This window comes from Paramormyrops kingsleyae, chromosome 13, assembly GCF_048594095.1.
Source record: "Paramormyrops kingsleyae isolate MSU_618 chromosome 13, PKINGS_0.4, whole genome shotgun sequence".
Classification (NCBI taxonomy): Eukaryota; Metazoa; Chordata; class Actinopteri; order Osteoglossiformes; family Mormyridae; genus Paramormyrops; species Paramormyrops kingsleyae.
Window position 1 is genome coordinate 13,680,373 of NC_132809.1, and position 204,959 is coordinate 13,885,331.

The 204,959-nt window shown below is 45.5% G+C and overlaps 13 protein-coding genes and 2 long non-coding RNA genes across 31 annotated transcripts; 3 read left to right on the forward strand and 12 right to left on the reverse strand.

Annotated features, from left to right (window-relative positions):
• Positions 1-5,221: 5,221 nt before the first annotated feature.
• iftap (intraflagellar transport associated protein) lies at positions 5,222-16,579 on the reverse strand. 3 transcript variants are annotated; one of them, XM_072698229.1, is made up of 7 exons: positions 16,492-16,579; positions 13,483-13,627; positions 11,870-11,988; positions 10,852-10,920; positions 10,013-10,076; positions 7,170-7,330; positions 5,222-6,418 (listed from the first exon to the last, which is right to left on the reverse strand). In XM_072698229.1, exons 2-7 carry the CDS (start codon positions 13,613-13,615, stop codon positions 6,329-6,331), a joined length of 636 nt encoding a protein of 211 aa, XP_072554330.1. In that variant the 5' UTR covers positions 13,616-13,627; positions 16,492-16,579; the 3' UTR covers positions 5,222-6,328. The 3 variants fall into 3 exon arrangements, with proteins under 3 accessions (XP_072554330.1, XP_072554329.1, XP_072554331.1); XM_072698228.1 differs by having other exon boundaries at positions 5,225-6,418; positions 11,870-11,997; XM_072698230.1 differs by having other exon boundaries at positions 5,248-6,418; positions 7,197-7,330; positions 11,870-11,999; positions 13,482-13,627.
• Positions 15,795-18,943, forward strand: rag2 (recombination activating gene 2). The gene is made up of 2 exons (XM_023842223.2): positions 15,795-15,925; positions 16,850-18,943. Exon 2 carries the CDS (start codon positions 16,851-16,853, stop codon positions 18,453-18,455), a length of 1,605 nt encoding a protein of 534 aa, XP_023697991.2. The 5' UTR covers positions 15,795-15,925; position 16,850; the 3' UTR covers positions 18,456-18,943.
• A 287-nt stretch (positions 18,944-19,230) lies between these two features.
• On the reverse strand, positions 19,231-27,431 carry rag1 (recombination activating 1). 3 transcript variants are annotated; one of them, XM_072698231.1, is made up of 5 exons: positions 26,309-27,431; positions 24,815-25,198; positions 23,378-24,528; positions 20,966-22,749; positions 19,231-20,090 (listed from the first exon to the last, which is right to left on the reverse strand). In XM_072698231.1, exons 2-4 carry the CDS (start codon positions 25,195-25,197, stop codon positions 20,993-20,995), a joined length of 3,291 nt encoding a protein of 1,096 aa, XP_072554332.1. In that variant the 5' UTR covers position 25,198; positions 26,309-27,431; the 3' UTR covers positions 19,231-20,090; positions 20,966-20,992. The 3 variants fall into 3 exon arrangements, with proteins under 3 accessions (XP_072554332.1, XP_023697834.1, XP_023697835.1); XM_023842066.2 differs by having other exon boundaries at positions 19,231-22,749; XM_023842067.2 differs by lacking the exon at positions 26,309-27,431 and adding an exon at positions 26,145-26,222 and having other exon boundaries at positions 19,231-22,749.
• Positions 27,432-39,408: 11,977 nt separating this feature from the next.
• Positions 39,409-53,863, reverse strand: accs (1-aminocyclopropane-1-carboxylate synthase homolog (Arabidopsis)(non-functional)). The gene is made up of 18 exons (XM_023842189.2): positions 52,610-53,863; positions 51,072-51,679; positions 50,891-50,950; positions 49,493-49,563; positions 48,885-48,954; positions 48,688-48,754; positions 48,438-48,535; positions 47,990-48,067; positions 47,787-47,887; positions 47,192-47,281; positions 47,055-47,100; positions 46,821-46,962; positions 46,530-46,672; positions 46,244-46,397; positions 42,141-44,057; positions 41,805-42,002; positions 40,644-40,829; positions 39,409-40,491 (listed from the first exon to the last, which is right to left on the reverse strand). Exons 1-15 carry the CDS (start codon positions 53,268-53,270, stop codon positions 43,636-43,638), a joined length of 2,811 nt encoding a protein of 936 aa, XP_023697957.1. The 5' UTR covers positions 53,271-53,863; the 3' UTR covers positions 39,409-40,491; positions 40,644-40,829; positions 41,805-42,002; positions 42,141-43,635.
• Positions 53,864-62,520: 8,657 nt separating this feature from the next.
• Positions 62,521-63,939, reverse strand: c13h11orf96 (chromosome 13 C11orf96 homolog). The gene has a single exon (XM_023842065.2). The coding sequence runs from the start codon at positions 63,678-63,680 to the stop codon at positions 63,303-63,305; it is 378 nt and encodes a 125-aa protein (XP_023697833.1). The 5' UTR covers positions 63,681-63,939; the 3' UTR covers positions 62,521-63,302.
• Positions 63,940-71,773: 7,834 nt separating this feature from the next.
• Positions 71,774-77,966, reverse strand: alkbh3 (alkB homolog 3, alpha-ketoglutarate dependent dioxygenase). The gene is made up of 10 exons (XM_023842181.1): positions 77,845-77,966; positions 77,155-77,251; positions 76,940-77,040; positions 76,549-76,583; positions 76,354-76,401; positions 76,125-76,228; positions 75,072-75,166; positions 74,467-74,676; positions 74,247-74,345; positions 71,774-72,412 (listed from the first exon to the last, which is right to left on the reverse strand). Exons 2-10 carry the CDS (start codon positions 77,219-77,221, stop codon positions 72,287-72,289), a joined length of 885 nt encoding a protein of 294 aa, XP_023697949.1. The 5' UTR covers positions 77,222-77,251; positions 77,845-77,966; the 3' UTR covers positions 71,774-72,286.
• Positions 77,967-78,074: 108 nt separating this feature from the next.
• Positions 78,075-95,436, reverse strand: hsd17b12a (hydroxysteroid (17-beta) dehydrogenase 12a). 3 transcript variants are annotated; one of them, XM_072698234.1, is made up of 11 exons: positions 95,356-95,436; positions 86,053-86,099; positions 85,275-85,350; positions 82,865-82,972; positions 82,357-82,421; positions 82,113-82,157; positions 81,063-81,097; positions 80,343-80,424; positions 80,077-80,142; positions 79,775-79,924; positions 78,075-79,291 (listed from the first exon to the last, which is right to left on the reverse strand). In XM_072698234.1, coding segments are annotated over exons 1-11 (783 nt in total). In that variant the 5' UTR covers positions 95,357-95,436; the 3' UTR covers positions 78,075-79,183. The 3 variants fall into 3 exon arrangements, with proteins under 3 accessions (XP_072554335.1, XP_072554333.1, XP_072554334.1); XM_072698232.1 differs by lacking the exon at positions 95,356-95,436 and adding an exon at positions 95,037-95,342; XM_072698233.1 differs by lacking the exon at positions 95,356-95,436 and adding an exon at positions 94,407-95,026.
• A 1,190-nt stretch (positions 95,437-96,626) lies between these two features.
• LOC111859504 (uncharacterized) lies at positions 96,627-123,871 on the reverse strand. 7 transcript variants are annotated; one of them, XR_002841831.2, is made up of 8 exons: positions 123,674-123,871; positions 118,655-118,672; positions 111,216-111,275; positions 110,988-111,048; positions 110,171-110,327; positions 106,533-106,767; positions 101,890-104,210; positions 96,627-101,493 (listed from the first exon to the last, which is right to left on the reverse strand). It is a non-coding gene; the product is annotated as an uncharacterized lncRNA (long non-coding RNA). The 7 variants fall into 7 exon arrangements; XR_002841828.2 differs by having other exon boundaries at positions 101,798-104,210; XR_002841833.1 differs by having other exon boundaries at positions 96,627-99,070; positions 101,280-104,210.
• A 2,474-nt stretch (positions 123,872-126,345) lies between these two features.
• LOC111859505 (uncharacterized) lies at positions 126,346-130,776 on the reverse strand. Its single transcript, XR_002841834.1, has 3 exons — positions 130,594-130,776; positions 129,430-129,727; positions 126,346-126,456 (listed from the first exon to the last, which is right to left on the reverse strand). It is a non-coding gene; the product is annotated as an uncharacterized lncRNA (long non-coding RNA).
• Positions 130,777-133,079: 2,303 nt separating this feature from the next.
• On the reverse strand, positions 133,080-152,081 carry ttc17 (tetratricopeptide repeat domain 17). Its single transcript, XM_072698235.1, has 25 exons — positions 151,894-152,081; positions 151,240-151,329; positions 150,516-150,685; positions 149,765-149,876; positions 149,303-149,434; positions 148,507-148,616; positions 147,460-147,607; positions 147,183-147,322; positions 146,892-147,052; positions 146,679-146,788; positions 145,017-145,163; positions 143,781-143,896; positions 143,230-143,368; positions 142,050-142,121; positions 140,231-140,455; positions 139,925-140,111; positions 138,010-138,147; positions 137,366-137,628; positions 137,128-137,278; positions 136,091-136,211; positions 135,298-135,457; positions 135,116-135,199; positions 134,853-134,972; positions 134,530-134,673; positions 133,080-133,568 (listed from the first exon to the last, which is right to left on the reverse strand). Exons 1-25 carry the CDS (start codon positions 152,050-152,052, stop codon positions 133,437-133,439), a joined length of 3,531 nt encoding a protein of 1,176 aa, XP_072554336.1. The 5' UTR covers positions 152,053-152,081; the 3' UTR covers positions 133,080-133,436.
• A 309-nt stretch (positions 152,082-152,390) lies between these two features.
• Positions 152,391-161,573, reverse strand: api5 (apoptosis inhibitor 5). Its single transcript, XM_023842255.2, has 14 exons — positions 161,260-161,573; positions 160,454-160,615; positions 159,871-159,964; positions 159,520-159,585; positions 159,283-159,434; positions 158,298-158,504; positions 158,102-158,206; positions 157,921-158,010; positions 156,066-156,247; positions 155,802-155,895; positions 155,644-155,700; positions 155,037-155,116; positions 154,741-154,880; positions 152,391-153,323 (listed from the first exon to the last, which is right to left on the reverse strand). The coding sequence occupies exons 1-14, from the start codon at positions 161,329-161,331 to the stop codon at positions 153,244-153,246; spliced, it is 1,581 nt and encodes a 526-aa protein (XP_023698023.1). The 5' UTR covers positions 161,332-161,573; the 3' UTR covers positions 152,391-153,243.
• Positions 161,574-161,607: 34 nt separating this feature from the next.
• On the forward strand, positions 161,608-169,293 carry traf6 (TNF receptor-associated factor 6). 3 transcript variants are annotated; one of them, XM_023842254.2, is made up of 9 exons: positions 161,608-161,871; positions 162,973-163,238; positions 163,565-163,642; positions 165,018-165,343; positions 165,622-165,772; positions 165,978-166,136; positions 166,665-166,736; positions 167,030-167,107; positions 167,196-169,293. In XM_023842254.2, exons 4-9 carry the CDS (start codon positions 165,018-165,020, stop codon positions 168,063-168,065), a joined length of 1,656 nt encoding a protein of 551 aa, XP_023698022.1. In that variant the 5' UTR covers positions 161,608-161,871; positions 162,973-163,238; positions 163,565-163,642; the 3' UTR covers positions 168,066-169,293. The 3 variants fall into 3 exon arrangements, with proteins under 3 accessions (XP_023698022.1, XP_072554337.1, XP_023698020.1); XM_023842252.2 differs by lacking the exon at positions 161,608-161,871 and adding an exon at positions 161,905-162,119; XM_072698236.1 differs by lacking the exons at positions 161,608-161,871; positions 162,973-163,238 and adding an exon at positions 161,902-162,119.
• Positions 169,284-177,190, reverse strand: prr5l (proline rich 5 like). Its single transcript, XM_023842256.2, has 9 exons — positions 176,778-177,190; positions 174,050-174,254; positions 172,959-173,039; positions 172,815-172,863; positions 172,651-172,708; positions 172,066-172,157; positions 171,310-171,450; positions 171,019-171,139; positions 169,284-170,267 (listed from the first exon to the last, which is right to left on the reverse strand). Exons 2-9 carry the CDS (start codon positions 174,166-174,168, stop codon positions 169,909-169,911), a joined length of 1,020 nt encoding a protein of 339 aa, XP_023698024.1. The 5' UTR covers positions 174,169-174,254; positions 176,778-177,190; the 3' UTR covers positions 169,284-169,908.
• A 3,889-nt stretch (positions 177,191-181,079) lies between these two features.
• Positions 181,080-183,879, forward strand: commd9 (COMM domain containing 9). 2 transcript variants are annotated; one of them, XM_023842163.2, is made up of 6 exons: positions 181,080-181,213; positions 181,470-181,595; positions 181,686-181,825; positions 182,003-182,037; positions 182,142-182,245; positions 182,843-183,879. In XM_023842163.2, the coding sequence occupies exons 1-6, from the start codon at positions 181,163-181,165 to the stop codon at positions 182,984-182,986; spliced, it is 600 nt and encodes a 199-aa protein (XP_023697931.1). In that variant the 5' UTR covers positions 181,080-181,162; the 3' UTR covers positions 182,987-183,879. The 2 variants fall into 2 exon arrangements, with proteins under 2 accessions (XP_023697931.1, XP_023697932.1); XM_023842164.2 differs by having other exon boundaries at positions 182,003-182,022; positions 182,130-182,245.
• Positions 183,880-184,593: 714 nt separating this feature from the next.
• ptdss2 (phosphatidylserine synthase 2) lies at positions 184,594-198,042 on the reverse strand. 2 transcript variants are annotated; one of them, XM_023842161.2, is made up of 13 exons: positions 197,612-198,042; positions 196,921-197,281; positions 194,030-194,131; positions 192,526-192,608; positions 190,675-190,742; positions 189,656-189,790; positions 189,275-189,325; positions 188,684-188,797; positions 188,356-188,474; positions 188,111-188,225; positions 187,765-187,910; positions 187,463-187,648; positions 184,594-187,227 (listed from the first exon to the last, which is right to left on the reverse strand). In XM_023842161.2, the coding sequence occupies exons 2-13, from the start codon at positions 197,154-197,156 to the stop codon at positions 187,074-187,076; spliced, it is 1,509 nt and encodes a 502-aa protein (XP_023697929.1). In that variant the 5' UTR covers positions 197,157-197,281; positions 197,612-198,042; the 3' UTR covers positions 184,594-187,073. The 2 variants fall into 2 exon arrangements, with proteins under 2 accessions (XP_023697929.1, XP_023697927.1); XM_023842159.2 differs by having other exon boundaries at positions 196,921-197,295.
• Between the last annotated feature and the right edge of the window lie 6,917 nt (positions 198,043-204,959).

Sequence of the window (204,959 nt, forward strand, 5' to 3'; positions counted from 1 at the left end):
ATTCATGATAAATTACAGTACATGACATATAAACTGAGGAATGTTGCTGATAAAAAACATTTGCTTCCTACACAGTGAGAAGATGCTTTTACTCTTTTAGTAGGATTAGGATTATTGAAACAAGGCAAGGGCTAGTCAGCAACAGAGCATACTAAAACATACATGTGGTTTGCCTACATTCCCTTTTGAGTGATGACAGGCCTGAACTTTTAAGGGGATGGGTGATGTACTGTTTCGCACCAGAGAAAGAAATATCTCACTGCAGATTTCAAGATGCACTAACAATGAAATATTGATATGTTGATATCAAGATCTCACTCTAAATGCACAAACAAAATCACATTATATACAATCCAATATTCTCCAGGAAGAATATGCGGCAATTCATCATGAGATGGGTAAGATATGCATAAAGTAAAATTCAGTAAGGAAGTGGCTGAATTTGTGCCCATGGTGGACTGGAAATATGTTTCATATTTTTCACCTCTACTCGTTTTCCTTTTATCAGAACCATTTAGCATACAAGAACTAATGGATTGCAACACATAAGTGCCATAAGTGACTGCTGTCAAGGGCACTATAAACAAATAAACTGAATTGAATATGACTGTAGGCTAACACATACACACTAAATAAAGTAAATAATAATGATGCATAATGAAATACTACGCCAATCCACTTCCAGTGCTACACATTTCATCTGGTGAGCCTCCGGATCACCTGCATATTCACCCGTTGTTTTGCTGTTCTGTCCATCTTGACAAATCACGAAACACAGCAATCGATTCCATCCTTCAGCCCGACGCTTGGGTTGCCACCGCAGACTGCCACCACGTTTGGCATATTGGCAGGGCTTGACTCCTGTCAACGCTTATTTTTCAGTGCCTGTGTTTCCCTAAGCCCTGACCAGCAGACCACACTCATGGGACAAGGGACAGGGAATTCTGGTAGGCCTCCCAAAAATAGAATCTTCACAAGGAGTTCCCAAGAGGAGTTTTGTAGGCTTGAAACCATTCCTACCATGGCCTTCTATGCAAAGTTCTTTCCATTTAGTTAACATGCATATCTGCATATATAACAGGTCCTTAAATAAAACCATTATGCAGAAGTAATTCAGCAAAATGTTCAGACAATACTTCACCGAAATCTGTCTTCACACCACGGATCCAGCCCTTGACCATTCTGTTAGCAGATGCTGCAGAGATATCAAATTATTCAAGAGTGAAGAATTAATGACAACAAATGGCAGGAACGAGGCCTTCTCTTGTTTGAGAGAATGTAAAAGAGCACCTGTTTTTCCCTAAATAAAGTGCTAAGAGGTAAAACATTAATTGCCTTTGCTAAAATATGCAATTACATAAATGAAAGATAAAAAATGGTGTCAGAGACTGCTGTTAATATCAGCTTTGTGTTTCTCAAATTATGATAGAAATTACATGCTGTCAGAGAACTGTGCTTCCACAGTGTTTTGTTTTGATCTGTAAGTGTGCCTGTCTCCTCCATGCTGTTCCAGATAATTATTCAAAGCAATTAATTTGGAAAAGCTCAAATGTTGTAATGACAATCACTTATCTCCATTATTCAAAGGGATGTGAAAATCCGTTTTTAATCTTCAAAGTCGAGCTGGTGCGTCCACTTCTGCAGCACGTGTTTTTTTTTGGGGTTTTTTTTTTTTTTTGTTGTTTTTTACCTGCTCAACATTCCTGCCAAAGAAACCAACTGGCCAAGACTTCTAGTTCCTGTGAAATTCCACAATATTTTGTCCATTTTTTCACTGCACACAACGGCTCTGTGAAGACAAGGGTTTCATGTTTTTTGAGTGGCAGCCTCAAGAGCCGCAGCTGCATTTCAAGGTAAAATACACCTCGCACACGTATATAATCATATAATCAAGCTGTGAGTTTGGAGGGTAGTGCTATGAAAACACCAACAAGCTTGACAGAGCTGCAAAGCCGCTGAAAAAAATTACACAATATCAACAAAGCAGAAATATGCAACCTCATTATTTGTGCCTCCTGCGATGCGGTGCACTATTTAATTGCAGGTTAACTCATGAATATACATGATAGCGTCTATTCAAATGTTTTAATTCAAATATTGTTGTCATTCTCATATTGTAGTACCATCTGAGGCATTAGTGTTTCACCCACCACCTGTGAACCGTAAAAATTACAGCTGGTGAATCGACGCAGATGTTTCTTTTTTTTTTTCCCTGACTTAAAAGTTTCTGTGTATTGAGTGCCATTGAGATTAGGGTGAATACCGTTAATCTCTCTCCCCCCCCTCCCCTCCACCCCAAACCAAAAAACCCAGGCATCTCCTCTCTTTGCACACTGGATCATGTGTAGTGCTTAAGGAATTCAATGCATGTACCAAAGGGCCTTCTGTTTGACCCATGAGCCGTCAGCGTCCTGGTTTCAACAAAAGCAACTGAAAATTTTACAACGAAAAACCTAAGAAATAACCAGAATTTAGAATGTGATGAAAGTCACGTTATCACAACTCTCAGGTCCAACTCACCCAGGGTCCAGCTGCATGGCCTAGAGGCACAAAGAGCAGGCGGGCAGCCAGACCCAAGGTCTCACATCCTGGGACTGCTGGCAGCGCCATCCTGCTCTACGGCACACCACTGGTAAGTACCCAGCACCCAGCAGCAAGACGTGCTGAGTGCAGGGTGAGGAGGACATGACACATGTGGAAACAGTGACACCATATGGAGAAAATGTCACCTCCTCAGCACATCACTTACATCAACCACCACATGGAGGCGCTCTCACTAAAATGCAGGCTGAAATGACTTTCTCTAGTTTTTTTTTTTATTGTAGCATAATTGCTGTTGCTGCGTTAATTCCTAAAGAAAGCTTTGTGCTCCATAACAGAAGGTAACTATAGTGTTTACAGTCCAGCCCGTGAACTTGTTTTAGCTTTTCTGTCTGTAAAAACTCAGAAGTCAGTAAATATTCAATGTTATTTTCATAATTTCTGCCATGATTGAGACAGAAATCTTTACAGACACTGAAGGGAGGCCCCTGTATCAAATTAATCGTCATTAATAAACAGTTTAGCTCACTATCTGAATGTTTGTATCAATAAACCCAATGCAATAATCCTGTGCTGGAGCACCAATAAAACGAATTTTAAAGCATAAATAAGCAAGAGTGGTTATTGGAAGCAGTGTGAAGTTGTATAGATGCCAACAGAACATATGAAACGTCAATTCAGAGAGAAATAACAGCACAAGAAATTCTATTTTCAGTACTTATTCTAAAAATCAATTAATGGAAGATAGGGAAAATAAACAAAATGACTTAATGACTAATGATTTGACAGGAACAGCAGGAGTAAACCCTACAGCATGACATGCAGACAAAGCCTGCAGGCACTCTTCGGTAAACTGAGGAGTTGGAGATAAGGGGAGATACCCCCCCCCCCCCCCCCCCAAACATCCACCCAACAAGGCCACCTGCCCTGAAAGGGCACGCCAGATCACCTGTGCTGTGGGAGCCGTTGGCGGCCCACAACAATCACACCTGTGTCAGGGGTTTCCCTTCTGCCCCCCCCCCCCCAACTCGTACTGCAACAACCAAAGCCCTGTGGGCACTGTGCAGATCAGTCACTCGACGGGGTGCTTCTCGCGGCGGGGGTCCCACCTGGCCGACAGCCCCAACCTCCATCTCCACCTGCCAGGGGGGGGCATGCACGCTGACATTCAGCACAGACGATAACTGTCATCTCTGCAAGGCCAGAGAGGCGCAATTAACATGGGTAGACTGGGCCATGGGGCTGTGCATAAACTGGGACTGCAACAGCACATCTGCAGAGAAGGGAGAATTCATCTAAAGTCAACGCATAGCAGTATAATCCATACAGCTGTCACAGGAGGGGTAAAGCCTCCCCATCCTTCATCCTCGGGTGGAGCGCCCGTGACAATCTGACAAAATATTCCAGTCACTCCAACTGAGCTATTTCATTTGAAGAGTGCTTTCTGCCGTTTCGTCAGTATCAGATCACATCATATCCCATCACGCTGAGCCTTACTGAACTGTGTTCCATTTCAAGGTACGAATCGACACCGCATTGCATCATCGAGTCAAGATTTACACTTTTAAAGATTGAAACCGACTGAATTTTCCCTGCATAAAACAGGCCATCCATCCAACAATAGTGAAGCAGTAAAAACATGGTCTTTATATTAGACACCAGCAGTATCTTACCTTTCCCGTTTCACAGGAGCAGGAATGATAACATACATATGCCCCCTTTTTCAGCTATTTTTCACAATATATTAATGGTCCTGTTTATGTGTTACAATAGCCCAAGACACAGGCTTGAAATTAACTACAGCAAACTATGATATGACGACGTAAATGATAGGCTTGCCGGATACATAAATCAACGATACGGTTTTTAATGTTCTATTCCAGCACCCAAGGAGACCAATTAGAATACTGTTTGTGAATTTTGCCCTTTTCCCAGAATGGTTCTGCATGCCCGGTCTGACATAAAATTAAGCATTTTGTGGGGGGTTGGTGTGTATCTAAGTTGGTTAGTGATCTATGCCCACGTCTGTAAGGTCATGGGTTTAAATCCCTTTGCTAACAGATATATAATATCACTGTTGGGCCCTTGAGCAAGGCCGTTAACCCCAACAGCCCCAGGGACTTGTACGTGCTTTGGAAAAATGCATCACTTAAATGCAATTTTAATCTGTATTTGTAAGTACTTAAGACCCGGACCACTGTAGACAATTAAAAAGCAAATATACCTACAATGCAAGTAGAAATAACCTATGAAAGAGAAAGGTCTTGTAGGCTGAAGCGTAAAAGAGATAATGTGTTCTCTGTACAGGAAGTGTTACACATGAATTAAACCTAGAATCTGATACGTGCTTGAGGCATGGTCGTAAATTACAGGGGGGGGGGGGGTTCTATTCCCTCCAATAATCAATACCGGCCAATACAACCTCCCCAATAATCATGTCTCCCCCTAAATGGGGGGAGACATGAACTCCCCCCCCCCCCCCCCAATGTTCAAACCAAAGTCACATCCTTGACTGGAGGTGAGTCCCACACTGGATGGTTTCATGAGCACTAGAGCATTCAGCTGTATCCCAGTGACCCCACTGTGGTACCTGACAGGCCAGCTCATGGCAACCCCTCCCCCCAGCCCCCTCCTATTTCAGTTTGATCATCTGCTGATTCCATTATCCACAGTGAAGCACCAATCTGCATAACGGAAGCTTTGCTCAGAGTGGTGTGAGAATGTGTGCTGTAAAAGAAGAAAACGACTGACTTCATTTTTTTTTTTGCTTTAAAACTTTAATATTAAACCCAGAAAAAATATCACCCTATAGCTCAGAAAAGGCTTTGTCCATTACTGCCTTGCTCCACTCTCCAAAGCAGCCACCTCCGGATTTAAAGGCGTCAGGAACGAGCATAAAAATACTTAAGCTGAAATATTATTTGCAGTTTCCCATCTGCTTTAAAAAAGTATGAGGAAATGTCATTTTGCCAAGTACTTTGTCCAAAGGCCTGCATGTCGCACTCCCTCAAACACACTTACACACAAACAGAATGCTCACTGGCCTACAAGCTGCACCTGGATCAAACCAAGAAATAACAGCTCTCAAAAATCGTGCAAAATCTTAAATATGGCCAAGAAACTTTTGAACTTATTATAAAGAATTGGGGAAAAAGTACCTGCTAAATATCATACAGCACCAGTCAAAACACTGCCCCTCCATCTCTCCATCCATCCTCTGAAGGGTTATCCTGGTCAGTGTCATGGGGGGGGGGGGGCTGTTATAAGGGTAGGATTTGAACTCCCAGCCCTAAAGACTATGAGGCAATAGTGCTACCCACTGAGCCACTAAGCCTCCCTCCCACAGCATCTCACGAAATGTAATGAACTGCAGCCCTGTGAGGTTAGGGAAACGCAAGTGTACATTTTTAAATTCACCACTCCACATTGCAGACTGTATTTGCACACATTACCGTTTCGCACGACTCCAACTGCATATACAGTGGTGCACTGAAGAAGGGTGAGATGCACCGAAAGCTCTATTACAGGGTCCATTACGGGCATCTAAGTGATGTCACCCAAAACAGACACAAATCAATCTCTGCACACTGCACTGCCGTCTGCTTGGCAGCCAAGCTGTCGATCTTTCTGATCTGGGAGACCTGCCAGCAGCAGCAGCAGACTTTGCAGAGACCCAAGTACAGCAAGAGAGACGGTGGCCCATTCTGCAGCGTTAGTGAGGAGCTACTCATGGCTGCACATTGGGTCACTCCCCTAACCCCCCCCATCAGTGTGGCCAGCAGGTGCTTCAGAGCACTGGATGCTTCTGTGACAGAATAGCATGGTCATAGTCAAAGTTCTCATCCAAAGTAAAGGGCTGAACTTCCTCTGGCGCCTCCTAGGGGAAGGGCAGGGAAATATGTCATGAGAATTACCAAGATTTCAAAGGAGTGCCCACTGAACTGCGTCCCAGCCAGCAGAACAATTAACAAAAGAAACACGAGAAACATAACTAAATTATACAAAGAAATACTCAAGCAAGCAAACATGTATATTTGACTTGCTTTCATGCATAATTGTGTCTTTAAAAGGCATGTCATGTATACAGAACCAGTCAAAATCTGGACTCACCTGCTTTTAATGCATTGCTATGTTACTTACCTTGCTGTAAAAGCCCTCAAGGCAATACAAGACAAGTAATACCAAGTAATACATATCAAATATTGCAACAGCATCAAAAATAATTCTCAAATTTTAGACTCATCCAAATTGCCCCCATTTGCTTTGATGACAGCATTGCAGACTCTTGGCATTCTTTCAGCCAGCTTACAGTTCACACCCCCCTGGAATGCTTCTCCAACACTCCTGAAGGTTGGCTACCTTCAATCTGACTCTTCCCAGACAAACTCTATAGGGCTTCTGTGGAGGATTGTGGGGGCCAAGTCATCTGTCACAGCCCTCCATCTCTTTACTTATTTACAAGGTAATAGTTCTTACCCAAACATAAGGTGTGCCTATGGTCATTATCTCACTGAAAAACAAATAGGTTTCAGTAGGTGTGTCCAGACTTTTGACTGGTACTGTATGCAAGACTTCCATTTGTTGAATCATAGTGATCTGTCGGGAAGTTGAATGAGCTCTATTCTCACGTGACATCCAGAGGTTCTTGGCCTTACTTGGCTTCCAGGAGTTGAGCTTTGGCCCTGATCTTGGTTCAGGGTCACCGTGTGAAACTCCAGCATGGTGTGGTGGCAGACGGAGGCTGTGCAAGGGAGGCCCTCTTCTGCTTCACCAGGCAGTGCCATCTGATCTGAGGACAAACAGGGGATATGCAAGGCTGAGGGTACGAAGAAATGCTACACTTCTAGATGCCAGCCGAAGCAAATCAGTAATCAGCGTCTCTCATCACAGCGTGCAGAATGTGATACATATTGGTTTCCTAGGCAACCCTTAACATGCATGTACAAAAACTCAGTATGCTATAGTGCCCCAGACTGATTGCCACCATTCAAATCATGCTAAAGTTAACATTCATCCTTCCCAAACACATGTTCCCAATCAACCAGAGCTTAAGCGACAAGCTGGGGGGAAATGGAAACTCTGGGTCACCTCCAATGACTGCTACGGCACTTTCTTTCTTTTTTTTTTTTTTTTGAGTGCTAGACATATTCTCCACACGGCGACTTAAGCAGGACAGAACTAGCAAACACAGGAGATGAGTCTCGGACTGCGGAAACACATCGGCACAGCGGTGACCTTTAACAAGCACCGAAAATCAGACGGCCAGTCATCTTTCCAGAAGGGCCCTAATGTAGCAGCCGGGTAACGAGAAGCAACAACGAAAAACAGAGGGAAGAAGAAATGCAGCAAAAAGAGCACAGACTTTGATAAACATCTGCTAACAAAGCATCTTCACACATTATGCCCCCACCAGAAATAAATTCAAAAAAAAGATAACTGTCAAATGTAAATGATTATATATGCAGGTACATTAACAAAAAGAGAATTTCAATAAATTAAAGAGCTCAGACAATCCAATATTGACAGACACCCCCCAGTCTCTCCCACAAAGTCCCACTACAGCCACTCTTTCAGCTTTTGGCAGTAATAAAGGCAACGAAGGTCCTAATTAAACAGCTAATTACTCTCTCAGTGGAAGCAACTCGTTAAGTTTAAGGCCAGGAGGACAGTGCCTAGGCAGATGGGAGATAAACTTGAGCTGGGTGTATGGAGGGGGGGGGGGTGGGCCTCTGACAGACTGGGCCCAGATGTGTGGGGGTTGTGGGTTCAAATACAATGCAGAAGGCAGTAATTGGGGCACAACACATCCCCAGGAACAGGTGTCTCACTTCCCACAGCATTGTGGGAAATATAGCACCTGACTCACTGTGATCTGGCACCTCAGTGGAGGGAGTGAAGTCAGACGAGGGGCCCGTATGTTTATTACAGCAGGGTGACTATTTGCCTTGAAAAAAAACTCTGATTATAAAGATCATCAAGTAATTAAAAGTCTCAGAATTAAGTCCTGAATGCTGAAAGTGTCCTTGTCAATCCATCTCAGGCAAATCTCAGTTAATCTATTACTTCCAGTGTCAAACGTTCAAGACATCGATCCGTAAAAGGACCCAATTATGCAATTCCAAGACTTAGCACAGGCCTTGCAAGTCTTCAAGATGTCGCCCCCCCCCCCCCCCCCCCATCTTCTCAAGTTCACTGCGGCAGATTAATAATCATCCATGTTAATCGGGGTGAAGTTCAGAGTCAGTCTTTCCATTATCTGGCTCGTCTGACTGGCAGGGGACAGAAGCCATCAGCGGTTTCCCCTCTCAGAGGCACATTCTGAATTACAGATCTGTCTACGTTTTCCTCCCAGAACCTAAACATGATGGAGGGTATTCGAGGCGATGGTCTCGACATGAAGGTCTTGCAGGCCTCATTAATTAAAGGTCATGACAATTCAGGATGAGCCTCGTCCAGCTGTCAGACAGCCGTGTTCCATTTATCGAAAAACTAAGATAAAGCAAATATTAAGGCACACTCCCTGAATGTTATGGTCCCTCACCCCTAATCAAAGGCCAGCTGAAATGCATTTCGCAAATATTCCTGATGGTCACTAATGCATTTAAATAAGCTGTAACAACTTCCCTGATTAGAGCAATGGTACGCAGGCAACAAGGGCTGAACAATGCTAACTATAAGCTGAACCGTACAAGAGCAAATGCAGGGCAAAGAAACAAAAAATTCAAATTCTACACATGGAAAATATTTCTTCATAAGAGACATCTTTAAAGAAAATGCTATAGTACAGACGCTTCCTGGGTTTTGATGGCCCATGTTACGATATTTCAGCTTTATGATGGGTATTCCAATTCCATTCTGTTTTTCACTTTCAGTACATTATTCAATAAATACATGCATGGAACATTCAACACATAATAAAATAGACTTTGTGCTAATGATTTTGCCCAACTGCAGGCTAATGTAAGTGCCCTAAGTCTAGGCTATGATGTTTGATAGGTTAGCTGTACTGTATCAAAATGCATTTTTTCGCCTTACGATTGGTTTATTGGACCTCATTGTAACCTGGGGAGGGGCTGTACACTAAATGTTTTATGTTTCCCAGAATGGTGCAATGCTTTGATATTTCCATCCATCACAGGGCACACGCACGATCCCACACCACGGGGAATAAAGACATGCCAATTAACCTAACTGCCTGGATTTGGACTGTGGGATGATACGGAGGAAACCCACACGACACGGAGAACATGCCAACTCTGCAGGAGAGAGGAGGCTGGATTCACACCACCGACGCTGAAGGTGCTATCCACTAAGACACAGTTCAGCCATTTTTTAATTTAATGTTAGATTTCATCAACATAGTGACTATGTAAAGAAAAACCTGTGGGGGGAAAAAAATCACAAAAATTCATAGGTCAAACTCTGTTAAGAAAACAAAAAGCTTCATGATTGGTTTAGGACAGATAGTTACCTGAATTCAAACTGAGATCTTCCTCTTCATGGCTGAAGTCTGAGACATCCAGGTAGTTGTCAAACTGCATGCAAGGAAAATATCTCTGTAAGGAATTCCTTGGTGTTTTACAGGGCATCATAGAAAGAAACAGAACTTCGGGCGAGAATGGTACCATCTGTCTAAGCAGCGTGTGCCGGTCCGGTCAGTCATCACTGTCATTTCCTAATTGCTACCAAGATACCAAATCATCTCAGTGACCCTGTGTACACTTGGTCGTAAAGTGCGTCTTGGGTGATTGGATTGCAAGTGGACAGTGCAAAACCAGTGTAAACGACCACCAAAACACATTCAGTACATTTACAGGGACACTAAGAAAATCAAATTATTGTGTTAGTCTGACTAAAACCGGACTTTTATAGTACATGCAAACATGTCAGTCCAGCTGAAACTGCACTAAATCGAATTGGCTGAAACTGCACTAAATCGAATTGGCTGAAACTGCACTAAATCGAATTGCTCCAAGTCAGACTAAGACACCCAGGTAATGCGATTGGGAGTCGAATTACTCCTGCAGGTATACGTTCAGTCGGACTGAAACACTGGCCTAGGTGCTCTGGGCATGCTCCACCGCCTTTACCGAGCCGACCTTTCTGCAGTGGAAAACCAAAGCGAGCTGGATCCACACTGTAACTAGTCTCTTTTCGCAGTCCAGGTCAGGTACGGCTCGGTTCCTGTATGCCAGTGGAAAAGCGCCAAAACACAGCGAGAACCGTAGATCACGCCCAGGCTGGAAGGCTGGTTTCTAGTGTCTTCTTGACATTTCGTTTGTAGTCATGGAGATATGGATACCTACGCACCTTCACCCCACCGGGGGGCCGCTCTCCAGTCACGAACCCACCCACTGTCACGCCTTTGTCCAGCACAATCTGCAACCAAAGCAAAGAATTCTTTATTTAGGGAAACATACTTCACCAAGATGTACCTATATGTGCTTCACAAGTTCATTTATTTATGCATTTTTTTTTCTTATAACACCTTGTGCCCGACAAAGAAAACTGAACTAAGAACTACAGAACTCAACAATTATTGCTCCACACTTCTGCTAAGAGAGAGGTGACAGGACGTAATGGTTCAGGAATTTAATTTTTGTCTAAAAAGCCGCAGCTTGAAATCCCTAGAGAAGCCTCTGCTATACGCTTCAACAAGGTACATAATGTGAATTGCTTCAATAAATTACCCTGCTTTTTAAATGAATTGTAAAGTGTCAGACTCCAAGTCCTTAGGGTAAAGGTATATGCTAAAAAGCCAAATAATAATTCAGTACTAGTAAAACCAATTTATTTGAAACTAAACACACATTTGTTTTTTATAATGTTAAAGTGTTCAGAATGAATAATTTCCTATATATCCTCAAGGCTACATAAAACACCATCTGCAGCGGGGATATTTTTGTCTTGTTCCATTAAAGACTAATTGTAGAGTGTTCTGCAGACTTTTTACTGTGTACGGGTAGACTGAGGCGTGAAGGGGCTTCACGAGTACAAACAGCAGCCTCCTGTCAGGATTCAGCACATCCAGCTTTCAGGCAAACTGCACTGCAGGCCACCGAGAATGTTACACGAGACCAGACCTCGCATTTGCATCATTCTAGATGAAGGTGAGTATTGGCATTTCATTGCCATCCGGCAGTCTGAACGATGGACAGTAACGAACATGGCAAACGTCCAGCTACCAAGAATGCATGCATGGTCGCTCAACAACTGCCTGCTGCCCTGCTTCGTGAAAAGGCTACTGGGTCTAATCTCAGGAATGCCCCCCCCCCCCGACTGAACTCTAACCACAAGTGTTTTCAGTAACAGGTAATACTGCTACAACCTCATGTAGACACTTATCACCCAGCCATTCTCCTTCCTCCATGTCCGTCTTCACCCCATTTTGCATCCCACTAGCTGTCTGACAGAGGCTCAATCCTGATGCCAAATCCAGCTGTCCATCTGCAGCGCCTCCGAGAGGAAAGAAACCAAATGAAAATTTGTGCTATTATCAGCTACCTAGAAAACGTGTTCATTCGAAGCAACATGTAATGCATATGTAATATAACAGCTTTGACATAACAAGTAAACACGGTGGTGGGTAGATATGATTTACTGCTCGCTAGGGGAGGGACGCTACTTTTCTGCAGCAGATCTGGGTACATACAGCAGTTAACCATCATACAGCAGTTAACCATCATACAGCAGCTAACCATCATACAGCAGCTAACCATCATACAGCAGTTAACCATCATACAGCAGTTAACCATCATACAGCAGTTAACCATCATACAGCAGGTTTAACCATCATACAGCAGTCACACAACAAATACAACGGACAGAATATAAGATAATACAAAAGATATTTACACTGTTACCAGTAAGGTATATACACTTTATGGACAAAAGTATTGGGACACCTTGATATTACACACAACGTTTATGACATTGCATTCTAAAACCATAGGCATCATTTGATAATTGTGGCATTTATCAAGTCATTCTACTATTTAGAGTTTCAGGAACCTTGATAATGCTGAACAGCTAGTGTGGGAGCCAGCCATGACTGATGCAACAGCACTATATGTAATCGTAATGCAAACTAAGTTAATAAGAGTTAAATTACCCATTAAATGCCGATGTGGAGTTGGTCCCCCCGTTGCAGCTATAGCAGCTGCCACTCTTCTGGGGAGGCTTTCTGCAAGATTGTGGAGTGTATCTGTGGGAATGTTTGCCCATTCATCCAGAAGAGCATTTGTGAGGTCAGACACTGATGTTAGATGTGAAGGCCTGGCTTGTCTTCATATGCATACCAAACTGTTCCCACAAACATGGAAGCACAGAATTGTCCAAAATGTTTTGATGTGCGAACCAAGACATATTGGACAATTACACACTTCTAACTTTGTGGGTACAGTTTGGGGAAGGCCCTTGACTGACTTGAACAGAGCCGTGACCTCGACCCCATCAAAAACCTTTGGGATGAATTAGAATAGAGACTGCAAGCCAGGCTTCGCGGCCAGCATCAGTGCCTGACCTCACAAATGGATGAATAGGCAAAAATTCCCAGACTCACTCCAAAAAATTGTGGAAAACCTTCGCAGAAAAATGGCCGCAAATGACAACTGCAAAGGGGGAATCAGCTGCATACTGATGCCTGTGGATTTATTATGGGGTGTCATAAAAGTTCCCGTAGCTGTAATGGCCAGGGGTCCCAGGACGTTCGTCCATATAGTGTATCTGCTTGCTTAATTAATTCAGGGAACGTACCTTACTTAAGTACAACGTTGGGCCCCTTCCAGTCATAGCTTCAGGAACACAAACTCTACTCTATTTCATGATCCCAAGTTAAGAATGAATGATATCTTCTCCAGAAGTGACAGAGCATGAAAGAGTCACATAACTAAACTCATGTGCTTTTGCAAAGTTCTAAAGAATTACAGGTGTGATGCTCACCTGCTGGGAGGTGAGTGAAGGAGCTCAGAAAGCCCTCATAGGTCTGCTCAGAGGAGATGCAGAGGAGCTCCAAGGTGTCCACCACCGCCTGCTCATAGGCCGCGACACGGACGCCACTCGGCACCACTGGCATCCCGCCTCACACCTGCCCGAACCCAAAGGCAGCACACGCTCACCGGGAGAGGCGAGGCAAATGGCTGGAGGGGACACCGCTGTGACATTTTCCCACTCGCAGTCAAGTCAGATCAGCTCCAAATGCCAAGGACACTTTTTTAAATAGTTTACAGAAATCTCTAGAGAAGACAAGAGCAAAATTCCTTGACCTGGCCAGCATACAAAGAAAAAAAAACATTTTCAAAGGCTTTCCACTAGTGAAAGTGGGTGGTGGGAGCAACACATAATGCACAAAGCTAAAATAACCATTTCAAATGTAACAACCGCCCCCCCAATTTTACTCTGCAATCTACAGCAGTCTAAAGAACAGCGAAAACCAACAAAGTACCAGGGAGGGGAGAATGCAGCATAGCTACGTGCCTCGTTTCATCTCCATTACCCATCAGCTAAAGTCACTACTGCATGTCTCTTGAACAGAGTCGCATTCTACAATTCATGGGCTTTTATTTTTGAACACAATGTTCTGAACATCTTTCCACCTAAAATAATCTAATGGTCACAAGAAGCAAAGAGGGTCAGGCCATAGAAAGGAGGTAGGAGGCATGATGAAAACAACAATACTGGATGTACTTTCTCTACAAGAAAGAGGACTGAACATCACTGAATGTCAAAGTAAAGGTCTCTTATGGCCAGAACAGCACACAGGCTAAATTCTTTTTAATACCAATCACAAAAATCACAAGTACACTAAATACTATAAAGGCATGCAACTACTAAAATATCAAACAGAAACTGTGGCATTCATCAATTCATTCCAATATTTGGAGTTTCAGGGGCCGTGAAAATGCTGAACAGCCAGTGTGGGAGGCAGCCATTAATGATGCAACAGCACTATATGTAATGTAAACTAAGTCAAGAAGAAGCAAATTACCCATTAAATGGCAATAGGATAGCATCTCTTGGCTGTGACCCCGTACCCCAAACCAAACTCATAGAGGCCCCCAGGAACAGAGACTAAATGCACACATTCCCCTCACAGACTGGAGACCCAGGTGCGTGGCTGTTTATCTTTCGACTTCTAACGATCTTTTCGGGTTGCTGTGGCCGCAGTCGTGTTTTGCGTGCTCCTGTGTGTCTCCCACAATAAGAAAAAAAACACACACGATGCTTTCGAGAGCCGTACAGCTGCCCCTGTGTACGAGTGGCTCCTCCCGGGTGAGACGGAGTGAAGAGAGTTAATGAAAAACAGGACGCTGCGTAACAGCACATTTTTCAGGCCGCTGTGCTCACAGCAGATAATGCGGGCCACGGGTTCACTGCAGGTGGAGAATTTCCCAGTTTTATGGGCATATATATGGAGTCATAAAATAAGAAAAAGTGGGGATTCTGGGAATTATATCCCAATGAGTTTCACTACTACACATTACATGGGGAACATTAAACCAAACACTGGGGTGGATCTGCAGCAAAATCACTACTTAAAAACTTTTCAGAAAGTATGTTTCCAGAGACACTTTACATTACACTTTATGGATGAGACACAAACAGCTTCACTGTAATTAATCACCAATGCCATGCAAAGGATTAATTGCAAAGTTTACAAGCTAGTACAGTATCACACACGGCCAAAATTACACAACCTCTATGTGCCAGTTTACATTCTGTGTGGCCCCTGGTGACAGGCAGACCTGTTCTCTAGCACCGGAGCACAGTTCTTTTGTATACTCCACTAATGTTAAGTAGGTAAAGAGGACACCTTTACATACTAAACACAATCCTCACAGCTAAGTAGATACTCATTATAACATGAGCCATCCAAGGGCAGGGACCAACTTGATAAATTGGGTATAGTATTTCCTGTCTGCGTTTCTCTTCTTGACCTTTAAAGGCCCCATCATTCATCTGTTTAATTCACCTCATCAGCCACAAGAAATCATCCCCTTCATTTTTATGATGTATCACTTACTTATTTCAAAGACGGGTGATTTGTGCATGTTTTTTTTTAATCATTCCTATTTGGCAAGTATAATTTTTGGTGGGCTGTATGGGAAAATATACACGATGAGCTACTAAGAGTTACAAATATCCTGAGAACGTGTACTGATGCATTAAATAAGTTTGGTTCTTAGCGACATTAGCTGATAGGATTGAAAGACAACAGAGGAAGAAGCGCTGTATGCCCACCTACTTCGCTCGGCAGTCAGGGGCCGTTAACCTCACCATCTGTGTGCTGTCAGTAGGACCAGCGTAGCTTCACGCATAGCCTCCCACATATCAGGACAAGACTGTTACCAAGCTGTCTTCAGTGACACTGGGAAAGTCCAAAAAGGTAAGAGGCGATGCGAACTCGCATGAAATACTAAACCACACAAAACTTATCCATCGACCGTTATCACATACATGTGCAACCAAGCCACAGCCAAATTCTTGTAATTTTCAAAAACGTGACATTGCCTAGGTGATAGATAATAATACCAGAATAGTGCATAACTGCAGTATCTAGCATGCAACACATGTTGTGAAAATGTTATTACAGTGTTGTTCAAGTGCACCAGAGGTTAAAAATAATGTAATGAAGATTTTAGGAGCAACGCTACAAAAAGCAAGCTAAACGCATCTTATATCGTGCATTATCTTGATGCATTAAACAATACCATTGACATTTAACAGTGAAACGACCAGCCGATGCCGTTTACCATCGTGTTCACCAGCTTGCTCAGCTTCAGAGTTTCCACGTTAGACCAGTTTCACATTAATAACAGACAACATACTTCTGGTTAAGATTTTTAAGCCTTATGTATATTATGAATGGGCGTGATTAATGTCTATGAAGGGATGTACATTCTCTTAATTATGATCAACATTTAGGTAGTATAGGAGGTTGCGATACAATACCTTAAAACCGTCTGTCCTATCCCCGGGAAAACATAAGCAATGAATTCTGGGAAATGTTGTTTCGTGTCCCTTAAACAAAGGCGTAAATATGGGTGTAAAAACTACATCCCATAAGTCCTATAGCCGTAGCCGTACTGTCCGCCTGTTCAATTGTCATAGGCAATATAGGGTTCCGGGGTGTTCTGTTTCAGTAATGACGAATGACTCTGAAACATTAAAAAGTTCAAATTAAGTAAGCGTACATAAAAGTTTAATGGATGTCGTGTTTTAACGAGTGAAAATATAACATTTTTAAATCCTTTGTGTCCTTGTGATTAAAATACATGAACTCATGTCTCCCACTATTCCCCTACTGCAGTATGACCTTACAGCCAGTGAGTGCAGTGAACTGTGCAAGCCTTCTGCAGCCTGGATGTTCCTTACTATCACTGGATGGGGACATTTTCCTGTTTGGGCAGAAAGGCTGGCCGAAGCGCTCCTGTCCAACAGGGATTTTTATGGTGCGTTTGAAGAAGGGAGAGCTCAAGTTGCGTCCTGTCTCCTTCTCAAATGATTCCTGCTACCTTCCTCCATTGCGCTGCCCTGCTGTGGCCCACCTAGACCCTTGGGGCTCTGACCCAGAGTGCTACCTCATTCACGGGGGCCGCACTCCCAACAATGAGATCTCTGGAAGCCTGTACCTTCTGAACCAGGACAGCCGTGGCAGCAACCGCAAGGTGACGCTGCGCTGCCAGGAGAAGGAGCTGGTGGGCGAGATGCCGGGACCACGATTCGGGCATACAGCAAGTGTGGTGTACAGCCGGGGCAAGCGAGCCTGTGTCCTCTTTGGGGGTCGCTGCTACAGGCCGCCAGGCGAGAGAACCACAGAGACATGGAACTGTGTGATGGACTGTCCTCCACAGGTGTTCCTCATAGACCTAGATTTTGGCTGCTGCTCCTCCCATATTGTCCCAGAGCTCACTGACGGGCAGTCGTTTCATGTGGCACTGGCACGGGATGACTGCATCTACGTTTTAGGGGGCCACAATCTGTCCTCGGACACCCGGCCGGTACGTCTGCTCCGTATCCAGGTCCAGTTACTCTTAGGTGGCCCGGTGCTCTCATGCGACATCATGGACAATGGCCTCTCAATGACCAGTACCATCACTGTCAAATCAGGTCCCGGCCACGAGTATGTGGTCCTGGGCGGCTACCAGTCTGAGACCCAGAAACGGATGGAGTGCAACAACGTGGTGCTGGATGATACCGGGATCCACATCGAACCCCGAGATCCACCTCCATGGACTGGGGAGATCACCCACAGCCGTACCTGGTTCGGGGGGAGTTTGGGGAAGGGGAGTGCCTTGATCGGGGTGCCCACCGAGGGAAGATCAGCCCAGCCAGATGCCCACAGCTTCTACCAGGTGAGCTTCCAGATGGAGGGAGATGGAAGTGGTGAGGAAGCAATGCAAGGGTGTAGCCAAGAATCCACTGACTTTGAGGACTCCGCCCCTCTGGAGGACTCTGAGGAGCTGTACTTTGGCCGTGAGCCACACGAGTTAGAAGATAGCGGTGATGATGCTGATGGCGACACCTACAATGAAGAGGATGAGGAGGATGAGTCCCAAACGGGTTACTGGATGAGCTGCTGCCTGGGCTGCCAGGCGGATGCCAACACATGGGTGCCCTACTATTCCACCGAGCTGCACCGGCCTGCCATGATCTTCTGCTCTGGGGGGGAGGGTGGTCATTGGGTCCATGCCCAGTGCATGGACCTGAATGAGACTCTACTTATGAAGTTCTCCCAGAACAGCAGCAAATACTTCTGCCTGGACCATGGGGGCATGCCGCGGAAGGAGATGACGCCACCGCGCACTGCCACACCTTTGAAGCGTGTAACCATTAAATCACAGCACCGTAAGGCCCCCATCCGCCTCAGAATGACCCCCACCAAGAAGAGCTTTCTCAGAAGGCTGTTTGATTGACCCGGTGCTTGACTGTAATTTCCATACATGGAGAATGTTTTATACTGGCTTTTTATACTGCAGACTGTAACATAGTGGCAAAGTGGCATAACATACTGCAGTGGTTAGCACTGTTGCCTCACACCTCTGGGACCCGGGTTCGAGTGTCTGCCAGGGTTCCACGTGTGTGGAGTTTGTATGTTCTCCCCATGTCGTGGGGTTTCTGCCAGTTACTCTGGTTTCCCCCCACAGCCCAGTAACATGCTGAGGTGAATTGGAGTTACCAAATTGCCCATATGTGTGAGTGTGATCGGTTAATGCCCCACCCTGGGTTGTGCCCATAGGCCTGAATAGGACAAGCGGTTACAGGAAGTGGATGGGACTGTAACATGCTGATTGACAAAAAGAAATGCCTTTTATTTTAATATTCTGTTTTACTTAATTTTAAAAGCAGTGTCCTTTTTTATGTGAATTCATTGGCATTTGCAATCCTATATGCATAATATTGTAATGAGTGTCTAAATGAAATGCATAAATAATAAAGTTGGTTATGTCATTTTCAGACTTGGAGTTTCATCTATTTACAGTACATAAAATATTATAGATCTTAATGTCATGTAACAGTTAGTTACATTATAAGGTCTGTATTGTGCTTTGAATTTCATGACACAACAGAGTAAAATATACAGCATTTAAAGGATAATCATTTGAATTTATTTATTGCAAATCAAATGTGCTTCCATGTCAAAATTAATCAGCGTTCAATAAAACATCATAAAACAATCCACCCATTCAAATTCCAGAGCTGCTGACCCTACCCAGTACAGGATCTCAGCAAAACAATGTGTTATAAAGTATATCACAAAAAGTAAAAACACCATACTATATATAATCAACTCAAAATACAACAAAAGGATTTTATATCCAAATAATAAAATGTAAATTATTGAAGTTACACTGAAAATCTGAATAGTGTAATTTTTATACAGTTGTCAAACATGAGAATTATTGCAGATGTAAAATTATGTAAACATTTGGAAAGTCTGTGCCTTAAGGAAAAGTGCAAAAATCTAAGTAAGATGAATACAATGTACAACAAATTGTACGTTGATATCATTCTCAAATATTTCCTTATTTAAAAAACGTTAATAAACAATGGTTAACTGCAAGGCTAATATCCACCAAAATATAACAGTGCCAGAAGCCTTAGTGTAAGTAGATTACATCAAACAGTAACAGCAGGAACAATATGAGGTCAGATGACAAGACATTTCACAAAAATTCATATTATGCAATAAGAATATGTTACCAAAAGTACAAATCCCTTATTAAACATGGGACATAAATGTTCAAAATCCTTGTCAAAAATATAACCATAAGTTTAAGTATAAACATAAAACTTAAAAGCACACTAAAGTACACCAAAATGTTTTCAACTGTAACTATACTGTTCGCTATAATTATTTTGTTTGCAGCTGTGATTCTTCCACGTCCATGCTCTTAAATTTTTTTTTTAAATGCCACACCGTAGGTAAAACACATATTTAACTACGCTGGGCTATGCTGGCAGCCGTGAGGTGCTCTGCTTAAGGGCCAACAGACTGTTCCTGGGCAGAATTGCAGAAGTGAACGTTCACGTCAAAGAAGAGCAGCTGGCTGCAGACACAAAAACACGGGGGGCCCCATGAGCAGATTTCAAAAGAAAACAAAAACAGAATTTATCTCCAGGCAGACAATGGCATAGAAATTAAACATGAGGTTCACAAATTCTACATCAGTAGTCGGAGTGAAGGCAAAATAGCTGATTTTGTCCCTGCAGGTGCTGAAAAGTGATTTCAAAGTCGTTTTGCACCCTGGAATCCCAATAAAAAGCCCTAAAGCAATCATTTTTACTGGCACAAAGACAACCTCAGATTCTTTAACTCCATTTTCTTCTTGCCATGGTGATAAATACACCATCTACGTAATGTATGCCCCCTCACCACAATTACCTTGCCATGACTTACAACACTTTAATCTGTTTTCATAAATAATATCCCTGTATAAATTCATGGATGTGTCACATCCTGAAAAAACAATAAGCCTTCCAATATTTTATGTGAGGCAAAAATTATCTCAGACAATCTGAACAAAGAATACGAAAAAGCCGGCAATGTTTTTTTGGACATATGAACTTGAGAAAGGATAAAGGTGACAGGAAATATCCATCCACCTAAATGAAAGGGATTTTCATAAAATAATCATGACAAATGCAAGTCATATGATGACAAAGAGAATGGATATTAAATCATTATCAATATATATTCTTTCAATTCCCCAAAAGCTCACTGAGAATTAAAGAAAACCCAAAAATTTAATTAAAAACCCAGAACACTTTGCTCTGACATCTCCAAATCCATTTAAGTAATAAACAAAAATGACAGCAGGTCAAAGTGAGCTTCCCCGTTATCCCTGGGAGCAAATTCCCTGTCAGGATAAAGAGAAAAATGATACGTTTAACACACAAAAACGCCAACTCTGATTCTTTTCACCTTGATTTCTAAACCCTTTCCACATCCTTAAAGGTTCAGTGAGTTTGTGACATCCAGCACCAAGTCATTATCATCCTGGCACTCCACCGGGTCGATGGTGGCCTCCAAGGCCTTAGCAGAGTTCCGGTGGGCCTCCATGAATTTCTGCAGGTACTTGGAGGTGTAGAGCCAATGGTGCTTCAGCACGTCCTCCAGCTCGAAGCTCTTCGACTGCCGCGCATTCATCTTGCGGAAACGGCGGAAAAGCTTGTTGCCCGACTCGTTTCCCTCGCTGGCCCAGGCCCCGATGGAGCCATCTCGCTCTATGATTTCAGGCACGTGGGCAAGGGTCTTGTGAAGGTAGTTAGTGATCTTGCCGTCATAGCGATATTTGAAGGTGGTGGACAGGAGCTCTGCGAAGCGCTGGGAGTTGAAGCTGTACCGGCAGACCTGGTCAGGGCACTCTTTGGCCGGGCAGCTGGCCCGCCAGACCGGCTTCATCTGTAGGTAAAGCTCCATGACCTCCTTCAGAGCCTCCCTCCTGGCTTCCGAGGGTACCAGCTCACACACAGCTTCCACCGCCTCCCGGGTCATGAGCCGACGGGCGTAGTTGCCATTCATCCGCATGACAGGTTTCACCTTCAGCTTCTTTCTCAACTGTTTGTCCAGAGCTGACCTCCAGCTTCTCCTCTCTTCCCGACTAGGGTTGCCCTTCAGATAGACCTCACCGATTTCATCTTGGAAGATTTTATAGAATTCGGTGGCATTGCCGATGTCGCAGTGCAGGGCATCCAGGGTTGGTTGGGTCTCCATGAAAGGCTTAGCTGAGACGCCCTTGACCCGATCCCGAAGCTCCTCCACAGACTCTGAGAAGGGGTTGGTCCGCCAGATTTCATAGCGCTCTAGGTTCTCTTCGTGGCTCCTTGTAATAGTGTGCAGAACCATGTTCTTGGACGCCTCCATCCTAGTGGAATCACACATGGTGCAGATGTACGTGGACCCAGAAGCCTCAAGGCCCTCCATCTCTCTCACCATCTTCTCATCGTAGCCTGTGCCCCGGAACTGGAACCGGAAGAAGCGAGGAAGCCCTCCAACGGACAGGATGAGCCGACTCTCCCTCATGGCATTTCGCTCAGCCACCACAGGCTCCAGCACAGCAGTGAGGGTCTCATGGTCTGACTCGTCTACAAACATAAGACAGAGTGGCTTGCAGGACAGCTCCGAATTCGGCTTTAATTCCTGAAAGATGGTGATCGCTTCCTGACGTCCCTCTACCTGGACAGAGATTGACATCACTGTGAAGGAGAATCGCACAGCCTTTTCAGGTACGCAAGGTCCACCCCCGTGTTTCTCGCTGACATCCCCCATGCCGTCACATGACTCCTTCACCACCACCTTGAACCCTCCCGTGCATTCTGAGTCCTCAAGGCCATGTTCCTTCAGCCCTTCCATAATGTCCTCTTCCAGGTCCTTCAGGGCTGCCACCAGGGCGGCGTCATAGCGGAATCGGCGTGCAATGGTGTCCACCGGTGCATCATCCACGGAGGCTGCCCATCCGGCCACCCCATCAATGATTCCCACATTGCAGGCACTAGACACATTCTTCAGCGCCGGCTGCCACTCAAACTGATGGAATCCGGGAAGGAGCTCCTTCTCCACACTACGCAGAGTGTGCAGGGGCTGGAAGATCTGGCGCCCACTGGTGGCCTTCACCGTGCGGTACATTTTGTGGTACTGGCTGCAGCTCAGGAAGGTGTTGACCCTTATTGCCAGACACACTGCAGGATGCAGGCCAAATCCCCTACCTAAAGACACAGGGCAAAAGGGAAATTAGTTTCAAAAACATGCAGCATTTTTAACAGCGGTGATCATTAGAGGCTGATGATGATGTGCTGTCCAGCCCTTTTATCAAACAAGCACTCGTTACACAAAAGAATGACAATGGCAAATATTTCGTAATGAGGTAGCACATTTCTAGTGATTATTACTGTCACAATAGGACAGGAGGTTGGAGTGGTGGAACTGGCAGAGTAGGGGTCTCTTGGCTGATGATGAAAACAGATGCCAGATGGCACTGGTTTCCCAGGGGACAAAAGCATGCTGCTGGTGTCATTTAATGTCATACAACGCCTGGCCCTCTTGATACTGCAGAGGTCCTGTCTAGATCTAAACAGGCTCTTAATGAGAGTATCGTTTTATGAGCGAGGATCTATAAACCCCCTGGCTTGCTAGTCTGTCCTGACAGACAGGAAAATGACTACAAATGCAAGCAAATCATGTGTTCTTTACCTGAGACTACCACTGTGCATTGTTAGGGTGAAAACGTATGTTTTTGGACACATACAGTAGTGCTTTCCAAAGTAAGAATGTAGAACCACCTGGGGCTCAGCCTGGGGGAGATACACGTCAAAGCGGAGAACCGGTAAACCATACCCTGCATCATGGCCTCTAGCTCGTCGGCCTGCCTGTGCTCATTTCCAGCCCGGAGCGCAAGCAGGAAGAGCGTCAGGCACACGGACTTGATGTCTCCACCTTCCTCCTTCTCAGCAAACGTCTTCACCTGGTTCTTCAGGTCCCTCAGCCGGTGCTTCTGAGCCCGGCGGGTCAGCGAGAGCAGGTGCTGCCTGGGCCTGCCGCCTTTGTTGATGGGCATGTAGCCATTGCTGTAGGCCTGCCACTGTCGTTTCCTGGCCTGGTCTTCTTCCTCCTTCTCCTCCTGGTGACTTGAGCAGTGGGTCCCAAAGGACCCCAGCGGAACGGGGTCCCCACAACCTTCCTTGGGGCAGCATAGTGGGACGGAGTTCAAGATGCCCAGAAAGGCCTTAGTGGGGCTCACCAGGTCAAAGGGGGAGCAGGGGAGGCCGCAAGCCGGGCAGTGCTGACCTACGGCACGGCTGTACTGCTGGATGCAGGTTCGACAGAAGAGGTGTTTGCACGGTGACTGCAGAGGCTCGGCCAGGAGGTGGTCACACACCTGGCACGTCACAGCACGGACAAAGTCAATAGGAAAGTCTTCACGGAGCCGGTCTGCCCCAAGGTGGACGTTCTTGCAACGGGTGACGTTACGGACCCACAGAGCCTTCTGAAGGTTGGGCCTGGGCCAGGCATTGCTGCTGGGCCCCTGGTCCGCCGCTCTCCACGGCCGGCCATTGTCTACCAGGCTGTGGGTGTGGAGGTCGCTTTTGAGCCGCTTGGCCCTGGGTAGGTGGTGGAGGGCTCCCCGGGACGGCTGACAGCGCTTCCGCCCCTTCCGCTGCAGCGACGGCTTTCTGGGAAAGCAGACATGGCAGAGGGCCGAGTGCGGCGTCCACTGGGCGAGCTGGGTCCCCGAGAAGCAGCAGAAGCCCCCCCCCCTCATGGCGGCCTTCCAGCAGCGGTGACAGAAGGAGGGCGGGTGCACCGTCTCCATGTCCCCCGCCACGTCCACCTTGAAGACCTTCAGGATGACTTCAGGCCAGCCCTTGGCTTTGCAGCCCATCCTGCGGAGCGAGATCCTGCTGCTCTCGTCCAGCTCTCCCTGGACCTCCCGCTCTGGGCCGCCTTTCACTCTGTGCAGCGCTGTGCCACACAGGCGGCACAGGGTCCTGCCAGCCAAACACATACTCAATTATACCAAGAGCTACCCGGCCAGAACAGGATTTCAAATAATCAAATTCATAGCTTAACATAAAATTATTTGTTGATTACTTATTAATGAGTAAAGCAAGTGCATTCATGATAAATTATAATTTCTGCGATATTGCCATTTTAAATGCCCATAGAGAAATTTTTTCAGTAGCAATATTGAAGCATGTAAGAATAAACCATTTATTATCATTATCTTAATAATGCCATAATGACTGCCGGTGTTGTTATTATTACTTGTCGTACCTCAGGTGGTTCATGTGGGTGTCAATCTCTTGCAGCTTGCGATCCACGCGGAGCCCCACGCTCTCCAGGCTCTCCTTGGTTTTCCCCCCCAGACAGAGGCGCATCACACTCCCGGGGGTCCCCGGGCTCACCCCCGCACCCTCCTCCACAGCCACCTCTGGGGGTGTTGAGGTGCAGGCTTCCGGTGGCCCCCTTTGCGGCTGCTCTCCGACTGGCTGAGAGTCTCCCGGCAGGGGGGCTTTCTCCATGGACTTGACGCGGAAGAGCTTGAACTTCCAGTCAGAGAATCTGGAGTAGGGATGGTGCAACTCCAGTGGGACGGAGCGCCAGGGGGTTTCCGAGTGCCCGGACCCGTCCTCCATGATGTCAGGGTCACCTGGCATCCTTTCGGGGATACAAGACAGGCATTTAGGCGCATGAGTTAAAAGCCACCTCAGCCTTGTAGAGCACTCCATCAGATGCAGAGACATGGACAACTCTATCGCTTGACCTCGAAAAAGGTGTTGCGCAGATTTATTTCAGTGTCATGAAGCAGTCCTGCCAAATTCACCTGATTCCCAGCTCAACAGAAGCTGGTTAGCCGTGACCCATAAAACTGCCAGGTTCAGCCGCTGGCATTTAAACCTGCTGTAAAATTCATGAGTTAAGATTCTGGGATTGATCCCTGTCCTTCGCTTCAGGATTCCCCTCTGCTGGCCGGCAAAGCCCCGGGGAAGAAACACCTTCTTTTTCTACAGACAAAGCTTGTTGGGTAAATGGGTACATTTGCTGAGCTCGCCTCAGGTGGGCCTATGCAGCAGAAGCATTGCTGGAAAACCTAGCATGTTAACTGGGCTTAAATGAGGACCATTTACATAATCCCTCTGAATATAAGTGGTAAAAAGGTCAGTGTTCTACTTGAAGAATGTTATATGTAATCTTTGACACTTTAACACTGGCCAATCAGCAGTCACGTTACAATTGGAGTTCCCAACCTTCTGATGACAGCAGACCGGCGACAAATTTAAACTTAAAATTTTAATGCTTGTCAACCTGGATGGTGGGGTAGAATGGTGAATCGATTGGACGATTTTTCAGATGCTATCAAAATGCACAAATGTCTGAGGTTATAAAAAAGGCATGGCGTGAAAATATATCGGTTATTATCGGGAATTTACCAAGCCCTCTCCCAAACCCCCAGCGTTCTGAGTGCCAGTGAACGACTTGCCACTGAACTGGGAACTTCTACGTTAGATCTTTTAGAGCCCTTAGTAGTATCATTCAGCAAACCAGGTTAATCATTCATTCAGTCAATTCCTAAACCTGCTAATCAACAGATTATCTGACTTACCGCGATCCTCCTGTAAGAGACACATGATGGCATGCTTGTCCTCGGATATGCTATCCTCTCCCTTAGTGTCTGTGCCCGTCTCCCAAATGCCTCACCCCTCTGTCATCTCAATAACAAAAAACAGCTGAGCCGGCTCAGCCCGGGCGTGTCGATTGGCCCCTTACCTTGTTTATGTTTCTCAGCTGGCGTTTGGTCCCTTGGGGTCCTTCGCAGGCAGGCAGCTGGCCGTCCTTTTGCCTGTCTGTTTTCCCAGCTTGTTCTCTAATGGCTCTGTTGCTCTGCAGGATGGTGTCTCTCTGGGGGGGACCATTTCCCCCCCAGCATTTATACCTCCTGACAGAGTCCCCTAACAGTCAGGCCCTGCCACCTGATCTCCCGGCTGGAGATGGGGAGGGCAGATAAGCCCCCCAAAGCCTCCCCCAACACACAAACTCTGCTCTACTTTCCCATGCAGCCTCACCTCAAACAGGTGGCCCACCCATACAGAAGAGACAGATCAACGACTGTTTTAGAGGTGACACCATTACCATGAAGCGACCAGGAGCAGAGAGAGGGCTACGGTTAAGAGAGGCCACCTTCAGCACACACTAAGAGTGTGAATATTGCAAAAGAGTCAGATGTCTCACTTACTAAATGACATCAACAGAGTTGAAAGATGGCTTGAAATATTTGATCTGGGGAAGATGTTCTACTTTATTCCATCACCAGTTACGTTTTCCTCCTGCACACAACACACGGGTTATAATTAAGGAGTATTCTCTGATATAACATTATATTCCAGACGGGTCATTTGTTTATGGCCCCGATGTCTACAGAATTAATGTGACCCCCCCCCAATAGTGATCGCTGCTGCTGCTTCGCTTTTGTGACCCCAGAATACACTCAGAGGCAGCACGCCCTCATTATGCCATTTCTCCAAGTTTTAGTAACGAGCAGGCAACTAATTAATTACAATTAGAGCCTTAAACTCGTTTTGAAGCGAAGCAGCAAATTAACGCGCTCTTTAGCATCAGAGCACATTATTCAGCGCCCGGCCTTGCAGCCGTTACACCATTCGCTCTTCGGAATCGTTCTTTTTTATTTTTCTATAAATCAACGATGATGAGGTACACCTTGATGGGGAGCTTGTACTCCCACGTGTGTCATCTTCAGCCAGTAACAGCTTTGCACTTGCATAGGAGAGAGTGAGACCCATGGGGGATTCGGCCTGAGGGACACCGGGAAGGGAGGACTGTACTTATGTTCTTGTAGCACTTGTGGGACGCAGCACATTTTTCGTACGTCAACGGCTTTATTGTACACGAGGTGGGGGGGGGGGGGGGAGGGGGCTAGGAGTTAGTGGTTCCTCAGAGAGTAACTGCACATTTCTGGCCTGTGATCCCAGGGATTTTATAATTGTTTGGATGCTTGTGCACACAGGGAACAGCAGGCACTGCCGGTCCATTAAGCATTCAAGCAGCAGGGAACACTGGAGGCAGTGGCCTTGAGGGTTGGGGTGGGCTGGGGGGCGGACTGGGAAACGCAGATGTCCATCTGCCTGAAAAACAAATGCCGACCCAAGGGGCCCCTTTCCTCGGCCCCCGCCGGTGGCCTTGTTATTGGTGAAATCGACGGCGGTTTGCTTTACGGCAAGAGCGGTGCCATCTGGAGCGTGCACGGGCGTCTGCAACGGGGGCTGGAAGCCAGAGCCGGTCAGACGGGCGCCGGCACCTGTCGCCTGGCCAGGGAGCGGCTCCTCTGTCTGTTGCGCTCCCCGCAATACGGGGCCTCCGCGGAGAAACGATGCGGCTGAAGGGAAAACGGCAAGGAGGCACAGAACCTAGAGAAATATCCTTAACTAGGGAGGGGGCCTCAGGGTTGGGGCTGAAACGGGCCAGCGAGAGGTGGAATCTCGTAGTAAATGGATCGGTTGTTCGGTCAAGATGCTTAACCTGAATTCTGGAAGTGTAGATTTGTAGGACATCCAGGGCCGAATCTAAACATAATCAAATTAGGCCACTACTGAGGGTCCAACCAGCAGAAGGGAACCCAACCAGCAGAAGGGAACCCAACTGGCAAAAAGGGGGTCCAACCAGAAGAAGGGAGCCCAACCAGCAGAAGGGGTCCAACCAGAAAAAGGGGACCCAACTGGCAAGAGGGGTTCCAACCAGAAGAAGGGAGCCCAACCAGCAGAAGGGGTCCAACCAGAATAAGGGGACCCAACTGGCAGACGGAGGTCCAACCAGAAGGAGGGGACCCAACCGACAGAAGGGGGTCCAACCTGATGGGTGAAATTCAATTCAACTCAACTCAATTCAATTTATTTTTATATTGTGCCTTTCACAACAGAGTTGCCCCAATGTGTTTTACATGGGTGTGTTGTGATGCATGACATCATTAAGAGAGAGTAACACAGAACAGGGAAAAGAAGACAAGGAAATTAAATAAAGAAAGCCAGATGACAACAGACGAGAGGAAATATATCAAGCCCCCTTCCTGCCAGAGTTGGGCGCAACCTATTGAGGGGGCCCCCCCTCCCTGATTCGCTTGCCTAGGGCCACTGAAAAAGTGGAGCCGGCCCTAAGGACAACATCCTCTGAATTACTAATGAAATGTGAAGAATCTTTCAGGGGAGTGGAGATTGCTGTAGTGGGATCTCAAGCACACCCACATGGCCACTCAAGCCACAAGCTGCTGTTGGCTTTGCTTATTATTCAGGGTTGAGCTATAAGAGCATCAGTTTCCATCCTGCAGCTCCCTTAACTGCTCAGCCTACGGTACCATGTCCTGGGGCTAGCTCCACCAGCACGCCCTTCATGTGAATCTATCCATATTACCTCCATCCACCGATCCTGGTCAGGGTCAAAGAAGGACCTAGAGCTGACCCCAGACAGCTCAATTCACTAGTTCATCACAGGATACAATTAGACACACCAGATGAAATTTTAGAAATACCAGTTAACCAACAGCACATATCGAGTTTACCAGAAACCCCAAGGAAACCCACACAACAGCAGGGCTACATCCCAAAACTCTAATTTGCACCACCCTCCCTCGCCACCTTTCCTTCACCCAGAAAGTTTTCAGAATTCCAGATGTTGAAGTGTCCCAATACCTTAGTGAACGAGTCATTGAGGGGCAATTTTCACTCAAATCACCCCTTTGCCGCGGGCTCTATTCAAGAGTACGCTTTGGGGAAAAGAAGTTCACCTTTGGTAACACCTACAGTACACATGACATGACATAAAAGTTTCTACTTCAGTGATGACTTCATACATACAGACTTCATACATATGTACAGACAGAGCATGGTAAGTCATCAAGGATGCAAGAGTGTCCCAATACCGCTTTTTGTGCATGCTACCTTGCTCACTAACTCAGTCATTCCTTCCCTCATCATCTTCATGAACTTTCAACTTTAGCCAGCGAGTCTTTGAGGGAAGGGAGCAAGGGAACAGTTGAAAAAACAGTTCTGGGACATAGCCATTGGGAAGCAGACATCACACACAGGGGTGAGGGCGGAATTTAAATTCTCGACCCTCAAGGCCCGAGGCAATAGCTCTACCTACTGAGCCACCACACCACCCCTTTGTGTGAATTCCTTCAACAAATGAAGTGTAAAAATAAAGAAACTGTCAAAGCAGCATAAAGTGTCCCACAGGTACCTACACACGGCATGCATCAGAATAAAGGAGATCCTGCAGCCTCTTGTCAACGATGCAACTCAGCCTGCTGTGCACCTGCTCCTCGCCAGCCTCTGATGTGCCGGGGCCCTACGTGGCGCACTGTTACTGAACCCCGAGTGGGCACTCCGCTGGCCCAGGGCACAGCTACCCCTGAGGCCGCCCCCCCCCAGCACATGGCTAAATTGTCCCTTTCATTCCCTGGCCAAGCCCTCTTCTTCCTGGATGTCCAACTGTGCACGCAGATTTCCTGCCTTCTCTCCCTCCACCCAGCATGTTAAGTATTAAATAACCATTGAATTGACAATGGGTCTTCCGTTTGCTCCCCCAACCCCTCCATCCTTCTCCCTAGTGGGGGGTGACGAGGAAGCAAGTATGACTGCGCCACTGCTGACAGAGTGTGATGCACCAGCGAGCTCGGGGGTTTTCCCATTTGTGGCCGGGCCGCCGGCCAGTATCACCTGAAATGGGCTCCAAACCGCGACAAGCAACCAAGAAGCTGGTCTTTCAGAACCACCTCAGCCTCACCGTCACAATCCTCCTTAAATACCACCTGAACTATGTGCTTCAGTTTACTTCACCGAACTGGGTGTTTTCAGTCCATCTTTTAACCAGTTACCCTAGTCAGGGTCGCAAGGTCAGTATTACCTTGAGATAACCTTCAATGGAGTTTTGCAGGCCCACAAATTACTATTTTTTATCATCTCACAATAATCCCCGCACAATATGAACTATACAGACTATCGTACCCTGGCCTAACCACTCCCCTGCAAGACATGATGATCCCTGCATAATATGGACTGAATATTATAGGACACAGGAAAGATGATGTAACAAGAAATAGAACATTCCCCTGGAAATTGAAATCACATCTGTAGTTCCACAGAAATGTAATCGTCCCCTTTGCTGTCCCCGTGTCACCAAGGTGGGCCTGAAAAGGGGCATTTCGCTTGGCGGGAAGCTGCAGGCGAGGCCAGTCTGTGCGCTGAGCGGCTCCTCCAGATGGATGCCGCTTTTTCAGAGTAAACCAAACGAAATTAAATCATAAGCCAGTCTCAGGACCACAGGAGGAATGGGGAATAAAAGGCGTGTGCCTTTAATCAAAATAACTGTGCGCTTTAATTCTTCGTTAATTAAATCGCGGTTTCCGGAATGTGGCGCGGGGCCGACCAGGCCCGGAGGTTTCAGTCTCCAGCATGTGTGAAGGCATCTCTCATTTCTGCTGGATTTTTTTCTTTTTATTTAATTATATTTTATTTATTTTATTTATATTTTTATTTAACCAAGGCCCTGTGACGGCCGCCTGGCATCCCATCCAGGACACAACCTGCCTCGCCTCCTGTGCTACGTGGGATGCACGGCCCGCTCACCCAGGCCCTGTGCTGGATACCTGGTCATGGAAGACAGATGGACGTCTAAATGTAACATTTATGCTGCATCTATTTCATCTAGCAGACACTTTTGTCCAAAGCGACATACAAGTAAAGCAAATACCACATTACAACCATACTACTGTCATGGAGTAGGGCATGAGTACAGCCAGGCTGATGCCCAGGTACAAGGGTAAGCAGTATCAGAGCAGGAATCACGCAACAACTTTCATCAAAGCACCACCAAATGCACACAAATGGGTCCCTGTCCTGTACCTTACGTGACAGATCCTCATATTAACCAGCCTCGTGAGTGTTAGGGCAGGCCAATTAAGATAGCAGGCAAAGCGAGTCACAAAAATACAAGGCTGGTTATATCTGTTAGTGTTTTTTCGTTTAGAAAGTAAGGCCATATCTTTCAGGTGACTAAGGTTGAGGAGGAAATGACCGTTCCAATTTCTGAGGGAAGGGAGATGTGATATTTCACTTTCTCCATCAAACCATCCTTTCCTCCCAGCAGTCGGTAACGTTCCCCCATCTTGACTTCTAAAGGGTGAGCCGGTCCTCCCACACACGTCTAATCACTGGAAATAGCAGGACGGGGCCTTCCAGGCGCAGTGATATTATAGCTCAGACAGAGGGCAGCGGCTCGTCTGTTGCCAAGCTGACTCTGATCCGGTTCAGAGTGACTGATCTTCAAATCTGCAGCTCAATTACGTGCCAGGAGTGAGGAAGCTTTCATGTCGCGTCCAGCCGTGGCCGGCCTCAAAGGACCCAGGAAATACCGTCTGCTGCCAGACAGCGAGCATCAAACTAGGGCTGACCTCAGACAAGCCCGTAGGAAAGTGCCATACTTCACAAAAAATGTACGTTAACTTATATGTATTTAACTTTTTGTTTAATAATCGGTACATGTCCCCGCTGCGGTAATGTTGTGAGACAAGGGAAAACGGGCAAACAAACCACAGATGCACTTGTTGCCGTGGCAGCGGAGTGGATGGATACGAATTAGTCCTCGAGGGGATCAGAGGGGATGGCCAGCAGCACGGTGTAGCAGATCGGTCAAACATGCACCCACACGTCAGCAGGGAAACTGCACGTCGGTGCCAGAAATCGCACACGTGCGTGTGAGGATCCAACTTAAGGGGATGGGGGCTTAATGGGCTGCCAGTGTGCACCCCCTGCACCCCCACCACCTAAAAACTATCATTATTTGCTTTTTCCCACGGACAGCACCATTCTCCAGAGCTACTACTGACATAAGGTACTATTCGGAGAAAGCAATGAGCAGTTAGAGACACATACAGGCTAACAGATCGACTGCGATAACACCGTACATCCCATAATAATGATGGAAATGGCCCTGCTCTCCTCTTCCCCCCTTTCTCTCTCTTGTACCTTCTGCTTGTTCAGTTCCAAAGGGAGCGAATCACTCTGATGGAAGGTGGCTTTTCGTTCTATCCCGACTGATGGACCCGCTCCGTCAGTGAAAAAAATCCTGTTGGGTCTTCTGGAGCATGGTGAGGGTGGGGCTCTCGACTGGCAGGGCTGTGCATGGGGACAACTGCAAGGGAACAACTCCACGGGGGTGACTGCACAGGGACTACTGCACAGTGACGGCTGCACAGGGACTACTGCACAGTGACGGCTGCACAGTGTCGAGTACATCGGGATGACTGCACAATGACGGCTGCACAGGGACGACTGCACAGGGACGACTGCATGGTGATGGCTGCACAAGGACGACTGCATCACCACAACTGCACAGTGATGGCTGCACAGCGACGACTGCACAGGAATGTCTGCAAGGGGATGATTGCATGGGGATGACTGCACAGGGGAAGCTGGCAGCGTGGGGAATGTCACAAGTCCCGCAGCTGCATCAGGTACTGCGAGGATCCACATTAATTGCTGTAAAAAAAAAACCAGAGGTAGCTTACGCCGACTCAGTCCCTGGGGGTGCTCTGCTCTTGTTCCCCTGAGATGCTGCTAATGTGAACCGCATCCCTAAAGAAGCCCGACTACCTGAAATGATGTCGGGAACAATGTTAATCACGTGAATTAGACCGTGAAATATGTGCAAAGCAGCCTAATAACAACAATGTCTACAATATGGACCCTCCTGAGTCAGGTTGGATGGCTGTGCGTGTGTGTGGGGGGGGGGGGGGGGTGTGCAGGAGGCCTGACGCTCATGTACAGGCAAACAGAAGGGGGTACCGCCCCGACATCTGGTCCAGACCACATCCCTGGGTGCCGGGATAATGGCGTGAGCCGCGCCGGTGCGTGCGTGCGGGCCGGCAGCCGCGTGACACGTCCCGAGGCACGGGCACAGATGGCCAACCAGCTTGTCTGAAGCCACGGCCGTCAGCATCCAACGCTCGCGGCCGGTGCCAGGGTGCAGGCGGCGGGGCGGCGGCGCAGCCCGTTCTTTGATACGTGTGGCCAGGGCAGATGAGCGGGGCCCTGGCACGCCACGCGGATCCCAAAAAGGACACTGCTTCTGATGCTATGGTCCAATAGGTTTACCAGCTCGAGCACCGTGGCGACGTCTCCCCCGGGGGAAGGCAGCGGCAGGCGGACTACAGAGCTCTGCACAGAACCACACGTGTCCGGCCCTGCTGATAGGCTTGGCCCGGCATATAAGAGCTAGAAAACCTCCACGTAAGATGGACAGAGCAAATGCACCTTTGAAGTTTTCACCTCTCCCTCCACGAGCCAGACCTTCTGTGGGGATTGTAACTGCCCCTGATTGCCTGGACCGTTACTGCCAGCCAAGGATGGCTCGGGGGGGGTGAAACGCAATCCCTCTCCCCCCCGCCTCTCTGCCTCTGGCTTTCTCGCTCTCTAACTCTCCCACTCGCTCTCGTTCGCCCTCGCTCGCCGGGCCGGCGTCGCCCTCCAGGTGAAGGTCCCATGCTCATGCACCGGAGCCACCTCCCTCTTCAGTCGTCACGCGGCTTTAAGGGGACCCCTGCCGAACGCTGGCTCTCGTCCGCATCCTGCAAAACTGAACGTAGCCTGGCTCTGAAAGATCCGGCCGCAGCCCCGGCCGCCAGGCCCTGCCGCAGAGGAAGTTTGTATGAAGTTTCTCCTGTGAGGGGATCCTGGCAGAGCCGTAAAAACTTAGGGCTGGCCAGCTGCCCCTTTAGTCACCGGAGTGCGTTTCCGTGGTGACTGAGAGCGGAGCCCTGTTGGGTGGGGTGAGTTGGGGGGGTACCTCACACTTCTCCGAAGCAAAAGGCACTCTATATGCAAAGCAGAGTCACACAGTTGGAGAAACTCTGCTTCACCGTGACCACATTTGTAATTTAATTTCTTTGGTTACGGCCAGAGATAAAGAGCTAATAAGCTGGAGCTGTACCGGCACCATATGAAGCCACCGGTAAGATAGTTGTGAAGGCCACATTGTCTAGGAGACAGAAGGTTGTGTGGAGACACACACACACACACACACACGCAAATACAGAGGCAGCCGCAAGCACGCTGGAACATGGCAGATTCGACCTTAGATTCAGAGTCCTCCGCACGCTGTTGGTCTCCTGCACAAAAAAAGGCAATCAGCAAGGAAAGTCAGGGGAGAGCATCCATTACAAAAGGCAAAGTCATGTTTAAGATTCTGCAGGGAGACAGAAAACGCTCTCAGAGAAAGAGAGAGCGAGCAAGAGAGGGAGAGAGAGTGAAGGACAAGCGGGCATTGAATGTGTTCCTAACAGCCTCCTTTCTCCAGAAGCGGAGGCACGCTGACCACGAGCCAGAGAAAGCTCCGGACTCCCCTCCCCCCTCCCGCGAGCGGGTGGAGGACTTGTGCGGCGGGCTCAAGCGCTGCGTGGAATCGGGCTTGTGAGAGTCCGCCCCAATGCGTGATTTCAACAAGACTGCGGCAAATCACGACGTAAACAAAAAGCAGCACCAAGCGCCAAAAAGAGGGGGAGGTTTCAGGCTGTGTGTAGCATTTCTGCCCCAATGGGCCCCCTTGTTTTGCCACTGCCCCCGCCCCCTCCCGCTTCTCCCTTTCTCTGCCAAAAGTGCATCTCGATTAACTGTCCAGGGAAGCTGATGCGATGGGGAATTCCATTAATCACCTTGAGGGGGAAAAATGAGTCTTGCTTTTAATTTTCGGCACACAGGCCATTGCCAGCTTCAGCAGAAAGACACCCAGGCAGTTCCAGACAAAACAACGTCAATTGGTGACTTAAGAAATTCCTTGGCTTCTTAAATACATTTTTCAAATTGTGTTACTGCCTCCAAAAAAATCGCAGACAGATACACACAGAGCTTTCTGTCTTTGGTTAAGACCAGCTTCTTTGATTTTGGTATCCATCAAAGAGAGAGTGAAGAGTAAATAACTCCTTTTCAAACTAGAAGAAGCCTCTTTACAAAAGATTATGTGACAACAGCACCACCATGTGGTCCATACTGTTATAGCACCCTTGTGTCCCTCACACATCCCAGTCCAGGAAATCTAATCAAGGCAAATTCGTCCTGGCAGCAACCATCTCTATTTATTCCTCATTATAAACACACGATGTTGCAATGGGTGTCTGTGATTAATAGGACACATCTCCCTAACCGCACTCCAATTTGACATGCTGAGTGCCACCACTACGGACAGCAACTGAAGTGCAGAGATGGTATTTGATACATTGTGGCGCTGGCATGGTATACTTCGGGGTAGGAGCAATACAGCAGACACTAAAGACTAGTGGGACAGGGTAAAGGACCCACATTCAGCACAACTGACAAAACAGAATTAACCGCTAGGCAGAATAAACCCAGCCCTGGAGATCAGGGTGGCTGCCTGACATTGTTTTTCACCTCAGGCTCACATGCTGGTTGATGCTGGATGGGTAGCTCATGGCCTCCCCCTTCAGGCCACTGGGGGTAATGACTACCTGCGCTCCACAGTTCGCTGATGTGACCTCCAAGGGCAGTGCGCGTTCGCTCTGTTACTAATCAAGCTCAGGCCTGTTAGTAAATTGAAAAACAGCTCTCAGTGGATTTAATAACAAAACCCATTACTTACAGTCATTAGGGTGGAACTGCCCTTTAATTAGTACAGCACCCCTGATTAATGCCCAATTAGAACAGCCAGATAAAATGAATTTTTCACTTTAGCAGGATCAAATGATAAATAAAGCATACTAGCTTTCAGTCCCAAAGGTTTTGTTTGTAGCGAAATCCAAAACCCAGATGGCAGAGGGACCGAAAATTTAACTGACAAATGTGAGCGGCGACAAAACAACCTTCAGGCCGGGAAACTGAGTCTGGTGTGCTCACAGGGGAGAGCTTTGGCGGCTCTGCTAAGCGTGAGATGATTTTCAGCAGCCAAAGCCCATAAGAAGCAGGCTGAAACTCTGTGGATTCGCCTGGGTGGCCGGGGAGCAAGTCTCAACGGCCAGCAAACCAAAAACAAAAAGCTAATGGCAGGATTTGGTGTCCGTCACATAATCGGCTGCCACAGGCTCTCAAATCCGTATTATGTCAACCAAAGACCATCTGCAGCAGATGGCTAAAGCCCTAGCCTCACACGAGGGAGGGTCTGGTCATGACCCAGACAGACAAGCACTTTGGACACCACCAAAACAAGGCTGACCAATGTTAAAGGCGCCATCTTGATTCTTTGCTGTAAATGGTGAAGCACAACTGCGCAACAGCCTAGACAGACAAACACACCGGGCCCCACAAAAATGGTCAAGCCCGACTGCATGGCTGAACATACCTGTTCCAGTCTATTTATCAAACTGACACTTTTATCCAAAGTAACTTACAGCAGGGTTACTATTTATGTAGGCTCCCAGGGATTTGAACACACAACCTACTTGTACAATGCTGTACTAGTTAAATCGGTTTGTGCGCAGTGTGAGGCTGTACTAGTGAAATCGGTTTGTGCGCAGTGTGAGGCGTGCCACCCTCATTTAATGATTGTACTGTCACTGATTGCACCCTTCCAAGAAGCATGTGGCCAAATTTTGGAGGCTACTTTAAATGTGAGATGTGGATTTACTTATTTACACTTGGGTGAATTTGATGACCTGTCCAGGGTACACTATGGCATTGTGCCTTGTGTTGCCTAAGATAGGCTCCAGACCCCTGTCCACCCTGGCCAGGAAAAGTGGCTAGAACAAGGGTGGATGGTGGGTGATTAATCTGATGTCAAGGATTATCAGTTCATTTTGGCGTCTGATAATGTACGTTGTATTAGGATTATATTGTTGCTATCTGGTTGTCCTTTTACTTACAATCTTAAATGGTTACAGAAAAAATATAAATAAAAATTAACATCTTACACCGATATAATCGGTTGGTAAATTTTGGAATAATCGACTTGACAATCGACCCACGAATACATTTTCGATTTATGTTCCAATTTCGTTTCCTAAAACCATGTGAGAAATTCTAAATGCTACCGGAAACACCATTGCCATCATATCTTGCGGGAAACGCGGCCTACTATTCGATCCACACTAACACAAGTTTACCTAAATAAATAAATAAATATCGTTATGTTCATAATTCGCCGTAAAAATAGCCGACATCCATATCTCTTCATCTTTTTAGCCGTTTATCCTGTTCCGGTTTACGGGGATTACGAAATATTTTTGAAAACAATAGTTATAATTAAACACAATGACGCGAACAATTGAGCAATTAATTCACTTACTACTGGAAGATTCAAAGTGGCAGAGGTGATGAGGGGAGGGCAGACTGGTCACAATTCTTAAGGTTAGGAAAACTGAAAAAATCCGACAATAAAAGTTCGTAAATGGTGAATTTAATTGTTTCTACTGCCCACTGTGTTCGTATCACTTACAGCAATTGCGATGAAGTATTTCACCACGTTTAATATATTATCTTTCCAAAAAACAGCTAAACGCGTCTACCTGAATTATAAAGAAAATAACGCAGATGAAATATTAGTCGCCAGTAGGGGGCACTGCTGCAGTAGTTTCTATTCCGCGCTTTGTAAATTGAATGAAAGGCCAGCTGGTAAACTTGTTACTGAAAACAACGTGTCATAGGGGCGGGGCCACAGGGAGACTGCTTCCAGATGAAAGCTGATTGGCCCACGGAGTATCCCCGCCCCTGTTACTCACCGATTTAAAATACGTCCTTGGCTAATGATAAGGGTGTCCACTCTATATGAATTATGGCCCCTGTTATACCCCCACCTTAAAAAATCATATAATCACCCATGATGTATGAATGTATATGCGAATATATCGCATCGCTGGCGAGACAGCTGCGCATAGCGGAGCCCAGTAAGTGCGCCTAGCATGCTGGGTATATTGTAAATAGCTCCTTGTTCGTGTAATTGTAAATACTTGTTGTATTCCCTCTTGTCGTGTGTGCCCTTGCCTGTGTTATATGTGAACCCCGTCCGATTCTCGCGTGTCATTGTATAAATTACCCAGCGTGTGTGTGTCGTACAGTCCAACGTCAAACCCCCTTGTGTTTCATTTTATGGGTGGTTTCGTGGTTGTGTTGGGCCAGTTAAAAGCTTAATAAAAAAGGCATTGTTTTCTTTTCAGTACGAGCTTCGTTTTTTTGCACCCGGAGCGGTGCCTTTGTTTGCCAGGCATTGTAATATTTAGTGTCCAGAAGTGTGATGAATTGTATTAAAATATTTAACGGTATACATTGCTAATACAGCAAATTAAATGCATATACTAATGATATACGTATAAAGATATATTTGTGTTGTCCATCTATCCATTTTCCAACTGCTTGTAAGGAACAGCACCAAAGTAACCACACTGTACCCTCCCCTAAACCAAGACACCACTTTCTTCACCCTGCTCTTGATCACTACAGGGTGAACATTTGCAGTGTTGCCAACTTTGGTCAGCTGGCTGGCTTGAGATTTTCCATTTGAGACAAGTCTGCACACATATTTACATGTATGTAATAGTTTTATTACCTTGTAAATACTCTGTAGGGTTTGCAAACTACCCCAACGCTTTTGATTTTAGGTTTATAATGGAATAATATAGATGTGCCGTAAGATTTCTTGCATTTCTCGCATTGTCTGAATGCGAGTGTCACACCAGATGCGTCAAAGTTGGCAAACCCTGTATTTGTGAACATTAGGTTTGACTCACGGTTACAACTGACATCTGAGCAAATCATAATACACTGCACATTCAAGATGGTATATTTTATGATGATTGCAGCATGTGTGTCTCTTCCTTAACAGTAATGATTGTAGAAAGTGTACTTATTAAAAATGCAAAATCACAAGCTGTAATTTAGCTTTATTTGCTCAGACATACAACATTCACACCTTGAATAGACAGTTCACTGTTGGTGTCACTTGTAGTGCACAGTAGTGTGTAAACATACAGACAGGAAGTTCATGAAAAGAAAGTAGAAGTCATTAATGACTAACGTGACATTCAACAGCAAAAATTCCCCACAAAATCCCCAGCAAATCCAACACAATTTCATTTCCCTTTTTAAGTCTACATCAGTGTTCACATATCTGCATTCCAACAGCACCACACTAAGGCTTTTCAGTCTTGTGTCTTAACAAGAGTTGTCCCAGAACTCTTTGAGTACAAATTCTGTCAGTCTCTAGCTGTAAAGCTCAACAGTGTCAAAAATTAGTCCTATAAAGATCAAGACAATTTTACTGAAATTCAGGATAGGTTATTTACTTAAGAGTATAGACACACCCAGAGGCACAGTGACAGGCCAGACAGGGCAGGAAAAGGCCTGGGTCCCCAAGCTGGGAGGGGGGCCCCGAGAGTGGGCGGTTGCATTGTACATTGCTGGGGAAGGGGGAGTTGGAGGGCTCCATGGCCCCCACAGTCCCTAGAATCTCCTCAGAACATGCCTCCTGCAACTTGAATCTCTGACCATAAGGTGGAAAGGCCAGTTTAATTCTCACAGAGACTTTTCTCACATTCCTGGCTCCCGCTCCACATCAGACCTTGATGTTTTAGTACCAGCACAGATATTTAGACTCCATGCTTTTTTCAGTCACATATCCCTGAGGTGGCAGTCAGGGAAATGACATGTACCTCGTCTGCCCCCCAAGAAAGTCCTGCCCTTCTTGGGTACTGCTGTCACTTAAGGAGCGCCCGTTGTAGCCCGTAGGGGCCGGGATCCACCAATTTTCTGCCGAGTTCTTCAGTTGTGCCAAAGGATCTGGAACTATGCACTGCTCCACTGTGAACACCACTGGCAGCACGACCAACAGCAGGATCAACCCCATTGCTCCCAGCCAATAGGAGGAACCCAACTGGCTAGGGTTGGCACTGATGTCTCCCCAATTCTGGTAGGTGAAGAACGACCAGCACAGCAGGAAGAAAAACCCTAACAGGTGCAAGAGGGAGAAACTGTGTCAGATGAGTCACCAACATATTTAAGGCGATGCTAGACAATACTGGTGCCTCTATATAGACTTTCTGTTGCATGAAATAGGCCGAATAGCATACACACAAAACCACAATGACCACTGGTTTTACCTGTGCATGACAACGTGATGAGAAGCAGCGTGGTGGGGTAGAGCATCTGTCCCACCATTAGCAGGGACCGGGTGTTGGAATAGGAGCGTACGGTCTGCGACGTCCAGCAGAAAGCGAAGGTGAGACACAGCACCCCCGAACTCAGACCCATCAGGAAAGACAGGATAGCGAAGACATACTCTGCCTCTGTGATGCCGACACAAAAATGGAAGAAAGGCCACACCAGTTAGTGGAAGAGTATTCCTCCATTTGAAGCTGCTTGCTCGGATCCTTGCATACCTGAAGGAGGCCTGACGCTCGCTTAAACCTGTCTACACCCTACCCAGAAGTTTTGAAACAAAGCCAAAACAAAGCACAGCTGGCACAAACGTGCCTTTCATTCCTGCTCTGCCATCTCATTATTACTCGGAACAACAAAGTGATGAGTAATATTGCGGAAGGTGTACAGAAATAAGTCCAGAAAGTGCTGGCTGAAAACTGAACCAAAGTGGTATTCCTGTGCTCCTCAGATAACTCAGATCCTCACAAAATGACATGATTTAGAAATTCCCCGCAAAAACCCTGTCGGCCACAGAGCCGCAACAAGTCAACGCCTGCTGATTGTGACTGAATTCCTGCTAAATTTACAGGCATGTACGCCCCCAGCACAATACCGCTTCGAAGTATTTTTGAAGCCCGAAACATAGCAAGGCAATTTTTGGTGAGAGTCAGTAAGAGTGAGTGACTGCCTGTTGCACCAGTGTGTCCAGCACGGTCAGATATGGTCGGTCCCAGTTGGCACTGTTTTGGCCGACTGATTATGTTAAGTCGGTGTTGAAGCAAGTTGGTGACACCAAGTTCTCTGACTAGGCTGTATGTCAGCTGTCACCTAGTTGTGCCGCTGCGTTCCATCACACATTTTCATGATGTGATGAGAGGGGCCATCAGCTTAGTATGTATCCAGCCAAAGACCTTCACCGTTAAAAAACATTATTTCAGTAAACTATACCCTGTGAGGCATATGCTTTTCTACAAAGGAACCAGGTTAAAGTTTGTTGATGTTCTACCACCCGTCCCTAATCTCGCGTGCTTTTTCCCCAGGAATACCTGGAGCTCCTATACCGCACCATAAGGCTACAAACTGTTAAAACACTTAAATGTGTTAACTGACCAGCAACTCACCATAAGTGGGGGGGACTCCGGCGTCACCACTGTCTCTCTTTGTGTCATTGACCTTCTCCCACAATCCCTGGTCGCCAAACCAACGGGGCGTCCACACGGCATACATGACACAGCCACAACCTGCCAGGCCAATGGCAGACTGGGCCAGGCGGAACCGGCTGGCCGGGTTGCGCAGCTCGGAGGAGGACAGCATCCTCACTGAGAGGGCAGGAAAGGGAGACGGCATATTTAGGTGAAAAATGAAACAGGGCAACAAAACTAGTACTAAATATAATGACCATTAACATTCAGGCAAAACAATAAAGTACTGAGAGTCAATTCAAAATCTGTTCTTACCTGACGTCTTTATGCAAGCTTAATAATCCTGAATATCTTCTCCAGGAATGTACTGGACTGAAGCAAATTTGTAGGTAAGATCTAGATAAACGGCGATGTCTGTAACAGCACTCTCCTGTCTAGGCGGCCCACACCGAGCTAAAACACTGAGCGAGCGGGGAGAACAGAGCACACTTTTATTGGCCCGCCCCCCCAGTGCAGAGGGAGGAGGCTACAAGACAGCGGTCCTTCCATGAGCCCCCGAGTAACGGAAAATCCCCCCCACAAAGTCCCCCAAAAGACCCCGTGACGTGTAGGACTAGTGAAAGTGAAATCAAGCCCTCGCTGAAGCTTCCTCCCCCATTTCACTCACAAAATCAAAAGTACGAAATTATCTCCGTAACAGTGGTGCTTTAAACCCAGTCCAATGCAAAACAAGTATATGTATGCCTACATTATCATATAACACATACTGTATATACATTACATATAAGCACAACACACTGTGTTTTACATTAAAAGATTCCTGGTTTGAATCCCCAACCAGCAAGGCACCACTGAGGTGCCCTGAGCAAGGTACCGCCCCCAAGCTCCGCTCCCCGGGCGCTGAATTAGCTGCCCCCTGCTATGTCACGATGTCACATATAGGTTAAATGCAGAGGACACATTTCGTTGTTGTGCACTGTGTGCTGTGGTGTATCAACAATAAACACTGATCATTGAATTCTAAATTCTAATTCTACATATCTATTTATCTATCACTCTATCTATATATAGATATCTTCATATGGATATTTTCAAAAGCAGTGTCTAACCTTTAAATTCCAGTACGACATCATCACTTTCAAATAGCAGTAGCCTCAAAAAGTTTCTTTTTCACACCCCCCCTAAGTATTACACCACGCAAACTGTCTCAGGAAGTTTACTATGAGGCCTGTGAAATTACATCCTGTGGTCCAGCACTTACATATACAGTTTGAGATATCCAGGGATGTTGGGATAGGAGGGTTTATACAGTGTCAGGTCTGTCACAAAGTGATTCACCACAGCAACGGAGACACCAGTGCACACCTTCAGCCCACCCATGTTAAAAGGTCCCTCCCTCTCACAACGTACCGGAAAGACCCACACAAGCTTTGAAGTCAGAGAGACTGTAGGCTCATTACATAAACCGCAGGCATGGTTTCTGTTATCGGAGTTTCCTTCTGTAATGGCAAACCCACTCTCACCCCCCACGTGCCCAGAAAACAAGAAAAAAACGCAGAAGTTTCACACACAAACACATATATAGTAAATAAACTTTTGAGTTTGAATTTTTGTTTCCATTACCAGCAAAATAAGGCATTGTTTTTGGCAGGACAACAGATATGAAACAGTATTAAGAGTAGTATTTTCGAAATACATTTTGTACGCCAAAATGGAAATTTTCCAGAGAAACCTGCAAAAATGGATCCAGAACTAAACATAAAATTCAGGGTTTGATTTACCAAATCATAAGAGGGATAAAACACATTTTTCACTTTCTTGCTCTGTCCAGCAGATCTTTAAAAACGTCTAACACCTCTGGATCTTCTTCTGATGACCGTTCTGGAGTATTTTTCTCCAGCCAATCAGAGGAGCGTATCTGCTGTCGCAGGGTGTCAATCAGCGAATCCAGCTTCCCAAGTGGTGGGCCAGCCTGCATGTCCATCAGTACAAAGTTCTCAACGGCCAAAGACAGCCCATGGTCCTGACCCGCCCCCTCATTCTCACTGGGCTGCCCCTTCCCTGCCGGGGCTGCTGATGCTGCACCCTTTGCATTCTGCTCAGCACTCTCACTTCCTCCGTCCTCCAATTCGTCCTCTCCGGAGTCTTCTCCATCTGTTGCATCTTGCTCTTCGACAGATCGTCTGTTTGACTGCTCCAGTTCCCTCATAGCTCTGCTAATCCTCTCCATCCCTTAGGATAGAGAAGGAATGTGGAGGTTAGCAGAGCAAAAACATTTCAAGTACAGTGACTCTGTCACTCTGAGGCGACTTAGGCCCAATCCCAATACCCCAACTTAGCCCTACCCCTCCGTTTTGCGCGTACCCGCATAGGGTAGTGTTGTCCCATTTCTTTTTAGCAGCGAGGGGTAGTGGTGTTCATAAATCAAGACAGCCCTCGAAACGGAGATTTTTCAGATGCTGACTCAAAACCGAGTGAAAGTAGAAAATTCCCACAATACATTGCAATACACAAGAAAAGAAAAGTTGGCTAGCGGTGTGGGGAAAGAAGCTCATCTCTTTATAAATACGCTTGCAAAAAAATCTAATTTTGGCGGAATATCTTAGTTTAATGTAAGTGAAACGGAGTATGAGGTTGAATTTTTCAAAAACAATTTTCTGAAAATCGTTAATTCCGTGCGTAGAAACAGAGCAGTATCTCTAGTATTTATAGAAAAAGAACTGAGCAGGGGTGAGTTTCACAAAACCGTTGAAGAATTAAGAACGTATTTACTCACAGAGAGAGCATTCAAAGTCCTTTTTATGTAGTTTCTGTTTATGTAGAGAGACACTTTTGGGAAACTCACCCCCTATTGTTTTCTATGTTTCGTGCAATAGTCTTCTAAGTGCATTATTCTACATCGTGGAATATGTAAAAGATATTGTTCCTGACATATTGTTTATGCAACATAAACACATTGTTTATGCAAAACGTGTACATGTTTTATAGAAATATTGCATGCAATATGCTTAATTTTATATTTGCGTGCCACTGCCAAAGGAATGCTAATCCACAAATCGACAGTGTCATGATCATTTTGTAATATTCTAGGGACACGTCAGTGGTATAATCATGTTGTAATGTTAAAGTGACTTGTCCGTGTTATAAGCATGTTGTACTATTCCAGGGACTCCCGAGCAAACCAGGCAGCTCATAAAGTTCAGGGCACATAATGAAGAGCAGTTCACCAAAAAAAATATGCTGCTAAACAGCTTTGGGAGTGAGTAGCCCATTTGCCTTGCAATCTGGGTATGTTTATTTTTATTTTATAAAATATGTTTATTCTAATTTGTATGTTAATTGCTGTGTACATGCACAGAAAGTCACATTTATAAAAGGAAATAGCCAAATACATTAAGCAATGAAAATTAGGTACGTTATATTATGAACATTGTGACACAGGTAAAGCGACAGGTAAAACTTTAGCCAGGCACTCTAGCTGACACAAACACGAGTCGTTTTTAAACGATATCTCATAAAAATCCACAAGCGTTAGCAGGCGTCGCAGACGTCTTCTGAGAGTATTCATTTCTTCTGCGAGTATTCATCACGCGGAGTATGATGATTAAAATGCACGCAGTCGACAACGCCATACCTTGAGCCGGCATTGTTACAAACAAATGCAGAGTCGCAGGTGTGAAATGTATGTGCGATGGTCGACTGCTGATGACGTAAGCGAGTGGTGTCCCGATTCCTAGGTAAAGATTTCAAGCCCTACCCCTTATGGCTACGACCTGTGAAGTCAACTTCGGAAGGGAGGGCCCTCGAAATCTAGTAGTAGGGCTAAGGGAGGAGAAATGGGATTGGGCCTTAGCCTCCTTTAGCAACACTGTCATGCAAACAGTAATAAACTTTTAAGATTGGGGAAAACAGTTATAAAGAAATATATCGAATCAAAACCAGGTATTTTCTATATAATAACAGCACCAGTAAGCAGACTGTTCAAGTTTCATTCTCTTTATACAATGGTTGCAATGTTCTTACATTAGTTAAAAAAGCCCCCGTCATTCTAGCAGACAGAAGCAGAGTCTCACAAAAGTGCAGCTGGAATGCACAAACATTTAGAAAAGGGTGACAGAAGGAGAAATTTGTACATCTGTACATTTGCTGTATTTTTACGACCCCACTAGATGGTGCTCTCTGTTGAAAAAAGGGCACAAAGCATGCCCCAAAGCAACTCAAGAGCACCATCTAGTGGGGTCAAAAAATATAGCAAATGGTTCATGAAGCGTCATTTCTCCAAGACAAGACCATCATAATGCAGTCAGTATCACAGAGATAATAAACATTAATAATAAGAAGAACTGAAAGGGTAATTATTATTAATAGATTGTTATGTACTATTAGTCAATCAGAAAAGTGGGGAGGGGTATACTGACCCATACGCAGGCTGGGCTCCGGAATGGAGAAGACGAGACGAAACCAGCCTGGAGTGCTGCACTGGTAGGACTGCCCACAGCTGACCAACACCTTGTGCCTCAGAAAGCATCTCCACAGCGCCAGCTCCGCCTGGAAGGTCTGTTCCCTTAAGTACTGGGGGGGGCACAGGCAAGTCACATCTATGGCTGGGTCTCAACCTCCCTTTGTAGTCTCCTGCGATTCCCCTCTCCCAGGATCGTCCCCTTGTTCCTGCCCTCAGGACCCAGGCCAGAAGCCGCCTCTTACCTTCCTCATGTCGACCCAGACAAAGAAGCCAGCGGGCCTGTGAAGGTATGGCAGCCCCAGGTTCTGCAGCTCCCCGGTCATGCAGCGGTGAGCTGCCTGCAGCCTGGCCAGGTTCTCCGGCAGGAATTCTCGGCTGATCCATTCTGAGGGAGGAAACCATTTAGAGATAGAGCTGGATGGATTTGCTTCAGCAAAAAAAATAAACACCTTTTAACTAACAAAAACACAGTTAAAAAGCTCAGGGATCCATCTGTACTGCATGCAACGTCCCTGGCATTCTGCCTGTCATACCCCTGTCCCGGAGCAGTCGGGCCACCTGGTGCTGAGAGGGTCCAGGGACGCCATGGAAGGAGGCCAGTTGGTCCAGAGCTTCGATCAGGTCCCGGTTCTCAGAGTACAGCACACCCACCCGGATCCCAGCTGCGGCAAAGTCCTAGTAGGTGCATGGATAGGCAGGATGCGACGTGACACAGAGAAAATGACAAGCTAACACCAACAAAGCCCCCCACCCCCCAGGGCGCTCACCTTGCTGACGCCCCACAGCATGTGGGTTCGCTGAGCATCTGGCAACCTGCCAACACATCCCCCAGTTACTGGCGCACTGTACATGGAGCCAAACGCGAAAACAACAGTCCCCATAAAGGCAGTGGAGGCGAGCTTGCCTGCTGAGGCTGAGGACACTGGGGAACGTGGCCGACTCGTCAAACACAGACAGCATGTACACCTCATCCACAATGGCATGCAGCTCGTGTCTGTCAAAGAAGAATAAAACTAGCAGTCAGCATTTACGAGTCCTACCAGTCATTCCAGTTACTCTTTTCTCCTCAGCTGGGCTGGAACATAAAGTGTAAACACTTTCAGCTTATTTATGAGTCTACAATTTTATACCAGCGTGCGACAGATTTACAGCTGATTTCTGTTATGAACAATGGTCATAATCTCAGAATCACACACCAGGCAACCCTAACCCTGAAGCAACGCTGATATTTTTTTTTTTTTTTTTTTTTACACACCCATCGAGGCCACACATTTTTATATTCTGTGGAGACATAACATGGCAGAAGGATAAAATTGTACGTCATTACTTCTCCCCAGGTCTTTTTGAGTATCCAGTGAAAACACCACAGGTTTGTTTGATAGTTCTAGGAAATTCATGAAAAGGACCTGCCAACTTTTTTAATAGGAGTATTATATCCTGTCACTTTCAGGGAGTCAAAAGTTTCTGAGTTCATCCCCAAATCAAGAAATGCAGCTCACTTCTTAGCGAACTCTAGGAGGTCTGTCATTTCTTGTGCAGAGTAGATCTCTCCAAGTGGATTGTGGGGGTTCATCAGGATTAGGGCTCGAACATTAACACCCTGGATAAGACAACAGAGTCAGCGTATGGAAGAAGAACTAGACTGGTCCTTCAAAGAAGGAACTTATGGATAAATGTGTGGTGAAGCCTGTCTGTGAGATACCTCACTCTGGGCCTTGCCCAGAGCTTCCTCCAGTTTCTCCACTGACAGCTGAAAGGGGCGATGTTCAGAGCCACCAGGCTAAAGCCCCGTGAAACATCCGGGAGACATGCAACAAACCATACAACTGGTCAATGAACAAGACACATAAAGAACTGCTATACAGAAGGGAACCAGATACCACAAGCATGACCCCATGAACACAGGCACCAGTGGCGAGGCTATACATTATATCCTCACTCCCATTATTAGTGGTGGACAAAATGATGCTTTGTGAACCATTTGCTGTATTTTTGACCCCACTAGATGGTGCTCTTGGTTTGCTTTGGGGCATGCTTTGTATTATTTTTCCAACAGAGAGCACCACCTAGTGGCTTCAAGAAATACAGCAAATGGTTCACGTAGCGCCATTTTGTCCATCACTATCCATTACAAATTTAAAGCAGCGTACCTCACAGTCCAGGTGTGCATGAACCAGTTTCACACCGCTGTACAACTTAACATCTTCGGTTATCACACCATAGAAGGGTGTGGCGATGAGGATCGCGTCTGGAACCCATAGAACACTGTTCTAAACATGTGACCCCAGAAACCAATAATAAAAATACATTCAGCTGACTCTTATCAAGGAGCATGCTTGGTGACCGAATTAATTATGGGTCGAGGACTTTTGATTTTAGGGTATGTAAAGCTATTCTTACCATCAGGGTCACAGATTACCGCAGCAATAGCGGAGAAGAGTGAGCCACAGCCGTTCATCACCACCACCTGAACACCAGAAGACCTCTTAACACCTCCATGGCCATACAGTTTAAATACTGATAGCCTGTCTATCAACATTGTTCTAGCATTGCGCATATATGCACACGCACACACAAACAAAGACGCACACACTCACGTTGTCTGCTTTCAGGGGGTTCGGGGACTTGCAATAGTGAGTCAGAAACTGGGCCACTTCATCTCTGAGGCTACGTGGGGCGAGAGGACATTGCGTATTCAACACGAGACCTTCCGCCAGGGTGTGTGGGACTGCCATGCAGGCATCTGAGAGTTGCTACGGAAATATTGTACAGAATTGTGCGTATGCAGCACTTTGTAATAGTGCTGCCCACCACCCACTAAGCTTCAGACAAGGTCAACGCTGTGCTGCGTTCCATTCCCAGACACAAACACGACAGATCCTATCCGAATGCCGCTATTAGGGGAAAATGGACCGTCCGTCATGCTGTCTGAGAATTAGCTACGAGGCAAAAGCACAGATTAGCTCCCTTGGATTTAGTTTCCTATTCATGGTTAGACCAAAACAGTCAGAGGGAGCATAACATTATGCAGCACTGATAATCTAATTGCAAATTAAACTTCCTACTGCTCCTGAAGTAATGGAAAAAAACCTTATCTTCCCTAGTAATGAAATAATAAGTCCCAGTTGCGTATTTCTGTCCTTGACAATAAGAATGGAATACTATATTTTGGAATGGATGTGTGTGGGGGGGGGGCAATCCTCACAAATGATGGCCTTTCCAGTCCGGATACTGTAGAAGAGCAGGGTCCACATGCAACATGTCTGCCTGCGTCAGCTGGGAGAGACAGTGGAGAAAACAATCACACCGGCTGAGTGGTGGAGGGGGGTCAGAGATTCAGCCCACAGAAAAACAAGTGCATCCAGACACATCTTCATTTTTTGAAAACTTCCCAATCCGGTCAGCAGACAGTTCATGTTTTTGCTCCCTCCCAGCTCCCTGCCAGGCAGTTCACATCCCGGGAGCTGGGAGAGAGCAAAAACATGGACTGTTTGCGGGGACTGGATTCGGAAACACTGGTTTAAAACAAAGAACAACTGATGGACAACAGCCTCTCTGTCTGCGTTGTTTAATAGGAACATTCCACTGCTAGAATGCTGCTCCTTTGAGGAAGGTTTGCACTGATAATCATCTCAGTCAAAATATTTAGAGGGGCAGCCTATGGGAATTTAGAAATAAATTGAACAATGTGTTGCAATGATCATAATAATGATGTATGATGACTTATTTAGAGTCCAGGAAAGGACAGGCAGACACTAAAGCAGTGGTTCGAATCCTGTTATTGGTGACCCCCCCCCCCCCCCACCCCCACCTGCCAGAATGTTTTCATTCCAACCCTTCATTCCAAACCTTAAATCAGGCTCAGATGGTCCTTAATAGGCTAATGATGAATGTGGCAGGTTGAAAGCAGTGTGGGCTGGAATGAAAACATTCTGGTGGGAAAGGAGGGTGGGGGAGCAGGAACCAGATTAAGAACCACTCTCTAATGTAAACCCCGGGTATGAAATCCAAAGGGACTGAAGGTGTGGATGTTGGCAACATTGAAAAACTATAGCTGTTAAAAATAAATAAATAAATCACTGCACTCACTGTGTGTGCACTCTAAACCATTCTGGAGAATATTTTAGAAATCCTGAGTGGTCAGGTGTGACGACCTTTGTCCCCATATTTATGCCTACTGGGAGACAGATCACAAATACCAAAATTAAGAAAACTAAAATTCTTAGTTATAATGGGTGTAGTGATTACAGGCTGCAGGGTTAATTTGAGACACTAAAGCTCCAGATGTGAAGGACAATGCAATTCTTACAGTAGACCACTCGCAAAGCATGTTAAAAATGTAAGATCACTAAGATTAATGGTTGTTTATGGACAGAACATCTCTGTGGGATGGATTGTGGACATAAATCAGAACTGCTGAATCACCTGGTTAAATTTAATTTTTATATGTGCCTCTCTTTACCTATCTGACTATTATGCTGATATGTCGGATGTTGAAAAATAAATGTTGCTTTGTATGGCTGTCAATCGCTTTGCCTTTCCTGAAAAACAGCAAAAAAACTTTAACGCAGACAAGCACTCAGGCAAGCCACCGTCTCCATACCCGTTTGGAGAGCAGATCAAAACACAGCTTGTTCTCACTGGTGCCCATATTGATGATGCCCTGGAAGAAGAACACAAGACCTCACCAATGATGCTCTCTGAAAATCCCTCCCCAGGACACCTCCATGCAAGCATGCAAACGGGGCAGGAAGCGGGAATCCAGGAGCGCATCTATAACCTACGTCAGGGTTGCTGTTGGGGTCGTGCTTGTCAGCATGGTACAGGCCGTAGCCTTCCTGGATGACGCTCTTTTGCTGCCGGAAGCTACTGCCACGCCGCGAGAGGTAGATGCTATGCTGGGCTCTTCCTGGGTCCAAGGTAGGCAGTTCTGCATCCCAGGTAGGCTGGTTGGTGGGGTGGAATGGATCAGGGGGGCCAGCAGACCCCGACCGAGTGGCGGTGAGGGCGCTGGCAAAAATTGCGAAGAGGCGGAGCTCGTGCTGGCGGTCCAGCCGCTCCCGCCGCTGCTCCTGCCGCTCCCGCCGCTCCTCCGCCTTCGCCTCGCGCTCCAGCCGCGCCTCCTCCAGAGCCAGAAGCCGCTCCTCTGCCTCCCGCTGCCATCTCAAGAACCGCGCCAATGACAGGTCCAGGGCGTCCCTCCGCTGGCCACAGCCGCCGGCTCCCCCGCGGCCCAGCCTCCTTCGTTTGCGATGGCGGGGGGCTCCTCGGCCCTGTGGCCGCTCCCTGTCAAAAGCCTCCCCGTCGGGCTCTTCGTCCACCCCCGTTCGAGGATAGGAGGCCATCGACCATCCCGTGCCAGAGGAGCCGCCCATGTTCTGATCACTGAAACCTGGGGACAGAAAGTCCAAATGAGTTCACCGTCTGCCGTTCATTACACACAGCTCACCCAGGTCCCACAATGAAACAGTAATACGGGCCTGCACTGACTTTAGACTGAAGACAGACATTTGCTTTTAAATATTTAAACCAGCCTTTGTATATTCTCACTGCCGACCTGACACATAGTACACTTTACTCAAACATATAGTTTTAATATCTCCAAAAGATATTGCTGCAGGGGAATCACAATAAATCAAATCAATCCAATACTTGAGTATAACAACAACAACAACATGGACGATATCAGTTTGCCTTAATGACAACTTTCCAATCTTCTTGACATTTTATGCACATCATTTTCACTTAGGAAATTGTAGTTATCACCATAAAATCTATATAATTTAAACCAGTTTGTGGCATTCTTACTTTCAACAAAAGCGTCCATGTTTGTGCGCAGGTTTGCAGACAAGCTGACCCTCCCAGTCCAAAGTCTATGGTTATCTTACAACCCCTATTTGGATGGTCATTTCTTACACTCTCAGCGGATACTGCTATTTTAATAACCCATTTCAGGAGATGCATACCAACCTATCCTTAAATAAGGACAGGGTCCAAGTTCTAGTGTATTATAATCGAAAGTGAATCAATCCATAAAATATTCAGTCTGAATGGATTGCGGGCCCCGTCAATAACTTCGACCGACTAAATTGGTAGATTATTCTCTACAACAGTGTAATATGGTACCAAATCTATGTATTATATTCATCCATTCATTATTAATTCCGATATTACTGCGCTTTAGATGCCAGTTAGAAGGACTTCAATAATGAAACTAAAAATCACGCCGCCACTGACAGCCCATTAATTCCTTAATGGACTCCTCGCTTGTGATGTAACGGATTTACAGAACGGGAAATGCGGATAACACGCAGCATTTTACCTGAGGGGGAGAGACCGTCTCCCCGCCCCATGTCCGCGGAGTCTTCCCGCTCCAGTCCTAGGGATTTGTGCTCAACGTCGGCTTCCTCCGCTGAGCCGATCTGGTACAGCAGCTCTGGAGGAGGCGGATCAGAGTTCAGCAAACAGTCATCGGAGTCCGCGTCCTCGCATTTAATCTCCAGAGGATCGCCTTGCTTCTGGGTCTGCCCGAATAAGAAGGAGCCCGGGGGCTGCGATCCGAAAGCCGATGCTGGGAGACCGTGCAGGTGGAAGCCGTCTGAGGCAGCGGCTCCTTGGAGAACCTGGTGGGCTATGACCGTACCCCCCAAGGAGGAGTAAGATATGGAGGGTCGGTTTGTGAGCACCCGGTCCATGACCTCGTAGAACTTCCAGGGCCGCCCCCCGCGCATGGTTTTCTGGTGCTCCTTGATGCGCCGGTACTCCAGCTTCATTTTCTTGATCTTCTCCCGACACTGGTCCCCCGTGCGAAGGATGCCCTTTTCCCGCAACACTTCGGCGATCCGGTTAAACACGTGCTGGTTCCGGAGGCAGCTCTCCAGCTCGATTTGGACTGACTCATCCGCCCACAGCTGCAGCAGCTCTACCACCTCTGGATCGGACCAATTGCTGCCCCTTTCGTACTTTTTGCCACGAAAATCCATAACTGCCAAGTGCGTTTACGTGCACTTTTGACTTAAATGAAATGTCAACTACCTGCAATCCTGAAATTAGTTTAATCACCTGTATTAAAGCGCGTCACGCATCTTAAATACAAATGGTTGTGCATTATTATCTTCAAGTAATTTTCCACATATCATGCTTTGTATTCACGACTTCCACCCCACAGACCTGGGGGAAAAAAACTCAATCTGCCTAGTTTGCTACAAAACGTAGTTTATGGTTCAGAAGCCGAGCCAGATGCACGCACAAAAGTGACGCTAAACAGCGGCGTAGTTCTTACTGCGGCTCCGCTCCCCATCCGACACGCGACACGTCCAAACCAGGACTAGAACGGTTCAAATAAACTGTTCTTTCAGAGAAGCTCTACGCCCGCACGCGTTAAATAAAGCAATTTTTTTATTTAGTGTTGGGGCATAAAATGGGCGAAGAACTGGTAAAATACTACATCCGGGTTTACGGCACATGCGTGCTGTCCTTATTCCGGGATAACTTTGGCCCGTGTCAGGCGCCGGCCAAGCGAGCCGAAGCGGCTCATCGCGAGCAAGTTAGAGAAGCGAGCGAACTGCCGAGACTGAGGCGGCTCAGCAGCGCCCCCTAGCGTAAAATCAGCTCCGTGCCGTTAGCGATTCTCGTGAGTTTCAAATGAGAATCAAAGCCGAACGACTGTAGCTGGAATTTAATCTTTAATTGTAATGTTTTCCTTTGCTGGATACTGCTGGCTGGTTATGATGGTAAAAAAGTTTCACAAACCGGCAGGAATGAAAATCATAGTATGAATTAAGCATCTCTTAACTGCCTGCAAGAACGCAATAAAAGTTACATATTACATTGTTAATTTCGTCTTCTGAAATATATATAGGCCTATTGTATTTTTTGCCCTCCCTCCCATCATACACATATTCCTTTTGCGTTTTGGCTCCATTTGTTGTAGGGAACACAGATATATTACCAGTAATCAAATACTACGCTAGATTTAATATCTCCACCAGTTCTTGCGTATGGATATTACAAAGTGCAAGTAAAATGTCTTTGACAGTGGCGCCGCCAGGCCCTTGTTGGACAACAAACAATAATCGGGTGGTCCAGAAACGTTCTCAGCATTGTAAGCTTATAATGATCACTGACAACAGCAGAACCAAATTTAACATGAGTGTCTGGAATTTCCAGGTTCACAGTTATTCCCAGATGTGCTTTAACGCACAGTCTAATTCAGGCTGAAGTCCAGGGACATACACTAACAAATGGCCTTAACTAATGTTGCATAATTAAATTTGCTGTCTACAGCTTTGGGTAGTTAAGTTTGCCAGGCTGTTTGAGTATTGAAAATTATTCTGATGCAGTGGCTTCATAATCAATTGCCAGGCTTGGCTTCAGTGTCAAGGTACAATTACTCGATCATTCTATCTGAGCTAAATATTCAAACACATCAAGTTCAAAGATCAGAGAAGACAAGAAAAACAATTTTCCAAACTGAAATAAGCAAAGAACTGCTTTGGCATGCCCTTGTATAATGGCTGTAATGATGATATTTAAAACAGGTTTAAAAGTTTACTTCAATGTTGCCACAGTCTCTGTTGTGACATCAATCAACTGACAGCAATGTAGTGACAGAGTTACGATATTTTGAAATATACTAAGAACATGTGTCTGCTCTAAAACTTCACAATGTTCTGTTCTCTTTCCCTTAAAAGGAAATGTGCTTCTTGCTACTATGTGACTTGAGTTTTGTTAGTGCTAGAAAAGGGGCTGTTTTGAAGATTTATTTGCTTTTACTTCGTGATGAAAGTATCTAAAATACGGACTGCATTTCAGCTTGTGTAATAACCATGAGCACATATCATTATTTTATCATTTATCACTGGAGAACATCATCTGTGTGGCTGTGACCGTTCCAGGTAGACAGTCCATCAGGAGACAAAAAATAAACAGTTATGGCTGGACCCCATGTCTGCAAACAAATGTGCAAACACACCAATCTGTGAGCAATTCACAGAAACAATGCAGATCAAGGCTGCAGGGTACAGCCAAACAATACAAGTGCATGTCAGATGACTTCCTGGGCCTTGTTAAGAGCTATACTACTCTTGCTTATTTACCACCAATTTACTCCCATAGCTCACAAACCTGACAGCAAATATCTCCAGTATCTATCTCAAGATATTCTGGCAGGACAAAAAGCCTCCAGAGGGCTGGACTACTTGTGTGTGAAAGTATATTTGTAGGCAGTACTGGTCAGGGCCCATGTGGAGCCCTGGGCAAACTTTGTCTCGGTTGGCAAAAGATGTCACCGGGGTTGATGCCCTCAGAAAATGGCACCCTGGACAATTGCCCGTCTTGCCCCGTCCAGGATCCACCCCAGTTTGGAAGCGACAGATGCAGTGTCACGTAAAGCTTTTAGCTGAGGCTGGATAGATTCAGCCAATCAGGGCCTAGGAATCAGCAAGGGAGCGGAAGACGCCTGGACCCCCGCCCCCCCACTATGCCGCCATGTCAACATCGGTCAAGCCTTGTGAGGACATACACACTCCTCTGCTGACCATGCAGGGGCCGACTGGGCCTGCTGGTTCCGGCTTTAAAAGGGAGATGGACAAAGGGCACGAGGCATTCCGGTCTCTTCTGTGGAATCGGAGAATGACGACGCAATAACATCTATATTTGGCTGTCCCGAGCACCCCCAGCACTCCGAGCACCCCCAGCACTCCGAGCACCCCCAGCACTCCGAGCACTCCAAGCACCCCCAGCACTCCGAGCACCCCCAGCACTCCGAGCACTCCAAGCACCCCCAGCACTCCGAGCACCCCCAGCACTCCGAGCACCCCGAGCACTCCGAGCACCCCCAGCACTCCGAGCACCCCGAGCACTCCGAGCACCCCGAGCACCCCCAGCACTCGGAGCACTCCGAGCACCCCCAGCACTCTGAGCATTTTGAGCACCCCAAGCACTTCAACCATTTCAAGCACTCCAAGCCCTCGCAGACTGGTTTTGGCTGTGTTTGACCATCTACACCTCTCTCCACAAGAATGATTTACAACTACTTACAGACTCAAAGATAAAAAGAAGCAGATTTTTTTAATGGCCTGATTCACCTCATCTGAGTTGTCAGTACAAAGGAAATGACTGCTGTATTTTTGTTTCCGTCCATAAAGAATTGAGTTTAAACAATGGAAAAATTGATCTTTTCGCTTGCCATTTCCTTGCTTTTTATAACAGACTTCACCTGTATGCCTTATACTGACCATTAATCTCAGTGAAAACTGTCATAAGAAAGCAGACTAAGGTATAACACAGACAATGCATGTATTCACAGGAATACAATATTCTCCCTGTTTCCTTTGTCTCTGCCTACATTGTTGCTATCACTCTATCATGGTCAGTAGAGCATCTTGGAATTTCCCACTACTGCTTTGAGTATTAGCTTAGTTAATGAACTATACCCCAGGGGTAGGCAGTGCCGGTATCCAGCAGGTTTTCTGTCCTCCATGGTCTCTGAACCTCACCTGATCTCAGGCAAATAGAAACTCATCAGGTAGGATACAAAACCTGCTGGGTGCCAGAACTTCATCATCAGGAGTGCCTACCTCTCCTGCAGCCTGTCATAGTGTCATATATTTCATGTTTCATGTTTCATTCATCAAGGAGGAACAGCCAATAATGGTGCAGGACAAAGTTCATGGGAGTTTTACATAAACAAAAATGTTCTGAGGGCAGAAGGAAAAATGATTGGTTCAGGGAGATAGCCAATCAGATTGTAAAGTAGGTGGCCCCAAGCAACTAGAGGAGGTGAAACCAACCAATCAGATGTCCTGGACCCACCTCCTCTACAATCTGATTGGTTATCTCTCTGAACCAATATTTTTTCCTTCTGCCCTCAGAACATTTTAGTGTAAGTAAAACCATGAGCCAGGAGAATAACCCTTGAGGTTGTTTAAGCGAAGTGGCAGTTCCATCAGCCTGGTCGTCCTGTCCCCCAGTATTCCCACCTGCAGGGACGACATTCACATGCTGTCCTGCTCTTTCCCTTTCTCTCTATGTTCCTCCCAGCATGTTCTGTCCTGTCCCCTACTTCGGAGAATTATGAGCCACCAGCCGTACCCAATTGGCATTGCTTGCGACTGAAGGTGAGAAGACCACAGTAGCAGTAAACCTGTGTGTGCTGATTACCCCCTGCTGGTGAATAGTAGATTTTTTGCTTCACAGTGAAACTTACTATGATGGTACTTCAGATTCAGACTCAGATTACTTTACTTATCCCCAAGGGGAAAATTTTTGTGTTGCAGTAGCCGTTAACGTAAATGACAGAAAGACACAGACACGAGGTAGGCATAAGCATAGACGTAACTCTGCAATGCAAAAATATATGTACAAATATGCAAAAATACCTTTAGTGTGCATAATAAATGTAAATTTGTGCATTGTCTATTGCCTCAGAGGAGAAGAGTCCTCTTTCAGATTTGTTTTAGATGGTTATTGTCATGGGCAGGAATGACCTCCAGTAATGATTTTTATTGCAGTGGAACTGAAGGAGTCACTGTGTGGTGCATTGACCATAATGCTGAGCAGCTTATGTAACATCCTTTTCTCCACCATCAACTCCAGGGCTTCCAGGGGTTCCAGCCTTCAAATTCAGTTTATTCCGGCTCTTAGAGTCACCTGTTCTGATGCTGCTGCCCCAGCAGATGGATGCAAAGAAAACAGCACTTGCCACGACAGACTGGTAGAAGATATGCAACATCTTTCTGCACACATTGAAGGACTTCAGCCAACCTCACTGCTGCTGCTCATCCAGGTGAACCCCCAGGTATCTATAAGCCTCTGCCACCTCCACCATCTCCCAGGATGGTAACAGTGTTCAGCTTAATCCTGGTTCTCCTAAAATCCACAACCATCTCCTTCATCTTGGTCACATACAAGAGATGGTGGTTGTTCCCACACCATGCCACCACGTGGTCCACCAGTTCCCTGTACTCAGTCTCCTGTCCACCACTGAAATACCCCACAACTGTAGATTCATCTGAAGATTTCTACAGATGACAGGACTCTGAGTTATACTGGAAGTCTGAGGCGTACAGAGCGAAGAGGAAAGGTGAGAGTTCCGTCCCCTGCAGTGCTCCTGTGTTACTATCCGCCTGCTCATACACGTATCTACTCAGCCGCACAAACTGTAAAACCGTAATCGATAACACAGGCACATGTTACAACCTGGCTGTAATCACACACTGTAGGTTTGTATGACTCAGTACTTGTAGGTGGTCCTCATGAAAGGTCAACACCTTATCAAAGGAAAATCCCCAACTTGAGTCTAGTTTCAGTCATACATTCATCCCACGTCCACCAGTAACTACCCATGGGTGACCATAGATGGCTTGTGCGTCACGTCTGGGGCTGGAACTTCAGTGCCGGGAAGCAGAGACCTCTTCCACGCAAAGGGCTATCTCTCTACGTCCCAGACAGCCTTGGTGAGCTGGAAGCTGTCCAGTCACGTTCACTGGCACCCTCTCCTGTTTCACAAAGGCTGGTCCTCACGTGACTTCATGAAATCTGCTTTCCATTCCCAGCCAGGTCAAAGGTCAGAGTTATGGTCGCCATCATACATATATGCCAGGGCCGGTATGCATAAAACTTCCTAAGAATGGTCTTAAGAATGGTCGTACCCTTGGACTTAAGAGTTAAAAAAATCTTAGCAAAAAGTAGGACCTAAGAGCATCGTATAAAGCTGCTAAAAGTAACTTTCAGCAAAGTCTAAGTCTAATTCCTAAGTGCTGACGGAGCCAGCATTTAAGTGTCATGAAATGAGGACTACAAACAAAATCCCGCCCCAAATACTAAGTTCAACCAATAGAGGAGCTGCACGGTGAATATATTAGTGACATTAAACCGTTAATGTAGAGCTTTATACAATATACCTTTCTGTGATCATACCTTTAATTGGTTGTACTGAAATCTACCTAGCACACCACCAATCAATTTCCACTAATAGATGCACATGTTGTATAAATTGTGGGTCAAACGCAAAACTCATAGCAAGACATTGGATTCTAAAAGAAAACCAAACTGGAAGACAAACAAAACGGTTCTTTTGGCACAGTTGGTGCTTAAATGGAAGGAGGTAGTGCGAGGAAAGTTTGGCCCAGCTGTTACAAGCACGGACAAAAAAAGCTTAGGAGGCTATTGCAAGCTCCGTAAATGCTGCGTCACCTCGGACAAGGCGTTCAGCAGAGGAATGTGAAAAAAGGTGGTATAATGTTCTATCGACCTCGCGAAAGGAAATCACAGTTTATAAAGCAAGCATGCAAGCTACAGGTTTGTGTCATTACTTATATTGCTCTTATGACCCTCGCTATAATAGATGATGATGATGATGATCATAATAATAATAATAATGATAATGAGAATTATTATTATTATTATTATATTTTTCCAGTTGCCAAAAACGTAGCATCATTATCACCTTCAGTTCAACTGTAAGTGCATTTTTAGGTGACGTAGGAGATTGTATCCGGTTCCTAATTAGGTTGGTAACAAAAAGAATGCCCTCATGATTGAGCCTGTACCTTTTTATCAATTCATTATTGTCGTACGTCTGCAGGACGTCCTTTCTTTGACGGAAACTGCGCGGCCTCCGTCTGGGTGCGCGTAGTGCAGCTGCCATCATTCAACTCCTAACTGGCTTAGGAGTCCTCTCCAGCTCTCTTAAATAATTTAGGAGCTGAGACCAAGTCTTAACACTTAAGAATGTTTATGCATGCCACTTATTCTTAAGTCTGGGAGTAGGAGCAAAATCACGTCACTCTTAGAATTGTGACGCATTTAAGAGTGAAATTTCACTCTGAGAAGTTTTATGCATACCGGCCCAGCTCTTCTAGGCGTAAGGGCAAAAATAGAAGCATTTTAGTGTTTTAGTTTACAAAATGCATGCTCACATGTTATTTTTAAATCTCACTGGCATTACAAAATCCAGAGGAAAGTTGCCGAAGAAGGACACAGCTAATCCGAAGTACTTCCGAAATCACTCATCTTCTGTGCTGGTTCAGGTCACAGTCCATACAAAGACCTAGATGATCTGCTATTTGTGACTGAGCTCTTCACTGACAGAGCACAATTAGCTCTGATCTAATCCTGCACAGGTAGATGGGCAACTAAAGCAGACCAACAGGCATTCGCCATATTTCATTCAAATGCTTTCCAGAAATCGGCTTGGTGATTGGCTAGAAAGAGTGCTCCCCCTCTCTAGAACCTCATTTATTCCCCCTTAGTCATACAGTCACTCATCCACTAGGCCTCTCAGTACAGGTTACCAATGTGTCTTTTGGCTCCAAATCTGCAGCCTTTGAGCTAGCCCCCCCCCGGCCACGCGCCCCGACACACTAAAAACATCCTACAATTACTCACCAGTAAACTAACACAAGACGGATCTAACCCTCCCTAGCCATTGTCGTGGTCCAGTGGGGGCTCCCGTTATATCCAAAATATGCATCACACTGGGCTGAACTGGATTTTTGTTCCACATCACCTATTGGGGTGTATCTTGGCTACCATAGCAACAACCTACATTTCCCAAGCAAGCGTGACTCAGGGTCTCCTTAACCCACTTTTCTGCCCTGCAGCCCTCCACTCTCTGGCAGGGAATTCTGGCTTCTTCAGCCAGGGAGACGTGAGACTACTTGTAAAACACAGCATAAAAATATCACCAGCACAAGCATATGTGTCCCCCATTCACTGGCAGGCTCCTAGGCGTGCCTGCCAACCTGAGACCGTGTCATTTAGTCTGCCTGGCGAGAACACGCTTCTTGTCAGTCATACGTCCTCCTGATTGGCGGGCCGTCACCCGCACCAACCTACACACGCCGCGGGACTTGCCGGCGGACAGGCGGAGCCGGAGCCTTTAAGACGTGTCACTTACCAGGTTCGGATAATGAGACTGTGTCACATCATATGAGTCATTAAAACAGGGTCTCTGAGTGTAAACAACAGACGGTTACTTCACAGATAATTATGTTCTTACAGAAGCTTGAATAAAAACGTCTGGCTGCGATGCAATAAGACTCAGAGCACATGATAGCAGTTCTCGACCTACTTTTCTAACTCTGTTACAAAGGGGTAAACAACAGGACATTGTAAAATAGCATATTTGCAGGAAGGAGAGTCTATTGACAGCTGCATGAACAGATAAATGACAGCTCAGCAGTACAGAGAGAAACATTTGGGAGTAAAAAGAAATGAAATCGAATGTGGCAGGCTGTCTACACCAAGAGAACTGACCTAAGCTTTTTATGGTGGCTAACGGCACATCATAATGGATCTTCAGTTGCCAGGGCAACAGAAAAGCCCTACGAATAGGAGAAGTACAATGAGGGGAAAGAAACTTCCTGATTACTACCATAAACTTGTAACTGTGGCCCAAAGGACAGGCAGCTTAATAAGAAGCACTCGCGAACCATTTAATGCAACACGCAGGATGCCTTGGGACGCAGCACGTGAAACACCAAAGCGTCTCCGTGTGCAGCCGTGCGCGGCGTCCCTATGGGACGCTCCGTAACTGGTGCCAGTTGGGCCGTTCCCCCTTCCACACAGGACGCCTGAAGCGAAGTGTGTTCCAAGTTTGCCGCGTGAGGCACGTCCAGCGTTTGGAGAAGGCTGGAGCCCGCCCAAGCATCCTGCACCCCCCCCCTTCATCGGAATGGGGGTGCATGGGGGGGGGGGTACACCAACAGCCCTAATGAGACATGGCTGCCATCTTCCTATTGGCTGTGCTGAATCTGCCCACAGAAGGCCGATGTTAGCTTTAAATGGTTTTTGTCTTCAAAGAGTAAGGCGACTGCAGACCCCAAATGCCAACCTTACCCCTAAACCCTGACCTGAGTATGGCTCTATCCTCCAAGGCCCAAAGATCTTGTTGCAGACAGCAACGTTTCCTACTGATTTATAACTGAGGTCGCAGATTATTCTTAGCGCATAAGCTGGTACAATAAAACAGCTCAGACCAACCCCAGCTAGCTTCACAGGACCAAAGCAGTGCGCTTGGGAGGAGCTGTGTCCACTCCAGCAATTATGCAGTGCTCCAGAGCTCTCCCAGCTGACATTCCTGCACTGCGCTACTGTAACGGGGATGTCTCAGGCGTGCAAAACATGCCACGCCCAGCCAGGGGCAATCCGTCACCTGCTTGAAGTGTTTATGTGAGTCTGGACAAGATCGCTTCAGCGCACGACAGTAAACATGGACAAAGGACAAAGTCATATTTACAAATATTTATTACAGTAATTAAGAAAAATATCATCAGTAGAAAGGCTTCTCTTTTAAAACTAAAAATTTACATGTTAAAGTATGCAATGTCAACAAAGCTGGCAAAATGTAAAATAAAAATTCATCAAATAAATATCTTGTTTTTACACATTGATAATAGGTATTGATATCAATTACTCTGCTTTGTGCTGGAATATACAAGTTTGAGCTGTTTGGCTTATTTCAGGAGAAACAGTTCCTGCACGTAGCCCATCTGATCAACCTGTCACACAACCAACATGTCTGCATCCCTTCAACGTATAAATGTATTCCGAAGTACAGTCAATAACCTGACAAAACATCTCAAACTGGGCTTCTAAGTACCTTGTAAAGATCCGATCATGCAGAACACATTCAGGCACAATGTGAATATTTTCTTTCTAAAGAAATAAAAAAAAAATCCCAACCCTTCTTTAAAATACACTTATATAGATCCACCAAGGTCCAAGGCTTTATTCAGTAAAAAAGAAAGTCAAATATAAACAATGGAAGTGGTACTGTCATCGCCATGGCGTCACATGTCACATGCTATATGCTATTTTGCTAAGCAGCTTTAAATTTTACCAGCCAGTCGTACATTACTGGAATCGCCAAACGCGTCAAGTGCTACAAATACAAATAACTTCATGTATATGAGGGTAGAAACTGGGCCAGTGGCATCTACGCACTGAGAGTCCGGTTGGTCATGCTTCAGTGTGAAGCGGTGGGTGGCACGTCAGTGCTGGGGGGGGCCTCACTGGGCGAATTCCGGCTCGCTGGAGTCCAGGCTGGGCCGCACAGGCGTGGCGGCCAGGGTGTAGCGGCAGGAGGGGCCGTGGAGGGCCTGCGTGCTCCTGCGCAGGTTCTCCAGTGACTGCAGGAAGGAGCGCTTGGCACGCTCCTCCTCCAGTGGGGACACGCCCTCCTCCTCGACCTCAGCGATTTCGGCGAAGGTGACCGGCTGCGTCTTGAAACGCGCCTCACGCGGCCGGCGTGAACGGGCCCGACTGCGGCCCCGGGCCGGGCCCTTGGGCACGGGGAGCTGCTGGGGGAACTCCTCCATGGTGGAGGCCATGGTGTGCGCGTGCAGAGCGTGGAAGCTGCCGGCACCCTCTGCGGGACGCGACGCCATGCGCGGGACCTGGACCGCCTGCTCGCCGCTCACTGCCGCTCTCTCTGAGGTACCCGTGGCTGTGACTCGAGACGTCTGCGGTCGCTAAATCAACAAAAGCGTGTCACCGGGGATCCCGCACTCTCCGTCTGTCCGGCTGGTCCCGTTAGCCTCTCCGCCGCCGTGTCCTCCCTGCCGCTCTCAGCCTCTCTGTTCGCTCTGCTGCTCCCGGCTCAGAATCGCCGTCTCTCTGGCAAGTCGGTCTGAAGCAGATGCATCCACCGCTAGTTTATAAAGCTCCCAGCCACCCGCTCGACCCTCCTCTCTCTCCCCGGCTCGCCCCTGAAGCCCCTCCCTTCTTGGCGTAGTCAGTTCCGATTGCCATACCAAAGCTCCGGAATCAGCCCCCTCAAATAAATGGGTGATGGGGGGGGGGGTGTGTTTGGGCTGCCAGGGAGTAGGAGGGGACAGGGAGAGAGGAGAGTGCACATGCACAGACGCCGGCAGGGTGTCCTGCACACGTGTCCACTGAGATACAGCACAAACACTAGCGGAGTATGGACACTCCCCTATGAGTATACACACAGACTGGACAGCAGGGGGCAGTGGAGAGAGTGACAGGGGTGGGTGGGCTGTAGCATTAATGACAGACAGTTTGGTTAATGTACTGTCCTAGAAAGTTTGTGTAGCTGCCCCACCCTACACCCCATCCCCCAATGCCCACTCCACGCGACAGCCCAGTTCTGTTTTCAGTGTTACTGCAGCTATAATTAACCTATCTGTAAACGGTCATGATCAGGGGGTGTGGGGGAGGATCGATGTACTCCCAGGAAGCCTCGTCCCAGTGGGGGCGGGGGGGGGGGGGGGTTGTTGCCAAACAGTCACAGCAGAGGTGCAAAGACGTGCCTTTCTGAAAACTGTCTGCTTTATTTCGGGGCCTCTGAGGTTGACTCCCCGTTGAGGCCCCCGTGTCGGATGACATCACATGATGAGTCCTGGCCGCACTCTCCTTTTCCCGCTCTATGGTGAGGGGGGGGGCCTGAGTCGCCACAGTGTGAAAATAGGGCCTGAGGTCAGAAGGCAAGCCTACAGCTCCAGGCTTCGACCCTGACGCACGGGCCCAGTGCTGTGACCTTGCTGTAATATATAAGCAATACCTAAAAGCAGAGTTTGAGCCACCCCATTCCGAGGGTTTTATATCAACCATGTTTCTCTGCTTGTGTGTGCTTTCCCAGGCGGTGGACAGGAAATGCAAATGACCTCCTTCACCGAAGGGTTCAGAGGACCATGCAAGGCACACAGGTACCCAGCCTTAGCGGGAGAAACTCCTTTGAAGTTCTAAAGCAATGGTCGTCAAATAGGCAGCCTCCAGCCTCCCCTGTGGTCGGGAAATCATATTATCAGAGATCACCCCCCCCCCCCACCCTCAGTTGCCATTTCGTCCACACGTAATGAACCTTGGCTTTGTGCTGCCAATGGAATTTGGCCCACAGGTAAAAATAGTTGGAGACCAGAGTTCCCAGTTTCAATTTAGATGCGCTTCAAACCTGGAGCTCGATGGGAGGCATGAGAACAGGAAATGCCTCCCTCTACTCGATTCGCAGATTGATTTATGTTTGATTATGCACCAGAACAAGGTGGGGGGCCAGAGGAAAGGAAAAATGTCGCGTGACTTCGGGGTGTATCTCACCGACATAGAAGCATGAAACCGTCATAACGCAAAGAAAATCCTAACTGTTCAGATAAACCTCACTCTAGTACTTCTCTGGACTGTCCTACTTTGAAACCATCCGTTAAAGTTCCATATATGCTTAAAGTGGATCTTAAAAAATAGGTGGTTTAAACTTGGATAAGTGTCATTCCAAGTCTCATTTTTTCTGAGCTAAGAATGACGTATTTGGTGTTTGTTCCATTAAATACTTTGAAACTGACAAGCAAGTGGGAAATATGAGGTACATACAGCAAGGTGAAGGTGGAGAAATGAGGATGGGCTTGTCGCTGTTACACCCCCCAAGGCTATGCTGATGTATGTCAGCCAGCATACAGGAATGACATGTGGGACCCAGTCAAGGGAAACTCACCCTGCTGCGACCTCCAGATACAGCTATAGTAAGGAAAACGTTCTATTTTTATCAGGACAAATGTCAACGCCGACCCGGATCCAGGCATTAAGAGAAACACGGTTTGGTGAGGATCTGCATTAGACAGTGTCCACAGTGACGGAGCCACCGCAGTCAGTAGGGGAGAGACATCGCACGATTCCCCAGCTGGAAGACGAGCCCAGACCCCTTTCATGGCTGTATTTCTTCAGGTAAAATTCTTTTTCGTTTATATCACATGTAAATGGTCTAAGAAAGATAATATTTTTATGAATGTACAGCTTCTTGGCAAGCCGTATTTTCACATAATGACAGTAACAGATTGTAAGGGTCGTGATGCTGTCGTCCTAAATTATGGCTGGGAAAAAAATGGCCCGACATCCCAGCGAGGCAGCACAGGTTGCAAACGGGCAGGCGGCCTATTTTCGGCAGAACCGAGGGTCACGTCGGCTCAAAGGGCCACCAGTGACTTGCATCTGAGCCTCGCAGTGGTGGAATCTGGGCCTTGTGATATTCTTTCTCCCCCGGGGGTATTGGGCCGGCCAATCGTCATGGCAACCTTGGAAGTGTCAGGCGTGAAGCTGTGGTCCCTTCCAGAACAGGGTGGGGGGGGGCATGCTCTGTGTTATCAGATGCACATTAGGGAATAAAAACAAAGTTTCCCCAGGGACCCATGGCTAAAAACTGACAGCCAGTCGTTCTGGCAAGGAAGCCATTCCCACAGCACCGAGAACACCCAGCGTCCATATATATAAACCTCATCTTTATTTGCTTTATATTTCACAGCTCACACATCAGTCACAAGTCCATGGCAACGTGAGAACACAACGTAGTTTCCAAACCATTATAATATACTGTAAATTAATTGGTAAGAATTGTTATGGCCTTAAGATAGAGCTATTGTAGCAAATAATTAGGGAACCTGGGATTGGTGTAGATTATATTTGGACTGTATAATCTTAATTGCATATAAAGGCAAAACTGTTGACAATTTACTTTGGTATATCAAGCTTTGACCTCTGTGACACACTGAACACAGGGAGAAAAGTGTTATTTAAAAATTGAAAACAACTCACATTAGCTTACGTGGCCATTGAAAATAAAAACAGGCAACGTAAATGAATAAGGTATGCTAATGTTATGCTAATATTACTGGGCATGTCAATGACTCATTCTCAAAACCTTGACTTCCTAAGAGTACGAAACTAGCCTTCTATCCAGACATCAAATCATGGAAGAAATGAAGCAGGGGTAACTTTAAAGTCCTTGAGGTGAATGATGCCTGCCAAGGTCTTCCCACCCAGCAGGGGGAGCTATGGGAAATTGTCCTGTACTGTGCCCTGACTGAAGGTTAAGCAAAAGGATCCTGAAGTGATGTGTTCCTGAAGAGGTTGGAGCGACCTGCTCTAGACACACGCACACAGAGTCCATATATTGATATCTTTGTGGGGACTCACCATTCATTTTTATGGGCAAAAGCCTAATCCCAACAATAACAACCTTAATCCCTACCCAGCCCTAACCTTAACCGTAAGACTTTTGGCATTTTTAGTTATTTTATTGCAGTCACAGCTTTCTATAAAATTCTCCTTGTGGGGGGCAAAAAATGTAAAACAGGTAAAAAGAATCAAGTTTTTATTACATTGTTGGGACACTGGATAATGTAATACATACAAAAACCACACACAGACAAAGACACGCGCACACACACAACCCAAAAGATCCCTAGAGAGGCCCTGATCTAGTTAAAATATTTAAGGATGAAAATGGCTATAGTTTAAATAGTTACCTAAAATGTTATCTAAAGAATCTGTTATGGGAAGAAGCTACCAGCGTCCAGCATAATGAGTGAGTAATGTGGACACAGTTGTTACATTTCACATAGCTAGTCTGAAGATGACCCTGACACCTCTGCACCAAAACACACACACAGACAGTCACACTGCCACACATATGCACACTAACACAAAGGTCAAAAGGTGGAAAGAACAAACCAATGGAGGGCGAGATGGTCTTCGTTGTGGGAGTCATTTGTCCACATTTTTCTGTTTCTGGGGTACTTCCTGCTCATTTCCAGTGATTAATAACACTGAAAAAACTTGAAACACATGTTGACACCAACACATTAACAAAAGTGCCAAGGAACCAGAGCTGTATTAGTCAATTGTGTCAAAAGTCAGGTCAGATGATGCATTATTCCAAGACGGCAGAGGTGGTAGCACAGTGATTGAGGACACAGACTTGAAATTTGAATGCTGTTGATTCATAATCCAGGAAAACATGCCATTTAACCTTCTCCAGCCATTAAAAAAAAAGGAAAACGGCAAATACTTTTGGACATAAATAAGGACAGAAAGCACAAGGATGCTAGAACATGGGGGAAAGACTGTCACAGAATGAGCAGACGACAGTAATTCAGCAGTAGAAGGCAAGAAGAAACCAATTATGCCACAGTCATAGGAGCCTGACGTCCAGTTTCGGGGGTGCACAGTGTACAGGATGTCAACATCCACTGCCAGGCACACAGAGCCGAGGATGACCTGCGAGGCTTCATTAGGGTAATCCTATCAGGGTCGGCCTATCCGCTTACATAACATCATTAAGTATCTCCACAGACCACGCCCACTCACTCTCTGGCCTTCAGTGCAGTGGGATTCTAATTGCAGTGCGAAGTCAGCATGCCCTGAATCCATCCCAGAACCCAGGTCTCAGCATTCCAGATCACCAGAACAGGGCCTTTTTCATTGCCGGTGTGTTTTCGGGTCAGGACAGCACCAGCCGGCCGGCCCAAACCGCCGTTACTCAAATACAAACAGCTGAGGGCATCTGTTTGGGTTACTCTGGAAGGGATGAAAGACTAAAGCTCTGGAGGGCCTCTGCGTTCATGTTTAAAGGCTTTCGGATCACATTATGAAACCACAAGGGAAATATAACAGGAACCTTTGGTCAACAGAGACTTGTGAGGATTTCTGATGACGGGGGGGGTCATTAAAAAATACAGAACATGAACACGATGTACAGAAAACTGAGGGCAAGGCATCGAACCCCCAACCCTGGAGCCATGTGACTAGTGTCATGTGACTAGTGTCATGAAGCCACACTGCATACCTACTGCATAAAGTCAGGACACCCCTGCTTTTATTGTATGTGTTCCTATTTTAGCTGCACCACACAGAAAAAAGTATTGGGACACATCTCTAAATTGTTGAATACAGGTGTTTCATTCGGACCTATTGCCACAAGTGTATAAAATCAAGCACCTAGCCATGCCAGGATGTCAGGTTTACAAACATTTGTGAAAGAATTGGCTGCTCTGAATTCAGCCGTGGTACTAAGGATGCTACCCTTGCAATAAGTCAGTTTGTGAAATTCCTTTCAAGCTAGATATTCCATGGTCCACTATAAGTGGTATTACTGAAAAGTGGAAGCGTTTAGGAACAATGGAAACTCAGCTGTGAAGTGGAAGACCACTTAAAGTAACAGAGTGGGGTCGCCGTGTGCTGAGACACATAGTGCGTAAGAGTCGCCAACGCTCTGTTGACTCCATAACTGCAGAGTTCCAAACTTCCACTGGCATTAACTTCAGCACAAATCTGCGTACTGGGAGCTTCATGAAATGAGCAGCTGCATGCAAGCCTCACATCAGCAAGCGCAATGCCAAGCGTCAGATGGAGTGGTGTAAAGCACACCGCCACTGGACTCTGGAGCAGTGGAAACGCGTTCTGAGGAGTGACAAATCATGCTTCTCTGTCTGGCAGTCTGATGGAGGAGTCTGGGTTTGGCTGATGCCAGGAGAACATTACCAGTCTAAAAGCGCCAACTGTAAAGTTTGGTGGAGGAGGGATAATGGTATGGGGCTGTTTTTCAGGGGTTGGGCCAGGCCCCTTAGTTCCAGTGAAGGGAACTGTTAATGCTTCATCGTACCAAGGCATTTTGGACAATTCTATCCTTCCAATTTTCTGGGAACAGTTAGAAGAAGGTCCTTTCTGTTCCAGCAAGAATGTGCCCCTGTGCACAAAGCAAGGTACATAAACACATGGTTGGGAGTGTCTGGTGTTGGCCTGCACAGAACCCTGACCTCAATCTCACTGAACACTTTTGGGATGAACCAGAATGGAGATAGTGAGCCAGGCCTTCATGACCAACATCAGTGCCTGACCTCACAAATGCCCTCCTGGATGAATGGGCAGACATTCCCACAGTCAAACTTCAAAGGGGGGACCAGCTCCATATTGGTGTCTATGGATTTAGAATGGGACATCATAAAAGTATAGGTAGGTATAATGCAGGTATAATGGCCTGGTGTCACAATACTTTTGTGCATGTAGTGTCTTATTCATTTTATTATAAAGGGCCTCAAAGCAAGCAATATATATCAAAAATTGCAATGACCAAGAGCTCAAAATTCCTGAATTTTAGACTCTTCTAAATAGCCCACTTTTACGTTGATGACAGACCTGGCATTCTTTCAGCCAGCTTCCAGATGTAGCCACCTGGAATGCTTCTCCAACAGTCCCGAAGGGGTTTCCACAAGTTCTGAGCACAATTTGGCTACGTATTCTTCCATGCAACTCATCCCAAAACAGCTCTATAGGGTTTAGGTGGGGGGATTATGGGGGCCAGTTAATCTGTTGCAGCACTCCATCTCTTTCCTTGTTCACAAGATAATAGTTACTACATAACCTCAACGTGTGCTCATGCTCATTATGCTGTTGATAAACAATGTTTTTCGATAGATATGTCCAGGCTTTTGACTGGTACTGTATGTGTGTTGACAACAGACACTGAAAACACATGCCGCTGTCTCAGAAACCGGGTGAACGTCCTACTTTTGGCCTGAACTTGTGACGCGCGACCTCAGGCTTGCTGCTGACAACACGACGCAGGGCTTCCCCTGACGCTGAGCCTTTCAGCTCTGACCTCGTCGCAGGTGGGGTGTCCCTGATTCAGCTGCCTCTGGCAGGGAGGCCCCAGTGCTGAGCTTTCAGTTACCAGTAACCAATATCTTAGAAACACCTATTAATAGATGGTGTTTGGTAAGCTGGGGGGGGGGGGGCTGGAGGGCATTCCTGGGGGTGGGTATGTGTTTGTGGGGAAGTCAGGGGCCTGGGGGGGGTGGGGGGAGTGTACAGACTGCTCACATATTTGTCATATTGTGCAGAAATATGCATGAATAGACTAGGTTGTGTGTTTGTTTAATGCAAAAACTACCCACAGCAGTAAATGAAGCCAAGCAGTATGCGGCTTAGTAGGTTACGGATCTATGGCCACGTCCAGAAGATTACGGGTTTGAATCCTGTGAATCCTTAACCCTAGCTGCTCCAGAGCTGCAATCTGACTCTACTCTCTGATACTCACCGTTATGTCGCTTTGTACAAAAGCATCTGGTAAATAAATGTAAAAAAAAAAAAAAATCTCAATCCTTAAAGCCTTAAATTAATCCAGCTTCACACATGGTGGCACAGTGTGCCGCTGTGAAGCGAGATACAAACAAACATTGGTTTGGTCATCAGGTCGAAAAAGGCACCGAAACAATTTTAACGAGGATCCTGGTGAACTTCACCTTGACCGCCGTTAACTGGCAAAGGCTTTTGTGACACCAGTAACACTCAGCAGTCACCTTGCTTCTTAACTGTGGGTGGAAAATGGCTGTCAGCCACATCTTCCTAATCCTCTGGAAGTACGTCAAGTGTTGTGCAGCAAACGTTTCCCGAAGGCAGCACTCTGACTGTGCATCCGCCCTGCTTACGTACAAGAACCGCAGAAAGACTTCAAACCAGTGCCCACCCAGCCAAGAGCACTCCCCTCCCCCAAACGAAAAAGCAAAACCTTGTTTCACTCAGATTTACTTACAAGCCAACATCTGTTCGGCAGGAAAACAACGTTGCATCACACTGGGCACAAGAAAAACAAATTAACAACGAAACATCCCTTCAGGGACACATGGATGGATTTCACTGCTTTTTTTTCCTTGGCTTCTTTCTATGGCAAATAACAAAAGGAGTCACATACACATTTGATATTAAATTCAACAGTACATTTATTTTCAAATCTGTATTAATGCAATAAACTTAAAATTGTACCGAAACTAAATGTGTTTCATAAAAATGTTACAGACCACAAGCTCTTGCTATGGAGTCTTAAAGGCACGTACCTCTGGTACTCTCTGGAAAAATCATTTACATTTTCACCCATTACACCATTTAAAGTTTGGCCAAAAACAGAGAGCACCAGAATGTACATCTGAAGGACAGGCACTGCATGCCACCTGGTAGAGCAGTAAAATCCAGCACAAAGAAGGTCGGTCCGCCTCACAAAATTAGGTCAGATTTTTTTAAAAATGCACAGAAAATTCAAAAAGCAGAAGCTTCGAAAGGAGCCAAAAGCTTCTTACGTGTGCCAGGCTGAGCAGGGGCTTGTGCTCCACGATTCATGTCCAACATTCCCACAGCCACCCCCGACCCCACAAAGACAATAATCCTCTTCCTCCAGACTGCCATCCCATCTTCCTGCCCATCCATCCACTGGTCACCGTCGCTCTCCCCAGCGCCCGTGGCTCTGGGTTTGTTTGGCCCGAGCCGGTTCTGGGTAGATGGTGCGAAAGGTCAGGTTTATCCGGGGACCCCGGTCGTGGTACTCTTTGGCCACCTGATGCTGTGACAGGAAGGTGCAAAGAGAGACGGTGACGCCTTGGGGACACCAATCAGGACGCCGGCTCTGGCTCCGCGGACGGGCGACTCACACCATGCGGCAAGATCATATCAGCGGCACCATTGTGCCGTAATGACATTAAGACACGGTGCTCACCATGACTACAATGCAAGTGCCAGGTAACCTAGGAAACCAGTCACATACTACTGTGGGACACTACGAGCAGGCTATGGCAAAAAGAATCCCACCACACAACTCCACACCCGGCCATCCGGCTCACCTTTTGCACCCGGAGCCCAAGGCGGCCAAACGCATCGCTGCCAAACACATATATATATTTAGCACTTACGGGTGGATCCGGCAGAGCGAACATATTTTGTTTTGATATTACCATCTGCACTAATTCGCCATCTGCCTGCAGGGCTGCTTGGGTCATTCGTTTATAATTATTGATTTAGAAGAAACTTCTATCCAAAGAAACTTACAATTCGCTGCATACAAGTAGAACTGAACATGTTAAAGTCTTAAAGGCACAAAAATATCATTGCATGGTTAACATACAAATCTACCACAAAGACACATGAAAGGTCCACGTTAAACTCAAGGAGGAGTCTAAGGCGTTCTGGGGTGACACCAGCAGGGGGAGCCACTGTGACAGGCCTCATGAGGGAGAGACACCTTTGGACGTGTGTTCATGACGCAAGACGGTGGCTGTTTTCCAAGGGGACGAATCAGGACTCGGACAAGCTGTTGACATTTAACCAAAAACACAACGATGTCACATTTAAGGCAAAGTTGGCCACAACCAGCGAATGTTGGACCAGCAGGCCTGTCGTCCCTGAGCGTCTCCACGCCGCAGCTCCAATAAACAAGCCGACACAGCAACGCTGTGTTTACCTCCCTCACGGCTCACCATGGAACCCGGCAGCTTGTCGCTCCAACGAGGCATAAAGATCAGCCTCACGGGATGGTTTTGTAACGCTGGTGTTAGAAGCACGTGTCAGTCACCCCCGTCCTGAGCGCCCATGGGGAAGGCGAAAGGTAACCTTCTAGAGAAAAACAATCTCGCCTCTGCTCAACCCTGCTTCACCATTACTTACAGCAATGTGTCACCGTTCACACAAAGAGACTTATTTCAACAAAGTAGTTCAGTGAAGCGCCTTTCTTGTAAGGAACGGTGGGACCTTGGTCACATTTCCTCAGTCACCATGATGCTTCCTGTGTGGCTCGAGGTCACACCCAAGGTCACATCATCTCAAGGTTCTGTCAGTCATTCCCATAAACTATCTTTAGGTCTACAGCCATGTTCCCTCCCCCCAACCGTGTCTCGTTTACTTTTCCATCAAACCTAACAACTCATTATCAGATTTATCCCTGTAAAGAAACTTAGATAATCAAACTAAAATATACTAAAGAAAAACATGAGCCCTGGTTAATTTCAGCATATCTTAACTCAGAGTGCTCTGTCAAGTGTAATTTAATACCAGCAAGCCCCCCCACGAGATAGAGGGGAAATTCCCCTAGTTTGATGGTGCGTTTCAGAGGCTAGCGGTACGTCCTACGATGCTTTCTACTGATGCCGGGCGATGGCGCGTCCACACAGCCACGTTTCCAGTCTGTAGAGATGGCGAGCGTAAACATCTCCTACAGAGTTTAACGACGTATCGTAAAGTGTTTCTGTGTGGTTTATCGTATCATATTCATACTCACGATGGGTTCATCGGAATGTAGCCCCATCACAAGCTGAGGAGGGGCTGTACAGACAGAAACCTGAGGTTCTTGCCAGTTTAGGGGTCAGGTGGTTTAAACTCACGGCCCGAGTGCAACGGAGATGTACCTGCCAATCCTCCTGCGTGGCACCTTCCATGAGGAGCAGAGTCCCGTGTGCCAGCGGGATCCGGACCCTCTCCACATACGTGTAATCCCCATCTTCCTCCTGAGCCACAAGCAGACGCGAATCACGTAACACGTAAGGTCTCCTCCCCTTCTACACACATACACGGGGATGAAAGCCACCACCCCAGGCAGGGAAAGGGAAAGTCGGAGGGGAGCCTCACCGGGCCGGGCTGCTTCCGCAGACTGAAGCAGCGGGTGTCCCCCAGGCTGAGGGAAGCGATGACGGGCTCCGGGCCGAGCGAGGCCTCGCTGTCGCTGTGCCAGGCGATGCTGTCCTTCCCGTCCCGGTACAGGTTGCAGAGCAGAGAGTTGAAGGAGCGTCCTGAAGCCTGTTCTACAGCTTCCCGAAGCTGGATCAACACCGGGTGCCACTGGAGCGCGGAGGGTTTTGGGAAAAGAGCTTCACCATCTCTGTCTCAGGCATGGTACCAGGTAGTAAAATTACATGTTTAACTCCCCCGCCCCCCCCTCCCACTGAAATTTTCTCCCTCCACCCTGATTGGCAAGATCAACTGCCTCGCCCCGGGACTCTGTAAAGGGTGTAGGGGGGGTGGAGTTACGATGATTCCAAGGGCCCCTGAGTGACGGGCCCTAAAACATTTGGAACATAACTGGATCGGTCCGGGCTGGTGGTCCAATATAATGTGCTTTCATGGGGCCCAAAATCTCTAGTGGCTCCCCTGCCCTCAGCTCTGAAACTTACTTCTTGTTATGGGCCGACCGAGCTGGTCACCCTAAGGAGGTGCAGCATGACTAGCTGCCATACCTGTGAGCTGGGCTGTAGCGTGGAGTTCGAGTAGGTATATGGCAGCTCGCCGAACCAGCACGTCAACCGAGGCTCCTCATAGGCCCGACCTGAGCCTGCACAGGCAGACAGCAGCGCTCGGGAACCTTAAACAAACTCGACGTACACATCTGCCCCAAAAGACCCCACCTAGAACATCACGACAAGCTTACCGTATTATTTGCAGATTTTTACATTGTTAGGGACCTTCTGCCCCTAATCCTCGCAAATGTGAAGATTTTACAGTATTTATGTTACAAACCGGCCGTGAAAAGGCCCAACAGAAGCAGAGAATGTCGACCTATTGTAGGTGTACCTGAGTTTTACATGCAGTGGGTGGCATAGATCGTCTGTTAATAGAGCTTTACACACAAGCAAATTAACATCATCATCCATAATGAGCAACATGCATCTTCATTAAGTCTCCTTTCTTCCTGACATCTTCAGATGTGGGTTTGGGGGGGGGGGGGGTTAAATATTTCATAAACTAAGTCACCCTCAATGTTCCAAACTTTCCTATCTGCAATCAAGAACAAATATTTTCTGTCCTTGGATATGCTAAAAATATATCCTATACCGATATTAATAAAGATAAACAAATCTGCTAGAACTTCACAATCAGCAAGCACTTCAGGTCTACTCTGGGACTGGGAACACTGTAGAAGTACACAGGCTTCCTGTCCATCTCTACCATTTCCTGCTCCCCCCACCCCCATCACTAATGCCATATTAAGACAAGTAATATCCGCTTCTGTGATGTAAATATGAGTAACGTGTGGCATAGTTTGTTTTGGCTGTATAGTACAACACAGGGACCATTTTTAATCTGTTTTTGTATCAGATTACATCAAAACCCATGCTGGGAAAGTTCTAATGACCTCTAGGTTTCAAGCCACTCTGAACTGGTTTGAAGCAGTAAGACCTACTGTGTGCACCAGCTCCCATTTTGCTATGCCACATTCCATATCAGGGCAAAGGCAGCAGAATATTTAGCAACGTCTCTGACGAAAGAAAAAGAGAAAGTCAGCCACACACCCTGCTTGAAGTTGGTCTTCTGTGACCAAGGTAGTTCAGCGAGGAGTTTGCTGAACATCCAGTCAGCCTCCTCCTGGGACAGGAACCCAGGAACCAGTCTCAGCCTGTTCACATATACACACATGTTATTGTATATAAACATTACCTTTCATTAAATGAAGTATAACACAATTTAATCCTGCAGCTAGATTAATGGTTGTTTCTACTCGGTTCCTCTCCTGCTACTCACCTTGAAACACCAGTGGGCCCCTGGCTGATTTGATATTCACCTGCATGTCTGGAAGATGGAGAACCATAACGACACAAGCAAGACGAGAGGCCAGCTGCCTGCTAGACTTTCACCCGACAGAAGGCTAATAATGATCATGACGATTCTGATCCCACGAGCTTCAGAAGTGCCATGAAATGCATGAAAGATACTTACTCTATCACCTTCTCCACTGGGACTTCTCTCAAGGGCTGAGGAGGTATGTAAGAAAAAGAGGAGGGTAGATGGTGTGTGAGGATGGGCTCAAAGGGAACAAGCCATAGAGTGCATCAACAGGGCTGCCGACTTTGGTCAGCAGGCTGGAGTGAGATTTTCAATTTGAGACAAGTATGCACACACATTTACATGTATGCAACAGATCTATAATCCTTAAATAGTTTGTAGGATTTCCCAACTACCCCAGTGCTTTGGATGTAGCTAACTTTAGGCTTATAATGGAATAATATACATTTGCTGTAAGATTTCTTGCATTAGTGTGAGAGTTGTCAGCATTGCATCAACCAGCCCACCATGCCACGTCTCATTCCCTGGCTACTGCCCCTATTACCTTAGCCGGCTGATGGAACTCAAACGCTTGCGGTCCGGTGCCCCAGCATGCAGCGCGTGGCTGACACGGGACTGAATCTTCCCCCCTTCCTCGAGCACCGCCTACAGGCAAATATACGTAAGAGCACTTAGGCAAACACTGAGAGACTTCCATATACTTATACGCAGGCTTTTAAAAAAAACACCAGCTTAATCTCCTCTCTGTTTTATAGGTACCTTTCGGCAGCTGCGCAGATTTGGCCCAGGAGCCTTGTACTCTTGCTCGTTGTCGCTTATCCCCCATTTTTTCCCTGACAATTTTGCATTAAAGGACCTGAAAATAGGTCGCGGGTAGTGAGAAGTTACAAGGACGTAGCTAAACAGAATGAATGATATTACAGCATGCTACAGAGTCTGATTTGAGTTCGTGTTTTGCCCGGACACCAATCTGCGCTACAATTGTACTTTTTTGCTTCTACTGCCATCATCAGTTGACGTGACCGTACAGCAGTCCGCGTATAATGAGTATAATGAGTCCGCGACAGCAGCGGTGGAGGAGCTGAAAATATATATTCTATCTAGTTTAGTGAGGTTAACAAATACATATTTAAATGCGTATTTAACAGTATCGCTAACCTAGGTGATTTGTATGATTGACTAACTGTTTTTCAGCATATGATTTCAAAACGAAAACAGCATACTACTACATCCGAGGTAAACTACCTGCATTTGGTCACGTCTCCCCACAACAAGATGACTAATAGCCCCAAGTTTGGGAATCACAGCTTTGATCAGAAGATAGGTGCCCAAAGAGAACGTTACCTCGCTGGTGACAGGAGCAGATTTATTTATGGAAAAAAATATAACAGTACCCTGCATCAGATGATCATGACCGTGAGATAATAAAATAAACTATTTTTGATTTACCTTCACGAAACAGTATACTTTTAACGTGAACTGCCGTTCATTTGTTCTCGGCTGAACCAACAGCCTCGTATATTTACTTCGGTGCCGTGTTGGTGTTACATATAAATGAGTCCCCCCGAGAGGGAAACCATCATGTTGATATATGGTTCCTATCCAAACTTTTCTGGTGGTATATCGAGTTAAGCACGTGGCAGTGAGGAAATGTGCAAAAAAAAGAGACCAAAACTCTCCACAAGTAACGTATTTTATTGACAATATCATGCAATCATCAATTGTTATACAGGTGGCTGCTATGACAACCAGCTACATTGTAGGCTAAGAGATCTCCCCTGCATAGTGTTTTTGCTTTGGCATAAAATAATTTATTTGGAAAGCAGATTCTGGGATACTAGTCACATTCAGAGAGCTGGGAAATAGATTCTGAAAATGACTCCAGTATGGAGTATTAGTGATCATCATCCACTGAATTGAACAGACTTAATCCAAGTCACTCAAAATCTGGCAAAGTACATGTAGGTAGAGTAGTCATGTGGGGGGTCTTGAATACTACTACACTTAAACCCTGGCAGTGTAAAATATTAAATATATAATGATACATTATACCAGTCTCTCTTCTTTGAACATGACCAGTTTCCCTACAAGCACAACAACATATTAAACAACCACGAAGGCACTTTAATTTTCCATCAGTAGAGTGAGAGATACTATCAAAGTAGCACCGCCATTCATTGGGTCACACGGAAAATGCAAAATTCATGTAGGAAATTGGGACAGTGCAATTCGATAGTGAGCCTCCACCCCCTGCTCACTAATATATATATATATATATATATATATATTTTAAAAAATAGCTACAAATCTAGAACAGTATTTTTTTTTTTTTTTTTTTTTTTACACGTCAGACAAACTCCAGTATTATGTCACAAAATAGCCACAGAGGTACAATGTTGATTCTATCAATCTTTAAAAAAGGGTAGCTGAAACCACATTCTTTGAAATAAGTTGCTTTTGTGTATATATATGAAAAAAAGTTAAGACTGACAGAAATTCCACCTTTGGGTCAAACGCGTTTTGTGAGACATTTCACTTGTCACAGGTCATCGATACGTCACCAAACATTCACCGTCTCACGGACACGCAGACCCCACCCAATGTAAACAAGACGGAGACAGAAACCCGAACCCCAGAAAAAAGACAGAGCCCAGTATCCCGGAATACCGACGCATAGCACTCTGTAGACAGCGACTCAATGGGAATGAGCACGAACTACAAATCACAGGAGTCAGAGGGCAGCATCAGAAGACTCCTCCCACGTCCCCCTCCAGCCAATGACGAGGTTTCAGTGCTGCTTCCTCCTTCTCAGGTATCTGGCACGCTGGGCCTTGTGCATCTGCATGCCAAGATGGATGACCACACTGATGGGAACCAGGGCCGTGGTGACCCAGCCCTGGGGGCACAAAGCAGAAAAGGAGGCCTTTAGCACAGGTGGATGGAGGCCAGCTATTGGACCAGGGGCGGAATTTGGAAAGGGGTAGCAGGGTGAACAACCCTGGGCCCTACACCTAGGGCACCCCTGCTGATCGCGACAACTTCCTGTTAAGGCAGTAAGTAGTGTGACATCAGCTAGTTATATATTCACCTATGAGAAATGAGCAAATGAGAGAGAGAAAACATGAATCTGGTGCATGTAAACAGACAGAGGTTGGAGGGACAGCAGAGGAAATAGCGCCTCATTGTGCCCCTCCAACAAACTATTTTTGCCACCCCCATCAAGTCTTCTGCATTTACTGCCACTAAAATTTTATTATACAAGATATTAATATAATGCCCCCCGAACCAAGACAAAACCTTAGCTTCGCTCCTGTATAGGACAGACACCAGCTACAAGCTTTAAAGGCTGGCCATTTTCCAGGGGGATACAGTTACTCACCATGATAGCATGGGGAAAATAGCCATTGGTCTGGTTCTGGAGACCCACAGTCGACAGCTCTGCAGCTACATAGCGTTCTGGGGTGGGCTTATCCAGAGTGGGCTTCCTGATTTTGGTCATCTTCGTGGCCACGAAGAATGGGAGCACGCTCTGTGCATGCAGTGAGGAACAATGGAGGGTCATTCAAAGATCTGCACCTTAAAAAAAAAATGACGCTTTCCACAAAACCAGCACAAGACCGAGCTGCTCCAAGACGAAGGGGCCCTGCCCCGCCTGCGAAAGCAGGACCGGCGGAGACTCACCTGCACGATGATCCCTCTGTTCTTATACTCCGCATGAAGCCCTCGTGAGAAAAAGTCCACAAATGCCTGAGAAGGGAGAATGCAGTGTAAAGGCTGGCATGTGCAGTGAAAATCCAGTGGCCAGCAGCACAGGAATCAGCAAGGCAGTTCATCATTACATATGCAAAAAAAAGTAATAAAATCAGCTTGAAAATGAACATACAGTTAAAATGCAACTATGGAGTATGAACCCGTTTTTGTGGCACTAGGACAGTTGAGTTACTTGCCTTGGTGGCAGAGTAAACGGTGAGTAGGGGAATGGGGTACATGCCACTTGCTGATGAGATGTTGAGCACCACACCCCTGGACCTGAAACAGAAGCATACCCAGACTCAGCTCTTTGCCGACTGGGTTTGGACTGCTGGAAAGGGGGGGGGGGGGCGATACTTATGCTCCACACGTGGGGTAGGTGGGGTCAGAGAACAGGCAGACATACCTGCCTTCTCTCACAGTACGGCATGCATTAATCTAACTTTGCCTCGCACACTCTCTGTCTCACACACACACCCTCTAGCATGCCGGGCTCTATTCATGGCTGCCTCATGTGTTGCCATGGCAGCAGTTTCCTCACACCGTGCACCCATAGCCGCAGGATGGAGAGAGGAGAACCGGAATACCCGAAGCTCGGGCTAGCTGGGGTGGGGGGGTGGGTGCTGACCAAGGAAAAGCCCCTCTTCTCCGTGCACACTCACTCAAGAGGAAAAAGGTCACATGGGGATTTAGGGGGTGAGGGGGTGGGCTCCACAAATCAAATGAGGCACCCTGATATCTGCTTGGAGCCAAACGATTGCGATGCAGAACATTCCTATTAATTCCTATGGTTTTCACAAAGGCAGCAGGTCAGGGATAAGGATTTAATACAGTTTAACGAGTAAACATGGAGTGGCTTCCCGTGACTCCCCCGTGAAAGAGGAGGAATCTCCCCAGATCCCAGTGGCACCACTCACCGTTCCACCATCCCGGGCAACACCAGGCGTGTCATCTGAACAAACAGAAGAACAGTTTTACCAGAAGGCAGAGTCAGAAATTCAGCTTTTCCTGTAATGGTCTAATGCAAAAACAGAGCCTGGATCATTTAAACCAGAGTTTCTTAATCCGATCCTTGGGGACCCACAGCTGGTCCATGTTTTTCCTCCCTCCCAGCTCCCCATAGCAAAATATGGACTGTCTGTGGGTCCCTGAGGACCAGACTGGGAAACACTGGTTTACGCTATTTAATATAAATCATCTAAAATCATTAATGAAAATCCTTTGTGAAACTTGGCTTTATTCAAAAATCTAAGAGGGGCTATATAGAATTCACAAATCTTCACTTCCCATTAAACTCCCCGGAAACCCCCCCGTTAATCGTGCGTCTTGTGTGAAATACACTTTACATTTCAGGTAATCCACTTCATGTGCATTATAATGAAAAATCCACACCAAACTCTTCCAGAAGTGAGGATAGGGAATGAATTTAGCCACCTGATGCTACAGGTGTGACCCCTTTCATTCCACATCGCTGATTGTTTTTTAACCCAAAGCATTTTTAAATGTTGTGCGGAATAATCACGTTTAATTCTACATGTACACATAGCGGGCAGCATGCAGATTTACGCAGTTAAAATCGGTTACTCAATACCATTTCCACTGCGATGAACACACAGACAGCCTGCTGTGGAGGTCCGGGGGGGGTGGGGAGGTGACATGTCAAAAAGTTAAAAGATTGGGGGGGGGGGTGGGGTTTAGATGCCAAGGAAAGGGGAGAGGCAGAGAGGGGGAAATGAAGAGAAGATCTGCGTGGGTGGAGGATAGCAAATCGTGGGGGTGTAGTTTGCCGTTGCTTTGGGAACCAGAGAAATTGTGGGTACAACAGAGGTGGGGGGGGGGCACACTTCAGGCCCCTCCCACTCCCAGCGCTGGAGAACAGTGCGGCTCCCATCAATCATATCTCTACGAAGCCGTATCTCCAACAGTCAGTGCAGTGAATGCAGATTCATTAACTAACATGCACCAACCTGGCAGACTGACGAGATGTTGACGTTTATCATGGTGTTGATGAACTGAAACGGAAAAGAAAAGAAGTGACACTCATGGAAAACAAAAATGACACGCAAAAAAAAATAAACATATAATCTGAATTACTGCATTAGTTTAATATGATCTCTTTGGCCAATAATATACCTTTATAGAGACTGCAAAAGCACAACTAAACACAGCCAAATGTAATAAGAGAGAGAGAAAAAAAACATCAAAACTCACACTTTCTAAATGCTGGATGTTAAGGAAGAACTCAGGGTAGTAATAGGAGATTCCAACGTTGTTCACTAAGGAGGAAAAATAAAATGTTTCTGTTCTTGGGAGCGTTGTTGCGCGTAGAATACGAAGTTCTGATCGCCAGCAGGTGGCAGCAAATGCTCAGTAATCAGTGGTGGTGGAGGGACACTTAATGCTTGGCAACTCACACATGGAACACACAGCACTGGCAAAAATGGGACTTGAAAGGCAAAGCAATATATAGCAGAGGGGCACACACACTCACACACACTCACACACACAAACTTAGGGCTGAAGACTGGCTTTACAGTGCCAGATCACTGCCCATTTCCTGAGGAGATTCAGTTTGGGCAGAACAGTGTTTTTCTTGATTAATCCCAAATTAAATAAAGGTGTAGGTGGCCTGCCAGGGGCCAATAGGGGGAAAGCGATGGAACAAAAGGGAAGAATTGGGGGGGGGGGGGGGCAGTTCCCATTCCAGACGACTCCTCACCCAAGACTCCGATCTCCAGGCCAGCCAATCCGCTTTCGATAGTGCGATACACGTCTAAGGACCCAAAATCCACAGAAATGGTCTTCGTCTCCACATTGTACAGACACTCTGGGCAGATGGAAATACGAGGATGGAAAAACTGAGAAGTCAGTTGTACCTCCCCTGATTCTGTGTTTTCCGCCCTCTGCTTCATCCTCATGTTGATACCCCCCCCGAACACCACCCCCCAGCGCCTGTTCCACCATTACCACACAACCAGCATTCCCCAGATTTCTGAGATTAACCCGTGCAAGTACACCATTTACATACAGCAGGGGGCGCTGCACCACTGGGCACTGGGCAAACACCCCCTCTCTTGCTCCCCTCCGCCCGCTGCAATTAGAATTTATTGTCTTAAGACCCATTTATCTGAACAGCATTCAGTGAATTACAGTAGGAAAATTCCTGCGAGGTGCCACATGGTGAATATTCGCAAAAAAACTCGTAGGCAGGGGACACTGGCCGTGCAAGAGCTACACACTGGGCGAGACTCGGTCTGAATGAAGAAAATCCCTCTTAAGTCAAGCCTGCATTTTTTTAGACCTGAAATCAAAAGGAGAATCAAAATAGCACCTCTTTAAATGACACACATACAGTGTTTGGGGGGGGGGGGGGTGTAGCCAGGCCTGGAAGCCTCCGCGCCCGGCTCGTGACTTGGCCGACACCACCCCCTCCTGCCCCCTCTCCCCCCCCCCCCCTCACTGGGCTACAGGCACGACAATGGAAACGACACACTGGGTAGCTGCAGATCCCCATCCAATGGCATCGCTTCAGCTGACGTCAAGAGCCCAGAACTTGGGGCGGCTGCAAAACCAGGGATTACCATTAAAATGGCGCCATTTCTGCCTGTAGCCGCCGACGCCCTATCCAGACAAACCGTGCATAGTGCCACCGCTGGCCGACCCTACAAATCAGTACCTCAATGTGGAGACTGACATCCCCATCACCAGCACCTATCAGCTGGCCAGTGCTGGAATGGGGAGGCCCCTCCACCAGCTCCTAACTGCCACTACCAGTTTCCCATTCAGCCAGCCCAGCCTGTAATTCCAGTGCTCCCATTCAGAAAAACGAGGAGATGCGAGAGAAAGATAACTGGAACTGCAAGTCAGAATAAGCCAATGAGAAACAAAGGAAGAAGAGGGGGGGTGGTGCGGAAACTGCCATGCTACCCCCTCCCACGCCTCCGGCGTACCAGCCGCTACGAGCTATGATGTTTGTGTGTATGTGCGGGGGGGGGGGGGGCTGGGAGCAGACGCAAGTGACAGCCTGCGTCCGGTTGGGTGGGGCTTGCGGACTTTCTCCTCACCGCCTGCACGCTGCGCTCCTTCCTAAAAATACATTTTCCATGATGGTCATCAAGCCATCCAAATGGGATTCCGGACTCACACGGAGAAGGAGGGAACTGACCCAAAAGGCAAAAAAATGATGCTTTTTTGGTTTCCGCTTCCAAAGGTCCGTCTGTATGGCCTCCTCAGCCAGCTGTGTGACGGCGTCATGTGACGCTTCCCTTCCAGAGCCAGTCAGCGTCCAGAGGCTCAGGCCATGCAGCCACACCATGGCAGCGACGGGTCCTTCGGGCACGACGGGAGGAGGCGGACTGAGGACACCCAGCCCATCCATCTCCACAGCCCGCACCCCCCAGGCCCTCGCGGGACGTCGCACACAACCGTGTGCTGATGCTGAAACCCCTTCTGTCCCTGATCACAATGACCCCCGTAGGGTGGAGCGAGGGGGGGGGGGGCGTTCTCCTTGCTCCTGCAGGAATGGCGTCACCAGCGGGTGTGTCAAAGCGTGTCCGTGACCCCCCCCAGTGAGAATGGGAGCTGTCCACTGTTTACAGCCGCACCCCCCCCCCCCACCTCCCCCCGGACAGTGCTCTGCCTGAGAAGCCCCTCCCCATCACAACGTCAGCAGCCTGACTTTCAGCACAAGGCTAAAAATAGCCAAGCTCATTAACATCAGACTGGCTGCCACTGAATGGAGAGCAACTGTGCACGGATTCAACACGGAACCTCACACGCACACACGCCAATTACTATCTAGGGAACATTTAAGCGACTTTAACCTTCCCCCATGAGCTTCCTCAAATCTCAGACCTCAGGCCTGTCGAATAACCTATACCCTTAGTTTTTTATATAATCTTTGTGACCATGGGGACTTCGTGTGTAATACACGGTGGAGGTAGGGGGGTTAAAATGAACTTCACGAGCCAGTGAAACAGCAGCTACCCACTCAATAAGGGGGAATGGAGCCCAAATTGCGCATCATAGGCACATTGGAAAAGCGTACGCGAAGGGGCAGACGGAGAAAGACGGAGCCATCGCATGCTGAGAGATGGCGCCAGAGGGTCACAGACAGGGGGCGCACTCACCCAGCGACTTTGAGACGTCATCCAACTTCTCCTGGGAGCGGCTGATGAGGACCAAGGCAAAGCCCCGTCGGGCAAGCTGTGGGGGGGGGGGGGGGGGGGGGGCACACAGAATAATACCGTCAGTACCAGCGACAAGAAAAACACCACAGTCCAGTAGTACAGGGCTATCAGGGGTAGAGGTGGACATTTCAGATCCAGAAAGTAAAAATCCAGACTGAGATTATACTCAGCTGGTTGGTGGAACCTGAAAGAGTCACAGTTACAGAGAGGCTGTTTTGCTGAACGGACTGGTTGAAACAAAATCTTGGTCCGGATTTTTACTTTCTGGATCACATATGTCCACCTCTGATGAGAGGCATCAGCTACGGTGTCACCTTCACTGCTCATTCAAAGATGGTAGAGGGCGATGCCAGATACCAACTAGTGTTTCTGGGACCAGGTGTAGGAGCCTAATCGGCTGAGCGCCACCTGCAGGTCAGCTCTGCTTTAGTCAGGCTTGGATCTGGACTCACTTCATCCATGCGGTTAAACGCAGAATCACAATCCCAAGCAAAGGGGTACGTCAATTCAGGAGTTAAACCCGCACCATGTCCATGAAAGGCATGCACGCATACGTGCTCAGCCCCCCACCCACCCCATCAGCACATTAAAGGCCCTCGTAAACCACCACCCCCCCCCCCCCCCCCGCCTGCCCTGATCTCCCAGAGAAACCTCTCCAGATGAGTCACCGTGATTTCCGTGAACGAAATGAAATATATACAAGGCCCAGGAAGCTTACCTCCCTCGCATAGGCTTTCCCGATGCCATCTGTGGCTCCTGTCACCACTGTGGGGGGGGATGGGGGGGGGGGGGGGGCGAGTGAGAGGTCACAAAAGGCTGATGCACGTGTTTAAGCTCAGTATTTTTATTTGGGGGGGGGGGGGGGGGGGGGGATTACCAGAACCACCATTCATGTTTGTAAATAGAGCACCACTCACATCAGCGGTGCAGCTCCTACCCAGATTACATTCCCATATTGCCCGGACTCTGCCATGCTGTGCTGGACACTTAGAAGATGAAAAAAAACAGTCCATCTACCCAAAATTACTGAATGGGCCACTGCAGGAACAGGGACGTCTGACCAGAGAACTTGGAACCTCAGTCCCACCATAGTTGCTCCACAGTCCTCACCCTGTCCAGAAACCAGCTTTACACATTCTGCCTATGGGCCACCCCCTACCTGATAGCATGTCCATGTCTGAATGGGGATGCTGGGAAGGAGAGGATTGGAAACCAGTATGTATTCATACCTGTAATAATGGTGGGTGGGTTACTTTACCTTCTCCCTTCCAGTACTGCTACTGGCCAACAGGGTAGGGCCTAGGCAGGACGGACACACAGACACACGCACGCACGCACGCGCACACACACACACACACACACACACACACACACACACACACACACCTCTGCACCCCAAGAGCCACAGAACTCTGCTGATTAAAGATTAATATGGGCAGCTTGCAGTCACTGTAGCTGCACTGGAGAGGAGAGGGAGGGAGGGAGGGAGGGAGGGAGGGAGGGAGGGAGGAGAGGGAGGAGAGGGGAGGGAGAGGGTGATGACGAACAATAAGGCTGAGAAAAGGGGTGGGGGGGGGGGCAAGGACAGATCCTGGGGGCTGCTAAAAATAGAAACGAAAGAATGAAAGGCACAGAGGAGAGAGAAGGAGAAGGGGAATAACCAAGAGTAGAAATGAGTCATTTACAGGGAGGGGGGAGGAGAGTGAAAAAGGAAAAGGTAATCAATCAGATGGGTGCAGACGGTTTCTCCCGATTCAGACAGTGGTGGCCCAGTAAGTTAGCTCTCTACCTGCAGAGGACCAGTACCAAGTCACAGTCAGCAAGTGAGCAAAGTCCTCCCAAATCCGCGGAACGACGGAAAATGCCGTCCATAGCAACAGGTTTTAGCTCAGGTGCCAGCCTGTTACACAATGCCAGGGGGCCCAGTATGGCAGTGGTGTGTGCTGCAGATGCAGTGGTTGTGCACAGACATGTGGAGCTACCAATTTTCTCTCTCTCTTTCACATCCACACACACACACACACACACACACACACACACACACACACACACACACACACACACACACACACACACACACACACACACACACACACAAACGACTGCAATACTCTGGAAAGCTCAGTGCGTGTGTCTACTGGGAACAGAATGCAGGAGAGTTGTGCTCTAAACTCGTGCTGTTGGCACATACATGAGGTCCTTGGTCAATCATATTCAAGCAGGTAAACCTGCATGTTCGGAGCAATGATCATTCATATTGTTCAGTGGTAACCTGGGGGGGGGGGGGGGACAGACCACGGTCATCACAGACTCATTGCACCACGGGCATCTGACACCCAGATTCCCCAGGACTATCTTCAAGGTGGACCACTGTCCTTAAACGTTAAAGGCAGCAGTCTCAGTCATATCTGCTGGATTTTTAACTGCAAAAAGCACACTGAAGGCCCACAGCTCAATCGCTCAGTGCGTGTGTGATATTTTGCACGATATTCTGCATGTAACAACATTACAGGACGCTGCCCTTCTCCCAGTCGAGCTCCCGCCGGGATTTAATTCCCTTCAATCAAGGGCCGATGACGTCAGTGACGCACGGCAGAACGAGGCCATGCAGCAGTGGCGTCTGTACACAGCAGCCTCAACATGACCGCCTCTGACGTCCATCCATCCATAGGACCACACGGGCACCATGAATATGGGAGGCGGGTGCTTTGGGGGGATTGAAATCTCATCTCCTGCTCGGTTGGGGTCCTGGGTGCAGGGGCGGGGAGTCGGGGGGCAGGGTGGGGGTGGTTAAAAATGCCAAGCTCCCTGCATGGGGAAGACACGCACTAGTGTATGAGCACACTGGCAAACACTGACGTCCCTACGGCAGCACACTGGCGTCCCTACGGCAGCACACTGGGAAACACTGACATCCCTACGGCAGCACACTGGCAAACACTGACATCCCTACGGCAGCACACTGGCAAACACTGACGTCCCTACGGCAGCACACTGGCAAACACTGACGTCCCTACGGCAGCACACTGGCGTCCCTACGGCAGCACACTGGGAAACACTGACGTCCCTACGGCAGCACACTGGGAAACACTGACGTCCCTACGGCAGCACACTGGGAAACACTGACGTCCCTACGGCAGCACACTGGGAAACACTGACGTCCCTACGGCAGCACACTGGGAAACACTGACGTCCCTACGGCAGCACACTGGCAAACACTGACGTCCCTACGGCAGCACACTGAGAAACACTGACGTCCCTACGGCAGCACACTGGCAAACACTGACGTCCCTACGGCAGCACACTGGCAAACACTGACGTCCCTACGGCAGCACACTGGGAAACACTGACATCCCTACAGCAGCACACTGGGATCCTACAGCAGCACACTGGGAAACACTGACATCCCTACAGCAGCACACTGGGATCCTACAGCAGCACACTGGGAAACACTGACGTCCCTACAGCAGCACACTGGGAAACACTGACATCCCTACAGCAGCACACTGGGAAACACTGACATCCCTACAGCAGCACACTGGGATCCTACAGCAGCACACTGGGAAACACTGACATCCCTACAGCAGCACACTGGGATCCTACAGCAGCACACTGGGAAACACTGACATCCCTACAGCAGCACACTGGGAAACACTGACATCCCTACAGCAGCACACTGGGAAACACTGACATCCCTACAGCAGCACACTGGGATCCTACAGCAGCACACTGGGAAACACTGACATCCCTACAGCAGCACACTGGGAAACACTGACATCCCTACAGCAGCACACTGGGAAACACTGACATCCCTACGGCAGCACACTGGCAAACACTGACATCCCTACGGCAGCACACTGGCAAACACTGACGTCCCTACGGCAGCACACTGGCAAACACTGACGTCCCTACGGCAGCACACTGGCGTCCTTACGGCAGCACACTGGGAAACACTGACATCCCTACGGCAGCACACTGGGAAACACTGACATCCCTACGGCAGCACACTGGGAAACACTGACGTCCCTACGGCAGCACACTGGGAAACACTGACGTCCCTACGGCAGCACACTGGGAAACACTGACGTCCCTACGGCAGCACACTGGGAAACACTGACGTCCCTACGGCAGCACACTGGGAAACACTGACGTCCCTACGGCAGCACACTGGGAAACACTGACGTCCCTACGGCAGCACACTGGGAAACACTGACGTCCCTACGGCAGCACACTGGCAAACACTGACGTCCCTACGGCAGCACACTGGCAAACACTGACGTCCCTACGGCAGCACACTGGCAAACACTGACGTCCCTACGGCAGCACACTGGGAAACACTGACATCCCTACAGCAGCACACTGGGATCCTACAGCAGCACACTGGGAAACACTGACATCCCTACAGCAGCACACTGGGATCCTACAGCAGCACACTGGGAAACACTGACGTCCCTACAGCAGCACACTGGGAAACACTGACATCCCTACAGCAGCACACTGGGAAACACTGACATCCCTACAGCAGCACACTGGGATCCTACAGCAGCACACTGGGAAACACTGACATCCCTACAGCAGCACACTGGGAAACACTGACATCCCTACAGCAGCACACTGGGATCCTACAGCAGCACACTGGGAAACACTGACATCCCTACAGCAGCACACTGGGAAACACTGACATCCCTACAGCAGCACACTGGGATCCTACAGCAGCACACTGGGAAACACTGACATCCCTACAGCAGCACACTGGGATCCTACAGCAGCACACTGGGAAACACTGACATCCCTACAGCAGCACACTGGGAAACACTGACATCCCTACAGCAGCACACTGGGAAACACTGACATCCCTACAGCAGCACACTGCCGCTGCTGCTCCCGCTAAATATTCCAGGGGCTAAAAAAAGCAGCAGCGAGATTAAAAATAGCAGCCGGCTCCGCAGCCTTGTCTGGTACGGCAGCAGCAGTCGAATACCAACGAGACACTGCCCCTCCCTCGCTCCCCCCTCCCTGCCTGCTGCTCTCGCATGCTCCCTCCCCCCACACAGACCCAGCTCCACCCCACCCCCGCATCACGCTCGACCCCCTTCCCAGCAGGCATGGCCGTGAGTCCACAAGCCTCTACCACACAGCAGGCACAGGGGGGCGCCGGTGGCCTGCAGTCCCACCCCCCCACCAATCACCCACCCCTACCCTCACGAAGCAGCGAGCCTGTCTCCATACCACTGCTGCAACACTTCCCTCTGCCTTCCTTTTTTTTTTTGCCTGCAAAAAACAGCCACTGAAAACCAGCCTGCTGCTGCAGACCATATTTGCCCCACCTTGTGGTGCCCTTCCCCCCCCCCCCCCCAGCCCCTGGCCCCACCCAGACCCTCTGCGGCCGCTGTCCTTGAACGCTCACCTATGTGTGCAGTTATGCAATCCTGTGCTCCCTGGCCAGGCCCATCCCTCACTGCTGGAGGGTTCAGCGGCACAGGGCGGCACAGGGCGGCACAGCGCGGCACAACGCGGCACAGCGCGGCACAGCGCGGCACAACGCGGCACAGCGCGGCACAGCGCGGCACAACGCGGCACAGCGCGGCACAGCGCCCTCTGCACCTCCCTCAAGACGTGTCACTCTCAAACCGGCATGACAACATACAGGGTCTGTAGGGAAGAGGCTACATTTGGGGTTTCATTGTTTAAAATTTAAAAAATACTGGTTCATAAATAGTATTCACGGGCTCCCTGACCACCAGAGTATCGCCGCCGGAACCATTTTAACTGAATTAAAATAAAAAAGAAAATCACGCCAACCGCAACCTACACAGAGGCCATGGTACACCAGGACCAAAAATGGGAACGCTGCCGTAAAAACACACGCGCCGCGACACGACTGGAATCCAGGGTAACTGGAAAAGCATGAAATTCTACAGTACCCACTAGAGTCGGCGGGCAAACTTTACGGCACATTGCACAACCCCAGGATACCATTTCTATCCATCGCTGATGACGTGCACATCGCCCCCCTGGGGGGGATTAATCAACACACATGAGGGAATGACCTTGAACACCTGAGCGGACCGACCACTGACAAGATTAGCAGCTAAAACAACTGGAGAATCTAGAAAATAGAGAAGCAGGGATGTATCTGAGAAGCAGGATGCACTGCAGGGCTGCAGTGTCAGAGCCAGGGGCAGAAGACAGGCAAGAAGAGCAGGGCAAGTCCACGGGGCTGCAGGCTGAGCACTAGGGTTAAAAACCTTAGGGACAAAATACTACACATCTCTGATACTGTGGCGTTAATGTGTGTTGTGAAGATTGGGGGGGTATTCATGTTTATTTTACTTTTTTTTTTTTAAAAGAATTTTTGTGATGGAACAATGATGAGCTTTTGCAGAAAAGACAGTCAGAATATCTGGTTTCTTTATACAAATTTTTTAAATGTGAGTCGTGACACAGATAAGGGAGGGAGGGAGGGTTGGGGAAAGATGGTTCTCTGCAAGGGGAGGGAGAGAGGGAGGGAGGGAGAGAGAGAGGGAGGTGGATTGGGAGGAGACTGTTCTGTGCAAACGGAGAGACAGAGAATGAGAGATCAGCGATGGAGATAGGCTCATCTGAGGTGGGGGGGGGGGCGGAGAGCAGAGCGGGAAATGAGGAGTCGCGGTTTACCCAGCAGCCTCAGTGGCAGCACGTGTCACTGAAGGTGTTGGTCACGTGAGCGGCTGCATCATAACCTCCCCGAATCCCCACCCCACACAGCAGAAAAGGACCCTCTCTCTCACCCCCTCCCTGTCTCTCAATCTCAACAGCCAGTCAGAGGCGCCATTCACAAGAGGCGGGGAGATTAATGTCCATGAGCTGGGAAAGGCCGTTGACAGGCAGGGACCGGCATCCCGCCGATTCACACGCGCCGGGGAACATGCAGCGGTTCATTCACACATGTGCGCGTCTCTGTGCCGTGAATGGTGCCAAGACTATTCATAAAAAGCCACCCTTTCAGAGAGTATAGACCCCATAACAGACACGAATGCTGCAGAAATTGCCTCGATGTCAGAGTTGGGGGGGGGGGGGGGGGGGTTAAAGCAAGAATGCCTCAAACCTCTTACACAGAAATGTATTTAATAAACATTTCCTTCATGGGGAGTCAGGGTGCACAGGGAGGGACAGAGATGAAGCAATGTGCCAGCACCCTAAAATACCCCCAAAGCTAGTTATTGTAAGATCAGCCACCATGATGGACTAAACTCCATGTGTCTGCGGTACTCGACCCCCAAAGCCCGGATCGCGACCCTCGGGGCAGAAACGCTTTGCTATGGAGACCAATGACCACCACCCACTGTCCTGTGGTCTCCCCCAGTCCCTGGGCAATTTTGCGCTGTTGCACTGCTTCAGCAACTGACTGCATTGATATATAATCACCATGGATCTGGGCACAAAGAAGATGTCATTCAGCATCTTACATAGAATCACCAACCTTAAAAAAGGGGACGACGACAATCTAACAATTATTCTTTATAGCCCATGACAAAGGCAAAGATATGACGTACGTCAAATAGCCTAGGAAGGTACACATTATCAAAAGAGATGTGAATTCTCACGAGCAAAAAAATAAATAAAATAAATGAAATTAAAAAATCACTGCGATTCACGTTCACCGCGTTATACTCGAGTTCACCAGCAGGGGTCTCCGACGCAACACAATCGGAATCTCCGCAGGACACGGGCCACAGCGACCAAAGAGGGAACCCCCTCGCTCACCAAGCAGAGCTTTAGAGGGTCAGGGTTCGATGCCGTGTAGCGCTCTCAGGACATTAATTATATTTTAAATTCATCGTGAGGTAGTTAAAATCTGAGTTCTTGTAAAAGCGCTATATAAATAAAATGTATTATTATTATTAAAATAAACTATGTAAATAATGGGGTTAAAGGTAGATTGTTCCACATCACCTTGTTAGGAGAGCAGTTGCGTTGACGTGGTAAAGATAAAAATCCCTGCTACACAATAGTTTAAAAATATATAGCCGAATACTTCATACGCTTTAGTGTAACTTATTAGCACTTCATAAACTTTTGCTTCTAGAGTACGTCACCTAGGCTATTACTGCAATATGCTATTTATAGAAGCAGCAAATATTTTCTGCGGTGTTGGAATGATTGGTTTCAGCAAAAAGCCAAGCAAAAGTTACAGTCAGGAAACGCGGAGCTGCTGATGCATGCAAGGCACGTTTATCGAAGTCTTGTTAAGCAACAGACACACTCACGTGGCAAGCATCCTGCTCTGAAAGTAACAGTCATTAATCTGACATCACATAGTAATAGCAAAGGAATGTCGCATATCAGATAGAATAAAGAGCCTTGTCTAAAATGGCAGACTTGCGACACCTGGGACCAGCATAGCAGGAACGAGTGCAAGTAAAACTCGTTGGTGGCCGCGTATTTGCGCGCTGGCAACCCCTGGCACTAGTTCATGTGTCGTAGCCTGGAACTCAACTTATTCCAACTTCTAGACTGGTCAGACCTGAAATCTCCACTGTCGGTTACTGGGAGTGCTTCCTCCATGTTTTTTTCCCTTAACCCAACAGGTTTGCCCACCCACTGAAAAGGAACTAACTCAGTACTGGAGAGCAAAAATGAGTCATTCGTGCATAGTGTACATTTTTGTACAAGTAAGCGGATCACCAGGCAACAAGCGACTTTCACGCAAGTGGTGCAAGTGGAACCCGGGGCGCTGAAACCAACGGAACAAGAATATTCGTGCTTGTTAATGATACAGCTCACCCCCACCTCATGCAATGTAACTTTAATTGTGGTGTACGCAGATCTAGATTTTCATGTCATTAATAATGACGTCAAATTATTTTATCGCCATAATACCTTTCACTCGTTGCTCCAAGCAGAAGATACAACGTAAAGCATGTAATACTCGGTTTTTGAGCTGGTTCAGTAAATGGTGTACATAAGTCCATGGATAGAACGTGATTAAACGCAACCCAATTAAAAGGAATGGAACAAAATTTTAAGAAGTGCAGCTCGCGGAAGAGATTGGGGGATGGATAAGTGGGTCGAACTGGGCCAAGTAAATACCTGCGGTTTGAGGGATCTCGCACTCGCCATCAACGCCGCCAGACGCGCTCATTATGCACGAGACGCATTCCCACCAAGCGCGCTCGGTGACGCAGTAGTGGATGCACACTGTGCATGTTTGAAGTGTGATCGATTACATTCAAAGGGGGTGCGATTATTCTGTTTAACCAGTAACATTTATCTAATTTCTTATCCAAGTCAGATTAATATGAGAGTGGAGAAAAATGTAATTCTGCATATTAAAATCATTTTTTAAAAAAAAAGATGCGCAGACCCTGAATTCTACGAAAAGACCTCATACACAGGTACATTAGGTAAAATTTTACCTAGGTTTCCAATTAAAACGCTATTTCAAAAATGCTTTGTACATAAATCGATAACAGTTTAACTTACAATCGAAGCATATTGTTCTAACACATTTCAATAGTCAATAAAGCGAGTTAACACTAAAACCATGCTGAATTAATTTTGTGTATTTCAAAGGATTGTAAACATCTGAAATATATGTGATGACGATGTTAACAGCCAGCGATCTGCTCCCCTGTCATACTATGACAATTGGCATTTTATTTCCCCCCCATAGTTAGACACTATAAGAAATATGAACACAGCCGATCCTAGTCAACTCACCTGCCCATTTCCCAAGCTTAGTGGAGATCAATTGGCCATTCCCCAACACCCATATCCGAAGCCCCAGGAGCAATCGGTAGACAAACCACACCGATACCCAGGCCGCTGTAAAAGCACCAACCCAGTACAAAGGCGCCTCAGCCCAGTGTAGTAAGACCTTAACGGTGAACGACTGCATGACAGCGACTTACAAAACAGTGCCAAAGCGTGAATTTGAAATTAAATTACCCTATAACGTGAGATCCCTTTAAGCTAAAGCAGCAGCATGACACAACTCTTTAAGAGTCTGCACAGATTGGAGTGCACGCCCCCCACCTACTCTTTCGGCTCCTGGCAAGCCCATCTCTAGTGAAGATTGGGTGAATATCTTGTCAATCAAAGGATTCTCCTCTGTGTTTGGTGAATTTGGGCGTCGTCTGCCGAAGGTTCCTCTCATTCATCCCCTTTTTTTAGGAATACTAGGGGAGGGCTTGTTTCAGTCTTGTATAAGAACTGATTGGACAGGCATTACAGCAACCTGAAATCTAGGATTTTATTGGCTCTACTTCGCGCAAGTTTCACTGTCGGAGGGAGTATTACAAAACACCTTAAACCCACGCGTTCGCTGTTCTGCCCATACCATTTTATGAATGGACAGTAATTCCGATTGGTGCATACCCTTATCCTCAAGTCCCTCCTACAGTGGTGCTTTTTGAACAATTCATACGTTAATATGAGTGCCAATCAAGATCCTCTGAGTTTTTGTTGCTCAAACGATTCGCTCTTCAGCATTAAAATACTGCGGCACCAGAGAAGGACTTTCGTGAATTCTTCTTTTATCTACCTTTAAAATGTTATTTAGTCTCGTAGACATAATGTATATCCCTGCACGCGTTTCATGTGTGACCACAGAAGCGCCACAGAAAGCAGCCTTCCGTGGACTACAGCTCCCAGAATCCCTGCACGCTGGAGAGACTCGCGAGAGAAAATTTCGTAGCAACTTTTACAAACACGGAAGAAGGATTGCGGTTATATAAACATCTAGGCAGCCCTACTCACCGAGCACTCCACCATGTGAGATCACAGCTCATAGATTGTTTCGTGAGCTACTCTCACACATAGCACATGCAAAATGTATGTAGACTAACGTTGGACCAAAAACAGTTGTACTATGCAGAATTGTTTCGATGTTCAAAAGAGTTAGAATATTCCTGTTAAACCAGCAATCGTGACTAGCTGAGTGTTTGGCTTCAGTATGTTTTTAAGTCGTTGTCGCCATGTTACCGGGGTTTCTAAGACTTAATCTGGAATTTGACATAAAAATAATAAACACCAGCAATGTATTACACACGTAACGCACGTTTTAAAGACAGCTTAGTAGGAAACTGCAATTGTTTCAGAAAAATGTACATATAAAGATTTAATTTTTTGCGCTAAAAGAAAACATCTCCTTACCAATTATTAAAGCTTCTATGTGCTGTGTTACAGGTACATATAATTTGGTGCTTAACTGCATCAACACATCTGAGTTGGTGGGTTGTACAATGAACTCAGCATTTTGAAAACAGTGTGATGGTAAAATTATCTTAATCATTAGTTTTCACAACCGTGTTATGCCAAATTATTTTTATTAAGGAATGCTCACATAACGTGGGTAGATATGATTCACAGAACAAATACATGCAATGCATGAATCACCCGAATTAACATTACATCAAAACATTGGAACACAGCAAGGTCAGAGCTCTGAAACAAATATGTAACATGTTGTTTATGGGATTTTAAACATTTTTTTTTTTGCATCTCTAAGGGAAAGAAATACATGCTTCAATAGTATGCTACGCAATATACCACACACATAAACGATTGCATATACACACAAAAAAGTACATATGCACATTAATTTAAAAATTCAATCATTGATCCTGTCCTCTCAGCGAATCGTGTGCTTACAGGCCTTGCCACATAAGTAAAAGTAATATAATATCTACTTCTTACATTATCTAAGAGTGGTTGTTAGAGTGGTTGTTTAAAATAAGTATACATTTCGGTGAAATTACACTGTTGTACTTTTTTCAGAAAGTTTAAAATGATCACCTTCAGTACATATCCTGGTTACTCAGATAACGATCCACAAGTCACAATATTTTTCCAAAGCATAACAGCAATTAAATCCAGACAAAGAAAATACACCTTTTCACTGTTACAATTTTTTTTTTGAAAAAGCAGCATTGTAATTAATAATGCCGATCTGAAATGAGACGAACATGAGTCCAAAGTTAATCGATTCAGTTTTAAAAATTAAGTGTATTGCCTATCGTCCTCTCTTTCACATCACAAGACACTTAATAGTTTTTCCACAATCATATATGTTAAATGTATTACAACAAATGGTTTCAAACGTATAGCATAATTAGGCCTATCTATATTTTGATATAAAACATTCCAATTAATGAATTCTTGTGGGAAAAAAAGGACAGAAAAAAGTTTAAATTGTATATATTTATTTTATGATACACAGAAAATATTTCCATATCTGCAAAGTAAAACATTTCATTAAGGTAACACCGGAGGCGTATAATACTTTGACAAACGTGCTAAAATTTCAAGATAAAGTGTCACACATTGTCTCCTCAACTTCTACAAATGCAGTTTAAATTTGATAACAATATACATTGTCACAAATTACTACCTCTAATTTTTATAAACACAACTGCAGCTTTCTCAACTTTTAAGAATCGGATTTTTTAACATATTTTTCTTGATTAAACAAAAAAGATATATTTCTATATATCTCAGAACCTAATAGATTGTTATTTATAACTGAAATAAAATAAGGCATGTAACACTCAAGTAAGAAAGTTTTTTGGCACGCAAGTAATTCCGTTCAGCAGTTACTAGCACGACTTATGAATCAGCACCTGTGACCAGAGGACAGCGACCGTCAGAGCGCTTCCCTTTGCTTAAGTATAGCTGTGCTGTCTTAACATGCAGAACCAGCAAACAGCAAGATTCAGTTGGCAAACGCCAACATTCTAATATAGTGCCCACCTTCCTGAACACCGTGCACGTCTGTGTATATGTGGCTGGAGAGAAACAAGGATTCCAAACGATGTGTTTTTTTTCCCCCAAAAAATAATAAATAGTGTTAAAACCTGCTTCCTAACAACTGCAAATGCCTGGCAACACAGTAATATTTTTGCACAAACCAAATGAATTCGGTTTTTGCTTTTGTGAGATAGTTTGCACGGCTTTGTTCTTAAATTTCACAAAGTTGAGACGTTACAGGACGTCACACTTCTGCACCGTGTGTGTTTTGACACCATGTGCTTTTTTGTGGCTGTTCTGAACGATTTGTACTTAAAGATGAATATCATGTATTACTTTGCACAAATTCATTGGACTGTGCGCCTCAGTTGGGCTACATTTCCGTTTCTTTAGATTTATCAGTACTATATTCATACCTACCTGTACCCCGTTAAGCTAAAACTTAATCCACGGATAGTTATTAAAATGGAATTTAGGTTATTGTTTTTTTGGTCGACAAAACTGCACCCAGTGCAGGTAAATTTATATTGCTGTATGGATCTTCTAAATCAGTGTCTAATTGCTGCGTTTTTGATCTACATACCTGACCTTTCATTCTGAGACGTTTAGTTGCACGAACGTACGTACCTATTGTATTACAATTAAGGTACAGTTTTGGGGTTTTGCGACAGCTAGTTTACTATCTGTGCATTTTTTTATTTCATAGCTTTCAATACGTCAGTGCGATACATATGGGATTTAGTAATACGTTTCTTATTTTATAGAATTTATCAAACCATCTCTGCCAAGCATGATCTCTTCAGAAACAAATTTAAATAAAATAGTGTTTAAAGACAGCAAATATTTTCAACAAAGCCCCATGTAGGAATTAACAATACAGCAGACACTGCTGAAGTCTTATAAAAACAACAATACCATTGTTTACCTGTTGCGGAAGAAGTCACCAGAAGGCCACGTTTTAATTTGAAAAGGGCTGCCTCCTTTAGGACTTAAAATTAAACGAGTTTCTGGGAAAACAGAGGCAAACAAGGACCTATTACATGATGAAGATTAACAATAATCAGCAGAAGGGCATGTGAGGCATGCCAGCATAGTCTTTCACCGGTATGTCATTATTATTACATTCCTCTTCCTCATCATCATCATCATTACTGTTGCCTTTATATTTAGCAAGGCCAGGACCTTTGTCAATGCCCCAGGACCTCACACCTGTCTTTCAGCCATGCATACATCACACTGAATGCCCTACGATTCAATGTATTTTTACAGAATGCGCCTGTACCATAAAGGAGTAAAACTCTCCTTCCCCATGAAAAAGAAAAAAAGATCATGCTGAATCAGGAAGACCTGTTTCTGCATTTACAGTCAACAGACCACTGATTTACATCAGACAACACATCTTTGATTAATGAATACTTCCCCCCTCCTTCTAAACACATATTATAACATTAAACACGTTTCTTAGTTTTGTCAAAAAAAACCTAAGAAAGGGACTGACAGATCTAATTACACCTTACAAATCAAAGAAATAATTATACACATTTGTGCTAAACACGTTCATATAAAATACAAAACTGTCTGGGATATTTAAGTTATTTTACCAGCTATGAACGAAAAAAGGCATTATTATTTTCGACCTCTAAAACATAAGTATTAGTGTAACTTATTTACAAAAAGCATCAAAATATATATATTTCTTGGCATTCTTTGCATGACACTTTTCTTTAATAGAGAGTGCGTTTTCTGCTTTGATCTTACTGATGAATAAAAAGGCACACGTCCTTTTAAGGACCAGAAAAACACAGAGAAGATCCACAAAACTTTATTTCTTAAAACTTCTGAGATGTCAGGTTTACGTGCCTGAATTTTATTAGCACAACAGCACGGAGGGGGAACATAATCCTTACAGCAAGCAAGCCAGCCCTTCATCAAAGCCTGCTCATTTAGCAGCACATTAAATGTTTTTAAAAGTTGCATAAAATAGCGTAAAGGTCTTTTTAGAAATTTGGGCTCATGGTCACACGTGTGCCTCGTCCGCCGTCTGTTGGCACAGATCGTGCCGTAGCTCCCAGAACCAGCAGCTACGTAAAAGCACAGAGACTAAACAACAAAAGCACACTGGAGCTGTTACCAACATATATGTCCAAAAAGACACGATATACATTTCGTGATGAATCCCTGCCAGTTGCCTCCTGTAACATCGCCCCTCCCAGCGGCAGGCCCCACGAGGTGGCAGGACACACGTGGGCATGCACGTTCCGACGCTTAACACACATGGCACCCTAAAACAGTGCCCTACAGTAAATGCCTTCAACTTCAAACAGTCAGGTACAATGCAAAGAGGTCCCCAAATGCTCCGCTATAAAACTTCCACATCTCCAGTCTTCCCATTATATTCTGATTAGAATCCAGCAATCAACCCAGTCGCACTCCTTGGGCAACAAACAACTATCATGGTGTCTAATCCTGATGTGTAAATTTACAGGTGAAACACTGCTATCTACCTGTGTTCGTCAAAGCTGTGATATTTATCTAGGGAGAGAGACCTGGGAAATCATGTACCGTGCTCTGGATGAACTTTTTATTCAGACCTTCCACCTATAGCTCAAGTGTTTGTCAGACCTGTAGGGAAGAAATGGAACATGGCTGTCCAGAGATCCCTGCTATCTGGGACGACGTGACAGCTAACTACCCTGACCTGGGAGACACACGTGTGCTGGATGTCTGAGCCGTAGGCTCTTCAAAACCCCTTTAATCGCTTGTGCGTAGCCATACTCAGAGGAACCATAGCCAGTGTGCCCGTCACCTCTACAGACCTCAGCTACCCATGAGTGGAGGTCTTCTCTCACCTGATTTAACACACACGCAAATTCAGGTCCACACCACCTACCAGCATTTTTCTACTTTTTACTTAATGCGATTATCCTGTACCAGCCTTTTCTATAGCTACGTTCTTGTCACTCTGTATTCAGCATTTTAATCTGACATCAACAAAATGGAGGAAGCATATTTATTTAGTCATTGGAGCTGGGAATCTTACCATTCAATAAAAACAATCTAAGAACATATTAAAAGAAGTTGAACGATCAAACGATATCCTGCTTTATTTTCTAGCAGAGCATGTTAAATAAATAAGTTAGCTCGAACCCTTTTCTGCAGCGTCTCGCCTCTTTGCCAACTGAGAAGGTTCCTCAGCAGCTGGGGGATGGTACCTACCTGATATACAGTGACTGGCCGCCGCCTTTAGCTTTCATAAGTGCTCGACGACACATGTATAGTTAGTCCAGTTCTGTGCACGTCTTCGCTGCTGCTCCCTCATATTTCCCATCGTTCCCAGAGCTTTGTAATTCCCATCTCCTAAATCCCAGCCTTCTCCTGCTCTTCTACATCCTAGTCCGAAACTTCCAGTACCTTCAAGGTATTGGATTACCTGTGAAAGACCAAGCCACAAACTTATATTACTCAACCTCTGTCAAATTATTTTTCTGATATTTCTGCCTGTACACATCACAATAGTTATACATTTTACATATAGGCATATTACACTCACATAAGAGATAAAACAAACATATATTTTCTGTTTTTAAGCTGCAGTCCTAAAATATCTTGCACATATTCTTCCAAGTACAATTACATTTTGCATACATATGACAGCAACATGACTCCTATTGATAATAAACACGTGATGAATTCTGCCATGATAATTTTGTGACGACAGGTTAATCATGCAGGACCTGTGCAGCAGTGCTGGGCTATTTGCCATGACAAACCGACACCACATCTATTGCTCCGCTGCAGACATGCCAGACCGGACACCAAGACCAACCGGGGGTGGTCTGCCTTTTCCCAACCTGGCCACTTCTCTGTCCCCTCGTCCACATCTATCCAGGCTGCTGGGCGTACAGGTTTGAACAAGAGTCCAGAGACACACTCAGTCATATACATGAGATATACACATACACGGGGACAGGGAGACACAGAAAGTCAGAAATGGAAGAAAAAATAAAACTATTAATGGAATTAGTGCCAAAACTTTCAATAATCCAATTTAAAACATTCTACCTGATCTTAATAAGACTATTTTAGTTAAATTGTTATGAATTATATATTTTTAAACCCTCCCTGATTTTTCCCAGTCTCCTATCATTCAAAAGAGCCAAAATTTTCCAAATTCATGTATATACACACAAACACACAGAATCACACACACCTAATGCTTCAAACACGCTTGTTTTTACCTGATACATCAAATTCATAAGTTCAGTGTTTACCTCACAAGCTCTAACAATTTGGCTGTGGCACATTTAACATATTCCACTGATAAAACAAATTATCACCCATGATCACACGAATGATTGCTGTAATTATAACGCTTACTATGCTTATACAGTTTGTCTCTGTCTCTGTCTCTCCAACTTTATGTGTTAAACGGCAAAATTAAAATCAGCACTACGAGACGACACTATTGACAACACTGTTGGAATTATTTCAAACTTAGTAGGACAGAAGCATTTCTGAAATACACAGATGAAATACTCTTATATTTTCGCACACTTTTTGAGTTGTATTGTATGTTTGTAATGTGCTGTTTGCTTCACTGGTTCGTTGCTTTGGACAAAAGCTTCTGCCAAATAAATGAATGTAAATATAAAGACAAATTAAGTGATTATTTAAGGTTAAATGTTTTTGAAACAAAACATCACCTGAATTGTTTAAATTATGCATTCAAAACCAACAAAAATAAATGATGAAAAGCAAACATCTAATGAAAAGATACTGCAAAGCATACTTAAGTTTTTTTTCTTATGATTTTGAAGTTTTTAAAAGCATAATTTACACGAAAGCACAATCAGCTGAAAGAGGGTTGTTTTCTCTCTTGTTTGTCCATTTAATGTTTGCGGTGTTGCGTAAGCTGGATTCACAGCAGCCAGGGCTGCTTACAGACCAGTGTGTGTGCGGCCTTCACAGAAGCCTCAGCTCACTCACAGTTCGCCCAGGAGACCCACACCCAAAGCAGCCCCCGGTCAGCCCTTGTGGGACACGTCCAGCCCACCTCACCTGATCCTGAACCGCCCCGCACCTGCCCCGCCCATTTAGAGACGTCTCCTAACCCCACCATGTCACTTATGCCACTCTCACCATGCACCACCCAACCCTCCTCAAGAAAATCCACCAGTTAGATGTGGGAGGGCAAACCCAAAGTGGGAGCCCCCATATAATCACCTCCACCCTCACTGCCCAATCCCCGGTACCCACAGTACGGCCCTCTCTGTTTGTCCCAAGTCCTTCCTGACCTCCGCGGTCAGAGAGACCTTCCATCTAATCATGCCCCAATTAACTGGAGTATCACTCCAAACATGCCAGCAAACACTGAACAGTAGAGTTTCCCAGAAGCCAGACTGCAGGCCTTATACCCCCGAGCTTCTGTGACCTGCACGTATCCACGGTCCACATAAGGCACCTTGTCTCTGACTCCAACCTGCTCCATCAGGGACAGGCACCCAAGCAGATCCGCAGCTCATGTCATTAAGACAGTAAACATATTTTCTTATTATCCTCATTTTCATATTGAATACATCAGTATTTTTGCTGCCCTGAAATAATGTTTAAATGTTACCGAAATTATACCATCTGTATAAATAACATACAAACATGCATCCAGACTTAAAGTGAGTTGTGTCCCACCCAATATCAAACTCTCTGCTACGCTTTTGCATGCATCACTGAATTTTTTTAAAAGTATGAAAAGATAATGAAAAATGAAAAACAAATGTACCGTCCATGCAACTCTTCATGCAATACTTTTATTTAAAACACACATTAATTCTGAAGGGTAATTCTGTTTTTTCATGGTTTCCTGTACAGACTATTGCTTGTTGTTTTTCTATTATTTATAAAAACGATACAGTATGGCAAAAAACGTTTAACTGCTGTCAGTTTTTGCTTAATTAAAGAAATGTTTCAAATGTTTTATTTTTTAAATAAATTTATATCACGATCTCCTGCCAAACTATTTTATCCCTGTATTACATGTCTGCAATGTCCCATTTTATGACTTTCCATGCATTAAATGTGCAAAAGTACCTGTCAGATTTTTCACTTACTTTCCATATCACTGGTCCCCACATCAGTATTATTCTCAGTCAACTGGTAACAAAAAAACAAACAAAACAGATCAGATAAATAACCATTAATGCAGTTTATGTCTTACAGTAAAACTGGTATAAGCAAAGCACCTTCTCTAGTTTCTCACTAGTTTTAACAATTTAATCAAACGTCATTTACCTTTACTGGCATTTATATGGATGTTTTTAAAGTAGAAATTGCAGAATTTGCAGTAGAATTCGACGTTTTCCATGCTCCACTGTGAACTTCCTTTATTTATTTCAGCAGGGGCTAATTTTGGTGTCTAACACCCCTCCAAAAACACTGTTTGACCTACGTCTTATTTTTCTTACATCTCATGGTTCATTTTCTTGTTAAATATTTTTAGATGTCAAATCCAGAATGTGCTCTGTGCATTACTGAGTTCATCGGAAAGCTAAATTTTAATATTTGTTTGTATTTAATCCTTTTTCTGGTTTCCTTCATGCTGTTATAAGGTCTTAATTTTCAGTTTTCCTTTAACAACTAATATTGTACTATATATACAAATATATTTTGTGTTTCATTACAATTCACAGTATATTTATTAAACAACGGATAGTTTTTAGAATACCACCAAAGATAATGTCTGCCTGTTTAAATTTGATTTATCAAATAAAACAGATTCACTGAATATTTGTTGAGAAACAAAATCATAATTTAATAGGTATACTTGGTGAATCTATTCACCATATTTCACAGCAAATACAATCTATCAAACAATTAGAATGTTAAGGATTCTGGAATAAGTAAAGCAAAACACTAAACTTCAATTGAAAACTTAAATTAACATGTGCTGTATGGCTCAGTTTAACAAAAAAATCAAACAAGATTTGTGTTTGAAACATGCATGGACCTGTATGTGATTCACTGTGACATGCTAAGGACTGTTGAAATTAATCAGCCCCCTTGAATGTGCCGTTTCACATTACTCTTTGTGTCAAAACCACATCTCACAATTTTGCAGTTCTGAGGGGCATAAATAAACTCAAATTTAATTTAATTTTGAAACAAAGATCAGCTACAATCTGTGGGTCAATAACTGATAAATTAATGACAATGAGAAATGTACCAATATACTTATTCTGCTAGTAAATCATAATGAAAAAATGTAAAGTTTAACAGTGGAATGCAGGGACTTCAGTACAAATTATGGATTAAGATACTATTAAGATATCAGACGCAACTTACTACTTGAATTAACAAAATCCATAATGTCTGGTTCCATTCAAATTTTGATTTTAAAAAGAGTCTGAACATTAAAAAAATTCAATGGTAAAAAAAAGTATGACATGATGGAATTAGTAATGTAGAGAAATGCTCATAATAGTGAATAAATATGAGAAATTATAAAAAATATTGCAAATAGTTATCTGTAGTATGGTACTCTGTAAAAAGTATAGAGAATAAAAAATTCACAAGATAGAAAAATGGATATATATATATATATATATATGTGTGTGTGTAATACGTAAAAAGGTTTTTAAAAAAAAATTGCAAAAGAAAACTGATAAATGGGTTTTCTCAATACAGAACTAGGAGTTTGTAAGTATTATCGAGCAATTTAGACAATGGACTACCGTGATTGCATGACCAAGGGGTAATCGGGTTTGGAAATATCACTCTTATATCAGTACATAGGCTTTGTGTATCAGTGGTATGTCTGCACCTGTATGACGAAGCTGTGTGTCAGTAATGCGTGATGTCTGTATTAACCATCTGTGTGTCTCTCATTCTTCACCTGCATCTGGACATTTGTGTCTGTGATATGGTGTGTGTGTGTGTGTGTGTGTGTGTGTGTGTGTGTGTCAGAAGGAGGTGCATTCAGACACATGTATCTGCATGTGTACATGCAACTGCAGCGCGAGCACAGGTGTGTACATGTGTGTCTGTCAGAGATCTTGTGCCTGTGCATCTGTGTGAGAGAGAAACTGTGCGAGACATAGATGTATGTAGTCTTATTTGGGTAAAATTCTGCTAAACTTTAGCTAAAGCTCAGATTTAACGGCAGGTGACACATCAGGTGTGTAGAGCTGAGTGCCCCAGTGTGTGACTGCAAATGGATGGTGCCTCAGCCCTGCACTGATGCTCAAGAGCCCTGGAGGAGAGGAACCCCCCAAAAATTAAAAAATTTGGGGGTTCCCCTTTGGGGAAATGCTCCTTTCCTGCGAAGCTGCACAGGTAAAGTGGCTGCCAACAGGGACAGTCAGGTAGGTGGTATTAGCCAAGGTGTGGCGGGAGTCTGTAAGCCAGTCAGCTGGGATGGATGGGGGGGGGGCTGCGGGTGTGTGCAGAGATTGACGAGGGTGGAAAGAGGAAACTGACATGAGGAGACCAGACAGCGGGCAGGTCCCGTGACCCCAGGTCCTCGGGATGCAGACACAGTGGCTGGTGAGCGTGGCAGTGACATCACAGCCACAAGGTCACCGCTTTCGCGAGTGTCATGAGGCTGGGACAGGTAAGCGGGGGCCCCCGGCTCTGACTCATGCTGCTCCCCGGCTCGCTGGGCAGGAAGGAGGGCAGGGCTGAGCTCCGCCAGACGTCGGCCGCGAAAATCAGGCTTTCAGAAACAAGAAAAAAGACACAGAATGTCTCAGATTTAAGAGGCCGCTTATCCAGACCCCGCTTCTATGAAGACACAAAACTAAAATAAGCTTCTTTAGCCTGCCCAAAAATCAAGCTCTCACACCCCCCGTCAGCTGTGAGGGAATGGTGAAGCCTGTATCTACAATAAGAGTCTTAACAGGTTAAAAAATTAAATATATAATCTATATAACATCATCAAAGTCATGTGTAAACTCTGCCCTTCATTTGTTTACCAAATAATTTAATTATAAAGTAAAATCAATTAAACTTGTAATAGTAATAACGATAATAATAATGTTGCACTAATAAAAAGTAAATACAACTCCGACTGCAAGTACATAAAGTCCCTCCATGGCAGTAGAGGCTAATGAATATATATATATATTATATCTATAGATATAACTGAATTTCCTACGCTATCAATAAAGTATAGCCATCTTAGTTTATGTATAGGATATATTGATTGTTTGATTGTCCGTTTGTTGTAGAAAAGTATCTAAGACAGAAGCATCCATGTTCCAGTCTGATCAGTGATTCTAGGAGAGGGTGAGCTGGAGAAGGAGAAGGAGAAATAGTCAGAGAAACAGCGACAGACCATCCCAGAGGGTTAGGTGTGTGTGGGGGCACGTGGTGTGGGGGGGGACTGGCGACACAAACAGACGAACATGCCAACATGCCAACATGCCAACACGCGAACACAGCGAACGGAGTGAAGGGGACAAGAGGACCAGCTTAATTAGATAATGAGTGAGCTGATCCGATCCCACATTAAGCATCACGCAAAACTGGAAGTCATGGTCGGGATTCAGGGAGGAAGGTAAATTCTGTGCAGTGCGAGGGTACAGGCTACAGCAGCTCAGGTAACCAAGTGTGTGTGTGTGTGTGTGAGGTCCCATTGGCCAGGTCCGCCAGTGCTCCAAAATATCTCCTCCAACCAAACGTCGCTCCCAGCAGGAGCCCACGCTTTTCGGTACAAGCTGCGTAAACAAACAATCCCGGGCATCCCTTCAGTCATTGTCGAAGCGGCTGGGCAGCCCCATCCTGCGTCACCACCGCAGAACCGGACACACACCTGACGCGCAAAAATCCGGCCTCTCGCCGTGCCTCACACACTCTCGTGGCACACCTGCCCGCAATATTCATCCGTAACTCACACGCGTGAATGCAAGCGCAGGGTGTGTTCGCACAACGGCTGTGCCATGGAAAGTCACGGCACAGCAGCTAAGCAACTGAATCTAAGAGTCCAGACGGAAATGAAGGCCGTTTCGCAACGCCCTCTTCCTGCAAGTGGATGGCTGCAGATTGCATGCGCAGGGCAACAGCGTCTCTGCATAGCAGAATGGTTCCCAAACACTTCAGTGATTTTTGTTGTGCATGTGTGTGTGTGTTTGGTTTTTTTTTGCAGGTCACAGCCGATTAGCTTGCTGCCGCATGTGGGAGAGAGGGGTGAGTTCGAAGCCTGGCTCTGAGGAGTGGCCGTTCTCGCAGTGGACGGCGGCTGACCGACCGCATTGTGACGCTCCGCGCACGTTGTCATCGAAGTCCAGGTGACTGAGGAGAATCGTCATTCTAGTTTTCCTCCTAGCTACAACTCCTTGTCAGTAAAGAGGGAGGCTGCGGTTGTTCAGAGAAGCGGGGATGGTGGGAACGCCGGGTGCAGGGAACCTTGACCTCAGGCCCGCTCGCCATTTTGGGGCCTCGACCGGTCGTCTGCACTCCCTGGTGTCCTGCCAGTCTGGAGGCTGGGCCCCCTGTTCCAGCAGACTGCCTATAACTGCATGTGTCAGCTCTGTGCAGGTGCCCCTGGATGTAGGCTTCCTGAATGTCAGAACTCTGACGTACAAAGATGAGAGTCACTCTGCACGCACACGTACACACACATAGACAGAGACAGAGACAGAGACAGAGACAGAGACACAGACCATCCTGGCAAGTTCCTTCGCCCAGGACAGACAAAACTGAAGAAAAACAGAAACTCACATGCCCATTCACATTATGGTAGAACTCATCCTACAAGCTTAATATAACAAAACTCAAATAAAGTTTAATACGTCATTTATAATTCAATCTCAGTTTGGTGGGGAGGGGGGGGAGAGGATTTATACAGTGTCAAAGAAAGTTTCCAGACAGATCAAGAAACAAATTCCACAACACAGCCATCATTATAACTGAAAGATATACTGAGTCTAACTGCAAAATTTTCCTTTCTCCTTCTTGTGAGCTGAGTTTCCTCTGAGCACTAAGGGTTGAAGGTATCAGCGGAGAGATCGCATCGCTCAGCTACACCCTTCCGCTATCTGTGGGACGGAGAGCAGGAGCCACGAGACTAGCACTGCAACGGATCAACAAGGCACTTTATCCAGAGGAAGGAATTAAAAACAGGGAATTCCTTCATGAATTTCTCTCTCTGAAACCTTCTGCCACGTCTGTTTCTCCTCATTTCTAGGTTTTGCAAATCAAATTCGGGCAAAAACTTTTCAGTAGGAATGTTTAGTAAAATTGCTCGTAACAACACAGTTTTTATTTATATAGTTTATATTTTATTGGTTGAAGTAGTGTTTCTGGTCCTTGGGGACCCACAACCGGTCCAAACCTGCCAGACAGTCCACATTTTTGCTCCCTGGGAGCTGGGAGGGAGCAAAAAACCTGGACTGTCTGTGGGTCCCTGAGGATTGGACTGGGAAACACTGGGTTAAAGGCACTAAAATTCTTCTCAAAGTTAAATCAAGATATCAAAAACTTTAAATGTCGCAAGCTGTCATACAGACATTTCTTTACTCAGCTACAACCAAAACCTTACAACATAACTTTCCCTCTAATGTACTATTAATTTTCAAAGATAAACTACTACAAGTGTGTGCATGAATATACCTTTAATGTTAGATATTGCACATCATCGTATTATTGTTAATCCCAAACACCAAGCCTCAGACGTTTCTCAACCAGGACAAAAAATCAGTAGGAAGGACAGATGGAAACACTGAATCCCAAATCGGCAAAGCATGCTCTTCATATAAACTGCAAAGGCCCTGATACTGTAGTGCAAAGGCCACGCCCTATGGGACAGACAGCAGTGCCAGGTACGGGTCCGACCATCAGCTCTGAAAAAAGCCCGGTATAAAAACAGTCCCTATGAACAACGTAGCGAGAGCGTCTAGTGATGGTCTGCGCCTCTGACTTTACTTGCACGTCAGTTGGCTCGGCAAAAGAGAAGCACCACATATATTACAATGTATTCCAAAGCTTTTATCTCATTCCAGGGTCCACCAGTGAGAACAAATGCAAGCATTAGGGATCTTCTTCATACAAACCCTGGCCACCACATCACAAACTAATCAGACGAACACAAAGGAAAGTTAGAGTATCCTGGAACTCACATGGAGACCTTTCCTCCTCCGTTTTTGTGTCAGGCCAAAATCCTCCATCTTTACAAGACCTTTCTGAGGTTCACACTTCACAACATCTCTTCCCCAAGACCCAGTCAGCACACACCATGATTTGGTGGGGCGGAAAGTTTGGCCAACACTTGAAATTCTGCAAAAAGAAAAGAGAAAACACTTAAACATACAAAATTCATGATTTGAAACTCAAAGAGTTTAACTCACTGGTCCTCCACATACCAATCAAGAGAGAGCAGAGGTGCGAATCGGACGGGGAGACAACATCAGCGAGGCCGAGTCATGCCACGTAAAGGCCCGACTCGGCAAAAATGATGTCATGTTTAATGCACGCCTCTCTATTGCCATGTGCAAAAGTAACGAAACACGGGCAAACCTATCGCCGTGTGTCTTTAAATTCCATGTTGCCTCCCCAGATCCGTTTGTTTGTATTTAAGTCCCCTTCCCCCTTTTTGTAAATAACAACGTCAACAATAATAGCTTATTATATTGCACTTGTTAATTATACAGAGTGCATAGTGCTTTACCTAGAATGATTAAAATAAGATTTTTAAAAACAGAAATGAAGGCAGAAAATTAGTAAGGAAAAAGCACTCAGGAAACAAAATAACAAAAACAAAAATAAGGCCACAACCTATTTTTTTTTCAGAGAGGGCAGTAAAAAAAAAGGGCAATTAAAAGCAAGAGTAAACAGTTACGTCTTTAGGTGCTTTGTGAATGCATCTACTGTGCGAAAGTTTTTAAGACTGAGAGGGAATTCCACAACTTAGGGCCATAATAACTGCAGCTGACTCACCAGTTTTTCAGCGGATCGTGGCAAGGGGGCAACAGGTTACTTGTGAGACAATCTAAGCACTCTGGAAGGAACACATGTAACACTACAGATATTAGTGTATAGATTTTAAATTCAGAAAATGTTGCATCTGACTTTTACCACTTTATCATATCATTTACCATGTTAAAATTGTTCAAGATCACGTACCACACAACAATTCAATAAAGGGAACAAAAAAGCAGGACTCACCAAAGCCAAGAGGAAGACAAAGCGAGGAGAAAGCCCCGGAATCACACCCCGTCATATCACCTGAAAGGAATACCCACAGAATTAGTACAGCTATACTAAAACATGAAGGATGACCTAATGAATGAAAGCAAAGACACGCACACATACACACAAACTTTCTGAACTCCGCAAAGAAGAATTTTCCACATGCTGAGAGGATTAATTGTATGAAACTGTTTTAAATTAATATGACCACTGCCACGTCCGAACAGTGGCTGCTTAAACCGAGAAGAGGTCTTTACAGATACGGCGAAATGCAAATGGAAAAAGTAACACCCGCTATGGTAAAACAAGTTCAAGGGTGTGTTTGATGAGAAACACCCAGGGATAAAGTAGAATGATAAACTTTACGCGGACACCACATTGGACCATTGTTCATTTTTGTTGTACTATCATTTTGTCTGTAGTTTCGTGTATATAGTTAGTAATAGTTATTGCCTCTAGTTACGTTGGTGCTTTGGAATAAGAATATTAATAATTATTATTGATGAATGACATTTTAACAATGTCTGCAGCAATTTGATTGGCCATCTATATCGCCAACAATATAATATGTTTGAAACATATTACATTTAAACATCAGGTAACCTTATGACGTACACGTCACTCCCCATTCACCGTCTGTTGGATCTTATCGATGAGATTCGCTAATGACGTCAGTGGGGTTTGTACCTTTTATGTACAAGGGACCAATAAAAATGTTTAAAATAAAAATATATATGTCAGCAGCCTCCTCTATGTACATTATAATGTTCCAATTTATCTTTACCATATTATAAAACCCACAACACACCACAAAACAAAAAGGACGCATTTTTTTGTTATATGTTACGTGACAGAAGACTATGCTTTAAGTATATCGTGACAAGAAAGATAGGAAACACCTTTTGATTGAATTTATTTGTGTCGTAAGTGAACCAGTTCCACGTGGTCCTCTGTACCACAGGCCTCGAGCTACGCCTGAAATGGTAAGTGTAAGCTATTATTAATTATATTAATTTAGTATTGTAGCATAATATTGTTTCAAGTATTTATGCCCATAATTGTTATCATTACCGTCATAATTAATGCAGGCAAGTGATGTTTCGGCATCAGGCAGAGCAGACGGGCGGATGTGAAGGTACATCCACGACGTGGGGCCTAAATATGAGAACCTTATTTAATGCCACATGCTAAGGGTGGTACTGATGCATGCGCCATTACGGGGAAGCGGGCCACAGTGCAAATGTGTACGTATTGGATAATTATTTAAAAATAACTTAAGAAATAAGAACGGTACGATTGTCTTGTATTTTTTTGTTGTAAATGGATATTTTTAGAAATCCCCTGAGTGGTGTTACGTCGCAGCAAATTGTGTCCTCCCCCCAATACAAATTTATTGAGCTGTATCTCATGGTATAAATTTATAGAGTTACACGTTATGACAAGGACCACCTCAAGTTCATGTTAACAAATGATATGCCGTCATCTTACATCTTTCTTGCACGGATCTCGAAATTGCCTGGATCCTGTATATTAAGGAGTCACACCTCTGTTGACCTCCCCTGACACATTTCTGACCTCACGACTTGATATGTTTGTTTATTTTGCGTAATTAACTAAATGATAGTTTAGGTGTCTTAATTTCTAATTACAACCAATCCTAGTTGTCGGTCAGGAAATGGATCTTGTCACGTTCATGTTGTTTACTTCGCTATGAGAAAAAAATAGGTTATATTCATATTTCGTGGATAAAATGCTGTCTTAAGAGTTTTTTTCAGCTGAAGTGATTTTTCCGCTATATGCTCTCGTTTTTGACCAGTTAGGTCCAATCTTACAACTGGCTTGCGTCATACTTATTAATACATAGAACTGAAGGCATTAATATATTTGTATCCACGTATAATTTCTGGCCAAAAAAAAGTTTGTGTTGTGATATAACAAATATTCTGTGCTACAAAAATGTCTGATGGAGTCATAAGTGCCAAAGGTAAAGTGACTCGGAGACACGTATCATTAATGATACCTGCGGGATCGTTACCTTTTTTTTCTTATGTAAAATGGCCTTCGATACTTTGTAGTTGTTTTACCCTGTTGAACGATGCTTGTTAGGACGGCCACGTTGTTTTGTTTTTGGCGACAGTGAAAGTACAGGTGCGAGGCACCTCCTGCTTGGTATCAATGACGAGTTAAACTTAGGAAATACTTAGGGAAACACTTGGAGACCTCATTTGGGGAAAGCATAAATAGGAACACCTTTTTGTATGGCTTGCTATTTGTAATAAGCTTATGTGCTTTATATTTTATTTTCTTATTTCAATACAGCATGAGACAGCAGCTTGTTTGGGCTGTGCAGTCAGTCAGGTGTGAGTGCTTGGAGTACATTTATGGATTCAAGGAAAAGGTAAGTAGTCGCTGGATATTTTTTTTTAAAAAACACCAAAAAGAGAGAAGAGTGTGTGAGGAAAATGCGCGAGCGAATGCTGTGTAAGGTGTCGCCGCTTCGCTCCTCCTCGGCGCGTGCGGCAGCGCCGTGCGCCCCACACACCCATGCGGGAGCGAGCCGCAGAACCATCTGAGCACGCCAGGGATCGGGGAATGAAAGTGATGTTGCTTCTAACTCTGTGACTAATATCTTCCCTTATTCATGTCAATACGGTTTCATTTGTCATCATATGAGTTTGCATGAGTGTGTATGTGTGTGTGTGTGTGTGTGTGTGTGTGTGTGTGTGTGTGTGTGCAGGCGCGCGTGTGTATGTATATGAGAGAGGAATACAGTGAGCGAGAACAAGAGGGAGGGAAGTTCTCGGCTCCTTCAGATCTTGGTCAGCAGCAATATTTGACAATGTATGCAATGTACTTGTTAGAAAGGTCTGGGATTTGACCCCTATCCTTTCCACCCAGCTTATATCACTCTCTCACACAGGCGCGCGCGCACACACACGCACGCATACACGCGTGAAGTCACTATGTCTTCCCACGTGCAACCCTCTTCATCTCGGGGGCTCTGTGTGTTTACATGCAGCTCTTTAAATCACAGACTTTGGGGTTTTGTGTGCATTGACTCGGTAAACTGGGTGAGTTAGCTGCTGGTTGCCTGGCTGTTTGAATCACAATTTTGGAAGCAGAGTCCTGACAAAGTTGATGATGCTAAATACCTTCCCTTGGGTTGGGATGCACGCTGGAGTCTGGGAATTGGGCAGGACAGAGTAGCTCCGTGTACACAATTTTGTAACAATTACATTCGCAATAATAAATAAAAAAATCGTGGATATAATCCTAATAATAAGAACAAAACAAATGACATAATTCGAGATATAAAACAGCACATACAATATGCAATAATAATAATAATAATAATAATAATAATAATAATAATAATAATAATGCTCCAGGACGCTAGTAACACGTCTTCGATATGAAGGTTTAGATTCGACGAATGCGACCTCCGCAAATGCTTTTTGGGGTAAGGGCTTCCCAGCTTGATAGTTATTAACAGCAAGCCCAGACCGCAAAAAGATTCGCGAAGGACAAATGACACACTACATCCAGTTGAGTCCATAAAAAAGCGATATCCAGAGGCTTTGCTCTCCCGCTTGTTTCCCAGCCACAGTCAGTGTGTCCATTAATCAGAAAAGCCGAGGTAACGGAACCCTTTCCTTGTGCTCAAGTCTGTCTCCAACTCAGCGCGTTCATCGAGAGAACGAAGGTTTTCCAAAAATGCCATATCCAAATCCCAGTAAACTATGCGCTACCGCTGTCCGAGGATCGTTTTTAGAAATGTTTGCTCCATCTTGTTAGTTTTATTTATAATATCTCTCGTCCCTGTCTCCTCTCTTTTTTGTTCTATTGCGCATCAACACAAAACAACATACAGTAAAGTAGCAACCTTATTTCAGTTTTTTATATCTTGGTTTGAGCAACATTGTCATTGTTGTTATTATGTTCAGAAATCCTCCCGATCGTGATGTAGCCTACTGGAGAGCTGAGCTGCTTCTGCCGGTCGGCAGTTCTGCGTTAGGGGAAGAACAAGCTGTGTTCCGCACGTAATAAATAGGAAGCAGCGACGGATCTTATTGGTGCAAGCAAAAACTCGTCATCCACCAATCGGTGTGCTTCTCACATAGGGACCCCCCTTTTTGAAAAAAAGGGAAAAAAGAAAAGGGAAAACTAAATTGTATCCTCGTTAGCCAAAGTGAGTATAGATAATGCGTTTATGCATCCCTTTGTGTATGTGGGTGTGATTGTGTCTATCTAATTTTTGTGGGTTATCATTATTAATTTTCCGCCTTTATAATGGCAATGTTAAACATCATACAAATATATACTTGACATATGTCAACAGCTAGTACTATTGCTGTTTAAGTAACAATAACATCAACAATGGCAGCCATGGTAGCCATTCAAAGCATTCTCTATTTGCAGTAAGGAATTGTTATTAATGTAACGTGAGTTAAAAACAATGTAAATAAATCCTGTCTTTAAATGTGCACGTGACTGATTCACGACAACGCCTGCGCCAGCTGCGGGGAGTCTGGCAATGTCCTGCACACTAAAGCAACAATGCGAAGGCCCTCTGACACGATGCAACTGGCCAAGTGCGGAGAGTTCACAGGGGGGCACAATCACACGAGGAAATGTCCTTTAATCACAGCCAGATAGAACCTGAACATCATAAAGTCATTAAAGTAATATAAAAAGGTCGATATAAACGAGATAATAATAACAACAACAGCAATAATATGTTGTCATGATTAAAGATATGTATACTTTAATAGTATAGTATATACTAGTATATTTAATATATTTCAGTTACATGCTGGCAACAATTCAAAATTATTATTATTATTATTGAAATCATCGTCATTATCATCATGCACTACTTCTTGCTATTTAAACCTTCCCATCATGCACTTCCACACCCCCACCAGGGGTAGTTCCTGGAGGTGGTACAACACGATCTAAAAAAACCTCAGATAAGTATTAAGAGGATGTCCCGGAAAATAATACATATATATATATAAACTTTAACTCCACTTACCATTATGATCTGTTTCCATATCTCCCTTTTAGTGGCCAAGAGTGTTTGTCAAAACATCAAGGCGTCCCCCTTTCTTGAAACTGCATTGTACTAAGTGAGGGGGTCACGATCTATATCTGGACACCCCCCGCCACCACCCCCCACTCTCCCTCATTTGAATCCAAACCAACCCCTCTTCACCACTTCAACTCTTTCTTATTGTACAACTTCGTAGAAGAGCAGCGGATACGGGGGGAAAAGCAAAGAATTCTAGAAGTGAAATACAAATGTAAAATCCATGCCGGATGCCACCCTGGTGCGGATTGGATTGGGTGGTCTTTTCATTTGCGGACGTCTCCAGTCAGTCACGATTCTACCCCTCTATCTCCAGAGCACAGTGACTGCCTCTCCTGACGCAGCCAACGCGCATTACTCACTTTAGCAGTCACGACTCGAGAATCCGTGTTGTTTTCACTAAAATTACACCGCCAGCACTGAATTATTTAAGAGCATACTGCCCCTGTCTGGATTATGCGTTTGGCAAAGGATGGAAAGCAGTTTATAAGAGGTTAAGTCAGATGTTTCTATTTTCGTCACTCAAAACACATATGAATTTACATAGACACTCACACAGCACAGACAAATGACAGTTCTTTTCAAGCACAAATGCAAACATGCAGCAGGCTATTCCCCTTGACTACACAACCAAGCCGATGAGTTGCAACGTGAACAGAGAAGCCGTAGCACCTGAAGACCAGCAATTACCTAGAAATGACTGCAGAGAAATGCTTTTTGCTTGGAGTGAACGAAAGAAATCTGCTATTTTGATGGTACGGAGATGTTTCTTCGGTGAGGCAAATTTTACACGGTTATCGAGAACGAGTTGGCATCACAAAGATAAATATCCTCGATAATGGTGTCCCCTGGTCTCGTTTGACACTAACGATCGTTTCGTCATTTGATATTACAGTATTTCATCCAACGTAAACGGGTGGCTTCATCTGGGGTCTCTTAGCTAGAGCCATATCCATTTAAGCAAAGTTGCAACCTAAAATTTCCAACACATATATACTTAGAATATTGTACTTCTGATTTATTCAAGTCAAACGTTACAATGGCAGGGCTAATCCAGTTATATGTTAAAAAAAGATACTATTGGAAAAAAAACTGCAGCCGATGTTGTCATTCCTACGATATGTGTTCCTTGAGTTTAATTAAACTTGACGGAGGGGGTCAATTACCGTAAAGCAGACTTGGCATAAAGGCTCATATCCCGAAGGCTACAGTCACTTTATCATTGAATGAAACATAGATGGCTTGCGACTGAACTTTGCAAGCAATCGGTCTGCGTGATAAGCCTAAAGAAATGTTTGCCGAAGCACGAGTTAACAAGATGTTCTGGAAGTAACAGGACATTCTACACATAACAGAAGATTCTATAAGTTAAAGACGACAAATCAATCAGTTGGTAAAACTGCAAAGAAGCGAATTGGATGACGTGGGCGGAAGAGTAATCCAAGTCAAGCCGCCTATAGCCTCCTTGTCTGCGCGTTCACATCATCAGGTAAACTGTTCAAACGACGCAGGCGGGAAGATTCACAAAGCGGGAGGTGTTCAAGTTGGCTAATTCATATTTGCCAGTGTCGCTTGATCTTTTGTTAATCTGCAGTTTCTAGCATTTCGTCGGTTTGGTCGATCCTTTGTTGACCTCCACATGAAGTGCATGCCATTTCGCGATATGTCTGCTGGTTTCCGAGTACATGAACATTTTGCGGCGAGGACGTCGAAAACGGAACACCCCCCCCCCCCCCCCCCCCCGTCGCCATTCCATTTATTTTCAGCACCATCTCTGTTGGACAGCTCCTGGGTTTCCCCGTCCGTCCGCTGCACTGTGGCGCTTATTGCTCGTGTGCCCTCCTCAGGATTCATTTCCCTTCATTATTTTTCTCCTTGCACAAGAGTTGTTCTCTGCCTGTATAGTTTAGGAATGAACTGGCAGAATCCTCGATTCCTACTCATCTGAGGGGATTTCCATTCGCGCGAGCTTAAAAATCGTGCAGAGAGGAAAATATATGGGGGGAAAAAAGGACTCAACAGCGCCGACGGACAAAGGAGTTTGTAGTCGCTATTGATTCACATATTAAGCACTGGGGTGATTCCACATCTGCAAAAAAAAAGCTGAATTTGATCTTTTAAGCTATGCTTTGGATAACAGTGGTAAATTAAAGAAGCATGCTAATGGTAGTAAATGGCATACGTGAGAGTTTAATCATGACAAAGCAATGTAGTATCATACAGCACACGAAAGCACGAGACGAACCCAAACATGCATGAGAACATACACAATGTTGAACAGAAAAACTAGACCGGTATGAACACTGCAGGTGCACGGATGACTTACCGGTTCGGGGAACCCTCGCTGCAACGGGGAAATACAAACGTAAATTTTAATTTAATTTAATTGTATTTATATCACAGACAGAAAATAGTAGACAAAATTAAATGTACAAAAACGTGTTGTCCTTGATTCATTCCTCGGCTCAGTGGAATGTCCAAGTTTTCTTAGAATCGCGCTCCTTTTTATACAAGTGATACCCTCTGTCTATTTATGGACCACGATCAAACCCTGCTGCTATTTTTAGTACGCAGTAAGGGAAAAAAACACTCACAAAGGCATCTCGCAGGAACGTTACGTGAAGAGCATGAAATGTACATTAATTTTGCCTTTCCAACTCTGCACAAGAGCCATGAGCTGCCTTCGTTGCATCATTGCGGTGATTTTTTTCTAACCGAACGCCTTCTATTTTCCCCTCAGTTTTGTTTCTCAAAACACACTACTTGACTTCACTGATCGCTTTCACTCACTCCCGTGCTCTCTCCCTTTCTGCGTTCTCCTTTGAGCCACAAATTGTACCAAATGTTCTTATACCCTCGATGGGGAAAACATGGGAAGAATTAATACGTTACTGCTTATAGAACGTGTGTGTGTGTGTGTGGATATATATATATATATATAGTCTATGTATCGACGTGGATTTCATGCAGTCTAACAATGGTTAGCTATGGTTTTACGGAAATCGACAGCTATGCTTTTACGATTTTACCATTGCATACGGTATTGCGATTACGTGCAAAACACTGTGTAAAATAATTAAAGCTTTCTGCCAAGAGAGAAAAAAGGTATTTTTCTGTTGTGGGCTGTGTCAGTTACTAGGCATTGACGTCACGTTTAGATTCTCCCACTTTACAGCCTATAGCTGCTGATTAAAGCCGTCGCCGCTGGATTCACTGTCTGTCCCGCCGTTATGAAATTTGCAAGGAAAAAAAACATCAGGTGAACGCAAAGACACGAGTGGGCACAACGCGGGTACACGGCCCAAAAATGAATTTTATAATACCTATCATTGTGTTCATTTAGTAATTTATAAATTCAGCCCTGCACTGCCCACAGCGCCATTTCAAGAACGTGAGAAACACATTCCTCTTTTTCTTGTTCCCTCTCTCTCTCTCTCTCTCTCTCTCTCTCTCTCTCGGATCCCCCTGGCTTCCATTTTTGCCTCGACAAGGCAGCCTGCGATAAAGCTTGGTTTCTCATTCCGTGTGTTTGTCAGGCAAACATTCTTGCCTCCCCAAGTGACAATAACAGTGCAGGCGCTCAGCGTGCACCGGCCCCTCTGCTCCCCGTGCCCACGCACCAGACTCGCTCACCCACGGAATCGACTCAGCGTGAGTTGCACATACACTGCAGCGGCAGCGGACACAGCCATGCTACACTCTCTGTCTGTTTATCAGCAGTCTACACTACACAGAAATATCCTTACACGCATATATGTTCTGCATTCATTCATTTGGTTTATATTTAGTGCATGTGTGGTATGCAGAGTCTGTATACACAAGACGACATAAAATAATAAAAGGCTGGTAGGAAACAACGCTTCCTTCGCCTGTTTCAAATTCAGTCACATACTCCCCGCGATATCTGCATTCTCCATGCCTCCCCGGTCAGTCACGAGGAGTGTGATTACAGTACTTTATTTAATAAGCACGATTTCTCTCCACTCTGGAGAGAACCCGTTTCTTCGAATAGAAAATCTCGAGAAAAAGGGCAGTGCCCGTCGCAACCGTCGATGCTATTTTGGACGTATACACACAGTTGTTCTATACGCCCGGAGCCGTGGGTTACACCTTACTGGCGAATACACGCAGAAAATCTCATAACACTCCATGATCGGGTGGGGTACTGGTCGTTAAAGAGGCTATATAAAACTCCTATGAGACTGGAAGGCTCACATTGCATTTAAAAACATACCATAATAATATCTCTGTTATGCTTAATTTTCGAATTAGCAGTACATATGTAAGAGTTCATGTTTTTTTTTCTTTTGTTTTCGGTTTAGTGTGATTCATCATTGATCTCAAGATGATTTAATAGTTTTATTATAACATTTATTATTAGATCGAAGATGACTGGTACACAAACACAAAAAGAAAATGCTGAAGTTCCACAGTAATATCCGCGGTTCCTGATATTTTTGTTCACTACTCCCTTATGTCGCCCCTCCTCACCAAAATACAAACACATATACAAACTAAATCTGATCCAAATACTAAAAACTGCCACCTCTTAGAACGGGGAGGTGTTGGAAAGTAGTCTCTTTGCCTCAGCCTCTCTCGCTCTCTCTCAGTCGTCTTTGCTGCAGTGGCGAATCTTTCAATCAGAGGAACGGTACCAAATATCAATGAGAATGGTGCCGCTTGCACCGGCAGCGCACAGGGCTTACCACAAGGTGTCGCCACAAGCAATTTTAGACCACTTGCGAACCGTATTTGTTTCTGCGCGTTTCAATGGAGCTTTCTCTCAGATTAATGAAAATGTCAGCTGGAGCATTATTTTTAAAGAACCAGTGTCTCTCATTCAGAGTGAAGCCCCGTGTAGGTAAAATAAATGAAGAGTGATGATATTTCTGAAAATGTCTATCATATATTGTCATCTTTACTTGCGTTGAACTCGGTGCATACCCTTTACTAAACACCGAAAATACAAAATGTCCTTGGCACAACAGAAGGGCAGATTTTGTACAAATAAACACACGTACGCACTTCCAAGCACACGCGCACGCACGAACGGGCGTGACATATTTACTAGTATTTATGCACAGCACAAATTGTTGCTAAGTATTGCAGTCACGCAAACTCGCCATGATTCTCTTCACAAACAGCTGGAGAAAACACCACAAAAGACCAAATTTCTCCCTTACAATTCAATTTGTCACGAACTAAAATTAAGCGACATCAGTATCTTCTAGGGTGTGGCCTGGTAGAGAGAAATTGATAAGTACATAAATGCACGGATGGATGGATGAATGGATGGATGGATGAATGGATAAATTGTTGCTCAGAAGCAGTGTCTTTTTGGAAACCCAGTTCCAAAACAATGAAATTGTATAAATAAAACGATATACATAGTATTTATTTACATATATATTATATATAAATATATAAAATGCATTTTTTATTCCTTTGAAAAAACTTTGAGCATTAATTTACAATATCAACTTGATTGTCTTTTTCTATAATTTTTTTCCATCTATCTGTAGATTAGTGGGATATCGGTATAAACGAATGGGAACAACTGCAATAATTCAACTGTTTTGATGGTGCAGCAGAAATATCTATGATAAATCTGAACCTCAGTTGTGTCATTTAACACACGATGATCTGGAGGCCCAGTTGCCTATTGATCTGAATATATAATTATATTATTATGAATATTATGATGTTTCCTCAGAACCTATTGCGTATACCAACAAAGTGTGCCAATCTTTGATGGAGTAAATCAAATCTGAAGGATCATATGAAAGGGGTGATGTTAGAGCCTCCGCTTTTCTGTGGTGATGGGAGTATTGCGTGTTTCGGTTTAATCCAGATATGATCCATCTCGATCGATCATTTCCTCTTCTTTCCTGTGAAATCATACATATAGTCATTAATGTACGTAAAGAATTGTTGTACTTGAATCTGAACATCTCTGGTTCTGTGTCCAATGTGGTTGCACGCTGATTCTATTTGAAGAACATCAAATAATATGGCTGACACGTTCAAATTCTGCTCAGATTATATAAGACAAGTCAGCTTTGACTGCAAAGGTAGAATTAAGCTTATATGTCCAAAGATCCATTGAAAAATAGAGAGTGAATTGAGAAAATGCATTAAAGTTCACGCAGACGGAGGACACGTGGTGTGGCATCAACAGGTTCTAACTCTCTTTTCGCACCCAGCTTCACATCTTGGAAAACCTGAAATTGAATGGGCACAAAAAAATGAAGACTGTCTGGGAGAGCTCACAATTAAGGATCATTAGCCAACACGCAACGTTTGCTAGAAAGAGCACAAATGTGCGCTCTCCGTGGTTCTGATCCCCGTACTTTCAAGCACTGATGGGACCCAGCCTCACCAATTTCAGGGAACATGAATTCATTTTTATTACGAAAATGTGTGGTTATTATGAGCAGCACCCAGTATAATAATTGGTATAATCTTACGTAAGATTAAACATTTTCTTAACTAATGAGAAAATTGTCAAAGAAAGATGACACGTGTTAAATTACCATGATCCGTTCATGGTCGTCATGTGTGCCCTTTTCTCCCTTTAAAAACACAGCTAAAACAACGTCGTATTGTCGTGTTTACCGTGAACTCGTCATATGTTTGATTTTTGGTCGAAAGAACAACCGATATTAAATATTATGTACTGAACAATCATTTGTATAATACGTAGTCAGTATCTGTGTTTGCAACAAGTTTCCTTCTTTTGGATCTGTAGATCTTCCATGGAGTGATCTCGCGGGTTAGCCGTGGTGCTAAGGAACTTTGCTTAGGGAAATCCGCTTTAACCACAGCAGTATGTTACCCTGGTCTAGGTACAGCGGCTGTTACTATGCATCCCAACAGATTGGCAAGAAAAAGAGAGGAACCCCGGCACGTGAATACACCCACGCATTACCGCAGCCGGCTTCTCTGCGGACTCTATTCAAAACTGTACATAATCTTGTTAAATATAAAGAATTGGTATACTTGCACATGCCTAGTTAGTTTTCCGTTTTAAAACATGCCACTCCGGTATGACGTCTTTAAACAATCGCCATTTGAATTTGTGGAACTACGCTTCAAAATGATTAATTTTTGTATTATTGATGCACAAAGATTGGTTCCTCGATGGTCATAGATTTACGCGATCTATGCATCAACGCGTAATAGTTCGTAAAACGATAATCCAGGCTTTCGGTAATATGCACTGAACATGCTTTAAACGTATTAAGAGAACAAAACTCTTTAAGAGCTACCTGTACGGTCACTGGCGCAAATAAAAGTTTCCCGGCATCAAGTCACGATTAATGCTCACGGGAAAGAATGCACCTACCTTGTGATATGTTTCACCTGTCAGTTTTCTTGGGAGATAGATTATTTACGTTTTAAACCAATACGCTTTTCAAGGACCAGAAGACAAGAGCAAAAACCGGGACAGACTAATCCTCTTGCGTCAGGACGAAGAAAGGGTGTCACGCAGTATGTGTCGTTGCAGTTTTCTGTCTGAGGCCAAATATTTTGTGTTGCCAGTATAGACACGGCAAGGGAGAGAATATATCCACGGGTAGGGAACACTAGCCAGCTAAGAGAACAACCCCCCCTCTTACATTCAATACCGAAATGCACAGCTGAGTTATCTAAATTATATCTTGCCGTATACGTAGAAATGCAATTATACTTTAAAAAATCACGCAAAACAGTTGTTCTCTACTAAACCATGTTTCGAAACTTCGAAGGCGTTTATTAAGAAGGAAATGGGTGTAATAAGAATGGGGTGTTATTGTTCTTAAAAGATGGTGCAGATTTTCCTTTTTTTTATATACATTTGGACGTTTATTTAAACGCATGTTAGGGCGTGTGTGTGTGGGGGGGGCGGTCAGGGGTTCACGAATTGTTGTGGAAATTCGATCATGCGCTTGGTTTTGAAAGCTGAGGTTTTCGCCGCTCCAGCCTCCTGTCTCAGTCGCCAAGCCCGCTCTGCCAGTGTGCTATTGACCTGCATTGACGTCATTGCGTCATTAGGTATCCCTTAGAAACACTGACTCTCAAAAATAGTATCAAATTAATTCAGCTGGCAAGGAGAGAGGGCGGGGCCGCGGGGAAAGGGAGGGAGGGGGTGAATCGGAGGGAAGGGGTAAGTATTGAGGATCTGCCATAAATTCGGAATTTCATTCCGAGATCGGGGTCGTTATATAAACTTAAAAAATTGACCGACCGAAGAACACCGGGAGACTGTACGTATAGAGCAAGGAGACCGAAAAATACATTTTTTTATTCGGTTGCGAGACAAGGGTTGCATTTTCCCTACACCCCTGAGCTAAAAATAACGCACGGTTCCAGCGGACTGCAGTGGATGTCCATGGTCAGTCCACATTTAACTCTGCTTTTAAGCATCCGAGCATGTAGGAGATGTTCCACTGAAGGCAGACAGACGCGAAGGCAGACAGAGAGAAGACCCATAAAGCATAAAACAGTAGTCATTAAATAAATTCACCTAGTTTAAAGACGCATATACCATCCCCCAGTTGTTTCTAATACATTGTAAATGCAGAAGGTTCATAAAGCCTGATAATCAAACACTCGTTAAGTTTTGTGCTTTAGGCAAGACCACATATACTTACTGAGTGAGCAGAACATCGTTATTATGCAAGAAACTAGACAATTTGCATTTCACTTTCACTTTACACAGCCGTGAGAATGTTTCGTGAAGTACATTGCATTTAAAGTATAAGTATTAGGTTCAATTTGAACAGAATGGATACTGTGTGTCGCATTTGTTTGCGGATTTTGGTCGATCAGCTGCTAAACACTCAGTGGGAGCGCCTCGTGTTACCGTCTCCTAAACACTAACCTGAATGGTGAACGGACAGTCAGGCTAAAGAGAGTTCAACCGTCCCGATAAGAAGTAAGAATGTCGAATGTACATAAACCGTATGTTCATTAAACTGATTCACGCCCAGTACTGGTGTACATCCAACCAGCGACTCCCTCTTCCCATTTCCCACGTCTTTTGTGCACGATCGTATTTTTTGTCGTGATACATCCTCGCATTGTGATATTAAACCTTTATCTAATCAAATGTTTGCACATCTAACGTGAACACGCTTTCATCTATATTTGGGCGTTGACACACAAACAGCTACAGGCACGATCGCGCTTATGCGAGGCTGGCGGTGACTTGAGGACAAGAGTGCGCCAGCGACGTCGTGATCCTGAAGCGACTGGAGAGTTTCCTGCATGCGGTCCCTGCCAAGAAAACCCGTCCCAAACAAATTACAGTTACTCTCATACTAATGTAGACCTGTAAATAAACAGAACCTTACCACGTAAAAAACAACCATAACACGAAAGAGCATTTCAGGACAAATACAGAGCCACTGTAAAACAGTTAAAAACATGAACGATGAACAAGGAACCGAAACTGAATAATCGTGATGGAATGACTAGTAGCTCATGTAACTTGTTTGCAAAATTCTTTATCCAGAGTGACTGAAACAAAATCGAACTCTGATCAGCATTTTATTAATGGTATCCATCATGATCAGAGATGTCTATCAGGGGAGCTGTTTTAACCAGGAGTTGCACTGGCATATGACTTCCACTGGTAAAATACGTTTCCTTCTTTCTCTGGCAAAGCCACATCAGACATGACAAAGCATAAACGGTCCTCTTTCAAAGAGGTCAGCCAGTCTGAATCGGACCCGTGCTCAATACTCATTTCACAGATATTCTTATTACATAACAGCCTCATAAATTCGAAGGTACTTAAGGCTGAGGGTAATGACCAAAAGGTCGTGAGAAAAAGTGGGTCCAAATGAGGCTTCACCACAGGGCTGCTGGATTCACTATCTGAGACACGGTGAGGAGTTCGGAGGACCTCAAAATAGAGCCGCCCCTCCTTCAGATCAAGAGGAGTCAGCTGAGGTGGTTCAGGCATCCGATAAAGATGCCACCTGGATGGCATCCCACTGGGCATAGACCCCAGGGAAGGCCCAGGACCTGCTGCAGGGATTAAATCTCCCAGCTGGACTGGGAACATCTGAGGTTTCCTCACAATGACTGAGTCTCAGGGATGAGATTCACTGATATGGCTCGGTCTAAGTCCTGACTTGAAGTCTGTTGAGAATATGCAGAATGACATGAAGATAGTGACCAAAAGGTAATCCCTAAGTGGATCTGCTGCCAGTACCGCTGACACCAAACATTACATAACTTTTTCTTTAACTGCCATAAACAGAATCATAACTAATCAGACTCTTCAATCCCCAGTCTGAGCATTCGGAGTTTGTTTACAATACAATGTGTAATGATCATTGTGAGTTATTTTCAAAAGCAGCTTTGGAAAATACCAGATGACAATTGGGTACTATATAGTAATATACCAGAAGATAATTGGGTACCAAATAGTTGTCAAATTATATTTAGGTGGTTTGATATGACACATGTCTTCTATAGGGCAAAACAAAATAGATGACATATCCATCTTCTAACCACTAATTCTGGCCAGGCATCTGTGTGGGGGGGGGGGGGGGGGGGGGGGGGGGCAGAGGGGTTCGTGCCCATCCCAGGCAGCCCAAACAGAGGTACACCCTGGATGGGATGCCAAATATTTTGCAGGAAGTATGAAGAAACAGTGCTATCTGCCACCAATGATTGACCTTTGACATCAAATTCAAAGAAAATTCATGCACATTTTAGGCATTTACTTGCTTCATAATGTGGGAAATTTGCATTCACAGAAACGAAAATAAAAGCAAATGTTAAAATGAATAAACCCGTATGTGACACTTTGCCGAATGTTGCTGAAGAATCCCTGTTGTTGCAACTGTTCAGCAAGGTACTGAACCTGAATCACTTCAGTAAAACAGCAAACTGTCTAATTAAACTGGTTTAAAAAAATGTAAGTTGCCCTGGATGAAAGCATCAGGTAAGCAAATAAATGCAAGCATCCTAAATGATCCGGAAGATTCTGTTTCAGAAGCTGATCACCTCGCTGTTTTCAGCATATGCAGGGGACCTTTATGGACAGTATCTCCTGCTCTGGGCTCTGATTTCCTGGCCTCCATAGTAAGCAGTACATTTAATTACCTGAATATTTTCCTAACCTTATCACAGGAATTCGCTGTAGCTAATTCTGCTTGTAATGTCAAGCATTCTACATTAACAGCTGTCGTTTATTGTGCTCGTTGAAATGTATGGTCATGAGGAGTAGACCATGAGTACGATGATATTTATGCTTATTCTTAGTTATAAAACGTAAAAATCTTGCAATACAGGCAGACGATGGGAATGGGAGGCATCATAAAAAAGTCACCAGGTACTCAGTGTTTGTTGCTAAGTTTTGGTGCCTGCTGTTACTCCGGAGTTGATTGAAATGTGCTGTGGAAACAAGGTGTCCTCTTCCGCCATATAAGCCAGGAGAACAAAAACACACAGGTGTCACCCCTCCCTTGGGGACCACCCAATAAACCGAGTTGTAAAGGAAGCACTACACATGATAAATGATTCAAAATATACCTCCCACCTAGGATTTTAAATAAGTCAATATTGCTGGTGTTTAAATACGCTATACTCCCTCGCTATTAATAAAAAGCATCAAAATATTTGCCTTGGTTTCCGTTATAGACGGACACGGGCGCACACACGTGTGTTTTAATTTGTTTGATGTCCTTCTGCCTCGTGGTGTTTCCATTCCATCTCGTATCAGGTGACACTTAGGCGTTCTAGGAAACGGCCACTTTTGTTTTTGTTGTTTACTGTCGAGGGCAGTATCGGAGTAAGACTGGATGGGCGATGTTTGAATTTCAAGCTCATATTAAGAATCCCGCTCCCCCTCCCCTATATCTGTCTGTTTATTTTTCCTTCTCTCCTGCCTAAATGATGTCAATGGAAGCCGAGCTATAGAGCTATTTATAGCATCGCCCCCATCTCCCTCCTCCCGCAGCACCACGTGATGCGGTGCCGCTGCACAATAACCACCCCAAGAAGTGTCTGCATGAATAGAAACGGTGAATATTTATGAACGGACGTGTTCGTTGCTGTTATCCCACGGAGCTTCTGCGGAATACCCGTTATGAAATGTGTTTATGGGTTTCTTTAAATGGGGATCGCCTGTAATATCGATATAGAATTGATATAAATACTCATTTCTTGAATAAACATTGTTCGTGCGTGCTTTAAATCATTACCTTCCGTTGAATTGAATGATTCCGTTTGGACACGAAAGGGCGACCTTTCCCAAACTGCTTTATTTGCCATTACGTGACATAATTTTATATCCTGCATCTCTTCTTCGAGAGAAGCCTGCCTATCTCTTTGCCATAACGAGTGAGTGCTCAGCGCAGTGCATGGACCACACTGCATGATTCTTGCTAACCCCTTGTCTGTCTCTTAATTCACATGCTGTATTACATAACCTCCATAAATAAATGCACGGTTTGCTGCACAAGCGCCTTAGATGTAGAAGTCAGAGAGCTATTTATATATTGTCCTCTATATCAGAAAGAAATATAACAGTCCACGCAATCTATATTAAACGTAGCGAGTCGTATCTAAATGTGAAAGTAATAGCAATACTGATGCCAATAACCTCTATAATGTTCATAAGCTTGTCGGAATTAATACGCTTAGTATTGCTTGCAAAATGCTTTCAATATTGCGGTCTATAAAGCTTGCTTGCGTGGCTTTATTTTAAACTATACCACGTAGCCGATGTCCCACTTGAGAATCAGGTATTTTACGTTTTGCAGGATTTTCGGAGCTGCCAGGCGAGGAAAGAACGTTGCAATTTATATATAATTTATAGGAAATCTGGTATTTATAGCGATCGGTATAGCCACCAAGGCTACACGTGTGACAACCACCTCTCTGTGTCCTTTCACAAGTTGACATGTTAGCACTCACTGGCTGCTATATTTGGTAGGCCTTGCAGTGCTGTTACTATTCTCAGCATTGTACATGAGGGGGCGGACTGTACTTTTTATGAAAGGGAAGAAAAAGTTCCCTTTCACAACGCATTACTGCCAAGTATACATTGTGGTATGTTGTTATCTTGCAGATTTGTGGTGCACGAAGGTTTTAATCACTCACCGTCTATTTCTTGATTCAGTGCAACCACAAACACATGACTCCATTTCGCCTGTTACTTTACGCACCGCCTTTGGAGGCGGAATCACTACAAATGAGAACATAAAAACGGACTCCGTTTCAGTGTTGGAGGCTGCTTGTGCAGAAAAACTGGTCACTTTATTACATCGACGTTTAGCTTATCATTTACTGCATAATAAATATCACAGGCGTAACGGTAGCTTAGTTCATAGCGCACTTGTTTCTCGCTTCCATGGCATTTGCATGGTCTCTCCGTATCGCGCGGGTTTCCTCCTGCAGACTAAAGACATGCAATTAGGTTAAGTGGCGTCTCTCAATTGCCTATTGTGCATGATTATGTATGTGCGCCCTGAGACAGAAATCGCACCCAAGGTGTATTCCTGCCTGGTGCCCTATGCTGCCTGGTAAAACCCCTCCACATGACCCTGAACAAAATAAGTGAGAAACGCAATGCAAAATGGTTTTAAGACGTTCCCCATTATCAGGCATTATTTGCTTAAAATGAAATTTTGTGTGCAAGATCAATGACCTATCGAACATCATGGAATGAATGAGATATGTTAATAGGCAGTGTTCAGGTTTCTCAAGGGCCAAAAGGTTTTAATAAAGGCATGTTTTAATTACCTCCTCCTATACACCTGAAGCACCAGGTGATGTAACATACTTCCACATCATTATTTCAAAAGAATGAATTGTGATGTGGCATAGAATAAAATCCTTTCCCTGTGTTCCTCTAGGCCAGAAGTTGGCTTCTTTGCACTTATGGACAAGTGGGAATCCAATCATAGTGAACAGAGGTGACCCTCGGCTGAGAGATGACTGTCCTTAGGTTCCAGATTAAGGGTATTGTTAGGGAAAGATCTCTTCAATTTGATTTGTATCCATTTCTAACCCAGCCTGCTTCTATATATATATATTTGGGGTTTTTTTGTATCTCTGCAGGAGAACATTGAGAACGTTCCTGCTTTTTTTTTTTTTTTTTTACACAATATCACTTTTGAAAAGGTATTTTAGTCATTTCCTATGGTACTTTCTGGAGAACACACATATATATACATACTCTCTCCAACAGGTAATGACCTCAAAACAGGTCTTGTTGGTTGAGAACACAAATAGTACAGGAGGAAGAATCGTCTCCTTTTATACCTCTCTTAACGTTCTCTCCATGCTGTGCTTCGTCTCTGCCATCTCAGAGTTTCTTGTTACTGGAGGGTCTGCAGTCTCTCTCTGCCTCCCCCCCACTCCAAGCTCATCTGCCCCCACATTTCTCCTGTTCGCTCCTCCTCAGATTATTTCCAGCACCAGCAGTGTGTGTGTGCATGCGCGAGTGTGCGCGTGAGGTGCCGGATGGCTTGTTTGGGAAATACCTGGTCACGATCAGCTGGAGTCAAGTCTGGCCAAGCCCACGTCGCCCCCTGCAGGCTATAAAGGGAAGGTGTGTTTTTTTTTTCTCAAGGAATTAAGAGAGAAAGCGGCGGAGAACATAAAAGGCACAGGCAGAGAAAAAGGGTTTAAGGAATGGAGAGAGGGCAAATGAGGTAAGATGGTGAGGAGACATATCGAGAAAGAGTACTGAAACGGAAGTCTAAAAAGGCACCCAGCAGTGTAGTGCAGAAGATAAGCATTAAATCTTCACTATAGAGACTCCAAGACCTATTTTCTACTCAATGTCTCACCCATAAAATAGACTTTGTCTTTAATTGGAGATTAATACCATTACCAGAATTCATACAAAAAGATTAATTAATGTAGATTGCCCTAAAATATAGTAATTTTATGGATCAAATAAAAGTTGTTTATAGTTCAACAAGTCAAGAAGGCAGGCATTGTGCCTGTAGAGGATGTCCTAACTTAACTGAATCTGGCGTTTTCATTACAAGTTAGTCCTTCCTTTCAAAGTCTGCCTCCACATTGGGCAAAACCACTACATTGCACCGGCATGCATCTCTCGTTAAATCGGCAAAGTGTTCCTATTCTGTTCAACTGTTTTTAGTCTGGCCCTTTTTCTGCTCAGACTTCTGTCTACGTACACTCAAATTCTTTGAATAGCGGATCCCACCAGCCTGGGGGTCAAATGTGTGTCATACTCAGGTAGCCTTGGAAAAGGCGAGTGACGCGCAGTCACAACTCAGTCTAGAAGAGAACCTTCCAAGTCTGCACTGTCTAGACAAAAACAAATAACCTTAGTAACGAGAAAATCCTGAAAAGAAGTCTTAGGCTGCCTCCTAGTGGATGGAAATGGAAATGTATACAAGGCTATTAAAAACGAAAAGGAATCTCCCTGGAAACTGTAGAATGGTCACGTGGCTGTGGGAACGAAACATATTAATTATTGGCTACAAATTCAGCAATCTTTTGCCAATTTAGAAAAAAAGACATCTCTCCTGAACAAAGCTTTTGCTAATAGCTTTAAATGTACTAGTGTCATAACAATCTTGATTCCTCATCCACAATTTCTCACTGATATGAGACAAGCATAGTGCAGATTTGTTAGCCGAAACAATGTTTTTGTGGAAATGATCAACATACATTTTTTTGTCATTTGAACTCAAGGCAGTTTGGTCTCATTTATTAATGGTAACAGCAATGCAATCATCTCCATTTTCATTAGAAAATGAATCAACAGTCTTGTATTGATGCAGTAGTGTATTCGTCAATAGTGTCTACTGTATCCTAGAGCATTTTGAACATTTAAGAAGTAAAAGGACCTTAAATCTGAACAAGAACTGAAGACTGCTCCGAATGTGTGTGAAGGAATTGCCAAGCCCTTTGTGAAACTCTGACCGCGGCTCCTCATATGAGACCGGCAAACCCGCTTGACCACACCTTCTTCGACCGCAAAGCTGACACCGTGGAAGACGGTTTTTAAAGGACCACCCCTTCGCAGCGATGGGATTCACGAGGCGAAGGTAGAGAAGAGTCAGTCTCAGCTTTTAGATTTTTTTAAAAATAATGCAGGAGGGAGTGAGCAAACAGGGAGTGTATGCCACAAGTGTCTGAGGCAAGGCAAAACCTCCAGAACTCAGAAAGGGATTTAAACTCTGGAAGACCCTTCGGACAAAATGGAGACCATTTCAACCCAGGCTGTGGAAGCCACCTCCACTGGCTAAATTCAAGAAATCTAATTACACATGTAGACCTTGTTTCTTAAATACTTGACTGTTTCATAGAAGTTTTAAACTTATTTTCTGAGCTATATTTGCCTAAAAAAAACTGCTGACAAAAACTGAACTTGCCAGCGTGGACAAACAGCTTTTATTGTTTGGTCTTAACAGCTTCCCCATTTCCAGACCATAGTCCAAAAAGTAATTATGAGTATCAGGAACTAAAGGAGGTGTAGTGAGTGATACTGAGGCTCAGGTCGACCTGGACTTCGCAATAAAAATAAAACCCAGGAACAGACTCTCAAAATCAAGGTTAATCCCCCTCCCTCCCAAGCACACAATGAAGAATATGCAGGTTTTTCAATGGTGTAGTTGGAAAGTCTGTGTTTTTAACAGCATGGCTATGGATCGAGCTGCGCTGGGACATCCCCCCCCCCCCGAAGCCCGGTGGCTACAGGTATCAAATGGAGCGTGAGACTGTTACCATGACAACCGTTGGGTCTGAAGCCACTGAGGACCAGAACACTCTCCCGGGACCCCAAAATGTTTTATTGCCAGAATCCCAACAAATTACTGTTGCTCAGCTAAACTGAGCCAAGACAAAAATGCTTATAGACAAAAAAGGCCCTTAGGGATGATAGAAAGGGGATTTTGTTTCGGCCGGTGTGCAGTGTTTTACTCCGAGGTCCGATTTACGAGCAAATCACGTCTGACAGACATGTGATGCCTACATCACCCTGACCACCACAGAGAAAATGAGAGCTTTTGAAATAAAATGGATTACATGAAAGCCATGTTGCATGTATGTGTGTGTGTGTGTGTGTGTGTGTGTGCGTGCATCTGTGTGTGCGTGTCTGTGTCCTCTTTTGACGTTTCCTGGCCACCCTAGGGTGCCCGTCGCTCCTTCTTGTTGAGCAGGTAACACTGGATGCTGCGCAGGCGGTCTTTGGCCGGGGCAAACTCCGGCTGCAGCTTCAGCGTAGATTCGTACCACCGCATGGCCTTCTCAAACTCCTCCTGTGGCCAAGTAGAGGGGCATGGATGGGATCAGAAGCTCAGTGCAGTAAGTTTACACAGCGGCCACTCGACGACGGACTGCGGAAAGTCACAAGGGAGCTTCAAACACATTTACAGCATAAATCTGTAGGCATGAAGTTACTGTGGTTTTCTGGTCTTAGTAGAGTCACAGAGCAGTGGAAAATGTATTGATCCAAGAAGCCTCTCTTCCTATTGGCTATGTGATTAGGGCCACTAGCTTCAGTGTGGGGGGCAGGGGATTGAGCGTCACCACAAGGTGGGTCTGCTGGCGTGGTAACAGGAGTGTTAGAGGTTAAAACAAATGTGGACAAAGTGACCCTTAACTGAAAATATGTATCTGAGACACGATATTCAGAATATATCTTCATTTTCCCATTTCCCAGTAAAGCCCAAAATTTAGAGTGGAACCAATAAATAAAACAAGGATGTTACACTAAAGTTCCGTTTAATACACCTGAACGTTACCACCTGACTGATCAAAACCACAGCACTAAAAGTGACGATACTTTAACTGCCACAGAACTTGGGCCTGTGACTTAAAGAGAAGCGACACAGTCCACAGAAGACACACTAACTGCCAGTAAGTACGCTCAGGAAAAAAAGCCAAGCTGGAGTGTTACGCTAAGAAAGGATGGATGGGATTGTGCAGCTCAGCTGTAATATGACCACCTTCTTCATACGACAATCTCCAGTTAGATATGCAGTGCCCCCCTTTCCATGATATGCAGACTCATTCACATCTCCATTAGGTATTGTGATGGATTGCTAATAGCATCCCTAGACTTTTGAGCTGGATGATGGTAGAGACATGCAGACATGGGTCAAGGTCTCCATACCATCTCCTCAGCGAATGAGATCCTCAAAGAGCCAAGACCACACTATCCCACCAAACACCTACAAAATGCTCCCTCAGAGTGTTGGACCGTTTTAGGCAGTTTACCATGGCGATGTAGACGTTGGCGAGGGTGAAGTGGTTGACGACGAAGTGTGGCGCAATCTCCACGGCCATGCGAGCTACGGTCAGAGCATCTTCCCACAGCCGTGCGTTCTGGAAGATGTTGGCCAGGCTAATGAGCGGCACGTCCTGGTGGGAGGGTAAGGCAGGCCCTATGTCAATTGCTGGCATTGTCTGGTCACTTTACTCTGAGCGACAGCACCATTGACCAATGGGAATTGAGAATGCAGGAAACAAACGAGAAAAGAAGAGAGAGGACTAGGGGGGAAGAGAGTGACAGGGACAGTGGCGCCCATGGAGAAACTCACCTTCATGTGGTGTGGTGCGTGGTTGAGTGCCTGCCGTAGGCAGTCAATTGCTCGTTTGCCTTGACCTTTGACCCGCCAGTACAAAGCAGCCATGCTGGAAAGCACCCATGATGTTTGGTTCTGAAGGAAAGGTTAAACATGTACACTATAAGGACTTAAGACGGGACAGTGCACACACCACCGTGACATGACATGGCCTCCCCAGGATGGTTAGAGCACTGCCCAATATGACCTGATCTTCACATCAGAATCACATAACCTACCTTCTCTAGAACCTTGGCGATGCGGGTGCCCACCAGCTCAAAGGACTGGGGGGAGAACTTGTCCTTGCCCAGATTTTGCAGAACCTGAAGAGGGAGGGCAAGAGAAGCTGTCATATGGGTGCGGCCCAATGGTCGGAGATCTGAGCAACCGGCACACACAAGGGCGGGGAGGGGGGGGCTACCTCACGAAGCTGGCTCTCGCCTGTGTAGTGGATGCCCGCACGGTTAGAAACACCCCCCAGGTGATCCAGGGTATGCATGCTGGCGGGGAGGTTGGCATTGCACACGGGCTCTGCTGCCGGCTCCTGCAGGGGCGTGGCGAAGTCGATATGCTCCGTGATGCTGGGGGGGGGGGGGGGTACAGATACATGTCAGATTAAAAGGCCCCAGAAGAAGCTGATGTTTGGGGTGGGGGGGGGGGGCAAAGTCAATTCCTCTGGTGTGAAAGACCAGGTTAAAACATGTTAAGACTGAAGGACATGCAGGAACCGCTTTCTACTTCAAATTCTTCATTAGCTCGATATTGGTATTTCAAAACAAAAATCATTAATAAAAAATATTAATGCTGTGTTTTAGAGGAACAGTAAAAAATGATATAACCAACTGTGCTAAACCAGGTTTAAAATGAAGCAGAAAATAGCCCAGGAATCACCACCCAGGACATACGGTCCTTAATCTAGAAAAAGCTTGAATGCGCAAAACAAACCAACAAGCTAACCACTAAAATAACAAACTAACTAATGTCTTGGGCTGTAACAGTCTGTAGATATATATAGAAAAGACTGAAAAACTGGCCTTTTTACAGTAAGCGCTTTGGCCCTGTGCTGCCTGGAAGATGCCCTCGTTGTCATTTCTTTACCCCATACAGGACATGGATGTAAGCGAGACGGCAGCAGGCAGACACTGATGTTACGCTGCAGGCAGACACTGATGCTACGCCGCAGGTAGAGGCTGTGGCCCCACACCGCCACTCACTCTATGTTTTTGGCTGACACAGCCAGCCAGGTGCTGGCCACCGTGGTCAGCTCTACCCGCCGTGTTCGCTGGCACTCCTCGGGACCTGGCCAGCCCAGACCCGCGTAGTCCCGCCATCGTCCTACAGGGCCAGAGTTTTTGTCAGGCCCGAAAATTTACATGTGGCTTCACACAATCAGGCCTGAACCTAAATTGAACCTGCTGGTAAAACTCGGGGCGTCAGAAGCACAAGTACCATGGCCATGTTAGTGTTACGTAGCATGCAGGGGCTCATGCTAATGTTAGCATACAGGGACTCATGCTAATGTTAGCATACAGGGACTCATGCTAATGTTAGCATACAGGTTCTCATATTAGTGTTAGCATACAGGGGCTCATTCTAATGTTAGCATACAGGGACTCATGCTAATGTTAGCATACAGGTTCTCATATTAGTGTTAGCATACAGGGGCTCATTCTAATGTTACCATATTGGGATTCATGCTAATGTTAGCATACAGGGGCTCATTCTAGTGTTAGCTTACAGGTTCTCATATTAGTGTTAGCATACAAGTGCTCATGTTAACATTAGCATATAGGTGCTCATGTAGCAAGAGGATCTGGCTGCAGAACACTGTGCAACCTCCGCCTGGAGGAACTCCACTGAGGGGGCCAGAAATCACATGACCTCCACCCCTGGCCTGGACATGATGGCATGATGGTAGTGGAGGCGTTATCTCCACTAGTTGGCTTGAAATCACATGACGTCCGCAATAGCGCTGGACATGACATTAGTGCAACATTGGGAACTGACTTTAATCATCTCTTTTAAAATATGCATTTGCTATTTTGGAAATATTACTGCAACATCAGGAACGGACGTTAATAATCTCATTTAAATGTACGGGAACAAAAGTTAATAGTCTATATTAAATTTGTTAGTTGATTAGCATCATGTCCAGGCCAGGTGTGGAGGTCATGTGATTACCTGCCCCACAGTGGAGCTCCACCTAGTGGAGGTTGTCCAGTTTCACCTGTCATACAGAGCAGGGACATACCTGATGGTCCTGGGGAGGGGATAGTGGGCCCGCTAATCTCTAGGATGGAATGTCTGATGGGCGGCTCCTCCTGGTGGGGCTCTTCCTCCCCGATCACATTCTCTGACGACTCTGCCTTGGGCTTCCGCACTCGCTTCACCTGGAATGTGATCTGGAAAGAGATCCCACCACCCCATATACATTAAACACCCCAGTGACGACCATCATGTTCCCAGCCCACTGCTGATGGACCACGTACCCATTCCGCACCCTCGTCGTCCTCGCAGTTTCCAAAGCAGGGCCCACCACTTTGCCCGGCCATGCCACCATCGCTCTGCAGAACGCGGATGCCCCTGAGGTCGCCACGTGGGCCCCCTCCATCCAGTGCCCCCTCAAAGGCCCCCATCAGCTCCTCCTTCAGCTGCCGTGCTTCCTCCTCACCCTTCACCTCTGGCCGGTGATTTCTGTCCTGTTGCCCGAGTTCCCCGGACCCGTTACTATCAAGTACCACTGCCTGGGGAGCTGAGGGTCAGGACAGAACAAGAGAGAAAGACAAACAGCGCTTTTCCACTGGCATACGGGAACTGCCATATCGCGAAGAAAGACTAGTTACAGCGCAGCTCCAGCTCACTTTGGTTTTCCACTGCAGAAGGGTCGCCTCGGTAAAGGTGTTAGCGGGTTTGGAAGAAGAGAGGCTTATTTACTGTCTACACGGTGTACATCATGATGTACTATGTGCTAATTTCTGCTAGCATGTCTGTGAGAATCTCAATGTTGCACTAGCATTGAATTAGCATTATCTTGAGAAAAATCTGCATTACAAATCCATTCCATTCCATTCCAGATGCTGAGGCAGACCGCAGTGCCACCAGAATCCAGGCAGATGTGAAAAGGGGGTCTTACTCTCGAAGAGGAGGGGGTCCTCATCGGTCTGGATAGACACAGGCTGGGTCGCTGCACCCTGGTCTGTGTTCTCCCCAGAGTGTCTGGCCTCCCCTTCCTGCGCCAGCTCATGGTCATCTTCGACGCACCGAGAGCCATCTGCACAAGGGCATGCATGCACAGGTGGGCACACATGCACGCACACACAAACACATGCACGCATGTTTTCGGAGACAACTCTGATCGATGGCATAATGAACTGCTTATGTCCTCATATCATCCTCAATCGACTTGTAAGGCTGCTGGCCCCCCACTGGAGACTGTGACCCAGGTCCCCTTGGGCTTGTATTGTGTCCAAAATCACAGGTTCCTGTACGACCCAACCTGGCAATTCTCCTAGGTCTCCTACTTCCACTGCTGAACCTGGCACACATATGCAGGACTGCATGGACACAGCATGTGGAAACATATAAATGGGGCCCATTAAAGGGAAAACCCATCATTCACATCTGCACACTACATCCGGGCATGTATATATTTTGAACCAATCAGAATTCAGCTAATGTTTTATAGATGCAATGATACACTGCCTGGCCAAAAAATTGAATTTAAATCAGCAAATACTTAAGAGCCAATGACTGGATCATTATTACAGCTCAGCAATGTTATGCAGCAATAAAGTGAAGTCAGCTAAGTACCTGAATCTACTGAATGGCCAGGTTACACCTCCATTCATCATCAATGGATTTTTTCTTCCCTGTTGGCATGGGCATATTCCAGGACAAGAATGCCAAGATTCATTGGGTTTGAATTGTCAAAAAGTGGTTCAGGGAGCATGAGGAATCATTTTCACCAAATGAGTTGTGACCTTAACCTCACTGAAGGTCTTTGGGATGTGCTGAAGGAGGCTTTATGGAGGTTCAACTCATTTGTCAATACAGGATCTCGGTGAGAAATGAATGCAAATCTGGATGAAAATAAAGGATGAGATGTTGCATAAGCTTGTGGAAACAATGGCATGACAAATGTGCGCCATAATCAAAGCTAAAGGAGGCCCAACAAAAAATTCAAATGACTTTTTTTTGGCCAGGCAGTGTATAAATCCCAATACATTCATTGGCTACTTGGAAGTCCGCTGACTGGCATGGAAAGGTGGCTGCCACGTGATGTCATGGCAGGTCACGTGGGCGAGAGCTGCAGGGAGGAGGTAAGAACAGCATGTTTTGGGGCACAGGCGGGCGATGCGAGACGCCTGCATGCGTCGGGCACGATCAGTCCTTCCACTCCGGTGCAAAAAATAAAGCAGTCTGCAGGCTAAATAAGGAAGGTGCTATTTTTAGCCACTTCAATTACTGAGCGCCTGATTTCTCCTCTGGCTTCAAAGCCTTGATCTAACCCCCCCCCCATCACCAGGGGTAGGGGGAGTGTCTGCATAAAGGCGAGGACCGAGCAGCCCCGTGGGGGGGGGGGGTTGCTGAAAGGAATCGAGGTCCCAGGGCTTGAATCTCCCCACCAAGGAGCATGAAGGAGCTTGAGGAGTCTGATGGAGATCACAGGGAGGTGATAGGGAGGGCAAGGGCAGGGAAGGAAAGGTGTGTGTGCACACACACAGGCTGCAGGTTCCTGGTGTTCCGCAGAGCAATCTCTTTGCTAGCCACGCCCACACTAACCACACCCACAAGCTGTAGACATCCAAAGCTGACTGGGGTGGGCGGGGCCACAACCTGCTCTGCACTGAAGGCGTTCTGCCGCTGCATGTAGCACAATCGGCACATGTAGCACGCCAGGCACCCAGTCGGACCCCGGGAGTTGCCGTGCTTCGCTGTAACTTTACCACACTTTGCGCTGCGTGGACAGCACATGACTTTAAAGAGCTCCATTAAAACCAACTGATGTCACAGTTCAGACTTGGCCCAGCTGGGGGGTAGGGGCTTACCGGGACAGGGGGGGCGTGTCAGGTTGTACAGGAACGGGTAGAACTGCAGGCAGCGCAGGAGGGGCAGGCTGGTGCGACACTGCCCACAGCTGGCCTGCAGGGACAGAGCACGACGAAACACCCCCAGTGCGGCTCTGAGGTTCCCCTGGGAGAGGTACATGGTGACCTGGCTCAGCAAGGACAGAGGCTGGGGAGGTGGACAGGGGTCAGGGGTCAGGTTTGATCTCCTTTCACCAAGCATATCAGAAACTACCTGGTATAGCATTTGCTTCGACTCTACAAAAGGGCGCCCCCTAGTAGCAATACCTCAGAAGCATTGAGAGCCAAAGCCTCCCGCAGCAGAGGGTCGGCTTCCTCTGGCAGTCCATGGTGCAGTAGCAGATTGGCGGCATTGAGCAGGCAGAGGTCACGATGCTGCGGTGGGGCCGCACGCAGGGCGTGGCGCAGGCAGGACAGCGCGCGGGTGGCATTCCCTTTGGCACGCCAGAACAGTGCCGCCTCATTCTGCACGAGCCACCGGGGGGCGCTAGACTGTCATGAGGAGAGACATCTTGCAATTATTTTAGTTCATTTATCCACAGTGTTACCTGTTCAAAAATCGCCCGTTCCTAGAGTTTGGGAGTTAATGTACTGTTCAAGGTGTGACTGTCCTACGTCGATAAAACTGCTGTCCGATTTTCAAAGAAATCTGAGAGACCAAACATCACAGATATTCCTGAACTACTAAGCAAATTACCTTGTTTTACTGTACAGGACCAGAGCTTTCAATATCTGCAGTGTAGTTTATTACGCTACTACGGGATAAGAGGTTGGACAAACTGGGAGAATATTAGCCCATACTTCTTGTCACAATACTGCTGACCAATTTTTCATTTCAATCACTTTGCAAATACAGTGGTACCTCAGAACTCAAATTTAATCCGTTCAGAACTCGAATCGAATCCTAAAATGTTCGAGTTGTGATAGAATATTCCCCATAAGAAATAATGGAAAACCAATTAATTGGTTCCCTGCCACAAAAAATTACACCTAAATATGTTTTTTTTAGAATTTAAACACAAAATGAACTGAATAAAACAATGTGTCCTTCCCCGATCGTCCGCTCCTTCCGTGTGCCACGCCCCCTCGTTAACCTCATGTGGGATCCCCATGTGATCAGCTGTTTCTGGTTGTTCTCATTAGTCCTCTGTATTAAGTCCGCGTTTCAGTTTGTTTCCCCAGTCCGGTCATTGGGTGCATTCGACTTGCTTACAGCGCTGGCTTAAAGCAACGCATTCTGATCCTGACGCAATGCATTATGGTTAGATGCATTGCGACCTCTCACCCGGCTGCACAAACTGAAACCAATGGATACAATGACGTTTGTATACCAGGCAGTTCCGATGGGTAATCTGCTATTTCTCCCGAATATCACGTAAAGCAGTGAGAACTGGTTTTCAGTTAATTTACCTGGTAAAATAAAGTTTAAATAAATGACATAAATGCTGTAATAGTACACGTAAGTTGGTGGTTTATTTATTGTTAGTTACTGTAATGTTGCGCTGCTTTATTTAGTTAATCGTCCAGTCTGTGAAGAAGGCATTCAAGTAAGAATTGCATTGTAGTACGACTCATTTCCTGGCGCGTACAATTTATATTAGGTCAGCATTCACGGTTCGACTTCTGATATTCAGATCGAGTTCTAGGTCAAACTGGTTTGTTCGACTTTCAAGAAATTTGAGTTCTAGTGAGTTCGAGAACCGAGGTACCACTGTATATGTATTCAGCTAGTGTAAACATGCACGATGCTATCACAGCGAATGCGAGGCTGAGACTGAAGCTTTACCCTTTGTTTCCGCTGAGAGATGTGCGGCATGACTCATTTCCCCGCGCGTACAAGTTATCTTAGGTCGGCGTTCACGGTTTGACTTCTGAGATTCAGATCGAGCTCTAGGTCATTTTTTTCCAACTGGTTGGTTCGACTTTTAAGAAATTCGAGTTCTAATGAGTTCGAGAACTGAGGTACCACTGTATTCCAATCCGTTTCGATATTCTGGGCCAGAGGCAGTGAAAGATTAATCTATGATGGATTAACAATAGGTTTCAGCCTCCAGCGGCATTATAAAGTCCCCTGAGTGTCTCTCACCGTCTCCAGAGCCTGGGCTATGAGCGATCCGGCCTGGTCCATGCTGAGGCCACCACAGCGAGACAGAAGCACCTGGAGAAACGGCGCAACGTCACATGTTAGCAGAGAAGGCCCCGCACAACATATTATAATGTTATTGGTCAAAACACAATACGCTCTGCCCAATACGGCCCAACACATCATGACATCAAAAGTCAACACAGAAGGCCCCGCCCAGGACACCCCAACATCTCATGATGTCACAGGTCAACACAGAAGGCCCCGCCCAAGACACCCCAACATGTCATGATGTCACAGGTCAACACAGAAGGCCCCGCCCAAGATACCCCAACACATCATGATGTCACAGGTCAACACGGAAGGCCCTGCCCAAGACACCCCAACACATCATGATGTCACAGGTCAACACAGAAGGCCCCGCCCAAGACACCCCAACACATCATGATGTCACAGGTCAGCAGAGACGGCTCCACCCAACACATCAGCCATTTTATACCCCAGAGTTCTGCTGCTATGTGAGTGTCCATAACAAAAAGTGTTTAAGAAGGGTCTTTAACAAAAATTCAGGCGTTCAACATAAAACACTAAAAAAAAAAAAAAAAAAATTGTGATTTGAAATTATTGAATATAGTAAATTTTTGGTGAGGCATTTGAGTGACTTGAGTATTCTAGTAACCCTGATTTTTCCATTATCCTACGTATTACTTTAATACTGCATCAAAGGAATGCATCAACTGCATTATAGCAGAAATAGGTGTATGAAGCCACGGTGAGTCTAGTGCCTATTCAAGCACAGGACACAGCCCTCGGCATCCTGGACATTCAGATAGCTAAAAGGCAGGGTTTTAAATCACAGGGAACAGCGCTACCACTGAGTGACCAGGGATGAACATTTACTGACCTAATTATATTTAGAAGCCTAGATTACAAGAGGAGTGCCAATTTTGGATCATTGTTTCACATCTGACCTCCTACTTCATCAAACACTGCTTCCTTCCTTTCCGAACAGTTACACCTAGCTCAAGAACATCCTGATCCTGCAAGAGTAGTCTGCTGTTGTACCCTTGAAGAAGGTGCTCAATCACTTTGCAGAAAGGTAAATAAGACAACTCGAAATGTAAACCCTGGCCAGATGGAGGCCGCCGTGAGCTATGCAGGCACCTGAGCTACTGGGACTCACCTGGGAGGCTTGGGCATCTGGAAGCTGCCGCCCCACTGGCAGTGGCAGGTCCTGGGGAAGAGGCTGGGGACCAGGCCCACAGCTTGGGGTGACCGGCACAGTGGCTGGGGACAAATCCTTGTACAGTATGCTGCGAAGCCTGGGAGAAAGGGTCAAAGGTCAAACACAGTGTAAGAGTCCACAGAGGCTCCGGGGAACTTCACAGCGGCCTGGAAATTTCAAATGCATGGATCAAAAATTATTTACTAATTTATATCGTACTAAATACTTATTTCCCAAAGTAACAAGTAAGATTTAGGTTCTAAGTTTAGATCACAGTTAGGTATTTTCAGAAAGCATTACTGTAAACTGGGAAATAGAGTTGTAGAGACAAGAATTTGGGGAAATTAAACTTTCAATGAAATCCATAAATATCTCCGAAGGGAGTGAGGAGGTTAAAGACTTTGCCTGCCTCCGAGTTGGATGCAGTTTGTGTAGATAGCACACTGTTCACACATCGACTGAATTCAACATCATCCTGGGGTCCAGTGAACAACCTCCATACTCCTCACCTGAAGCCGCGGGTCTCAGGTTCGAGGTAAAAGGTGGGTAGCAGGTGAGCCGGGGGCACGGCTGGGAATCGGTCGGCACAGTCTGCTCTCCTCGGCCACAACTCAGCCTGGCTCTCCTGCTTGGAGACACCACTGACTGTGAGTGTCCACTCAACACACCGGACGCGGCACAATTGGACAGTACTCGGACCTTTAAAGCGGCAGTTCACCCCAAAACTGGAAAAGATGTATTTGGGGGGGGGGGTTTAGTGCTACCTATTCATCTAGGTTGTTCTGCTGGGAGTTGCCTAGTATTCAAGCGATACAATTGGTGTGGAGTTCGGAGGAAGAAAATAATTCCTACATTAAACTGCTCACTACAAAGTCTGTGGATTATCATCAATAACCGGGTCATGATTTCTGCTAAGAGACACTTCTGTTGAATTTTCCAAATGCATTTTTCTGATGATTTAATCACCACAGAAAGAATGCCATTCACTCCCATTACATTCGAGAGAAGGCCGACATTTCTATGGTCGACATCTCCAAAACTAGCCAACTCCCAGCAAAACAACCTAGATGGATAAATAGCAGTAAAGTCCCTCGAACACATTTCCTTTTCAGTTTCGGGTTGAACTACCCCTTTAAGGCTGTCAAATACAGCATGTGTCACAAAATGCCTCCCACATGAGACTAGAGAAAGAAATGATTAAGCCCACCGGCTACTGTCACTGTTTTAGCAACTTGGCCATCTTAGGACACCTCATGGAGCACAGTTAAGCGCTAAAAACGAATCTGCAAACACTGGTGGAGATTACGCGAGCTGATTTTTCGGCAAATTTGCGCGTCCCCCAGCCCAGCTGGAACGCGCTGGGGATGTGCGAAGACGCCTTCCCACGTCCGCGGTGCGTCAGCGCTGACAGCTGACGTCCAGCCCGGCGCCGCACCTGCCCGCATGGCAGCGAGTACCGTCTCCTGCAGTAATTAGCCGCCTGACAAGGCGTGCAGGTTCACGCTCGTTATTTAACACGCTATGTGCGAAGAGCTCACTACAGTCGCTGAGGAACAGTCATCAAGATCATCAAAGTCGCAACTGAAAACGTTGTAATGTGAGGTCAGAGAACCCAGCTGTCTTCCATGTTACACACACACACACACACACACACACACACACACGCAATGACCTCACTCACTCTCACGCACTGACAATCCCATCTCACGCTCCCCCTCTTCCTCTCACACGCACGCTGTGCTCACCGCCGAAGATGACGCCTCCCTGTCCCAGAGGGAGGTGAGCTCCTCCCCCCCCGATACGGAGGCGTAGGGTTGGGGCCGACGTGTCTCGTTGAGGGTGAGCTCTGAACTCATGGCCGTACTACCAGCCACAGACATCCCATCGCCGAACTGCACAGAAAGGGGGGGGGGCTGTCAGATATTCAGGAAATGGGTGCCTGAGGAAGCCTCTTTAATGCAAAGTGCTACAGAAACAAAGTCATCTACAGGGACCGCCGATAAAAACCATGCGAGGTCCAGCAACATGTTAGCCGCTTTCCCAGCAGAACCAGGGACCAGAACCTTTTCAGGAATTTGTCAAATTCCCATTACAGGAACTGTCTGACTGTAGGTCCTAGGTAGTTCCAGAACCTTTTTTTGCGTCCCTACACAGGCGTAGGCACTTATTGCTGTACCTGAAACTACTCAATGTGGCGTATAGCGATAAACTTTGCTGACTGATTGACCATAACCAATGTAGATGAAATTATTTTCATATCTGAGTTACATTTAATATCTGAGTTACATTTTTGCTTGCATCTCCATATTTGTGCATCAGAAAATTCAATCAATAACCAATATAATTTTGTCTAATGACGCCGATGGTGAAACTTGCCAGCACTTATTAGCACAATAACGTTACATTGTTTTTATTCTGTGGAAAATTAAAGATTGACCTGCTGGCCAGATTTGATAATGAATTACATATATGTCACGGGTCGTCTAAATAAAATGCCATGTCCTGTTTTGAAATAACATGGGACGCAACTTGTCCTGTATTTTCGGACCATGCAATCAATCCCCTTAGTAACTAACAAATAACTAACACAATGACGTCTTCATGCTCCTTCGTTTTGGAGTGAAATCGTGAAAATATGCGTGACGCTTAACCTAGGAACTTTTCGTGTCTCTTAGGCTTATTTAGCATAAAGCTCACAGTTCCTGATGTGTGGTGAGACAGCGACACACGGAAGTGACCAGGAAATGCACAAGTTCCCGGGTCGAGATGGCCCAGGAAGTCGGAACCAGAAACAAGGTTTTCTGAACTCCGGTGGGAAAGCACCTATTAGTGGCTTATAAGAAATAATTGTTGCCAGCAGGGTTGGGGCCATTCCAGAATGCACTGATCAGTTCCAGTCCAAATCAGGAAATGGAACTGGAGCTGGGATTGGAAAAAAAAACTACAGGGAACTGAATTGGAGTTGAATTTGAATTTCAGGGAGATTTAAGTTCCAACTCCAGTTCCATTTCCTGATATGGACTGGAATTGATCAATGCATTCCAGAATGGCCCCAACCCTGGTTACCACAGATGTGCATGAAACATCTGACCACTCTGTAGAGCAGGGGCGGGCAGTCTTATCCGCAGGGGGCCGGTGTGTATGCAGGGTTTTGGGATAACCAGTAGGTCAGCTGTTCAAACCCAGGTGTGAGGACTCTTCAGCCAATCAGTCCTCTAATTAGTAATCTATTTAGGGAGTTGCAGCGAAAACCTGCATACCTAACAGTCCTTTCTGGATAAGATAGCCCACCTCTGCTTTAGGGCAAACATCACTGGGATTTATTTTGTGTAACCCGTGAAAGAACTGACAGTCTGAACAACTTGTTCCAAAAAGAGTAAATGAAGAAGGGCAGCAGTGAGAGTCACCTGAATTGAGTGAACGCTCTCAAAGACGTCCCCGCGATGGTAGCGCACGGGCAGGTCAAAGGGGCACAGGAGCCAGCCCTGCTGGCCTAAGCGACACACCTGGTGGTTCCCTGTGACACACACACACAGGACATCGTGACTAATGAGCTTCCCTAAGCCCGTATCAGCAGAATGATAACGGCTGTAATGATGACTGAGGGACGCCTCCCTCACCCAGCTGAGCCTCCTTGGCCATCTGCGTCTCATGGATGATGTTGCGCAGGATCTGCTCCTCCTGAATGAGCTTGTGTTTCTCCAGCGCCTCCTGCTGGCGGAGGTAATGGTCATGCTGCTTCTGATACTCCTTCAGCTCGTTCAGCGTGCGCTGCAGGGACCTGTGTGAGTAACGCTGTCCGTAAGTCTCTCCTCCTGCATACACGCTAACCGTGTGTGGACTGCGTGATGATAAGGAAGAGGATGAGGATGAAGAAGAGGTGGAAGTCGTGCCCGCGCCCCCCCGTTTACCGATGCTGGGCCTCCAGTCGCTGCTCCAGCTTCTGCTGGCAGAGGACTGCGTGCTTGCGACGCAGCGCCTGCTCGATCCCGGAGCGCGCCTGCAAGGCCTGGTCATAGCAGAGCACTGAATGGTTATATTCCCCCAGCATCTGTACAGGAACAAAGGGACACGGGGTGGTGACCAGACAGAACACAGGGCACCCAGCCACAAAGGCGACCAGGGCACACGGGTGCCGGCTGGGCACACGGGTGCCGGCTGGGCCCGCGCTGCGAGCCGCCCACTCACGGCGTAGATGTTCCCCAGCGTGTAGTGGCTGGTAAAGAGGTCAGCCGTGAGGTCCAAGGCGGCGTGAGCCAGAATGGCGGCGTCCGCAGAGAAGTGAGCTCGGTGCAGGACGTTGGCCATATTCAGCAGCGCCACGTCCTTGTGCTGCCTGCGGACGCATATGCCACACGCTCAGCGACGCCATCTCCCTACCCTCAAGAGCGTCACGGGCTGAGCCACACAGCTCCGGTCAGCAGATGGCGCCAAAAGACATTAAGTGGCATGAATGTACAGAACAGGCACGTGGAGGGGAAATACCGCCACGGAATCCCCGGGGAGTTTCCTGTGGGGTTTCCAAAACCGGACCCAAGACACCCACCTCCTTGGAGACTATTTAGCTCTAACCAAATTCATATTATTACCCAAAAAAAGAGACATCTTCCACCATTATTCATAAAGGCGCTACATAGATTGTAGTATGGGGTTTCCTGGATGAAAACCGATCTCGTTCATAGACATCACAACATGCTGAGTCACACTAAATATCACAAAGGGTGGACAGTTTGTTTATATATGGCTTTATGAGATAATGAAACTTCAAGACTTTCAAGAAGTGTATTTTTTACTGTCTGCCCCAAGTTAAGCGCCTTGAAGAAATTATGTAATTGTTACATCATACCGGCAAAACGGAAAATGGAGCCAGAAGATGGTGGACGGGAAACGGAAACAAAAGCGTTGCTAAGGCAGCGGTTTATACTTAGGATGGGAACTGAAAGTGGTCAAGCGTAAGGGTCAAGCGGATGCATCCACCTACATTAACATGTTCATCTGCGAGCTCTGCATATTATTCTGGTTAAGAAATCCTGAGTAGAAGCTAAGATTAAAATATGCACAGGCCCATTTTCAGTCAGAGGCTATGGCACGCAATAAAGACATCAGTGGTTTCTGGTCATCCTGCAGAACGGTTTGGTGGTTACAGGCATACTCAGCGTTTACAACACTGCACATCAACAATGATCAATGAAGATCAGGATAAAATCACACAGGACAAAGGCACAGCACAAGTACCTGGGCGAGAAGTGCAGGGCCCGGACCGCGCAGTCCACTGCATGTCTGGGTTCGTTCTTTATGCGCCAGTAGAAAGACGCCAGGTTGTAAAGCACCCAGGAGGAGGAGTTCTGTGATGTAAGAGGGACAACAATGGACTTTCATACCTTCCCATTGGACAGTTTGCCAGTCAGTTAAAACAGCCACACACATTCGTCCTGCATTTATACATCATGCTGTGCTTGGAAGTTATGACAATACTTGTCATAAAACTTATCTACTGTGCGCTTAACAAAGCTTACAAAATAAAGGTCATCGTCGACTTTTGACCGCAGTCAGTCACCCGGCCCTTTATTTTATGTGCAAAAATGATCATATGTATAGTATACTGTATAATAAAATAATATAATCTTTAAGTCATAATGTTCGCCATTTTTTAAACTTTTTATCACCATTTTCTGAATTCTTTGCTTATACTGAAATGTCACTGTGCTAAAAACCATCACATTACATAAGTGGGTATCGCAGCACACAGGCCAGAACAAAATGAAGTCCTCCATACTCTATGTTCAGCAGGGATCTGGACCCTGGACCTTCACTAGGCCGCATTAAACGGAGTGTGGCCGCTTTAATAGCCCTGACAGCTGCGCTCCCACCCAGTTACAGCTGGACCGGATGAACGGAGAATGAGACTCGGGTGCCATACAGAAGCCTCTGGAACCCACCCCTCACCCTTAGTGATTCAGGTACGATCTGGTTTGACGAATGTGTATAAAGCCAAGCATGACAGCTTAAGCACACGCCGGTGTGACCTTACCCTCAGCAGACCCTGGTGTATCCGGTGACCTGCCTCGTCCACGCTGCGACCCAGCTTATTGGACAGGGCGATGAAGATGGGGTCCTCCTTGGAGAGCAGTGGGGACGTCAGGTTCCCGCGCTCCTGTATGCCCTGTGGACACAGTACCCGTGCGTCATCCTGGTAAGCCTGTGCACACTGCACTGGTAATAACCACTATCTAAACATAGGCACCCAGATTTAAATAGATGTGATTAATCAGAAAACCAAAACATTAAATGAGAAACTGTAAGAAGTCAATCAAAAAATGCATCCACCTACATTAAAATGTTAAATACTCTTTTTATAGTTCATGTATTCTCTTAGACAATTTTAGACAAATTATTTTTAGCTGTCGCTTCATCTCAAAGAACACAGGACACTGGGGAAATAAGCCTTTGCTAGCCATTTAGCATCTGTCCGCTAACCAGCTGCTCTGCTCACCCGGAGGTGCTGGAAAGCATGGATGCTGTACGGCAGCTCAAGAATCCTGCCGCAGTCCGGCTTCTCCAGCCCTGGAGGTAACGGTGCTCGGAAATCCACATAGTCCTCCGGGCTGCCGGGAATCGGGACATATTCCTCTCACATAGTGACCCAAGATTCAAACACAGGGGGAGAAAAAAACACACATGCCCAACGGAATGGGATTCCCATGACAAGCCTCGCCAACTCTATACCTCTATGCAGCGGCTTCCAAGTTCTGACCTGGAGTACCAGGCCTTCAGTAACCAAAGCAGGGCAAACTAAATGAAACTGCACCACAGTCAAAATAACTAAGGTAAATGTACCCTCAGCTAAACAGCCAGCATATGAAAACCTGACAAGCCCATCTTATCACGCGCAGCTCACTGTCACCCATTCATTCCGCTGGGAAGGATGCTGACGATGCAGAATATCCAGAAACAGCAATGTCCCTCCCAGAAATCGAGCGTTTGATCCTTGACTTTAAACACTGTTACCTTCATCCAATAATATTACATTAAACAGGAATTAAATCAACAGTCTTTGGGGCACTTCATGCTCAGCCTTAGTGTTATCATCATAATCATCTGTGTGGGTGTTTCAGTCATAATCGTCCAATTAGAGTTTAGGTAAGGAGCATTCCTATTGGATGATCAGAAATGCTGCTTCATGGAACAGCCCCTGGTTGTGTCAGATTGAGCCTGCAGGTAGAACAGCTTCAAGTACATCCTACCTGATGTCTTTGCTCTCCAGAGAGATGTAGGTGCCATCGTACAGGTCCAGGTCCCCCAGAGGCACCTTGGCTGTCATGCAGTCGGGGTCCTCCTTGTAATGCCGCTGCTCCAGCCCAGTATCCCGGTCCTCATTCTCCTCAATGTGGATCTTCTGGGCGACAAGCTGCTTCTGCACCAAACATGGGGGGGGGGGGGGGAATTAGGCAGGACTAGTACTACAGCTGTGAAGCGGCTTTTGCAGGCAAGAGATTGTTACTAAAACAAAAGACCTAAATCCATCTACTTAAATCCCAGCAACAGGAGAATATTCACAGTCATCACCAAAGACTGTTCAGAGTTATATCATTAATAGATAATTAGATTAACAGGCACAGTTCTCCAAAATCGCTGTTCCATAAAACTCTCCCCTATTCAAGCAATTTGGGTTAGGAGCAGAGGTGGTAAACTCAGATCAAGAAAGTACAAATCCAGACCAAGGTTTTGTTTCAACCAAACAGTTGAGTACTCTGTGACTGTGACCCTGTATACTTAACTGGCCGGTTGGAACAAAACCTTGATCTGGGTTTATATTTTCTGGTTCTGAACTTTCCACCTGGTCAGGTGTCATACCAAGAGCATAAGGACAGAAAATAAGAGAAAGATGTTTATGTCTGTTAAGACAAGCAGGTACGCAAACTGGATGGATAAACTTTCTTAACCACTGCAGGACTCGGTGCATCTTACCTCCAGGTCCTTGAGGTAGTTCACACGGGTCTCTTGTCTCATGAAAATAACAAGATCGTGTGGGTGTTTCAGGTTCATGGGCGAATCCACCTACAAAACCAGACGCCGGGTTAAATCTAACCTTGGACCAAAGTTGCGTTGATGATCAAAAGTTAAACAGTAAAAGTTAAAGTTCATTTGTACTTCATTATGTACAAGCCGTACTACTAGATCTAGGTACAAGGATAACGGAGGTTCGCGTATCTAATCGAAATCACGTTAGACTGCATGTAGCCGGCGTCATTCTGAACGATGGCTACATTTTTATTAAGTAATGCAGATGCATAACTGTTTTGGAAACTTTCCAAATGAATGACACGGCTGCCATTAAATTTCTTTCAAAAATACATTGCTGTGTGTAGAACGTTATATAAACACCTCTGATTAAATCACGTCCAGATGTAACTACATCTTTGAACCCCTCTGCATGCAACTATTTAGTAGAGGTTCCACGTACAACAGTCGACACTGACCAAATTTATGTTTTGTGCCACTGTTATAATTACCCAGTTATCCAGCCAGCCAACCAATGCTATTTTGACGGTCATCGATCGGCTAGCTGGCTAATCGGCTAACCTGCGCTAATCTGTCGATAAAATAAGGCTGGCATCGTACTTGCTGTTGAATTTTCCCATCCTCTGTCACAACCCAATGAGTGGTGGCGCTTCCGGGCTCGACAGAAAGAAAACCAACAATGGCAAACATAAACGTGACTGTCTGTCGCAAACCGAAAAGTCGCCGGGACCCTAAGCAGCTCCTCCTGTGATCCGCCATTTTTTCTCTCTGCTTTGCAGGCGCATATTGAAACCGGAAACGGAAATACGTATGTGCGTCGCGTGAGAAGGAATACCGTCCAATATAAAAGGGTCAATTCATTCTTAAGAGACCCCTAAACACACTGTGTAAGCATGTAAATATTACTAACGTTAATTTACATCGTGGACACACCCCTGGCTTGTGTCCTGCGTTCTGCAAGAACAGGATTTAGACTCATCGCGACTCTGTGCTAGGTAAGAAGAATTGAAAATGGGTACGTGAATGAATAGGAGATAAATCAACTTTCTTATACACCATTTAGTACTATACATTAACGGGATTTATAGTCAAACGACTTTGGTCCAGGTCCTCTTTTTAATCCAAAACATTTTAAATAACACTTAACAGGAGTAAAATGGCAATACAAAAATGCATGCAAATCTTTACAGCAGAAAAACTTCACATTCATTTATAACTACTGTAAGTCACATACAAAGCCAAGTTGCCCAAAATTCTCACTGAATCTTACTCCTAGACTCCAAGTGTATTATTGGCAATGTCAAGTGGAAAAAACCCCAAACTATAAACGCTCCTTGCTTCTACTATTAATAGTATTGGAAGCAGGCCCATAAAATTGTCTAAGGTGGCAGATTTTTTTCATATAACAATTTAGACCTTTTCATAATAACCTGCTGACTAGTCTATTGAATCCATTGCGAAATCACCCAGTGGGGGGGTATGGTATTTAAAATAAAAAAAAAATAAAAAAAAAGCAACAGGGCACTTCAAGATTTCAGATGACAATTTTGATACCAAGTATAACAAGCCTGGAACGTACAAAGACAACAATTGTCACCAGTTTGTTAAACAAAAAGCGTTTGTTCCATCAGGTTTTGAACAGTCAGTATATCACGACCTGGTCATCTTCTATGCCACAGATGTGTCCGTACAAAACCAAATCTGGAAACTTTTACTCAAACAGAATTGTTGCTGGAAGGGTGGTAGAAACGTTCCCAGTCTAATGTCTCTTTTAAACAAATTTGCTTTAAAAAATAAAACTCAAGATTAATATTTCTGGGTGACTGGAGAGAAAGGAAATGTAGAAAGTATCAAGCTGTTGAAGTGTGGCAGAGGTCAGGAAAAAAAAGGCCCAGTCACTGGCGGTAGCCTGTGTGGCGGCAGCATTCGGCCAGGAGAAGAGCAGGCCGCTCAGTAGATCCTGCCTCGGCTCCTGTTGCCTCTGCCCCCCCAGCCTCGGCCTCGGCCTCCTCGAAATCCACCACGTTGCTCTGAAATCCAACATAAACATGGCACCAACATTTAATCATACAATTCCAAATGAAATTCTACTCAGTGAAAAGAGAAGTCTAGTTTTGCCAGTCCTACGAATACTGAATACTACATAACAAAATGATGGCAAACGGGAAGAGAATCCCAGCGCCTGAAAGCATTTAGTATGGGCCATTTGATCTTTGAGTAAAATGGTGATTTTTTTCCCAATTCTTGTTAAACATTAAGCAAGTTAAGTGCTTGATTAATCTAAATTAAAGTAAAAGTAAAAATTCTACAAGCTATTCACAGATCAAAAAATTAATCAAACACACATGCAGCACTTTATTCACATCTAAAGAATCGACTGAAATCACAAAAACAGACTGCTATTAACTAAGGGTATTTTTCCACCGCACCAGGTACCCAACTTTTGGTGCTTCCCGTTGTCGGATTTCCACTGGCATAAACGTGGGTACCGGCACCGAATGACATCACAACGCAAGGCGGGGTACTCTGTACTGAATTCGAAAAATGGCTGCATATTACTGAGCCGGCCGATGTGCAATATCTTTCCCAACATCGCATACAATTCTTACATCGCTAGTCAGCTATATTAAATAAGGCTTTTTCTCACTTCTTAAAATTAAAATTCTTTATGGACATTATAGCAAGGGGGGTTAAAGCTTTACTAAATTTTTCTCTATTACTCTGTCATAGGAAAAAAAAAAAACTGCAAGCTTTGCCATTTTAATTATTATTCCTTTTATAGATTCTTATATGTTGACAAAATCAGTTTAAAGTTTACCTCCGCTGCTTTTGCAGGAGCACTGCATATGTTCTCCAAGACAATCGTAATCATTTTCATCCTTGCCATTTAAATTACTCGAAGACGGGTTTGTAATATATTTATGAGCTCCTTTTTCGTTTTATAAAAATACCCCAATATTTAGTATGACAAAATCACAACGCTATATTTATAATAAAATCACATTGTTAGGACAGCATTCTATGTGTGATGTAGTAATATATTCAACAAAATACTTTTTAATTCAATTTAATTTAATTTTAATTCATGGCTTGGCATGCCATCCTGATCTTTTTGTTGTGCATGTTCTTATGACCAAATCGCATTTTTGTTTTACTTCACTTATTATTTTCAAGGTGCCGCTTGTATTGTGCTTCAGCGGCAGCCTAATGCATAACCAATCGACAAAGAAAGTGTTTCAAGTCCCACCCCAAAGTACCGAAGTGTCACTGAAGAAGTATCCCAGCTGGTTTAGCACTTTCAGTACTGGTACTTGACCGGAAGTCAATGGAAAAGCTAAAATATCGAAAGTACCATACTTGTTGCAGTGGAAAAGTGCCCTAAAAGGGAAAAGGGTTCTTTGTTCGATATTAAAACAGAGATACTGTCTGATCAGTACAGATTCTCACCGTAAGAAAAGTTGCCAATGGTGGCGCTGTATTTCCCACTGGGGGGGTTGTAGATCTGCCTCGCATCTCTCCGTGGAAGTGGAGAAAGCTTCTTCATCACCGGCCCGGACCCCGTCTCCTCCCCAGATGGCCGCTTCTGACTGTGGGAAGATACAGAAGGGTTGTGGGAGGATCATTAAAAACTTTGCTCTCATCTAGCCGTGGCCCAAATGGCCCAGTGCCACCGTGCGTCAGTCGAGTGCAGGACGACTTCTCCCGCACAGATTTGGGGACAGGAGAGAAACACGGGAACCTACCCTGTGACTTCCGTCTTTTGCACCGGCTTCCAGGACAATGTTACTGTACTCTTGTAGGAGGGTGGGTTGTGGAACAAATCCTACAGGATAAAATGCAAAACAGGAACTTACACATAGGTAAGGTACCAGAATATATTCTACATAGTCATTGCTAACTTTGCGATACCACTTTTTCTGTTCTCTACCAGGCTAACTCCCTCTTATAATGATGCACAATGCTGCTAAACACTAATGTACCTTTCAAGAACTTAAGGGGTTGCATGCATTTAAAAAAAAAAAAAACACCTTTAAATGCCTTTTACTACTCCCTCCACAAATGTTCATTTAGGTCAGGGGTGTCAAACTCCGGTCCTGGGGGGCCAGAGCCCTGCACATTTTTTGGCTTCCCCTCATTTAACACACCTGATTCAACTCCTTGTGCTAATTACCACACAGCTCTTCAGCTGAACCATGTATGGAGGAACAGGGAAAGAACTAAGCTATACAGGGCTCTGGCCCCCCAGGACTGGAGTTGGGCACCCCTGATTTAAGTGGTTGAATACCTGGCTTTTCATTTTTTCACTTAACTTTTGTAGGGCCATATTTGTCATTCCTAATCTAAACTCACCTTTATAAGGACGTTGATGTTATTTGTAATCTTCAGGGCCACAACCTTTATTTTATTCTGGAAAACAGAATCAGAAGGTGTTTATTGGTACGCGCCGCTAATCACTGTAAAGGAGCGGACGGGGGTCTGAGCCTAGAGCATTGTGGGCCAGGACAGACCTCCTCTGTCTTCAGAGCATCCCCAGTCTTCCCCTGAAGTGCCACTCGAAGCTGGCGGATGTAGACCTGAAGTCCTCGGGCAAAATACTGTAACCTACAAAAAAAAAAAAAAAAAAAAAACGGGTAAGGGACATCAGGGTGAACTCAAGAAATGAAAATCACAATGGAGAGCAGAGTCTGATATCCGCATTAATAAGTGCAAGAAACCCTGGTGGCACTGAGCCCCCAGGGCGTAGGACAGCACGGTGGGGAGATGCCACGTGCCTGATCTTGAAGTCCTTGAGGCGCTCTGCATTGATCTTGTCAATGAGGAAGTCGGGCAACTTCTTCCCGAGCTGGTGGAAGCTGAAGAGCAGACATTCCACGTAGCTGAACTGAAGCTTGGGCTCCTCACTTCCCGCATTCTCCCCGTTCTCCCCCTCTTCCGGGGGGAGCGGCATAAACTCCTGGGGGGGGGGGGGGGGGACACAAATCAACACATCAAACCAATCAGAAGCTTTAAGCAGAACAAACGGTGTAAGAGACCTTGAGTGATAATGGTGCGTTTGATTATTTCTCTCAGAGTCCAAACTCGGATGAAAACGTCAAGAAACACGTAATTTCCCGTCGGAAACACGACTCTTATGATGTTCATGTCGGACAGAATTTTCTTTTCCGAGTTTCCCCTGTGACGTAATTTCAACATGGTGGCTTATATTTTATAAATCTTTAAAAATGTTTATTTTGTTAAATGTATTAATAGTTAAAAATGTAATTGCACATGTTTGACTTGGAGAATACCATATCATGACCGTAAACAGTATCCTATCATGCAATATCAGATTTTTACCAGACTTCTTAGTGTCTTTGGTTTGTTTGCCTCTCGAAAAGAGAATATCGCTATCAATGTACTAAAATATTTTATAAAGCTTTTAATGTGGTTTTACTAGTTTGTGTTTCTTGTTTGTTTGTCTCTGGAAAAATAATCTCACTCCAAATCTGCTAAAATATGAAGCAACAACACACAGCAGCGTGTTCATGGAGGCAGCCATGTTTGTTCCGAGATGTGGTAGCTCGAACGGGAGATTGTCAGACGTGATGTCACTCATCTCAGAATTATCAAGTTCCGAGAGAAAAACGAATGCACCATAAGCCAATATTAGATAACAGTTAAGCAACCAAGCTGGTTAATTTGTACAAACAGGGTTTGCATCTAGTTACATCTAGGCCAAGATGGAAATAATCCTGATGTCAAACTGAACCTCATAGCACTAATCAGCCTATCATGCCAACCAATCACATGGTAGTTGTAAGAACTGACAACCTATGCCCAACAAATACAATTTATTCAGTTAGTGGAGCGGGGGATGGGGAGGAGGATTTAATTAAACATATGAACTACCAGGTTCAAAAAACAATATATTTTAACATTCGATTTTCCAAATTAAACATTTCAGATCAAAAGAATCAATACTTCAGTATCAATACACATATCATTAGTAAAAGTGACTTGCGGAAGAGACGAGCGCTCCCTCAGAGGAAACTTCTATTGCTGGTGATCATTTTCCGAAGGAGATATTGTACTTTGTGGATATACAAGATAAAGACATTGACTGTGTGGTGGTACCTTGCATATTTAAAGCCTGACATGCACCAAACTGTCACTGTATTGTAGACTATGGCAACTAAAACCGGAACTATTAGGAATCTGTTTCGCCACTCGAAGCACTGCCATCCAATGGAACATGCATAATGCAAACAGCCAAAAAACACCAGCAATGTCCAACTCGTCTCCTGGGACAAGCAGGTGTTTTTCATAGTGTTTTTCTAGTGTTATGCTCTTTGCATGATGTATTTCTTAAAAATCAGATTTCAGTTTGCAGTCCATTCAATTTGTGGTTGTCATTTCATTGTGTTTTCAATTTGCTTGAGGGGAATCCTAAGGGAATTTTAAACAAAAACAGGAAATACAAAACACTTCATATGAACCGGCATACTCGTGAATATCAATGCATAACTGACACAACCAGAATGAATGGTTTTCAAAGTATGACTAAGTTAATGTTCCACACCCTCACCACGCAACGGGACGAAGATCTTCCCGGTTACTATGGAGACAGTCAAAACTCCAGCGCCTTACCAGTAACTTCTCAAACAAGATGGTCAGATTGGTTTCCAGCTTCTCCATATCACCACAGAAACGGCTCATGTCTGCCAGGAGCTTCAGGACCTGTGGAGAGGGCAGCAGCTAGTCAGAACCAGCAGGACCAGCGGTTAGCAGGCATGCTATTGATATGGGGGGGGAGGGGCGCAGCACTGACCTCTAGCTGGATGTCCAGCTCAGCCACCGGGCTAGTCAGGGAACCCAGGTTGGGCAGGACATGCTCACAGAAGTATGTCACAAACCTTGTGGAATGTACATTTTTCTACAGGCGAGGAGAGAGACAACTGGATGAGAGAACATGCAAGGGCAAGAATTACCACTGCTGGTGAGGGAGGTGGGGGGGGGAGGCTTACGGAGAAGAGGGGCAGGGCCTGCCGAGTGCACTGCAGCAGCCGGTCCACGCTGTCGGCGTCCGTGGGATCAAGCACCTGCTCCAGGAAAGCCTGCTCCACCACCAGCTCCACCAGCTGCTGCCGCCCACTCACGGTCTGCAGGCTCTTCAGGCTGGACAGGATGCGCATGAGCAGCACAAACTCCTCCCCTGTCACATCCTCCAGCACCTGTGACCCAAAGGACATGACAGGACAGGCAGCTCAGCCCAATTTCACTAGAGCACCACCAGAAAAAGTAGTTCCTGGAGGAGTGCAACACTCCACACCCAAAACTCTTAGATAGTTTGATAATTCCCCCATACGGTCCATCAGATGCCAGCTACAATATGGCACTGTCTGACTCTCCAAGTACAACAGACAGAATAAATGAGTCAGACTGCTCTATGACCAATACATGTGAACTGCTAAGAAATGCTTTTACCCATCGACTTTTTTTTTTTAATCTACAGCTTACATTTAATACCTCAATTTGTCACCAGTGCAAGCGATGTGCTCTCATCAGGGGCATAGCTAGAAACTCAGACAAAGGGCAACCTGAGCGTATAAATAGTTTTTTGTATTCAGGGCCCCCGTGAAGTGCTGGACTTTCCTGCATCTGCCTAAATATGCATGCCCCTCTGATGTCCTGTCTAGGATACGAGCTACTAGGGCCTGATCAGGCAACATGAAAGTTACAGATCCTTACTACCCGCTCCACATTTTTTACCCCTGGGGACACCCTGCAATACCACACCATGACCTCTAAAACCAAGGTAAAGATGACATAACCTGAGATTCCTAACCTAACCAACTACATCCTCGTTGCACTGCCCTGGTGACATTCTACCTGAGCACGTTTCTTTGGCTTTGTGAAAAGATCCACTTAAAATACATTCTTCTAGATGCAATTAAAATATAAAGCCTGCACAAAAACATCAAGGGCAAATGCCACAGCTGAGACCATCACCTTCTTGATCTCCATGAAGACATAATCCTCCACATCCTTTGTCATAACCTCCTCGGGCAGTGTCTTTAGTTTGGTGGACAGGAACTTTATGGCCCTCTCCCGGACGATGTCCTCACCCTGCAGAATCTGTGTGAATAGGCCTCCCAGTGTACCTGAAATTCAACAAAGAATGAAAACATAACCACCTGGTTTTGCATTCTCTCAGAAGACGGCAGGGGGCAGGGGGTGGGCACATACCCTTTGCATCCATCTTAAAGATTGAGATCAGAGCCGTGTTGACTTGGTTGAATTCGGCAGAATCATCTATGGACAAAAATGCTTTATTTTAAAGCTGCATACATCAGTCCATCCATCCTCCAACTACTTATTCATTACAAGCATGGAATAAATCTATTTTTTCTACCTTTCAGTACAGACAAAGTAAAAATCAAGAACACCAACATGCACATGCAACTTTCGTGCAAAAAAGTAATTTTATACAAACCTCAACCACATGCATAGTGTATGGGCATTGAATATGTGCATATATACACAATGGTGCTTGGACATCTTGGGAATTACTCATATGCAGAGGCAGTGTGCCCTTACCAGTCTGGAGTAATTGTGTGAGAATGTCTGCCACCCTGGGCAAGTTCTCGCCAGCGGCAAACCGTGGGAGTTCCTTGATGGCCTGTCGTCGGATCTAAAAAGGTTCAAGAGAACAGAAGGTTCAGCCTTTACCGCCGCATGAGAAAATGATTAACGATAACATGACACTCTACAAGGAGAAAGAGGTTTTAATATTCTCTACTTTCCACTAAGTTGCACCAAAGTCTCTTCAGGTTGTATAAATATATATCATAGTGCCCAAAGGACTGAGACATTGCAAAAGCAACGAAGGACCAATAGTCTTGTTTGCCGGGAAAAACACGCTCTTCTATTGCAGTGCCGAACAAGGCTATAACAAGCACTCAATGAGCACCGTGATTTATACAAGATAAGGACACGCGAGGATCGGACACGTGCAAACATACATGCCACAATCGGGAACACAAGAATTAATCATAAATACAACACCAGCAATACAAGGGCTATTTACAACACAGACACATAGGGCTATATACACGCGTTCCCGAGGTATGCCGGGATGCGCAGATCTCATCGTCGTAACAATATTTATTGTTAATCCTACCGAAACATCTTCGTCCTCGCAGAGATCAAGCTGTGCGTTGATGGCAGCATCGGCAAGCTCCGGAAAATTACTGAAGAACTTAGGAATGAACTGTGCGGCTAGACGCTTCTCCTTCGGGCCGCCTTTCACCCCGTCCAGGATCTTCTGGTATGCATCCTTGTGCTGCAAAAATAAACAAACAATCACCTTGAACAAATGCAGTATTTAATAACGTTACCTAGAGTACGAGAAAACACGTTTAAAGCTGTGGGACCAAATCAGACACGAGAATATAATTACAAAATCACGCAATACTTACAGTAATTTCTCCTGTAGTTTGAAAGACAACTCATTATTGCATGAGACTAAAAGTCTCGCAAAAATGGTGAATAGAGTGATCAGATGCCATACATGGTTAATGCTCCCAAATTTAATTCGAAGATTACTTGGATCCCAGCACACAATTCTCACGCGCTACGCGAGCGCGTGCCGCGGCCCGTACGGTGCCGGGACGGTGTGCTGTGACTAAACACTAACAGCAACACGTAGCCGCTTTAGTTATTCACTTTCTCGAATAATAGTAGAATACCTTAGGAATGAAACAGCCACCGCGTTGCGGGCCGGCTGGTTAGCCCGCGAGTGAGTCTCGGCAGGGCAGGCTACGCAGTTAGCAGGCTAGCAGGCTAACAACGCACATACACTGAAAACCGACACCGCTCAGTTACAGATTAACTATACCCGAGCTAACGTGCCCCCCACCGCATCGCCCACCGAAACAAGCCTTGAACCGTTGCTGCTGATGCTGAAGCGCTGGCCGCGACACTCACCGAGCTTAGGTTGTCCTTCGCGTCTGCCAGGATCCCATAGTTACGGTATAGCTCCTCCACAGTGGCCGCCATCAGCGTGTGTACCGATACGCCTCACTAAACGTACAACGCTCTTATGCTGTTTCTCCTTTTCCCTACTGTCCCTAGCTCAGTGCCCTACACGATCTTCTGTCCGTGGTTAGTATCGTTTCTATGCGTTATATAAACATCAGGGATAAGCAAGTAAAAAAAAACAACGGAAGAATTAACTGGAAATACCGCCAGCCTTTACGACACTGCGGCGAAAGTGAGGCTGCGCATGCGCATATGGGCCACAAACAGTGTCACGTGACGCGGGTCATTGTCATTAGTGGATCTCCTTTGTAGAAGGCGCTGCTCCCGTTGAAATGGAAACTGTAGACGCTGAGAAATAAAAACTGAAATGGCAAACAATCACGCTTATTTTGTTTCAGGATAACATTGGCGATGTATAAGAACTCTTTCCTGCATATCTCGTATACTTAAAGCGGCCGTGGTTTCAGATTTTCAGCCTGCAAAGCTGTGTCCGCGCCCCCTCCTTGAGTACTTGCAGTTCTTGTCCCCCCAAGAGGATAAGAATACTTCATAAAAACGGTAAACATTCATTTGGATTAAGTGCAGCTCGTTCAGCTCAAGGTTTGTCGACCTCCGTTCTCTAGGGGGCGCAAGCCAAAAAAAAACACCAGCGTCATAGTTTAGCCCGGGGAGTTTCGGAAGGGGCTGTTTGAGGTTTAGCGCGCAATGAGTTTCGCAAGAGAGGGTCCGGGAAGTAAATCAGACAATTCATAAGAAGACAGGGATTAGAAGGCATCGTCGCCAGGTTCTCGTGCAGTCTTTTGACGGTGAGCCATGTTTTTGTTTTATGTGAAGCTTTGGGCCAGGCGCGCCGACGTCTCCCTCGGCTTAACGGGTTCCTGAAAGTCCTTCGCCGAGTTTCCCAGAATTAAGCGCCATGTTTGGTTTTTTGTGTTCGGCTTGGCTTACGGAGTTGTTATACGGTATTCGTTTTTGGATTAGAGGTAGCTACGGTGAAGAGTGGCTTGTTACTTCATGTTTGATAGATTCGCTAGGGGTTGGGTTTCCCGGCTCCTTCTGTATTTTAACCCGGCAGTAGCTAACGTCACCCCACCCTTTGGTGTAAACGGTTTTGACGTTTATCTTAACATCAACGCTCGTTTGTTTGGTTGAATTTGTTGTCTGCTTTTTTGTGTCTGTTCATTCTCGTACCCTGTAAGTGTCTGGCAGCTGTTTGTAAACGGGCATTTCGTGGTAAACACACTTTTCCGGGTCTAAATAAGCTCGCTTTAGCTATATTTATTATCAGTTTACATTTGATTTTTAAGTTAATTGGTGTATTATACTTCTAAGCTTCCCGCAAAATTTGGACTGTGGGTTACAACGTAGTCCTTGTTTGAGGAAGATTAGATGACACTTTATTTATACCAATGTAACATCGCAAAGACAAATAACACTCGGCTTATAAGCGCCCCCCACAGAACAAATAGGAAAGTGTACAGTACAAGTCAGATGGAAATATGGAAGGTGTCTAAGTTAGTACAGGTGGAGCAATAGCCAAAGAGGGTTCTAATTGCCGGGTGGAGTTAGGGATAGACTGGAAGCATTCAGTAAATTAATGGTATTAGACACAGAGGAGGGTCTGAAGTGTTGTGTAAAGTGAATATCGTTTATTTGCAGGTCTGTCTGCTGTTTAAATACACTTTCAAAATAACCAAAGAAGAGAATTTCAGGGTCACCTCATGGGAAAATCCCTCAGTGCTGATGTGGAGCAGAGGGCAATAGAATGAATCACTGGCCTGTTGAGTTTGTGTGTCATTAAAAAAAAAAAGCTAGAGATGAGATATTAACGCATGACAATGGACACCCTGAGGCAAAGCCATGCTGAGTGAACTTGTGCCAGTGTGGAGAGACCATTGCAACAGGGTCCAGAGACCGTGAAGGAGGTGAGTTTGTTTGAAATGAAAATTTAAGATCTATTCCATTGATTTTGGTAGATTTTTTAACATGATTGATGCATATGCTAACAGCCATAAGAGATAAAGCTAGTGTCCCTTCACTTTAAATTATATTACCTTGTTTGGTTCGTTTTTGTGAACATCCGTGGGTGATTGCCATCCCAGAAAAAACAAATGAACCTGCCCACGAATCGTGTGTACTACAGAAGACTTCTTGATGACTTTGTCTCGTGCAATATTTTCTTCCTATTGTATGTGTCAGATTTTTTTGGAATCAAAAAAGTTAATCATAATCTGTTTCCTTATGAATCTAGCATTTCTTCGCTGTGCTGCATGTTGGTGAATCTGAACAATCATCTGTGATTCTGCAACGCTCCCTGATTCCTTCTGAGGTAGGAGTCACTGCATGCCTTTCTATCCTCATGTGTGGCTCTCTATGTTAGGACTCTGTGACCAGAAGGTTGCTGGTTCAAGTCACCGGAATAGTAATCTCATCATCGTTGGGCCCTTGAGCAAGGCTTTTAAACCCAAAAACTGCTCTAGGCATGCTGGGAAAATGGTTGACTTTGAGTTTGACGTTCACTTGTATGTCTCATAGGAGCGTAAAATTGGATATGTGAAAATCATGGAATTGTACTTGTGCTACAAATTACAATTTATCATTATGTCATAGGGTGCTTTTCCACTGCACCAGGTACTGTACTTTTGGTACTTGAAGGTGCTGGTTTTCCACTGGCGTAAAAACTGGCACCAGCACTGAATGACGTCAGAATGTGAGGTGGAGTATTTTTTACAGAATTTTAAAAATGGCTGTAGTATATTGTGGGGCTGGATGATGTGCATTATTAATACCAACATCACATGTTATGCACATGCAGTTCTTACATCGCACGAACCACGATAGTCAACTAGGTAGAGATCAGGCTTTTTCATACCATCATACTGCCTGGACATTATTGCACGGGGCGGTTTAGGTTTCGGTACAACATTTTTACTCTGTCATAGGGAAAAAAACATCTCAGCGAGTTTTGCAGCTTTTCAGGTATACTAAGTGTATGTTTAAAAAAATCGGTTAAGTTTACCTACACTTCTTTTACATGAGCGCTGCATTCGATCTCTTAGACAATTGTAATAATTTTCATTCTTTCTGTTTAAATCGCTCCTAGGCAGGTTTGTGAGTCATATTTATTCTGAACTTTTTTGCTTTATCAATATCTCTGTATATATTACAACAAATCATGTCACGATATTTGAAAATTTTCCAATATCATGCAGCCCTAGGTACTTTTTTTATTGCTTGTGATGCAGTCCTGATAGTGTTGTATCTGTTCTTCCAACCAGATGGCAATTTAAGCTTGAATCTCTTCATTTGTCTACACACCCATTATTATAACATTTTTAACTTTGTTAATAATTTTCTGATTCTGTAACCTTTTATCAAGATGGCGGTTGTTTTGTTTCAGAAGCAGACTATTTGCATAATCAGTCAACAAAGAAAGCATTTACAAGCCCCACCTCAAATTAGCGAAGTACCATAAATGTACCTCAGCTAGTTTGGTATTTTAGGTACTGGAACTTTTGGTACTGGTATGTACTCGACAGGAAGTCAATGGAAAAGGGAAAATACCAGATGCACCATACCTTATGCAGTGGAAAAGCGCCCATAGACGTCCTCAGATTGCTGAACTGAAGAGCTTAAATAACGTTTGAGAATGAGGTCACAAAACAGTGCTCATTGTCTTCCCCCCTTTGTCCCACCATCCCAAGATGAGCCAGTTGTTCTGTGAGACAGAGAAGGATGGCCCAGAGGCCGCATGTGGGTCGCCCGAGCCCTCGGCCTGTGCTATCAACATGGAGAAGGAGCAGGACAGCTGCTGGAGCCCCATGGACAGCCCCGCCCTCCTGCGTACAAACTCCTCTTCCTCCAGTCTGGCGGTGGCGATGCCGGCCGACCCCCAGGGCTACGACGTGGAGTTCGACCCGCCTCTGGAGAGCAAGTACGAGTGCCCCATCTGTCTGATGGCGCTGCGGGCGGCTGTGCAGACTCCTTGCGGCCACCGATTCTGCCACGGCTGTATCAGGAAGTCGCTCCGGTAAGCAGTTAAGGATCATGCTGTAGAAGCATGTCGTCCTTTTTGATAAAATTTAATTACTGTGCCCCTGTACTCTGCTGAGCAACATGTTCCAAACTCCAACACACTTTTTGTGGCAGTTTTTTTGTCCATGTTTAAGGATATGAACAGGTGTTTGATTAGCTATATTGAGTTTATAAAGGATTAATGTAATTAAAGATCTGGTCCTGGCCTGCACAAGGTTTATGGTTCTTCCTTCATTTAAATGTGTAATTTTCTACCCCCTTTTTATTAACAAGGGACGCGGGACAGAAGTGTCCAGTGGACAATGAGGTGCTGATGGAGGATCAGCTTTTTGCTGATAACTTTGCCAAGCGTGAGATCCTCTCCCTCACCGTACGCTGTCCGAACAGTGGCTGCAGCCAAAAGATGGAGCTCCGGCAGCTGGAGGTGAGTCTGAGACAGGCAGGGTATCTGTCTGTGACCCGGCAATTGGACCATCCTCAGTCTGTGACTAGATTTGTAAAGGGGCAGAACATTTCTGTGAACTTTCCAGAAATTTTCCATTCCAAGGGAAGTTAAGCTGGGGAAGTTCCATGGGAAGTTAAGCTGGTCACTGCCAGGTGTTACAGCCCCATGACTTGTGTCCTCCCAGGACCATGTGGCACAATGCCAGTTCGCCACGGTCCCATGTCCGCTGTGCCAAGATGTGGTGCGGAAGAGCCAGTTGGAGGAGCACAGCAGCCGGCAGTGTCCGCGCAGGCCCGTGACCTGTCCTGACTGCGCGCAGACGTATGTCTACGAGGATGGAATGGTGTGTGCTTCTACCAGCACTGACATGTTGTGTTGTGGCACATAGCTTTGCATGGGATTGTACCACCTTCAGCTGCTGTAGCTTTTACAAATACCCTAGCATTTCACCTTCAGCCATTTGACACATTCACCAAAAATGAGGCTATATCCTTTAAGGAAACTTAATAAAATCAGAGTATCACCTGAGCAAAACGCAGTATAATTAAAAAGCATTACTTGAATGTTTAAGAATTCACAGTGCATACAGGGCATCCCCCATGTTGTACTCTGTGCTTCCTGTCAAACCCCATAACCCTTTACTGCAGTGTTTCCCAACCTGGTCTTTGGGAATCCACAACCGGGGTTTTGCACCCACCCGGCTCCCTGCCAGACATGCCACATTTTTTATCCTAGTAGGGAAGTGGGAGGAAGCAAAAACGTGGACTGCTCACGTGTCCCCGAGGAACGGGTTAGGAAACACTGCTTTACTGAATGAGTGGTATGGATAGTGGATGTTCAGATGCTACACTGCTCTCCTTCCCACCGTCAGCTCCACGAAAAGCTGTGCCCGCTGGCTTACGTGGTCTGTGACTACTGCAGCATGGAGCTGATCCGAGACCAGGTGAGGTGAGAGGGCGCCACACATACACCGTGATCACTTCTCTGTTCACATGTACCAGTACCTGTGCCAACGAGAACCGCCAACATGTTGAGGGTTGATATAGATGGGGAAAAAAAGGCCATTCAGCCTCCTTTCTCCCTCATCAGATAATCAGCCTCCTAAATGAAATAGCGTAGCGGTGATAAAATACCTGCGCATCAGCAGTGTAATGAAGAAGCCCCCAAACCCCCCTTTGGCTGACGGTTTGTCCCCTAAACGGCTCCATAAAGCTCATGTTGCTCTGTTGCTGACAGCTGGCATCGCACTGTGACACGGACTGTCTCAAGGCCCCGGTCGCCTGTCCATTCAGCCCCTTCGGCTGCCAAGAACGGGTGAGTCCCTGGCCAGGCCCCCCCACCCCACAAATGGTGCTCGTCCCAGCACACGCGCTCGCTGACAACGCTGCCCCCACCATTGCAGATGCCACGGAACGACCTGGCGCAGCACATGCAGGAGTTTACGCAGATGCACATGCGCTGTATGGCCGACCGTCTGCGCGGCCTGGGTAGCGGGTGTCCCGTGGCGGGGGCTCCATCGGCCGAGGAGCGGAGCTGCGGGGCCAGGGCCGGCGCCCGGTCCACCCCCCCCTGCGAGTGTGGCCCTGTCCTACAGCACATGCGGGAGACGGTGCGGGAGCTGGAGTGCCGCCTGGTGCGGCAGGACCAACAGTTGCGTGAGCTGAGCATCCACAGCGAGACGCAGGCGGCGCAGCTGGCCGAACTGCGGCGGCAGGCCCGCGTGCTGGAGGAGCGCGTGCGCGAGCAGGAGGCGCAGCAGTGTCAAGGCGTCTACGTGTGGCGCGTGGAGGGCTTCTCCGCCCACCTGCGCTCCCAGGAGGCCGGGCAGCCCGTCGTGATTCACAGTCCTGGCTTCTATACAGGCCGCCCAGGCTATAAGCTGTGCCTGCGGTTGCACCTGCAGACACCCAACGCTCCCCGCTGCTCCAACTACATCTCCCTGTTCGTGCATACCATGCAGGGTGACTTCGACAGCCAGCTGTCCTGGCCCTTCCAGGGCACCATCCGGCTGGCCATTTTGGACCAGGTGGATAACCAGCACCACATGGAGGTGATGGAGACCAAGCCAGACCTGCTGGCCTTCCAGCGGCCCACGTCACAGCGAAACCCCAAGGGCTTTGGCTACGTCACCTTCATGCACCTGAACGCCCTGCAGCAGCACCAGTACGTGCGCGACGACGTGCTCCTGGTGCGCTGTGAGGTCACGCCACGCTTTGACAACTTTGTGCGCCGAGAGGGCTTCCAGCCACGCGGCCCCGAGCCCTCCCTGTGAGCGGCCCCCAAAGGGAGAGGCTGGGAGGGGCCCCAAAGAGGGGCTCTGCTGCTCCACTGCCTACTTTGATGATATGGGTGCCTCTGAATGTGTGTTAGGCAGTCAGACAGCTGATCTGACACCTGAGCAAGTGATTAGAATCTTGGTATGTCACTGGGAGAAATTCCTTTAGACAATCCACCTGAAGATGAAAATCTAAGGTTTTTCCCCTTTCATTTTGGAAATTGTTCTCATTTTTTTTAAAAATCGTGGTTATCGGAATATTCAGAATGTATTTGTTCTGTTTTTATGCCTGTGTGCCAGTAAGCGTGTTCCTCTTGGGCTTTCCGGAAGACCCCTCTGGCTGTCATGCACCTCACTCCCAGAGACTGCTCACGCTCCTTATGCATTTGAAGTGCTGTTTTACGCCCTCTGTCACTCTGCACTTTTAAATCATTATTTCTAACCAGACCTGAATGCTGAGGAATGGCTTATTGCTTTTCTACCAGTTCTGCATTGGGGTGTTCAGCCCAAAGACTAATGCCAAAGCGGCATCACGATGGTGACATGACCCATCACATCTGAATTTCGTTCTCAACAGGTGTGGCTCCTTTGGTCTTACGTGCGAACCAGTGCTTGAACTTTATTTACCTGCCCTGGCAACACTCAGCAGATCATAAGACCAAACTATGGACCTGAGTTTCAGTAACCCAGGTAGTGGATCACATGCCCTAGTGCCATGACCCTGAAAGTGAGGTGCTTTTGGAACCAGGGTGCTTCTGTGGATCAAGCAGTGCTGATGTTTTTGTACTGTGTGATGCTGCCTATTTCATTATTTAACAATGTGGAAGGAACTGTTCACCTTAGAGTATTGTAGCAGATGTATATGCTTCAAAAACTCCATTCCTGTGTACCTTCCGACCGCTGATCGTGTTACAGCTGGTGATTATGTAAGGGTAGTGTGTCACACTGCAGGTTAGAACACTGTGCTGTGGGCGGGAAGGTCACTGGTTCACATCCTGCGGTCAGCTGAGCGATTTCAGCGTGGGGCCCTTATGCAAGGCTCTTAACCCCAAGTGCTGGGGGGACGGTCTGCCCCTGCTTTCTCATGTGTCACTTTGGGTAAGTCTTAAGACATGGAACCGAAAGGTAATGGCTGAATCTAGTGATCCTGCATCGCTTAGCTTTCTGTAAAAGAGCCAAATGTTTGTCATTTGCACAATTATAGTAAAACTGAAATTTGAAATGGTTCATGAAAATGCATTTATTTACCATAACACTTAAAACTTCTTACCATTGTTAAAAATACTAACAGATTCCAAGAGGGAACAAATGGTTAGGCACCCACCAGACTAACAGGAACTGAACAGGCTTTTCTTAAAAAAGTCAGTCATCATACAGTAAACCAATATGAAAACCATGTTTGTAAGTTTCATACAGAGTACCGCAATCAGGTTTTCATCACATACTCACTGCTCCAGAAAAGCTAAAATCTCCTTCCTATAAGAGCCTACCAAGGGTTAGGGTTTAACGCTGTGTGGACAGTGTAAACCCCCAGCAGGGTTCCACACACTGCCACACGAGATTAATGGGTTTGGCCAATCTCACATGGACTCTGTCAGATGAAAGCAGAGCCTGTTGCTATGCTACCTGGCACAGCACCAGTAAAATCTAGGTGCTACCATCACAGTGGCTGTGCCCGGGCTGGGCTAGAACTCATGGAAATGGCCACCCTCCAGCACAGACAGGCGGTTTCACCAGCAGGGGAGAATAGCCCTCTACCCCCGAGTTCTCAGTCAGAGACACTTGCCCAGACTCCAAAGTCCCGCTTGCTCTCAGTTGCCAGCATGCCCCCCTATGTCTTCTAGCTTGGAGAAGGGCAGCTGAACTCGGCACGGTCTTGCTGGAGGGGCAGCGCCATCGCGTCCTTCAAGATGAGCGGCTTGCCGGCGACGTGCCTCTGTGCCGTACGGAGGTCCTCCCCAGAATCACGGGCCACCGCTCTCGCAGGGCGCTTTGCACCTGTTATAGTCAGCAGCTGCAAGTCCGAGTGGGCGCTGGCCACCGTGTGGCGCCGCATACCCCCTGCCTTCTCTAGGTAGGCCTCTCCCTCTTGCTCGACGAGGGGTGTCAGGGAGGAGGAGGAGGAGTCCACGGTGTGCTGGGTTATCAAGATCTCTGGCTGATCGAGGTGGGCAGTCCTGGACCAACCAGGCTGGTGCTCTGGAGGTTACAGAGTATAGGATGGTTTTGATGTGCTGGTTTTGTGACCAGAGCCAGCAGTCACCACTAGTATATTCAGCTCCTACTCATGTAATCAAAATACTGTTAGTCATATTAAGGGATTGGTCTCTCATTTGGGGGCCATAGAGTAATTGGGCACATGGTGTGCTGCACAGCCTCCTGTTTATGCAGGAGTACTTTGCCACTTGGCCGCCAATGTAACCCGAAGGAACCAATCAGGGTGTTCGAGGTCTCTGAGCTCCGCCCCTGTTCGCAGACCCATCTTGGGGTTCAGCTTTTTGGGCTGTTCTACATCAGTGGGTGAACCACATGTGCCTTCACTCCACCATTTACATCATTACACAGTTCTGCCCAGAACACAGCTTCAACCTCTACACATAACCTTCAAGTTCACTACTTCATATCAGTTTTATAGAATCACTACTGGGTGGCTAATGCTGGTATGGTTAAACCAGAGTTCCTTAGGAACCCCCAGACAGTCCATGGTTAACTGAGAGGGAGCAAAAATGTGGGCTGTCTGGCAGGGTGCTGAGAGGGAGCAAAAATGTGGGCTGTCTGGCAGGGTGCTGAGAGGGAGCAAAAATGTGGGCTGTCTGGGGTCCTTGAGGACCAGGTCGAGAAACACTGGATCAAACTCGTATATAAAATCCAAGCAGATGGTTTCCCACGTAGATAGAATACTTACTGTTCTTCACAGAGGTGACCTTCAGTGTTGTAGCTAATGGCTCACCTATAACGCATGTGGCCGGGCTCCGGTGCAGGTAATTGCCCAGATAGGGGGACACCACCATGTCCACTAGCTTCTCCAGCTGACAGTATTCCTGACTGGGCCCACTGGGCTCATGGATGCCCTGCAGACGAACGGGTCACAGACTCACTTGATAAAAATGGTCACAGCGACCCACAGGTACTCGCCCATCACACAAAGCCTAAGCACCAACCGAAATGTGGTGGATCTACGAAGTAAAAAACACGCAACTGTGTAAACAAAGAGTGGTATGCTTGGGGGGGGGGGGCACACCTGCAGCACAAGCAGCATCTGAGTGATGGCGGGAGGGGGCAACGTTGGCACCGGGGGAAGCAGTTCTTCCAGCTGCAGCTTCAGCAGTACCAGGTCCCTGAAGCCCAACAGGGCCATCTGCCTCACGCTCAGCTCCTGGCCCTGTACCCACAGACAGGGAAGATCCAGTAATGGTTCCTCCAGAGCTCAGACAGAACGCTCACGTTCCTTTCAAGGGGTCAGTATAATTCCCATGTAATGACATAAAATAGCATTGAATATGACTTGAAAAAGTAGATATATATGCTAACTGATTGTATAATGCATATCTGCTGTTATTACTAAAAAAAAAGTACAAATTCAAAAGAAAATTCAACAGTCCATTCACCACTTAGAGATAGAATTGCCACTGTCACTGCAGAGGCCCATTGCAAAGTTTACCAAGGGGACTCCCCAGGTCGGCAAATCGTAGCAAGGGCCCAAACCCCCCTGTCGCCCCCACCCACAACATTTTTGATACATTATCAATTCTGCCAAGTAGATCAATCTTTTGTTTTCTACAGACTATAGAACAATGTAACATCATTACACTATTCAGCAAACCCCCCCACCCCCCCTGCCTCAGCAAGTATCTTAGAGGTTAGCTGGTGATTGGTGGTATTGGAGATATTTAAACAAAAAACATAAGGTGTTAGGTCAAAAAGACATCATAACAACAATGAGGTACTGCAATACTGTAAAATTTCCACTTTGGTAAAATACTGAGAGACCCGGTACCTGTACTGGGTAAAAAATAGCCTGTAGCGTTGGCAGGATCTCCATGAAGAACCTACTCCACATCTCAGACAAAATAAGAAGCTGGCCATCACCTGGAAAAGCATCGAGACAGAGACTGAGGCTTCTGGGCAGAGACAGTGTGCCATTCTTACACGCTCGTAGGAGTTTTACTTACACAGAGGTATTCTGAGGACAGATTGAAAAATGATTGGTTCAGGGAGATAACCAATCAGATTGTACAGGAGGTGGATACAAGCAACTGGCAGAGGTGGGACCGGCATCTGATTGGTTGGTCCTGCCTCCTCTACAATCTGATTGGTTCAGAGAGAATACCAATCATTTTCAGTTCTGCCCTCAGAACATTTTTGTGTAAGGTAAACTCCTATGAGCCATTCTTACACAGCACATGCGATAATCTTTCTAGACCAGCGTTTCCCATTCCGGTCCTTGGGGACCCGCAACAGTCCACGTTTTTGCTCCTTCCTACCTTCCGCCTGGCAAGGAGCTGGGTGGGAGGGAAAACTTGGACCGTCTGTAGGTCCCTAAGGACCGGACTGGGAAAACACTGGTCTAGACGCTACCTACCCTCACACAGCTGGATCTTCTCAGCAATGTGTTCCAGACCTTTGTTCAGGAGCTTATTCTGAAACATACCATAAACAATAACTCATAACTCAACTCTGGAAATCATTTTCTTTCACCTGGGGTCTCCCTCATTTTCGTGTTGGACACAGCCACAGAGAACTCGCCTGGAAATACTCTTTGAAGAAGGAGCCCAGTTCTGTCTTGAGTAGCCACCTGTCACAGAGTAAGAGGGGAAACACCATTTGGAACAAGAAGGTGACATAGTGCTCATTCTCTCATCCAGATCACATGACCGCCTGACCGTTCACCTGATGCTCTCATTGAGGGAGAAGAGCTCATTGCTTTGTAGACCTCCTCCCTGGAAAACCTTGATCACAGCAGACTGGACGCTGAGGACAACAGAAGAGTCAAGTGAGGACGATACAGGAAAGGTCTGGCATGTAGGTTTCATATGAACACTGGTGGAGCTTCTATTCCATCCCCAACAACTACATAATTTAGCACTTTTAACTTTGATGTCCCCCTCCCAGGCCCCTTCAAAATCTATGCCCATGGTTGCTTGTGGGGGGGGGGGGGGGGGGGTCGGAAGGGGCACAGCAGGGACTGCGAGCTCAAAGCAGCAGGGACGACAAAACAAGTGCCGTCACTCATGGCAACGGGAGGGATCTGCTGCCACATGGCGCCTCCCCGCCGTGTCACGGGGCCGTTCCCACAGACAGCCGCCTCTGAGTTTAGCCCTTAGGTTATTTCCAAGGGGTGAATAACGACCCAGGGAATAATAACGTGGCGAGTCTTAGCGCGAGTGTGTCGCACACATCCTGAGCACAGTGGCAGCGCTGACTTTCCGCACACACGGCAGATTAATCCCTAGATAAGACAGTCGCTGACAATCTGCATGGCAAGAAACCCGAAAAATCAGGTCGATCTCACCAAAAAGCAGAGCGTCTGTGGTAGATCCGATCTTTGGCTCTACACTGCGCTCATGGACTGCCCTTACAAGAACAAGGAGAGGAAGGTCTCTGTGGTACCCTCAACTGTCCCCAGTGCTGTGTCCAGGCTCCCCGAAAATCAACCAACACAATGCCAATTTCCACCACCACCCCCCCCAGAAGGAAGCACCAACGATGACCCCTAACATGCTTCCATCCGGAAACCAGCAGTACAGGCTGTTTCCGTTTCCCCTACAAACAAGGGGGCAAAAAGCTGCCTCGACAGAAATCGCTCATCACTCCAGTGGTACACCAGAACCCCCCCCCCCACCGACGGCTTGCTCGCTCTTTTCCAACCAGCACTTCCGGACAGACAGGCTCCCAACTCTCACTGGACACCTCTTCCCATTCTCCGAAGTGTCCATGCAAGTTATGGCGTTTCTGACACGCGGTATTGGGGATGCCCTGACCTGTTCCAGACGCTGGCGTTAGTGAGCTGTAACGCAGGTGCACTGGCGTGGAACCGGGGCAAGTCTGTCAGCACCGGGGAGCTCATGAACCGCGGCCGGGGCCGCCGGAGCGAACCCATCCTGCCCCGGGACCTGGAGGGGGTGCTTCAGGCGTCAGAGTAGGGTCCAGTTCAAAGAAGGAACACCTCCCTACACATGGCAGGAACTGTGGTGTAAAAGCAAAGAGAGAAAAGGAGAGTAGGAAAGAAGTCACATGATCACAGGAGCCATAACAGACCACTTCCTCCATAACAAACCCACCCCCCCCCCCCACCCCCCACCGACCCAAACAGTCAGCAACACAGACCCACACTGACGTTAAACTCCGGTGGAGATAAAGCCTCACTAGGCTTCCCATGCATGCAGTGCTGCTCTGGTTCACAGCATGCCTGGCCAGCCACGCTTTTCAGCCCACTGACACTCGCGACGGTCGTCTCTGCATCATTCTGAAAGTAGCGAGGTCTGCAAAGAAGCGGAGTTTATACAACTTCCTGCCTTACCACCCAAACCTCAGACCTATTTACTCGGCTGGGTACTCTGCAGAGTCAACAACATGAAATGCTGACCCATCTCGGCTGAGATGGCAAGAGTAAAGGGGGTCTGATAAGCACTCAGGGCATAGATCCCCAATGCCGGTCCTGGAAGGACAGTCTACACCACAGTTTGCAGAATTTCCTGCTCAAATCTAGCTAGGTTTAGCTAGATTACAATAGACAGATTATCTGAGGGATAGGATCGCAACAAAATGTAAAAGGTGGGTCATTATGGACCAGTCTTCATGTGAGATATAGGAACGCAGCCCACGTAGGGAGACAGGGAGCAAACGTCACCAAATGTCACCAAAATGTCACCAGTGGCACATTCGGGCATGCACACAGTGCTCCCTCGAACCTGTGAATCCTCTCATCTGGGAAACGCTGGCTTCTGACTCAGTCCCATGTCCCATTTCCCTCCCTTGGTACCCCGATCCTTCCCCAGCACTGAAGCCCTCACGCCACCAACGGCGGCATCTGGGAGTCGGTGACGTAATGCGTGTCCGTGTCTCATTTCCATCGCTTGCCATTATCTCCATTTCAACACCTCAATGCAAGATAAATGAATTTTAGGGGTGGGACAGTGTCCTGCTGCTGAGCGCATCTGACTGCCTCCAAGTCTGGGAATGTCTCTCATAACTCCAAAAAAAATAAAATAAATAAATTTAAAAAGGCATGCATAAACTAAACGATATCTGAATAAAATTTTCAAAAACATTCTGCAGTCTTTACATTTGCCCAATAACCTTGTGACTTTACAGGCCACAGTGGGCGTTGCCTGGTGATACCAAGCTCATATTTAGAGATCTGCTGCGTTTGTTCGTCGGCACCATGACGGACACTGCAGCAAAGCGCTTGGAAGCAGATCTGCGATCAGGCGGACGGGACTAGTGCCCCCTGCTCAGCATCTGGAATGCTGCAAACAGGAAAACAGGAACTTTGCCATCTGTGTGTCTACACTGTCATTCAGTGCTTGGTCATGATGTCTGTCAGACAGCAGATAATTACTGATTAGTGCTACGAGAAATTGTCAGAGATGTTTATTATATTGTGATTGAAGTACCACAAAAGTACACAGTGTACCTGTGAGAACTGCAGGCAGCAAAGATTAAAAGAAAAAAAAGAAACAAAAAAGCTGTCACTGTTTTTGACCTCATTTTGAAGTACAAAACGGGTGGAGCTCTTGATGCACCCAAAAAAACAAACAGTGAGGGTTTGAAGTGGGAGTTTAGTACAGTAATCACGCCATGTCATCCTCGTGGTAGGTAAAGCCTGGGGCATTAAACCCCAATGCTCTATTACGGGAAACTGTTCGTTCAGATGACATAATGAAATTATGACTGGTGCACCACAAAAGCATCGCTGTTGCTGTATAAACAGTCAAAGCATGTTTTAGTGTACACACCGCCCCCAGCACACGAAATAATCATTAAGCACAATTAAATTGCAGCACAAACTAGGCACATCGCGTCGCCGATTCTGCCGATTCTTTCTTCCTCTAAAATGATTATTCGGGGGGGGGGGGGGGGGTTTTCCATGCATTGTGCTGAGCAATTACCAAAAACACCGCCTGTCTTCTGAAGTGAGACAAACAGGATATACAAATATGTATTTTAATTGCAGAAAACCCGGAGGTTTTTCTTTCAACTCTGCGGCACAGTGCTGTTTTTCACCAAACCTTAACTCCAAGTTTAACGTGAAAATGCGTCGCAGGCACGTGTTGCACCAAGCGAAAGTCTAAAATCTATATTCTGCACGTCACATTTCTATTAATATCCATCTATAATCATAGCATATTGTTTTTTACAAACTACATGCTTGATTCCGGTATACGTTTCCCACTGTCGGATGTTGTTTCTAAACGGCTATTCTCAGCAGGCACTTTTGTCCCATCCGACCTGTTTTGAGAGCTGTGGAGTGGGAAAAGGGGGATGCACGATCATTTATGGAGCATGGTGCTGCATACCCATCTGAAAGTGCAATCCTGCACAACATGAGCTTATCGCGCATTTCGCACACAGAAAGTTTTCATACGCGCCTAAAACATAAAGCAGTTCTCGTGGCGAACTTCATCTAAAATATGTGAATATGCCAGAGATCTATCAGCAAAGAGTGAGTTAAAGTTCATGGTTTAATGGGAACGAGGTGCAACTTACCCCCAAAGTCCGCGTCTTCTTTTAAACCTTACTTCCTATTTATTTAGTTTCTCTGTCAAACAGACGCCAAACCCAGGTAACACTTAAAGTAAACTCTTTCTCGTTCTCACTTAAGGATGTGAAATATCGTAAGTTAATTCATATGGTGCATCTAGGCTTTGCCTGGCTAGTCTCCAGCAGCAAATGAGATGCCGAAGTGCCGCGCTTCCCATTCGGGTGCAGTGCCCCGGCCTACCGGCTACTTCAGCTTCACCAAATGCATCGATAAAATCGAATACCTTTACAAGTCCAAGAACTAAAACTAACACAAGTTTCGCATTGTCCTCCTTCTGCCTCACATGCACTTCGAGAGAAGGACCCAGGAGGGTGGCGCCCTGCCCTCCCCCAAAGCGCCGATTGGCTCGCTCACATTATACCGATCAAATATTCATAGCCTCATTCATCACCTACGATACATGGCGTCAGAGGCGCCTCATTCCTTCACAGCTCGCAACCTTCTGTGATTTGCAATAATTTATAGCTGTGTTATTTTCCACGCCTTTGCATGCTTTTTGTTGCCTTTTGTGCAGTTATCTCATTTTTCAGTAATACTCAAGTAGGATGCAAGTACAACATGCTCGCATCTAAACGGGAGATTATCTTTAATTAGATTATGCATTTATTTTTAAAGTAACCCGATTGTATGGCTTGGAAGAGGCTTCTCGGAAACCCGAATCTTTTCAGGTAATAATTCAGGACATGGCTTAGTTAACAGTCAATCTTTGACTTGAAGACTCCGAAACCCCCCTTTTGGCTGCATTATTATTATCAATATATAAACTATGCATTGAACTGTCATTGTCATAATTTCTAATTTGAGGGTTCAAAATATTATTGGTTTAAGTTTTTTTTTTACCGCTTTTGTCCCCCACAATGGACTTTCTGTAGTTTATTTTATGTGTGCCTGCTACGCAAGAATTTAGTCATCACTAAATTTGTACCCTGTTATGCTTTCCCATGACCTATTTAGAGACTGAAAACCTGACCCTCTAATTAACAATATGAAGAAGGTCTGTAGCTAACAACGTAGAATTCGAAAAACAGACTGAGGGACGGAGATTACTAACGGAAACCCATTTCTAACTACAGGCTAGAGTGACATCTGCCTCGCCGCTGACTAGATCCGGGAAGCCGGGTGGTTCATCGCCACCCCGTTAACAGAATTTGCGACATTCTACATGCATCTGAGAAGACTTGTAGATGTGACCATTTCGACAAATGAAATCAGTTCGGCTGCCTGTACAGAGAACAGGGGCAGAAAAAAACGTTTAACACTTTGCATTCCATAGCATACAGCACTAAAAGTCTAGCGGTAGGATGAGAAATATGTCCGATGGGAATTTTTGATTCAGTACCATCGTTCAATCAGCGTTCACTTATAGAATCTCTAGGTGTTAATGATATGAGCGTATATGAAATACTTATAAAAGGTATGAAGCAGTTGTGTCACATTGCGTGGTGTATTTTTCTGAAATTAAAGGATAGTACTTGAATTGTCTTAATATCCAAATAAATTATAAATAGGATATTATGTCAGGGTAAGCAAAAATCAGCATTTGGTGGTAGTCATGCTATAAAACATAATGCATGTAACCTAAAAAGTCGATCTGCTTTCATTAAACAGTGTGATCCATCTCCTATAACTGCTTTTCCAGTGAAGGACCCCAGCAGAAATGGAACCTGTACAAGGAAATACAGAATGCAAGGCAGCGGACTGTCATCCATGCATGGATCCGCCTTCCAACCAGTATCCAAGGAGGTGGGGGAGGGGGATTCGGAGAGGGCAGCCAGCCCTGGGCCCAACACATGAAGGGGGGACCTGCACCCTCCCCGATAGCAAATTTTACCAAGTGCCACTTTTCATAACAGATGATTACTCAAAATTTGGAACACTTTACCAAGAACCGCACCAAGAACCTCCCAACGTCCCTCCACCCATTCCCCCCCCCCCTGCTGTGAGACCTCTCCTCTGCCCCTGCTTCCAGTTACTGGTCGTGGTTCTGTGGGAGCACATGCACACAACTCCTGGGATGGCATAGCTTGCTGTCCAGCCAGTCACAACTATTCTTATTCCTTATGTTGATCCCTTCTCCTCATGAGAATGATAACAATTCCAAAATAATTATCTAAAAATATTTTGATGCGGAATAATAAAACATCATCAATAAAACCCTGAATAATATTTGTGTTTTTAAAAATGAAGGGTTATATCAGAGTTTTTCAGAAGCAACGTGACTTTATACCCCCCCCAAGCCCCCCCAGTTCAAATGCTCCCAATCCCTGCTCACCCCTTATGACGTGACCAATGCCCTCCCCCATTCCTTCAACCTCGTTTGTTGATTTTTTTTTCACTCTTATCCCCCAGCAGAACAATAACATTCCCTTTCACCCTTCAAAAGCTCCATGCCATTAATTTATTCATTCACCAGATGAAAGCAAATCTTACACATAAGCAGGGGATTTGTATCGATGAGGAAGTGACCCCTGACTAATTCAGAAGTCTTGTAACTGATGTTGGGAGGAAGTTAATTACTGGGGAAAGGTTATGCACAACTACTATTATAATTAGCTGCCTGAGGCAGATACAGTACAAATCAACCATTACATTTCTTCTCTGCGCACAAATTCAAATACAAATAATGAAGTGGCAAAGTGGGTTGGTCTTTCTGATCTTCTGGTAAACAAGTTACGTTTGGTGTTTCAGTACTGAAATATTGTATTTCTGCTATTTCCACTTTCATAGTAAATTACAGGTTCTATTTTAAACTTCAAAGTAGTTCCTCTTATCCATACCTCAAATGTAACCTTGGAGACAATTACACAATTCCTCTAATGTGTTGCAAATCATTTACACAGGAGCTGAAAAGTAGGGGAAATACAAGACAAAAAAGAACACTAGTAGGCTTGGATGTCGGACATACTTGGATTTTAAGGCCTATAGGATTTAACTAAAAACCCCAAGGTGCCTAGTACAGACAATTAAATGACATTTAATAAAACCAGCTCAGTAGTGAGATTTTTATTTATTTAATGATGAACTTGTTTATAAGCTACACATATAAATATATGTACTCTTCTAATTTTACAGAAAATACCATAGTTACATGTAAGTGGGTGTAACAGAAACTCATATTTATTCATATTCAGCAAAGGTTTGAGGTTTCAAACAGTCATATGTATACTAAGTAGTAATATTGAGAGATTTAGTTCAATATTTGAGAGACACAAGAACATTTAATAACAGGCTTGTTTTGAGGATAATGTAAGCTGCAATTTAAAGTCTTATACAGTGTCAGTCAGAAGTCTGGACACGCCAAGCCACCTACAAAGGAGAGTGATAGTGTTGCATCACATGCCCAGGTCACCTGACCTAAACACAGTAGAAATGGTTTTGGAGGAGTTTTACCAGGGAGTAAAGGAAAACAGCCAATGAGAGCTCAGCATATGTGGGACCTCCTTCAGGACAGCTGGAAAAGCATCCCAGGAGGCCATCTCATGATACTGCTGTAGAGGAGACAGTAAGGTCAGCCAGTCCCTGGAGCAATTGGGGTTAAGGGCCTTGCTCAAGGGTCCAGTAGTGGGATCACTCTGCCAACGCAGGGATTTGAACCAGCAACCTTCAGATCCCAAGTCACAGAGCTGCTCCCCCCACAACAAATTATTATTTTTAAATACTATTTTTGGTCAGTACATAATTCCATATATGTATCTTACAGTTTTGGTGTCTTTATAAATATTCTGAAATGTAGAAAATAGTACAAATTAATAGCACAATGCTTATCACAGCAGAGACACCACCGTGTCTGTGATAGTCCTTGAAGAACGGGATCTGGACAGGTCACGCGACAGTCCACACAACTTAAAATGTATTTCCTAAGGAAGCTCCTTGCTACGGAAGAAGATTAGGGCCACCATGAAAATATTATTTGAATTCCGACATTAATCTCAGAATTCTGACTTTAGAAAAAAAGTCAGAATTCTGAAGTCAGAATTCTGAGGAAAAAAAGGCAGAATTCAAATAATATTTTCATGGTGGCCCTAATCCTCTTCAGTACCTTGCTATATTTTGAAACTTATCAGAAACTTATACTAGCAGGAAACACAACAAAATGCTCAATATGACATGACCTGCCCATAAATCAAATACGTCATCATGTGCCATATATCCTAGAAAAATATTTTATATTTATATTGCTTTTTCATTGCTTTTCATGGATGTACTGTGATGAACTTTAGTGCATTTTCAGGATGGCATCGCAGACACTTTAAGCTTCAGGACTATTTTTCCCATAACCCCTCTGTTTATCACGTGGAACAGCCCACATGACTGAGTCACATGACCAAAAATGGCCGCGTTAACAGAGGAGTATTTTGACGCCTTTCAGTTGCTTTTAAAGGTAAAAACAAGATTGATGTGTCGTATCCAAGTTGCTCGTCAAAAAAGAAACGCATATAATATATGTATATATATGTTATATGTATGGTGGACGTTACGGTCTGAATATACATTTGACGCTTAGTAGTTAGCAATCAAGAAGCACCTGACAGCTACTGTTGTAGTTTGTCAGTTTCCGTTGGTTTGAGTTTTGCGATACTACAGCCTAGCTGGTGATGACAGGCAGCTCTGCAATCCTGTAACCGTCTCGTTTCCAGGCGCCTTCCAAGGACGCAGTGAGGCAGCTCTGCAGGGACAGCTTCTCCACCGGAGCTCCGGAGTCCCGGCGACTCGCTGACGAGGCGGCCGAAACCCTGTCGGTGTCCGTTGGTGAGGCTCAGCAGGTGAGCTTCACACCGAAGCCGTTTTTTTCCCAGTACGGTTCATAACCAAAGTTCTTTCCTCCTGAATGTGCCCTTTCTTGTACTCCGCAGCTTCTCAGGGCTCTGCACGCCCTCACCCGTCACGTGCTGTTCCACAGCTTAACGACCCCCGAGCAAATCCTTGCGTTGTTCCCTGATGCTTTCCATCCCAACTTGAAAAATCTAATGACTAAGATCCTTCTAGAGCACAGGTAGACGACATATCTACCTCTGAAACTGTATTGCACCTGCAAGGACCATCAATTATTTTTGGTGTATTACATAATATAGTTAAGATATTATCACACACATCTTAACCTGCTAAAAGTCAACAGCATTGCTTCTCAGTGTAGATGTTAACTGTTAAATACTTATTTTTGTGTGTTTAGCCCTGCATGGAGGAATGAAGCTCTTGCTAATCAAAGTAAGACTTTTCTTGTCTGCTGCTTTCTATGTGTTTGTTTGCCACTGATTTGCACTCAGATCTGCTTGCTTAAATTAGCATTTTCTCCTGACTGTCACAATTAGTTTCACTTCCCCGGCTGCTGGAGATGGACTGGGGGGTGGATATGAAGACCTGTTCTGATTCTGCTGGCCGCATGGCTGTACCCAGCTGCCTGCTCCACATGAAAGTGGGTAACGGACCACTGACCCCCCCCCCAGAGCATGAGTTTTGGTGCGGCCTCTCACAATGATGGACTGAATGATGCTTCATGAACCATTTGCTGTATTTTTTGATCCCACTAGATCAGGGGTGTCAAACTCATTTTAGGGTGAGGGCCGGATGAGAAGAAATGTGACCATGTGCGGGCCGAATTTATTATTATTTTTTTTTAATCATAGTGCATCAAATTACAACAAATACACTATATTCTGTAAAACTGCATTTAACAAGTCCTCAGAAACTGTTCATTAACACTCTTATTCCTTTTTAATACTACTACTACTAATAATAATGATAATAAAAAAGATTTGATATTTAATACTATTGTTCAAATCATCCCGTGGGCCGTATTGGACACCATAGTGGGCCGTATTCGGCCCGCGGGCCGTATGTTTGACACCCCTGCACTAGATGGTGCTCTCTGTTGAAAAAAGAGCACAAAGCATGCCCCAAAGCAACTCAAGAGCACCATCTAGTGGGGTCAAAAAATACAGCAAATGGTTCACTAAACGTCATTTTGTCCATCCCTACACACCACTGATCCATTATGCACTTGGTCTGACAGGTTCAAGATGCTCAGGCCCCTGGAGATGGCAGTGTGAGCCCCCTCTCCTCAGTAACTGTGGAGCTGAGCCGGGAGACACTGGACACCATGCTGGACGGCCTGAGCCGCATTCGAGATCAGCTGTCTGTGGTGGCCAGCAAATAGCTTCTGAGACCAAGCCTGACCTTGCACTTCCCTAGGGAGGAACCACCAGCTCTCTGCCAGGACGTGCTAAATCCACAGAGCACCTCACAGGGGTAGAACTGTAAATACCAGTCATTAATGCAAGGTGCAAGTGGAACCAGAGATGGAACCTGACTAGACAAAGGAGGATTCACAGTCTGTCAGCCTGAAACACCATCCAATATACTGTTGATAGGTTAAAAAGTGTTTCCTTTTGTTTTTTCTATAGCATTTACTTAGAGTAGTGTTTCCCAATCCGGTCCTCAGGGACCCACAAACAGTTCACGTTTTTGCTCCTTCCCAGTGCCCGAGGGAGCAAAAACGTGAACTGTTTGTGGGTTCCTGAGGACCGGATTGAGCAACAATTATTTGGAGGTATTAAACTGTGAAGAGAAATGTGTATCATGTTCATATCTTTTTACAGGAAAAATGGAATAACAATGTAGGATTGCTTTCTGTAATGCTTTTTAAATCTGGTAGATGTATCCATCTTTTACAGTCTGTCCCTTTGATAGCTGACAGACCGCTAATGTACAGCAGTCCAATGAAACACCTGAAAACATGCACGAAATTTGTAGGACTCGAGTTCTCACACCGGTCTGTCTGAATTCAGTATATTGTAGCATGGGTTAGTGGTCATCATGTTTAATTGCGGTTAAATGGGGCACAGACCTACATGCAGTCAGGCAAAAGAAGACTTATGTATGGGTTAGAGAAATAACATCAAAATATAATAAATATCTATATAACGTGTTTTTTTCCATCGAAGCAAAGACGCATTAACTAAATGGTTAGTCATGTCCAGTAGCACACTGCCATCTATTGGGAATATCCGGCTATTGCGCTTTTATATTTATATAAACCGTTTGTCTTTATTGCCCTCTGGTGGTTATTTCATTATTAGGTATCAGTGTATATACCCGTAATAGCTTAACGCTACACGAGTAAGTATTAAACTGTTATTTAGCTGTTGTACCATATTGCCCAAAACCTTATTCAGTGGACAAGTTCATTTGTTTTGAAGAATCATCAAATTTTCATGTTTAAAATAATTTTAATTTGTTCAGAAGGTGTTCCTCCTGTCCATGGTATCATACGTTTACGTCACAATGGTAACTTTCTTCCACCACTGCAGTGAAGCACAAAAGATGTATAAAAGGTGCTTCATGCCGCCTGTTCACTTTCTGCCGTTATACCCTATGAGGAGCATAAGAATCACATCCTTGTTTGTTTCAGACTTTGCATTCATAGAGTTATGCTCTTGTTTGTTCTTACCTCATAGATGAGTTTCGAACACAGGTGGGGCAGTGTGTGGCTCACTGGGTTAGTACGAGGTGTCCATGCGCAGACGCTTGCTGGGTCAGCAGAATCCCAGGATCACCCCAGTGTCAGCAGAATGATTTCACCGCTGAGCCCCTGAGCCAGGCCTAAACCACTATCTGCTCCAGGGACAAATGCTGCTGCTTTGGATAAGAGTCTGCTAAATGAAGATAAGGTTTACTTCATATCAATAAGCTGCTGTGCTTTAGTGAGGAAACTTTGTCAATGTAGGCGGTGAGGGCGAGGTGTGTAAATGAGAAGTAGAGGAATCTGTTATATCATTTTATTGAAAACATTATAAAATGGCATGTTCTTCCCCAACAGTCTGACACTTTACACCATTCACATTAGGTTAAACATAGTAGAAAAGTGTTTGTTCTGACCTTCGCCACTCCTACACACTGGATGGAGTTGGAGTAAAGAGTAAATTAGTAACAGAAGCACAGTAGGGGGAGCATGTGGAAATAAACTGATTTTACTCATATCCTGCCAACCTCACTGGGACTCTCCTCTGCATACAGACAGGCAAGATATTCTGAAAGCAGAACTACCAGGCAAGCAGAAATAATGATCAGATTGGTCCCCCGACTTTTCTGAGGCTCTATGTATAAGATGGCTACATACTGATGACCTCAGTACTTCAACCCAATTTCCTGTTAAGGCAGTCTAAACATCTCAAGAAGAGGGCCTATTATTCTCAGAAAAGCAAAAAGAAAAGCACTTGTATCCAGTGTTAAAACATGACAAAAGTTTGTTTAAAAAAAAAAAAAAATCATTATTTGCATGTTTAAAATACTCAGTAATCCATGAGACCTTACAGTAGAAGCTAATCAGTTTGGCGTAACAGAAAGCCCATTTACAAACTTTTGTAGAATAATCAAACATCCCACAGCATGAACACCTTGGCATTTAAATACGAGCCCAGTTCATATCAATATTAGACATTACATTCATGATAAGACAGTAATGGCAAACAGCATTTCCTATGCAACATTAGGCATTTTTTTAACTACTAAACACTAAGAATCACCGAACTGTGGTCAAAAGTCCCCTGAATGAGGCACATGGATATTCAAACACAACACAGTCCACTAGCTGGTGATACACACGGCCAAGAAAGCAAAACACAAAGTCTATTTCACAACTGTGATCCTGCGCAGCACTAAAATCAGGACTAAATTTCACTGTTGTCTACTAAAGGGCAGGGGACACATCGCTGACCTTAGTCTCAGGCCTCAACCACATGATTCAAGGAGTATCAACACTGATGTCCTGAAACCTAATTTCAGCCTGAGGTTCCCACTGTATTTACAGATTAATATCAATCAATGGATTTATGAGTGTTGGGCCAATGTGTTAATAAGGTATGTGTAGTGAAGCATGAGGCTAGGCTATGTAGCAGCGTCTCAGTGCGGAGGCTGTAACTACTCATTGGGGGTCTGATGGACCCTCTTTCCTGAGGTCTAGCAGGACTACAGTCACCCGTTTACTCTGGGGAAATTTGGCGGTGGCTTATTTGGATCTCATGTGCTTCTGCTTGTTTGGATCTGGCTACCACTAGTGTGATTGTCCTCACTCGCTGAGAGTGCGCGCACACGAGTGCGCGTGCGTACGTCCGCTTTATGCACACAGGCCTCTAATGTAGTAACAGCCATTTTACAGATTTACACTGTAAGTAGAGATTTGTTTCAAGCTCATGCAGAAGAGTTTACAGAAACACTACAAAAGCAAACAGAAATGACAGAACCTGCATTACTGTCCATAATACACATATGCCAGAATGAGCATGTTTATGGTAAATTGCACCTTGGCCTCTTGAACATAGCTCCCCCTAGCTTCCATGGCCGATGTTGCATAGCAGCAGAAAACAGACTCACTCCTACTTTTAGTGTCAACAATGAGGCAGGTGGAAGTGACAACAGGAGGAAACAGACAACCTCTATTAGAAGAGACGGTCACTGTTTGTGTCTGTTTCTTTTTTAAAGCAGGACCCCTTGGAGCTGGGAAGCCAGGTGTAGGAGAGGCTGGGACGGCCAAACCAGGCCAGCAGCAGCGTTTCTCACATGCACGAGCACACACACGTATACGCACGTGGGCAGGCGGCCCCACACATCCAGACGCTAATCAGCCGACGGGGACACAAACACCAACAAGCTGGTCAGATCCAGACAGCCACTGCCTTATTTGCATGTCAAAGGGATCCTCCCGGATCACCCAGTTAACCCACCAGAGACTCACTGCTACGTCACACCTGTGTGCTTCATGCTTTACTGGCAGGCCAGGGCTCAGTAGTGTCTCCCCCCTCGCTATCCAGGGGAATTACTCACACACACCCCATTACTACTCTTCATTTATGACTTGAACCACTTCATAGCTTAAACCCAGGGGTATCCCCCCCTCCCAACTGCATTATTGAATGTGCAAGATAAATGCACATATATAACAACGAATCAACCCCTCCCCACCAATGTCAAAGGCTAACCCCACCCAAAGATGAGGCTCCGCCTTGTGATTGGCTTCACCCCCCTGCTTGTTTTGTGTGATATTAACAGTGAAGAGCCCAACTGGAATGACTGTCAGGTAGGTAACCACACACACACACAGACACTCTCTCTCTCTCTCCCCCCACCAGGGTGTCTGCAAGCAGCACTACAGTGTTTGTTCCTATACTCAAGTCCACCCTCACCCTAATCTTGACAGCCTGCCCACCCCACCACACCCTACCCTACCCTGCCCCACCAGCCCCCCTTCAGGACTTCCTGTTCCTCATTGACTCAGAACTCCCGTTGAGCTTGGCACGCCCGCTGCTGGTTGCCACGGCGCCGTTGTCGAGGACTCGCTCCCTCTCCCCCACTCCTTCCTGCCTGCGGCGTCGCGTTTCCTTGTAGCGTAGCGTGATGTCCCTGCGGCCAGGAGGACACATCACATACTCATACCAACAAGTGTGAATTGAAACCTCGCCCAGCTGAAACTGGTATAGCCAGTATGGATGTGTGTGTCAGTATGTTCCTTATTCACCTCTGGACTAGATTTGAGTATGGCTGCAGTGGTGTGCTGGTCATCATGGTGACCAAGAGGGCAGGGCTAAGTGTTTCCTTGGGGATGGGTGAGTTATGCCCCCAGTTGGGCATGGCTTACCGGATGAAGAACCTCCATAGCGTCCAGGTGAGGATGAGGAGAATGCCCAGGATCCAGCACTGTGTGATGAAGAACGGGATTGGCAGCATGATAGTGTTGGGATCGTATTTCACCACGATGAGGAACTCAGTGACTGTGATGGCTGCCACCAGCCAGGCCTGCTGCCCCAGCTTCTTGTGGAACTTCCTGGAGGTCAAGGAAGAAACCTACACGTGTTCAAGTGCTCAAAAAACCATCCACATCACCCTGAACAACGCGCCCTTCTGCACGGCACGCGTGAGCATCCGGAGCCCACGACTCACGGGTCGTCCATGAAGTCGTAGATCTCTCTCATGGCCACGCCGCCCACATTGACGAAGAAGACAAGGCGCAGCAGCACCAGGTAGTGCTCGGGCGGCATCCACAGCACGAACTTCAGGTAGAAGGTGTTGAGCTCCGCCAACAGGAACTGCAAGGGAGAGTGGCTGCCTCATATACCAGCAGGGACGTGACGCACCAGCAGGTGGCGTGGTGATTAATGACTCAAGGTCAGGGGCGTTTTAGCTGAATTACTCCAAATCAGCTTCAGACAGAGAAAGCTGTCAGCTAAGCACCTGTACCACCTACACCCTCGCCTGACCTTGGGCACACGTGGAGCTCCGAGCTCACCATGAAGATGATGCCTAACACGGCCAACCAGCGACGCAGGTTGGACGCCGGTTTCCACTCAAACTTCACCCAGCTGTAGGGTGTGAACTGGAAGGCGATTCTCTTGATCTTCCCCCTAAGGAGCACAGAGTGGCCATCCAGCAACATTTCATCTACTAACAGGATACAGGACCGACATTTTTTGTAACAGTATATTTCTGTTATAGTGGGAAAAATGTGCTGGGGGTGGGGGTTAGATGCCATACTTGTAGGTGGGGATGTTCCACAGGCCTTGCCACTGGTATGGCTTCATGGAGAGCCAGCCCAGGGTCTTCATGCCACAGTAGATCCCTAGACCGTTGCACACCAGCACATCCATTATCCACTGGAGATTAGTGGGAAAAGTAAGTCATATGTTAATGATGATGAACAACAGGATCTAACGGCACAATGAGGAACCCAGACTGACCCGGAAAGTGAATAATTTTTGAGATTTTATCTAAAGACTTAATTCAAGAAGCCATAAGCGTGACTGACGGAGGCTGTGAATGTGAACCAGGTAAATACAGAGTGGGGGGGGAGGGGGTTACGTACATGGTCCCACCAGCACTCTGAGAAGTTGGGCAGCTGATGCTCCAGGCTGTATTCCAGGAACTCGAACATGACACTGATGATCATGCACATCCACCAGTCCCGGATCATCAGCGTCTGACAGTGCAAACAGGGTCTTACGTGACATCGCAGCACGTCGATGCGGTTTTGTCACACTGGCCTCCAAAGCCACGACCACCATCATCAAGACCACAGTTAGGATCCTGTCTCACTAAAGCTCACGTCACTTCCTGCAGTCACTATCCTGTCTGCGTCGCTATAGCTATCGACCGTCATCACATCTTTTGTTTGAGAACCTTCTGGAATCATAAAACATGCACGGCAAGTGCACAGGTGCAGACATATTTCTATAAACACAGATATACCCTAAGGTGGCCAATCCAGTCCTTGGGGACCCATAGTCAATTCATGTTTTTGCTCCCTCTGAACTCCTGGCCAGACAGCCCACATTTTTGCTCCCTCCAAACTCTGGGATCTGGGAGGGAACAAAAATGCGCGCTGTCCATGGGTCCCCAAGGACCGGATTGGGAAACACAGTCCTAAGGTTTCATAGGGATCCCACTGAAGACCCACCTTGATGTACCAGCCCAGGAAATGAGCAGGAACAAAGCCGTCCATCTTGTCCTGAAAGGGAAAGCGATGTCACTGATATCAGCATGATAGTACATTAAGTGACTGATAATGTATGACATGGAAAGTTGGACACAGTGGGTGTGTGGGCAGGCAAATGATCCAGGTTTCCTAACCACACACCATGCTCCCTTAATTAGAAAATAACATCCTCAGTGAGTGAGTCTGCCGCTAGTGGTTAACGGTCGGTGGTTTGTGCAGAGGGGGTGTGCAAAAGGAATACTTGTGGTTAAGCATGACATATGCTGTAAACCGCGGCGGGGGAGGTCAGTGATGACAGGAGGCCACTGTGACTCTAGGTGACGCGCCGGGAATGGGCCTTACCCAGATGTTGTGAAAGGGGTCTGTGATGTTGCCCGGGTCATAGATGAGACAGTTGCCCCCATAGTCTCTCTCTGGCAGTGGCACCCCAAGCTTGGGGTCGATCCACTTCATAAACTGCCGGCCGTCGTGAACCGTCTGGCGGGGGGAGACGCACATTATATTTTGATGTTATTTCTCTAACCCATACACCAAGTCTTCTTTTGCCTGACTGCATGTAGGTCTGTGCCCCATTTAACCGCAATTAAACATGATGACCACTAACCCTTGCTACAATATACTGAATTCAGACAGACAGGTGTGAGAACTCCAGAGTCCTGCAGATTTTGTGCATGTTTTCAGGTGTTTCATTGGACTGCTGTACATTAGCGGTCTGTCAGCTATCAAAGGGACAGACTATAAAAGATGGATACATCTACCAAATTTAAAAAGCATTACAGCAAACAAACCCACATTGTTATTCCATTTTCCCTGTAAAAAGATATGAACACGATACACATTTTTCTTCAGTTTAATTTGTCTAAATTAACGCTGTAAAAAAGGAAACCTTCTTTTTAAACTAGTAATCAGTATATTGGATGATGTTTCAGGCTGACAGACTGTGAATCCTCCTTTGTCTAGTCAGGTTCCATCTCTGGTTCCACTTGCACCTTGCATTAATGACTGGTATTTACAGTTCTACCCCTGTGAGGTGCTCTGTGGATTTAGCACGTCCTGGCAGGGAGCTGGTGGTTCCTCCCTAGGGAAGTGCAAGGTCAGGCTTGGTCTCAGAAGCTATTTGCTGGCCACCACAGACAGCTGAATTACTACTATCACAGTGACTATCGCTTTCCCTAACCCCCTCCTCTCCCCCGCCCCCATCAGTCACTGCCATCACTGGGAGAGAGCATCATGTCTGGTGATCAGCCGATAGGCCTGAAGCCCGAAGCACAGCTACACTGACAGGCAGGCGAGACAAACAAACAAATAAGTTGAAATAAATTGACAGTAATTTTTTTTTTTTTTTTAACTTTGGGTCTCACCTGGAAGAGGATGAAGATGAGGAAGAGCTCATAGACCACGGACACACACAGCCAGAAGCGCCAAAAAGCTGTTAGGGAACCAGATACACACTCAGTTTTCAATGGCAAGAGTAACAGCCGTTTGTGTGTATGTGTGTCTGAGAGATAGACGCTCCTCTACTTACGAACAAGATACGTTCCGAACGGCCGTTCGCAACTTGAAATGTCTGTAAGTCGTTATTCACCATCATTTTAAGGGTATACGCAAGTACAAAGAACCAGGATGCTGGGAGTACGCACGCTACGCTGCTGTGCGGCGGGAGTAGCGGCCAGAAGTTGTACTAGGCGGAATTGATGCGCAGAAAAAAAAATTGACGGACAGGAAACAGGAGCCCAATGAACACAATTTGGACTTACAGTCCTCTTCGTTCGTATGTCTGAAAGTTCGTAAATAGAGGAGCGTCGGTACAGCTGGATTTCAGCTGCTACGTGCCTGCGTGTGTTTTTTGTAATCATTTCATTGTAGGAACCAGATTTTCCCACAATGTGATAAAAACCTGTAACTTTTTAACTTGTGGGACATTCTTTCAGTCCCCACAAGCATAACCTGAATTCTATAAAAATCTATGAATGCAATCAAAAAATTCAAAATTTACTTATGGTTAAGATTAAGGCTGGGTAGGGGTTAAGGTTTTCATAGTTTAGATTAGGGTTAGGCGTGTGTGTGTGTGTGTGTGTGTGTGTCTGTGTGTTGTGTGTGACGATACCACTGCACTTAGCCAGCACCATGCGCCCTGGCACACACGACCACTTTAACAAATGAATGTTACAACAACATCATTTTAGCGTAAAGCCAGCTGAGGGATCCCCGGCGGTGAGGGGGGTCCTACAAGTTCTGCAGGGTTTGCAGGTTTTTTTTGTGCCAACATTACATACAATAATAAGTCATTGTTTGAACAGACAACACCAGTGGCAGATGGGAAACATTTAATAATTCATGTTGGGGTTTGATTATTTTATTGAGTTTTCTTTTCAGGTAAAAGGAATGTTGGAATGGAATTTCTTGTGATTTATTTTACGAAACAGGATGTCAGTCAAATATGTGGAACAGGATGGATGGTGTGTCTGTGTCGATGATTTAGGGACCTTTCTTGACCTCTCAACAGCAAAGGAACTGGTTTTTCTGCATGTCCTCTATAACTCAAGACTACCTGCACTGGGTGTATCACTGCCTCCTCTGTCTCCCTCCCACCCTATCAAGACGCTCCTGAGAAGTTTGTACTTGTATCGCAGCTGCACTGGCAATTATGTATATCCCTTGACAATGAATGCAGTTGCTTTCCCAGGGTCAAAGCAGAATTGCAAGAATCACAGGACACTCCTGTGCACGTCATCTTAAACACTCCGCTAGACAGGACACAGCCCGTCCGCACCAGTGTAACCAATGTGTAATTACAGCTCTGAAACACAGACCTCTTCAGTGTGTCTTCTGTGCCCTCAACTGACTGTGAAAGCATGGAAGGATTTATTGTTCGTCTCTTATAAACTCGACGATCGTAGCTGTGACAGTTCTTCCAAACGTGTATTACAGGTTTTGAACAAGGAATCATAAAAGCTCAAATTGCGTATACATGTGTATGTACATACAGTTTGCATGTTTAGGAAACATTAAAACTACACTTTCGCTGTTGTGTTGAACAGGCTATGTTCCCAAAGGGCCCGACTGCCCAGCCCAGCTCCGCACCAAGCACGAGGCAGCTTGGCGCTCTGACATCTGCAAGCGCCGACTGTGACCACTGCCGCGGGGGACCCTGACTGCCCTGCAGTCGTGTTCACGGGGTCCCGCCCCGCCTGACACGGCACGGCACGTACCTGGGTGTGGTCGGGTGAAGGGCCCATCTTTGGCCTGCGTGACTCCGAAGCAGAGGAACACCAGGATGCTGGCGATGATCCCCCTGCACACAAACGGGCAGAGGGGCCAGGGTGAGCTGGCTGTACCGACGGCAGCAGATCGGACCACATTAGTGCTGGTGGTGCAGTGGTTAGTGTAGCTGCCTTCAAAGCCAATGCAAAGAGCTTTGGGGGGGCAGCATGTGGCTTTGCTAAGCCTCTGTGCCTGTGATGGGAAATTCGCCAGCAGGGTGGGAGGGATATGTGACCAGAAGCAATCCAGAAGCATTCCAGAAGCAATCCAGAAGCAATCCAGAAGCATTCCAGAAGCATTCCAGAAGCATTCCAGAAGCATTCCAGAAGCATTCCAGTGTACCTGCATTGTTACTTGTACAAATCGCAAAAATAAAGGATCATTTCATTTCACCACACAGAGGGGACGTAGACTCCCACGATGCACAAGAGCCCCTTCCCATGTGATGACAGTATCCCTGACTAATATCCCCTCCCTCCCTTTGGGTTGGGACAGGTGAACATCACAGAGGGAGACGGCACACGGATCGCTGTAATCCGCCCATCTGGGCAGTAATCCAGTTAGCAGCGTTGGGACAGCAGGCACACTGCCAACTGCACCACCTCAGCAGGGCTTTGGTGGTGGAGGCCCCGCCTACAAAATGACTGTGCATGTAAGCTAAGGGCCCCCACAGAGTGTGACTGTGCTAATGAGCTCCTGCCTGTAATCTTGCTCAGATAAGTTTAACCTGTGTGTGACAGGCCTTGCCCAGCCCTGAGCAGTATGGGACCCGCCCCACCCTCTGCCCCACCTCATGCATAATGCCCTCACCCCCCAAGAAGTAATACAGGGAAGTACCACCACTTAACAACCATTATCCACTCCGGAACAAATCCTGGCTTATAAGCCTGAACACCTACTGGATAATAATCCCTTTATTATTCCTATGCTCAGTCGTGGCCCTTATCTAGGGCGCATATACAACCTGAAGGCTATTTCTGTCATGCACACAGTCCAAATATCCACTCATGCAGGTGAATGTTTATTGGGCAAACTGATCTACTATGCCTTTCCCCTCATTACCAGATCAAAGTGTTTGACGACCACAAGTAACCCTTCACTATAACTTTAACTATTAACTATAAGTTCTTGGTTGAACACCAGACATGAAAGACTATAACCTACACAGAAAACAGACAATTTCCCTTTCCATAGGTACTGACCACCTATGCAAAGTGAGACAGACCCACTGTTGAGTCTGCATTCTGATCTGTCAAATTGCGACTTAAAACTGAGTTAAACTGAGGCACAGGGTCAGCCAATAAAATGAAATTACACAGCTCATATTACTGCCCCTGAAAATTATTTTTGCACTGTTTATCAGGGCACTACATTTGACCAATTTAAGTATTTGTAGCAAATTATCTAAAAACAGGGTCAGGTGAGATGCGTAACCGTGGTGATGACACTGACCTCTTAGTGTTGTAGGCTGTGTCCTGGGGTGTCTCTTCCAGCAGGGTGACATAAACCAAAGCACAAGTGAGGATGAACAGCACCGTCAGGGTGTGAGCCCTCCTGCAGAAAGAGAGACAAGGGGTGAGACTTCTTACCTCAGTGCTGCTGGGTACAGCAGGGAAATGACTGTGATTCGATGGTGGGCTGCAGTAAGACGTAGGAAGGGATAAAGACCGAAGAGAGGAGACCAGCACCATGGTCTAGAAACGACCTCACAATGAGGCAGAGGCAGGCAGGTCTGCGGCACTGGACGGAGGCAGAAAGAGGACTGCTACTGGGAGAGAGGGAAGCCCCGGGGATACCGAGGGAGAGGCGGACTGACCATGGTCACTGGTCGCCGAACAAGAAAGACCTGTCCCAGTGTAAGCAACACATGAAGACGGGGAGCACAGGGCAGGACAATCCATCAGCGGCCCCTTGCTGCGGGCAATTTACTTACGTCTATAAATACTACGCGATAAAAAAAAAAAGAAACAGGTAAACCAGAGGCGTTCTGGATTTCTTTGCAAATCACTGAACTGCCTTCAATTTTAGCTAAATTTATTTGATGAAGATTTATATTAAGTAGAGTTCGCAGGGATCGATGGAACAATAAAGGAGTGTTTACCAAGGCAGGGAGCAAAAATGTGGACTGTCTGCAGGTCCCCGAGGACCGGATTGGGAAACACTGCAGCAGAACATTACACAAGATTACTGCCAACAACTTGTGCTTAAAATTGGAAACAAATGAACAGCATAGTAGGTTGATTTAGAAAATGAATTTTAGGGTATGGGGGCTCAGGGAATCTCATTCTATACATTTTTGCAGTGCTGGTGGCCCCCAGAGAGGAGGCCCAAAGACTTGCTGTCACAGCAGAGCCCAAGACTAAGAGAATAAGCTGTTGTTGCTTAGCGCCACAACCATTCCAACACAAACTGAAACCATGCAACTGATCAGCACCAAGTCGCCGGCTGGCGCCATGTTCAGCGAACTAAACCGCTATTGTTAGCTTTTGCGACAGGAGACCATAATTAGCCTTTAAAATTATCCGTGGGCCATTCGTAGTTGGCTAATTTTCGCCTTCATTCTTGGTATCCGCAGGAAGATAATAGTAATGATAATGACTGTTTAGGGCAGTTGACCTGTGCGTGTAATAACGTGTGTAAACAGTGTACTCCAGTTGAAAGCCTGCCGGCAATCCATTGCCCATAAACAGTGGACAAGATACATCTATCACACAGGCTAATAAGATCAGCCCATATTTCTGAGAAGAGGCATTGAAGACTTTGGCTGACAGGTACAGGTGTACCCAGTCTAGACCGACACACAACCAGGTAAGAGGACTGGAGTCATCGTCCTGGCTACTTTGGATGTAGGTAAGCAAACTGAAAAAACAGGACATAGGCAACAGGACCTTAGCTGAACAGTGCTATCCTCTCAGAGAAACAGTGGTTAGAAGTTTATGACACCCTCCTCCAAAGCTAATCTCCCCAGTCCACATATTTCCACCGAAAGCGGTCCAGCCTACAGCAAGTGATGGCTCCCAGTGCACCCTGCCCGGTTCTGAAGTCAGTCAGAATTAGATTAATATGCACACCACAAAGAATCCTGTTGAACCAGACGCTGTTCCCACCACGACACCAGTGCTTGTTTCTGCTTGCGTGTTCCATTTCCGAACATTCTGCATTTGACTGAAGACGCAAGCAATACGGAGTGTTCAATGGGGCTGCTTTAGGCAGCACATCGGCAGTGTAAGAAACTAGCTATACTGGGACTTTGGAGAGATGCCTACAGGTCCCCACCCCCCTGCAATTACCTCACAGCCTTCCACCCAACCTATTGGGACATGTCTGTCGGCTCAGACATCTAATGGAATTCCCGAGTCTTTTCTGCAGAGGTAGCAGGAATGAAGACAGAGCCTGAGGAGGAGGCTGATTCCACAGAGACACCCGTCGGCTGGCTTTCCGTAACAATCTGCTCGCGTTCTGCCCACATGACGGCTGCACGTCACTCACAGGGTGAACGATCACCGAGCTCGGTTAGAAGCACTGCTGTGTGTATTCAGCCGCAGTACTGTGTCTTACGAAAACAAAGCGGGGGTTGGGGGCAAGTTCAGCTTTCAAGTTCACAGAGCTGAGGTCTTGCAGTTGCCCTTGATGCTGACGCCTGAATTTCAGTGGGAAAGAAGTATCCAAGAAATGGGTTCCCCAAACCACAAACATATACTTTCTTAAAAGGAAGCAGTTTTTAATTGACTGATATGATCAGCAGATTGAGCCAGACACCACTGAATGAGAATTGTTATTAAGGCTGAGTGATATAAATCGGGCTACATGACAGGTACATTAGAGCCATATGAGAGAAACGGACACAACTCAGCTCCCTGGCGTAGCCGTGAATCGTCGAAGCGTTAATAACTGCCATGGATAATAACAGACACACAGATAATGGACAGGACATAGTGACACTGCCACGACCCAGTGACCCCTTGGACACACCATACTGGGATTATTCAAAAACCTATTTATAGACTATACAGCCACTGTATTAATAAATGAAGTGGACTCAGTCCATAGATATTAGCATTTTAAATAATTGAACATCACTGAAATACAAAGCAATGCAACAAATTTCAGAATGGATGTGAGGCATTGCAGCACAGTAAATAAGCCCAAACCTTAATTTGACTAGTTTACTTTAATCAAACATTAGGGATGGGACCCTGTGCTAAAACAACAGCTTGAAGCTTGAACAGAAAAATCAGCACGACTAGTCTAAACTCAGACGTACAGCAAAAAGTCCATTTGAATATAGCTGGGCATACAGTGCGGGATACACTAGAGAAAAGGCGTCCTGCAAAGGCACTCACCAGAAAAACGTGTTGGTTCCGTCATCGTAGACTTCACACTCCGCCGACTTCCAGGGGGTACCCTCCCGTAACCCTATCTTTGCAGACCTAATTTTGGGCATCGTGGCAGCTATCGACTCTTCGGAGCCACCAGATGGGTTCGGGTCCAGCGGCCCGTTGTTGAGCTGCTCCTCCGCTTCGGCGGATCTCCCGGCGACGAGCATCGTGCCGCCTCTCCTGGACTCAGGCTTGGTCATCGCGTCCCTTATAAGTCCCTCCGGTCGGCAGTCTCCGTCCAGACAGTTATTATTATACTGTAATAATGCTGCGTGTCATCTAAAGCGACCCCACCCAGGCGAATGTCAGCATCAAGACCTGGATCCTGCAAGATAATATCTGTAACGAAGCGCGTGCTTTAAGTATCATACCTGCTATTTTCTGTCATGAAAGTTTTCATTCATCACCTGCAAATGGAAAGCCAGCTTTGGATCGACCCCAGCCCTCACTAATCGCTCGGCCCAAGCGTGATCTCATCTACGATGAAATGGCCCACGATCCCTTGGCTGTATGCGCATAAACTCCTAAAGTGGACTTTAAAGGGACGATGCTGTTGTAACAGCACGAAACTGTCTGCGGCGAAGGCTTCGACTGGAAGCCTACATTTAAAACAGACCCTTTATATAAAGATTATATTTTTTAAGTCCGAACTTACCTATCCAGCTCAGGGTAGAGGATGTCAAGGGACATTTACTTGACAGCTGCGCCGGGACTGATTCTCCTAGGTGCGCATCCGAATGTCATTCTGCGCTGCTAGTTAACCCCACACGTCGGTAACTAGCTTGGGTTTAACCATAACGCAGATGCCAGCCTGGTCACCAGCTTGTGCGCGACCTGCCCAATACATGCGTCGCCGACTGGCTACACACCTTTCGCATACGGGCAAAATAAAAAAAGTCCCTCAAATATTTCCTTTTTAACTAAGTTAGAATCTCTGTCAAAAAATTAAAACGGCGAGATGGGTTACGCCTCGTCTTTGTAGTAATTCTCGACACCAAGCGGGCTTTTTTCCTCCCCCCTTCGTTCGTATGTATAGACTATGCGGCTTAGCGCCAACCTACTACCGTTGAACTGAGGGCTAAGCGGAGAAAGCGGAGAAAGCGCATACGCCGAGTCCGCTCTGACCGACGTCACTTCCGTATGTAGCTCTACGCATGCGTATGGCTCGTCACAGCACCACGCGTTATTGCGTGAGCACTGAGCCGAGGTACTAACCGAGGTATTTCAGTGCTTTAGGTGGTGGGACGGGTGAGACAGGTGGGACAGGTGGGATGTAGTCGCTGGCGGCGTCTTAGCCGTTCGTTTCTTCGATTGTAGCTCTAAAAGCTTTTAATTTCCTGAAGAGGAGCCACTGATTTGCAGCTTCACCACCGGGAAAACGCACATTAAACATTATTGTCTCAGAAACAGCATTTTATTAGCACGTCACAGAAATCCATTGATTTTACACAATCGCGTATCAGTTATTGGGTCGCTACGAGAAGATGTAAATATTTTATTTTTTCAATCTTTTGAAATATGAAGCCTAATACAAGACGTAAATCAAAGGCTACATAATTATTAATTTCCTGCCAGCATTCCACAAACCCGAAACTGGCGTTTGAGGTTGAGTCTCGCACATATATTAACATAAAATAAACATAATATTGCATGCTGTGATCATTACTGTTGTGTATACATGTTCTTTGCTATCTTCAATATACCGTTAAAATAAGTTTTTGTGAAATTATTTAATTTTTCTTTTGGAGAAATCTGGTTGTCGGTAATAGAATTCCTTTTACTTCGGTTTCAGTTACTCTTAAAAAGAGTGATTTTATTATGGCTGTTTCACAAATGATCAAATATGTACTTCAATATTTTTGATTGACACAAACGAACCTTAATTTCTATTTTTTCCACAATCATCACAAAAATAAAACATTTGGCGAGGATTGGCACTGCATGGTTAATTTAAGGGCGACTAACAACTGACACAATCAATATGGTTTAATTAGAATTGGCGTTCTTTGCTTTTTCTTCGTGCAAACTTGTTTCTTCCATGAGCCAGAGGGTTACTTTTGTTGCTTTTTAAAATTAAATTCCTTTTAAAGATAGGCTACATTTTAACCGATACACAGCGAATCATCAACACTTTGACACAGAAAGGGAAGTGCAACGTTTCCAAGTAAAACTAAAAAAAACAACAAACGACTCTTAAAAGTAAAAATTATTTGGGTTACGAATTACCGATAATTTCATAAACGGTACTTCATTGGATCCCATGTTTCTCGCTGTGTTATCAGTCTATGCCTGCTGTTATCTCACGACGATCGGCAGTGCTTTATAAGTACAATTAAACACGGTGGCACAATTTTCATTACAAGTCTACCTAGGCTTTCATGATTGTTCATTGATTCAGAATGAATGCATTGCACTGCAATTGAGTGGTATTTCTTAATGCTATCAACGGTCGTTTTTGTTAATGTTCCTGTGATTACAGTGTAATTGTTATCTTGTTACATGATCGTTAAAACCATTTAAATAGCACCCGTAAAAATGGGTGACATGATGGTACTTGTTGCCTCATACCTTTAGGGCTGTGTGTATGGAGTTTGCAAGTTCCCCAGGTACTGTGGCTTAAATATATGGTATCAGACTAATTGGCATCTCAATATTGGACGTTCCAGTGTTACTGCATGCATGTGCTCTGCAATGGGCCAGAATTGCAATGATCCCAGTCGTATGACCTTGGCTGCCTGGCTGGGTCCACTCCAACAGGGCTGCCAGGTAAAGCTTTTCCTAAGGCCCCTGAAAAGGGGAGACCGAGCCCTGCTACCTGCTACCCCCCCCCCCCCCATGACCCAGACAAGAAGCAGTGAATACATGTCATCAAAGTGAGCGGCTCTCACCACTCCAGAACCCAACTGCCGTGACAAGAACTGGGAGTCTCTGAGACGGACAGTTACAGTGCTGGCTCTCTAATGAATGTAATAATGCTTCTTTAATTGTAGCATGACATTATATGATTTGGACGCATCTTATTCACTCAGTTTGTCTGCATATGATCTGCAGCACATATCCACAGAAAATACGTAACTGGGTTCCTGAGTATTTTTCTGCAAAATGTAGGGGTAAACCCCATTCTACATTACAGCTAATCTATGTGTAATGCAGCTAGCTCATCATATGATGCACTTCACTATGTGTCACGTCCTGTGTGCACTCTCAGACTGACCAATCTTAATTACAGATTAACACTAACAGTCTTAATTAAGCACACCTGTGCATGGCCTACGCTGTGCCCGAATTTCATTGCCACTCCCCTTAATATGAACAGTGAGAACCAACCAGTCACAAGAGGTAGATGTTCTTGCATGACATTCCTTAAAGAAAGAATGAACAGGATTTGTCAGTTGCCATTTGTAAGAACGCCATTCAAAGTTGTCTAGCTATCTGATTTGCACTAAAATCTGTTTTGCACAAAAGTTCATTATAATTGTTTTTCTGTCAATAAAACTTTGCTAAAAATTAAGTGTAGCATGAATTGCATTCAAGATAAAGCAACTTTATTTACATAAGACATTTCCTACAGAAAAGCAGTAGCCTAAATTCACTGACAAAGCAGATGGATATGGCATCACCTTGGATAATGTTTACAGTGCAGATCATGGACATTAAGTCTGGCAAGACAAGTCATTTACTGCTGCTAAACATGGTCTGCACATTGCGAAATGAAATTACATCGGTGGGATGGCTGAGTCTGAATCTGATCCAAATATTACCCTATTACTATCCTAGTAATTATTTTGCCAGATAAACCATATAGTAACCCCCACCCCTTAAGAAAAAGGAAAGATGATCCATTTTGAATGGTTCTTGGAAAGGAGCGGAGTCATAAGATATTCCCATCACTAATTTAAACCTTTTTTAATTTTTTATTAATGAAGTAGGAATTGTACAACAATTCTTACAAAAAACAAAGAACAATGTAAACATAATTATAATCTTTGAAAAACAGCAAAGAAAATAAAACATAAACAGCTAATGGCTATCTTATGATAATTTTAAGGCATCGATAATATTTAGTAATTTCTCAGCATTTTTCTTTTTTTCTTTAAATTTTAGCGATTTGTAATAGTGTTAGTTCTTTTAGAAGGATCACCAATAAAGGTTCTGTATTAATGCATATACTTTACATTTATGAATAAAAAAAATCCCTTTAAAAAGTATTTGACAAAAGTGTAATTTTCTAATCCTCCATTATGATTCTACATTTAATGTCATTTCTGTTACTGAGGGATAACTAATTTAAACCTGCATGACTGAGCACTCAGTGTGAGGTGCTGTTTGTGGACATTGTGCGACACGTCTCTGTCCTGCTTCCTGCCTTTGCTCTCCTCTCCTGACCTCCCCTATCCCAGCCTCCTTCGGATCTCCCCAGTGTCCTTACCTCCTGTTCTCAGTGTATTTGTTGAAACTCCCCGGCTTCCAACTGGTGTCCAACTCTGACCCCCACACCGATTTCTGGCAGCCAATTTGGTGTCTGTTCGCCGATGTCCCTCAATAAACCTCAAATCATTGCATTTGGGTCCGTGAGTTTCTATTCTGACAGTATGATACACTTCATATGTTTAATCTGTACATAAAGGTACTGACCTCAACCATCCACTCATCAGAAGATTTAGTATTACACATTTAGAGCAAGTTGTTATTAAACATGCAGGCCTCCAATGGAATTATCCAACCTTAAATGAAGTATACATTAAGAAAAGGAATACATAACAGAAGTTTGGGGAAAAGAAACTGAAATAAAATTCACCATGCTTCTCCAAACTGCTAAACAAACTAAGGGTAGCAGTCTTGGAGTCTGGCACAGATTTCTGTAACCTGTGTGATGTTAAAATAAAGGAAGGAAACTGCAGGGGCAGAGTCTGAAACTCCGCAAAGGATCCGATACCACCACAGTCACTTATGTTCCTCTTACGAGACACCAGATACATGTCGGTGTAATGCGTATGATGCGTATCCGGGTCAAAGTTCACGCTCCCAGCTAATCTCCAGCACTGGAGTCACGACCGTGAGACACAGTGTTATGGAAATATGTGGAAAAACTTGAATGCAGTTTGGCCTTCATGTGGAATTGGCCATAAAAAGATCAATACTGTATCACAGACAGAAAGCTAGACAGCTGAATGACTGTATCTACTGTAACTCACCTCACACAGCTCTGAGGTTAAGTTACCTCCTGTAAATTCTTATATAAATGTTGGTATTCGTAGTATTGAATCCATGTCACATGATCCATTACACTTACCCAGTAACCACATCAGACAGGCCCAGTGAAGGGGGAGTGTATTCCGCAAAGGATTCAGTTACATTAAATACTGTTAATGTATTTCCTTTGGGACTAATAAATATCTATCTATCTATCTATCTATCTATCTATCTATCTATCTATCTATCTATCTATCTATCTATCTATCTATCTATCTAAATCAAATAAAATTACTTTTATTGAGACATACCTAGAACAAGGGAGCTAGTGAGTGAAAGTCTTTCACCTAGAGTTCCACGTTCCCCTGTGCAATACACTAAATAAATACAAACTGTACATAAAACAACTGTACAACAGTATGTGCCACACATATGCACAAAAAACAATACAATGCACAGAGTACATAATACAATAAACCAAAGAATCTGTCACATACAAAAATATATCTGCAAGGTAGCCATAAAGATGCAAGACTCGTTGTTTTAAATAGTTAAATCACAATTCAAAATGTAAAATGTGGATTTACATCACAGATAATAAATAAAGGAATATACATGACAGCTTAGCTGTGGGTTTCAGCTCGCCTATGCTGCCGGCTAAACTGGTTGATTGTGAAAGTTTGGCAGCTATTGGCATTCAGCTGTAATACCTGTAATACGGTAATCCCAAACGTAGTTGCTTTGAGTATAGGATCACGTTTTGAAACCAGTGACCCCATCTGAATACATTACTATAGAATGAGATGATATACATCTAATCTTTTTTAGATATTTGTTTACCGTTAGAATATGTTTCAGAATAAAATACTCAGATGGACTTTTTGTTATTTTTCATAATTCAGTTTTGCACTATACGTTTTGTTATGCACTGTTTCATTAATTAGTCTTGCGACCAAACGCGACTGAACGAGGACGGATTCCTAATCACCCGTCGCGCGTCGGCAAAGAATCTTGAATATTTATAGACATGATAACAATAGCAGCCAGAGGTATACGAGAAAAACAATAGATACATTACAAAGAAACCATTCACGTTAAATAATCGTTTTACCACAGTTCAATTCTGTATCCCGTTCTGTAGTTGATAAAATAGTAATGGAGTGTCTGATAACAATATGGTTTGGAGAGTTTTTCCAAAGACCAGGAAGTAAAGGTCAGCATTAAACAACGACACATATTTCACAGACAGGTTTGAACTACTTCTGCAAAAAGCAATGCAGTGAAACAGGTGTTGTGAGTATAACATTCCACTACATAACTTACATGTCGCTTCATTATACTTGGTTAAATTGTTAATAAAACGTTAATAAATGTTTTACCAGAAGAATTCATTTTGCAAAGCCATTGCTTTTTTTTTGGACTTGGTAGCGTGTCTCGAATATGCAGATATTACCGTCCCCGTAACTTGTTTTGGTGAAATTTCTTGAAAACAGAATCAGAATCACTTAATTATTGCGCCAATGCCTTTACATGTCCGAGGAATTCTGGTGCATGGCCAGACACGCGCACAGCATGTAACCGAGTAAAGAAACGACATAAAAAGGAATAAAGGAATTGTAACAGACTAATATGAAATAAAAGAATCGGGGAGTTTCTAGCTATTGAAAAGGTCAGGGGCTGAGTCATGTTTATCCGAGGCTTTTTTTTTGAAGGAAGATTGACATCGGGGCCAAAATACTTGGGGTTAGGCTTAAAATAATCTGGGCTAACGACGCCCCTGAACAGAATACATTTTTTACAAGACTTTAATACACATAAGTTATAGACCAGTGAGAGATACCCCAACCCCATCTGTTCAATTGGGTCCCTGTGCATGGGTAATAAAATAAAAATATTAAATCCCTAATGTGTATTGACATTCGTATCAAACAGCATTTCGTGCATATATGTAGAAGCTGACTTACATAAACATGAGCTGTGAAAACTGGTTTAAAGAAGTTTTGGTAACACTTCACTCGAGGAGACACAAATAATGTATAGCATTATGCTATTACTTATGTATGAATTAACCATAAACTAACTGTTAGTTACAAACTGATCTCATGTTCGTTCATCATTAATAAATCATGATGCATCTTTCTAAAGCAAGTACTATATTTGATACTATAATGAACTACTATAATGATCTTTTGTGAATTATTGAAGGAACTACGGAAGGAAGTACTGTAGGAACAAATAATGAATAACACATGTAAAATACTGATCTTATGTTTGTTCATTGTCACTGAATTGTGATGCATCATTTATCCCAGGCAGTTACTGTATTTGTTACTACATCTGTTAATTCTGTAAATCCGAGTGAAATACTGAAGGAACTACTGAAGGAACTACTGAGGAAGTATTGAAGGAATAAGTCATGAATAACAGAAGTGAAATACTGATATATTTGTTCATTAATGAATAGTGACGTTTCATTCATCGCAAGTAGCGACTATATTTGCTCGTGATTTGTTCCTGATTTGTATTCCAGTAGTAATTGAGTTACTACTAAGTATTTGTGACCCCTCAAGTAAAGTGTTACCGCAGTTGTTCAGTCAAAATAAGACAATTTCGACTTAAATGTTTTACATTTTTATCAGAAGATAAAAAACAATGATTACAATGAACAGTTATGGCATATTAAACTTATTTTTACTGTGGGTGGATGAAACTAGCTAGAGATACAACAAATTACGCAATAATGGCAAGATAAATCCGTGTTTTATTCAAGCAAATGTCTAAAGAGATCCTGAAACAAAGCGCCTGAAAGA

Bases quoted from the DNA above. Each gene is read 5' to 3' on its own strand.
- api5 (XM_023842255.2), bottom strand. From the start codon at position 161,331: ATGGCGGCCACTGTGGAGGAGCTATACCGTAACTATGGGATCCTGGCA. The intron at 158,505-159,282 runs GTGATGGTCTCA...TTTGGGTCACAG, and splicing joins TCTTCATGGAGATCAAGAAG to GTGCTGGAGGATGTGACAGG. The intron at 154,881-155,036 runs GTAGGTTCCCGT...ATCTTCCCACAG, and splicing joins CAAAAGACGGAAGTCACAGG to TCAGAAGCGGCCATCTGGGG.
- iftap (XM_072698228.1), bottom strand. From the start codon at position 13,615: ATGCCAGTGGTGCCGAGTGGCGTCCGTGTCGCGGCCTATGAGCAGGCG. The intron at 10,077-10,851 runs GTGCGTAGGTAT...CCTTGCATGCAG, and splicing joins GGCCCCCCGGTGGGGTGAAG to TTTGACAACTACCTGGATGT. The intron at 7,331-10,012 runs GTAACTATCTGT...GTTTGTCCTCAG, and splicing joins AGATCTCAGTTTGAATTCAG to ATCAGATGGCACTGCCTGGT.
- hsd17b12a (XM_072698232.1), bottom strand. From the start codon at position 95,214: ATGCAGTCGTTCACCGTTAAGGTCTTACTACACTGGGCTGAGGCGCCT. The intron at 85,351-86,052 runs GTAAGCTTCCTG...CCCCCCCCACAG, and splicing joins GGAAAGCCTATGCGAGGGAG to CTTGCCCGACGGGGCTTTGC. The intron at 82,158-82,356 runs GTGAGTTTTGAT...TTTCCGTTTCAG, and splicing joins ACATCCAGCATTTAGAAAGT to TTCATCAACACCATGATAAA.
- rag1 (XM_072698231.1), bottom strand. From the start codon at position 25,197: ATGCCAGGTGACCCTGACATCATGGAGGACGGGTCCGGGCACTCGGAA. The intron at 24,529-24,814 runs GTACGACAAGTA...TTTGGCTGGCAG, and splicing joins ACCCACATGAACCACCTGAG to GACCCTGTGCCGCCTGTGTG. The intron at 22,750-23,377 runs GTATGGTTTACC...CTGTGTCTTTAG, and splicing joins GCTAGAGGCCATGATGCAGG to GTAGGGGATTTGGCCTGCAT.
- ptdss2 (XM_023842161.2), bottom strand. From the start codon at position 197,156: ATGACCAAGCCTGAGTCCAGGAGAGGCGGCACGATGCTCGTCGCCGGG. The intron at 190,743-192,525 runs GTACGTGCCGTG...GTTCCCTAACAG, and splicing joins CTTCACCCGACCACACCCAG to CTTTTTGGCGCTTCTGGCTG. The intron at 187,649-187,764 runs GTGAGTCGTGGG...CTTGACCTCCAG, and splicing joins TACGACTTCATGGACGACCC to GAAGTTCCACAAGAAGCTGG.
- ttc17 (XM_072698235.1), bottom strand. From the start codon at position 152,052: ATGGCGGATCACAGGAGGAGCTGCTTAGGGTCCCGGCGACTTTTCGGT. The intron at 147,608-148,506 runs GTACTTGTGCTG...ATGCGTCCGCAG, and splicing joins GCCCTGCACTTCTCGCCCAG to GCAGCACAAGGACGTGGCGC. The intron at 143,897-145,016 runs GTGAGCACAGCG...GTCTCCAAGCAG, and splicing joins GGGAGGCGTCATCTTCGGCG to GAGAGCCAGGCTGAGTTGTG.
- alkbh3 (XM_023842181.1), bottom strand. From the start codon at position 77,221: ATGGGGGATAAGCGACAACGAGCAAGAGTACAAGGCTCCTGGGCCAAA. The intron at 76,584-76,939 runs GTAATAGGGGCA...ATACCTCCTCAG, and splicing joins AGTTCCATCAGCCGGCTAAG to CCCTTGAGAGAAGTCCCAGT. The intron at 72,413-74,246 runs GTACATCTCCGT...TTCCTGTCACAG, and splicing joins CCACGCAGGAGGATTGGCAG to CATCAGGTGGCCAAAGAGTA.
- commd9 (XM_023842163.2), top strand. From the start codon at position 181,163: ATGGCCGCGTTAACAGAGGAGTATTTTGACGCCTTTCAGTTGCTTTTA. The intron at 181,214-181,469 runs GTAAAAACAAGA...TCTCGTTTCCAG, and splicing joins CCTTTCAGTTGCTTTTAAAG to GCGCCTTCCAAGGACGCAGT. The intron at 182,246-182,842 runs GTGGGTAACGGA...TTGGTCTGACAG, and splicing joins GCTGCCTGCTCCACATGAAA to GTTCAAGATGCTCAGGCCCC.
- rag2 (XM_023842223.2), top strand. From the start codon at position 16,851: ATGACCTTACAGCCAGTGAGTGCAGTGAACTGTGCAAGCCTTCTGCAG.
- traf6 (XM_023842254.2), top strand. From the start codon at position 165,018: ATGAGCCAGTTGTTCTGTGAGACAGAGAAGGATGGCCCAGAGGCCGCA. The intron at 166,137-166,664 runs GTGTGTGCTTCT...TCCCACCGTCAG, and splicing joins ATGTCTACGAGGATGGAATG to CTCCACGAAAAGCTGTGCCC. The intron at 167,108-167,195 runs GTGAGTCCCTGG...CCACCATTGCAG, and splicing joins CCTTCGGCTGCCAAGAACGG to ATGCCACGGAACGACCTGGC.
- prr5l (XM_023842256.2), bottom strand. From the start codon at position 174,168: ATGGGTTCGCTCCGGCGGCCCCGGCCGCGGTTCATGAGCTCCCCGGTG. The intron at 173,040-174,049 runs GTCAGGGCATCC...TGTTGTCCTCAG, and splicing joins AACGCCAGCGTCTGGAACAG to CGTCCAGTCTGCTGTGATCA. The intron at 171,140-171,309 runs GTGTGCCCCCCC...GTTCGTCTGCAG, and splicing joins AGATGCTGCTTGTGCTGCAG to GGCATCCATGAGCCCAGTGG.
- accs (XM_023842189.2), bottom strand. From the start codon at position 53,270: ATGGATTTTCGTGGCAAAAAGTACGAAAGGGGCAGCAATTGGTCCGAT. The intron at 48,755-48,884 runs GTGAGTGTGTGC...TCTGGTGTTCAG, and splicing joins ACCCCCTGAAAGCAGACAAC to GTGGTGGTGATGAACGGCTG. The intron at 47,888-47,989 runs GTATCTCACAGA...TGTCTTATCCAG, and splicing joins TGGGCAAGGCCCAGAGTGAG to GGTGTTAATGTTCGAGCCCT.
- c13h11orf96 (XM_023842065.2), bottom strand. From the start codon at position 63,680: ATGGCGTCGCGTCCCGCAGAGGGTGCCGGCAGCTTCCACGCTCTGCAC.